The sequence below is a fragment of the Mesoplodon mirus genome (genome assembly GCF_964341445.2).
Source record: "Mesoplodon mirus genome assembly, chromosome: 8".
Classification (NCBI taxonomy): domain Eukaryota; kingdom Metazoa; phylum Chordata; class Mammalia; order Artiodactyla; family Ziphiidae; genus Mesoplodon; species Mesoplodon mirus.
In genome coordinates, this window is record NC_138984.1 from 89,881,847 (window position 1) to 90,163,240 (window position 281,394).

At 39.0% G+C, this 281,394-nt stretch overlaps 2 protein-coding genes and 2 pseudogenes across 5 annotated transcripts; 2 read left to right on the forward strand and 2 right to left on the reverse strand.

Annotated features, from left to right (window-relative positions):
- Window positions 1-114,660: 114,660 nt before the first annotated feature.
- Window positions 114,661-115,157, reverse strand: LOC309809505 (protein cornichon homolog 1-like). Its single transcript, XM_082630625.1, has one exon. The coding sequence runs from the start codon at window positions 115,153-115,155 to the stop codon at window positions 114,721-114,723; it is 435 nt and encodes a 144-aa protein (XP_082486751.1). The 5' UTR covers window positions 115,156-115,157; the 3' UTR covers window positions 114,661-114,720.
- A 16,666-nt stretch (window positions 115,158-131,823) lies between these two features.
- On the reverse strand, window positions 131,824-218,086 carry LNPK (lunapark, ER junction formation factor). 2 transcript variants are annotated; one of them, XM_082630557.1, is made up of 14 exons: window positions 217,997-218,086; window positions 211,980-212,069; window positions 210,322-210,363; window positions 209,350-209,537; window positions 194,606-194,664; window positions 187,447-187,487; window positions 180,247-180,330; window positions 180,113-180,164; window positions 157,869-158,081; window positions 143,929-144,034; window positions 142,603-142,673; window positions 141,522-141,692; window positions 133,061-133,864; window positions 131,824-132,829 (listed from the first exon to the last, which is right to left on the reverse strand). In XM_082630557.1, exons 2-13 carry the CDS (start codon window positions 212,004-212,006, stop codon window positions 133,629-133,631), a joined length of 1,290 nt encoding a protein of 429 aa, XP_082486683.1. In that variant the 5' UTR covers window positions 212,007-212,069; window positions 217,997-218,086; the 3' UTR covers window positions 131,824-132,829; window positions 133,061-133,628. The 2 variants fall into 2 exon arrangements, with proteins under 2 accessions (XP_082486683.1, XP_082486684.1); XM_082630558.1 differs by lacking the exon at window positions 131,824-132,829 and adding an exon at window positions 139,466-139,548 and having other exon boundaries at window positions 133,771-133,864.
- A 14,098-nt stretch (window positions 218,087-232,184) lies between these two features.
- On the forward strand, window positions 232,185-234,049 carry LOC309809610 (cationic amino acid transporter 3-like; annotated as a pseudogene). Its single transcript has one exon. The product of its transcript is annotated as a cationic amino acid transporter 3-like (transcript).
- A 28,396-nt stretch (window positions 234,050-262,445) lies between these two features.
- On the forward strand, window positions 262,446-263,231 carry LOC309809374 (small ribosomal subunit protein eS4-like; annotated as a pseudogene). Its single transcript has one exon. The product of its transcript is annotated as a small ribosomal subunit protein eS4-like (transcript).
- The last annotated feature ends 18,163 nt before the right edge of the window (window positions 263,232-281,394 follow it).

Consider the following 281,394-nt stretch of genomic DNA (forward strand, 5'->3'; position numbering starts at 1 on the left):
TTGAGAAAGTATCTCAGGGAGGAGTGAATTGTACAAAGTGAGCCCCAAATCCTCCTCCCCCGATATGGCTATACTGCAGAGCCCTGAGTGGTCTTGAGGACGAAACAGAATGAGGCAGGAAGTTATAACCACCAAATCACCAGAACAGAAATGGGGCAATTTTAGTCTAGTGCTGACCTTTGGATGTTCCCTGAAATCAGATGCAGTGCTCACTGTTGAAATCCTAATCTCAAAGATTAAAATTTATGCTTGAGAGGATTACTGTGCAGTACGTGGCAAATTAAGAACATTTTAAAGGCCATGGGTTCCCTTTGATTTTTTTCCCCCAAAAAGAGTATTAATGCAGAAATATTGCCACAGTGGCTAAGACATGATCAGTGATTTTCATTGCATCCCCATTCCCAAGCACCCTCCACAAAAATCTACTAGATTATCTAGATTACCTGCAGGCAGAGATCACAACTTCTTTTTAGATTCTTCATAGCCCCTAATAGCCCCTTCCCATAGTGGACACTCAATAAATGTGATTAATGGAGAAGGCTGGACAAGGGAACGTGCCAGACAAGGAGTTCTCTGCAGTCCCCTCTGACCACTTTGACAACCATGCTTAGATTTCTGAGTGTGTGTTCAGGGGCAGGAGAAATGCACACGTCTGTGAGTGGGAGGTAACAAGGTAATCCAGGAAAAGAAGGATGGCATCTTAGACCAGGAAGTGGCAGTGAGAAGTAAATAAGCAGAAGAGGACAGACCCAAGGGACACTGAGAAAGCAGAACTGACAGGACTTGGCTGTTGTCTGGATGTGTCGAGCAGAGAAGAGTGAAGAATCGAAGATGACACTCAGGTTTCTGGCTTGTGCCACTCATTACATGGTGGAAACTGACTTGGGGAGGAAGATGATGGATTTAGTCATAAACATACTGAGTTGGAAATGCCTGTGGCCATCCAGATGGAGAAGATCTTAATGAGGTATGAAAACAGCTGTAATAGGAGTAAGAGAATGGAGTTGAAAAAGGAGACCAGGAAATGGGCTTTACATAGTAGAAGACTTGATGTGCTTTTCTTATAATTAAAATGCCATTTTTGGCAAGGTGAACAATATAAGAAATTCCACAGAATGATAAAATCTTTGGGAACTGAGTGGCATGATTTTCCCTGAATTACTAATAAATATGTGAGCTTTCATGCCAGAAACCTTTACAAACCAGGATGCCAGCCACTTAAATAAATGGAATCCTGCCATGCAACAAAACCAAACAAACAAAATCTAAAGTATTGACAGGAGAAATCTTGTGTTATGACACTACCGCAATCAAGCATTCTTCTGAAGAATAAAATACCCACATATTTTACGTCATAGTCCTTAAAAATAAGTTTAATTGATAGCCATAAAGAATAATCTTTGACCTTATCTAAATACGTGGAATTGTGATGGAAAAAATAAGTGTGCGTAGAAGGCCAGAAGCATGAATTATGCATGCCAAATCATCACACTTGGTCCTCAATATAGAGCCGCAGCATGCTTTGCATGGAAAAAGAAATTAGAATAGAACAGATATTGAGCAATTTTCTCCATAACTGGTTCTTACTCACCTTAAATGTAAAATTTTATTTAGCTTATTTCAAAGGGAGACATCCTTATTAAGGGAACACATTTACTGGAGCCTGTTGGAAAGGATTTAATGCAAACAAGCCTGAAATAATTGAAGGAAAAAAACACCTTCTGACTGTTCTGAGAAGAGCTTAGCAAAGAAGAGGATGGCAGGAAAGAATTACTTTATTATATTGATTTTCTTGGAGAAATCAAAGGAGGATAACTCAAATAGACCAATTCGCTTTTGCCAAACTCAGTGGAAGCATGTAGAAGAGCCATGAATTTACATGTCAAAAACTGTTTGCGATCATTTAGTTGAACATGCAAATCAGGATCTGCACATTATTACTCTAATAAAATAGCTAATACATAAGGATATCTGGGTTCATTTGCACATATTCCTTGTTTTAAATGACTGCAAGTATAATGGGTATAAGTTTTGTCTAACAAAATGTTTACAGTCCAATCAGATCATTAACCTGAAATATGAAGAGAGTGATGCATTCATCATGGCAATAACAAAGACACTGGAGCACAACAAAAGTAACTGGAATCCAGGTCTCTCAAAGCTGAAATCTATTTCTGTTTCACAATGAGCAAAACATTTAACTTTTATAAAGACTGTTGCACTTGTTAGATAACGCTGGTTGTGCATTTGGTGGCCTGTGGTCATTTCTGTAAGATTTCCTTGATGTATCAAATAACATCACAAAAATAATACTGCTCCTTGATAAGACAACTTTACATTTATTTTCACATGCACTCAAGTATTCTTTTATGAATATGCAAATTACTTAGTAATTTACAGAATTCTAATTCTCTACTTGATTCTTCTGCTTTCAGATAGGACCAGATTGTAAGAATCCATTTCAGCATTTCCCAAAGTATGTTCCACAGAAAGATGACAAATATATGTTAATCAAAGAAGTGGGAGTTCCTAGTCAAATAGGAATGGGAAATGCTGCAGACCAGAGTTGAATAGATTTCTCTATTGCAGAACTTCTCGGATCTTTTAACCTATTCATGCACTGGAAAATCTGCAAGGAAGTGTATATGAAGTGTATATAAAATGTATATAAAGTGTATATAAAAGTGTATACAAACCTGTTCAGTTTCTCAAATACTTTTCACCTCTGAACACCTTTTTCAACAAGCATCTTTCAGAATCCATCATCTAGGAGCCGCTAATCTGTTTACTTCCACTATCTGGACCAGGCAGCTTGGGTAATAAGTGAAGTGGACAGGCTGAAGTGACTGATAGGGGGGTGGGGGGTGGCTGTGGCGACTTAGAAAGTGGCATCCAACTGAGATGGCAGCTCAGTTTTGCTCAGTTTTGTCCACACAGAAGTAGGACAGACATTCCAAAATTTTAAGAGCAGCAGGAAATTTCTACTTTCACATGGCTGATTTTAAAAAAACAAACAAACGAACACTCTGTGGGCCAAACATGCATCACAAACGTGGTCCTCTGAGCTTCCTGAGTCAGGCTTGTGCCCCAGGGCAGCATCTTGTAACCCATTCTATAAAACTTACTGTCCAGAAATGTCACAACTCAAAGCAATCACCTTTCAGGTGATGGTTTAAGGTCATTGTTACTGGAATGTCACTGGTAATTATAGAAGTTTCTGGTCACTCTGCTGGGTGCAGAATCTACACGAGATCATCTCACTTCCTTGGGGCCCACAACATGCTGCCCAGATCTGTTCTGGTGTAATCTATAAACATTAAAAGCGTGATCGGGGGAGACCTTCAAGATGGTGGAGGAGTAAGACATGGAGATCACCTTCCTCCCCACAAATATATCAGAAATATATCAACATGTGGAACAACTCCTACAGAACACCTACTGAACGCTGGCAGAAGACCTCAGGCTTCCCAAAAGTCAAGAAACTCCCCAGGTACCTGGGTAGGGCAAAAGAAAAAAGAAAAAACAGAGACAAAAGAATAGGGGCAAGACCTGCACCTCTGGGATGGAGCTGTGAAGGAGGAAAAGTTTCCACACACTAGGAAGCCCCTTCACTAGTGGAGACGGGGTGTGGTGGCAGAGGAAGCTTCGGAGCCATGGAGGAGAGCACAGCAACAGGGGTGCGGAGGGCACGGCAGAGAGATTCCCACACAGAGGATCGGTGCCGACCGGCACTCACCAGCCTGAGAGGCTCGTCTGCTCACCCGCCGGAGTGGGCGGCGCTGGAAGCTGAGGCTCGGGCTTCAGAGGCTGGATCCCAGGGAGAGGACTGGGGTTGGCTGTGTGAACACGGCCTGAAGGGGGCTAGTGCTCCACAGCTAGCCAAGAGGGAGTCTGGGAAAAAGTCTGGAACTGCCGAAGAGGCAAGACACCATGTTTTGGGGTGTGTGAGGAGAAGGGATTCAGAGCACCACCTAAACGAGCTCCAGAGACGGGCACGAGCCGCAGCTATCAGCGTGGACATCAGAGACGGACATGAAACGCTAAGGCTGCTGCTGCAGCTACCAAAAAGCCTGTGTGCAAGCACAGGTCACTATCCACACCTCCCCTCCTGGGAGCCAGTGCAGCCCGCCACTGCCAGGGTCCCGTGATCCAAGGACAACTTCCCCGGGAGAACACACGGTGCACCTCAGGCTGTTGCAACGTCATGTTGGCCTCTGCAGCCGCAGGCTCGCCCCACATTCCATATCCCTCCCTCCCTCCCGGCCTGAGTGAGCCAGAGCCCCCTAATCAGCAGCTCCTTTAACGCCGTCATGTCTGGGTGGGGAATAGACACCCTCAGGCGACCTACATGCAGAGGCCGGGCCAAATCCAAAGCTGAACCCCAGGAGCTGTGCAAACAAAGAAGAGAAAGGGAAATCTCTCCCAGCAGGCTCAGGAGTAGTGGATTAAATCTACACAATCAACTTGATGTACCCTGCATCTGTGAAATACCTGAATAGACAACGAATCATTCCAAATTGAGGAGGTGCACTTTGAGAGCAAGATTTATTATTTTTTCCCTTTTTCCTCTTTTTGTGAGTGTGTATGCTTCTGTGTGAGATTTTCTCTGTATAGCTTTGCTTTCATTTGTCCTAGGGTTCTATCCATCCGTTTTTTTGTTTTGCGTTTTTTTTGGGTTTTTTTACTTAAAAAATTTTTTTCTTAATAATTATTTTTTATTTTAATAACTTTATTTTATTTTATCTTACTTTATTTTATCTCCTTCCTTCCTTCCTTACTTCCATCTTCCTTCCTTCCTTCCTTTCTTTCTTTCTTTCTTTCGTTCCTTCCTTCTTTCTTTCTACTTTTTCTCCCTTTTATCCTGACCCCTGTGGATGAAAGGCTCTTGGTGCTGCAGCCAGGAGTCAGTGCTGTGCCTCTGAGGTGGGAGAGCCAACTTCAGGACACTGGTCCACAAGAGACCTCCCAGCTCCACATAATATCAAACGGCAAAAATCTCCCAGAGATCTCCATCTCAACACCAGCACCCAGCTTCACTCAACGACCAGAAAGCTACAGTGCTGGACACCCTATGCCAAACAACTAGCAAGACAGGAACACAACACCACCCATCAGCAGAGAAGCTGCCTAAAATCATGATAAGTCCACAGACACCCCAAAACACACCACCAGACGTGGACCTGCCCAACAGAAAGACAAGATCCAGCCTCATCCACCAGAACACAGGCACCAGTCTCCTCCACCAGGAAGCCTACACAACCCAATGAACCAACTTTAGCCACGGGGGACAGACACCAAAAACAACAGGAACTACGAACCTGCAGCCTGCAAAAAGGAGACCCCAAACACAGTAAGATAAGCACAATTAGAAGACAGAAAAACACACAGCAGGTGAAGGAGCAAGATAAAAACCCACCAGACCTAACAAATGAAGAGGAAATAGGCAGTCTACCTGAAAAAGAATTCAGAATAATGATAGTAAAGATGATCCAAAATCTTGGAAACAGAATAGAGAAAATGCAAGAAACATTTAACAAGGACCTAGAAGAACTAAAGATGAAACAAGCAATGATGAACAACACAATAAATGAAATTAAAAATACTCTACAAGGGATCAATAGCAGAATAACGGAGGCAGAAGAACGGATAAGTGAGGTGGAAGATAAAGTAGTGGAAATAACTACTGCAGAGCAGAATAAAGAAAAAAGAATGAAAAGAACTGAGGACAGTCTCAGAGACCTCTGGGACAACATTAAATGCACCAACATTCGAATTATAGGGGTTCCAGAAGAAGAAGAGAAAAAGAAAGGGACTGAGAAAATATTTGAAGAGATTATAGTTGAAAATTTCCCTAATATGGGAAAGGAAATAGTTAATCAAGTCCAGGAAGCACAGAGAGTCCCCTACAGGATAAATCCAAGGAGAAACATGCCAAGACACATATTAAATACAAAATTTAAATTAAATTTAAAAATTAAATACAAAGAAAACATATTAAAAGCAGCAAGGGAAAAACAACAAGTAACACACAAGGGAATCCCCATAAGGTTAACAGCTGATCTTTCAGCAGAAACTCTGCAAGCCAGAAGGGACTGGCAGGACATATTTAAAGTGATGAAGGAGAAAAACGTACAACCAAGATTACTCTACCCAGCAAGTATCTCATTCAGATTTGATGGAGAAATTAAAAGCTTTACAGACAAGCAAAAGCTGAGAGAGTTCAGCACCACCAAACCAGCTTTACAACAAATGCTAAAGGATCTTCTCTAGGCAAGAAACACAAGAGAAGGAAAAGACCTATAATAACAAACCCAAAACAATTAAGAAAATGGGATTAGGAACATACATATCAATAATTACCTTAAATGTAAGTGGATTAAATGCTCCCACCAAAAGACACAGACTGGCTGAATGGATACAAAAACAAGACCCATATATATGCTGTCTACAAGAGACCCACTTCAGACCTCGAGACACATATAGACAGAAAGTGAGGGGATGGAAAAAGATATTCCATGCAAATGGAAACCAAAAGAAAGCTGGAGTAGCAATTCTCATATCAGACAAAATAGACTTTAAAATAAAGATGACTAGAAGAGACAAAGAAGGACACTACATAATGATCAAGGGATCAATCCAAGAAGAAGATATAACAATTGTATATATTTATGCACCCAACATAGGAGCACCTCAATACATAAGCCAAATACTATCAGCCATAAAAGGGGAAATCGCCAGTAAACATTCACAGTAGGGAACTTTAACACCCCACTTTCACCAATGGACACATCATCCAAAATGAAAATAAATAAGGAAACACAAGCTTTAAATGATACATTAAACAAGATGGACTTCATTGATATTTATAGGACATTCCATCCAAAAACAACAGAATACACATTTTTCTCAAGTGCTCATGGAACATTCTCCAAGATAGATCATATCTTGGGTCACGAATCAAGCCTTGGTGGATTTAAGAAAATTGAAACTGTATCAAGTATCTTTTCCGACCACAATGCTATGAGACTAGATATCAATTACAGGAAAAGATCTGTAAAAAATACAAACACATGGAGGCTAAACAATACACTACTTAATAACGAAGTGATCACTGAAGAAATCAAAGAGGAAATCAAAAAATACCTGGAAACAAATGACAATGGAGACACGACAACCCAACACCTATGGGATGCAGCAAAAGCAGTTCTAAGAGGGAAGTTTATAGCAATACAATCCTACCTTAAGAAACAGGAAACATCTCGAATAAACAACCTAACCTTGCACCTAAAGCAATTAGAGAAAGAAGAACAAAAAACTCCCAAAGTTAGCAGAAGGAAAGAAATCATAAGTTCAGATCAGAAATAAATGAAAAAGAAATGAAGGAAACGATAGCAAAGATCAATAAAACTAAAAGCTGGTTCTTTGAGAAGATAAACAAAATTGATAAACCATTAGCCAGACTCATCAAGAAAAAAAGGGAGAAGACTCAAATCAATAGAATTAGAAATGAAAAAGGAGAAGTAACAACTGACACTGCAGAAATACAAAAGATCATGAGAGATTACTACAAGCAACTCTATGCCAATAAAATGGACAACCTGGAAGAAATGAACAAATTCTTAGAATTGCACAACCTGCCAAGACTGAATCAGGAAGAAATAGAAAATATGAACAGACCAATCACAAGCACTGAAATTGAAACTGTGATTAAAAATCTTCCAACAAACAAAAGCCCAGGACCAGATGGCTTCACAGGTGAATTCTATCACACATTTAGAGAAGAGCTAACACTATCCTTCTCAAACTCTTCCAAAATATAGCAGAGGGAGGAACACTCCCAAATTCATTCTATGAGGCCACCATCACCCTGATACCAAAACAAGTCAAGGATGTCACAAAGAAAGAAAACTACAGGCCAATATCACTGATGAACATAGATGCAAAAATCCTCAACAAAATACTAGCAAACAGAATCCAACAGCACATTAAAAGGATCATACACCATGATCAAGTGGGGTTTATCCCAGGAATTCAAGGATTCTTCAATATACGCAAATCAATCAACGTGATACACCATATTAACAAATTGAAGGAGGAAAACCATATGGTCATCTCAATAGATGCAGAGAAAGCTTTCGACAAAATTCAACACCCATTTATGATAAAAACCCTCCAGAAAGTAGGTATAGAGGGAACGTTCCTCAACATAATAAAGGCCATACATGACAAACCCACAGCCCACATCGGCCTCAATGGTGAAAAACTGAAAGCATTACCACTAAGATTTGGAACAAGACAAGGTTGCCCACTCTCACCACTCTTATTCAACATAGTTTTGGAAGTTTTAGCCACAGCAATCAGAGAAGAAAAGGAAATAAAAGGAATACAAATCGGAAAAGAAGAAGTAAAGCTGTCACTGTTTACAGATGACATGATACTATACATAGAGAATCCTAAAGATGCTACCAGAAAACTACTAGAGCTAATCAATGAGTCTGGTAAAGTAGCAGGATACAAAATTAATGCACAGAAATCTCTGGCATTCCTATACACTAATGATGAAAAATCTGAAAGCGAAATCAAGAAAACACTCCCATTTACCATTGCAACAAAAAGAATAAAATATCTAGGAATAAACCTACCTAAGGAGACAAAAGACCTGTATGCAGAAAATTATAAGATACTGATGAAAGAAATTAAAGATGATACAAATAGATGGAGAGATATACCATGTTCTTGGATTGCAAGAATCAACATTATGAAAATGACAATACTACCCAAAGCAATCTACAGATTCAATGCAATCCCTATCAAACTACCAATGGCATTTTTCACAGAACTAGAACAAAAAATTTCACAATTTGTATGGAAACACAAAAGACCCCGAATAGCCAAAGTAATCTTGAGAACGAAAAATGGAGCTGGAGGAATCAGGCTACCTGACTTCAGACTGTACTACAAAGCCACAGTAATCAAGACAGTATGGTACTGGCATAAAAACAGAAATATAGATCAATGGAACAGGATAGAAAGCCCAGAGATAAACCCACGCACATATGATCACCTTATCTTTGATAAAGGAGGCAGGAATGTATAGTGGAGAAAGGACAGCCTCTTCAATAAGTGGTGCTGGGAAAACTGGACAGGGACATGTAAAAGTATGAGATTAGATCACTCCCTAACACCATACACAAAAATAAGCTCAAAATGGTTTAAAGACCTAAATGTAAGGCCAGACACTATCAAACTCTTAGAGGAAAACATAGGCAGAACACTCTATGACATAAATCACAGCAAGATCCTTTTGGACCCACCTCCTAGAGAAATGGAAATAAAAACAAAAATAAACAAATGGGACCTAATGAAACTTCAAAGCTTTTGCACAGCAAAGGAAACCATAAACAAGACCAAAAGACAACCCTCAGAATGGGAGAAAATATTTGCAAATGAAGCAACTGACAAAGGATTAATCTCCAAAATTTACAAGCAGCTCATGCAGCTCAATAACAAAAAAACAAACAACCCAATCCAAAAATGGGCAGAAGACCTAAACAGACATTTCTCCAAAGATATAAAGATAGCCAACAAACACATGAAAGAATGCTCAACATCATTAATCATTAGAGAAATACAAATCAAAACTACAATGAGATATCATCTCACACCAGTCAGAATGGCCATCATCAAAAAATCTACAAACAATAAATGCTGGAGAGCGTGTGGAGAAAAGGGAACCCTCTTGCTCTGTTTCTGGGAATGTAAATTGATACAGCCACTATGGAGAACAGTATGGAGGTTCCTTAGAAAACTAAAAATAGAACTACCAAATGACCCACCAATCCCAGTCCTGGGCATATACCCTGAGAAAACCGTAATTCAAAGAGTCATGTACCATTATGTTCATTGCAGCCCTATTTACAATAGCCAGGATATGGAAGCAACCTAAGTGTTCATCGACAGCTGAATGGATAAAGAAGATGTGGCACATATATACAATGGAATATTACTCAGCCATAAAAAGGAACGAAACTGAGTTATCTGTAGTGAGGTGGGTGGATCTAGATTTTGTCATACAGAGAGAAGTAAGTCAGGAAGAGAAAAACAAATACCGTATGCTAACACATATATAGGGAATCAAAAACAAAAAAAAAAGTTTCTGAGGAACCTAGAGGCAGGAAAGGAATAAAAACGCAGATGTAGAGATTGGACTTGAGGACACGGGGAGTGAGAAGGGTAAGCTGGGACGAAGTGAGAGAGTGGCATGGACATATATACACTACCAAATGTAAAACAAATAGCTAGCGTGAAGCAGCCACATAGCACAGGGAGATCAGTTCAGTGCTTTGTGACCATCTAGAGGGGTGGGATAGGGAGGGTGGGAGGGAGATGCAAGAGGGAGGAGATATGGGGATATATGTATATGTATAGCTGATTCACTTTGTTATAAAGCAGAAACTAACACACCACTGTAAAGCAATTATGCTCTAATAAAGATGTTTTTAAAAAAGCGTGGTCAATGTTCATTAGGAAAAAAAAGAACAAAATTCATAGTAAATGCATTAGTTTGCTAGGGCTACCATGACAAATACCACAGACTGGGTGGCTTTAACAAGAGATTTATTTCCTCACAATTCTAGAGGCTAGCAGTCCAAGATCAATGTGTTGCCAGGGTTGGTTTTATTTTCTGGGGCCTTTCTCTTTGGGTTTTAGGTGGCCGTCTTCTTGCTCTGTCTTCACATGGTCTTCCCTATGCGTGTGTGTGTGTCTGTACCCTAATCTTGTCTTATGTAGAACCTGTCATATTGGGTTAGGGCCCACCCATATAACCTCATTTTACCTTAAACACCTCTTTAAAGGCCCTATCTCCAAATATAGTCACATTCTGAGGTACCAGAAGTTAGGATTTCAACATATGAATTTGGGGGGGTGGGAGGGCACAATTCAGCCCATAAAAGAAAATGACCTTACAAAGAAGAAAACCTAACAGGTCTCTTCTTTTACTGCATTTACTTTATAAAAAATTACCTAAGCTCATAAATAATAAAAATGTAAAGCCTGCCACAGGAAGGTGAAACATCAGACTAAAATTGGTTAAGGATATTTTTGGTTAAGGCAGGTGTTTTTAAATCAGCATGGCCTGCCAATACCAAGCATAGGGCTTCAAAGAGTTACCTATCACAATGTCCAGGTCTAACGGTTAATACTTTTGAGACTTTCTGGGTGATGGGAAACCAGGGGAGAGAGTTCGGTACAGCATGCACAGCATGCCCTGCAAAGCACAGGGCTGAGCTGTGCCAGAGAAAGTATCAATTTCATGCCAAATTCCCAGAAGGAGTTAAGGGGCTGGCTGGTAGCTAATACAGTCTTGGGAAGGGTAAATCATATCAAGTGGGGCTTTGGCTTTTTTTGTAAGAACTTTGGTTTTCATTTTCTGTACAAGTCATCCTAACAGATGAGGGAGAAAAGCAGAGAACAACAGACACAGTCCATGCAGGCTTTAATGAGTCTGACAATTTCAGCATAAAAGCTTTTACAACTTGGGAAGGACCCTATCGTTGGTTGGAGGGCTGTGCTCCAAAACACAATTTTAGTGGTTTGATGTCAGCATTAAGGGCATTCCCAGAAACCTAGTGTTTGGTCTGATATCTTAATGTTTTTATTAGCAAGTACAATGATTCAATGGCCATGCTGACTGTGCCACTGACCATAATTTGAGGGAAAGAGGTTTGTTTCATGGAAGCCAGGAAAGCAGAAAGGTGGAGGTGGGGTGTTCAAAAGGTTCCCTTAGACAGAAAGAGTAGTTTAAGGAATTCTAGACCTACCACCTTGGAGTGGAAATATAAGTGTAAGCAAGCTCTTTAAATGCATAACTTCATACTAAGAATTTAGCCTCTTTTTCTTCAATCTACCTACGAGACTTGAGCCAAGTTCAACTGGGTGGAGTAAACTTAGGCCATGTCTTACACAGTTTTATAATTTAATGAGCCTCCATGCTGGGTCCCAACCTAAGACTGGTTCTTGGTTGTTGAACAAAGTGCCCTCTGTGTATCTTAATTTCACTGAACATCTGGGAGGAAAGAAGTTGTTCTTGTAATACTTTACATATAAAATGACTTTCAGTGAAAGAACCCAAATACCTATACACCTATAAAGTTCTTATTTTGGCCTCAGGCTGTGAATGAGAGAACACGCCACATAAATAAGATAGAGGTGGATTCCTGACCCACTTCAGCCTCAGATGTTGTTAATGTCATCAGTTTTGTGTTTATCCTACAACAGCTGAATTCATGGCTTGGCAGGTCAAAAACCTTTCTGTGCACTTTTCAACCCACATTGAAGTCCAATGTCTGGGAAAACACTCAGGAAAATATCATTTCCATTTGCAAACTTCCTTATGATCATCACATTGTTATTTTGGCAAAAGCGGGCTGAAATTAAAGGTCTGTCAAATGCACACTACTGGCTCTGCCAGCTAATGTATAATTCTGGCTTTGCCCTTTCATTTTCATTAAGGCAACAAAAAATTGGTTTTCAACTTTTTTAAAGATCTATCTTCGGGAAACTTTATGGAAACTCACAATTGTCAGACTTAACCTGCAGAGTAAAACCAACACAATCAAATCTTATCAAAACTGAAGGTCTGCCCAGAGAAAACATTCCCCCAGCACATGAAAAATACTTGTGTGTGTGTGTGTTTTTTTAGCCTATGCCTCCCTCATTTAGCTATTACATAAGGTTTCCTTTATTTAATGAACATTTACTGAGCACCAACTAAGTGCTGGATGTTGTTAAGCACTAGGGAAGGTAAGGATGAATCAGACAAAGTTCCTGCATTCAATGTGCTCACAACCTGGGCACAAAAACCAGACACTGAAGGAAGCAATTACAATTCAGTGTAAAAGTGGCTTTAACAGAAGCAATTGACTGCTGCTCTGATAACACAGAATATGGCATACCTAACTGCCAGGGTGGTGCAGACTCGAGATTTCTGGCTGCCTGAGAGGCCTAAGTCAACAACTGGTTTCCGTACTCTTCAAAGAGGGCCGACAAACTACACTACATGGGCCAAATCGAACCCACTGCCTGTTTTTGTTAATAAAGTTTTATTCTAACACAGCCGTGCCCATTCATTTACATGTTGTCTTTGACTACTTTTGAGCTATAATGGCTGAGTTGACTACTTTTGAGCTATAATGGCTGAGTTGAATGATTCCCCCCAAAAGTGTCTATATCCTAATACCCAGAACTCATGAATATGTTACTTTACATGGGTCACACTAATCACATGAGTTCTTGAAAGTGGGGAATCTTTTCCCAGCTGTAACCAATGAGAGAGATGGCAGCATGAGAAGGAATCGTGGCCCAATGCTGGTTCTGAGATGTAGGAGGCTGTATGCAAGGAACGGAGTTCTGCCAAGTTGAATGAGCAAGGAAACTGATCCTCCCCTAGAGCCTCCAGAAAGGAATGCAGCCCTGATTTGAGCCCCGTGAGATATGTGTCAGACTTCTGACCTACAGAACTTTAAGATAAATTTCTGTTGTTTTATCTACCATATTCATGGTAATTTGTTTCAGCAGCAATAGGAAACGAATATAGACAGACACCTTATGGCCTGGAAAGCCTAAAACATTTACTGTTTTCCCCTTTACCAAAGAAGTTTGTCAACCTCTGCTCTTGAATGTGCCTGACAAATATTCCAGGGAAGTTTCAAAAGCTGGTGACAGAAACTACTAATTGTCCCCCAGCATCCATTCTTTCTTCTTTTTAGTGATAGGACGCTAGGCACACACAGCTTTTATCAGGGCTCATGGACACTTAGGTAGAGGCTACATTTCCCAGCCTTCCTTCCTTAGCCTCCCAGCTAGGCATACCCATATTACAAAACTATTGCCAATGGATTGTGAATGGAAGTGATGTGCTTAACTTCTTTTTCCTATTTTATTAATTTTTATTGGAGTATAGTTGGTTTACAATGTTGTGTTAGTTTCAGGTGAACTGCAAAGTGAATATCCACTCTTTTTAAAGTTCTTTTCCCATATAGGCCATTACAGAGTACTGAGTAGAGTTCCCTGTGCTATAGATGTGCTTAACTTCTATGTCACTTTCTTAAAAGGAAGTTGTTTACCTTCCATTTTCTCTTGCCCCTTCCCATGTGCTAGAATGCAAACCTGGTGACAATAAACCACACTTGACAATATGGAAGAGGACAACACCGTGAGGAATGATGAAACAACAAGATGGAAGGAATCTGAACTGCTGAATGACCTTATGGATCAGAGCTACCTAACTACCCTGGATCTCACTACCTACTGCTGGACTGTTACCTGAGAGAAGAATAAACTTCTATTTTATCTGAGTCACTATTCTTGGATGTCTTGGTTTCAGCTTTACCCTAACTAGTACAGGAGGGCAGCCCCCTACCTTAGGGTAGGATTAGAAAAGAAACAGATTAGTTCATGAATGGGCTGCTCTCATCCACAGCCACCAAAGGTACTTGGAGCTTTCCCAGACCAACCTGAAAGCTCGTGTGGAAATTTTAAAAGATGGCTGCAAATTCTATGACATTCCCTGTCAGGAGGTTGGATCTATGTGTCTGGAATGCTTGTGTCTGCTTTGATTCATAAAGAATTCCAGAAGTGATGCTAGTGACCTCAAAGGCTGGATCATAAAAGGCCACACAGCTTCCATGTTGTTGGCTAGAATATTTATCATGGAGCCCTGAGCCTCCATGCTAGAAGTCCAACTACCCTGAGACCGCCATACTGGAGAGGCCACTTACAGATATTCAGGTCAGTAGTCCCAGCTGACGGATCCTTCAATCCATCCCAGCCAGATGTCAGACATGTGAGTGAAGAAGTCGCCTTGGAAGTGGATCCCCAGCCCCAGCTAATCCAGCCTCAGCCATTTAAGACACCCCCAGTTGCTTGAGATATTTCAAACAATGTGAAACAGAGAAGAGCTCTTTGCCCTTTCTGAATTCCCGACCCAAAGAATCCATGAGCATAATAAAACTGTAGTTGTATTATGACACTAAGCTTTGAGGAGGTTCCCTATGCCTCTTAAAAATGAAGGAGAGAGGGCTTCCCTGGTGGCGCAGTGGTTGAGAATCTGCCTGCTAATGCAGGGGACACGGGTTCGAGCCCTGGTTTGGGAAGATCCCACATGCCGTGGAGCAACTAGACCCATGAGCCACAACTACTGAGCCTGCACGTCTGGAGCCTGTGCTCCACAACAAGAGAGGCCGCGATAGTGAGAGGCCCGCACGCCGCGATGAAGAGTGGCCCCTGCTTGCCACAACTAGAGAAAGCCCTCGCACAGAAACGAAGACCCAACACAGCCAAAAAAAAAATAAAAATAAAGAAAATAAGAAGACCCCAAGATCAGTATTAAAAAAAAACAAAAATGAAGGAGAGAGGAGAAGGAGTTGGATGACAAGGCATATCACTGTCCTCCCAACCATCCAGAATCTAACAATTGGGATCCATCCTGAAGAGGCAAATGAGATGTCTCCAACATGACCTTCCTCTTAAGGTAATAAAACCCCAAGTTCTTTACTGGTTCATGTCTATAGGTCTGGGTCCTCTGAGCCACTCCTGGCCTTGGAGTACCATACGGCACAACACTGAGAAGCAGTAGCGCTCAGCTGCAATGACGCTGTAATAACACCACTATGTGGATTTCACTCATAAGAAAAAACAGCAAGTGTTTAGAAGGTCCCAGGTGACATCCCAGCCTTGGTCCTTTTTGCCAGATATCTGTATCTGACAGACAGCTTAAGATAAACCTTTATGAAGAAGGATGTCCTACAGAGTATGTCAAATAATCCAGGAAATGTCACTATAGAAATGCCAAGAGTCTTGGTAGCATCACTCTAATTAATATGGGACAGTACTGCTACAACAAGATTTGATTAGTACCGGTATCCCATTATGTAACGTAGATTTCTGTGACATGTCTTTTCTTGGAAGTGTGCTGGTGTGCAATAACTTGGGGCTTACAATGAATTAAAGGCTGTGAACTTGCTGACATACACTGGCAGCCAGGAAGGGATCAGTCCACAGGAAGAGAAAGAAAAGCAAATCTCCCTCCCTGCTGTAAGCGATCCCTCTGCCACTGGGGGCTCCTGAGTCTTTCTTAACCCATGTTTGCTAGGATGTTTGGCCAATCTTAGGGATAAACCTGCTAGTTAAAATCAAAACCTGTACCCTGTTTAACCCATTACCTAGATTAGCTATAGAAATGTACTATACAACCATATTTTTTAATTGTAAATTAATTTATTCTGAAGATCACACTGAACCTCCTCAATGCTTAGTAAGTCTTGTAATGGCCTTTGGCCAAAAGCAATAAAAACTAGACCAAGGTTTACTGATGGAATGAGATAGAAAATTAGAAAACACTTTACCATTTACATAATTAGATTTCATTTAGACATGCTTGTATCTGTAAAAACCATTCTCAGAGCATACCTAATTTTCCTGAAACTTGACTGACAGAATATACTTTTCCTTACCAAGTGGGTGAAGTTTAAGGCTTTGTGTGCCCACTGTTTACCTCTCCTTAGCACTACCCCACCATCCCCACCTCACCTACTCCTTTTCCAGAAGGCATTCGTGTCTAATTTTTTAATTAATTAATTGATTGATTTTTGGGTGCATTGTATCTTCGCTACTGCACACTGGCTTTCTCTCGTTGCAGCAAGCAGGAGCTACTCTTCTTTGTGGTGCACAGGCTTCTCATTGCAGTGGCTTCTCTTATTGCGGAGCACGGGCTCTAGGCACGCGGGTTTCAGTAGTTGTGGTGCATGGGCTCAGTAGTTGTGGCTCACGGGCTCTAGAGCGCAGGCTCAGTAGTTGTGGCACATGGGCTTAGCTGCTCCGCGGCATGTGGGATCTTCCTGGACCAGGGCTCGAACCTGTGTCCCTTGCATTGGCAGGCAGATTCTTAACTACTGCACCACCAGGGAAGTCCCTGTTTAATTTTTTAAAAACTGCAAACCACATCCTTCATTATCAAGCTTTGGGATCCATTTTAGTATTGATATGAGCAAAGTTAGTCTCTGGAAAATAAAGGCCCAGTGGGGATTTCTGAAGAGCCCTTCAGAGGTATTCTATCCAAGTAACAGTTCATTGTTTCCTTAATGCACTATGATACTTTCCAGAAGACAAAACCCACTAAAGAGACCGCAGTGTGCATTGTGAAATACTGAGTTCTAAATTATAGCTTCACATTAAGTGGCAGCCTTTCATTATGATTGGACACGATACCATCTAGAACTCCCAAGGAGTTTGAAGTGACACTATCTGGCCCTCTATCACTGGTCTATTACTGAACTTTATCTTGAATATTTTTATTATGAGTTCAACTGATACTCCCTCCCCAAAGTTCCCACATCCTTTACATCCTTTAACATAGACATTGTAGTCTAAGAGTTACAGGAGTCCCTTTTACTTTAAGGATACTTTGTAGAGTCCTAGATTTCTTCCTAGGCATCCAGTTAAGTAAAAATAAAGCAAGAACCCATTAACCAATACCTTTTCCAGAGGAATAAAAGTGTATCTTCCCAAAAATCCTCCTAATTTTGCCAAATTACAACTACTCTAGAAAAATCATTCTCCTCCTTAAAAATTAAAAAGAATTCCCCTTTAAATATGTTTATTATAAGTATGACCATTTAAATGTGAAGGGCAGAAGAGGCTAGTCCCGTGTCTGTTAGCTAACCCATGAACAGCTTCTGAATGAAGCCACAGTTAGAATAAACAGTGATTCTTACCAGATGGCAGGTTTGGGTACTAGTGCTGGGTTTGTCCCTAACTACCTGACCTTGGGTGAGTCACTTCACCTCTTTAGACCTCCGTTTCCTCACCTATAAAATTAAGGCTGAAATGGAGGATCTTGCAAGTTGTTTCTTTTCAGTTCTGCAGATGAGAAAGACATTAATTATACTTGGGTATTTATAGTTCTTTAAGTCTTGCTCTAATGTGTGTATCATCCACTTAAGTGAATCAAGAAACCATTACTTACTGAGCCCCAACTAAAAGGAAAACACATGCTTGGCACTGTAAGTGATATCAAAGTGGCAGACACAGAACCCACCCTCAGAGAACCACCAATTTAGTTGAAAAGATGGGACCAACACATGAAGTTATATGGTGTCACAACACAGTGTACAACCTGCCACCAGCTGCAGGTTTGGAAGACACCTCCCAACAGCTCAACCTTTCCACACCCAGAGTCAGTGAGAACGAAGCTTCACAGTGTACGAGAAGACACACCCTCACTGGTTTGGTCTGCAGTCCTGGTCCCCCTCCCCAGCCCCAGGCCCTCGTATGCCCATCCAGCTCCTGCCTTCACTCAAACACTGGGCACAATCCACAGGATGACATTCTCTACTCAAGTTTTCTTGACTTGCATTAGTTATTGTGCTGTATCAGAATCCTCCAAACTGGAGTTGCTTCAACTAGAAGTTTATTTATTTCTGACGTAACAACAGTCCTGAGGCTGGTAGGGTCGTTTTATACCCTGGCTTCCATTTCTGGATCCAAGAGACCTGGCTTCTCTACACCTGGCTTCCATTTCTGGATCCAAGAGACCTGAGGCAGTTTCATTCGCTGCCACAAACAATAACCAATGGCAAGGGAAGAATCACTGGAGACCACAATCTTGAAGTGTCCAGTGTTTAGGGAGATAAATTACAAGGGCTTTGAATTTGTTTCAATATCCAAAATCAAGCCCATTCCCACACTTCCCAAAAGAATTCTGTAACTCTGTAATCCAGAGTGTTTTCATAGGATGTGTCTCCAAGTCGCTCTAAGAAGTTATTATGCTGCTGCTGAAGAACATTTGGGGTGGAAAAATATCAGACTTTAACTTAGCAAAATAGTGAGGAAAAAAAAAATCAAAGGTAGTGGTAAAGGATACGACCATACTGAAATGCAGCCAGGAAGTCTGAGAGGTTTGCTACTGTTTGGGCAGAAAGAAGGCTGATGTTCACATTCAGTCCCTCCTGATGTGTTGTGCAGCGGGACTGTTTCAAGATTGAAAAGAATTTAGCAGGCTGTTTCCAATGTGCAAACTTAAAACCCCAACCTTTGTTGGATGGGGGGTGGAGGGAGGGTTACGGTCTGTAGAGTGACATAAATAGACACTTGAAAGTTAATAACATTTACAGTCTCTAGTCAGTCAGTAGGGGAAATGTGGAGAGAACAGAGGTATTCATCTGCAACACTCCAAGATGTGGGGAAATTGGGTCTAAATGAAATCGTCCTGACAGTGGAGTGTATCTTTTGGGGCCACCCTGGAGAAAAGGACATTACACCTCACATCTCCAGCCTGAATATGTGTGATAATGAATTCATGAGCTTGCGAATGTGCCTATGACAGTTCTTCTGCTATAAGCTTAATACTTATAGAAATGGGATTTTTTTCAGAGTCACAGGAGGGGAAGTGGGACAGCGCAGCAAGAACAAATCGCAACACTCTTCTCACCGTACATATTTATATCTTTCTTTGTGAGTCTCTTCTTCCATAACTGAATTTCTTCAGTTTTTTTAAAGCAAAGAATTCCCCAAATATTTATATGGAAAAAAAAAAGTATGCTTATAACCAGTAGAACGTTATTCCAGAGTTTCCTCCAAATATTAAGTGAGTCTTTCCAGCACTCAATTTCTCGTTCCAGTCATTATAGTCAAGCACAATGAATACTGTTTTTTGTCAACCTTCCGATATCTAAAAAAAAAAATTTTTTAACCAAAAAGGAAAAACACACGCCTACTTCTGTATCATCGTCATCCTAATCCAGTCTACTTTTTCAGAGGTAAAACCAGACTGATCCACTAAATGTGAACACAAAATCTGTGATCATTTGGGCCTAGCCTTACAAAACCTAAACTAGGTGATAAATATAAATGTATCTCACTTCGTGAAACATTTATTTCCAAAAGTCCTGTGTCGAACATATTCTATTTTAAATGCTCTACTTGAGGTATACTATCTAGGGTAAACAGTCACACCTAAAAACTGTATTTTCACATATATGTTTCTTTTTCTTTCATTACATGTATTTTTCTTTTTCCAGATCTCAATTATTGCAACCACTAAAAAGAAATGATAATTATATGACATAATAGAGGTGCTAATTATCACTATAATGGCAATCATAATATAATGTATAAATGTATCAAATCATGTTGTACCCCTTAAATTTACACAATGTCATATGTCAAATATATTTCAATTAAAAAAAATTTTTTTTTAAATATAGGTTTCTTGAAAGCAAGCTAGAGGTATGTCCATAGAAGGTGGAAACTGACCTTCCGGCCTCCTCACTCTGAAGCTTGTGTTAGAGATACCTGCCCAGACAGCGACTGATGTAGAGCAGCCAATGTGCCAAAATGCTCACCCCTTTCTACTTCCTGTCCTCCATCCAGTGTCTATCCTTTCGGCCTAAGAACCACTTCCCATGAAACTGCTTTGTTGCCCAAGCTCTAGCACTAAACCACCACAGGGTCCCCTGGCTGGGTAAGCCTCACAAGACTTTCCCCTTTTATATTTAAAGCTTGTGATCAAATGAAGGTGGACCCTAAACCATCAGACCTTCACTTCCAGAGTATTTGAGAGTTAACTGAGCTTCCTTTTCAAAGATAGAGTCATTGTAATAACCCCACTACAGAGATCTACTTGGCACTCAGGCACTCCGAGATTTAATAAATACTGCTTTCGTTCTGTGATTTTATTTCAACAACACTCCCCAAACCAAGGCTCGTTCTCTCATTCTCAGCTGACGAAAGCCCCGTGTCTCCACCATTTACAAAACTCAGATTTGAAGATTCCATATGAGTAACTCAGGCTGTGATCCCTGCTCTCATCTCTGAGGACACTTGCTGTTTACAGAGGGTGAGCTGCTTTTGTGTGATTCAAAGCATCACTAATTAAAACCTGTTACCTTCCTAAGGGCAGATATATTCTCCTCTAGAGCAGCATTTGTCTGTCCCATTAGCATTAATGGGAGTAACACAAGTGCATTGAGAGGAGAATAGTCCCCTTGGGTCTTTGAACTTAAGTCTACTTCAAAACTGAAACTGATATATACAATGGTATCATTGATGCCATTAAAAATCATTATACTTTACTGCAACTTTTATAAAAGTAATTGTAAGCTTCATGAAATATATTTGGCTCCTGGGAGTTGTGCATTATTAGGCCGAGACTGGACATGATAAAGTGAATTACACTATAATACCTGAAAAATATTTTGGCCAGGGGAATTTATGAGATCCAGTCAAGCTTGTGCAGAGCTCTGTGTTCATAAAGACAATTAACTTGGGTAGATTTTTAAAGCATATGCAATTCCATGCTAAAATTCAGGAACGGATCTGGGGAAAGGATGCAACTCAATGTAACCCACTATCTTTATAATGATATGTCTTAATGGGCTGCTATAAAATACCATCACCTTGTGTCTCTGTAATATCCTTCATTTGCATAGTCCTACGTATTTTACAGGCATTATATAGCTGACGTTCCAATTATTTTAGAGGGAGAAGGAGGAGGGCAATTTTTTTCCAGACTGTGAAACTGAGGCCTAGAGAAGCAATGTAATGATCAGGGTGAAGGATGGCTAAAAAGGAAAGATTTCTGAGTGCCTACTTAAAACACCAATGTAAAGAATTCAACTGTTGGGGAGTCAGGGCAGTGATGCCCTGAATTTCCAACCTCAAGGTCCTTCTCTGCAAAATTAGCCTTTCAGGGAGGCAGCTGAGTGTGACCTCATCAGCCATATGACCATGAGCAAGTATAAAGGTTTCCTCATATGTTAAGCAGAGATTACAAAGTACCTACCTCATGCGGTTGTTTTGAAGATATATATATATATATATATATATATATATATATATATATATATCTCCCTTTGAATAGTACCTGGCACACAGTAAGCACTCAATAAATGTTAGTTACTCCTACTAACCTTGAAGCCCAGCAGGGCTGTGTCAACCATGAGGAGAGAGTGCACGGTGAAAGCCGACTGGCAAAAAGAGAGAACTACTTCCCTTACTTCTAATCTCCCCAAAAGACAGTTCCATATACTCTCCTGCATCATCAAAGGCCTATGGGGACTCTGGGCTCTCTAAAAACACGGGTTTCCTGGGAAGGAAATATACCATTCTGAGTGTCTGGCATACATGCCACAATCTGCATAACTTCATCAGGTCCTTTCCTGAGACAGGAGGGAGAGGCTGCTCCCTGCACGCTCCAAGAGTGGACTGAAAAGCCAAGGTTGGTGCTGAGGTCCTAGCCTACAGCCAGCCCTGACCTTAGGGCTGTACCCACTGCCTTATGTCTAATTAACCACTGATTCCTTTATTAGTAAGCTGTGTCTGCAATTTCTGAATCTGCCTTGTGTCGCCTGAACCAGAACTCCAGGAGGCTGAAGTCTTCTCAGTAAAGGAACATTTGGCCACAGCTCTGAATGCGCCGCAGACGAGGATACCAGCGGTGCTGGAAAGACCGCCTTCCATCTCATCTGTCTGTGTACTTGGCTGCGTGGCTGGTCATGGGACAGGAAGGAGGGTAACCAGGGAGGTGGCTCCCTCTCTATTAAATCCCCTTTAAGCCCAACAAGTGGGTTTCTCTCCTCCGTGTTCCCTCGGCATCCTATAGAGCTCCCTCTAAACACTTCTCACATTTTACTGAAATTATCTATGGTTTTCTCCACTGGACCATAAACTTCTAAAGCAGAGAAACCATATTTTATTTATCTTTGTACTAGTACAGCATCAATATTAGTGGACACTCACATATTTAGTAAATATGAAACTTCTGGGCAAAGGAGTTTGCCAAATCACTTCTTGGAACCGTGAGCGTTAAAAGCATTCTTGAAGTTCTTAATGCAGGGTCAAGCACTCTTAAGTCTATTCCTCAGTGTTCTTGGAGGTGATGTGATTTGTTTCAAAGTTGCCTTCAGATTTCTTAGCTTTCGAACAATTACATAAATGCTAAACTGGACATTTTTTCTTATTTTTAAACGTCAGCAGTAAGCAAAACTCACATTTGCTTTTTAAATGTAATGAAAGTAAAATTAGACCACCAGACCAATTTTGCAGATTATTTTTATATCTTTGGGACTGAAGCAAACTAACAAAAGCTGTGGTCCCCAGAAAGCTTAAGAAGTGTTCAAAACCACTGGCTTAGTAAGTTTTTCCTTTGATATCTATTTAGCATCTCAATAAACCTTATCAACCCTCTTTCATTCCACTGGCAATTTTCTGACCTCCAAGTTGAAGACTTGAGCCCTGAATTCTGCTCATGGGTGAGTAATCACAGCAAGCCCCTAGCAGAACCTATCCCCGAACTACAAATATATCATCTTCAGCATTGTAAATCAAAGCCTCAAAGAGCATCATTTAGCCTGCAGCTAAAATTGCTTGTTTATCAGATGGTGCCTGGTTGAGCGTGGAGCAGTCCCTTGTAAATCTCTGGGACCTTTTACAGCATATACTTAAGCAAGCACATCGGCTCCTGGGAGGCTTTCTGAGAGCTTTAATGACTGTGGGCTGCTAAAAGATCCAGGCCTTGGTTTAGTTTAAGTGGCTACGGGTACAGTTTGGCTCCATTTTGTAAACTCACAAAGATAAGGCGTCTGCTTTCTCCAAAGTGAGGGCAAGCATTTGTTTCTTAGGGAATCTTTATATCCAAAGTGTTAATGTTCTTGTGGCTTTGGGTATCTTGACCTTTTGTCTGCTAACTTTTGATTTACTAAAGGGGAGACTTCTTTCTCTAGGCTTTATTGCCATTCTGGAAAGACAATGAAATGTATCTGACTCTCCAAAATTACACCAGGGAAAAAAAAAAGGACTTTGGATTAATACTATACACATCACGCATGATGGTATTTCACTCTCCCCCTCACACCCCACCCCTGCCAAATCCAACACTACAACCTCTCTTTAGTTACATTTAACAATAAATTTGTGCCCACGCTTCTTCAACAGGGCAATTAGTGTGTCTGCTGCAGACCCTGCTGGCCACTTACCTCAGCACTTTGTTTCTCCAAAAGAGAACTGTTTATAGATTCTACCCATGCAGCTAAAGGGAGCAAAGGGAAATTGTCCACCAAATTCCCATTGGTTTAAAATCCTAGCTACTTGCTAGAGTCATGAATAGCTTATTGACTGAATATACCACCAAGGACCCAGGCAGCCCACCAACTACTTTCCTGATGGAGGTTGGGAAAGACCTGATAAAATACACTAATTAAAGAAATCTTTACACAGTTCTTTCTTATATTCCGTCTCTTTGATACAAGTTAATTAAAGTACTCTTCAGAACCTTCACCCAATATGGAAAAAGTTCCCCAGAGAATTGGAGGTGAAGCAAAGCATATTTAAGGGGTCTGTGTCTTGTTTTCAGATGAGGATCAATTGTTGCCATGCTAATTTCACAGCTACCATGGACTGGGTTTTGAAAACCAGCATTTTTTTCCTTAAAAAAAAAAAAAAGTCCTGTCTTCATAAGCCAAAATTTATTGTTTTTGCCTTTGCTTCAATGAAACGTAGAGAGTTTTTTGTTCCTTGTTTTTGAGATTTTGTTTTGGAGGGGTTTTGCTGGTAGTTTTACTGTTCTCCACACAAGCACACTGCTGTGGGTAAGCTCTTCCCCTCCTGGCATCATTTCGATGAAGGGCATTCAGGCTGGGGACTCCTGAGGATAAGGATAGAATACTTGTCATAAAAGCTAAAAATATGTGCACCTGTTGCATCCTGCTGAAATCACAAGAAGCTGGCATAGCACTTGGGAAATAAAAGCTTAACTGACTCATATGCTTCCTGAAAATAGACTTTATACACTTATTCCTCCAAAACCAGGTCTAAGAGACAGTTTGTAATATTCAAGCAAGTTAGAAGACAGATGATGCTGGTGAGTCCCAAACGGTTTAAAAAAAAAAAAAAAGGTGTGGGGAGGGGTAACTTTTCTCTTCCCATGTGTGCCTGGTGACCACATTTTTAGCTCCCTTCACTATGATGCTCAAATGGCAAGGCATATGATGGAAGAGCCTTCTTGGAATATGGGTAAAATTATACAGTACTTATTTTATTCATTAAATCATGCAAAAATATTTATTGAGCACCTACTATGCATGGTACTAGGCTCTGGGACACAATTCTCCTGTTCTCAGTGGAGCATACAGTCTAGTGAGGGAGGGCAGCCATTAATAAAATAATAACAAAAAATTGTAAAATTGCAACATGGACAAGAGCTATGAAGGAGAGGTACAGGATACTATGAAAGTCTGAAAATCAGAGGACCTCTTCCTAGTTTGGAATGCAGGGACAACACCCATGAGGAAGAACCCCTGGGATCAGAAGCATAAGTCAGAGTTATCTAGACAAAGAAGGGAGGAAAGAACATTCTTAGCAGGCAGAGCAGCATGTGCAAAGGCGCTGTGGCTGGAGGGAACACAGAACAGGCCAGGCTGACTGAAGAGGAGACCCCAAAGACGATCCTGGTGCAGCCTGAGGTTCAACCCTGCCCCTCTTCTTGGTCCCAATTCATTTCATAATAAGCACAATAGGAATCATTGAAGGGTTCTAAGCAGTGGCTAACATAATCAAAGCTGCATTTTGAAAATAGCATAATGGCTGCAGGGTAGAAAAGAGATTGGGGGCAGCCAGGACCCATCTTTGTGGGGAGATGACTTAAGAGGGAGCTGCAGTAGTTCAGGTGAGAGATGATCAGAGCAAGGACAAAGGTGATGATGGTGGAAGTTCAAGGGGAAGGAAATATTTGAGAAATATGTGAACAGTGAAATCAATGGGACTTGGTGACTGGACATTCAAGATGTAGCAGAGAGCTATCAAGACTGACTCCTAAGCTTCTGATGTGCCCAACTGAATGGATGGTGGTGCCTGTCATTCAGTGTCCTAGGGGAGACTGGAAAAGGAGCAGGCTTGGGGACAGGGAAGAGTTTTGGACATGATGGATTTCAAGTGGCTCTGAAACATCCAGAGATGTAAGGTAGGCAGTTGGATAAACAGGCCTGGGGCTCTGAGGGCCAGAGAGAGAGTCTGTAAGAGATCTATGTGGGGTTGGCCACTGAGCCATGTGTACTAGTTTCCCAGGGCTACCGTAACAAATTACCGCAAACTTGGTGCATAAAACAACAGAAATTTGTTCTCTCACAGTTTTTGAGGCTAGAAGTCCAAAATCAAGATGTCTGCAGGGCCATGCTCCCTTTGAAGGCTCTAGTTTAGAATCCTTCCTTGCCTTTTCCAGCCTCTGACGGCTTCCAGCAATCCTTGGCATTCCTTAGCTTGTGGCCACAGTGCTCCAATCTCTGCCTCTGTCTTCACATTGCCTTCTCCTCTTCCGTGTGTCTTCTCATCTGTATGTGTGCATCTCTCTGTCTCTTACAGAACACTTGTCGTTTTATTTAGGGACCCTCTAGATAATCCAGGACGGTCTCGTCTCAAGATCCGTAATGTAATTACATACATGAAGGCCCTTTTTCCATATAAGGCCACGTTCATAAGTTCCAGGGGATGAGGATATGAACATATGTTTGGGAGCCACCATTCACCCACTCTGGCATGTACATGTTATACAGATAAGAACACCTGAGCAGACAATGGAGAGTGGGAAGAGAAAAGGGCCTAAGACTGTGCCTAGAGGAAATGCAATGTTTATTCAGTGTGCCATGTAGAACCCCATCACACAGCAACTAAACCCAATGATTAAAAAGTTCCTTGGGAGTCTGAGATTATCATCAGATAGAAACCCCCGAAGTTTCCCATTCATTCATCATTCTTACCCGTTAACCACCTTGCTTATATACACTCTCCTACAATCTCTTTTTTCAAATTCTTTTTCCCAGTATACTTAACATTTAATTAGCACTCTCATTAATTGTTCTCTAAATGTTCTCCATACACTAGTGTAAGTGTGTCCCTTGAGGGCAGGCCCATGCATTCTATCTCTCTGGGATTTCCCCACAGCATTAAGTATAGTACTGGACACGTGACAAATATCCAATAGATAACTGTTGACTGATGAGTGCTGTTTTAGTTTCCATTATTTGTTTTACATTATTATTAGTTTTCTCTTATGAATTTTCTAGTATTTCTATTAAACCATACACTTAGTGGCTCAAAACAACACAAATTTATTACCTTACAGTTAATAGGTTAGATGTCCAACATGGGTCTCACTAAGCTAAATCAATGTGTTGGCACAGCTGCAACCCTTTCTGGAGGCTCCAGGGGATGATCCCTTTCCTTACCTTTTCCAGCTTCTAGAGACCTCCTACATTCCTTGGCTCAGGGCCCCCTTCCTCTATCTTCAAAGCCAGCCATGGCAAGACAATTCCTCAGACCACATCACTCTGATCTCCTCTTCTGCCTTCCACTTCCACTTTTGTGGAACCTTGTGATTACCTGAGATCTACCCAGATAATCCAGGATAAATTCTCTATTTTAAGGCGGGCTGATTAGCAACCTTAACTCCATCTGCAACCTAAATTCCTTTTGCCACGTAAGGTAACATATTCACAAATTCTAGGGATCAGGATGTGGACATACTGATGGGGGTGGGGGTGTCATTATCTTGCCTGCCCTAAATTTATTCACACTTACTCATTAATTACATGGCTAAGATGTCTGTCCTCTGAAGAGAGACTCTCAGAAAACGGACTCTCCTTCCCCATTTCCATGAGCAAGAAGACTTCTAAACAAAAGAATGAAGAACTATGGTTTGATAATGACTAGTTATTAAACAGCAGAGAAAAGATGAGTGCAAAAAGCTGGCTCCTGGTCCAGAATAGTGGTGTCTACTGGGCCTCAGAGTCTTGAAAATCCTGCGACATTCAAGCTTCCTAAGTACCTGGTCAAATGCCTCGTAAATAGGGTGACTATATAACTTATCATCTGAACTGGGACACCGTTAAGAGTAAAAGGGATACAGCAGGTGTAAACTAGGTGTGCGGTCACCCTAAAAGAGGTAGAGAGTGCAGCCAGATGAAGGAAACCCTTTTTACCTGGTGATTTGGGACCAGAAATGGTAAAGGCAATCCCACTGCCACATGAGACACTTGCTGTTTCTCCCTGGTCACTAGTTTGGGACCAACTCAAATACCTATGGAGTGCTAGAGTCACAGACAGCTCTGTTCTTAGAATGATCACCTCTGGCTCTCTTTGCCTTGCCCACCAAAAACTTCACCACATTCCAAAATGCTACTTTGCATTCATTTAGACAGTGCTTTGTCTTGGCAGAACACTTCCAGGCATTCCTTTGGGTCTTCACAATAGCTCCATGAGACAGGCCAGGAAGATGCAGCCTTGACCTGTTTGTTTTGCCAGAGAGGAAGCTAGCCTTCCCAAGGTCACGGAACTGCTTAAACCAGGAACACAAACCATCCCAAACCTGGGCCCAGCGCAAGGCTCTTTTTCCCACACTGCCAGACACTGGGTGGTTGTCGCCAGCCCATACTTGTAACCATATTGGTCAGAAGCCTGGAAGAACTAGCTAGCTTGTCACTGCCTTCTCAAGGGCCAACCTGAGACTTTCATCTGAGGTTTAAAGAAAAATGGTACAAATGCTGCAATTGAACCTTAACTTCAATTTAACTTCCAAATGGGCTAAAGAAACATTCAAATCATGTTATGTGCCCTCCAGCCATTCTGGAGACGGAGCTGTTCCGAACTCGACTCTCTAGAAGGTGGCTGCTGCAGCATCTTTGAATAAGGACAATGACACTTTGGATATATAAAATGTAATTTGCCCTCCATTCATTAACAAACACTTTTCCAGAGAGCAAGGCCCATAGCTCAGGCAAATGTGAAAGGATCGGCTACCTGCCCGTGGATTATATAAATCTACACTGTCTCCTCTACCAGGAGGTGATAAGAACTGATGGTTGTAAAGTGATACAAAATTAGTAGCACATTACAAATAAAGATAATACTTTTTCATTATATAGGTTAAAAATTAGGAGAAAAGACACAGGAAGAATTTCTGTTCTGCCCTTGGAGCAATCAAGCATAGGTTTTAAAAAGCAGGGAGCGTTTGTCCCCAGTAGTCAATTATTTCTAAAAAGCAATAAGGAAGCGTGGTTGAGGTGGGGAGCAGCAGAACATTTAGGTTCCAGAATCAATAACTGAATTTTCAAGGGCTGTTTTACTAAAGTTTGGAGTTCAAACTGGGAGGAAGAGCTTATAGGAAGTAAGGATAATTGTGTGTTAGGAAGAACACAAAATTAGACCAAATTTCTTAGTGTCTGTTCACTGTCAATGTTTTCTTTCATTCATTGATTCAAACGAGACATATTCATCGAATGCCTTTATGTTCCAGGCACCGCTCTACAACCTGGGCAACAAAACAGATAAAACACCTGGAGCGTTTGAAATGGGGGGAGTTCTGAAAATTTGCCCAGTTGTGAAAAATATGAAAACTTAATCCAAAATAAGAGAGTGAAGAAATTCCAGATTCTGGGAAGTTTGATAAGACCTTTTATTGAAGAAAAATATGTCCATAGGAGAGCGCGGAAGAATGACCAGAGCCCTGCATTCAAGGTCAGCTCTGTCACAGCTCCCTGTGGCTTTTTCTATTAAAGACTCACAAGTCCCTATGGCTAGTTCTGTTCATGGAAAACAGTATTAAGAGAAGTGTTGGGCATCCCTGGTGGCGCACTGGTTGACAGTCCGCCTGCCGGTGCAGGGGACACAGGTTCGTGTCCTGGTCTGGGAAGATCCCACATGCCGCGGAGCGGCTGGACCCGTGAGCCATGGCCGCTGAGCCTGTGCGTCCGGAGCCTGTGCTCCACAACAGGAGAGGCCACAACAGTGAGAGGCCCGCGTACCGCAAAAAAAAAAAAAAAAAAGAGAGAAGTGTTGACTTATATGATATGGGGGAAGGGAGGCTTTACTTAAAGATCCAAGTAAAACAACAAGTTTGCTGGCTAAAATGTGTAAGCATTAACATGTTTTGATGGTTTATATTTAGGGGTGCAGGATGCTGATAGAACTGATACCTTAAGCTGGTTCATACTCAGTTCAAGCCCTCCACTAAAAGCCGGAGTTGACAACCTGCCCCACGACCCTGCATCCACACTCACCCCCTCCGGTTTGGCCCCTGCTCCTCCACACCAGAGGACTGCTCATGTGCCATCTGACAAGCACCTTTGAGCTCTGGTCTTACGGGTCTTCTTCCCTTTCCTGGCACACCCTACATTCCCACTGGACTCCCCTCACCACCCTCCCATCAGAGCCCTTCCCCAACTCCCACCATGCTTCAAGTCCTTCCTGTCCTTCCAAACCAGGACGAATCCCTTTGCCATAGGCTCCCTCCCTTCCCTGTGACAGTCTCCACTTGCTTCACTGGCTTTCCGTTCATCTTCCCACAAGACTAGAAGGTCTGTGAAGGTAAATGGCTCCCATAAGCCAGTGCCTGGTCCACAGCAGCCACACAAATATTCATGGAATGGATTTGAGCCTGTGATACGTGCCCCTCCTCTGTACTCTCAGGAAACCCCGTACTTAGCCCTATTAACCGCACACACGCACACTCGATTGTGCAGTTGGCTTTCTAGTCTTTCGCCTCCACTGAGCAGGGGGTGGGGGTAGGAGGGTGGGGGAGGGGTGTCTCTCATTTTTGTGTCTCCACTGCCTGCCTCAGTGGCAGACGTGGAATAGATTCTAAGAGTCCAACATTAATTCTTACAAATTAGAATTCATGCTGTGTCTCTCTCAAGCAATTATCATTTGGTTTAACTACTGAGTTTTCTGTCAGATGAAGTAGGCCAAACATAAGGCACCTCTAAACTTTAGCCTTTCCATTCCAAAAGTTGGCGCCGTTTTCCTTAATGGCAAAGGACTCAAGGACTGTGGTTAACAGAACCCTAATGACAAGGCAGCACAAGATTCATGTCATGTCATGTTTATGATGTTAACTGGGAGGCCCGCCACTGCTACTGTGTTTGATTCTTTACTCATCTGGGACTCTTATGAAAAGTAAATAAGCAACAAGAGGGACTTGTTGAACATCTACTCTGTATCCAGCATTATATATATCCAGAAGAAAAAATAGATGGTCTCTCCTAGCCAAGTATTAAGTTTGGAGACAAGGCTAACCCACAGTAATCTCTGAAGCATGTGAAACATCTGGACACCATATAAAGTCCTGGATATGAGGGAACAACCATCATTTAAGTCATTAGTATGGCTCTGTAATGTCTCTAGAGGGACAAGAAATCATCTCCCCTCTCCCTCTCAAAGAGTCTCCTGACAGCGGTTTTAAGCCAAGGGACTCCAGTTAATGATGCCAATAGCTTGGTTCCAGAGAAACAGATGCAAAACACTTTCCTCCCTCGACTAACTGCCAGAGAGTGAATTTGTTGACCTTTCCAATATGGACAGAACTTGTCTTTTAAAGTTAGCTTTCTCAAGAGGCTGTATTTTACTTGCTTTTAAAAGTTAAAAATATACATTTTTAAAAGACAGTGATTTTGACAATATTAAGTGTTGACAAGGATAGAGAGCAACTGGAACTCACATACATTGCTGGTGGGAATGTAAAATGGTATAACCACTTAGGAAAACATATAAAGCTAAATGTAACATAAAGCTAAACAAAAACAACCCAGCAATCCCACTCCTAAGCATTTAACTAAGAGAAAAGAAAATATAAAGACTTGTACATGAATGTTCATACCAGCTTTATTCATAATAGCTAAACTAGATGAATGGATAAATAAATTGTGGTATGTACCACAGGTGAATGGATAAATAAATTGTGGTATGTATATCCACACAACAGGATACTACTCAGCAATAAAAAGGGACAAATGACTGAAACATACAACAACATGGGTGAATTTTGAAAACATTATGATGTGAGAAAGAAGCACAAATTAATAATGATTAAATGGTTCCATTTATATAAAAGTCTAGAAAGGCAAAATTAATCTATAGTGGCAAAAAGCAAATCAGTGATTGCCTGGGGATGGGGCCGGGTGTTGACTGGGAAGTAGATGATGGAAATGGTTTTGTCTTAATTACAGTGGTGGTTACATGACTGTATACGTTTGTTAAAACTCATCTAACTGCACACTTAAGCTGGGTGCATTTTATTTTATGTAAATTATGTCTCAATAAAGTTGACTTATTTTAAAGAGTGATTTTTAGCCACATTTTAAAAAGGCCTTTTAGTTTACAATCTACCTTGACACCAGAGACAGTTTTTTTAACTGAACAACAAAGGCTGAAAACTCCCATTTACTATGGAAACTTTGTCTTAAATTCTTAACAATTCATTCTGCACTCATCAGCTTCAAAATAAAGCTTCCTTGGAAATCTAATGTTGAATAATTATCATGAATATGACCCAAATGTTTCATAAAGACTTCTCTAAGGGTTGTTATAAAGGGCGTTTCCATGTAGGAACACGAGTGAAGTGGGATAACAGTGAAAGCAGTCTTACTGCATTCCTGCATATCTGATGAGTGTTTGCGTCTCCATGAGTGATTCCATTCAGGAATCCCTTTCTCTGGGAAATCTCCACGAAGAAGTCTATAAACTGCCTCACGGATATTTAATCGGCATGGATTCTGTATCTAGTTGATCAAGTCCACTTTAGGGAAATTCTGTCTTTAAATCACAAAACACCATGTTCCCAGAATGGTAGATGAAATTCTACCTAGTCATTTTTGTCAAGAAAGGCAGTATGCAGAAGACTGAAGAGCACAGGCTCTGAAACTGATTCTCTAATCATTTCATCCCAGTCAAATCTGGGATCTTCCTCTTACTAACGATGTAACTACAGGCCACTCGTTCAAGCTCTGTCTCAGCTTCCTCCTCTGTAAAATGGGCAGATTAGTATACACCTGCCTTGCAGGATTATTTGGGCAATCTCAGCAAGACACTACATGTCAGGCACTTAGCACAATGCTGGGCACAGGTTACATCCTCAATAAGTGTTAGATGCAATTATCAAGGGGCTGAGAGTACTTCCCAGCCCATTTAAGCTGTAGCAAAGAACAGGTGTGACATCATGGCTATTTAGCTGCAAAAGAAAATGGAGAGATGAAGATGCTACATGATTCATTATGAGTCATATTTATGAATGAACTAGACATTAAATCTCTGCACTTTTCCCTTAAAATTCTGTCATTCAAATATTCAAATTCCTATTTTAAAAATCTCTTAGAAATGAATAATAAATTAGCTTCATGCTCACACACACAATTTGTTTTTTTTTATTTTTTTATTTTTTTTTATTTTTTGCTTTATAACAAATTTAATCAGTTATACATATACATATGTTCCCATATCCCCTCCCTTTTGCGTCTCCCTCCCACCCTCCCTATCCCACCCCTCCAGGCGGTCACAAAGCAACGAGCTGATCTCCCTGTGCTATGCAGCTGCTTCCCACTAGCTATCTACCTTACGTTTGGTACACACACACAATTTGAATGAAAAAAAACTCTGGGGCAATACCTAAACTTTAGACAGTGAAATTAACTCCAGCAGTGACCTACTGCTTGACACCATGGTCTCCTCTCCTGAAACATCCCAACCTCTTCCCATTGAGAAAAAATGGCCTTTAAAAGTAAATATATTAATTTTGCATCAAGAATGTTAAATCTACTTAGAAATATGATTAACAATGACGAACCCTCTGAAATGTTAACAGGAGTTGCATTTTGATCATTTAAATGTGAAGGTTGACCAAGCTGACTTCCTACCCATTTTATTAAGAGCCAAGTGGTGGTGAAATTGCCTCCTGAGGGTTCAGTTCATTTCGGTGCCTGATACCCACCAGGACTTCAGTCTTTAGAACCATTTTTAAGGTGGAAGCAAGTAAGGGAAACCAAAGAAATACTGTTTGATTCAAGGACTTCCCTAGAGAAAATGTTTGCCTGATCATTTAAGGAGAGAAAAAAAAATACCATTTTGCTACTTTTAAACAAATAATGAGAAAGCGTGAAAATATCCTCTTTGGCTTCTTAGAACTTTTGCCTCTGCTTCTAGGAGCTCTTAGATATAAAAAGGAATTTATCTTAACATGCTTATTAAAGGTTTAAAATTACATAATTTCAACAACGGAAGAACTTCCAGATCCGATGCAAAGTTCACATTAGGGAAAATCCAATTGGTGGCAGAAAGTAAATAGGTTTCTTTTCTGAAAACTAGTTTTAATATTAGTTATGAAACACTCTGCTTCTGGTTAAGCTATTTCCATTATTGCGGGAATTCAGTAAATATTTTTACATGAAAGTCTAAATTTTGGTTCACTTGAGGAAACTAAATTCTAGAAAAGGCTAAATGCCAAATGCCTATCTCTCCACTCTTTCTGTATTCTAGCTCCGGGGAAAATGAGGGTCTCTCAGGTGATCTCTCAAAGCCACATTTTGGCTCTGCTGTTTCCTCTTCTTGGAACTTGCTTCTGCCTCTCTTCATCTGGCTAATTCATATTCTTCCGGGAAGCCTTCCCAACCTACCGTGGCTCCTGCTTCTGAGGGACTGGCCCTCTTCCAGGGGGTCCCCATAGCACCCTGTCTCTCCCCAGCCTAGAATTTTCTCACCTCTTGTGTTAGATTGTTAGCTCTCCAGAGGCTGAAGTCTGTGACCGTCTTGTTTACCATTATTTCCCTGCCACCTGCAGTTTTCAACAAACACTTGATTAACTACTTAATGAACGCCTCTTCCACTAACTCAAAACACGTTGGTCCTTTTGACAGAACCCTTCAGCTCTGATCTAAATACTGACCTTAGACGTCAAGGCTTCCACTTGTACCCACCACCTCACCTGCTAGAGTTCTGTCAACTCCTCCAACCAAGCTAGACCGATTGTGAGTGTCCTTGTATCTCTGTAACCCCACTGTTCTCCCCATCACCTCTAGCCCTACTCAGTATTAAACCTGTTAACTGGTTTATCTCATAGATGCCTCCAAATTTGAATAGTGTTCTGTTCATGGCTTTTTTCTGGAAAGAGGTATAAAGAATCTAGAGCAGATTTTGTAGCTTCGAGTAGGCTGGTTGAGAGATTAATTCATTGTCTCACTCTTTGAGTTCCGGTCAACTAATTTATCTCATTGGTTCATCCAAATAGCTGGCTTATAAAGACAGCAGGTATTTGGGCACCTGGGGATGGAGGAGAAGGGATGTTGGCTTTCCCCAGAGCCATGGCTTTCTCTTCTAGTTACATAGTGGGGCCACTTCCCCAGGGCCTCTGTCAAAAGCACAGGAGTTGAACTATGTTTTTATGACATTAAATTCTATGAGAAAATAGTATCCACGTTTTAAATAACTGACTTCTAGATTTACTTCTGGAACACAGTCTTCTCATTTAGGCTGCTTGTATAGAAATAGAAATCGAATGGAGTGGAATGGAAAGGGACAGGACAGGATGGAGGAGGAAGTGACTCCAGTCTTTGCATCAGAAGTGTCCTGTTCATCTTCCTCAATGAGCAGCAGTACAAGAAGTAGATTTATAAACTGTGACCGTTTTTAGAGAGAGCTAATATTTGAAGCACATTGCTAAATTCTCAGTGCCTGAGCACAACAGGCTCTTAATGAAAAGTTTCTGATACATAGAAGATTAATAGATACTATAAAAGGCAGCTCGAAGTCCCTTGGGTAAAGGAGTAATTCCTATCTATAGTTCCTTCAGTTGGGAGCACTGCTGAAAGGAAGAGAGGAAACAAGTTATGTTCAACTAAACAGAGCAAAGTTTTAAAGAAAGATGGCCCCTGTGTATGACTGATTCACTTTGTTATAAAGCAGAAACTAATAAAAAAAAAATTGTGTAAAAAAAAAAAATAAAAAAATAAAAACTCCTGACTTATTAAAAAAAAAAAAAAAAAAAAAAAAAAGAAAGATGGCCCCAAAGTGTCCCGTCTGGAAGGGTCTCTTGAATGCTAGCCCATCTTGGCCTCTGCCACTGCCTCTTTCCTCCTCCTTCTGGACCCTCTCTGGATGGTCTTTTCTAGTCACCTGGCCTCCTCTGTACAAAAAAACCACGATAGCTTCATCATGTAGCTGTTCATGCTCCCACAGGTATGGCTCTAGATGCCAACTGGACCTCTCCACTTGCATATTTTATAACCACTTCACATTCCACTCCCATTCCTCACTCCCCCTTTCAGAAAGAATTCCTACCACCACTTCCCTGAACTCCCTAGTTTAGTTAGTAGCATAGCCAGCAGCCCTTTGCCATCTTTCATCCCTACCTCTTCTGTTCATCCCACGTTCAATTTGCCACCATGTTCTGATGACTCTACCTCCTACAAATCTCTTAAATCCCAAAGGGCTGTCTTCTGAGGCACCTAGCCATGTAGCAGCAGGACCTGGCTTCTCCAATCCCTGCAGAGGTCACTTCCCTCTGGTGTATTTAAGGGAAGGTGGTTAATTTCACATCTGCCTTTGAGTCAGTCACCCTGCTGCTTGCGTCAGCTACTGCTTGGCTCCTAACTTGGCTCCTGTGCCTACCTGGGACCTTAGCTCACTTTCTGCTGGTCACTGCCTGAATTTCCAGAATCTGTGCCTTTCGGGGACATGATACCTCCATGCTGACCCAGAAAGGCCTGACCATTTTCCCATCCTAGGCACACACAGCATCCACCAGTTCATTCCCCAGAGCACATCTCACACAGGCCAGTGTGTGTAACATACTTTTACTGTAGATTTTGGAATCACAGAAGGAGCCGACAGAGTTCAACACTGATCAGCAAACAACTTAAAAGTGTACCAGTCACTACTTGTCTGAGGTGCTCATTCCTGCTTCAGGGTATTTTTAACTCCTCGAAAGCCAACCAGCCCCATTCCTTTGGGCTCCTCTCCCCTTCCTTACACAGACCACGGCTGTTTTCTCCTTGTAACATGTCTTTCTTCTCTATTCCTTCAGCCTCTACCTGAGTTCAGGCTGTCATGAGTGTCACTACCTGGCCGGCCTCCCTGTCTCCCATCTCACCCAGCCTCCTCCCTTCGCCACCTCCCACTCCATCACCAAATTATCTTTCAGAGTCCAACTATGTCACTCCCTTATTTAAGCCTTTAACAATTCCCTACCACTTGCAGAAACATCTTAGTGTGCATGGCAGCCAAGACCGTGATTTGGTTCTAGAAGCCCCTGACTCTGCTTTTAACTAAAGTTCTGGCCATTCCCTAAACAAGTCACAGCCATACCTCCTTGAATTTGCACCCAACCTCTAGAACTCCAGCTCTACCTCCAAAACTCAGCTTAAACATCATCTTCCCTATAAAATCCTCCCCACGGGATGGAGCCTCATCAGGGTCGTAAGTTCTGTATTCCTGCAAGACTGTTACTCACCTCTATTAGCCCCAAGCAAATGGCATAGACCAATTTATTTCTATTCCTTCCTGCCTTATTTATAATACACTTTACTCACAAGAGAGAGACTCTGTCTTTCCCCCTTTGATCCTCAGTGTCTTGCACTGTGATTGTCACAAAATTAATAAATGTCTGTTGAACAAAAGATTAATTTGTGAATGAGTGCCCAATATGGGGGAGTCTAAAGTCAGCAAGGAGAGTTATGACTGACCAGTGTGAGTCCCTTCATCAGACTCCATGCGGCTGGAGGATGGGGACAAGGAGGGCTTGTCTTGCTACATCTTGCACCCATTCCCAAATGGAAGATATCGAAGATGAATTGGACTCAGAATCCAAAGCCTAAAGGAGAAGTCTGCTGGGAGTACTTTGAATAAGGCTCACTAAAATTAACAGAATATGGATGAGGAATTCCTAAACAGCCTTGTGCACAGCAGCATCTTGATTCTTAAAAGCAGTGACTAAACGTGTTTGATTAGCGCTAAAAGAGAGCTGCAGAATCTATTTTTCCCAAGAATATTCACTCACAATGGCTCTGAATGACCACCACGCCTCTCCTATCGCCACCATCGAGGGCAGCCTTCGGTGCTTTCAGGTGCAACCACAGCTCGCCTGCGCACACGCGCACACGCACAGATTACCAACAAGTAGACAAGGACAGCATTTATTTTTAACTCTGGTTTAGGAAGGGTGGTGTGGACACTGGGACTGTTGGAAGGCAGGAAGCAAGTTCCAGGGAACAATCAAGTCAGAGCTGGCAGATAAGGTGGAGGGATGATGGTGAAGAGCAGGAGACACGACTTTACCAGTTTGAAGCTATCCCAAATCACCAAACTCTCCTTTCTCTAGCATTTTCTGGCTTTGTCCAATCTCCCACAGTGAGAACACTACTTGTGAAGCGTAAGAGATCTATGAAGCACCTGGCACAAGGATGCCAGGAATTTACAGCCCGAATGGCTGCCTCACAACAAAATGCACATTTAAATGGAGCACCTGAGTCATAACAAAAGAACCACCACCTGTGCACATTTAGCAAAAAGAAGTTCGCCACAGAACACTGATGTGGACTGATGCCTCGTCATGAGGCTTTCACAACAAGTGGACCTGAAGCCTGGTGTCATCAACTCTAACTGGAATTTCCAGATATGAGGTTATTCCACAATGTTCCAAAGCCAGGCAGAGGCAGATGGGTGGTGCCAGGCTTTGAATCCAGTGTAGAGGCTGTCCAGCCAGGGTTTGCCCGCCAATAGTACCACACTGGATGATAATCCTGTTGGCCAAGCCTCTTAATCTACCTCCAAATCAGATGTTAAAATGCTCCAATGATGATGGCACACTCCATCTAGGTCCATTACAGGAATTATAACAATGTTTGTTACTCATGTATAAACTAGAGCAATATTTAAGTCAGCCGCCAAACGTTTATTGAGCACTTGCTTTATGCCAGAAAATGCACTAAATTCTTTTCTACGTTCAAACTCAACTCTCAGAGCAATGCTAGGTAATGGCTCCTATTTTATTACGATCCCCATTTTACAGAATGAAAAACTAAGGTTTGACAGGTTTCAGCATGGCTACTTAACCAAGACCACAAGTGGAGGAAGAGGGATTTGTACTCCAGAGCTCACACACTTAGCCTCCATGACATTGGAGACAGAATCTCGAATTTGAACATTTATCCAACTTTAGCCCCCAACCAATGTGCTGAGTATGTGTATGCACAGGGTGAGGCCTCAAGTACACAGCTCCTGCCCACAGGAACCGGGCACTACTGTGTACACGACGCAGTAGCAAGTTGGCTTGGAGGTCAGCAATGTTCCGTCACCATGTGAGCTTAACCCAAACGAAATTGTCTCTGGCTTACTGCGTTCTGGCCCCACATTAAAAGCACAGTTGCTCACAAGAGAAACGTCATCCACGGGTTTCTGATTCATTTATTCTTAACTCATCCCCGTCTTGGTCTGAATGCACTGTCATCCAAAATGACTTATAAAAGCTTTCCAAGAGCCTTTTAACTTGGTCTTTCTTCAAGTTGTGCCAAAGGTAAATGGAACTAAATCATCTTAAAATTTTAAACTTAGGAAGTAAGATATCCAAGGAAGCCAGAAATACAGCCAAAAGACATTCTTGGCTCTGTAAGGGACACTTCCAAAACTGCAAGTGTAAGAGTTCTCAGAAATTCAACCAACAAATGAGCCTTTGCTATAATTTAAAATCAGAAAAAAAGAACATGTCTGAAATTCTTGATTTATAGCTCAGGTTAGAGCTTTTTTCTCTAAGCAAATATCCTGAATACTTCACCGCATACAGGAGCAATGAACAATTAATGTTTGTATCAGGATTTTCACCTTCAAATCCAAAGTATTTTGAATATATGCACCATATATTGAGAGAGACAAGGGAGAGGGGTATGACTACCATGGGAGAATAGAACTAGAAAATGAAGAGTGTGTGAAGGGAAAACTACCTCACTTTCTCAGGACAGTCAGCTTCACAACACCCTCAATCACGGCAGAAACACAATTCACTATTTGATGCTTTATTTGCTGTATTTGTGTTTATCTGAAACTTTCTACTCAGGATATCAGCCCATCCAGGTTAACAGAAGATGCTGAGTAGCCTGAGAAAGCCATCATGATCCCAGAAGACTAAAGCAACTTAAAACCTGGGGGCTTCATGGCTGCAGAAATCTTGTTAAGTTTCTCTCTGTGGATAACTGAAGTTAAAACATCCTTAACATGTCCTTCTGTGCAGAAAAATACAATTCTATGTGTTTGCAACATTAGAACAAGGGGCTCTCCAGAGATGAAGGCCTCCTGAGAGGGTTGGATTTTCTTTACCTAGGTGGTGATTACGGCAGGGGAAGGGGCCTCTTAGGGGTCATGACAGTCTTCCAAGCACATAATGTGCCATTAAAACATTGTTATCCACAGACAGGGAGAGAGCATAGATGCCATTAAGGATGCTAACACATTGTTGATTTCCATGGTTATTTGATTTTTTCCCAGAAATTTTAAAAGACATGAAGTTATAGCCCATTAGAGTCTTTAAATGCAAAAAGCCAAACCACTCCTAATTACAGGCACCTCTGAAAAAGAACTCACCCCCCACATTCACTTTTCTTCTAAACTGGCTGGATATTTTAAATGGTCAACAGCTCATCTTCTAGCGTTAACTCCTCTCTGTTTGGCCTGACTTCCCTTTAGAATCATTATATAAGGAAAGTAGACCAATGCTAAATGCAAAGAATCAGTGGCCCCCTGAATAGCAAAGTAAAAATGGTAAGGAAAAGTAAAGATTGATGCTTTACTCCATACTCCAAAAAAGATTCCCTGGATTCCTTTTCCTTCAGATTCCTGGGGTTTTAAACATACAATTTCTCACTCAAAGAACTGTTTTAAAATGTTTGGGAAAACTTCTAATTTCTAAATGGAAGATTCAGTACCATGTGGCAAGCCCTTTGGGGACATTCCTATGATAATCGTTAAGTGAGAATCCACAGCCTGTAGCCAGATGGATATGTAACTAAGGGGAAATTACTTTCTGCCTCTTGCATTAGTTATCTCTTGCTACACAACAAACTATCACAAATTTAGCAGATTAGAACAACACATGTTTATTAGTTCAGTTTCTGAGGATCAGGAACCCAGACTGGCTTAGCTGGGTCCTCTGCTCAGGATCTCTCACACACTGCAATCAAGGGGCCAGCCAGGGCTCAAGTCTCATCTGAAGGTTCAACTGGGGAAGGCTTTGCTTCCAAGCTTCTTACATTGAATTTCATTTCTTGTTCTTCAAGGACTGTTAAATGGAGGGTCTCAGTTCCTAAGTAGCTATTGGCAACTTAAAACCTATAGGCTTTGCAGTTGCAGGGATCCTTCTGAGACTCTCTTGGTGTGTGGCAATGGTTAGAGTCTCTGAAATGTCCTTCCATGTGGAAAAATAATTGTTTTCCTTGACACATGGATCTCCCAACATAGAAACTTGCTTCATCAAAGCCAGCAATGAGGAGAATCTGCTAGCAAGACATAAGTCACTGTCTTATGAAGCATAATAACATCCCATCACCTTTGCCATATTCTGCTGATTAGAAGCATGTCTCTGGGCCATCCCACACTCAAGGGGAGGCATTGCACAGAGCACAAATGCCAGGAGGCAGGGATCACTGGGGTCTATCATAGCATCTGTCCACCATATCTCTGTACTTCAATTTTCTCATCTGTCAAATGGGAATGACACTGACCCCTACTTTGCCAGATGGTTGAAAGAACCAAATGTGTTTATTCATATAAAGAGCTTCAAAGAGTATCTAACACATAGTAAGTGTTTGATAAATGTTAGCTACTGTTCTCATTGGGGTTTTGGCTTTACTATTTTATTATTATGTGCTGTAAGTCATGCTCATCTTGCTTCCTGTTGGTTTTATGCACACATCAGAATAAATAAGGTAGGCAATGTACCAAGGCATGGCAACCCAAGCTGACTAGCATAAGTACCACCTAAACAAGAATCCAGCTGTCTCCACCACATGCCATTATCAATCTAACAACCCTGGAATGTCGATTTAAATGGAAAAAAATAGGCTTTCTGGTTAAGACAGGAGAGATCACTAATGTCTCATGACTTAAATCTGATCCACTCTCTGCTCTCTCAAAAACCAACCTATGTAGTGGGTCCAACCTTTAGGGAACACCATCAAATTTCTATTTCCCAACATTACTCTCATCATAAATCTACTGAAAATAACTAGAATTACACGATCTATGGTCCCCAGCACTGTTTTTATTGACAGTGCATTTAGATCTGGTATTGCTCTAGCCACTGCATGGGGAAAAGAATGGTAAGTTTGGTGCCAGTGTGCCTCATTTTAAGAAAATTAGAATAGAATAGAATAGAATAATAGTAACTACTTTGAAGAGAGTTGGCACTCCTCAACCAACTAATCAAACACCCAGTAATGAGTCATATCAACATCACATATCCCCTGCACTACAAAAGGGCCATATTTCAGTGGTATTCTTGCCAAAAATTCAAAACCTCAATAAAATCTGAGAAAACACCGAACCAACCCAAACTGAAGGACATTCTACAAAATGACTGACCAGTACTACTCAAAAGCATCAAGGTCCTGAAAGACAAAGAAATACTGAGGAAGAGTCCAGATTGGAGGAAGGAGACTTGACAGCTGAACACAGTGTGGGGCCCTGGATTGGAAAACATTGGTCAAAAAACTGGTGAAAACCGAATAAAGTCTGTAGTTTACTTAATAGTATTATGCTGATGTGAAGATCTTAGCTTTGGCAACCGTACCACACGTATGTAAGATGTTACATTACATTAGAGAAAGCTGTACTAATATTGCTACTTTTCTGTAAATCCAAAAATATTTCAAAATAAAAAGTTAAAAAATGCAAAAAAAAAAAAAAAAAAGAAAATCCACAGCACAAGAATCCAAACTTTAAATCTGAGAAACAAAGTGTTTACAAACAAAACAAACATATTTATTTCCGTTAGCAAAACGATTCACCTCTAACCACTTATACGTTTAGAGATTAGGTCAATGACTTGAGGAAAAGAAGCCAAAAGTAAGAGTTAGGAGCTCATCCAAGTGATGATTAGATATTAAATAAAGAATCTCTAAAGGCATAACATAAACCAAAGGGAGTCTTCTTTTGTTGACTGCTATGGTAAGTTTGTCCTACTTTGTCTCTCTTCATGAAACCCTGGAGGAAAACAAACCACATTCCAGATACTTTGAAATGCTGGCACTTTGCATATTGCCAGACACAAAGCAGGCACTCAGTATATGTTTGTAGAATCACCAAATGATTGAACACCTAACTGACTGGTTGTCAGACTGACTTACTGAATCACTGAGTGATGTCTGAAAGGTCAAAGGTGCTGGTTTCAAATATCACTGTTTTTAAAACATAAACATATTTATTAGCTGATCAATAAAGACAGGTTTCAGCAACAGGTGTTGGAACAATTGATCATCTATCTCTATGCAAAGAAATGAACCTCAAGCTAAACCTTACACCTTATACACTAAACTCATATCATAGCTCCAAAGATAAAACATTAAACTATAAAACAATTAAAGAGAACATAGGAGAAAATCTTCATGACTTGAGCTTAATTGAAGAATTCTTAGACATGAAAACAAGAGCATGATCCATAAATGAAAAAATGGATAAATCAGACTTCAGTTAAGTTGAAAACTTTTGCTCACTGAAAGTCACTGTTGAGAGAATGAAAAGATACGTGACAGACTGAGAGAAAATATTTGCAAATCACATATCTGATGAAGGACTTGTATTCAGAATATGTAGGGAACTCTCAAAAGTCAACAGTATGAAAACAAGCAAGACAATTAAAAAGGGGGCAAAAGACTTGTGCAAACACTTCATCAAAGTTATAAGCACATGAAACAGTATTCAACATCATCAGCCATTAGGAATATGCAAATTAAAACCATGACGATATATCACTACACACCTACTAGATGGCTAAAATAAAAAGTGCTGACAATACCAAGTGCCAGTGAGGATACAGAGCAATTGGAACACTCATGCATTGCTGATGGAAATGCAAAATGGTAGAGCCACTCTTGAAAACAGGCAGTTTCTCATAAAGCTAAATACACACTTACCATATGGCCCAGCAACCCCACTTCTGACCATTAACCTCAGAAAAACGAGCACTTACATTCGTGTGAAAACTTGTACACAAATGTTGATAGCAGCTCTATTCATAATTACCAAAAACCAGAAACAAGTCAACTATCCTTCAACAGAGGAATGGTTAAACAAACTGTAGTACATCAAGACCATGGACTACTCAGCCATTGAAACACAGAAACAACAACAACAACAAAAAGCATGGATACATGCAACAACTTAGATGAATCTCAAAGGCACTACACTGTGTGAAAGAGTCCAGGATCAGAAGGTTACATATTGCATGAGTCCAGTTATATGACATTCATGAAAAGAAAAAGCTATAAGGACAGGGAACACCTCAGTGGTTGCTAGAGGGGTGGGGCAAAGGGCAAAGGTGTTGACTAGAGCCTGAGGGAGTTTTTTGGTATGAGGGAAAGTTCTATAATTAATTGTGGTAGTGGTATCACAAGTCTATTCATGTGTTAATAGAACTGTACACCAAAAGGGGGGAAATGTCCCTTTGACTGTATGATAATTTTTAAATTAAATAATAAAGAAGGGTTTATCTGGTTTTACACAGAAAAACTTTGTGGCCTGAGGTACCTCATGACAACTTCCTGTATAAATGATAGGTTTCTGGTCTTGAAAAGCCTGAGGCTAGCAGCCCCTGCCATAAGCTCTCCCAGACACACTCTAAAATACGTACGAAAATAGAGAAAAATCATAAAACTCACCAGACTGCTGAGGAGAAGGACGAACAGCATCTAAGTCGGATTCTGAAAGTATCTTCCACAGGATCAAGGGAACTGGGGTGGGCAATGAAATTAGGGGTCCTTCTGTGCTAAGCACATCTCAAAACATTTAGATGGGAAGATCTTTCTTCCCAGCCCCACCATCTCCTGGTCATGTCTATGCAAACAGGAAAACCAAGCAGCCATTTATTTTCTTTGTTGTTGAACTACTCCACAGCCAGAATGCTGCTCCCATCTCCTCCTTGCCAGTCAGTCCCTGCAACTCTCAAAAAATAACTACTTAGCAGTGAGGCTGCCACTAGGACTGGTGCATGTTATCAGGTCAGAGCAAGCTACATACACAGAGGCAGGAGCAGGAAGAACCTAGAAATTCAACCTGAGGATTATGGTATTCCTTGTACTCTGTGCTTAGAGTGTCAGAGAATCAAGGAAAAAGATGAGGAGAGAAGCCCATCTTACTTTAGGAGGTCTGAATGAGATTAGCTGGTTTGTCTCTGGGAACTGTGCTCAAAGTGTATTTCTTGGATTTCAGATCCAAGAAAGGGGATCTGAGAGTGGATATGGCCAATAACCCCCAGATGGATCCTGAGAAAATGGTTAAAGCTACCTGGTATATATCCTTGGCTCTACCACTTATTAGCTGTGTGACCTGGAGAAAGTCATTTACCCTTTCTGTGCCTCAGACAGACAAAGGGAATATTACTGCCTATCTCACGGTAAGGACTAATGAATTAATATATTAAAGCTTGTAAATGAATTTTCCTTCACTCTGTACTCTTTTTTCCCCCATGATATCTATTTTTTTATATCTACTCATATTAAAATTAGAAGAGATTAATTTAGAGGAGTGTATGGTAATAATTCCTAACATTTATATGGTACAGAACTACCAAGGCATCTCAAAATCAAATTACTGAAAATCAGTGATAAAGAGAAAATCTTAAAAGTGGACAGAGAGAGAGAGACAGAGAGAGAGAATTCACACAGAGGAACAAAAATAAGAACTACATCAGACTTCTTGTCAGAAACTACATAAGCCAGAACAGAACATCTTTAAAGTGATGGGGTGGAGGGGAACCCTGTCAACCTTGAATTCTATAACCAACAAAGATATCTTTCAAAAATTAGGTGAAATATAGACATTTTCAGACCAAGAAAGTTGGTAGAACTTATTGCCATGAGATTTGTAAGGTCTAAAGAAATTTCTTTAACAAGAAATGTTCTTCAGTGATAAAGAAAATTACACCAAATGGAAATTTGGATCTACAAAGGATTGAGGTATTTGAACATACCTCCATTTCAAATTTGAGGTATTTGAAAACTTGCTTAGAAAAACAAATATGTGGATAAATATAAAAGACATTTTTCTAATTTTTAATCTCCTTAAAAGGTAACTATTTAAAGCAAAAATAACAATGTATTGTGGGGTTTAAAATGTACATAGAATTAAAGTATAGGACAAGAATACCACAAAGGACAGGAAAAAGGAAATGGAGTATACTGTTGTATAAAACATGTGAACTAGTATAATATTATAAGAAAACAGACTGTGGTAAGTTAAAGATGTAAATTATAAACCCTACAAAAATAAAATGAAAAGATACAGCTAATAAGTCAGCAATGGCAATAAAATAAAATAATAAAAAGTGCTCAATTAATCCAAAAAAGGCAGGAAATGAGAAAAAAGAAAAAAGGATAGAAAAAAGTAGAAAACAAAGAGCAAGATGATAGCTTGAATCCAACCATATCAATAATTATATTAAATATAAATGATCTATAAATACTCCAATTAAAAAGCAGAGTTTGTCAGACTGAATAAAAACTAGGTCCTAATTCTATGTTGTCTGAAGAAACTGATTTTAAATATAAAGACACAGATAAGACAAAAGCATAAGACTGGAATGCAAGCAAATATTAATATCAATATTAAATACCAAGCAAATATTAATCAAATGAGGAAGTCCCAATATAAATATCAGACAAATAGACTTCATAACAAGGAATATTTGCAGAAAGATAGGGACACTTATAATACCCTTATAATGATGATAGGGTCAACATACCAAGTTAAGATAAAAATCCTAAATGTATATTTGCCTAATAACAGAGATTTAAAATACATGAAGTAAAAAGTATTGAAATAGAAGAAGGACAGAAATATCCACAACTGTAGCACACAGTCAGTACTCAGCACATGGTAGCTATTATTATCAACATCATCATTTGATCAGTAACATTCCCAAAACATAAGATGCAAGACAGGAATGCTCATCACACCACTATTATTTAACAGTGTTCTAAAAATTTTATCCAAAATATTATGGGAAAAAACAAAAATAAGATGTCTTAACTATCAAGATAGAGGAGATAAAATTACCATTATTTCTAGTTGAAGTGGTTATATGCTTAGAAACCAAAAAAACAAAACAAAACAAAAAAATTAAGAGGTGTTAGAATAGTAGGATTCAATGAGGGGGATCACTTGAAATTAGTAGTTACATTTTAAGGACTTTCATGAATACTATCAACAACCAATTATAAAATATAAATGAAAAGAAGATTCCACTCATAAAAACAATAGAAAATTTTAATTTCCCAGGAAAAAATACTAAAGCCCTCTAGGATAAAAACAGAAATCTTTGAGAACTGTTGGGGTTTTTTTGTTTTTTTTAAGAGACCATTGGCAGTCATTAAAGTGGTGAACCTACAAGTCTCCCTGCAAACCTATTTCAGATCTGTACCCTGAATCCTTCCAAAACCATGGAGTCTTATAACTCCCTCACCTCCCTGCAGGAAGTTCTCCAGAATGCCCTCCTAGAATTTGAAGAGAGATGCAGAACTCACTCATTAGTATATCCAGCACCCAGAAAAGTTCCTGACACATAGTAAGCACTGAAATAATATTGGATGGATGAAATAAATTAACAAATCATTCATTTATAAGCAACTTCCTAAACTCTCTTAGAACTACCCTGGCAAAAGTGATCTCTGGCCCAAAAAAAATTCCTCAGAATTGACTCATTCCATCCTGCAGTTGATACAAGGGCACTTCTACGATCAACCCAGGTCCCTCTTGACAAGAGATAAATAGAAATTGGGAGAGCTCTTATTTTCTTGTGGTGCAGAGAAGCATGTATTACACTGAGGTCTTGTCTTCTGAGACTCTGAAAAGAAATGTCCTACACTTTATCAAGAGATTCACGGATTTTCATTGGCATGACCAGTCTTTGAGTTTTCCAAGGTCAACTAGGGAGATTTTGTGTTTTGACATAAGAATAACCTGAATGTACGGTCATGTTCCTGAACTGCTCCTAAAAGATCTTGAAACTTTCCCATGGGGTGGAGGCATGTTGCAACAACTTTCACCAGTTATTCAATCAAATATTTACTGAGGATTTATTTTGTTATTAGATGCTGGGAAGACAGCAGAAAATGTCCCTACTCTCTTGGAGCTTCCATTCAAGTACGGAAAAACAGACAATCAACAAACAAACAAATGAACTGAATACCTACAGCTGGTGAGTAATGTGTAATGTGTAGACACTAATAGGGTCATGAAATCTAACTATTAATTTAGTTTATCAACATGTTTTCTTCCCTGACTGATCCTCAACTTTATCCCCATAACAAGTGCTTTTTTTCTCCCACTGCCTTTGTTTTCTAATTTCTGGGAAAGTTACTAAAGATTTTTATGAGGGGACCCCACATTTGCAGCCAACTCAGACTATCATTTTCCTTCTTTGTGAGTGTCATTCAAAACTTCGAGAGGCATGCTGGAGCAGCTGCAATTTCTATTTCAACAAGAATATGTAGATAGCCTCTTGATACATGGGAGTACATGGGCTTTAAAATTAGGAAACCGGGGAAGAATGCTTCCAGCTCACCTGGTGCATTGCTCTTCACTTCTTCACTGCACTGTGAGGGTTGGTCAGCTGAATCACTTGGAACGGGCACACTGTTTTAACCTTGGAGAACATCCCACCAAGATTTCACAAAACAACCTTTGATTAATATTGCCTTGAGATGTCAGATCTTTCTCTTATTATCACTGTACAGCAATACTGATTCTATCGAATGGGAATGACTATTAATAAAGTTTTCTTCTAAATCACACCAGAAGGTGGCTCAGCTTCAGGCCCGGGTGGGGTCAGCCGCCCAAACTCCAAAGTGTGGTCACCTTCAACCAAGAGATGAGGGGTAGGGGCGACTACTCCCAGCACCCCGTACCCCTCACCCTGCACCACAGTCATTGGGCCTCCGCCATGTGAGAAACCTCTTTGAATCCCGACTGCCCAGTTTTAGCAAGAAACAGGCACTCAGTAAATCTCTACTGAACAAATGAACATAAATTTCTGAAGGCAGGATTTGTGAGAAACTACTTCTCTCTTGTTCTCTCTGATGCACTGCTATGGTCTCTAGAAACTGCACAGTTTACTGCTGAAACCTGCAGCCTGTGGAAGGAAAACCACATTCACAGAAAGAGAGATGAAATGAAAAGGCAGAGGGCTATGTACCAGAGGAAGGAACAAGATAAAACCCCAGAAAAACAATTAAATGAAGTGGATATAGGTAACCTTCCAGAAAAAGAATTCAGAATAATGATAGTGAAGATGATCCAGGACCTTGTAAAAAGAATGGAGGCAAAGATGGAGAAGATGCAAGAAATGTTTAACAAAGACCTAGAAAAATCAAAGAAGAAACACCTAAAAGAATTAAAGAACAAACAAAAACAGAGATAAACAATACAATAACTGAAATAAAAAATACACTAGAAGAATCAATAGCAGAAAAACTGCAGCAGAAGAACGGATAAGTGAACTGGAAGACAAAATGGTGGAATTCATTGCAACGGAACAGATTAAAGAAAAAAGAATGAGAAGAAATGAAGACAGCCTAAGGGACCCCTGGGACAACATTAAAACACCAACATTGGCATTATAGGGGTCCCAGAAGGAGAAGAGAGAGAGAAAGGAACCGAGAAAATATTTGAAGAGATCATACTTGAAAACTTCGCTAAAATGGGAAAGGAAATAGCCACCCAAGTCCGGGAAGTGCAGAGAGTCCCAGGAAGGATAAACCCAAGGAGAAACACACTGAGACACACAGTAATCAAACTGACAAAAACTAAAGACAAAGAAAAATTATTAAAGGCAACAAGGCAAAAATGACAAATAGCATAAAAGGGAACTCCCATAAGGTTAACAGCTGATTTCTCAGTGGAAACTCTACAAGCCAGAAGGCAGTGGCACCATGTATTTAAAGTGATGAAAGGGAAGAACCTACAACAAAGATTACTCTACCAGCAAGGATCTCATTCAGATTCAACAGAGAAATCAAAAGCTTTACAGACAAACAAAAGCTAAGAGAATTCAGCACCACCAAACCAGCTCTACAACAAATGCTAGAGGAATTTCTCTGAGTGGGAAACACAGGAGAAGAAAAGGACCTATGAAAAAAAAAAAAAAACCAAAACAATTAAGAAAATGGTAATAGGAACATACATATCAATAATTACCTTAAATGTGAATGGATTAAATGCTCCAACCAAAAGACACAGGCTCGCTGAAGGGACACAAAAACAAGACCCGTATATATGCTGTCTACAAGAGACCCACTTCAGACCTAGGGACACACACAGACTGAAAGTGAAGGGATGGAAAAAGATATTCCATGCAAATGGAAATCAAAAGAAAGCTGGAGTAGCGATACTCATATCAGATAAAATAGACTTTAAATAAAGAATGTTACAAGAGACAAGGAAGGACACTATGAAATGATCAAGGGATCAATCCAAGAAGAAGATACAACAATTATAAGTATGTATGCACCCAACATAGGAGCACCTCAATACATAAGGCAAATGCTAACAGCTCTAAAAGAGGAAATCGACAGTAACACAATAATACTGGGGGACTTTAACACCTTATTTACACCAAAGGAAAGATCATCCAGACAGAAAATTACTAAGGAAACACAAGCTTTAAATGACACAATAGACCAGATAGATTTAATTGATATTTATAGGACATTCCATCCAAAAACAGCAGATTACACTTTCTTCTCAAATGCACATGGAACATTCTCCAGGATAGATCACATCTTGGGTCACAAATCAAGCCTTGGTAAATCTAAGAAAATTGGAATTATATCAAGCATCTTTTCTGACCACAACGCTACGAGATTAGAAATCAATTAAAGGGGAAAAAACGTAAAAAATACAAACACATGGAGGCTAAACAATACGTTACTAAATAACCAAGAGATCACTGAAGAAATCTAAGAGGAAATCAAAAAATACCTAGAGACAAATGACAATGAAAACACGACGATCCAAAACCTATGGGATGCAGCAAAAGCAGTTCTAAGAGGGAAGTTTATAGCTATACAAGCCTACCTCAAGAAACAAGAAAAATCTCAAGTAAACAATCTAACTTTACACCTAAGGAACTAGAGAAAGAAGAACAAACAAAACCCAAAGTTAGCAGAAGGAAAGAAATCATAAAGATCAGAGCAGAAATAAATGAAATAGAAACAAAGAAAACAATAGCAAAAATCAATAAAACTAAAAGCTGGTTCTTTGAGAAGATAAACAAAATTGATAAACCATTAGCCAGACTCATCAAGAAAAAGAGGGAGAGGACTCAAATCAATAAAATTAGAAATGAAAAAGGAGAAGTTAAAACAGACACTGCAGAAATACAAAGCATCCTAAGAGACTACTACAAGCAACTCTATGCCAATAAAATGGACAACCTGGAAAAAATGGACAAATACTTAGAAAGGTATAACCTTCCAAGACTGAACCAGGAAGAAATAGAAAATATGAACAGACCAATCACAAGTAATGAAATTGAAACTGTGATTAAAAATCTTCCAACAAACAAAAGTCCAGGACCAGATGGCTTCACAGGTGAATTCTATCAAACATTTAGAGAAGAGCTAACATCCATCCTTCTCAAACTCTCCCAAAAATTTGCAGACAAAGGAACACTCCCAAACTCATTCTATGAGGCCACCATCACCCTGATACCAAAACCAAAGAAAGATACTACAAAAAAAGAAAATTACAGACCAGTATCACTGATGAACACCGATGCAAAAATCCTCAACAAAAGACTAGCAAACAGAATCCAACAACACATTAAAAGGATCATACACCATGATCAAGTGAGATTTATCCCAGGGATGCAAGGATTCTTCAATATATGCAAATCAATCAATGTGATACACCATATTAACAAACTGAAGAATAAAAACCATATGATCATCTCAATAGATGCAGAGAAAGCTTTTGACAAAATTCAACACCCATTTATGATAAAAACTCTCCAGAAAGTGGGCATAGAGGGAACCTACCTCAACACAATAAAGGCTATATACAACAAACCCACAGCAAACATCAATTTCAAGGGTGAAAAACTGAAAGCATTTCCTCTAAGATCAGGAAAAAGGCAAAGATGTCCACTCTCATCACTATTATTGAACACAGTTTTGGAAGTCCTAGCCACGGCAATCAGAGAAAAAAAAGAAATAAAAGGAATACAAATTGGAAAAGAAGAAGTAAAACTGTCACTGTTTGCAGATGACGTGATACTATACATAGAGAATCCTAAAAATGCCACCAGAAAACTACTAGAGCTAATCAATGAATTTGGTAAAGTTGCAGGATACAAAATTAATGCGCAGAAATCTCTTGCATTCCTATACACTAATGATGAAAAATCTGAAAGAGAAATTAAGGAAACACTCCCATTTACCATTGCAACAAACAGAATAAAATACCTAGGAATAAACCTACCTAGGGAGACAAAGACCTGTATGCAGAAAACTATGAGACAATGATGAAAGAAATTAAAGATGAAACAAACAGATGGAGAGATGTACATGTTCTTGGATTGGAAGAATCAATATTGTGAAAATGACTCTACTACCCAAAGCAATCTACAGATTCAATGCAATCCCTATCAAATTACCAATGGCATTTTTTACAGAACTAGAACAAAAAATCTTAAAATTTGTATGGAGACACAAAAGACCCCAAATAGCCAAAGCAGTCTTGAGGGAAAAAAACAGAGCTGGAGGAATCAAACTCCCTGACTTCGGACTGTACTACAAAGCTACAATAATCAAGACAATATGGTACTGGCACAAAAACAGAAATATAGATCAATGGAAGAGGATAGAAAGCCCAGAGATAAACCCATGCACTTACGGTCAACTAATCTATGACAAAGGAGGCAAGGATATACAATGGAGAAAAGACAGTCTCTTCAGTAAGTGGTGCTGGGAAAACTGGACAGCAACATGTAAAAGAATGAAATTAGAACACTCCCTAACACCATACACAAAAATAAACTCAAAATGGATTAAAGACCTATATGTAAGACCGGACACTATAAAACTTTTAGAGGAAAACACATGAAGAACACACTTTGACATAAATCACAGCAAGATCTTTTTTGACGCACCTCCTAGAGTAATGGCAATAAAAACAAAAATAAACAAATGGGACCTAATGAAACTTAAAAGCTTTTGCACAGCAAAGGAAACTATAAACAATATGAAAAGACAACCCTCAGAAAATATTTGCAAACTAATCAACAGACAAAGGATTAATCTCCAAAATATATAAACAGCTCATGCAGCTCAATATGAAAAAAATAAACAACCCAGTTAAAAAATGGGCAGAAGACCTAAATAGACATTTCTCCAAAGAAGACATACAGATGGCCAAGAGGCACATGAAAAGCTGCTCAACATCACTAATTATTAGAGAAATGCAAATCAAAAGTATAATATGGTATCACCCCACACAGGTTAGAATGGCCATCATCAGAAAATCTACAAACAACAAATGTTGGAGAGGGTGTGGAGAAAAGAGAACCCTCTTGCACTGCTGGTGGGAATGTAGGCTGATACAGCCACTATGGAGAACAGTATGGAGGTTCCTTAAAAAACTAAAAATAGAATTACCATATGACCCAGCAATCCCACTACTGGGCATATACCCAGAGAAAGCCATAATTTAAAAAGACACATGCACCCCAATGTTCACTGCAGCACTATTTACAATAGCCAGGTCATGGAAGCAACCTAAGTGTCCAGTGACAGGCGAATGGATAAAGAAGATGTGGTACATATATACAATGGAATATTTACTCAGCCATAAAAAGGAACAAAACTGGGTCATTTGTAGAGACGTGGATGGACTTAGAGACTGTCATACAGAGTGAAGTAAGTCAGAAAGAGAAAAACCAATATATATTAACACATATATGTGGAATCCAGAAAAATGGTACAGAAGAACCAGTTTGCAAGGCAGAAATAGAGACACAGATGTAGAGAACAAATGTATGGACACCAAAGGGGGGAAAGTGGGGAGGGGCGTGGTGGTGGTGGGATTAACTGGGAGATTGGGATTGACATGTATACACTGATGTGTATAAAATGGATGACTAAAATAAGAACCTGCTGTATTAAAAAAATAATAATAATAAATAAATAAAATAAATCACACCAGAAGATGTTATCTTATTTAACCAAATGCTGTTGATTAAAAGATTAAAATGAATGCTATTATTTCTTCAGCCCCAGTCTTCCACCTCCATAAATGAATGCTCTTTTCCCTGTGCTTCATTGATGGGTGGTGAATTATGCAAATATTTTTCCTTCAAGAAATTAGACAAAGTAGTCTCACCGATTCTTACAGCAACTTATTATAAATAACTGCAAATTATAATTCAATTTAAAATATTGTCCTCAGCCTAGGGTCACCTAAGTTCAAATGTTTTAACCTTTAAATCAACTCTATGAAATCAAATTATATTTGTAAGTACATGATTTTTCTAAAGAAATGAAGCCATTTTGGCATTTCCTTTATTAAGAAAGTGATTTTTGGCCAGTCTAGAATTATATCATTTCAACAGTCATCTTCTTTTCTACTACCAGTTCTACTGCCTTCAAGATATAGTCATTTCATCCTGACATCATAAATGAAAATAAACATAAATTTGATTCATTAATTCACATAGCCTGCCTATTTCACAATAAGGGTGTAAGTATATTAACAGCTTAAAAGTCAGATCTCAGCATTGTGAATCTATTTTTTAAAACATCGATGAGGGCTTCCCTGGTGGCGCAGTGGTTGAGAGTCCGCCTGCCGATGCAGGGGACAAGGGTTCGTGCCCCGGTCTGGGAAGATCCCACATGCTGCGGAGCGGCTGGGCCCGTGAGCCATGGCCGCTGAGCCTGCGCGTCCGGAGCCTGTGCTCCGCAACAGTGAGAGGCCTGTGTACCGCAAAAAAAAAAAAAAAAAAAAAAGATGAAAACCAAATGACTCAAAGTAGTTCACAATTAAACCAAAAACTTGCTCCAGCCCTTCTCACAAGGCGGGGGGGGGGGGGGGGGGGCATTTAAAAATGCAAATTGGCCAAGACTCTAATTGATCCAAAAGCATTTCTGATTAGCAGTCTTAATAATGTGCTAGCACCAGTTCATCCCAATTCCCAGGATTTTGCACATGTCAGCATGACTCAAGAGAAAGACTAAACCATGGTCCCAGCAGCCTGATGCAAAGCTAGACAGTAAACGGAGTGCCTCCCGGCCCCAGGCCATTCCATCTCACTTGACCCCACTCTACCCAGAGCCGGAAACCCGCTCGGTTGTGCTCGGCAGTGAGGGAATGAAGTGCATCGATTGCTCGCGATTATTAGCTGGAGTGGAATGAGCCTCCTCCTTATTATGCAGATTAGCAGAGCTCCACGTCCCAACATATTGTGCAGATGCGGGCCAGCAGCTGCTCCTACAGATGGCAAGTACACAACTCCATTAGGATGGATCTATTGTCTGCGCCCGGCTTGCGGAGAAGCGGACTCGGCAACGAGGAACTGTTACACGGCGAGATGTAAAGACGCACACTCGCACTTAAAAATCTGCACCCAGGAGACTCTTTACACAGCAGGGCCGACAGCACTCAAATTAGAAATCTACCTTAAATAAGGACTTTCGTATGTCACAATTAAGCTTGTGTATTTTTTAAAGCAGATTAACCATTAAAATTGAGTAGCATAATTCTAATTTTGCAATGCCACACTATTAAATATTCAGATTAAAAACAAATCCTAAGAGATTCATTCAGAAATTTGCACGACGTTCAGCTCTTCTGGGACCTTCTGTTTTGTTAGTTCCCTTTCAAAGAACCTTTTAAAGAACCAAGTTTATTTTCCATAATATCAAAATGTGGTACAGAACTGAGTTTCCCCTATTAAAATGTTTCTTTTAGGATACCTTGTCCTTTCAGGGTTATCGTTTATTCTAAACATCAAAGCAGTTAATGCAAGTTAATCTGGAGTGAAAGTATGTGGATGCAAACCTTTTTTGAGTAGATATTATTTAAATCATTAGTAACTAAATAACATTGCTGCCTAATTTTGGATGTGGTGTAAAATAATTTGATTACTAACTGAAGCTATTAAGCTGAGTAAAGGATTGGTTTTTGTTCCTGTTTTTGTTTTTAGCTAACGTTTGCCTAGATCTTCCTCTAAAGTTTAACCTAAGGAACTAGAACTTTCTGAAGAACGGGAGGGAACTGCCAAAATGTGACAAGTATAATTTTAAACGTCTTATCAAAATAAAGGTACTCCATTAACTACAGTCTTTAAAAGCTTAAAAGATTCAAGTTTAAAGGTGTATGCACAATGGAAAGAAAAGTGGCAACCTACGCAATTACTCTGTTTAATAAATGTGGACAGCCAAATAAAATAATTTAAGTTTATGCCCAGAAGAAAACTGTTATAGAGTTAAAACAGCAGGAAGGAAGGAGAAAAAAATGTAAATGGATTGTTCCAGAGCCATGTTTACCAAACTTTTTTGTCTGCCATACACAGAGATATACTGCAACTCAGTACACACATGGGCATCTACGTATGACAAGTCATACAAAACTTAACCCTCACTTCACATGATACATTCTAATGTTTTCTATTTTATTAAATTCATATTTTCTAATGCTGGTTATGACATTAAATGTATTTCATGGTCAATTTTATGACCTGCAGTTTGAAAAAATACTACTCTAGAATGTGACCAAGCAGGTAATGTTAAAAAACAAAGAAGAAGAGGAAGAGGATGAAGAGGAGGAGGAGAAGGAGAAGAAGAATAAATACATTGTGTCAATACCAACATCAGCACTGAATGTGAGAAGTAACCTACTCCAAATTGCCAGACCCAGACAGAACTGGCACTTTGCAGGGGAGATTGGGGGCAGGGGAAAACACCAGGCTGGAGAAGGAAGCCGAGCCCATGGCATAAGGGGTCTCAATGTCACACCAGAGATGAGCCTGAGCTTTAACACATCATGAAGAGTTTTAGGCAGAAAGGAGACCAGTCAGATTGGACTCAAATTTCCTGTATTATCTAAATAGAGTCTACTTAATTATTTATTACAAAACCTTTAAAATATATTTGTTGTCCTCTCTGGCAATGGACAGCCTTTGCTGCCAGTCCTCTCCTGTCTGTTATCTGGCCTTTGGTAGGACATCATCAAACCTAAGAGCACTTGACAAATCTGGCTGTCATTTCTGCATCTTCAGTCCCAGGCTCAGTACCATCCTCCTTCGCCTACCAAAGACAATGGGTGTTGTTTGACTTCCCTTCCCCTCAAACTGAGGCTGCTTGAATGTAGGCCATTGACTAAAATTTTGACCATTAATTAAGGCAGGGTAAAGATTCTCCCCCAACCACAATTTCAGGAATTCACAAATGAATTTTAATTGTGTTAACAGACATTTGCTACTGATTTGCTATTCATAGCAGCTTTTACTGTTGACTTCTCCAAATTCTCCTTGGTGCCTCTGCTCAAACTTTTTGTGTCACTCAGCACCCTTCGCACTCCCCGTTTCCACTTGTTAAAATCCCTCCCCCACTGTGACACTGAATCACATTCATTCTTGTTCTATAGTTGGATGTGAACATATCAGTCTCCCCCATGGATTGCAACCCTTGAGGGAAGGAACCAAGAGTAATTTATCTTTGATCCTACTCACTTCCAAGATAGTAGATAAGACAGTAAATGAGAATAAATGAAATCGCATATGTGAAATCCCTGTGTATAATGCAAATTACTGTGAAAGTGTATTCTTATTAGATGATTTCTCTCCCTCCCTCCCTCCCTCCCTCCCTCTCTCTCTCTCTCACTCACACACATACACACACGGAGAAAAAGAATTCATTATTTTTCCTATGGAGTTGTTTATAGTGTTCACCCCACAAGAGCACTGGGGGTCTTCCCTCCCTAACTCCCTAGATCATTCTCTTACCCAACAACTCTCTTGCTCTTTTTTTACCCTCTATCTTCATCCCAGGGTCTTGGCCAACAGTCTGCCCATTCAGAGCGGAGGCTCTTACCAAATACAACCTACATGTTTACATTTGGCCCATGGATTGCCTTCATGATTTTGTGTTTATGTGAGTGTGTGAGTGTGTGTGTAATTAGTCAACAGAATAAAAATCAGGGGAAGGCACGTAAAAATTCAGTTTGGGGTTTCTCTTGAAACATGGAATCGGAGCCACCCTCTGCCTGAGGTACACCCTCCCCATTGTCTCCTTGATACTCAGCCAAGAATCACATGTCACTTATCAATACACTTATGCTGCTGTTTTTCTTACTCTAGAGGTATATTTCATTGATTTCACATCTCTACCAAGAGTGGGAAAAAGAAAAACAGACAAAGAAGGCTGCATGAACTTCCTGACAGCAGACCTGCTGCACTCATTTATGTTACTCACTGGGACATGTGACTTTTATATCTCTGATATAGCGCATCTGTATCTGTGCACCTGATCAAGGAAGCAGGACCACTACAAGTGACATGAAGTACAGGGTTTGTTATGCAATTGAAGGAACTGGGAAAGAAGTTACAGAAATCTGGTGGTGGACCTGAAACCAACTGCCATAGGTCAGCAGGGCCAACAGTCAGGAAGAAAAGCTGGACACAGAGCAGGAAAGAAAAAAGACAAACTGGAACGTGTGGAGACAAACTAGAACCTCCATCCTATCTCTCATCACCTCTAACCTCAATGAAGCTGGTACCCTTCACTGCTAGTCCCACGATTCAGACAGCTGAAGGAAGAGATCTCACAGGAGCTGTGAACTCAGTCTTAATGCCAATCAGGAGAGCCAGCAGATAGCTCTGCAGTAAGTCATGAGCTGCAAGGGAGCCTAGCAACCAACACTGACTTTCAGAGCATAACAACTGCTGCTTCCCTTCTGCCTCCCAAATCTCAGGTAAATTTCTTTGGTGGCCAACCCTGACCCAGAACCATATGGCGAAGGCGATTCTGGGAAATGTAGTTCCACCTTAGCTGAGTGACACAGTACAAAACCATTATAGCACTCACCGGTACAGCTTGGGCATGTCAATTACAGGAGCATGCACAATGAATAAGTTTTTATTGCACTTCATCTGAACAAATAAATCTAAGCTAATCATAGAAAAGAAAACAAAGATAGCTTAGAGAATGTAAGGCTATATCATAACAATTAAGTTTCACCCCATGACCCAACACCCAACACAGCACCTTGCCATAGTAAATGGTTAATGTGTTTTAGTTAATTACATAAGATACTCCTGGTTACCTAGTTAAAAGCCAAATTAAAGATAAGATTCATATTAGGGAGAAGAATAGTAATATCATGAAATATCTTTTGGTTTTATTAATGTTTCATTGTTCAAGAAAGAGGCTCTTCTTTTGACAAATAATGGTGTTTGTATATCAAATATATGTCTAGACCACAAGTTTTCTATTTTAAACATAAAAATGACCTTTCTATAACACATCCTGATCAATAAATACATCTTTAATGAAGCAAATCACTAGCATTAAGAATAGAGATATAAACAAAAAGACAATTAACAAATGTATTTTGGACATTCACCATTATGAAGTACTTCATCTGTAACAGATATACATCAACTATTTTACAAATCTCTTTCAAAGAGGTAAAAAATAGAAAATGAAAAAGAGATTAGCCAAACTAACCAGGAAAATTAGATCTTCATTCCTTCAAATAACCAAAAAGCTGTAAGAAGTCAAATATACTTTTCTTGATAAGCAATACAGAAAAATAAGTCAAACATAAAACTAAATCAGCTTACATAATGTCATCCAGGAATTTATCTAGGCTGGATAAAATAGATTTCTTCAGCCATCCTCACAGTTTTATCAGATCTAACCTCTATAATAAATTCCCTTTTCCATATCACTCACAGTGAGTCAGATTCCCTGATCAAACCCTCACTGATACCTCATAGATGCTTGGTACCAGGGGTCTCAAAGTCAAATGTATCAGAGGACAAACAGAATTCTCCCGCTTACTGGATTAATACAGCTAACAATAAGAGTCATCCCCAAGCTAGCTACTTATAGGAGATTTCAGGAATAAACTTAATTTTAATCAGTGTAACCGGATGACATGTTCCTAATTTACCTGAGTACACGTTTTCTTTTAGCAAAGGTTAATCAGAAATTCTCTAATAAGTATTTTGATGGGTATTAGAAATTAAAATGGCACATTGTATTAGTATGATAGCTCATAAATACTCGAGGTTTTTAAAGAATCACACCCTTTTATGCATCTTTCCAAGATAAATATTATACCCCCTAGTCCTTGAGCTCTACCAGTCCTAGAACAGATTTCAAAATGAAACCTGTATTTCTTGAACCCTATTTCCTCCAAGTGTTTAAATCTGAAACTTCCCAGAAAACACCCTCTCTCGATCCAGAAGCTGCTGAGAAGGAAGCTCATGTTTTCCCCAGAACCCTGAGGGATTCCATCATCCCCTTTTAGCACATTATGTCAGCAAGTTCACTGTGGTTCAAAGCCACAGGTCAGTCATGAAGTTTAAAATACTCATCCCTTTAGTTAAATCTGAAGAATAACAACCCATCAATGTAATCATGTCTAAACATCATCTACTTTGAATCCCTAATTATTTATTAAAAGAGCTTGTCCACCAGAACAGTATACCTGTACACCCATATTGAAAATCTACTTCAGATTGCTTTAAAAGTCTGTTCTAGGCCCATTATAAAAGATTCCTAAGCATCATTAATTATTTTGACTTTTGAAACTCATTAACAAATATTTACACCCTGGAATAGATCCAATTTTAGAATAAGCTACAGCTGGAGAAGATCACAGTGCAAACAGAAAAACTCTCTGAGTCTCTCAAACTTATGGGTCCTGGATGAGAAATTCAGAAGGACTGAATTCTTCAGCTTAGGAGACCAAAATGATAATAAGTCATTACAGAGCTATTAGTGACAACTGATGGTTATTTAAGTGTGTTGTTAACTGCATATTCCTGATGGATTTATTTCAAATTCAGTTTCCTATTTAGGCAATAAGTGAGATTAAAACACATGTATACTACATGTAGAAATATGTATCTCTGTTTACAAAGTATAGATGAGCAACAATCCCGTGGCATTATTTGGGCATTTTTAGTGCTCACTAATGAACAGCTCACCAACTGCTGTGGTTTTATAGGCAGTAGAGACAAGGGACTTTGGGGTTCCAAATGTCAAATCCTTCTACCTAGCTATTCAGCAGTAACATCAGGCACATGAATGGAGATGTTCATTCAGAATTTCTTTGTGTGAAATAACAAGAAAAACTGAAAATCCTATTAAGATATTCTCTCCTACCCCTCCTTTCTACACACACACACACACACAAAATGCATGACCCTCAGGCAGTACGCCCTCCAAAACTGAATGCTGACATCAGGCATGACTTGGTGGCCACTTGAGGGAGGCAGGTGCTCAGCTTCTTTCATCTTTGCTCTGTGACAGTTTCTATGTCACATACGCCGTCATCAGCCTGACACATGTATGCCATCCCCCTTAATAACCTAGAGAGGTCTTGGGTCAGAGGTTCCCCTCAAATGCCTGACAGCTAGGGAGGCACCATACCTGCAATAGAGCTGTCAGCTGGGTGAGAAGACAGGGCCCGCGGGGAATTCCTTTCTCTCCCAACAAGGAACCTTCACTCAGCATGACCTGCCTTGGAGAAAGCTTTGAACAAGGTCCTTTCTTTTCCACTTCAAATCCTGCCTTGAAACAAGCTTTCTCTGCCACTTGCAATTACTGTAAATCAATTTCCAAACAGAAATCACTATGCAAAATGTGCATTTACCCAAGATAGGTAAAGAGATGACAAGTGACCCTGACTCCTGTCAGGTGGGATCTCCTCTTTCTTCTCCCACAAAACTCCAAGAAATTACAAGATGACTCAGACACACAGAATTATGAGACTGGAGATGACCTCAGGAGATTATCCAGTCCCGCCTGCAGGCATTGCCCACAACCTAAACGCCTCTTGCTCTTTCAGTATATTGAGCTGTTGTTTTAATAAAACCAAAATGCCAATGTAATCATTTTCAATGAGAAATACAATTAGCAAAGGAACCAGAGACTTCAATTCCAATCATCAACCCATTCTCTCTGTGTAACCCCCATTAAACTCTTAATATTATGTACTTTGAGATATGTTGCAATCTGGTGTCCATCGTTCCTTATCAGAAAAATCTCTCTCCTATTATATAGCATGTTAGACTTGGAAAGCCCTGTGAATTATTTGTTATTTCTTTCTCCCAGCCCCCTGCTCAGGCGACTCATTTAAATTCCTCATTTCCAGATGAAGTTATTAAGTGGTATGTGGACTGGCGTGGGCCCCTATAGAGATCATGCGTGAGGCCAGGATAAAGCTCTGCCTTGATTGAGACGTCTTGAATCTCATCATTCTAAAAGGAACAGCAATCTGCTACCGGAAGAGAAGGACAATCTACAGAAGCAAAGACCACAAACCATCATGGCAGAAGAGCCTTTCTACACAAGCAGATTCTGCTGTGACTGATGGGCTTAAAGACTGATGGGCATTGCAGGAAGGTTCCATAGAAATAGCCAGCTTTGTCACAGTGAAGCTGATTGGCTGCCATGGTGGTGAGAGTCAATGGGCAAGAGGACTTGCTGAAAATAAACAGTGGGAAATCTTTCCTCACTGTCTTGCCTGGAGCTGGTGTAGAGAAGGGAAGAGATACAGATAAGCCTTGTTATGCTAAGTGAAAAAAGCCAGGCACACAATGCCACATATTGTCTGATTCCATTTACAGGAAATATTCAGAATAGGCAAATTCATAGGGATAGATAGCAGGTTAGTAGTTGCCAGGGGGTTGGAGCAGGAGGATGGGGAGTGATTGCTCACTGGGTAAGGGGCTTCCTTTGGGGATGATCGAAATGTTCTGGAACTAGATAGTGGTGATGGTTGTACAACATTATGAATGTACTAAATGTCACTAATGGCAAATTTTATGTTATATGTGGGGGGTTTTTGTTGTTGTTGTTTTTTGCAGTACGCAAGTCTCTCACTGTTGTGGCCTCTCCTGTTGCGGAGCACAGGATCCGGACGCGCAGCCTAAGCGGCCGTGGCTCACAGGCCCAGCCGCTCCGCGGCATGTGGGATCTTCCCAGACCGGGGCACGAACCCGTGTCCCCTGCATCGGCAGGCGGACTCTCAACCACTGCGCCACCAGGGGAGCCCTGTTATATGTGTTTTAATGCACCTTTTTGAAAGAGGCTATGCCTATGGCCTTTAGGAGAAGGAAAATTTCCTCCAGTGCCTGTGGTCCTCCCATGAAGCCAGAATTGGGGAGCAGATGACAGACCAGAAGGGAGAAGAGAAGAGAAACCCTCAAGAGGGAGAGGGAGGGTAAGGCAGATATCCCCTCTTCCAGGATCACGCCAGGCAGAAGGGTCTTCATATGTACTTGTTGTAACCAGCACTTTCTCACATATGCTCCAAGACCTAGACTAGAACCTAGCTCATCCTTCTAGCTATGTGACTCTTGACAAGACATATCACCAAACACTCCTGGAGTGCCCACCACACCCGGGATTGTGTCACGAGCCCTATATCTTCATCTCCTTCCATCCCCATAGCCTATGAGGCAATGGCTGGTAGCTCCCCTAATGGACAGAGGAGGAACCTGAGATTTAAAAGGGTTTTTACTAAGTTGCCCCAAATCACACAGGCAGTAAGAACACAGTTACGATTCTTAGGCTTTACTTTCCCAATTTCTAAAATGGGGAGAATAATAACTGCTTTGTAAGATTATCACAAGGATTAAAGATGAATCATGAATGTCACTAACACCAGGAATTAGGCAAAGTGTGTCATACATGTTTTCTCAGATACCTACAAACAGATATGGAGGAGGTATCGTGGGCCCCATCTTACTGATGAGAAAACCGAAGCCCAGGACCACGTAGCTGGTGAGTGGCTGAGCCGGTATTTGAACACAGGCCTGCATGACTGCAAAACCATGGCTCTTGACTAATATGTTACTGATAAGTTACTTCCCATGAGGAGGACTCCTAGCCCCTCATCACCAGTCATGGCTATGTTAGGCATGAATAGAAATGTGCTCAATAAATGTCAGTATCTATCCAAGGACTAATATTTGCCAAAGAGAAAAAAATAGAATAAAGCGGCCTAGGACTAGCCCTAGGCAGAACAGAAAGCAGGAAATTCTTCTGGAATAGTACGTTCTACACCTTCCAGCACATCACCAAAAGCAGACACTGATGCATCAGACCCATAGGTGCCAATCAGAGTTAGGGCCTTCTCCCTTGTAGACAGACACTCTGACACCCACTTAGGTCTAAGACTTCAGCTTTCCAGACCTCTTAAGGATATTTTTCCAGGTGGTCTTGGCTCCAGCAAGGTAGAGAGAGAACTTCCATTCATAGGCCATGGTGGCGCTCTTGGTAAAACAGAAGCACTAAAGGCATAATTGGCCACAGATGGAATTGGGCTCTTAAAAACTGCAAAGATCAACCTTAGTAACAAATACATAAAAGAAACCTCAAAGACTCAATTTACTAGTCTCTTATCCAGCTCTGAATAATAGAAATTTCAGGATTTCTCACCATATTCACTGTTTAGTCAACACACCAACAACAACTTATCTGCAAACACTGCTATGAGAAAAACATTTGTGATTACATGTCACCTTAAGAGGCTGGAATTAATTATTAGCTTTACTTAACTGAAAGTTATATAACTCTACAGATATTTGGATACTGACAGATAACGGATGGATGTACTAACACATCTCATGGATTCTAAGATGCACATTCTTTTTTGCACATTTTAACGTCTCTGAAATCTACGTCCAGATGTGTCCTACTATCACTATCAGCTAGGCTGCAGTCCCGGCAGGGTTGTCATGTTCTGCTCAGCTGAGAACATTAAAAGCATCAGCATCAAAACTTGCAGAATGAATGTTATTGACATGGAAGAAAATCCCAGAGTTAAGAGTGGAACACTTTTTAAAGAAATGCTGTATCACGAATGTGCTTGACGACCCAGAAGAAAGTATTAGAAAGCACTGTGTCATAATTTACTTGGCAGCATTTTTTTCTTTCTTAGTGACAGATAAAATACTCGTACTTCTTAAAATCAGTAACATCTTAGATTTGATGGAATATGGTCTAAGGAGCAAATATACCACAATGCAGTGAGTTTACAGGAATAAAAGAACCAAACTCCTAATAATTAAAAGAAAATAAATCTAATTTCCTTTCACTCTAGGAATATTAAAGTTTAAAATATCACAGCAACATTTATGTATAATATACACTCTACCTGAAAAAGGTAATATCTGGAAAAGATACTATGACGTGAACCATTTTGCTGTTGCTTCTTAACCTTCATTTAAAACATAGTATCTAGTATATTTTCAATACAAAGGAATTGAAGAAATTCTTAAAATCCTCAAAAAAAGGAAAATAATTTATATTACAAAGTGTTAAGCACTTAAACTTACGTTAAATAGAAACTTGCTAAGCCTTAGTTTCTTCATTTGTAAAACGGGTATTTAACTAAGCAGCTACTTCATGGGGTTGTTATGAGAATTAAGTGGCTACACATAGAAAATGTTTAGTAAAGAGATCCACATGGTAGGAGATAAATAATTGTGAACATACTATTCTGATCATTATATTTGTGATTCTTTTACATCCTGGCCCAGGACTCAACAAATATTTTTGTTAGGTAAAAGGGTAAAAAATGAAAAACTAAAGTGTTGTATTTCCATCATTTTAGAAGATTCTATTCCCAGAAATGAATTATTTGAAATGTTATTTTTAAGCTTACATAATAGTTTCCTCACAGACGCAAAACCAGATGATTTTCTAAGTATTTCTGCAGGAATGAAGATGAAAAAGTAAGTCCATTTTCTTTGACACTTTGGTACTAAAAAGGATTAATGGCTCAGCGCAATCAGGGAAAAGATGCGGCCTGAAGAGATTTTCTTAGTATTGGGGTAGGGGGTAAGAAGAGGAGGAGGGAGAAAACTTCAGTTGGTTATAATCCACAATTCAATTTCAACCTTCAAAGAGGTAGATTCTGTGCCCTTACACACACACACACACACACACACACACTTTTTTTTTTTTTAAGATCTTGAAAATCCTTAGTCAAATGGGTCTTAAATGTCAGTCCTCTGGTGGGGAAGGAAAAGGGCACCACACACAGATCCTTGCCTGGTTTGGTTCAAGCAAGATGTATAAGAGAACAAGCTCAAAATAAAACAGGGGATAATGAATTATAATGCAATCTTCTCAAAAAACAAAACAAACCAAAACTCTGTGCTTGACATTAAAATGCGAAACATCTCGAGGTGGTTGTAGATTTTAGAATTTTATAACCAAGTTTTTAAAAATCCTAAAAATATATTTGATAACATGCTATTTCATAAACGTCATATATTTATACAGTGGGAGCACTTTTTGCACATATTCCACATTTACATTTCAAGTGTGCATTTAAAAAATACCTACCAGACACTAAATCACAGATAGAAACCCACAGCCTCCTAGGCAGGCAGCAAGGTCAGGCGAAGGGCGCTGAGAGGGAAGTCGGGAGACCTGTGTCTCCTTCCAGCCATGCCCCGAACCAGCTGGGTGACCATAATGAGTCCCTTGCCCTTTCTGGATTTCCATTTCTCAATTTGGACTTAAGAATCTCTAAGTACTTTCCAATTCTTCGACTATCATGTGGATTTTGCCCATGGTGACCTTAATGTCAATAACAAGTGTAGGGAATAGGATTTACAATGCCTATCATTGCATTGTCTGAACTGCTACTGCATCTCACTTCTTTTTATGTTTCAGAACAAACTGTCAGCCTTTCATCATTGCACGAGCCCAAACACACACACTTCAAGGAAAGGATAACAAAGAATCATGCTGTGAGAACTATATACAGCGTTTTGTGTGACGTGTTGGACAGCCATATTTTGGTGCTAATTATGAAACAGCAAACAGAAGGCTGCGTCCCTCCCTGAGTGTTCTGGGCCCACATTGCACTTCCCTCTAAGGTCAGTGTGGCTTCCATGCAAACCCCTTCTCCTCTACCCTCTGCTGGCCAGAGAACAGTGACCCCCTTAAGCTCCTCAAGGGCACAACTCCAAAGAAAAGGTGCGAGTTAATTCTTAGCCTGAAAACACAGCCCATTTGGAAGGACACCAGTCACTAGGGTATTGTTAGTGCCTTGAAATGGCCAAGAGGGATTGCTGACTCCGCGAATCTCACTCCAAAGGCAGGAATTCTATTTGAATTACTAACGTAACAGATGTTTGCTCGGATCCACCATGCAGTCTGCATACACAGTTATGCTAATTTGGCAGCACTCCTCTTCCAGTTAGCTCCGAGCCGTTAGAGCACGCAGCTAGTAGGTCCTTCTGTCTAACTAATAATTGCCTATTATGGATATTAATTAACATTTTTTGCACCTTTCCTCGGTTTTGACCTAGTATCTGTTGGTAGTCTAATCACCGTGGCCTATTAAAAGTCAAAATACAGGGGCCTATGGTAGTCACGAGCCATTTATCAAATGGCAAACAAGGCCAATTAAACAGGCAGCCAGACAGTTGTCTTGATTTGCCGCTGACTGTTTCTTGATCACCATTATAAATTGCTAATAGGGCAGAAAGCGCTAAGCGGGGAGCATCTGTGGGGGGCTGGTTATTGCTCACTCCCTGCCTGGTGACAGGTGAGAGAGAGGCTAGTGATGGTCTTATTGATGTGAACTGCCCATCAGTTGGTAGTTATTGTTAAAGTTCATGATGCTACAGCTGATCCCGTCCTGCTGAGAGTCAATCAAATTAATTAGAGCTAGAAATTCTTCTTTATTATTTTAGAGCACAGGTACAGAAAGAAGTCCTGTAATTTGGATCCAAAGGCAATGAACAAAAAAAATCTCCATGTAGTACAGTGTGGAAAAAAAATCAGATATTGCTTCTTCCATTATTTATAATAAGGGCTGTGGCTAAAGGTTTTTATAGGCACAGATCAAGAGATCATAATAGAAGCATATTGACAGATTTTTTTCTGCAATACTCCAAGGAACTGGCTGTAGCAGGAAAATATATCAAAACCTTATCATCAGAGCTGAGATCTTCTGTGAAAAATCAATAAAGAGTTATACATGGTTTGAGTTTAAACAGTTCTCTGTAGTCATTTAAACATAGTGCATCTGTACAGCTTTTTACCTCTGGAGACCAAGGTAACCTAGCAACCAGAGGGCTTAAACCGATTAACTACAAATGAAGTACTGTACGCCTATCAAAGCAATTGTTCATCGTTGCCTTTGTTGCAGAGACTAAGCTAATTGAACATGATACAGTATGAAGATAATTAACACCCATGAGTTTGTTAATTGCCTGTTAGCATTACAACACAGTCTCGGTTTCTTTTTAACTGTCTCCTTTGTAGCCTCTTACTTCCCTTAAAATGGTGCAGGACCTGTTTAACTGGCAACGATATATTGGAGTTTATTAACCCTTTTTTAATTAAAAAAAAAAAAGCTCTGTCTTAACGAAGCATATTGCATGCGCTTGTTAAATGCAAGCTCTTACTTTGTCTATTTTCCCAAGACTAGGAATTTGCTTTACAGATACTGTACAAACTATGTTTATTTTTTGTGCTAATTTATTTCAAGCAATTTAGCCATTACAAATGCTCTCCAAAAAAATGGCATTAGTGGTTCCCTTTATTACTCAGCTGCTCTGCTTTGGAGAGTGAGCGATAAATGTCTTTGAGGGTTGGAATATTAATTGAAGGCAGCATCTGGTCAGCAGCTGACCGGCTCCGGTTGTCCTGCTCCAACCGAGCAGGCAAGAAAGAAGCTTTGCTGGTTCTATTTGCCAGGCTCTCGGTTTCCTCGCGGCCGTGGACTAAGAACCCCCATTTTGTCTCTGCTGGATCACCACATGGATGCCAGAAAATCAATTGGGCAGGAAAATCTGTTAATCTAAAGTGATTTCAATCTAATGAATCATTTAAAATAAAAATTTCAATCATTACCTTTTTGCAAAAGCACTTTTTTCCCTCAAGTCTATGTGCACGTGTCATGACAATACCTCGAAATGACCTATCACAACAGTAATTCAAAGTCAATAGAATTGTCTAGCAAGGAACAATTTGATTTTTGAAGAAAAAAAAATAGGGCAGCTGATTACAAGCTTAAGAGGAAATGGAAAACCCCGATGCTGTGTGACCAGAAACAATTAACACACTCAGGCCCAAGATACACATCCGACACTCAAGATGAACTTTTCTCCCGTTGAGAAGGAACACCTTGGCTGTGTCACAATTGTTTAATTCGGATTTTCCTGGATGATCCTCTGTGTTTTTCATTACTGTGTCGTGGTTAATAACCGCTGGTAAGTCGGTCCCAGGAGGGCCACTTCTAGTGCCCAATTACAAGTTCTATCATCAATCATAAGTGTTATTTGTTCAACGAAATGAATTGCTAATTAATAACTGATGAGCATTATGGCCTTGAAGACTATAACACTATTAATTATGGTTGGCATGAAAGGGGTCTACCTGGCACATTTTCACCACAATTAGCCTCAGAAGCTTTCAGGGAATACGTCTATGAAGATAACTAAAGAAAAGCCTGGCTTTCCTCCCTCTCCTGCATAAGGACTGACAAACACGGCACTGTCTCTGGTAGGGATTCCACCAAACCAACTCCAGCATCCCAACAATGGTTTTCTATGCACCATGACTTGTATGAGGAACCAACCTGACGTGGCAAAGAGAAAAAAAAACCCCACAGAGGCTGAAGGCACAGAACATGTCCCCACGCGCCCTGCCAGGCTCCTGCTGAAAATGCTACAGAGGGTGGTGCAGCCACAGCATGGTAACTGGAATGTGGCTGCTGGCTTATTTTTAGACTTGGTTGTTGCCCAGTTTGTGTTCTGAGTGCTGGGTGCAGGCACACAGCAGCTAAATCACTTTAGCAGGCAGCTGGTGGGCCGGGACTGCTCACATTTACTCGCAGTCAGGAGGGAATACATCATCGTTCACCTTGACGACCTTCTGATCAGAGACTTAAAGAGGAGAAGCTAAGAAATTCCCTCTTGCCCACCACTGGGGAAGGAAAAAACAGTCGCTTTGAAGAATAAACATACAAAAAGCATAATAATGCCATGAAACTCTGTGAAAGCAGAACAAATCTACTCCCCCTGTGCTCTGCGAATCTATCTCGTTTTTTTGCACCCAGAGCCCGAGGGTGTGAACAAACAGGGGAGAGTGATAAAGCATGGCAAAGACTTTCAAAAGTTATATGACTGGTAGAAAAGAGCAACTTTTATTTTTCTTCTGACTGGGTGTACAGCCTCCAGAAGGTAAAGAGCTCGTTAAATAGTTACCTGGGTAATTATGTAGTTTGGACCATCATTTCAGATCTAGTGCTAGATGGATTCTGGAGAATAAGCTATCTGCACAAATCAAATTAACTGGAGAATTGTAAAAGTGTTCTCTTTGTGCTGGGTAATCAGAACAGCAACTCTTTCTTATTACTGCAGTTAAAAATTTGTGGGTTCAAATTATGCAAGTATCTTCCCTCACCATTCTGCCAAACTGCCCAGAACGTACCCCCTTTTCGTAGGCAGTTACACGTGTCCTGAGACAGAAAAAAGGAGAAGAAGAAAACAGATGCACCGACCTCCAGATGGCACAATGACTGGTGTACGTTATCTTTAGCTTTACAAAATCAAGAGTTAGGAAGGTTGGTAAAGTGAAGGAATGTTTGCAAATCAGCCTGATTAGGCAAAACATTCCTCATCCTTGGACCACGTTTCTCTGTCTATAGAGGTACAGTCACGGGAGTGCGCACGGTCGAGAAGGGCTTGCTGGCAGGCAGTCAGGCTGGTAAAGTGTTTGGGGAGGCAAATATGACCATGTCTACAATGGCCAGGACAGAAGAGCATGGAGAGGCCAGTAGGTTGACAGTGATTCATGGAAATGGCAATGAAAACCTTCACAAGGATGGGAGAGAACAAGGAAGTGGGGAGAGTTCAGTGCCGGTGGGAAAGAATGAATTGAGGGTGCAGGCAAGGAACCTTGAATCTAAATCTGGCTCCACCACTGTCTACATTCAGGGGCTTGAACGAATCATTTAATCTAGCTGAGCCTCAGCTTCCACTTCTGTAAAACAGGAGTACTGATACTTATCCTGCTTATCTTATAGATTCGTAGGGAGGATCCAATGAATAATGTGTTTGTGGCTTTAGTTTTGAAAGCACTTTGAAAGTACACACAGTTATCTAGAGAGGTAAGATTCCTAAAAATTATATTTGTTTGCTCCTTGCCCATTTCAACCCAGTTACGTCAAACAAACAGGCCAGGCAGGCTACAAGGGCCATGGAAGGGAGCACGTCCACCAGACCCTAAATTTCAGAACTAAAGAATAAGTGGACACTGAGAAGCCACTGAAGCTTGTGTGAGGAGGAATTTTGTTCTTACATTAAAAATCAGGCAAAGAGACCTGAGCCACAAATAGCAATTGCTAGTGAGCATACCTGAGGCTACTCCTATAGCGAACTCAAACTTGAATGTACATCATAATCATGGGGGGAAACGAACAACGCTGAAAGTCTGCGTAGGTCTGGAGTGGGCCCTCAAACCTGCATTTTTATCGAGGAGCTCAGGTACCTCTGAGGCAGGTGTGTCCGCAACTACCAGGTGAGAGACGCAGCTGTCACTCCTGCGAGCAGAGCTCACCCCATCACCCACTGTCATCACTTCCCCAGGGTGGTTGTGACCATACTTGAACCAGGCAATGCCTTCCCAAGAGTCAAGGGAATCGAGAAGGAGCCTTAGTCTTAGTTTTCAGTAAAACCAGGCTTGATTCAAGACATTTTTTTTCTCCCAGACAACACTGGAAACAGCACTTTAAAAATATTCTTCCCGGGGCTTCCCTGGTGGCGCAGTGGTTGAGAGTCACCTGCCAATGCAGGGGACACGGGTTCGTGCCCCGGTCCGGGAAGATCCCACATGCTGCGGAGTGGCTGGGCCCGTGAGCCATGGCCGCTGAGCCTGAGCGTCCGGAGCCTGTGCTCTGCAACGGGAGAGGCCACAGCAGTGAGAGGCCCGCGTACCGCGAAAAAAAAAAAACAAAAAAACAATATTCTTCATGGCACTTATCAGGGAAATAGAGACAGACCGTGCTCCTGAAACCCCTAGGGAAGAGGAATTAAAGAACCTAAACCAACTTTACAAATACCTAGAGATATGCGTTCCTATTCCTCCGGTAGGAAAACAGTCCTGTCTCCTTACTCCTCCAAACACTTGAGATTAACTTTCTGTACGTCACCTCTCATTTCTCTCAAAAAAATGGACGATGGACGAAGGCTGCGTGGTAACATCAGAAATGTTCCTTTTTGAAATGTGACCATTAAGGGTCTCAACCTCAAGGTCATTCTTAATATGTTATGGATTCTCGGCTCCACCCAGCTCACTCTGGAGTCGTGCTCTTGGCTGAGGCAAGGCCTCCCAAATCAAACACACATTAACATCAAGTCTATTCCTTCAGAATCAGCAACTGTGACCTTCTTACACTATAAATTTCTTCAAAACTAGCCCTTGAACCCAAACAATGCCCCTTTGAGGGAGAATACCCAGAAGGACAACTGCGTATGTGACCTAGAGCCAACACGGAAGGCTCCACACACCCAGAGTGCACTTCTCTCCTGGTGGCCTCACAGCAAGGGAGGTGGGGAGCCACTCCAGGAACAGGTTTCGATTCAGGCAGCCTGGAACAAGGCACTGATGAGCCACTGCTTCCTTGTGATGGATCCTTTTCTTGTTGTTTGCTTAATAAAAACCCTAGACTGTTTGTAAGGGGGAAATACTGCTTTCTCATTAAATAAAACATTTCACTCGATATTTTATACACTGGTATTCCTCCAAACTGTGTTCCATGGAATATGAGCTGTTAAGAGATGTTTAAAACAAAGCTCTTCTAAGGACACGAGTGTGGAAAATAGTGTAAGACTTCCCAAGGTTTTCATAATGTTGATAAGCTTTGCAGCTCTCCAAGAAAGTGTGCAGAAACCAGCACTTCCCAAATCTATTTGGTCACAGAACTTGTTGAGGACACCTGATCAGGGAAAATATCTAATTCAGTGAACCACAACTGTGGAAATTCTGCCTTATAGGAAATATGCATGAATTGTCCCACGTAATCTTTCTGCAGTCCCACTGAAACAGAAATTATCACCATTATTAGTTTACTGAAGTGAAACTTCCACCTCCAGCGGTCTGGATATGAAAGCCTCAGCTTTCAACTTACTTGAATCCCAAGTAAGTTAGGCAAAAATAAATCCTCCTTTAGACACACTATGGTGAAACTATAAAACATCAAAGACAAAAAGAAGATCTGAAAAGCAGGCAGAGAGAAGAGACAGATTACCTTCAAATGAGTGACAGCTAAATTTGCAAGAGCAGCAATGGAAGTCAGGAAATAGTAGAATAATATCACCAATGAGCTGCAAGAAAATAACTGTCAACCTGGAATTCCATACTCATTAAAATTATCTTTCAGAACAAAGCAAAATGAAGACTTTCACTCACGGGCTCTGTCTAAAGGAATTGAAAGGACATAATTCAGGCAGAAGGAAATTGATCCCAGACACAAAAAGAAATTATTAGCAAATAAAATGGAAAATACGTAAGTCTAAATGAACACTGGCCCATGGGATTCCCTGGGAACTGTGAATCTGAGATTTGCACGCAGGAGGATTATGAGAGGGTTATCTAGGGGGCAACATCTGTTGGGGAGTAAGAGAAGTGAAATTGGCAGAGAAAGAAGTTGAATTGTGATGTAGTCACAACAAAACATTATCTGATCCCACAGAGAGCTCTGGAGCTGGGATGGCCACCAGTGTTGTCCCACCTTTCAGGAAGGGGACCTTTACCCTGCCACATGCACACAATAACCAGGCTTGGATATGAGCTGCCACCAGGGAGGGGACATGACTTTGGGCCAGGTCATTCTCTTCTGCTGAGAACAATTCCCAGTGAGGGACTCAGTTGGGAGCCATAAGCCACCAACTCTCCCAGCATCTGGCAGAAGGAGTGTCTTAGTCCTGAAGGGGAACTGCGGCAGCAAACACAGTGCCCACTAAAACACTCAAAACAAAAATGGTAGAAATAAAATACATGATAAAATAGCATGTAAATCAAGAAAGATGACGGTAGTTGAAACATTCTAAGATCCTAGTATTGCTTAGGACAAGAATAAAGTTCTTGATTAACTTTAGACTTTGCTAAGACTGAATTTTTTTTTAAGAAACAGCTATTTACTGATTACAAGAGATGCACTAAAACATAAGGCTTCGAAAGAGTAAAAGCAAAAAAGATGAACAAAGGTATACAAGGCAAATCGGCCAACCAACAACAAAAAGCTTGGGTACCTCTATTCATATCAGAGAAAATAGGTTTGAAGGCAAATAGAAATGTTAGAGATAAACGATGCACTACAAAATGATAAGTGTAGTTCACCAGGGAGATATAACGACTCTAAACTTGAACACACTCACAGCCTCAAAATGTATGAAGCCAAGATTGTCAGAACCAGATACATAAACCATAAATCAAGCACAAAAAGTCAGTCAGGATATGAAAGATGTGAAACTAAAGGCTCCTGGAGGTGTGACTGGTGACAGAAGTGGAATTTAAGACCCGTGTATCTTCTCTACCCCAGAGCACTTCCCACTGTCTCCTCCAGATAAGATAGTGGAAACTGAAAGAATCAAGGGACAGGAAGATATACAACAACTGATATGAGACTCTGATTGTAGAATGTATCTTTTTGGTGGGAAGGACATTTTCCTATTTCTCTCACTGAAATTAACATTAAGAGTGTTGAAAGTTACACTACGACCTATGAGAGCAAAAATGATATGGTTTTTCAGACACCAATCAAGTGACTAACACACCCGTTGTTCCTGATTCGTTGTTCTTCTTCACTGATAGGTATAGATGGCAGAAAAAACATATATATTTCTTTGCTGCTCAGGACCAGTGACCATATTGATCTTCACAGAGAAAACCTCTGCTTAATCTAAATTGTCTGGGAAAAGTGACTTAATCATAATACAAAGTCTTATCTGAAAATAAGTGTGATGCCCCCTTCCTCAGCCCCTCTTCTGATTTTCAAGCTACATTGTACCTTGCGAATAAGATAGATCTGCTATGAAGTTAGATAAGCTATAATCAATGTCACCAGAAAATTGCAAAAGCCTTTCCCCAGAATATAAGGATTTTGCCTCTTTTCTTCTCAGTAGAAGTCATGGATAACGTCACTTAGAGAAAAATGTTCCAGTGCAGTGACCATTTTTCTGTTTTAACAGGCTTCATCTTCTAGTAAATATACACCAAGCCAAGCCTGGCAAATGAAATGCTTATCAGGGGATGATCCCTTCCAGCCAAAGTTCCCATGAGGACAGAGAGCTGAGCCCCGGAAACACCCTTCCTGGGAGATCCAGCTGGAGGTACCAGGCAGTCAGCCCGGAGAACACAAGTCAGCCTAGGCCCTGTGGCCCAACCGACAGCCCAGCAGCCAAGGCTTGGTTGGGATGCTGGTGTGCAAGAATTGCCCCTAACCCTCTGGGATTTTTGCCTATGTGGGGTCATTGATTTCTCCGGAAATACTATGTTCTCCCACTCCTTAGGGAAAATAAAAAACCCAAAACATATACTAACAGACACACTAACTTTTGCTCACCAATCCAGAAGGTCTGGCCCTAATTAAAAACCACTGCTCCAGCCTTAGCTTCTCTCAGAACTTCTATGCAAACTGCACTTTGTAGAGAGAAAGTGAGTGCTTGAGAGCATGGGTTCTGAGGTCAGGCTTTCAGTTTGAACTCTGGCCTCACAGCTGACCTTAGGCAAGCACCTTAATCTGACTGTCCCAGTTTCCTTGTCTGTAACATAGGGAAAATAATAGTACCTGTTTCATAAGGATGTTGTTAGGATTGAGCGAGCTCACTCGTGCAAAGGGTTTGGGTGAGTTCCTGGCACAAATCAACATTTGTGATCGTCACTGTTCATTTCATTGCTAGTCCCTTTTGAAGGTCTCTCGGTATCTTTTCTCAACCAGACCAGCCCTTGGTCTAGGCTGAACTCTCTCTTCATTCAGGAGATGTCTGGCTCTGAATGACATCTTACTTTCATTTTCCTACCTGGCCATTTTTGCTTGTGCAACAACTCATTTTTGGCAGATGCAGAGCTAGTATAACCCCTTACTTTACCAAATTTAGGAAAACTCTCAAGGTCTTCCTTAACTAATTTAGTCTTTTCCTGGGGTTTGGGGTTCCTGTATGAAATCGGTGTTTTCACCTTATCCTCCCCAAACTCAGTGTCTGTGGGAGTTACAGTGTGTCACTCTGGGTCCCTGACTCACTGCTTCTTAATCTGCTCCATCTCCTTTCTCCCATGCGGGGCTGGTTGTCTTATCAGCTGGTCTCCTCCGAGCTCATCGGCCTGCATTTCCCTCTTTCCTAGACAAAACCCCACCTGTGTCACTGGACAGATGCAACAGGCATCCGTAGGCCAGGGCTGTAGGCCCCAGACCCAGAGAACATAATGTGAGTGTCATTTTAGCCCCTTGACAACTGGCACCGGCCCACTCTGGCTGAGTCAGGAAGGAGATAAATGTTGACCTTAGAACGCCCCTACCTCCCCACTGATCCCTGCCCTTCATCTCAGGCCTTCATCCAAATCTACCCTGGGTGTCGCTATGGTCGCTCCTCCTCAGGAACAAACTCAGGAAAACTGAGAAGTTGCCTCTCTTGATGGCTTAGCATTTTAGAGAAAAATTTCAAAAAGAGCCAAAGACAAGAATAGCCTGACGGAGGCTGTTGAGACTTCAGGCTCTCTCTGGGGTGGGATGGGGCGGGGGAGACACCTCCCACAGCCGCCGCATTACCTGGCTGCCCACCCCACCCTCCACCAGGCCATCTCTGGCCACAGACCCACACATTTCTAGGCACACGGTTGGTTCTAAACATGTATCTGTTGAATTAATTAGCCTTTATTGTAAATAATGTAAAAATATCCAAATAATGGTTCAGTTATGCCCTAGGCACAGTTGAGCCATACCTAGATGTAAAGCCTTTGTATAAGGATGAAGAGAACTAATTGGTGTGGGAGGCCCTATCCTGTACCAGATGGTTCACTTGTGTTACTTCATTTCCTCTTTCCTACAATTCTGTATGGACTGTACTACCATTATTATTCTGAGTTTATGGCAGACAAAGACTCTCCAGGAGCTTAAATAACTTAGAAAGGCATGATGGAGTAAAAACGTAATGATTTTCCAACGTCTATTTTAGCTTCAAACCTTTTCCCAATAAATTGGTGATTATCAAACAGATGACAGTAGAATTCTTCCCAAAAGAGGGACTGGGGGCCCATAGCCACCCCAACTGTTCAGGCTTCAGCCCTCATCCACCTCCCCCTGCAGAACCTCTCACCCTGAAAAAAAACATCTGGAAACACAGCTGCCTTTGAATCCCAGCTCTATCACCCACAAGCCACGAGGACATAACATGTCCTCGTCTCTGCTTTCTGTTTGTCCACCTGCAACAGTACAGGGCATTGTGATGACTGCCTGCCCTGAGGTGGGCTCAGCAAATGGCAGCCATGTGACCTGCTCATGTTCACACAATGAGCAAGCAGTAAAGGCCAAACTGAGCCCCAGGCCCACGATGTCAGAGTCCACTGGCAGCTCCAGCTAGAACACAGAGAAAGGGCTCAGGACCCAAAGGCAAGCCAGTTTAGGAACAAATCTGGAATGCTAACAAGAAAGAACAAACACTGGCAAAGCACAAATTTGGCAAAGGAGAGCACTGGCCCCAGCCAACACTTACACAGACGGTTGAAATTCCCCAGCATTGAACTCAACTGTCTACAGGGGAATCAGTTCAGTGTAGGCGAGGCTGATGGGAAAACAAATGTGGCAAGCACGTCTGACTGGTGAAGAAATGTTTAACCTGCCTTGAAAGACTGTATTAAAAATATATGATGTCTGAAATTTCACTTGTTTGGGAATTTTTAAATCAGTTTACAGATGTAATATATATTTAAATATTTTGTAATAAATGTTAAAACACTTATGAGACAAACGTATTAGAAGCTTCGAGTCAGTCTGTCAGTCATTTTTCTATCAATGCCCCATCATCAACTCTAAGTTTAATTTTAAACATAAGAAAATTACACCCTTCCACCCACTACAGCAGCTAACCCTTCACGTTCAGCCACCAAGAGCAGACCGGGTGGCAGATCTGTGGTGTCCTTTATCCACGTTCCACTCCATTGGAGCAAGCACCCACCATCCTTTCCACCCCGGCCTCTGCCACCGCAGAGAGATCAGTGGGACCCGAAATGCCCTGTTAGTTGCCACTGCCAAAGTGGGCAGAGCAGCTGGGTCAGGCTCAGCTGACACCAGCTGGGGAGGCCAGTGCTGATTCAGGGGTGGCATAAGGCTCCCCAGTTTGGGCTCAGTGACAGGGAAGGTGATAAAGAGGCACACCTGCAGGTTATTACTCTGAACTGCAAAACTTGAACAGCAAGATGAGAAGGAAACCAAGATAGGCCAGTTCTTAAGCAAGGAAACTTGAGTCCAGCAACAGGCTTCCCTGTGAAGATTCCTCAAGACTTATTAACCATCCCTGAATCCACACTACTTCTTAAGGTACAATTTCATACAGTTTCATTATAAGAAATAACACTGTCCTAATTTCTCTTTTTCTTTACTAAGAAAAACTATCAAATGGTGGCTCGTTCCTTCATTTGAATGGAGCCATTAATAAGGTTTCAGAACAGGCATAACATGAGACTCAGATTAATGTATAAGAAGGTAACTGGTTTAGATAATGCTATCTTTCAAACTATGCACAGAACCTCTCAGATATATTCAAATAACTGGGGTCCTTTTTCCTTCCCCCCAAAATGCACTTTGGTCATTGTGGTAGACAAAATAGTGGTCTACCACTACCAAAAGAGATCTTTGTCTTAATCCCTAGAACCTGTAAATATATCCTTTCCGTAGCAAAAAGGACTTTGCAGGGGTGACTAAGTTGAGAACTTTGAGATGGGGAAACTGTCCTGGACTATCCAGGAGGGAGGAAGGGTCCAGGAGCCAAGGAATGCAGGGGGCCTCTGGAAGCTGAAATGGATTCTTCCCTAGAGCTTTCATAAGCAACACTGCCCTGCCAACACCTTGATTTCAGCCCAAGGAAACCTCTTTCAGACTTCAGACCTCTCGAATTTGTGTTATTTTAAGCCACTTAATTAGTGATAATTTGTTACAGCAGCAATAGAAAACTAATACATTCATGTATTACCTTCCTTCCCATCCTACACCCCATCTCTCCTCCATATACACACTGTAGCCTGCTCTGGCTGAAGCATCAATTCTTCTAGGAAGTCTTCCTTTCTGACCCACACCCCACCCCCTAAAAGAGGTGAGGTGCCTCTCTCAGTTCTGACCTCCCTCAGAACACCTGTCACACTGTATTATAATTGACTGTTAATTTGTTCACCTCCCCCACCAGACACAGAACTTCTGTAGGGTATCCCCTGCTCTCGGCACAGGGTCGGGCACAGCACAGACCCTCAAAAAAATATTTCTTCAATGAATAACTGCTATTTCAAAGGTTTTGAGCTGTTCATCTTCTCCTGAAAACAAACTATACCCATTTTCACCTGAGATAGTGAGTATCTATGGAACGAATGAACAAGGGGAAAAAAAGGTGCTATTGAATCACAGTACTTTCATCCATGAACCGTATCAGAGAAAAACAATACTGTGCTAACCAGCCCACTGGCCATTTTAGGCTCCCCCTTTTTCCCCAAAACCAGATTATCAGCTTTCCTCTAGGCATTCCTCTCTAAAACATTTCGACCACTGTTACTGGGTTTAATACAGATTTGCCAAATGTTAACTTTGCTCAAATAACTTTGTTTTAGGTTATTGCCAGGAAAGGCAATCTGTATCGTTTAAGGAACTTGAAATTTTTATCTATATTCATAACAGAAAAAAGTTACAAAAGCAGCGCAGCTATTTTTCTGAAGGAAGTGGGGAAAATGCCTCATTGAGGGATATAAAATTCTGAAGGGAACAGAAGCAAGATTTTACAAGACTATTTGAGATAATGTCAAGTACAAGAACAAAAGAACATAAACTAAGGCTCAGAAAGGGTCAGACCCTCAAGGAATTTAAGCAGAATTTCTTTAGACATAGAGAAGGAAGTTTACAGAGTAAGAAGCAGAAGGTTGAAATGGGGGAAAGGCTGTTGTAAATATAGTTGAAGCTGTTAGACCAAAATTGTTCCCTGAGTTATACTCAAATCATAGATCATGGCTTCTAATTCCTCAGAACAGAGCAACTTGAGTTGAATAATGGGCTCTCTCTGGGTTGTGTCATTTTTATCTTCTTTTTAACTTCCTTTAAATCAGTCCTTTAATTTAGCCACTTGGCAGGGCCTTAGGATACGTAATCCAGGTAACCCTGCTCTCCAAGGTTACCAGACAGAGCCTTGGTCTCACAGACGAGAAAACCAAGACGTGGAGATTAAACTGTTTGCTATAGGATGGGTAGTGAGTCCCTGAGGGGGAAGACTAGAATTCAGAGCTATTAGACACAAAGGTGCTGCTACTGAATTAAACCCTGGGTTTGTGATCTTCTTTTCCATCTCAGAAATGAGGCTGTCATGATGAAATTCCCACAGACTCCAGGGACCACTGTTATTATTTACCTACTGCATGCAAAACCCTTTATTACAAAAGATGCCAATTATTGTCTGTGCCAATTACTTGATACGTAGTCTTGTTAAATGAGTGGTATGGTCAATAGTATGATTTATTCAAAGGGGAAAGAAATCCTTCCCGGAAGGAAGTGGACTTGAGCTAGCAGCAGGAGGATGGGAAGCAGTGGACGTTGGCTGGGTGCAGAGAAGGAAAGGAGAGTGGAAGAGGGTCCTGAAATGCACAGTGGGGTTGGGACACCACGTGTCCTCAGCAGAGGTCTTACGTAAGAGAGATGTCAGCAACCTCCTAGTACAGGGCAGGTCAGGATTGGAAGCTGGCTCAGGGGATAGTTAGTGCCACACCAGACCAGGTCCAAGTGACCAGTTCTTTGAAGAGGCTGCTCAGATCAACAAACCCCACTTAGGGCAAGTGACTGTCAGAGAAAGTCATGCTAACATGTCAGTAATATGGATGGAGGTCGTTGAAGTCAGAACAAGCAATCAGCTGGTTTTTCCTGTCCTTCTACTCTGTGAAATGAAGAGACTGGTACTAATATTTTTAATGCACATTAAAAACAAAAATGAAATAATATGTTGTTCTATTAAATTTGCACAAAAATTTTTCAAATGTTTAATGCTTACTGTAAGAGTGCTATAAAACAGACATTGTTATATTCACTGATGAGGACATAAATTGGACAAACTTTCTGCAAACAATTGTAATTAATTCACTTACTTAACAATTATTGATGAGGCATGTCCATGCTTACCAGGCACACGCCTTTAAAACATCTCGTATTTTTTTCACCCTCCTTTTCCCCAGTGCTCTCTTGGTGCCCACTGGCTTCCCAGAGCATCTCATCACAATATACCCTCAAGAACAACAGTAAATATTTTCCCATATAACCTGAACCCCTAACTACAAGTCAAATATTCCATCTGATACTCACCTAGAAAGAGTGATCTAGTCCAACTCTGAAGCAAAACTGTGATGTCTAATTACATACTATACAAAATGTAGTGGAATTTGTGGGCACTTTGATGGTGATTCTGACTATGCTGAATATTCCCCTTAATCATTGATGTTAGACTCTGACCCTGTCCCTAAGATACTCCTCTGACTCAAGCTCAACCACCTGATGCAGAAAAGCTAAGGTTCACAATCTATTCATGTGTTTCCTATGCAGAGATATTTGCATTGTAAAAGAGGACATTCAGAGGAGCAACAGTTTATCCATAAGGAATAGCTGTTGTAGGTGTGATACTTACTGGGGAGAGGCCTTTTAGCCAGCCTCCTACTGGTACAGTAGGCCTTGAATTCCGTCTCCTTCGGTTTTATTAAAAGAACTGCACTGGTCCAACAAAGTGGTTCAGTCTTGGATGCCCGTATATACATTGCAAATGCTTTGGGAACACTGTTATCAGTGCATTTCTCAATGAATCAAATCAACACTTACTGAGCATCTAATAGGAACCTAGCTATATAAGAACTTTCATATACATATTATCTCATTTAATCCTCACAATCACTTTTGTGAGGTAGGTTTTATAGCTATTTTTATAAATGAGGAAAGTGAGGCTCAAATAACGCTGAGTTGTACAGTTAGTAAAGCAAAGATTTGAACTCAAGTCTGACTGACCACTGAGCTGACTGCAATGAGACAGTGCTTCTAAATTACCTGCCTATAGACGTATGATACCACTTACATACAACCTTTTGATTTGGGCAGGAAAGTTTCCAAGTTCCTTGTATCATCCTTGTAGTACAGATTGCCTAAGAACTCCCTACATCTCTGAGACACTTAGCAATTTGAAAAGCACTTTTAGCTATATTATCTCAATTGACTACCAAAACTTCATAAGGCTGCAGGGCAAATATTATCACTCTCAGTTTTATAAATAAACTGATGACCAGAGAGGGTAAGAACAGACTAAGGTCACAGGGTTGGGAAAAGGTAGACATTCTGTAGCTGGGAATGGTGGGAAATTGACTGGGGAACACCCTGCGACACCACACGGTCCAGGCTTAGACTTTCCATCAATGTCACAAAGCAGCTACCTGTAGAAGAGCCGTCAGCATGGGGTCTACCTATAGCAGCAAAAACAGGAGGTCAAGGTCTGACTTGAGGAGCCTATGTCTTTCTCCTTAGGAAACTATTTCTGGCTCATGCTGAACAGATTAGAACATTCCAAACTCATACCAGGACTTCAGTCAGAATCCAAAATCTTTCTTTGCAATTTCCATAATATTTTTCTCCTTTCTAAAATTGCTCACTTAAAGATCTGCCCATTCCTACCCATTTCTCGGTTAGGTTCCAAAGCACAAAAATTACATCAGGCAAAAATGTATGTGTTTGTTCTCCAAACTACAACAAGCTTGCCTCCCTACCCAGTTTCAGATTCCTCCAGTGTATCTGTGCTTGTAAAGGCTTTATTCATGGTTAAGGAGAGATTAGACAGCATTTGGCTAGAGATCCAAGAACATACAAATTCCAACTTACCCATGGGGACCCCAAGACAGAAAACGCACAGGGAGAAATAGCAAGAGTGAAACAAGATACCCCTTTCTTATTAGCCAGATGTGAAAATCTTAGATGAATCCTATTTCCCATACACTGGGGTGGACCACAGGGAAATCCCACTGACCCTTATTCTATATTTATGTTCCAGGAGTAATAGTGACAACCTTGGATTTCATCCCTGAAAACTTTCCCTCTGTCGACCTGCCAACACATACCAAACCGTATCTTCAGAGGCCACAAAAACTGACATTCAACATATAAAGGGAACAAAATGGGGTTAACACAGAGCTACCACGATGCTCGGTCCAGGCCTCTCTACCCTGCCTGCCGCTTCAGACAACGTACAACTTAACAAAGCTACCAACAGAGTCAGCAGAGAGCAGAGAAAACTTTTACCACAAGATAGGAATGAGCATCTATAATGGCAGATTCCCCTAATGAAATGGAAGGTCTTAGGGGGTAAATGCGTGAGTGAGGCCCACAAACCCTCCAGCACCTCGGGGCTGGATATACCAGTCCAAGATTTAAACAGATAGAAAGCACCTCTTCCGTCCTTGAGAGGACAGATAAACATAATAAAAAGGAATGTGATGCCCGCTTTTTAAATTTCTCTTTTCAGTCACTTGTCGGCCATCTATTTCCTAAATGTTACAGGAACTTAATGCTACAATAATTCAATATGCAGGAAGATGCAGTCAGCCCTGAATACCCAAGATCCAATCATTGAAGCATATACCACTGAGATTTTTAGTTACTGGTTTGAATGTTCTTTTGTGGCCACTCTTCTATGGAGTTTGAAACTTCTCCAACCCCTATCTTGTTAATTCCATGCATTAAAGATTGAAATGCATCCAAATTTCTTTTCCAAAGAAACATGTTATACCAAGGATGATTATTACATTAAAATCTGGAAGCACACAAGCTGGAGCCTGAGATACTTAAATTATCCTTTTTAAAAAGTATGCAATAGGGCTTCCCTGGTGGCGCAGTGGTTGCGAGTCCACCTGCCGATGCAGGGGACACGGGTTCATGCCCCGGTCCGGGAAGATCCCACATGCCGCGGAGTGGCTGGGCCCATGAGCCATGGCCGCTGAGCCTGTGCGTCCGGAGCCTGTGCTCCACAATGGGAGAGGCCACAACAGTGCGAGGCCTGCGTACCGCAAAAAAAAAAAAAAAAAAAAAAAAGTATGCAATAATATTTTCCCTGTTGCCCTTATATCTCATGGAATCACAATGCTAGAAAGCAAACCCAGGGAACTGAGTGTATTTCTTAGCTTACTTTGAATACGACTCATTTTGAATGACTCTTATTGGAATCTCAGACTTACAGAAGGCACCCTGAAGTCACAAACAGGTTGCTCACAAGTGTGTTTTCCTTGATCTGCACAAGGGTTTTACATTTTAAAAAATGTGTTGCCAACATTCAAAGATCAGGACATTTCTCAGAAGAAAAGTGGGATCCTTGGCTTTCCTTTTAAAACCAGAAGCTCTGGCCGTGCTGTGCAGTGTTCCCACGTGGCCAAAATCAGCCGGAGTGGGAGGAGGGCCGCTCCCCGCAGACAGGCAGGGGACTCCAGCCCCCCAGCCTGCCCCCACCACCTGGCCCGACCCCTCCCAGACCTTGGAGGCATTTTAGTTTGTGACCCCACTCCCAAGCAATGGTTCTCACCTGAGGGTTTTATCAGAATCACCTGGAGAGGACCCTTCACCCTCCCCCGCTACCTTCATCACAAATACATATGGAGAACCACTGCCTCAAATAGCATCCAGTCCATCAGAGAAACAGAAAAAATGTGTTACTTCTATTTACCTAAAGATATAAGTTTATGTTCTACTCTTACCACTGAGGCAAAAACAGATTCTACTACAAAGTGTGCCTGACAATCAAAACCTTCCATCAATTTGCCTAATACATTCAAACAACCAACCAATACAGAGAAGGGGGAAAAAAAGTCTTTCAAGATACTTCATTTTACCCTGATAAAACTGGTAAAAATGTCTTAGTCAAAATAATCAAAGTGGCTAACTATCATCCGGGATCAAGTTTGACTCTTGGAGTTTTATCCCACGCTTTACAGCCTTGCTGGGAAAACCTTTAAAAAGTGGGGTCGGTGGTGGGAAGCGGGTTCCTAGCCAAAGCAATCAGTTCTATGAATCCATTTATTAGAGCTGAGATCCTCATGTCTTAAAACCACCACCTTTGCAACAAATTCAGAAACAGTCCAAGTCCCTAAGCCCAGTGCAGACTAACGCTGCCCCGGGTGTGGACCACAGACCAGCAACATCAGCATCATCTGAGAGCTTGTTTGAAATGGAAACTCTCAAGTCCCATCCCAGACCTACTGAATCAGACGCTCTTGGGGTGAGACCCAGTGAGCCGCAGTTTAACAAGCCCTCCAGGTGATCCTGATGTGTGCTAACATTTGAGACTCATGGGTAAGGGTCTTCTAGAGAGCCGAAAACATCCAGATTCCTGGGCCCCACTCCCAAGTGCATTTCTAGCAAATTCCAATGCAATACTGCTGCTATGAGTAGCGTTGCTCTAGACTCGTGGATCTCAGCCCTGACTGCACAGTAGAATCACCTGAAAAGGAGAAAAAGGGAGAAAGCGATTACTTCCCAGGCCCCACTCCAGACCGCCTGAAGCAGGAATCTCTAGGGATAAGGGACCCTGGTTTTTAAAAGCCCACCAGGTAATTCTAATATGCAGTCAAGTTGAGAGCCCCTGCTCTCAACCCAGTTGATCTCCACAGTCAATTTTAGCTCCCCTAACACATCGATGTACTCATGTGTCTTCTCTCTGGAAATGTTCTGAGACTACTTCTGTCTCAAGAGATAGCCATGACCAACGATCTCAGCTGTAGGAGTAAGCATTTCAAAGAGCAGCCTCTCATCAGTTTGGTAGAAACTGTCCCCAGCAGTCATTTTCTGACCCATGCTTGGGTTCATATTTGAAGATGGTGTTATCTGGGGATAACTGCTAAGGGACGATGTCAGCAAATTGTTCCTGCCAGTAGGTGGAACCCAGAGCCGTGAAAGTCAGACATCCTCCAAATAACACATTCCATGGCAAAAACTAAATGTTTTGGCTGAGGACAAGACACACAGATGTTCTAATATTCTCAATACCAATGCAGTTTCCTTCCAAGCAGCTTCAACAACTCCAAAAGAGATTTGTTTAACCCCTTAACTAAAGTCAGGGAAGCCATCAATATGGCGGCAGAGGTCAGAGGACAGTGTACACAGCCTTAAAACCTCCTTGAGCCTCAGGTTAAGGCAGGAGCTGCTGGAGGAGATGACCCCTGACTGTACAAAACCACTTTAGGGACTTTAAAAAAGCTATGATGAGAAGAAATGTAGGTAGATGCCAATATCTGCCTGAAACGTTTCTTAAAAGATTTCTAAGGAAAATTCCATAGGCCCAGTGGATCAAAGTATCCTCAGACTTGAGTTTTTCCTGAAGAAGTGTGTACTAGTGACAGCTCATCAAACAAGGGGAAGGATTAAGATGGAAACAAAATGCATATTCATATGTAATAACTGGGTAAAAAGACACTGTAGGAGAAAATATTGATAAACAAATATTTTCCTAGAGAAAGTGGTATGTATATTTTAGCTTCATAAAAATACACTTGAAGGGAGGGGGGAACTTTTTTTTTTTCCATTTTGGCTTTATTAGAACAAGAAGAGACTTTGTATCTCTCATCAAAAGACACCCAGGCCCTTCTGTCATGTCTGAGAAACTATTGATTCCTCTATTAAATTGTGCTACATGGAAAAATCTTGACAAGAGCAATATCATTTATTAGACTAACAAATATGTTAGTTGAACCAGCTTTGGAGACTTCTAAAATCCATTATACAACTGCAGCTCTTTTTCAGAGACCAGGATGTATTACAGAGACCAATTCTCAGGACACAGTATGACTAATTTACTTGCACATTCCAAGAGACCATTATTTCTTAGGAAGAGCAGAAGAATTATAACCTTCAACTTTGGGGGAAATCACCAACAGCTGATGTGTCTATACTGACTATGTCAACAAGCTGGTCCTAAATATCCTAATATTTCCATTCTCAGCATTTTCTGACACTAAAAGTTTTATAATGGGAAAAAACAAGAGGAGAAACTACAAAGAATATAACTGACAGGTAATCTAAGCTACTTTTGGAGGAAAATAAGCGATTAATATGTGTAGTTTCATCAAACCTCCACCTGCCCGTTCATACCTCATCTAAACCACTCCTCACCCTGTTTCTGTTCCTTCTCTTCTGTGGAAGATGAGACTGTGGGGCCTTTATAAGACTTCAAATAATACACTCTACTCCTGGCCATATGCACTGTCCTCCATGGCAAGCAAGATATGCCAAACTCAGAGAATCATAGCTCTAGAAGATGCTTCGAAGTTCACCTTGTCCAACCACTTCCCTTTGCAGGAATGAGACCCAGAAGGAAAGAGACTCAATAAGACACAATAAATCGATGGCATAGCCAGGCAATCTGGCCCCCATGACATGTGCTTCCCATCTGTCTGCTACACAGGCTCCCTTCGTCTATTACAAATATAGTAAAAAAAAAAAAAAAAAAAAAAAAAAATCAGGTTCTATCTCAACTTGCTTCAGTCTGAGGCCAACCTGGAACACTCACCTGGAGTCCTTCTTCATACTATCAAGAAACTAAACTGATCACTCCTTAGGATCAAAGTAAGTGGTCAGTGCCTAGATCCTGTGCAGAGAATCAAATGCATGTCCTTCTGAATGCACCCCCAGCTCTGCTGAACTGTGTGCTGAGATTGGTGGGGTCTTTGAGGGCGCTGACTCCTGAAGGGAGAAAGGGAAGTTTCTGGGGCTGCCTGGTATCTCCCAAGTACAAGATGGCTGGCTTGACTTTCTGCCAGCCCTTTCCAGGCTCTGGAAGAAGTGCTCAGGACAACAGGAGGATTTTGTGATAAATCCCCAGTGAACCCAGAAGGAGGAGCCAAATTCCGTTGCCTTCATCTATATCCAGACAAGAAGCTCAGAGCCAAGCAGACCCGGCAGTCGTAGCAGCATCCTTGGTCAGCATCTGCTCTGTGTGGCGCAGCAGGACACAGGACAGCAGCTGGAGCGAGGTGGGCAAAGAGGGCACAGGAGGCAGGGAGGGGGATGAGGAAATAAGAGAATGTAAGTGAAAAAGAAGGGAGAACACATGAGGAAAAGGGTTGAGTTCTGAAAAAGAACTGTGGAAGAGTCTTCTAATGCTCACCCAGATCCTGTTCTCCTTGCCTTCTGGGACCTTCTGAGCCCATGGAGGGATGACCCTTCCCAGCCTGTGGGTGGGTCCAAGTGACTAGTCCACTCCAGAGTGGGTGGATGTGACATGGGGTGGGATGTTTCATTCCAGCATGAGCCCCTCGGGGGCTCCATACCCAGCCTAGGGGAGAGTGGCCACCCTTGCTGCTGTGGGCAGCACCTAAGACAGAAGAACCCTGGAATGCTGAGCCAACACATGGAAGACATTTGTCCTGGAGTGACACCCATATTTACAGAAATAAACTTGGCTGAATCAAGCCACTGAAAATTAGAGGTGGTTTATTTCTTCAGTATAACCTAGCCTATCCTCATTAAATTATAGATCAAGAGTAGGAAGTAGAAGAAATAAGAGAGAAAGAAGAGAAGCAAAGGGCAGAGGGGAAGAGAGTGGGAGAAAAAGCAAAGAGGGAATGTGGGGGCCAAATGCAATGGCCTCTCGTGTAAATTGCCTTCATCCCTGTTCGATGAGCTCTAGGAGCACAGGAAGAACACAGGCAAATGTGCCCAGGAACAACCCCCAAGGGAGAAGTCACTGCTCATGGGTGCCACGTTTACCACCATAATGTGTTTGTGGTCATCTCCTTGCTGAGTCATGCTTCATGTAATGCACATGTGTTTGTTCATTAAATATTATATTACTAAATGCTGGACACTGTAGTAAGCAAAAGGGATATGGAAGAGACCAAGACAGACATGGTCCCTGGCCCCATGGAGCTTGTAAACTATTATTTCCTTCCCTTTAAACTCTGCAGGGAACTCCATGCCAATATTCCACCTGGAAGAGAGACAAGAATGACTGCAAACTTCAGCCACCAGGCAGTGATGAGTTTGAGGAAAGAGCTCCAGAGGATGCACTGGCTGGTTCTGCCAGGAACCTGCTGTGTTGGGACCATGGTAAGGAACCTGGAAGCTCTGAGGGTCAGTTTCTTCATCTCTGACATAACGAAGGGAGACCCAATGCCACTTTCAACTCTAATAATAGTGGTAATAATAACAGCACCAATAATAGCAGCTGACATTTATTGAACAGGTACTACATGCCAGGCACAGAGCTTGGATTAGTGCATTTAATCTTCACATCAACCCCGTAAGGCTGGCATTACCATACCCATTTTGCAGATGGCTAAACTGAGGCTCAAAAAGGTGAAAAAACTTGCCCAAGATCACAGAATTCGTAAGTGGTGGAGCTGTAATCTGGAGGGAATTCCTACTGAGTTCTGAGCACACACCCTTAACCACTCTGCCAAAAACTACACCATAAAGTGTATCTATTACTGTGGTAAAGGGAAAATTAAACACTGACACAAAGCAGATGTGTTCTTTTACACTCTCTTGAGATGCTAATACTCCACCCACCCCTACCCCAGAAAACAGTCCTAGAGAGATAAAGTGCCTACTGGAAATGAAGTTTAACCATCGTTTTCCATCTCTTCTGAGAAATGAGGGGCTTTTGTTCTGGCTGTATATGGTTCTTGCTCTGTGTTGATCTGGTCTGTGTTGATTTAGTCCACAGAAAGGATAATATGATTCTTCCCTCTAGACATCACCCCATCTTTCTCGGCTCCTATGACTCTTGGGACAACCTCCTGTCCCTCCTTAGCCACACCTGACCAGCTAGGTCATTGGCCATCCCTGCACCACACCCATTTGCAGCCTGGGTCCCTGCACTCTTCAGGGCCAGACATATTTCACCTGAAGCACCTCTGCCCATCACTCTATTTCAGCCAGTGCTGGTTACTTGTGTCCCTGTCTGTCCTAAAAACTAATAAGAACATAAACCAACAAACAATTTCAGACATTCTTCTCTAGGCTTGTAATGGAACTGCAGGCTAGCTAGGTATTCAGTGAATCTTGGGATCTGACTTTTTAATTAAAAAATGGTTTCAAAAAGCACTTGAGTAGAAATTCTAAGTAACTGCCTGCCAACTCCAACTACCATGCCTAAGAACCCAACAACAAGGAGATTTGTATGCAGAGGAAACAAGACTTTGACTGCAGCCTTAGAGGGGAAAGACACTTTAAAATGTGTAGCCTGGAGGGTAGGCTGCATGTGGTACAGCACAGCTGGACAACTTTATCCTAACCAAGAGAGCCCATTCTGTTGGAGGGTGCATACACAGCCTCAGGCCCATTCTGTTTGTCTGCACATTGTATGTGGTGCAATGTCTAAAAAAAAAAAAAAGGGTTAATCTGCTGTCAGTATTTTTTAAACAGAAGACTTCACAGAGAATCCAGATTTCAGACGTCTTGACATCAGAAGATCTGGCAAAACTCTGAGCCTACATCCCCCCAGGGCTAAAATGGGACAGAGCCTGAGCACCACAGTCCCCACCATTCCCTGATGGCTCACACCCTGGCCTGTTTGTCTTTTTAAGTTATCTCCCTGGATCCTGCAAGGCCCTTGAGTCAGCATGCTGATTCCTCATCGCTCGCTGACTGGGGAGCAAAGGAGATTATGGACAGGTTTTACGTGGGTGTACATGTACCCCATGTCCTTTTAAACACCTGATCCGGTCACTCATGTCTCCTGTAACTTGCTCTCCACTGAGCATTGCTACACTGGCCCTAATAGAATAAGGCTCACCCAAAACATGGGTCTGAGGCTAGCGTCCCATTCCCAAATGATATTGCTGGTTATCTACATGGGGCCCTCACTTCTGAGTTCTACATGCAAATCTATAAGGACATAAAGCAAATTAGTGGTTAGCAAATGGGGCTGGGATCAAGAATGGGGATTGACTGCAAGTGGACATGGGGGAATCTTTCAGGAAGGATGAATATGTTCTAAAACTGGATATTGGTGATGGCTGCACTACCCTGTAAATGCACTAAAAATCATTGAATAGTACATTAAAAACAGGTGAATTTTATGGTATATTCACTATACCTCAATAAAGCTATTTCTTTAAAAAAGAATCATTATGGCTGCTTCATGGAGAATAAACTAGAGGAGGACAGAGGTGAAATCAGGGGTCCCACTTTAAAGGCTTATATTATTGTCCAGGAGAAAGTCAACGGGGACTTGGACCACGATGGTAGCAGTGGAGGTGGGTGGGGCATGGTCAGACACTGGATGTGTCTGCAAGCAGAGCAGAAAGAATTGGCCAGTGTGAGAGAAAGAAAAAGCAAGGTGACACCAAGGTGTTTCTTGGGAGAATGGAGTTGTCGTTTACCGAATTGGGGGAGACTGGGGGAGAAGGAGGTAAGGGAGGGTGTGGGAAACATAAGGAGTTCTGTTTTAGACACGTCAAGCTCAAGATACCTGCTAAGCGAGGAAGCTGAGAAACTGAGTAGGATGGAATATATAAGCTCAGGGGAGAAGCTGCTCGAGTGAAATTAGAATAATCTGTGGAATTCCTTTGACCCAAGCTACTGAACCAAGGTTTAACAAAATGCCTCAGCATTTTTACTATGCAAGCTGCTGGCAAGATGCAATGCGCAAAATTGCATGTCTGCAGTGTGCGTGCACTCCCACCCACATATACAAACACATATATGTATATATAATATATGCATATATTTATTTTTGCTTATTTTCACATATATCAAAGTATATGTGTACTATTAGAAGTTAGGCAGTCACTTTTGGGGTAAAGAGTCCTGGATTAGGGGCTGAAGAAGTGTAGATGGCAGGCAAAAAAAGGATATAACCCGTTTCACATGCACTATCTTCATAAAGAAATAACATCCAATGACAGTGTCATGATAGGAGGGGAGACAACATCGTATGGTTGTTAACCATTCCCAAATTAATATATAACTAAATCTCCAACTGAAACTCTGAAAAAATAAAATAAAAAGGCAGGCAGGCAACAGTAAGATATTTGGTTGCTGCTTTTTTTTCCCCTGGCATCATAAAACTGTAAAATCTTAGACATGTAAGGGACGTTGGACTGAATTTAATCCAAGGCTGACTTACCCAGATGAGATACAAAGCCCCAAAAAAGATGAATCAACTTGTCCACAAGCATGTACTTAATTTCTTTACAAGCAATGCATAAAAAGTAGCTGTCTACCTCTGTCTTTCAGAAGGAAATAATAAATCAATTTTGTGCATTCTGAAACTTTTCACAAGAGGATAGCTGTTGTGGCACCAAAAACTTTTCCCATTATTGGGGTTTATCAAAAAATAAAAGAATTAAATGGAAAGCAGTTTAGCTATATAAGTCAAAATAGTATATGCACATATCTTTGAACCCAAAGATTCTACTTCTAGAAATTTAGGTAACAGATATTTTGAAGTCTACAAATATTGTTCCTCAATTTTTCTTCTACTGCTTCTACTAATAAAAAATAAGAGTACTATCATTACTATAAATTGAAAGTAAATGATATATCAGGTGTTTTTAATTAAACACTTGATAGATCTATCATCAGGTTTATCATACAATTAAGGTATATCATACAATGCAAATACCATACAATCACAAAAATACAATGTAGTGCTATATTTACCAATATGAAAAAAAATCTCAGACACGCTGAATTTAAAGGAAAACAGACTGAAGAACAAATGATTGAGGTTTCTAAATTTAAAAAAAATTTTTTAAAGAACCTAATATATAGTATATTCCCATTTGAGAATGTAGAAAAGAACGAGGGGGGAGGGCACTGGACGAGGGCAGCAAGCAATAAAGATCTAGAAGAATTTTCACCAAAATGTTAACCATGGTTACCAATGAATGTTAGGATTTGAGATGAGGTATGGTTTTTGGCTTTTTTCTTAGGATTTTTCTGTATTCTTTGAATTTTTCTTACCGTGAGAATGCACAATTTTTATAACCGGAAAAACTTTAAAGCTAATTTCATTTTGAAATTTAATAAGTAAGTCTCTTTTTCCCCATCCCTTTTCAATAAGGAGCAAATAAATGCAAGCGGGGTGTTGACTCACTCAGGAAGGCCTTCCGGGTGCTGGAGTAGGGAATCCTCGGGCGCCGGGCTTCCAAACGGACCGCAAGAGCCAAGAGCCGGGCACAGGGTTAAGGGTGGAGAGCCGGCAGGTGGAGTAAGGGCCAGGCAACTACAGTTTTTCCCTTGGTACCAGAGGGGTCTGTCCCAGAAGCTGGAAAACTTGGCTGCCGTGGTCGGCGCGGTGCTGGAGGGCGAGCAGAGGACCGTGCGCGTGCGCGTAGGCGGCAGGGCGGGAATCGGCCTCAAGCTCCACCCACAGCACAGCCCCAGCGCGTTAAGGAATCAACGATGCCCCAATAGCACCTGCTGCGTTAGCTGGGCTGGAGCAAGGCCTCAGCTCCAAAGCTCGAGGCCCACGGGAGTGCCTGCTCCCTCGTACGGAAATAGAAGCACGTTTTTCGCTGTTGGTTGGTTTCTGATCTGTTCATTTCCTCTCGTGATGGGAAAGGATTCATAAAGGACAACCAGTCCTTGACCCCTGCCTTCTGAATACCGATCCCCAAGCCAACTCAGAGAGCATCCAGCATCTCCTCTGGTCAAGGACCAGGCAACGTTTCCTATTTTAAAGAAACTCTGCCAAGTTGATCAGATGACCTACTTTGGATCACAGATGTCACAAAACCTGCATGTCCCACCTGGGCAGCCAGGCCCTTAAATGGCCTCTGAAAAAGTCCTGTGCTCCTTTCCTCCTGGAGCCCCCTCTTCTCCTCCCTCCCCACCAGCCTAGTGAGAAAAGTGAGCATTTTCTTTTTTATTGCACTGAGACCACTAATGCTTTGCGGTGTAAGTCCCTCCCTCTCTTTGACCACCTGCCCCCACCCAAGTAGAGAAAAAGTAGTTTCTTCCTTTTGAGTTTTGTCATTGAAGGCCTTCCGGAACCACCAACGTGCCTTTGAGGGAAAAATTATAATGAACACCAAAAGCGTTGACAGGTCCAGCCTAGAGATGAAGCTTCACCAAATCATACCTTTTGCACAATCAAAAATGGGTGTTATTTTCAGGCTCCACCTGCCCAGGAGGAAAGCAAAGCCCTGAGCCACTTTCTGTTGCTGCAAGTTTGAGAAGGGCCCCAGCTGTGATGAAGAGCTCAAGCCCACACTGGTCCCATGAGGCTTCCTCCATAAGTGAGCTTTTATGCCCAGGCTTACAGGAGCCTGGGCCGCTGATTCCTGAGAAAGGTGGCTACTAACAGGGAGGGTTGTAACCATCCCTGAAAAACATTTCAAACTGTGTTACAAGCTAACCCTGCCAGAGAGAGGGCTCCTACTCGGCTTTCTACATGGTTCTTAAGTCTCTTCAAAGCACTCAATTAAAAAATGCTGCTTCTATAAAACTTCTATAAAACTCAGAGCAGACTGTAATCGAGCAAACAGCTGCCATGTGATTAGAAACACAGGAACTATTCTGAGGAAGGGATGCTTGGTGCTATTAATTTCTTCCTTTGTGTTCCAAGTATGGTTCCCAGAAAATGGGTCAAGGGAATAGTTTGTGTTCTTGCTTTTATTTTCAAAAATACAACTATAAGATAAGTACATATTCACTGTAGAAAATGTTTTTATATGCAGAAAATTACAGAGAAAATAAGCAAATTTATTTATAATCCCAGCATTCAGAAATAACAACCCTTTTGGTGTTTTGTGATGTATTTTGGTACCACATTTTTTCTATTTTGTGAAAACATAATTGAGATCATATTCTAAATAAAACTTTCAAATCTGCTTTCTTTTTGGCTTAACATTGGTTAGCAATCATTTCACATGTTATTTTAAAAATCCTTATAATTTTAGTGGCTGTGTAGTATTCAATCATATAGGTATGACACCATTGGCTAACAAATTCCCAATAGGTAATTCTGAGAGAAACATCTTGAATCTCTCTTTTTGCATTTCAGATTATCCTTTGAAGATAGCATTCTAGCAGTGGTATTACCTGTGAAAGGTAAATTCTGTAGTTAACTAAAGGACAACCTAACAGCCGTCTTCACTTAAAGTTATATCATGTCCTTCCATTATGTTTTACCTTTAAATATACATTACCGAATATTAATATATTAGCAAGGAAATTACTTTTTATAGCTTTTAATTCTTAGAAGCCCTTTCTGTGTTGCAGAATTGATTTTTTAAAAGAATCCTAATCCTAAAAAAAGAAAATTCTTCAAAATGTTAACTGTGTTTGTCTTTAGGAAATGGAACTTGAGTTTAATTTTTTCCTGCTTTTCCTTTTACAGCAATTTGCCAAATTTTCTATAATGTGCATAATGCCACTTTTACAATGTTTCATAAAACAATATAAAGGTTTTTAAAAGAATGTGTGCTCTTCTCTTTTACATTTCTAGAACAAGCCACTATATATTATAAGCATTTTTTACTCATCCTCCTGCTTATTAAAGCCCACAGTTGAGAAAAAAGTTTGAGTTCCAGATTTTCACTTTTTCCAGAAAATGCTTTGTGAATAACTTAATTGGACTAAAGCAAAGGAAACTGAAGTTATTTATAAAAACTGTAAATTACATTTATAAAAAATGTAATTATATCTTTAGTTCCACCTATATGATTTGAGTGAATTTAAGGCTACTGTCTTTGTCAGTTCAGGCTGTTATAACAGAATACCGTAGAATGGGTGGCTTATAAACAACAGAAATTTATTTCTCACCATTTTGGAGGCCAGAAGTCCAAGGTCAGAGAGCTAGCATGGTCGAGTTCTGGTGAGAGCCCTCTTCCAGGCTGCAGACTGCTGACTTCTCACCATGTCATCACACAGTGGTGAGCAAAGAGAGGAAGCAAGCTCTCTTGTGAGGTTTATAAGGGCACTAATCCCATTCATAACGGCTCCACCCTCATGACCATATCTAATCCTAATCCTTCATACCATCCCATTGAAGGGGTAGGGTTTCAACATACAAATCTGTGGGGAGACAAATATTCAGTCCATAACAGCTACTAGACTACAAAGCTCACCTTTCCCCAAGATACAGATAGGTGTGTGGGCGCACACGTGCACACACTCACACACACACACACACAGGCTCTTTTAACACTCAGCCTATTTGATACCACCTCCCCTGATATAGGAATATAGAAGCAATAACAGAATTATGTCAGATAAATGGGCAGGTTCTAATCCCCTGATCCAAAGCAAGGACTATGTATATACAATTTCTCTCTTCTTATCACAACCATAATTTTTAATTCTTTTTTTTCCATTTTTGTTTTTAAATGCTTAGACAGCAGAAAAGTTTGGTTCCTTTTTCACAGAAAAATATAGGTCTGACGTAGGTTGTAAATTGGGAAATGATGGGTTAATTTTAAAATAATCTTTGACTAGTTCGCATCATGTAAGTTTTACACCAGAATCATGACACCCAAGGAGGAGGACATAACTTGGTTGCCAAGGGAACCCTTCCTGATTTGAAAAGATGAAATTAAACAATGTATGAAGAATGTATTAAAATATTTATTGTTATTGTTATTATTAATTATAGTAAATAACAAAAGATAGCATCATGGGATTTTATGAAGCCTCATGCAAATAAAGTTTGGAAATGGGTTGACTCAGGTAAGAGGCTTCTCTTGGGAGGAAAAAGGAAAACTAGAAGAGTAAGAAAATTCTGTGGAAGAAATAGATGTTTATATTAAAAGAGAGCAGGAGAAAAAGCAATTAGAACAGGACATATATAGAGGAAACTGCATGTATTATGTTATTATCATTATTAATATTTTTCCCTGAAAGGCTAAAATATTGCAAAAGGCTTTTGATGCCTGAAGTTGCAGGGAAAAAAATATACTTATTTCTAAAGCCTCAAAGAAAGAAGGATTTTGAGAACAAGTATAGCTATAAAAAAATGTTGGCCCTATAAATGAAATCAGATACACTAGTTTTCCTATTTAGTCTCAGTAAGGAAAACCAGACTTAAATACAGTTTGTAACAGTTGAGGCTTAGTACATAATGTTCTTAAATGTGTACCTGGGCATTTATATTTCTTTATATCTTGTTCTATATTTTATTCCATTGTTTCTACTTATAATTAGATGCATTATTTTTATATTACCTTATTTTTAATGACATGAGTTTCTAGAGAAAAAGTTTAATTGACCTGGGTTCTAACATGATTTTCTTTTATGCATGATTAGTAAAAGCCTAGGTTAAAAAAAAATAGTCTATAATTAAAAGCATAGTTTCACCTGGTGGAAACTACCCAAATCTCAGGCACGGGGCCAAGAGAAGATATTCACTAAAGGGTTATAATGACAAATGCAAATCTAGTAATTAAAAGCAAACTCACATTAGCTTAAATACTTCATGCCACAGTTAATGCTTGCTTCTGCTGCCTCTGTTGCCATGGAGATGAAGAGCAGCTAGCAGGCTATGTATCTGTGGTACCCAGCTAACCATGGCTGCATATCAGAATCACCTGGGGAACTTCTAAAAGTACAGATTCTTCTAGCTCCACATCCCCCTCCCTTGAAATTCTGATTCAGTATATAGATCAACTACTCTGTGCATATTCAACCCCTTTATTTCTTAAATATTGGTTTTCTCCAAATTATTTTCCAGCTCATAGTGCCTTCAATTAAAAAAAAAAGGATGAAAGATTTAGTCTCTGGCATTTTATAAAACTCCTATAGGTATAGTTTCCCAGATGTTTGAACTGATTCAAATTTTTTCTAAAAAATTTGAGTTTTGATGAGGTTTGGTATAATAGATCCTGTGTCAGCATATTCCCAGAAAAATACTGCTGCTTCACCCTTTTCTGGTTCAACCTTTTAAGCACTGAATATCAATGATTACAAGGATTCCCTGAGCAATTTATACTATTAAGGAAATTTGATTGCTTATTAAGTGACTTGTTTTTCTGACCATCTGACCAAAACACAAGGGTCTATAAAGACATTTTTCATTCTTTCCAATTCTTGCCCTCATTTCAAACAAATAAAATGAAGTCCCAGGAGCATATGTATAAGTGTGCCAATCTAAGGGGAAAGTGGGGAAAGGGACAAAGGGGAGTAGACAGCCCTCTGGAAAGGCAGATCAGTGATCCTCATCTTGTACCAGACATCTCTGTTTTACCATACTGGGAAAATGGAATTTTCCCATGAATGCTTCAGACTGAACCTGCAAATACAAGAGAGGTAAATGCCAGCTGGAGACTGAATATTTTATCCAGCAGAAGAGAGCACACTGAGAGTTTATAACTTGTATTGCAGGCTTAAGAACTCATTGCTATTGTTGATGTGTCTACTGGGTTAAGTAAATAAGTAGCCAGCCCCTCAGAGACTAAAGGTGTTAGCACCACACAAAGACCCATCGAGCACAGTTAAATAAAATATTTTATGGAGTTAGAATGAATCTAACTCCATAAAATTTTGTACCCACAGAGGTGCCACAACCACCTATCTGAATGACTACAAATTAGTTTTTTAAGGCACATCTATCTCAAGTCTACTCAAGGCATCAAGCCTGGCAGAAAAGATGGTGCCCTGTTCTTTCGGTAGAAAATGCCTCAATTGCACTGAACAGCCCTAGAGGAAAAACAAGACAGGAAGTGAGTTCATCCAGGATAGTGTCCTAATGGGTGGTTTTCTCCTCTTCTTCCCCTAATCCATCCCCCCTTCAACTTGGTTGGCACGTCAGGGGCACTTGGAGAGGTGCCACAGCCAGAAGAGTGGTATCTGGAGAGCTCTCTTCACACCTCACATTATCATCAATGCTCCTTTCACAAGATTCCCCTCTCATAAGGCTAAATGTCTCTTGACTCCTATTGAGCCCTGGGTAAACCGCCTTCCTGCAGCATGCCTATCTATGTAAAACTCTGCAAAGAGGATATAAGCAGTATAAAATCTTGATAGAACAAAATAAAATGTGCACCAATGTGCATCTGATAGATGTAGCAATTGATTTGTGGATTAGGTTTTTATTTTCAGCCCATTGAAAAGAAATAATGTATGGAGGCAATCTAGTACTAAGCATTTTAGAAAATCTATTTGAGATCATTTCAGCAGAAGCTCTGGCAGTTTGTCATAAGAGGGGAGGAGAGCAAAGGATAATTGTCTCCAGTCTAGTAAAACACAGAATAACTGCCATCACACTTGAGTGAGCTTATAGCCAGCCGGTCCCAGGGCCTCCAGAAGATAGAGCAGTTAATGTTCCCTTTTATTTCAGAGGTTATGTCACTTGTATCACAGATTTATACCATGATACAGCAATTTCATCCAAACAGATGGATAATGATGTCAAAGGCAGAAACCCTGTTTTTATTGAGTTTTGCAAAGATTGCTCAGATAGCTGCTTCAATTGAAAAGCCCCAGCAGTACTTCAGCTCTTAATCTTTGTAATCTCAGTGGTATTAAATTTCATCATTTTTGTTTGAAGGAGGAAAATTCTGCAGTAATGGCTTCCTAATAGGAAACACAGAGGCTGCAAAGCTGGGGGCTCTCGATGCGGCTGCTCCATAAGCACTGCTGATTTATAGGGCTGTTTATGACAGAAAGGAAAATTATCTTCTGCAGGTATAAATCAGGTAAAGAGTAGGAAATTGAACTTAGATATCATCTTGTCAGATGCTTAATGTTCTTCCTCCTGTCACTTTGGATAGGCCCAATTTGTAGAATACTGCAGAGGTAAAAGAAGACAATTAACAATGACAGGATAGTAATAGATGAAGCTATAAAACCAACCTGCTGGTACTGGATGCTATGTATGATTTTAAGATGAAGTGGTGCCAAAAGTATATATTAGCTCAAACCAACCATTTCCTGTGTTCAGCAATACCCAGCGTGGCACTTGTTTGTCACTTTCATTGAGATCTACATACTACAGTTTACATATTAATGAACCCATAACATCTCACCTTTCCTGAAAGTCAAAGGAGTTCCACTGCGGCTTGTTTATTGTTTACTTACCAAAAACACAGGTATTATTGCTTAAGGAGCAAATAAAGGAGGTTTTTCATTACGGTGATCACATTTCTGGCCAACACCCAGAGGAAAGATGGGGGCCTGAACTATCCAGTCCTTAGGAGCCAAGGAAAGTGCAAAGAGGTCAGTCCCCAGTTTGGGGAAGTGACACCAACCTGGTTCCCAAGCCTTATCTAGGTAAGCACTCCAGAGTCATTTCCAGAAAGCAGAAGCAGAATTTACGTGACAGTCTCTGTACCATAAAGGTTGGAAAGGTTAGAGTCCAGTTAGGTGGAAGAAGCTAGCTGACCTTGGGACTGGGGTCACTGGGGGCAATTATCTCAAGAGGCTATAAACAACATTAGGCGGAAATGAACTCAAGGAGGATGGTTGTTTTAGGAGCTCTGTCGAAGCCAAGCTAAGGAAGGCTCTGGCTGTCAGGGATCGAGGGCTTCTTGTCACGGATGCCGTTTGGTTTTGTTTTCCGTTTTTCGTTTTATCAAAGCCTCACAGAACATTTGGTGTGACAGGGAGATTCTACTTAGAGAGTGCGAGGCACAGCGCCCCAGGGATCCTCTGTCTCCAGATTAAGTTTCCACAGCTGGTAGAAGAGATTCAGTTACGTGTTGGAACCCAGTCAATAAATTGGCAGGTCCCAGGCAAAGGACATCAGCGTTAGAAGAATCTACACCCACTCTAGTAAGTTGTAATTGGTGATAATAATATTCAAGAGAAAAATGAGTTGCCTGTGCACAAGACAATAAGCACCCCAAAGAGGTGGAAGTACAGGATTCCAGAGAAAACCACAGAGAAGAGGAAGCTCTAAACCACAGTTGCCTAAAGGAGACATTTCTAGGGGACTGTTGGCAAGTGTTGCAACGTACAGGGAGGAACATTTCCAGAGAAGGACTGAAGCCTGGGTCTCAGCATAACCTCTTCCAAAACTCCAAGGCTCTGGGTCTCCTGCCCAAAGAGCCTGCCTGTTAGGTGCTTTACAGGAATCTGAAAGATGTCACGCAGCTTATATTCAAAGGATTAAATTTGAACCAGTCAAATATTGGAACCTATGTTTTTCAGGAGATAATATTCTGCTGCTTTGATCCTCAATCATTCCTCCCTGGTAAACAAAGATTAAGAACAAATATCAATGTATTTGACATGTGGTTTTAAATCTATATATTTCTCATTTTGTAACTGCTTTCCTACCAAACTTGTCATTCATCTGGTATGTGAACATTGTGATTCAGTTCCTGATATCGGTGAACAGGGTAGGCAGCGTCACAGTGAAAACTGGGCCAGGCCAGGTTAGCACAGGCACAAATGAGGGGAACTGGAGAGGTGAGGTGCCCCCACTCAGTGCTGGTGAGAACTGCAGACAGCTTTGGGACAAAGGCCAGGAGCTGGATGAAGGAGATGAGAACAAGAAACACGAGAGGGACCAGGCAGTTACCCAGGGCTGGTCTCTGTGGTTTGGCTCATGAAGAACAGGAGACAAGAGTGAGTGGTGACATGGAAAGCAGAAGAACCCTCTGATGGCCAGCAGGAAGGTATAGTGTCCCTTCTGGGCTGAGGACAGACATTTTAGGGACATATTCCATTGTGATATTTAAGGAAAAATGAGAGAGTGCATCGTACCGCCTTCTCCCTCACTCCTGTTCTTTGCCATCTACTGTTCCTAAGGCAAGAAGCATGAGCCGTTCCACCTAAACTAGGTAGGCAGCCTGGTTACATGTGTGCATTATTTAATGTATGAAGTTATCCTACCCATTGCAAATTTTAAAGTTAGCAAACGCTGCTCCTGATCTTTGTACAATGTACTGAAACGGCCTCAATTTAGCCTACTTCAGGAAAATCCACTGGAGGTCCAGGAAGAAAAGCCCAAATTACAGTGGATCCAAATCGAATTCTGACTAGTTCACAATAGTACCATTGCCTGAAATGATGCTCAAACTGAATAATCATATCACACTCCACCCTGCAAATGTCATTTTTAAAAGAAAGGCAAATATTCATCTATGATAAAGATGTAATTAAGGATATCAGTCAGTGTATTTTATCCAAGATCCTCTTCATGAGACGTCTTTTAGGTCTTAGCACAAAGAATAGCTGTGTGGGGAAATTGGTTTTGCTTCTTCTTATAGATATCATGAATTAGCTTATCAGATTTTTCCTCTTCTCGCTAGCAGCAGGAAAGCTCAAAGTCAAATTGGAAATACTAAATATTGTCTCTAGGAAGTATTTAGGTATTTGTAATAAGCACTTTGGAATTAGCCTCATTCCTGGCTCCATTTTATTTCCAACAATTTCTCTCTCTCACAGAGAGTAACTTTTAAAATTTACTTCTAATGTATGTTCTCTTGATATATTTAGGTACCAAAGAAGCTACCTTAAATCCTTTATGGAACAAGATGGCAGAACAGGGAGAGAGAGAGACTAATAAAGAAAGAAATAGTATGGATAGAGGAAGTGACATATCCTTCCTGGAGGATTCTATAAACAAGACAATCTTCATGATCCCAGTGGCTTTAGCCAGACAAACTAGAGCCAGGTTAATAGGCCAATACTCCTCAGGTCACATACCAGCAACTCTTACTCTGTTCCTAGTGGCTCAGCAGTTTCTAGTTATTGATTTCCCAAATGACAAGATCAGTTGTGGGACCTGTTCTCATTCACAAAACTGTCCATGGGAACAGGCAAAGCCAGAAATAACAAAGAGCTAACATTGGTGGACAAAAAGGCAGGGAGTTGATGCTAAGGGATGAAAATTGGAAAAGACTGAAAATTGTTTTCAAAAACTGTCATCATCAAATGAACAGTACTTGTAGATGCTTCACTGCTGATAACAATCACAAGAACACTGGGATTATATATTGGGAAAATATCAGGGTGATTATAACTCTGAGGGAAGTTATCTTATTATTTGTGCTCTTTGATATATGACATAATATAATTATAGGCAGGGGCTACACTTCACCAAAATCATCAACTGGTTTAGTCAAGTTAGTCACTCATCAATCAGTACACATTTATTGAGCATTTGTATATGCCAGACTGTGTTAGGAAATAAGGACATAAGATGGATAAATGGATGAGATATTATCCCTACCTTCAGGGCCCTTACATTCTAGCAGGAAACAGACACACTAATAATGACAATATACTGTCTCTACAGAGTATAAATCAAGTGTGAGAAAAGCATGATAGAGGAGTGGGTTCATTCTATCCTAGGCTTCGGGGAAGGGAGAATCAGAGAAAGCTTCACAGAGGAGTTGAAATTAACTTGGACCTTAGAAATAAGGAGTCCTCAAGCATCAAACCAAGAAGGAGAAGATCAGGGGGAGGGATGAGCTGGAGCAGAGGCCTAGAGGCATGCAAGACCCAGAGGGTTCAAGGATAGCCTGGCGTTTGGGGTGACTGAGGCTTAAGTAGGGATTGGGAAGCACTTTACATGCCTGTGCCACGTTTGTGATTTGGCCTTTATCCTGTGCATGGTGAGGAGGCACTGGAGAATCTTAAGCAGAGAAATGACATAATTAGAATTAAAAATTTTGAAGATAACTGATAGTGATACAGGGAATGAATAGTTGGAAATAAAATGCTATGGGATCAGATGTCGTTTATGACCATCTCAGTTCCGGGAATACGAAATTTGGAGTTATCAGAATGTGGGTATACGCTATAGCTAAAACCATGGGGATGACTGAGCTCACCAGTAAAAAAGTATAAAGAAGCAAGAAAAGGGCCAACAGCAGTGTCAACCACTAATGGTGGGCGGGGCAGAGGAAGGCCGGCCATTGAAGGGGACTGAGAAAGGAGACGAGAACTAGCAGTGATCTTGAATAAGGAAAGTGAATTTGCCGAAGGACCAGTTTGGGGTGGAGTGCCTAGTGTCAACAGTGCCTACTGGAGTAGGGCAGTAGAGAAAGGCCATTGAGCTGGACATTAGCTGAACATCTGTGACTTTTGAAAGAGTAGTTGCAGTAAATGCTCGAGATAGAAGCCAGACTCTGGAGTTAAAGTGGAGGCATCAGGAATAGACTTTTCTTTTTCAGATACTTGGCTGGGAAGAGGAAGGAATGAGGTAAGTGTAAGAGAGGCGGGATGCAGGAAAGATTCTTTGGGGATGTCAAAAGCCTGAGTCTCTGGGCTAATAGGAAACTGCTAGTGAAAAAGAGATGCTGGAGGGGAAGAGAGAGTGAGGAGAGAATTGGAAAGAGAAAAACAGATGATACGAAGTCTTCAGATGGAGGCTGGGAGATGTAATCAGATGAAAGGATCAGCTCTGGAAATCCATCAGGTCACCAGGGAAAAAAGACCAGTCTAGCAAGTTACTTAACACAGCATGCCTGCATTTTAAAATGTTTCAGCCTGTTCTGTTGGACTTTTGAAGACAAAGCCATGGTGACCTATTTAGAAGCCAGTCAACAGAAATAGTGGCTTAAGATACTGTGGGGTTTTTTGTGGGGGTTTTTTTTTGCGGTATGCGGGCTTCTCACTGTTGCGGCCTCTCCCGTTGTGGAGCACAGGCTCCGGACGCGCAGGCTCAGCGGCCACGGCTCATGGGCCCAGCCGCTCCGCGGCATGTGGGATCTTCCCGGACCGGGGCATGAACCCGTGTCCCCTGCATCGGCAGGCGGACTCTCAACCACTGCGCCACCAGGAAAGCCCGTGTGTTTTGTTTTTTTAAGTAAATCATCCTGGAAAATTTCAACAGTGCTTAGGAAAAATCTTCCTCCCCTTCTTTTTTTTTTTTTCTTTCCCCTAACAGTTTTGATGTAACCATTGAAGTATTAAAAGCACATTGTTTGGGCTTCCCTGGTGGCGCAGTGGTTGAGAGTCCGCCTGCTGATGCAGGGGACACAGGTTCGTGCCCCAGTCCGCGAAGATCCCACATGCCATGGAGTGGCTGGGTCGGTGAGCTATGGCCGCTGAGCCTGCGCGTCTGGAGCCTGTGCTCCGCAACGGGAGAGGCCACAGCAGTGAGAGGCCCGTGTACTGAAAAAAAAAAAAAAAAGCACATTGTTTTTTAATACTAATGAATACCTAAATAAAATATCCCATGAATGAATACTTGCTATTTGTGGGGTGGAAAAATAAAGGCTTGCCAACAATGAAACAGAAAGGACATTAGGGCTCCCAGACACGCACTCCCAGATCTCATGCCTTTGGGTCCTAACCAACACAGGTATTATGTCCTCTGTGTTTATGGACAAGGGACTCAAGCTGGAACTAGAAACAATTCCAAGTTGTTCCCATCTCCATCTAATATGGCACCTCCTCTTGGGAAAAAATGACCACCTGAACCATAAAAAGTACAGACAAGCACTTTTATACAACTTGATATTGTGAATACTTCTGTCCATAATTATTCACAATGCAGGGCACCTAGGACATCGGCTATCCTCAGTTGTAATTCACAGTTCCAAAATAGGCATCTGGTATGATACTAAATGAAGTAAGTCAGAGAAAGACAAATATCATATGATATCGCTTATATGCGGAATCTAAAAAAATGATACAAATGAACTTATTTACAAAACAGAAACAGACTCCCAAACTTAGAGAATGAATTTATGGTTACCTGGGGGAAGGATGGGGAGAGGGATAGATTGGGAGTTTGGGATTGACATGTATGCACTGCTATATTTAAAATAGGTAACCAGGGCCTCCCTGGTGGCGCAGTGGTTGAGAGTCCGCCTGCCGATGCAGGGGATACGGGTTCGTGCCTCGGTCTGGGAGGATCCCATATGCTGCGGAGCGGCTGGGCCCGTGAGCCATGGCCGCTGAGCCTGCGCATCCGGAGCCTGTGCTCCGCAACGGGAGAGGCCACAACAGTGAGAGGCCCGCGTACGGGGAAAAAAAAAAAAAAAAAATAGGTAACCAGCAAGGACCTACTGTAGAGCACAGGGAACTCTGCTCAATATTCTGTAATAACCTAAATGGGAAAAGAATTTGAAAAAGAATTAAAAAATAAAAAACAAAAACAAAAGAGGCAGCTGGTCTTTTTCCATAAACTGTTTGCTACTTTTTAATCTTATCACTGACACCTACTAGGAAATAGCATAAATCCCACATATTTCTTCTTCCGGTTTGCAAATGTTCTTTTGGCTTCTTAAGATTATTTGGCTTCTCTATGGTTAACAGTTTGAGTTAAATTAAAATCTAATGGAATCAGGAATCAATTCCCAATTTATCTTATGATGGAATAAATACTTTAATAGGCTCAGTTTTTACCAAGAATGTGATAACAACTTTTAAAATTAAGTATAAGAATTTAGGAAATAAAAGGACTCTTTCCTGGCTATAAAGCACGAAGCTATGTTTAAAAATATATTAAGCTGATTCTTGGAAAGCCAGGGCTGACTACATATAGTCTACCCATAAGCAAAGAGGTATATTTATTTGACTACACAGTTTCCTTATGTAACTATAAGAACAAAATCTCTATGTCTTGTGTATTTTTAGGTAAACCAACATGTACGATACACAACAGTGCTATGTAACTGGGGAAAGTGTGTTAAGAGATTGCAGAGACCTGGCTGCCTGACTCCAAATACAGCATTTGAACTGCCATTTGAAGGGTTGGTAGGATTTCAATAAGACAAGAATTGAAGGAAGAAATGCCAGGTAGAATGGCAGAGGCAACACCAACAACAGAGAATTGAAATGTGCATGTTTTTAGTAATCCCACCAAAAAGTGATCTTCTCTCATCTGCTAAACTCTAAAATAATGGAAATGAAACAGTCCATACTCTCAAAGTTCTCATGGGACATGGGAAGAGCAGCATCAGCAACCTCACAATAATGTGTCCGTGTTTTCTGCCTTTAGGACACTTTGAGCAACCAGAGGAGAGAAGCTGGAGCTTTAGCTCAGCTAGAGGTTTGCATGTTGAGAGAGTAGGAAAAGGGCCATCCCAGCAGAAGGAGCAGCACACGCAAAGACACAGACATTCTTCCTGTAGTTTCTTTTTCTAATTATGTAAGTATGAGAAGAAGAATAACATCTAACTCTTCACACTCAACTATTTGTCAGGTACAGGTATTGAAACCTCATTGAATCTTTAGATATCCTTCGGATGAAGGTATTATCTCCATTTAACAGATGAAGAAATTGAGATACAGGGGGTTAAGTAACTTGCCCAAGGTCACAGAGCCAGAAGGGAGGATTTCAACGCAGGGTGTCTGGCTCCAGAGCCCACATCCTCAACTGCAGTGTCACCACAGATAGCCCATGTGGTGAGGTCAAGGAAATGTGGGAGATTTTACTCTTACCAATTCTATAGTCGGAACAGCTATATTTTTAAAGCCCTAAAAGTTATGCAGCAGGCAGCCAGTTTCAAACATGCATTGAGCCCTCAGAACATTCTACTTGAGACACTACCACCTGTGTCCCTGGGGCTCTTATAGTTTAGGCTGGAAATTGTGATGGACTGCTATCATGTTTTCTGCTCCAAACCTCCCTTGTCTTGAAAACTTGTCTCCCCACCCCCTTTCTTTTCAACCATGTGATCCCAGTGGGGGCTGCCATGATCTTACATGAGATGTTTGGCCACCACTGATGGATCTAGAGGTGTGCCTATCTGGTCTTGACTGAACTAAAACTGAGAAGTGGGAGTTGGCGAATCTAGTGGCCAGAGCCGTGAGATACAAGACTTGGCATCATCGGCCATGTGTTCTCAGCCACGTGATCTACAGCCGTTGAGGGCAAAACCAACAGGCAGAAAGAAACACAGCTGAGAGTTGGAGAGAGCAGGAATTCTGAGGGCATTTGAATGTCCAGATCCTATATTCCCTAAGGTCTAGCCACATATCCCCCCCGACCTGAATTTAGGTCATATAAGATAAACCTGTAGCCTTCCAAAACATTCACCTCTTTCTTAAACCAGCTGGAATTCTGCCACTTGCAATCAAAAAGGTCCTGAATAACACAAGCATAAAGAATTAATTTCCATAAAAATACTCAGAAACTCTTTATAAACAACCTGCAAGCAAGGGCTGCTGTATCACTATGTAAAATATCATTGACATATACATAGTGGAAAAGGTTTGACCAAGGGACACTTTCTTTTTTCTTTCTTTTTTTTTTTTTTTGCGGTACGCAGACCTCTCACTGCTGTGGCCTCTCCCGTTGCGGAGCACAGGCTCCGGACGCGCAGGCTCAGCGGCCATGGCTCACGTGTACAGCCGCTCCGCGGCATGTGGGATCTTCCCGGACCAGGGCACGAACCCGTGTCCCCTGCATCGGCAGGCGGACTCTCAACCACTGCGCCACCAGGGAAGCCCAAGGGACACTTTCTTAAAGGTAGAGATTGGCAACAGATAACTTAGTTCATGTTGTCAAGTGATTCAGCTTCACCCACACTTATCGAGACCATCCCTCTTCTCTGACGCCAGAAATTTTAGGGCTAGGGGATCCTATGTGCTTTAAAACATGGCACCTCCCAAGTTTCCTGAGTACACAAAGAATCTGAAAGAGATGCATTTCTAAGTCAAATGGTACACAAGTTATGACTCCACAGTAAAGCAACTGATTTTTAAATAAATATACCAGAGTCTAAAGCCCAAATGTGTGCTTTTTCATTTAAAGCCATCAACCTAGGATCACACACTTGGTCTCTGAGGCTGCCATGTCTCAAAGCAGCATTGGAACTCCATTTGGGGGATGGGCTTCACAGCTTACCACCTATGCTCTAAATATTCTTCTTTTTTTTTAAACTTATTATTTATTTATTTATTTATTTATTTATTGGGAGATGGCCTTCACAGCTTACTACCTATGCTCTAAATATTTTTTTTTAACTTACTTATTTATTTATTTTTGGCTGTGTTGGGTCTTCGTTGCTGCACATGGGCTTTCTCTAGCTGCGGCAAGCAGGGGCTACTCTTTGTTGTGGTGTGCAGGCTTCTCATTGCAGTGGCTTCTCTTGTTGTAGAGCACGGGCTCTAGGGCGCGCGGCCTCCAGTAGTTGTGGCGCATGGCTTAATTGCTCCACGGCATGTGGGATCTTCCCGGACCAGGGCTCGAACCCGTGTCTCCTACCTTGGCAGGCGGATTCTTAACCACTGTGCCACCAGGGAAGCCCCTCTAAATATTCTTAATGGTACCAAATATTTATCATTGGAGGCAGGTCTAGACTTTTGGAATGAGCCAAAATATTTGGAGCCAAGATTATTGATTAAGGTGAGTAATCCAGCTTAGAAAACTACTTGGCATCAGAAATAACACTTGAATATAAATATGGAGATAGATTTTTTCATTCATTATTGACAAACTGCTTCTGACAAGTGAGTTTGCTCAGTTATATACTGTTATAATTTTATAATATAGTTTAACTGCAAAATAAAATTTTAAAATCTTACTTTTATGGTTTATCTAATCAGATTCATAAATGAGAAGGAAAAATCTCCTCCCCCTAAGCCCAAGATCTGACAACAAGGGATGTGCCACCAAAAGTGTTTGGATGTATTATGCAAACTTGTTTCAAAAAAAAGATTACTTTGAATTTTACAGAATCTTCCATTCCAACCTCAACAATACTGAGTTATCTGGACTATCATCAAGCCCAAGGGGGACATTTATTACTTTGGGGGATGAGAAGGGACAATTCTTCACTCTAAATTCTTCTTTCTAAATGTGATAATTTTCTCTTTGAAAAATATAGCAGTTAAAATATATTTTTTTCATTTTTTGCCTTTTAAAAAGTTTCCTTCCTCTATAAGTTATTCTTTTGCCTACCTTATGAGGCCACGGAGTCTACTGAGGACTCCCCTAATGGTCCAGGAGACAAAGATCCTGGAGGATTGTCTTCATACTTCCAAAATCTTCTTTTTTTAATATATTCTCTGTGTTATAGATCACAAGGGTTACAAAGCAATCTCTCACATTTCCCAGAAAATAAATACATCTGATTTGGAAATTCTTACATCAGCAAGATTGTATATTATTTGTACCAGTTATCTCTTAAACAAATAAATAAAACCCCAGAAAATCTTTTTAAAACATCATTTCAAACAATACAAATAGAAATGTGACATGCATGGCATGGCTGTCCGTTTTACTTGCACTGTTTTACTGTTTCATATTCTGAGCAAACAGAGAGGCTATTTTCCCCCAAGGGTTCAGGAGGGCATACGATTTCATTTCTACAGAAAATTGTTTCTCAAGATTTCAATCTTCTTCGCTGGAGATGACAAAACATAATATCAGAAACACTTAGGCTTTTTATCTACTATATTTTCAAAGAATAAATAAAAGCTCAGTATACATTTAATTCAGGTAGATTCAAACTTAGGAATAGATCATATACATATTGCAAAATAGCTTTATAATGTAAGAACATTTTAATTTTAAAATGTTTAAGAGAAGATCAATAGAAAAACTAAGCCCTTTAAAAATATTTTGCATTGTCACTCTTACTTTACTCAGGTAGCATTCTATTTTCTAAATCTTGAGGTTAATGAGACAAGAAATAAAAAATTAAATTGGATTTTTAGAAAAAGGGATTCAAATGGGCAGCATTCAGCTAAAGTTTCTTTTTCCTTTTTCTTTTTCTAATAGTGGTGAGCACTATTTTGGTTTTCAACCTCATTACACTTCTATTCATAGAGCATGGTATAAAAACTTTAAGCCTCAAATGTTTTAAATAAAACAAATCATGCATCGACGAAAAGAAGGCCATAATGGTTTTTTTTCTGTAGCTTGCCTAGTGCAGTTCGCAACTGGTCTCACAGCATTAGGTAAAGAATTCCCATTAGTATTAATATGCTCTTAAGTTCTAACTGTCCTATCATTTAAGCAATAATTTGAGGATCAATTCAATTTCATGGGAATTTCACTATCCCAGGCCAGCCCTGTGGCTTTGTGCGCAGAGAAATTTAGTTGTTGAGACACTGAAGTTTTCACAGTCTTTTGTGGAATAATTGAACACATACACACCCACCACACACATGTCATTAAACTAACATCTTGGATGAAACCAGTTATCAAATAAAGGTAGCTTCTGTGGTATGGATGCCCATCAGCTCCACACCTTTCTTCTCTTGGATCCTAGCTTGCCTGCAGACACCATAGTGAATAGGTCATCCAGGAAAATATCAGGGTTGGTCCCTGAAGAGATTTAAGAGACACTTAAGGAATACTTGAGTCCCTATTCCGTCCGGTTGCTGTCTTGGCTTAAGGCATTACCTCTAGAAGGTCTCTGATAAGACAACCATTTCTGATCTGGGAGAATTAACAGGAGCTCATTAGCAGGGTTCCCTACATGTAGTAAGAATATATGCTCATTGAATTGAAATAGCACCCATGAGATCACGTCCATGTAATCTGCCCAACCAGTAACAAGCGAAAGCATTACAGGACAGGGCGAGTCCTGAGTGCTGTGTGGGGGCCAGAGGAGAGAGCAGAAGATAAAAATCCCACCTGAAAATACAGAGTTCTTATGTAACTGAAAAAGGTTTAGAGAGAGGTTTCATTGTATACTGAACAAACTATATTCTTGACACAAAAATTATTTTTACCGGTCGTGGGAAAGTTCAGAGAAGTCACCACTATAAGCCTAGGCAGCATTTTATATCTCATTCACTGGAAGTAGAAGAGGCTGAGGAATAAGAACATTGCACCAAGACGGATAGGTTGTGAGACTTCTGAACTTTGACACTAATAAACCCACAAAAACTTCAGCAAGTCTCCTGGCTGATCTTGGAACTTCCTCCTGTTACATTCTTTATAGATAATCCTGCTCCAACCTTAGTTTAGCTTCCTAGGACAAACCCTGAACATGATCAGTTATAACAGCCATGCAACATGCATTAAGAAAATGAAATACAAGCTCTTCTACTATAAGATACATGCATTTCAAATGATACTTGCATTCTGCAAAATCACAGGATTTATAGGAAAAAAAAGTAGCAAACCACTCAAAACTTAAGCAACTTTATAATGAAAACACCAACACAGAGAATAATAAACCTAATAAAAATATTTTCAGTTTTTTAAAAAAAGTCGTTAACTTCCTAATTTAAAAGACTACTGCAAACACAGGAATTTTTATCTTTTTTTTTTTTTTTTTTTTTTTTTTGCGGTACGCGGGCCTCTCACTGTTGTGGCCTCTCCCGCTGCAGAGCACAGGCTCCAGACGCGCAGGCTCAGCAGCCATGACTCATGGGCCCAGCCGCTCCGTGGCATGGGGGATCCTCCCGGACCGGGGCACGAACCCGCGTCCCCTGCATCGGCAGGCGGACTCTCAACCACTGCGCCACCAGGGAGGCCCTAATTTTTACCTCTTTTAAAAAAAAGATGTATATTTCACCACAATAAAGAGAGAGAGAGAGAGAGAGAGAGAGAGAAGACAGCTTGATGGAAGGGATGAAATGAAAGATAGAGGCTACTGATTTGAGAAGACAAGAGCCAAATACCCAAAGATCAGAGAGAACTACATACTCAGCACTTCTAAGACAAAGCACTTGGCCACACTGTTCACAGGTTGGTCTTCTCTTTAACTTAGTTTGGCTGTAGGTTCTATATTCTGTGTTCTTCTAACTTCCTGCATTCAGCTGCTGTTGTTTGCTGATGCAAAACATTAATGATCTGAGGAAAATCATGTATGACCAACATGACTTCTGAGTTATACTGGCCTCATTCTCCTAATTACCAGTTGCATAAGAGCTAATTCCTGTTACAGAAACATACTACAGACTTCCCTGGAAAAGCTGTCATCCAAGTGTTGACATGGTATTTTCTGAGAACATAGAATACATCTGAGAATCCTATGCATTACTTCTTTAACCATCTAAAGGCAGAAGCCTGAACCAAATAACCTCCAAGCCCCATCTAGCTCTTCCATTTTAGGAATATTCAATTTTGGAGGCTCAAGAGCAATTTAATTTTTTTAATGATACATAAACGACAATAACAGTAGATGAAATAGATGTGGATGACAATAAATGTAGATACTAATTGGTAAGGAGACCATTGCCCAATACCTTACGTGGAAGAGGAATTTTTCATAGTGTAATGATTTTGAAATTACAACATAACAAGGGAGCTTAGTCAAACGAGAGGACAATTAATCAAGTCAGCCATCAGGGGTACCCATGCTTTCGGGAAACAAGTGTCCAAGGTCTATCAGGGTTTTAGATCCAGGAAGGATCACTCTGTTTATAGCCCTTTGAAGACACACTCGTGGAAATCAAAATTTCCACTCTTTGAGATTATTCAACTAATGCATGACCAACAGGCTATACTCTAATCTGTTGCTTTTCACCAAAAGGATTTATCCAGGCCTCTTTTCTTTTTTTTTTAAAGTCTTAATTTCAGAGTTTTATTGTATTGCACTAAAGGAACAGCAGGACGGTTATACAATGTTCTCTCTCATTCAGTTCTGAAAATCTAAAGTACTTGCAAACTCTTAAGAATATCTTTACCACCAGATTAGAACACTAAGTATAATAACCAATTTCTTAATAAGTAATGTCTCACAAATTAAAACACATTTCAAATAGCTTTAAATGCATTCTTCACAAGTAAGTCAGCATATATTTTTGTATCATGTTCACTTATGCTTAAGAATTAAAGCAAGTATATTACTCTGGTGGAAATATGGGAAATCTCTCACTCATGCAATATACAGGGATAATATTTCAAGTCAGAGGGAAAAAAATCCCACTCATTTTTTTAATGCATCCATATATAATCACCTACATGATAGATGAGGAAACCCATGAAGTTTCCACAGGTCAGATATATATTTTCAATTCATCAGAAGCACCTGATATCTACAGCTAATTTATAATTAAATGGCATTTCAATAAAACCAAAATGAGCCCTACAACTTCTATAAACAAAAGCTTCCAATGGACTAAGGACAGTCAATAATTAATGCAGTCATTCAAGGGATTATGGCTGTTCCTTAAGGAGTGCAAGTTCAAACCCGTCAACACCAGAGGTATCATTTTATATTAATTTATACATAATTCCATTTAAATTCTTTATCCGAGTATAACATATGAAAACAGTCTTTCCACAAGCAAAAAATGCAGAAACATTTAAAAAATAAGGAGTCATTTTTTAAAGTAACTGATCAAATTCCATAGGCTACTCTTGGAAACCGGATATTGCTGGATAGAATCCCTTTGTTTGGTGGCTTTTTCATGCACTTAACTGAACCAGTTCTTGTGAGTGTTGTTCTAAGAGCTCACCAAAACATAGATCATGCCATATAGGTAGTAAAAAAATGCTAGAAGATAAAAAGCTAATTTGCACCATCCTTCTTTCTGACAATATGCTAGAATATCTGCATTCATGATGGTTGTAGTGTCATAGAGTCCTGGTCCACTCATCACTGGTCTACTCATATACCTCCAAATATGATATGACAAGAGGGGCATATTAAGACCCAGTGTAAGCCACTCTGCTGCACAAAGAAACATGACACAGAAGAAAGCATGGATGAGGTACTCTGGAAGGACAAGATGATTCAGCGTATTACACTGGTCTATAGGATTCCTGTAATCAGTCTTCAGCTCATCAAATGCTATAATATGCCAAATGGCAAAGAAGATGAGTGCGGCAGTAAGCAGCAGCGCCAGCATGTAGCAGAAGGCCATGAACGTGAACACCATGGCCGGGGCAGACCTCTTTTCTTTAGGCTCTTCTTGAAGCTAAGCAGCTCACCCTTTTAATCTGCTTATTCAGCACAAAATATGAAACACAAAATAAAAGCAGTGGTTGACTTTCCATAACTGCCTTTTGTTTTAACTTGTTGGCCCCCTTTTGCCCTATTTGAATAGTAGTGTATCTCCTTCACATTCCAGTCTTAATGAGGTTATTTACCTTGCATACCCAATGAGATTATACCTTATATAAAAAATTCTCTTCTCTGAGATATATCTGAGAGGGCAGCCTATTTAACTATTAAAAGGAGTAACCTTTTAACTGAGAATGATTTTAAGGCTGGACACAATTTTCATGCTGAGCTTTCACTTACTTAACGATGTCACCACTGCATACAGAGGTGTTTACATTTACATATAGTAGTAGAGCAGCCTTAAAAATAGCCACTGGTTAACTTCGCACAATGGCTGGTAAAGAAAGCTCATTTGTTGCTATGTGTGTATTGCTCTTGCTCATGTGTGTTAATGAAATACATGTGAGCTAAAAATGCAAACTGGGAAGTAAAGAATATCATTTTTAATGCATTAGTATTGCTATCAATTGTATATGCTAACAAAATACATGGAGGGACAATCCATACAAACCCTTCAAATTTCCTTTTAGCCAATAATTGTTCTTTTCTTCCTCACCCAACTTTTTACCATAAGTGATAACATTAATTGCCTTAATTCTTTTCATATTGTCATTCCAGGTGGGGAACAATAGAATTGGCCAGAAGTCTATAAACACAAAGGGCATGAGGAAAAGCAAAGGGCTTGGGTAATCCACCATTTGGACAATAAGTTTGGCTTTACTTCATCGGTTGGGGGATGGGGATGGAGATGAGGGGGGAGGCAGTTGGTGGTTGGGGGTTAGGAAAAATAGGAAAAAAAATAGAGTTACTTATTTAGCTTATCTAGATCATTGCATTCAGGTAATAGTAAAAAGAATTTTCATAAATCTATTTTCCTCCAAAATCCACTTGACTTTTGCATTATGGCACATCTCACTCTCAGATCCTCATAAACATTATAACTTAATCTTCTTGATTAAATGTTGTACTGACCTAAAAAGGAACTGTTTATAGTAATGTCCAAGGCACTGGGAGAGCAGCTCTCTTAAGTCAAAACAATTGGGTCTCTATTCTTAGGAAAGGAATAATTGAAAGGAGAATCTCCCCTTGGACATAAACCACCTTGTCCATCTCCCCTGCAAAAGTCCCAGAAAAATCTAGTCTATTTACTAACGTTCTGGGGCTCATGGATTATTTCCAGAGAACTCAAATATTTATTGATAACCTACCAACTGCTGTGTACTGGGAGTACAGCAGGGAACAAAATTTTCAGAAATTTCTGGCAACATGGATTACTTTCTACAGGGGGAAAGGGTGCAATAAACAAAGATGCAAAATATACGCACGTTAGATGGTGATAATATTGTTATTGAATATTAGTGATAATAGAGAAGTTTTAGACGTTAAAGTTTCCTTTTTTCCTTTAACAGAGGAAAAAAGCAGGAAAGGGAATGGAGGGATATTTTAAGGAAGGTGTTGTCAGGTTAGGTAAGGCAAGTTGATATTTGAGTAAAGACCTGGGGATGGGGGACCCAGCTAAGCAAAAATGTTTAAGGTAGAGGGACAATTAAGAGAAAAGGCTCTGAGGCAGGAGTACAGCTGGCATGTTAGAGGAAGGCCAAGGAGGCCAGTGAGGGCAAAGAGAGATGGGATAATAAGAACAGGAACATCAAGCAGGGGGTGAGGGTGGATAGTGTAGGACTTTATAAGCCATTGCAGTGTCTTGGGCTTTTACTCTAAATAATAAGGAGAACTGTGAATCTAAACTATGGACTTAAATGTTTGTCAACAGATGAATGGAAAAAGAAGATGTGATACATACATAATGGAATATTATCCAAGCATAAAAAGGAAGAAATCCTGCCCTTTACAACAATATGAATGGACTCTGAGGGCATTGTGCTAAGTGAAATAAGCCAGAGAAAGACAAATACTGTATGATATCACTTGTATGTGGAGGCTTAAAAAGATGAACTCAGAGGAATAGAGAGTAGAGTGGTTGTTACCAGGGATTGGGGGGTGTGGGAGAAATGGGGAGATATTAGTCAAAGGTTACAAACTTCCAGTTATAAGATGAACAATTTGGGGGATCTAATACACAGCATGGTGGTTGTAGCTAATAATACTGTATCATATACTAGAACATTGCTAAGAGAGTAGATCTTAACTTTCTCACCACAAAGAGAAATGGTAACCATGTGATAGGATGGAGGGGTAGCCATTTTACAATTTATAATTATATAAAATCAACACATTGTACATCTTAAACTTACACAATGTTATGTGTCAATTATATCTCAATTAACCTGGAAAAAAACCCAACAACAACAAGAACAAAAAAAGATGAGAAACCAAGGGAAGGTTTTTGAGTACAGGAGTCATCAGACCCTATAAACAGGCTTACTTTGGCTGCTGCTGGGAATGGATTGTGAAGCAAGTGGATGAGTGCCTGTTACAATAACCCAGAGGAGAGATGAGAGGGCCTGGGGTCTGAAAGAAGAACAGACACAGAGCTCAGGTCTGAACAGCATGGAGTGAGATTAGAGACTGCTCACAGAGACAGCCAACATCTAGGTTACAAATGAATTTATTTTATAAATTCTAATTCATAAAATTTATGCACTGTGAAATCAATCCATCAGTGAGAACACAACTTAGTGGCCTCCAGTGTTAAAATTTGTTATAAAATACATTGTGTGTACATTCTTTAAAGTCACTACACATCTGCATTAGAAGTTGAGTCAAATGTTCGAGGAACGACAGAAGGGCCTGTGGAGTCTAGGGGATCTGTGGAGCACAGCATGAAAACTAGAACTCCCTAGGCTGCTAGGAAACATGCCATATCCTGTGAAAACTGATGGAGGTGGCCTCAGAACACTCTTGGGAGGCATCAGGAGAGGCGGAGGCTGTTGAAGTGACTGGAAGCAATAGGACATCCCAGTCCCTCATCACTTTTCTGGGAGGGCCTGAGTCTCACAGCCCTGAACTACTTCCTTACTTGCCTTCCCAAACATCTGGCGATAATGTTTGACAGCAACATGTGTTAGTAGAAGTTTGTGTAGAACGCATGTTCTTTGTGAACAGAACCATCACAACGCATGAATTACACATAAGAATCAAGAGTCATGAAAACTACATGCAAAAGCCATAAAGGACTAGGAGAAATGTTGATACCAACCCCAAATTCAATAGAAGGACATGCAAAGCACTGGGGATGCAGGTGCTGGATGAGCACAGGATGATCACAGAGGAAGGACAGGAGAGGAAGGAAGGGGAGAGGGGCCAGACAAGGCAGCTGACTAGTGTGAGGACCTCTGTGGGGCCAGTGCCTGTAACCAAAGGTTAAGTGGAGAAAGGCAGCTGGTCATCAATGCCTAGACCTCTAGGTAAAGCCCAAGGGCATGGGAGCTGTGGAAAGCAGCAGTCTGTACCCTTCCATCCCTGGCTTCAGATGAAGACCTAGATGCACAAAGAAATCCAAAATCAAGGTTTCTTCATTTCATTCAAAAATCTTAAATTTCAGAGAAGATAAGCATCTATATCAGGGGCACAGTGTCCTGCTAGAAACAATTCCAATTCAACAAACACGCATGGAGAACGTACTGTTTGCCAAGAACTGTTCTAAGTGGAGAGTTGAAGGTACATAAGAGACAACTAGTCCCTCAGTGAAAGTGCAATCCAGGAAGAAATCTACATCCTTTGTATAAACCAAACCAGCATTTGACATGTACTCAGAAAAACATTTCGATAGACAAGAAATATTAGATATGTTTCAGTACTTTCAGTCAAAATCTCATTGGAAAGACGAATTTTTTAAGGGCACAGAATCAAAGAACTTAGATGTTGGTTTTAGAACTTCTCTTAGTACCAAGAATAGAAAGGTAATTTACGTACTGAGCGACGTATACTCACCTTTTCTGCTGCCGTCACAAATCCAGTCACCTCTGTATGGTAGCACAGAAGAGACACAGCGAACAGTGGAAGCGGAAAGAATGCGCACTGCTCCTGATTAAGTGGAGGAGGAGCCAGCAAGCAGTATCGTATTGTTTAGCTTCTAAAATAATAGGAACATCTCCAATACTGTTTCACAAAATCTGGGCAACCCAAGGAGTGAGTGTCTTACCAAAGGGACTCTTCAAGATTTCCTTCAGAATATTACTATGGAACATTTTTACAGGATATTTTAATCACTTTAAAGTATATAAAGTAAAGAGAGTATTGCTGGTAAAAAGTCAACTTGAACAAATGGATAAGACTGGAGGTGGTGTGATACAGTGAAACATTTATGGATCAACCTAGGTTCAAATACTGCCTTTCCCACTTACCAGCTGTGTGACCTTACATGCGTGACTGAATTTCCTGGAACTTCAGTTTCCTTATCTAAAGAACGGAGATAAATAATTTTCCATTTCAAAGAATTCTTCTAAGGATCAAATGACACTGTGTATATGTCTTACAGCAGGTTGGGTATATATTAAGTATTTAGTCAACTATGGTTTCCCCAGTAGGAAACCAGCACATCAGGGGGGCCTCCAGGCACACTAGCCTACATAAATAGACATTTAAAATAACTACCCATAAAGTAAATATTTCTACAAAATCTTAAATGTATTCTAAATTTACCTATCTAATTTTCTAAATCATGAAATTCATTCTCATCTCTATCACAAACTGCCACAAATTCTCAGTTTGGGAAGCTTGAGTCAGATTTTGCTATGATTGCTATCATGTGACAATTCCAGAGCAATCTGCACTAAGATACATTACTGCATACTGTACTGTGATTATTTCTAAATGTTTATCAGAACGCAGATTTAGGAAATTATTTAACCATCCATAGGAAGCAGTCTCGACAACTTGTGAGATTTCCAAAGAAATATATTAAGGGAAGATCAAAGATTATGGTGCGATATTGCATAAAACGAAGCAACTGCTTATTAGAAGACAAAAACCTTTGACTCACTCCTCTTAATTAAAGGAATTAATGAGCTATGTATGCCTATGTGCAAAGAAAGGAAGGTGGAGAAAGTATGTAAATGCACAGGGGCTTTCATAAAAATCTACAGGCTGAGAGTACTTTATTTAAGCTGCTGGAAGAAAAAAATTATCTGAGTTTCTCAGATTCCTCCCTAATGTTTAAGTCCATATTTTTCAGAAAGCATTCGTTTCTATTCTTTATTCCAAAGTAACAGAGGTCTCTATATTTTTATTTTTTCATTTTTCATGCATTCATTTATGGCTGCATTGGGTCTTCGTTGCTGCGCACAGGCTTTTTCTAGTTGCGGAGAGCAGGGGCTACTCTTCGTTGTGGTGCACGGGCTTCTCATTGCAGTGGCTTCTCTTGCTGTGGAGCACAGGCTCTAGGTGCGCGAGCTTCAGTAGTTGTGGCTCGCAGGCTCTCAAGCGTAGGCTCAGTAGTTGTGGCGCATGGGCTTAGTTGTTCGGCGGCATGTGGGATCTTCCTGGACCAGGGCTTGAACCTGTGTCCCCTGCATCGGCAGGCAGATTCTTAACGACTGCACCACCAGGGGAGTCCCTCTATATTTTTACTGCCCGGATAAACTCATTTTTTTCTCAGCCTTTTGAAGTTGAACTCTTTCCCAAGACTTTGCATATACGAAAGTGTTCCGAATTTGGAAATAACTGAACTATTAATTTGAACTTAGAAATCTTTCTGTAACACAGTGATTTGTTGTAGCTCATCATTCTAGATTTTTAATTTTGTCCTTTAAAAATTAGACTTGCTAAAAAGTAATGCACATTCTTGATGTTCAAAGTACAGGGGGAAAAGGTGAAAAAACAAAGTAACACGTATACTACAACCCAACTATAATTAGTTAAAATTTCTTATATTTTTATAACATTTGTTATATTATTATATTTTTATAAACTCTTCTCTCTCATATATCTATATATTTGTAGCTAGATCTATATTTATATATTTATATAGATATAAATATATTTATATAGATATAGATTTATCTCCACATCCTTGTATATGAGACCAGACTATATATACCATGTAACCTCATATCCACTTTTCTCTTAATATTAAATCTTCAGCATTTTCTCACATTATTAAAAATACTTCAAAAATATTTAAATGCATTATTTAAATACTCACCCACTTCTGAGCATTTTGATCATCTATTTTTTTCACTATCATAAATAATTCTGATGAACTTCATTTTACAATGCATCAGGTTTAGACCTATGAGGCAAATGTACAAACTCAAACCTAAGGTATATTCTGAAGGAGAAATGGAAGAGGAGATACTAGGGGAAGGAGGGAGACCAGGCATTCAAGCGTTCAGCCTGCGTTTGCCTGAGTGTAAGGGGAAAAAACTCATTACCACTTGACAGCTGCTTCACGGTTTATAAAAGTTAAGGGTTCAAACCTTTTCCCAGTGACCAGATGCCCATGGCTTCAGGTGCTATGGAACGGTCAGTAATTGACTCACGATTTTGATGACAGTTCATGTGAGAGAAGCTACAGGAGGCAAGTGGGACCCCACACAGAGCACCCTGCTCAGACACAGTTTGGTTTAAGAATACAACTGTGTACCTATCAATTTATAAAGCATGTAAGCTAAAAGGACTAAAGACTAAAAGGGAACCTAAGGAAGAGAAAGCAGTTAATGCATTACAATGATAGAATGCAGTGAAATAGCTTCTAAAATTTTTATCATTGTGCTTTAGATTTCTTATATTAAAAACCAAGAGAGAAATAGATAAGTATTGGTGAAAAAAACTAATTTTATGACATCATTGCATGAGCAGAAGTTCCTGGGTTATGGGGAGGGAACAAGTAGGGGGTTGGGGGGAGGGTGGTGAGACTTTTAACATTTATAACATCAAAATCCAGTAAGATACTTTGGGATTCCTTACAATACCCCTACCTTATTTTCAAAATGCAATCTCACTAATCTCACTAACACTGTCGAGTTTTAAGCAATTCTCCTGTCTAAAAGTGATCACTGATAAAGCTAACAGCAATCTAAAAACACTCAAGACCAACTAGGCCTGTGAGCCACAACTACTGAGCCTGCATGCCTGGAGCCTGTGCTCCGCAACAAGAGAGGTCGTGACAGTGAGAGGCCCGCGCACTGCGATGAAGAGTGGATCCCGCTCGCCACAGCTAGAGAAAGCCCTCACACAGAAACGAAGACCCAACACAGCCAAAAATAAATTAATTAATTAATAAACTCCTACCCCCAACATCTTCTTAAAAAAAAAAAAAAAGAAAACACTCAAGACCCACACACTATAGTTCCTCTTTTATACTAATTTTGCCACTGCTGTAGCCATTGCTGCTTTGTACCTGGCATATAGCTTCTGGCCATGGGGATAATTTGATAGGTTCTTTAATGCCCAAAGAAAAGGTACTTGAGATTCAATTGTGGTTTTTTTTAACATCATTAATTTAAATATTACAGTAATGTTAACTGGTATCTTTGATAGTTAGCTATTCTCCTAGAAGAAAGCTACGAGTTCCTGCTCTACTGACTCATGGTCCCCTTTGAAAATTAGATGAGAGCTATGTATTCTCTGCATAGAAAAATGTGCATGCACACATATAAAATTCTGCAGAAAATTTCCAGAGGTCCTTGGACTCCCTGAATTCCTGTTAACCTCTATGCCAGAAAGAGAAGAATTTACAGAGAAATAGTAAACAGGCTGAGAGGTGTAAAGGGAGATAAAGGAAGGATGGGAAGTAGACAAGGAAGTTTCCCATTGTAGGCCAGACTTGGCCTAGACTTTCCCTATTTACTTTTCACAGCAGCTCTCTGTACTACATATCATTTTCTATGGTCAAGGAAACCAAGGTTCAGAGAGGTTACCTAACTTCCCCACAAGGTCATACTGCTGGAAAGTGGCAGAGTCAAAATGCAAGCCTGGTCTCCTGACTTTTTAAGTCCCATGTACATTTCACTTAGGACTTACTAAGTCAAATTACTGCTTTTTCATCCTGGACTTCCTAATATAGAACTGACCTATTAGAATAACCACCTAGTAGACTATAAACTCCCTGAGAGTAGAGTCCATGTCTCACTCATTTTATATCTCCAGTGCCTGACACACAGAAGGCACTCGTCAAAGGAGAAATGAATATATAAATTAACACCCTGGGGCAACAATCCCTTAGACAGTGGGAGAAGCTACATGCAGCTGTGTATGATCACAAAGATCCTTATCATCACTAAATATTCCTTTAGATGACCACTGGGCACAGACTTCAATACGTTTTAAACTCCAAATGGTAAAACTCTTGTACAGAACCAGCATTTAGTCCTTTGGAAAAATAACCTATTTATAAAACACAAAGTAGCTTTACAACAAACCTGTCTAATGTTATCATGTCAACAACATCTTCTGATAGTGAACTATTGCATCTTATGAAAACCAAACTCATGTTGAAAATAAGTGCATAAATTAGGACTGTTTTCAAAAGACACTTAACTTTACAAATGTTATAAGAACTTAAATGTATTTTTGTTGTTTTTGCAATAATTGCTCTGAAGATGAAAACTAAAGCACCATTTCAATGTAGTAAAGGTAATTGCTGCATTTACTCCTCATGTCATGTTGATGTATGACCATGTATCAAAGGTCATCCTTCTGTACTCATACATTATCAAATCTGAAAGCACACTATCTGATTCTGACCAACCTTTAAACTGCCCACAATGTGTGTGAAAAATAGATGAAGTTCTACCTTGGGTTTAAAAAAAAAAATTGACCCATGTTTCCGAAGCAGAAGGGTCAAGAAGCCAGTGGCAAGGTTAGATATCAGCACCATGAACCTCGCAGTGTCTTAACTTATCAGTGAGGTCTAGTACAACGATCACAAGCTAAAATTGCTGTACTAATGAAGACAAAGGTCTAAAAACTTACCACAGGCCCTCTGACAGAGGGCAGTATCTTGTGGACAATTATGCAGAGATAAGGACATAAATCACCCTTTAGAGACAATAAAACCTATAATGCACAAATGGAATTGTTTACATGTCTATTGGAGACACTGTTAAAAACAGAAGTGTTGACTGCCATACCTTGTTACTCATCTGCAACACAGTAGCCCTGAATCCCACTTCTTCATTAGAAGGCAAGTCATCTGCTTCCCTTCTCCTCTTCCTGCTCCAAACACACAACACTACTGTCCAATTTAGTAGTCCTGTGCCATCCTGACCTAAAAGGAGTGCTGAACATTCATGCTTGCTTCAAACTATTGCTTACAATTGTGTGCTGGGAGGAGAAACTGGTCTTATCAGAATCTCCTAAAACCTGAACAGCTGCTGCTCTTGCCTTTGCTGGTTGGGGGAGGGGAGGAGGTGTGGCAGGGTGGGGCATCAGGCAGCAGGGAAGGAAGAATCCCCACTCTTCCGTAAGGATTGTGGCTGTCTTTAAATAAATAAAACGCCATTTAATTCCATCAAGCCCAACTACAGGAGACGGCCTTATTGAAGAGAAGAAAGATCATACAAACATACAAAAAGAATCCAGGTCTTCAAAAACCAAAAGAAAAAAAAATCTGAAAAGAATACACAACGTCCACCTAAAACATGTTTCAAGCATATCAATTTTATTTCAGCCAATTCTCAGGTTATTTTATAAAATCCACAACATTCTATACTGAAAACTCATGTATTCTTTGGCTGTATGAACACTCATAATTGAGAATACAAATTCACTCCAAAATTTGACTCCTTCTTGTTCCTAGGAAAAGGTTTTTTTTTAAGCATACCACTATAATTTAATAAAATATGTCAACTCTTGGCAGGTAGGCCAAGCCTTTAGAATTCTTGCTATAGACAATAAGGCACAAGTAGCCTTTCTCATTTTCAGAAAAAAATAACATAGCTGACTATAATTCATAAAATATACCACACTAATGCAAGTTTTAATTATACTTGCCATGTACTGCAAACTTTGCCTTTAATGATTTTTTTGAGGAAAGTACTCAATTTTTAGGTCTGAATTCCTATACCTTATATATTGAAAGAGGAAATATTCTTAAATTATATATATATGTATATATAGAGAGTGCATGTGTGTGTGTGCGTGTGTGTGTCCAAGCTCCACCAATGTCCAAAAAGCAGAAACTTAATCCAGAAAATTCCTAACTTAATGTCAGTTGCAACATTAAATAGTCAGAAATGAGATAATGAATAAAAATAAACATAAAAACAAGGTATTTTTAAAAACCCCATTCCACAGGTAAGTAAAATATGGGATCAGGGGTGGGGGGAGTATAGGAATCTTCAAGAATGGGAGTTTGCTAAAGAACACAAATTATACATACAATTTAGAAATCATACCCAAATAATGGACTCACATGAGTCAAGGAAGAGCTCTGACACTGTGGTCCCCCCCAGCACACCAGTTCTTAGGCCTTCTCCAGGTCTGTTCATTCAGTTATTGAGCATCTATATCAGGCATTAAGAATTCAAAACAAATGAATCCTTCCCACCCTCAGTGTGCTCCCAGTTTCCATTTTCTTATATCTTGAGCCAGTCCTTCTCACTTTCTAGCCCCAATTACTGTATTTGTAGGAGTTTCAGATGGAAGTAGCACACCAACCTCTAGTGCTGATCAACTCAGGTCTATCTCTTATAGAAATCCACTCTCTAAACATGCCAGGTTTTAGTTTTGTTTTAATTTGTGCTGTTTTGTTGGAAGAGAAAAAAAGTGAGAAAATAAAAACTGAGAAACATGGCCTTTCTTCAGTGTTTACAACCAAATGATTGTAAATTACAATCAAATGAGGGAGGCAAACATCAGGAGACTACAAGTTACACCTGGTATATAAAGTACAATGGGAACAAAAGGCAAGTGACTGCTTAGGAAGGCTGAGGAAATCACTCAGATTACAGACAGAGTTAGTTCTTAAAGAAATGAGAGTTGATAAGAGTAGCGTCATGCAAGATCAGTGCAGGGCACCTCTCAGGGGTATGAAAGACTCATCTGTGGTCAGAGTGCGAGGGAAAATAGTGGGAGACGAGGCCGGAAAAGTGAGTTAGATTCTGAAGGCATGCTTACAAGCCACCTAAGGAGTTGGCCATACACAAAGGAGCCTTACAATAATTTTTAAAGTCTGTGTTTTAGAAAACCCCAACAGCAATGTGGACAATGTATTAAAAAAAAAAAAAAGACAAAAGTGTCCATTGGAATTTTCCTAAATTGTGAGAAACAAGCTTTCTGGCCCTTTCCCTTCTCAATAATTCAAATAATTTGAGATTTGCAAAATTCTTCACACTATAAAATCTGCATTAAGACTGCAGTGGCACTTCCCATTGTGCGTGTGTGTACATGCACACATACTACCATGCAACAGATAATTTATTATCTCTTCTATACGCCAGGCACTAGGAATATAATAAGCAAAACCAGACGTGTCCTTGCCTTCAAGGAGTTCATAGTCTGGTGCAAAAGATAATATTATGAAAGAATTTCAAGGGGAGAGTGTGTGTGAGTGGAAAGTCTGACAAGTGTTAGGCTAAGAGAAGATTGCCCTGAAGAAGTAACAACTGAGTTATCACAAAAATGAGAAACCCAGGAGCCTGGGTCTATTTCTTTCAGCTACCAAAGAAAAAGAAGTAGGAGGGCTCATAGGTAGTAGTGAAAAGGACAGGACTTCAAGATCCCAGGTTCCAGTTCCATTTAAAATATCCATAAACTAAGTGATCCTGGGAAATTAGTTTAATCCCTGCTTGACAGGATTGCATCCTCTCACATAGCTCATAGTCTCACACGGATGGTAAGGGAACGTATATGAAAGTACCCAGAGCACAGTGCCTGACCAAGAATAGGTATTCAAAAAAATGTTCATTTAATTCCCCACTTTCTTTATCCTTCAAAATCAGACTAAGATAGAAATATTTATTTCCACAAAAATAAATGATTTTTCCCAGTTTTCCTAAATCAAGTGCCAGGGATCTGGTAAAAGTCTTTAGCAGTTGAAGATTTGGCCTATTCTCATACAATCCTGGAATAAGAACTTAAAAAACTAATTTATGAGGGAGATTTTTGAGAACTCTTTTTAATCTTCTCAGAGTGCTTCCAGATTCTATCAGTTGTGCTGCCAAAGAAAAAAGGAAGGCATAACTATCTTTTTAAAAAGAGAAAAATGCATAAAGCAGAAACTCTAGGTTTTAAAAAACATCAAATAATACAGAACTATATAAGTGGATAGTATCTTCTTCTCCTAAAACTACATGAGTAGTATAAATTAAACTACATATAACAGGACCTTTGAAGGAGAAAGAATGGGAAATTAAATGGAATCTAAGTTTCATACAAAGGCAAACTGATAAAGGTAACTGGAGGGATATCTACTATCCAATAAATGCAACAATTTTTTAAAGGAATTTTTAAATAGTATTAAAGTAGAAAATGTAGATTAGTTTCTGAGGAGGAAAGAAATTAGACAAATAGTTTATGGATTGATACAATTTAATAAGGTTTAATTCTGTACTCATTTCAATTTTTATTATGATTATATTCTCATAAATGTACTTTTCTATATTTATATGTTTATCTTTCCAAACTCAGAGCCTGAATCTGTGGACATTAATCAAACACTTTAAAGGAGGTCCCCAGCAAACTTGTTAACCAGTCTCATTGGCTTCCATCTTTTTTTATGCATAATAAAGTCAACTGACCAAGTGACCATGAACAGAGACTGACTGGGGCTCCTGTTTTTTTTTTTTTTTTTTTTTTGCGGTACGCGGGCCTCTCACTTTTGTGCCCTCTCCCGTTGCGGAGCACAGGCTCCGGACGCGCAGGCTCAGCGGCCATGGCTCACGGGCCCAGCCGCTCTGCGCTATGTGGGATCCTCCCGGACCTGGGCACGAACCCATGTCCCCTGCATCGGCAGGCGGACTCTCAACCACTGAGCCACCAGGGAAGCCCGGGGCTCCTGTTTTTTAGCAGCTGTTCCTCTTCAGCTGACCATGTTGTTGTGTGATTATCTCAACTGGTTTTAATCAAGACAGAAACTGAAGCTCTATCACTGAACTGTTATAAAAATAAGACACTAGTTTCTTGTATTAAAATTGTTTGCAGTTACAGCAACAACACAAAATCTGTTTGTTTTATGTCCACATTTTACTTATTAACTTGGTAGAGTTAATATGTTTAGGTCTTTAATAACTTTGAAACAAGTCAAATTACAAATTTTAAGATTTAGCAGATCATTGATTCACAACTATCTCTATCTTGGTCTATCTTTACATAAGTACTTTTATTATTTTTAATAGCTCTTTGGGAGTTCATAAACTATATCTAAATCCCTTCTATAATTTTTACAATGAACTGAAGTTATACTAGATGACTTACCACATTATTTTTCTTTCAATTTTCTAAAGCAGCTCTGTTCTCCATAATTGTTTCAAAATAGCTACCATAATTCCATAAATTATCCTCATTCTTCGACCCTTCCGCTAACTGATCTGCACACAAGCCAACAGGTAATACTGTAGAGTAATACTGTAAAGTGGCATAAGAAAAAAAATAAGGAAAAAGTTTTAAGATAGTTAAGTAGTTACTGTCAGCTGGAAATAGAAGTAAACATGTTATATATTTTAAATAATCTTAATCTCTAACACCAATATTGATTGTATATAAATGGTGTGTAAAATGTATAAAAATGGTGGTTTAATATAAAGCATCCTACATTAAGAGCTGACATCTGAGTTCTGACTTGGCTCAGGTGCTAGCTCTCCCTATGACTTTGTGTAAGTCATTTAGTATTTCCAACACTTAGCATACAATATTTAATGAAAAAATCATTATATAATTAGAATCTTCCCCCCACCTCATGAAACGGTAGCTCTTCTGATTCAATTATGTTCACCAAACAATAGTGATTGTGTCTAATGCATACAATGAGAAAGACCAATTATAAGAATAAAGGGCAAAAGCTTAATAACAATAATTAGCAAAATTTCTAAACCTGGGTTCTAACTGGAACTATTTCAATTGAATTCAACAACTACTTACTGAGTGTCCCCATACCTATGTGAGTGGAAAGATACCCCAGGCAGAGAAAGAGTACCAGGAGACTGGGGGATTAGAGAAAGAAACACTGCATATGCAAACCACAGAAAACGGTATAGCTACATTAAAAGTGTGGGGGAACAAGGGGAGAGGAACAGTGGCAGTAGCTGTGGTGAGAAATGCCAGAGTTAACTAGGAGCAAAGTTACACAGGCTTTGTGGGCCATATGGGTAAGTCTGGACTCCATTCCAAGAACGATTAGAAATAATTATAGGGTTTAAGCAATTGTATGACATGATTTGTTTTCCAATTGTGAAAACTCTTTCAGGCTACAGTGCACAGAATAGATAGCTGTGGGCAAGACTGGAGACGAGAAAACCAGTTAAGTGACAGTTTTGAGATGAAGGAGGCTTGAATTAGAAGGCAGTACAACAGTAATAAGAAGTAAGACTTCTGAAGTCATTTGCCTGCATTCAAACCCCAGATTTTCCACTTACCAAGCTGCTTACTCCCTATACCTGTTTTCTCATCTATAATCCAGAGGAAAAAATCCTCACAGGATTCTTGCCAAAGAACCAATAAAATAATACTCATACAACAGTTGGCAGGTTGACTGGCACATAGTTAGAATGCAAATGTTTACTATAATTAAGTAATGTTAATGGGATAGAGAAATGAGAATATAACTGAAAGATGTTTAGGATACAGGAATTGACAGTTAAGGTACAGGAAAAAGGGTAAAGGAATGAGTGAACAGATTCTAGTTTCTGGCTTGAGTAGTGGCACTATTTGATGAGATGAGAAACAGAAAGTCTGAAGTGTTCATTTTTTAATAAATTGATTGAGAAAGACATTCCAACAGGCATGTGAATATATCGCTCTAAAGTGAAGGAAACAGATCAAGGGTGAAGATCTGAGAATGGGAGAGACAGATGGTAATTAAATCCACTGGGGCTGACCAGAACCTCTAGAGAGAGAATACATAGAGTGAAGAAATGCTGACAAGGTATAAAGTATGAAACACCAACATTTAAAGGATGGGCAGGGGAAGAGAAACCTGCAAAGGACACTGAGAGAAAGGGGCCAGAGGAATAAGAACAATAGTGTGAGAAGTCAAAAGCCAAAAGAAAAAAAGTGTTTCAAACTAAAGGAAGTACTCAACAGCGTCAATACTGCCAAGCAGTGGAATAAGTTAAGGACTGAGAGTTTTCACTGGATTTAGCAACAAAGTTATTTATTCACATAATAAATGTGTCAAACATTGTGCTAGGCCCTGGAGAAACAGAGGTAAATAAGACAAGAGTCCTGCACACACAGACTCTAAGTCTTGAAGAGACACAGTAAACTAGTAAACAGATAAAATACTTACACATTATGATAATAAAGTAACATGACAGAGTAAAAGGCAGAGGCCAGCTTTAGATGCGGAGCTTGGGAGGGCATCTCTCTGAAGAAAGAACATTTAAGCTGAGACCTAAGATGGGAAAGGGTTTAGCTTGGTCAGAGAACTGAAAGAGGCCCTGAGACTGCAGCATAATGGTGGAAGAGCCAAGGAGAGAGAAGCCAGGTCATGACTGTAGATTATGCTGAGGGTATAGTGGGAAAAATTTAGATGATGACCTGTTGAGCATTAGTAAGTAGGGAAGTTAAGATCACTCTAACTAACGGCACTTATTAGTTTGCTTTTCCTCATTTATACTGGTCTTAATAATCAGAAATAGGAAATTTTACCACTATTTCAACCATTAGCTGTTTATTACAATGTCAGGATAAACTTTTCTATTTTAAAGGGTACTATATGATTACAGTATGTTACCCATTGCATTAATTTACCTTTTAACCTTTTAACCTTCTTCCATAGATACTTCTCATAATATCTGCTTAATTCTATCATTAAATTATATTTCTCTGAGGTACTCCTCATTTTCCAGTAATGTACATCAGAATTTGAATGTTTTATAACAAGAAGACTCAGCAAGGTGTTACTAAAGTGTTATGGGCCAATAACGCACAAAAGGTCAGATGGGCTTCATCAAAAAAAAAAAAAAGAGAGTGTCTATATTCTGTAGTATTATATTCCACAGTTTCAGGTCCCTATTTCCTTAACCTATGCATTTATATACATGTATATGATAAAGAAGAGCTGATGCAGAAAACTTTGGCTTGATTTTGAACAGGTGAATTATATGTGCATATTGTTTTTTCATTTCCTTATCTGCAAGAGGAAGAACTTATAGACCTTCCATATTTCACAAGGATATCAATAGTATAAAATGCTACCATTTACTTAATATCTATTAATTATCAGGCAGTGAGCTAGGCACACTACATAAATTATTTTTAATTGTCCCCATACCTGAAAAAGTAGGTATTATTCTTCCAATTTTATAGATGAAAAAACAGTCTCAGAGAAATCAGCTGACTTGCCCAAGACTGAAGAGCTGGAATTTAAGCTCAGTCCTGTAATCTTGAAAACTCTGGTCACTATACCATGATGCCTCAGACTATTAACAGATTTAGGTTCCTTAAAAATACCTATCAGATATAAGATATTAAATCATAAAGATGAATTTTTAAACGATAACAAATGGTATTTTATTAAATTTTTAACAAACGGTGTACAACTTAGAAATACTTGCCATATACACCATTCCTATATATTCCTCCCTTTGGCATAACTTGATTTCAATTTTTTTTAATAATAGAGAAGAGAGATAAAAGGAAGAAAGAGGGGCTTCCCTGGTGGCGCAGTGGTTGAGAGTCCACCTGCCAATGCAGGGGACACGGGTTCATGCCCCGGTCCGGGAGGATCCCACATGCTGCGGAGCAACTGGGCCTGTGAGCCATGGCTGCTGGGCCTGCATGGCCGGAGCCTGTGCTCCGCAATGGGAGAGGCCACAACAGTGAGAGGCCCGCGCACTGCAAAAAAAAAAAAAAAAAAAAAAAAAAGGAAGAAAGAAAAGATAACAACACTGTACTTAAAGTACAAGTATTACTATTCTGGGTCAAAAAAATTTCCCAGTTAATCCTTAATACACATATTAAATCCAATGAACTACTATAATTAACTGCCTATTCTCACAAAACTATGTCTCTCAAAATTAAAAACTACAAATGGCCTAAGGATTTCATGAATCAGAAAAATCTAACCTCTGATTAGAACCTCTAAATGTCACTATTTCTCTGAATTTGAAAGGCAACAAGTCTGAATAAAAAGATCATAATTTGCTCTTAGCAGAATCTATTGATTTATTGAATTGTGAGCTTTTCCTCCTAAGACTTTTCAGGTAGCCATGTCAGCCACCAAGATACTGTCTGAAGAAGTCTAGGTATTTAACAAAAAGAAACTGCTGCCAGGTCATGTTTATTTTCCTTAACAAAATACACAATAGAGCACAAAATTCACTTATAATATCATCATTATTTTACAAATATAAATAATGCTCAAAATTCAAGTACAGTCAAGTGCAGAGATAGTTCCTATATGTTAATATGTAAACATAAGCTAATTATATATATCAGGTACCTCTGGCCCAGGTGCAAAAAAAGAGACGTCAAAAGTAACACTGGGGCTTCTCTGGTGGCGCAGTGGTTGAGAGTCCGCCTGCCGATGCAGGGGACGCGGGTTCGTGCCCCGGTCCAGGAAGATCCCACATGCCGCGGAGCGGCTGGGCCCGTGAGCCATGGCCGCTGAGCCTGCGCGTCTGGAGCCTGTGCTCCGCAATGGGAGAGGCCACAGCAGTGAGGCCCGCGTACCGCAAAAAAAAAAAAAAAAAAAAAAAAAAAAAAAAGTAACACTGCACTTGACTGTTCGACTGCATTCTTACTGAGAATTCATACCAATGCCTATATTGTTACTGTAATAACTTTCATACCTCTTAATATAAATGCCTAAATAGACATTTTACCCCCTGGAAAATATCTCAAGAGTTAAAATTCTATCCATTTTAATGATGTAGTATTAAAAATCCTAATCGAGTTTCATTCCTTAAGACAAATGCTATTAGAACTTATTCCTAACCAAAGTTCTTCCTATGTCAAAATGGATAGTATTTACAAGTCACAAATAAAAAACAAAACTGCTATCATATTTGTTTACATTTAGAATGGAAAAAAATACCTAAAAGCTGTCTAAACAGTGTGGGTTTTATACATTAAAAAGGATTTTACTTTACTGATATCACTTGCTTTTAATTTTAATAGCCAGTAGACCTAACTTTGACATATTGAAATAGCTAGGCAATCTGAAATTCAGATGACATCAAGCATGTCTTTAGAGGGGGAAAAAAAGAAGAAAGCACCACCTAAGAAAGCAATAACTGACATCAACAAGACTACAAATATCCAGTTGAAGGCACGTGGAAGCATTTACTACATTGTCGAAGATTCTCCACTTAGTTCAGGATTAGGAATAGCATCAGCTCTGGGAACTGTTGATTTGGCTTTATTCATTGAGGTTTCCTCATTCTCGGTCTCTTCTTGCTTCTCCTCTGGTTTCTCTGTGCCAGATGCTTGTTCAATCACTGGGTCTGTCTCCTCTGTATCCGGTATTTTGTCATCTGTCTGCTCTGTACTGTTATCTAGAACATCTTGTTCTTCTAAAGATTCTGAAAAGATAAAGAGTCAAGACTTTAGGTATACCCAAATGTTAAAACTACTAAATAAGATAAGCACATGCAAACATGGACTAAGAAACAGTAGAATGGTCTAATATTAACCTTAAAATCTTAAAAAACATGTACTTAACTCCCTACAGCATACCATATATGAATTGGTATGAATGAAGGAAAAAAAATTGGGGGTAAAAAACCCATAAACATACTTTTACCTAAAGACCCATAGTTCATGAAATATATGAACTTTCATAATATTTAAGAACTTCAAGATGGATTTGAAAGTTGAATGTCCAAATATATCAAAGTCCCAACAGAATTATGTGCTATAAGACAACAGCCCAGCAAAAACAGCAAATGTATTAACTCCCAGATTATGTTCCCTGAAGGAACTGGTCTCCCTTGCGTCCAGGCAACGCTGTGACCAATGTGTAAATGTGTACCTTTGTGTGTGTGTATGTGGTGTGATTTCCCACACTGATTTACATCTCTATTATCCATGACTGGGGAGGTCTGGATCCACCTTTTCCAAAGGCATGACAAATCTTTCCTCATCCCTCTGCAAGACAAGTCCTCAGGATTTAAACCTCTGGGTCAGAATATGCTACATACCTTGAATGCTAGGGAGAGAAAGGGAAGGGTCTTTTGCCCCTGTCTCCACAGCAGAGGCCAAGTAAGGGTCTTGGTTCCTACCTGAAAACTTACTCCCTTCAAACTCTCTTCTGAGTTTCATTAAATTCAAATCTCTTAATAATAATTTAATAATAACAATAATAACTACTTTAATTCTTTAAAGTTTATAGAAAGGGATAGGAAAGGGAATGACAGGAGCAGAAAGCTTTGAGCCACCCAATTTCCAAATCAAAGATAAAAACCTAACTTTGAGGTGTTTCTTTGTTTTGTTTTTGTAATAAACAGCAACTAATATTATTGTTACAAGAAATATGGTTAAACTACATCGGCTAAGCAAATAAGCCGATTTTCATACCATCACAGAAGATCCCTTGCAATAAACTATAAATGTTAATGATTCAAAAAATCTGGAGGAAAGGTCAGTCTACACTAGTAAAAAGTTCTAGTTTTGTTCCTTATATAGTACAGGCCAGAATTTTGCTAAATAAAATTAATTAATAGTTCTGCAAAGAAATTATGTGCTATATGCACACATATTGACATGGAGGTCTTACAAATTCATGGTTTTATCATATCAGTTTTAATAAATACAAATTATCTATATATCACACACTCTATGCCAAGAGTCGAAAAATATTTTAAAAATTATATTTAAAAAAGATATCTTAGACTCGTTTACAGAATTAATTACGATCTCTTTCTCTCTTTTTATATATAGAACAAAAGGCCAAAATTGCATAGTTAGGGACATCCAAGTTAATGAGGTTTTACTGTATGAAAATTTCACATGCTCACAAAAAGTAGTGAGGAATGTTCACGTCACAAAAATGCTAGTTTTATCTTAAAAGGAACTTAAAATGGCACTGCTGCACCACTTGGAATCTTACAAAAATCCAAAGCAGAAAAGCAGTAGGTCATTTGAGTTGTGTTACTTGAATGTTCCAGCGCTCAAAGAAAAAGCAGAAAGTGAAATGAAACTCTATGGACATGTACAGATCATTTCTGCTATAAGGGCAAGCAAGCTCTTCAGTGGAAAATTTCAGGAGTCACTAACCATTTGTAATTCTACCTTCACATATTTATCCAGAGTAGAATTTTAAGAGTCACGTTTTTCCACAACTCTCTGGCCATAGAGCAAAACTTACTTGCCAAGAACTTTACAAGTGGTTATAATTTAGTAAGCCCTCCAATAAAGTCACATGAAATGAAAAAAAAAAAAGCTCAAAATTCAGGACTCAACTCATCAATAAACGTGCTTAGGTGAACACAGGCCCACATAGTTTGTGATATTCTGTTTGACAGATTGCCTCAGTACTAAACTTAAAACAGGAGAGGTATCAAAGTTCATGATTTATTGTATTAAAGCTCTGTGGTGTAACTATTTTCAGAAACAGATACATCCCCAGTCAAATCCAATTTAATTTAAAAATTCTGGGATCTTAAAGAAGTAGTTAATACAAAGAGAAGAACTATAATACTTAACTTTTTTTTTTTTTTTTTTTTTGCATTACGCGGGCCTCTCACTGCTGTGACCTCTCCCGTTGCGGAGCACAGGCTCCAGATGCGTAGGCTCTGCGGCCATGGCTCACGGGCCTAGCTGCTCTGTGGTATGTGGGATCCTCCCGGACCGGGGCACGAACCTGTGTCCCCTGCATTGGCAGGCGGACTCTCAACCACTGCGTCACCAGGGAAGCCCTAATACTTAACTTTTTAATGTCTATAGAGATGAATTCTAAGAAATACCACGTGCTATCATAATTAGAAAATAGCATTATATACAAAACTTGCTCATCAATACTGCACTGTATTTCAGAAAATATATAGAAGACTAAAAACTGGTGAAATGATGAGTAGGGCTGGAGAACAATCAAAAAGCCTAGTAATGACTACTTTTCTTCCCCCAGGTTAATTTTTAGAAAAGTAATTTTAATAGCAGTTAACACTACAAAAATTTGGTATGTGTCATAGTGTCTATAATGCAGATATCAGCTAGTCTAAACGACATAGATATTCAGTGTCTGGATGCCAATGCCACTTTGTGAGAGGTCATCCCAATAAGCTTGAAGTAAACTAGGTGTGCAAGATTAACAGAGAATTAATTACATATCAGTTTAATAACTAAACCACAGAGCTTTATAACAAGTTTATTAAATATATTTCAGAAGTACTTACTTTATTTCTGTGGGGGGGGTATCATTTGCCTATTCTAATAAAAACAGTGAATTTTTTCTGTGAAGTTTAAAATAGCTTGGTGGTATAAAATACATTACAGTATATGTCAATATTTGGGCATAAAATACCAAAAGAGAAACCAGCTTTCATGTTCACACTAATAAAACAGGCCTACTCTCCCTGTGCAGCACCAGTTTAAGACTAAGATTGATGCAAGTTACATGAATGACCTAATTCAATCTGTAAGAAAATTTTATAATTTGACATCTGTAATGCCAAGAAAACAACAGATCACAATGTGATAAAACAAAAATTACCCAAGGGATTTGCTCCTTACCTGACTCCTACCCCTGCCCAATTCCCACCCCAATATCCTTGAGAGAGAAGCTTTTTCCACAAAATTGTAACAACTGGCTTCCACTTGTCTGGGCAAAGCTTCAGTTCAGCTAGACAAGAGCTCAAACTCGTAAAACTGAGTCTAACTGTACAGTGAATACCACTGCCTCACCTGTAAACCACACACATGCAAAAACATCTAAGAAGATCACCTTACCTTTAGGTTTTTATTCTAGCTCTTAAAAGGATAACTTTCTAAGAAGATTAAAGAATAGTCTAGCAAAACAATTTCATATATCTCCAAAAGAAACACATAACTTCCACAGCAAAATACATGATTCTGTTTAGATTATACCTTCCAAAACCCCTCATATTTTAGTGATTTAGATTCTTACTTCTTATTCCTTTTTACAATAACTTAAAATTTTTTTTGCCTTGCTAACACATCAGTACCTGCTATATGCATAGACCATAAAACTTACCCAAAGGAAATTTGTTAAATTAAGATGGACAATTTGTCTTTGAACCCACAGATTTTAAACAAACAGTTTTTGCAAGATTTTTCTGCCTTAAGAAAAATGGCCAACTTATACTTAAGGATCAAAGACATGAATTTCATCCCAAAACTCAACTCAATGGTTCAACAAACAAAATTCAAATAAATGATAACCACTTATGAGAAAACAGCTTATCTTAAACACACAGAATGTTGTGTAATTATTTACCACTGGTGAACAAATCCATTAGATGAGACTTTAGAATGTCATTATTAAGTAATAATGTAAAACTATTAGGTGAAGGTGTTTTAGAAAAGGGAATCAAAAGGCTAAAAGATCTATATGTCTAAAACAAACATGCAAAACCATACTACAGGCAAGTTTACATCTTGAGTAAGCTATACATAGCTAAATATAAATAAAGGTATAAGTTTTTTTGATCTGATAAATACACAGAATTCAATAAAATTTATATTATCAAATAGTTCAATTTCCTAGAGCATCATAATAAGCAATACTAAAAATAGAATTTTCCCTAGTTCAACATAGGCTAATGGTAACAGTATATTGCTTAAAAGAAAGGAAGAGCAGAAATCAGATCAAGATAAATTTCACCTTATATAAATATCACTATTTTTGATAGTACTGATTAGATGCCACGAGTTTTATTATTAGCAAGTTATTGCCAGTTGAATAAAAACTATATTCTACTAAAATAATTACATATGATCTAGCCAAATATAACTGAACAATGAAAACGATATTAACATTTTTCAAACATGCTAACTCCAAATCACTTTACTAAAATACTAACAGTGTAGAACCCTTGTACTCTAATTATTACCATATCTAACAAAAAGAATGCTATGTATCAGTTATTTTGGAAAATACATTTTTAAAAAAAGCAAAACTGATAAACCCACTTTAACATAGCTTAACAGAGACTCAAATATTACCGTACTATTCATTTCACAGTAAAAGAAACCGAGGAACCAAAAACCAGTTCATTAGTTTGCCATACCATATCTAGTATGCTTTTAGATAAAATGACAATCCTAATATCTTGCTTTCTCTGATAGTCTATTACCAAAGCATCTGTATACACAGTTCTAGAAAAAATACTAGGAATTCAAATGAGCAATTAATGGGAGGAATTTCTTCTAGGTCTCCTTCTTTGATGAAAACTTTCCAAGGTTTCATATGATGTTCTAAAGAGTGGTCCAAAAATTTCAAAAGCCTTGTGCCTCATCCTAAACGCAAAATCTTCCAGTAGCAGGATCAAGACAAAACTTAATTTCAAAGTCTTGCATCATAAATTGAAAAAAAAAAAAAGGTTTCTTCTATTAACTCTAGATTTATATAAATGGTTGTGGAATATTTTTTGAAAAAAAATTCAGATGGAAGAAAGTTACCTTTTGGTTCCATCTGTAAATTCAGTAATGCAATTTCAAGGAGCTATTTCAATACTTTAAAAAAATATAAATATTAAAACAGGAAAGTTTTTCTTTCAGACCTCAAGTTTCTATGTCAAAAGTGTAGAAATCAGCAATCTAAGCCGTTAATCACATTGGCTGTCAGCAGAGAGAGTAGCTGATTGAGATGATATGCTCCTTACTTCATAGTTCAATTTAATCATAAAGGTATGCTACCAGCATTCAAATGAATGCAGCTTCATCCGTTCATCAGAAATACTTCCTGTCGTTTACTAATAGAATCCAGCTTGGAATTGGTAACTGTATATCAACAGTGTTGAGACAGGAGTCTTCAAAAAAATTTTCAGTCTTCTGGAAAGCCAAAGTAGTAAAAAGGTGCTCATAATAGCCATTTTGCTGAATCCAAACAGAAGAATGAAGAAGCTACTACTCTACAGACTATCTTAACCAAATGGAATCGCTTCAGTTTCTAGCACTGTGGAACTATCAGACCCTGCCTCAGTGTCTTTAGCTATTAACGTTACCTTATTAGGGTTGACTTTGAGCCAGTTAGACTTCATTCCAGAGATTTCTGACAGAAAATGAGACATCTGGGGTATTGCTCCTCCTAGATTAGATGAGAAGGAAAGGTATAGCTGGGTGTTGTTTTGCTAACTGTGCATCTTGACCTTAGCAGAAGATATAAAGTATGGGACTCATTATCAAGATATCTATTTTGTTGGCTGTTTTTTCTTTTCTTTTGTCCCAACTATTGGCTTTCAAATATTCACTTTAGCTTTCATAAGCAAGGTTACTCATGGAAAGTACTCCAATTTTTCCTCTAGGCATCTTCAGTACGGAATTCTTTAATTTTCAGTTCCAAGAGGCTTGCAATGGCAAAGCAGATGATTTGCATGTGACAGCATGCAGCTCAGAGCATGACTTAAGCAAAAGAAAAAATCTGATATTGTGTTTGGAGTCGATGTTGCAGACTTGGAGAAGACGGATGCACCGATTCAGTGTTGGAAGTACAGAGGCCTCTTGTCATGGCTATCTGTATTCAAATTCACTTTGATATTTGTTAGTAAGCCAAAAGCCAAGCCCAAGTCAACACAAATATTTTAGGTTCAGTCTTCGAAGTTAAAAAAAAAAAAAAAAAAGATACTCAAAGTTTCATACTAAACTTTAGATACATGAAAATTTACTGCCTCATATATTATTCTCAGTTTAAGCACTTTTTCTACTACTCAGTGATTTTATAAAGAAATCAAATATATGTAGCTGATCATTTCAAGAAGTTAAAAAGATGCATATTGACTACTACTTAAACTATGTGAACTAAACTTCCCATATGGATTTTTTTTCTGTACCAGGTAAAGCACCAAAATATCAGGGCCTTTGTCATCATTTTAGCAATCTTCATAATTCAGAGCTGCTTAACAAGCAGCTCCTCACCCAATATTAATAACAAGAAATAGCTGGCAATTAATAGTCAGATCTTCCATCTCATCTTTTCCATTTTTTCATGAAACTTCCTCAAGAATTCCTAAAACAGAATTAAAAGTTCTAAAACTCAATGAATCCTGATAACTTCAGTTTCTCTAAAATAAGGTTGTTTTACAACAAAGGCATTCATCAGCAGTGTTAAATCTTGTGGACCTCAATAAATTGTTTGTTTCAAAGGAACACCAGTCCTATCAACACAGTCTTCCAAAAAATGTAAGGCTGACTTTCCAACTCCAAAGTTTCCGGCTTTCGAGTAACTTCTATTCATTGAAATGGTAGGCACAAACCTATTTTTATCAATGTTAATTACAAAGCTTATAAGAAATTTACCCTCATGAGTAGTAGTTTCATAATTCTTATACTGCTTCATTTAAATAAATTGAAAAATAATTTCATGAAAACATTACTAGTTAAATCTCCCAACAGTTATTAAAAGAGGTAACTCCAGGGGCTTCCTTGGTGGCGCAGTGGTTGGGGGTCCGCCTGCCGATGCAGGGGACACGGGTTCGTTCCCCGGTCCGGGAGGATCCCACGTGCTGTGGAGCATCTGCGCCCGTGAGCCATGGCCGCTGGGCCTGCACGTCCGGAGCCTGTGCTCCGCGGCGGGAGAGGCCACGGCGGTGAGAGGCCCGCGTACCGCAAAAAAAAAAAAAAAGAGGTAACTCCATAAATAATATTTACCTAACTATTTCTAGATGCTGCTTAACACAGTATAACCTGTATTTTAAAACTGAAACACATCAGGGGCTTCCCTGGTGGTGCACTGGTTGAGAGTCCGCCTGCCGATGCAGGGGACATGGGTTCATGCCCCGGTCCGGGAAGATCCCACATGCCGCAGAGCGGCTAGGCCCGTGAGCCATGGCCGCTAAGCCTGCGCATCTGGAGCCTGTGTTCCACAACGGGAGAGGCCACAACAGTGAGAGGCCCGCATACCGCAAAAAAAAAAAAAAAAAAAAAAACTGAAACACATCATACCAGTTGCACAGGAGGCCACAGTATCAGAACAACAGCTGATATACGCATGCTGCAAAATCTGATCCATTCTTGTCTAAAACATTATTAAGAGACAAAACTTTAAAATTAACATATTCATACCTTCACTGATCTGGTTCTCTGATGAAATCACACTTCCCGAGGGCAAGGAACCAACTGTGCTTGAGCCTTCCAAAGTCTGCCCCTTCTCAAAACTAAACTCTGGAAGTCTTGGAGCCTGGGGTCTGGTTTTTCTTGCAGGATTCAAGAAAAAACAGTAGGCACAACGAAAAGCTGCAGAGAGTTAAAAAAAACAAAACAAAAATCATAAAACCAAAGAAATTTTAAGGACTAATCAAGTAACTCTCAAGATTACTTTTACAAGCAGTCAAAGAAACCTTCAAAAGTTACTTAGCCCTTGTGAAATTACTCGTGATTTTAATAATATTATGGCAGGTGTTCTAACCAAAGTTTATTTTAAAGCATACTCTCTAATTATTATTAAAATTATAATATCAATTTAAAGCAGAAAAGATAAGCTACATAGCAGGTTAACTAATAGCAAAACAATATTAATAATGATCTAAATGTGTTACAGAAATTACATTTCTAGTCACCGGAATCATTAGGTATCTTAAAATCCAGAATTTTGCTCACTTGACCCAAAAAATGTAGTATGTCATATTTGAGAAGCATAATTAATTTAGTTCAATATTTTTAAGTACTTGTAGCTGCACATAAAAATATTATGAGGAGCTTTAAAAAAATGCTGATTCCTGGACCCCACCCCAGATCAATTAAAGCAGATTATTTGTAGGTGGGACCTGGGCATCACAATTTTTAAAAGCTCTTCATGCGATTCTGATGTACAGTGAAGTTTAAGAACAACTGGCCTAGAGACTTCCCTGGCGGTCCAGTAGTTAAGACTCCATGCTTCCAATGCAGGGGAAGTGGGTTCGATCCCTGGTCGGGGAACTAAGATCTCACATGCCGTACCGCATGGCAAAAAAAAAAAAAAAAAAAGAACAACTGTATACTGTACAAAGAAAAAAACCTGAGTTGTCTTTCCTACTTTGCTCTGTGTTCTACAATATGCCTGAACAACATATAAAGAGTAGTACCTAAAATAAAATGGCATTACATGGGAATTGGCATAGAATGAAATATTTAAAACATTTAAATCTAACTGCCAAATAATTCTTACCAATGTATTCAAATTCTTCTTTCAAAGCCATGCCATTGTGAGAAAAACACTGCTGACATATAAGGGCATACCTACACCAAAAGGAAAAATGAATAGACCAGTTACAAATGGAGATAAAACCCATGGGAGAGGCTATTTCAGCCATCACAGCTAAAGTACACAGTACATAGCATTTAATATAGCTAAACGTGTCATAGTAGATTAGATATTACTTATAAAACAATAAACAATACTCTTTAAACATGCTAACAGTCAAAATTTCAACTATTTTAAAATATGATTTATACATCAAATTAAAAATAAACTAAGAAACACTCAAATGAAAATATTCTTACTAAGTAAGCAGAAACATATCTGATAACAGAACACTTAAATTTTAATGTTTTCTAACATATATTCCTGGGGATGACAGACCCCAAATCTGTGGTCAGATAACACTGGAAAAGATGAAACCTCTTAGAGATTCACAGTATTATTAAAACCTCTGAGATGTCTTGTAGTAAAGAAATGAATTTAATTTTGTTTAGTCCAGTCCAAAGGTTAATTTCTGTACATCATGATTCCTGTATCTATCCCAGTTACACTTAAACATCTTCTGCATTTTCTACTTATGTAATCTTTCTGTTCTCTGCATATGTACTTAACAAATACTTGGCCCTATCAAACAACATACTCTGTTTTGAATAACATATAATTTTTTACATTAACATTAAATTCTAGTCCCTTTATTAAAATGATAATATTAACCAATAACCTTGTCAAATATCTACTCTAAGAATATCCTAAGAATTACTCAAAAGTCTATACTATAATAATTGCTCTGCTCACATCGTACCTATAATCCTAGAGTTATTATAAGGATCAATTAAGATAATAACTGGAAAAACATTTTGGAACTGTAAGTGCCAAATACATGAAATTGTCCTCACTGTTATTAAAATTATCACCGTCAAGTCCAGTACTCACATTCTTACAACCTACCAACTTTTCACTATTTACATGCTCTTCAAGTTCAGAAGAATCAATGAAATGATTCAGTTTCTCTAAAAATTACCTTATAGTATGGTTATAACATAGCAGAGTTACAATAGTTTTTCTGTTATATATAATATATTTTTAAATGTTTTATCTAGATACTTTAAGCTACTACTAAAAAATAATTGAATATGTACTCTTTTGCAGGGCTATAAAATACTCCATTACATTCTAAAATCAGGAAACAAGAACCACAAAGTTGTAGAACATCTAGTACAAGTGCACACACACATACCCTAACCAATAATCTTTTCTTCATTTTCATTTATCTACCACCCTAGTAAACATTACCTGTTCTGTGGACCATCACCAACTAAATATTCAACAATTCTATCCAGAGCACCTCGTTCTCGGGGCAGAATAGGTCTTGCTAAAGGTGGACCAGGAGGATGAAGACCTAGTAAATAAATAAATAAATAAATATATAACTTATATGTATAAAATACATTTAAACTTTAATTCAGTTGCCAAAAACTATCTATGCTTGTCAGAACTTTCAAATGATTTTAACAAAACAAAAATAATATTGTTATTAACCTCTGTATTCAAATTTTCATTGAAAATACTGTACTACAAAAAATATATTTATACATGTGCTATATTAGAACCAGGAACATAATCTATTAAGGAATAAAGCTATGTTGAGTTCTGTACAAATTAATTTTTAAAATGCTCAGACTCTTAAAAGTTTATGTAATAATAAACTAGGGGACTTCCACTTTGTACCACAATAGAATAACCAGGGTCAGATTTAATCTTCCCACCTAAAACAACTAAAATACTGTGTAAAATATGTGATGCAATGGTTTTAAAGACACTGGATATCAGGCAATGTAGGATAAAGATCCCTGAAAGACAAAAAGCAAATAAGATGAGCCTACTGCCAACTGCCAACAGCCAACTGCCCCCAACCTGTTGCCTGGAGAGAGTTTCCAGGTAGCAACTCAGGCAGGGTAAATCCAGGTGAAGTTCATCAGTCTCCTTGAGTTGAGGAGATAAAGCTGGAACTCTGGGGAGGCCAAGACAGGTTGAGTTCACTGGAAGGAGTACCAGAGAGGAGAGAATGCACAGAGCAAGAACACCAAAGATCTGCCCAGGATGCATATGAGGAAGACTACCTGAGGACAGAGAAATAACTGCCCCAAAATACTAAAGCTACCAGTGCTCACATGGGATCAAAAATATCACATGTTCCCACCAGCCAGGGTGGAAAACTTCATAACTCACAGGTCATTGGGTAAGTATTCAGAGGAGCTTTGTATAGGAATATGAAAACATCCTGCACCCAATAAGGTTAAATCTACAATGTCTGACATCAGATAAAAAATTATTAGACATGCAAATTAGCAGGAAAATACAACCCATATGAGAAAAATCAATCAAAAGTGACCCAGAAATGACAAAGATGACAGCATTAATAGACAAATATACTAAAACACTTATTATGACTATATTCCATATGCTTGAGAATCCAGAGGAAAGATTTAATATGTTAAGTAGACATGAAAAAAATTTAAAAGATCCAAATTGAATCTCTACAGATGAAAGCTATAATATCTTGATTAAAAAATCCACAGATGAAATGAATAGCAGTTTGGACATTACAAAAAAAAATTAGTAAACTTGAAGGCAGAGCAACAGAAACCATACAAAATGAAACACAAAGTCTAAAAAGATTTTTAAATGAACAAATCATCAGTGAGTTGTGGAACAACCTCAAGCACCTAGTATACATATAACTGAAGTTCAGAAGAGGAGAGAGAGGGAAAGAAAAATATATTTGAAGAAATAATGCACAAAAATTTTCCAAATTGGATGAAAACTGTAAACAAACACACAGACCCAAGAATATCAACAAACCCTAAGCACAAGAAATATAAATAATATTGTGCCAAGGCACAGCATACTCAAACTGCTTAAAATCAGTGATAGAGGGAAAATCTTAAAAGCAGTCAGAAAAAGATACATTATATACAGAGAAACAGAAATAAGAATGACAGGTTTCTCATCAGAATATAAGCAAGCCAGAAGACAGTGAAACAGTATCTTTAAAGTTCTGAAAGAAAAACTATCAAATTAGAACTCTGTATTAATGAAAACATCTTTTAAAAATGAAGGCAAAATGAAGACTTTTTTTGGACATACAAAACTGAAAGAATTCATCACTAGCAGAACTGTACTACAAGAAATGTTAAAAGAAATCCTTCAGGCAGAAGAAAAATGACATCAGACAGAAAGCTGGATCTACACAAAAGAAAGAGGAGTACCTGAAATGGTTACCATGTGGGTAAATATATAAAATTTATTATTTAAATCACTTTAAAAAATAATCAGTGGCTTAAAGAAAAAGTAATACATGATTTCCCTTCCTGTCCAAAATTTCCCATGAAAGCTTTTGTAAGCCCAAATGGCATAAAGTGAAGAAGCAATTACCTTAGGATACATCTTGCTAATGGATGCACAAAATAAATTGAGATAAAACACAGATGTTCACAGACAAAGTTCAAAGCTATGGCGGCTTGATGCTGAGATGCTGAGTGTAGTTCCCAGGGAAGGAGCTTGGCGGTGCCACTCTTGCTGTTCAGGATGTGCGCTGCCTCTATAACAGCTCACTGCAAAACAAACGCTAAACGCTATTTTTGCTTTCCACCTTTTTTTGTAAAAGTGAAAACCCTCTTCCGATTTCTTTCAGTTAGTGGAAACAGGTACTAATGTAGGTCTTTCATAAAAGCAAAGTGGTGTAAAGTGAACTTTCAAAATGTGGGGATATCTGTAATTTCTTCTGGGGTTTATAATACATATATAAGCAAAATGTATGGCAACAACAGCACAGAGGCCAGAAGGAGAGAAACCTAAGTACGCTGTAGTTAGATTCGTACACTATGTGAGAAGTGGCATCATATCACTTGAGGGGAACTGTGACGACTTAAAGATACATACTGCAAACTCTAAAACGCCTGCTAAAATAACAAAAACAAAAAAGCACTATAGCTGATAAGGCAACCAAAAAAATTAAATGGAATCATAAAAGACACTCAACCCACAAGAAGGCAGAGAACAGGAGAAAGGTAGCAGAACAGATGGGACAAATAGAAAAAAAAATAGCACAATAAAAGATTTAAACTCAAACCTAAACATACTAATCATTACATTAAATGTATGTGGCCTGAACATCCTCACTATAAGGCAAAGGTCGTCAGAATGGATAAAAAAGCAAGACCCAATAGATGCTGCTTACAAAAACCCCATTTTAAATATAAAGGCACAAACAGGTTAAAAGTAAATAACAGGAAAAATATATAAATACACTAACACTAATCAAAAGAAACTTGGAGCACTTGTATTAATAGCAATCAGAGTAGGTTCTGGAGCAAAGAATATACTCAGGGATAAAAAGGGTAATTTCATAATGACAAGGAGTCAATTCATCAAGAAGACATAATAATCCTAAACATATATGTGCATCATAACAGAGTTTCAAAAACTAACAGAACTACAAAAAGAAACAAAGACACAATTATAGTCAGAGATTTCAACAGCATTCTCTCAATAATTCACAGAACAAACAGACAGAAAATCATTAATGACATACAATACTATCTACTACCAACTTGACCTAATTGACATTTATAGCCATTCTACCCAACAGGAACAGAATATATATTCCTTTCAAGTGAACATAAAACATACACTAAGACAAATGATAGTATGAGGTATAAATCAAGTCTCAATACATTTAAGAAGATTCAATAATACAAAGTATGTTTTCTGATAACAATAGAATTAAATTAGAAATCAGCAACAAAAGACATTATGAAAATACCCAAATTTTTGGAGAATAAATAATAGACATATAAAAAAATCCAGGCTTTAAAGAAAAATCAAAAAAGAAATTAGAAAGCATTTTTAACTGAATGAAAACAAAACAAAAAAACATGTCAAATTTATGACATGCACCTAAAGCAATACTTAGAGGAAAACTTATAACACGAAACACTATACCACTAAACACCTACAAAACAGGATAGGCCTAAAATCCATGAATTCAGCTTCCACCTTAAGAACCACAAAGGAAACAGCTAATGAAACCTGAAGTAAACAGAATAAAGGAAATAATAAAGATCAGAAAGGGAATTAATAAAAGAGAAAATACAAAAATAATAGAGAAAAGCTAGTTCTTTCAGAAGACCAACTGAATTGATAAACCTCTAGCCAGACTAATCAGGGGAAAAAAAAACGGAAGATACAAAATACTAACGTTAAGAATGAGACGGACTTCCCTGGTGGTGCAGTGGTTAAGAATCTGTCTGCAAATGCAGGGGCCACAGGTTCGAGCCCTGAACCAGGAAGATCCCATATGCCAAGAAGCAACTAAGCTCGTGACCCAAAACTACTGAGCCTGCGGTCTAGAGCACATGAGCCACAACTACTGAGCCCGTGCGCCACAACTACCGAAGCCCAGGCACCTAAAAGCCTGTGCTCCACAACAAGAAAGCCACTGCAGTGAGGAGCCTGCACACTGCAACGAAGAGCAGCCCCCACTTGCTGCAACTAGAGAAAGCTCGCATGTAGCAATGAAGACCCAATGCAGCCAAAAATAAATAAATGAATAAATAAATAAATAAATTTACAAAAAACAGAATGAGAGAAATGACATAAATAGAGATAGTAAAGATATTAAAAGAATAAGAAGGGGGGCCTCCCTGGTGGCACAGTGGTTGAGAGTCCGCCTGCCGATGCAGGGGACGCGGGTTCGTGCCCCGGTCTGGGAGGATCCCACATGCCGCGGAGCGGCTGGGCCCGTGAGCCATGGCCGCTGAGCCTGCGCGTCTGGAGCCTGTGCTCCGCAACGGGAGAGGCCACAACAGTGAGAGGCCCGCGTACCGCAAAAAAAAAAAAAAAAAAAAAGAATAAGAAGGGTATATTATGAATAACTTTATGCCAATAAACTCTATAAGTTAGATGAAATAAATTTCTCAAAAGACTACCAAACTACCACAACTCACTCAACAAGAATAACATAACTATTCATTTTGTTAAAATTTTGTTAAGAATTTTTGCATCCATGTTCATGAGGGATATTAGTCTGTAGTTTTCCCTTTAAAAAACTGAATTTTTAGTTGAAAAAAAAAACCTTCCACAAAGAAAACACCAGGCTCAGGTACTTTAACCTGTAAAATTTTAATTTATTATTAAGAAATAATACCAGACCACAGGACAGACAGCAGAAGCAAGAAGAACTACAATCCTGCAGCCTGTGGAACAAAAACCACATTCACAGAAAGACAAAATGAAAAGTCAGAGGACTATGTACCAGAGGAAGGAACAAAATAAAACCCCAGAAAAACAATTAAATGAAGTGGAGATAGGTAACCATCCAGAAAAAGATTTCAGAATAATGATAGCAAAGATGATCCAGGACCTCGGAAAAAGAATGGAGGCAAAGACTCAGAAGATGAAAGAAATGTTTAACAAAGACCTAGAAGAACTAAAGAACAAACAAACAGAGAGGAACAATACAATAACTGAAATGAAAAATACAATGGAAGGAATCAATAGCAGAATAACTGAGGCAGAAGAACAGATAAATGACCTGGAAGACAGAATGGTGGATTTCACTGCCACGGAACAAAATAAAGAAAAAAAAATGAAAAGAAATGAAGACAGCCTAAGGGATCCCTGGGACAACATTAAACACACCAACATTCACATTATAGGGGTCTCAGAAGAAGAAGAGAGAGAGAAAGGACGTGAGAAAATATCTGAAGAGATTACAGCTGGAAACTTCGCTAACCTGAGAAAAGAAATAGCCACCCATGTCCAGGAAGTGCAGAGAGTCCCATACAGGAAAAACCCAAGGAGAAACATGCCAATACACATAGTAATCAAATTGACAAAAACTAAAGACAAAGAAAAATTATTAAAAGCAACAAGGCAAAAATGACAAATAACATACAAGGGAACTCCCGTAAGGTTAACAGCTGATTTCTCAGTGGAAACCCTACAAGCCAGAAGGCAGCAGCATGATGTATTTAAAGTGATTAAAGGGAAGAACCTACAACAAAGATTATTCTATCTGGCAAGGATCTCATTCAGATTCAACAGAGAAATCAAAAACTTTACAGACAAGCAAAAGCTAAGAGAATTCAGCACCACCAAACCAGAGCTAAAACAAATGCCAGAGGAACTGCCCTAAGTGGGAAACACAAGAGAAGAAAAGGACCTACAAAAACAAACCCAAAACAATTAAGAAAATGGTAAAAGGAACATATATATCAATAATTACCTTAAATGCGAATGGATTAAATGCTCCAACCAAAAGACACAGGCTCGCTGAAGGGACACAAAAACAAGACCCGTATATATGCTGTCTACAAGAGACCCACTTCAGACCTAGGGACACACACAGACTGAAAGTGAGGGGATGGAAAAAGATATTCCATGCAAATGGAAATCAAAAGAAAGCTGGAGTAGCGATACTCATATCAGATAAAATAGACTTTAAATAAAGAATGTTACAAGAGACAAGGAAGGACACTATGAAATGATCAAGGGATCAATCCAAGAAGAAGATATAACAATTATAAGTATGTATGCACCCAACATAGGAGCACCTCAATACATAAGGCAAATGCTAACAGCTCTAAAAGAGGGAATTGACGGTAACACAATAATAGTGGGGGACTTTAACACCTCACTTACACCAAAGGAAAGATCATCCAGACAGAAAATTAATAAGGAAACACAAGCTTTAAATGACACAATAGACCAGCTAGATTTAATTGATATTTATAGGACATTCCATCCAAAAACAGCAGATTACACTTTCTTCTCAAATGCACATGGAACATTCTCCAGGATAGATCACATCTTGGGTCACAAATCAAGCCTTGGTAAATCTAAGAAAACTGAAATCATATTAAGCATCTTTTCTGACCACAACGCTAAGAGATTAGAAATCAATTAAAGGGGAAAAAAACGTAAAAAACACAAACACATGGAGGCTAAACAGTACGTTACTAAATAACCAAGAGATCACTGAAGAAATCAAAGAGAAAATCAAAAAATACCTAGAGACAAATGACAATGAAAACACAATGATCCAAAACCTACAGGATGCAGCAAAAGCAGTTCTAAGAGGGAAGGTTATAGCAATACAATGCTACCTCAAGAAACAAGAAAAATCTCAAATAAACAATCTAACCTTACACCTAAAGGAACTACAGAAAGAAGAACAAACAAAACCCACAGTTAATACAAGGAAAGAAATCATAAAGATCAGAGCAGAAATAAATGAAATAGAAACAAAGAAAACAACAGCAAAGATCAATAAAACTAAAAGCTCGTTCTTCGAGAAGTTAAACAAAATTGATAAACCTTTAGCCAGACTCATCAAGAAAAAGAGGGAGAGGACTCAAATCAATAAAATTAGAAATGAAAAAGGAGAAGCTACAACAGACACTGCAGAAATACAAAACATCCTAAGAGACTACTACAAGCAACTCTGTAACAATAAAATGGACAACTTGGAAGAAATTGACAAATTGTTAGAAAGGTATGACCTTCCAAGACTGAAGCAGGAAGAAATAGAAATATGAACAGACCAATCACAAGTAATGAAATTGAAACTGTGATATAAAATCTTCCAACAAACAAAAGTCCAGGACCAGATGGCTTCACAGGTGAATTCTATCAAACATTTAGAGAAGAGCTAACACCCATCCTCCTCAAACTCTTCCAAAAATTTGCAGAGGAAGGAACACTCCCAAACTCATTCTATGAGGCCACCATCACCCTGATACCAAAACCAGACAAAGATGTCACAAGCAAACTACAGGCCAATATCACCGATGAACATAGATGCAAAAATCCTCAACAAAATACTAGCAAACAGAATCCAACAGCACATTAAAAGGATCATACACCATGATCAAGTGGGGTTTACCCAAGGAATGCTAGGATTCTTCAATATACGCAAATCAGTGTGATACACCATATTAACAAATTGATGAATAAAAACCATATGATCATCACAATAGATGCAGAAAAAGCTTTTCACAAAATTCAACACCCATTTATCATAAAAGCTCTCCAGAAAGTGGGCACAGAGGGAACTTACCTCAACATAATAAAGGCCGTGTATGACAAACCCACAGCAAACATCATTCTCAATAGTGAAAAACTAAAACCATTTCCTCTAAGATCAGGAACAAGACAAGGATGTCCACTCTCGCCACTATCATTCAACATAGTTTTGGAAGTCCTAGCTATAGAAATCAGAGGAGAAAAAGAAATAAAAGGAATACAAATTGGAAAAGAAGAAGTAAAACTGTCACTGTTGGAAGATGACATGATACTATACCTAGAGAATCTTAAAGATGCCACCAGAAAACTACTAGAGCTAATCAATGAATTTGGTAAAGTAGCAGGATACAAAACTAATGCACAGAAATCTCTTGCATTCCTATATACTAATGATGAAAAATCTGAAAGAGAAATTAATGAAACACTCCCATTTACCACTGCAACAAAAAGAATAAAGTACCTAGGAATAAACCTACCTAGGGAGACAAAAGACCTGTATGCAGAAAACTATAAGACACTGATGAAAGAAATTAAAGATGATACCAACAGATGGAGAGATATACTATGTTCTTGAATTGGAAGAATCAATACTGTGAAAATGACTATACTACCCAAAGCAATCTACAGATTCAATGCAATCCCTATCAAATTACCAATGGCATTTTTTACGGAACTAGAACAAATCATCTTAAAATTTGTATGGAGACACAAAAGACCCCGAATAGCCAAAGCAGTCATGAGGGAAAAAAACGGAGCTGGAGGAATCAGACTCCCTGACTTCAGACTATACTATAAGGCTACAGTAATCAAGACAATATGGTACTTGCACAAAAACAGAAACATAGATCAATGGAACAAGATAGAAAGCCCAGAGATAAACCTCACGCACATATGGTCACCTTATTTTTGATAAAGGAGGCAAGAATATACAATGGAGAAAAGACAGTCTCTTCAATAAGTGGTGCTGGGAAAACTGGACAGCTACGTGTAAAAGAATGAAATTAGAACACTCCTTAACACCATACACAAAAATAAACTCAAAATGGATTAGAGACCTAAATGTAAGACCAGACACTATAAAACTCTTAGAGGAAAACATAGGAAGAACACTCTGACATAAATCACAGCAAGATCTCTTTTGATCCACCTCCTAGAGTAATGGAAATAAAAACAAAAATAAACAAATGGGACTTAATGAAACTTAAAAGTTTTTGCAAAGCAAAGGAAACTACAAACAAGATGAAAAGACAACCTTCAGAATGGGATAAAATATTTGCAAACGAATCAACAGACAAAGGATTAATCTCCAAAATATATAAACAGCTCATGCAGCTCAATATTAAAAAAAACAAACAACCCAATCCAAAAATGGGCAAAAGACCAGATAGACATTTCTCCAAAGAAGACATACAGATGGCCAAGTAGCACATGAAAAAGTGCTCAACATCACTAATTATTAGAGAAATGCAAATCAAAACTACAATGAGGTATCACCTCACACCAGTAAGAATGGGCATCATCAGAAAATCTACAAACAACAAATGCTGAAGAGGGTGTGGAGAAAAGGGAACCCTCTTGCGCTGTTGGTGGGAATGTAAATCGATACAGCCACTATGGAGAACAGTATGGAGGTTCCTTAAAAAACTAAAAATAGAATTACCATATGACCCAGCAATCCCGCTATTGGGCATATACCCAGAGAAAACCGTAACTCAAAAAGACACATGCACCTCAATGTTCACTGCCACACTATTTACAATAGCCAGGTCATGGAAGTACCTAAATGTCCACTGACAGACAAATGGATAAAGAAGATGTGGTACATATACAGAATGGAATATCAGCCATAAAAAGGAACAAAATTCGGTCATTTGTAGAGACGTGGATGGACCTAGAGACTGTTATACAGAGTGAAGTAAGTCAGAAAGAGAAAAACAAATATCATATATTAACGCATATATGTGGAATCTAGCAAAATGGTACAGATGAACTGGTTTGCATGGCAGAAAGAGACACAGATGTACAGAACAAATGTATGGACACCAAGGGGGGAAAGCGGGTGGCGGGGGTGTGACAAATTGGGAGATTGGGATTGACATATATCCACTAATATGTATAAAACAGGTAACTAATAGAACCCGCTCTATTAAAAAATAAAGTAAAATTCGAACAAAGAAATAATACCATTTCTACACAAACTTGTCCATAAAATTAAAGATGAGAAAATACCTTCTCATAGTGAGGCCAGCATTACTCTGATACCAAAACCAGAAAAAAAAATTACAAGAAAAAACAAAAACAAAACTACAGACCAATATCCCTAAGGAAAATTGATGTAAATATTTCTAACAAAGTTTTAGCAAATTGAATCCAACAATATATATAAAATAATAAAACATCATGACCAAGTGAAATTTACCTCGGGAAAGCTAGGTGGTTTAACATCTAAAAATCAATGTTAAAAAAACCAATCAGGGACTTCCCTGCTTCCCTGGTGGAGCAGTGATTAAGAATCCGCCTGCCAATGGAGGGGACACGGGTTTGAGACCTGGTCCGGGAAGATCCCACATGTTGCAGAGCAACTAAGCCCGTGTGCCACAACTACTGAGCCTGCACTCTAGAGCCCGTGTGCCACAACTACTAAAGCCCCTGTGCCTAGAGCCTGTGCTCCGCAGCAAGAGAAACCACCACAATGAGAAGCCCATACACTGCAACGAAGAGTAGCCCCCGCTTGCCCCAACTAGATAGAGAAAGCCCACGCACAGCAACAAAGACCCAATGCAGCCAAAAATAAATAAATTTATTTTTAAAAAATCAATCAGTGTATTTCACCATATGAAATAGTGATGTTAAAACAAAAAAACAAACTAAAACCCTACATGAGCATCTCAATAGATGCAGAAAAAGCATTTGACAAAATCCATCATCTTTTACTGATAAAAACCTTTGCAACTAGGATTGGAAGGGTACTTCCTCAATCTGACAAAGGCTATCTATTAAAAAAAAAACAAAAACCCGATAGCTTACATCAGGCTGAATGAAGAAAAAGTAAATGCTCTCCTCCTAAGATCAGCAATAAGGCAAGGATGTCTGCTCTCACCACTTCTATTTAACACTGCACTAAAGGTTCTAGCTAGTATAATAAGGCAAGAAAAAGAAATGAAAGGAATCCAGATTTTAAAAGAAGAAGTAAAATTGTCCTTACTTACAATCTGACAGCCTAAGTAGAAAATACTATGGAATCTATAAGAAAAAAAAGCTATCAGAACTAACAAGTGAGTTTAGCAATATTACAGGATACAAGATCAATATACAAAAATCAACTCTATTTCTATATATGTTAGCAATGAACAATGGAAATAGTTAATAAAATATCATTTAAAATAGGATAAAAACATGAAAAAATTAGATGTACGTTTAACCCCCAAAAGGTGCAAAACCTATATACTGAACACTGCAAAACATTGTTGAGAGAAACTAGAGAAGATCTAAATAAATAGAGAGATACATTGTGTTCATGTAATAAATTAGCCAGTATCAGAGGAGATGAATGGAGAATGGGGAATGGAGGAATAACCCAGAATTTAGTTAATGATTACATCATATAAAAACAGTAGCAACAAAAACAAAGAGTTGCACATTCAAACTTTATGAATTGTTAACTCCACAGTCTCTGAAACTGAAACAGAACTGTGTGCAGGAGATACTCTGAACTGAGAGACTACACAGAAGGCACTGAGAAGAAAGTGAGAGAATAAAATAAATAAGATGTGATGTTTGCCTTTGTAAAACAAGGCCAGATAAGAGTAAGATAGGCAGCAATGGAGGTACGGGGAGACCTCGTAGAAGACTTTGAAACAAAATGTGGTCTTGTTGGAATAAACCCTGCAATACATGGATAAAAGGTTTTCAAAATGACTGTGACAAAAACTTTAAAGCATTAAAAAATGGCTTTAGGGCAGCAATATGATATTAATATGTTAAAAGATAAGAAAGAGATTTGCTTTGTAAATAATCACAAATCTAAAGGTTGTTACCATCTTTAAAAAGGCAAATGATGTAGAATTATAGCTAGTAAATGAAATTTAGGTTCTAGAATAAGTTTTTAGTATTACAAATCAAGTACATTTTTCAGATTTCATCAGTTATTGGTATAGTTATACTAACAACATTCAATCATTATCATCAAAACATTAACTTGAATGTAGACATTAAGTGTCATCCCTCATTATCAAATTTTCAACTTGAATAAACATGCCAAATTAGATTTTGAAAGCATTTAAGCCAACTTAACTTTTGCTGGAGCATTTTACTTCTACATGTTTAAAATGAAAATGTCCAGAAAGGAATCTGGATAAATAAAACAACAGATTTCATAAAACTGTCTTAACTCCCTTGCATACTAATAACTTTTAAAATAACACATCTTTGTATTCATGCTGTTATGGGTAACAGTAATTAATAAAAACATCAAGAGCAATCATTGTAGGAATACTGGTCATTTTTACACAGCTTGGCAAATTATCAAGTACCTGCTGGTTATTAATTTCCAAACATATGGGAGCCCTGTGGTAATACACATTAAATTGATTCTCTTCCACAAATATGGCATAATGAAAATATGAATTATTAATCTTCTCTGTAAGAAATCACTTAACTCATTCATACTTTTGGCAATATACAACTTAAATACAAAGTCTTTTACACAGAAACTAATTAAAAACTTCAGTAAAATATGTTATATTTACATGATCATGAAATGGTAGGCCATTGCTCCTGCTATAATCCTGTTCTTACATGTGCTAGTATATAATTTTTATTATTTTATATAAATTGCTAAACTTTAATTTCTTTAAAACTAGTTACACAGATGTATATAACTCATGCATTCTCACAAAAAAGTTCTTTCATTAAACAACTAAGAGCTTTACTTTACAAATATGGGTATCTTGGATCAACTAGATAACAACTGAAAGATGAATAATTTTCAATCACTTTAATTTACTCAACTTCACAAAATATATGGCTGCCTTGAGTGACATCATTATATGTCAAGTTTAAAAGTATTTTTTCAATAACCAATAATTAAAAGTTATGTTTTGTATTCATTTCATTTGTAGCTAGCTTTCTTAATGCATTTATAAATTAATAGTTTTCTAGTTTTCTAAAATCTTATACTGCTTTTTTTGAAGAAAAAGCAGGAAAAAAGGTCTACTGCATTAGTAACATTTAGATTGCTTATTGATTTTATTACATAAGTGCCCTGAATACCTGATATCAACTACTAACCAGCCTCAAAATCATTATAAATTATATGTAATTAGTCATGAAATATGAAAGTAATCTAAATTAAAATTAAATATTCTAAAATAAGATAAATAATTTACTATCATATTCAATAATCAGACATGGAAATCTACATAAACTAATGTGATCTGCTGATGTAGTGGACTTCCATGTCCCAATCACACTCCAAAAGAAAGCTGCAGGGTAATATTATCTATTACACTCCAAAAATGGGATCTTCCCCTAGAGATCTACAGCACTGAAAAAAGAGAATCCAAAGAAATGAAATAGTAGTAAAGGCAATATGTTATTAATTCAATAGAACTTTATGTTAAAGTATCTGTCAGAAAATACTAAGGTTCTATGGCTTAAAAAAAGAAAAATCTACCGAGCCCACACTAACATTAGTAGTATTATACACCACAACACATGAATATTCTTCCTGAAATATGTTAAGTAATTGTCATATTTAAAAATATATATGAAGGGGCTAGCAAAAAGCATGAATACATTCCAAAAACGTTCTCTTCTATCCTCATTTTATATAAATCTGGGACCATTCTAAAGCTGAATATAAAAAGATATGCTATACTGTTGACTACAGAATACTACAAAGTTTTATTGCCATTTAAACAAAGAAGCCATAACAGTTAAATGAGCTCAAGAAACAGGTTTCAGTATCACAAGGTGCCAGCTGTAAAGAGTTATGGCTAATTGAATATGGAACTCCTGCTTAATCAGATAACTGCTCTGCTATTTCCAAATGAAATGCCATTTCCATACTGTCTGAAAATGGTCCGTTTTATTGGTAACCAGAGAAAACAACAGAAACTGTAAATAACATTAAGTGCTCTGTTTACCCATTCCAGGCACTGAAGTAGCAGGGGATCCAAAACGTCTTGGTAACACATTTGACGATAGGGCTGGAATAACAGTTCTTTCTGGGGGTCCACCAGGGGCCGAAGTGTCCTTTGGTGGTCCAGGAGATACTGGAACTTTTGGGGGAGAGCCCTGGCTAGAGCCTGCTGGTGCTGGAGAAAGGTTTCTTTGAGCTGCAGGTCGCTGACGAATCTCTGAGAATAAGAATAAAAAGTATATATTAGGTTCAACATCCAACATACCACCATTAGTCAATATCACAAATGACTTACATTTAATAATGTTTTGTGGCACTAGAAAGCATCTGTAGGGTCAAAACTACTTGTAATAAGAAATCTATAAAATGTGACACTGAAAGCTGACTGTAGAGTACTCCACTTCTGAACCTACAATTCAACTACATGTATATATGTACACAACAAGCCTTGATCTAAGTCTACCTGCTGATATTATTTTTCAAAATAAATTCAAATAAAATAAAATCATCACCCAGTTATGCATATCTTTTTACAATAATCCTTCCCAAGTTATAATAAAGAAAGTTTATCAGAAATAGTGAAAATGCCAGTGAAAACTGTAGAATTGTTTTTTCAAGATAAAAAAATGGTAATGCTAAGAAATGAGTAAATAAGTATATCCTGTAATTATCAAGTATTTATGAAGTAATTAATCAAAGTAGTCATAGAAATGCTGAAAAAGTATTCTTTACTATTAGGTACCATTAGCTTCCCATTCTCCTTTATACTATTGCTATCTTTTTGGGTAAACTTTTTTTGCCAATACAGTTTACAAAGGAAAACTTCCACTCTGCATAAACAATATATTATCATAAACAAATCTTATCTTTTTCTTGCAAAAATTACAAGAAGTGGGCAAATGTGCCAAATCCAGGCTGCTGCCTCTTTTTGAAACACAATAATGCTGTTGTTTACATACTGTCTATGGCTACTTTAGAAGAGTAGTTATGACAGAGACCATATGGCTCTCAAAGCCATTTACTATATTTACTATCCAGTGCTTTACAGAACGTTTCATGATCCCCTGCCTACTCGATAACATAAAATTCAATCCTGTCGTTCCCCATACCCACCAATATCTTACTTGAATGTCGATGGTAAGATCTCAAATAAAGATGCACTTCTAGCTTTTTAATTCTACATATCACCTTAAATTATCACAAATCCTGAAACTGTAGGCTAAAATTAAAGAAGTTAAATTTTAATTGGCATGACTGGTAAAAAACGCATACTTCCAGAAGCAAAACAGTTTAGATTTGGACTCTATTTGACAGTTAAAGATTTTCATGAAAAGTTCATTGCAATCAAAAGTACAGCTTGAGCATCAGATTTCAGTTTACTATAATCTAGTCTACTAGTTAAGAACATGGGCCCTGCAGTCAAAAAGGTTTGGTTAGAATCCTGGCTGCAGCTACAAGACGACAGGTGGGCTAACTTCACTAAGTCTCTGTCTCTTTATCTGTAAAATTAGGATAATAATATCCTAACTCGGAATTGTTATGAGAATTAAATAAGATAATATCTGTAAGTTGATAGCTCACATTTACTAAATACATATTTCAGATGACAGTGTTTTCATACAGCTAAGTATTTCAAATCACCATTTATCTGTAATTAGTGAGACCAACTAATTTTCCATTGGTTCTTAATTTAATCTCTAACCTAGCCACTGCAATAATAAATTACAAGCATGTCATCATTATATAAATGGAACTGCCCTTATATTTGGCTATTTTCCTTACAGTTTATAGAAAACTTCAGATTTTACCTAGACTAAGTGTATCTTAATAACTCCTGCAAATTAGCTGGTCACTTAATTATCTTTTATTCACAAGGAACACCTTAAAAGATGGTTACACATTAGGAAAGCCATTAAATGCTGCAAAAGGTACTGAGATCAATTAAATCATATAAAGATCTACTCACTGGAATTAATTTTATAAAACAAGGCATCAAATATTGTAAATCATTTCTTTAGCAGATTTTTAGGTAAAACATAACTCAAAAATTACATTTTTCTTGCAGATAAATAAATGCTTAACATTTATTAGACTACCTTAAAAGTTACTATTATCCTTTCACTTCTTGAACAAAGACTTGAGACTGCATCCTCTGAGCGTGCATTTACCCAGTGAAAATTAACTAAGGCACTCTATTTTTTAACATCACTCATATGCTACTGAAAGGTAAGGTCTATAACTATTTAACAAAGAACACCATATCTAGCATTCCATAAAAGAGATGTGGCTTAATAATTTCTAAATCTAAAATTAGGCAGACGAAAGGGAAAACTGATACAGAAGAGTCAGGAAAGGGAGAAAAAGTTTCAATGTTTACAAAGGAAAAGCAGGTAACAAAGAGTTACCATGACAATGGTTGAAAACAGCTAGCAATACAATACCAAATCTATATTTGGTAAAGTGTTATGGAATATTCTGGTAGTCTCAATTTAAAATATCTAAGATTTATCTACCTTTAGCTACATGGCACTTACAAATGCTTTGTATTATAATTCTCTTAAAAAGTTTCTACTACTCAACAAAGTCATATCGGTTATATTGAACATTTCCCACATTTAAGGGTAAAATACCATCCCCCAAAAAGATTTACCAAGCATTCTACGTCAGTCGGGTTAAGTATAAGGACTGTCCCATAAAGCCACCTCTTGGCCAGAGGATGTTTTAACATCTTTATCAATGATCAATCAACTATTCAATAAAAATCATACCAAGTATGAGAACATGTCTATAATTTTAAATTCAAAATGAAGCAGACTCAAAATGAGATTAAAAACTACTATTTTATGATAAACAAAAGGAAGAAAACAAAGTTTAAAATAATAAGATAGTTGTTAAAAGCAGAGATTCTGAAATCAAACTGTCTTGATTTAAATTTTAGCTCCACCCTGTTTATTAGATGTGCATGCAGCCTTTTCCAAGTTGACATCTCTCAGTTCAGCTTCCTCACATAATGAGAATACTTACCTCCATGGTTGTTACAAAGAACAAGGGCCTCATCTGTCTTCTACTTACTTGACCCTTTGCAGAATATGACAACGGATATCATCCCTACTTACACTTGAGCTTTCTAGATGCCAGTTTAGTTCTGCTCTTAACTTTGATCATTTCTTCTTTTTCCTGGGCTCCTCTTTCTCCATCTACACTTAAATGTTAATGTTCTTATACAGGGGTCCCCAAACACAGGGTCGCAGACCAGTATCGGTCCACGGTCTGTTAGGAACTGGGCCGCGCAGCAGGAGGTGAGTGGCAGGCGAGCGAGTGAAGCTTCATCTGCCGTTCCCCATCGCTTGCATTACCGCCTGAACCATACCCCGACCCCCTATCCCACCCCGGTCTGTGGAAAAATTGTCTTCCACTAAACCTGTCCCTGGTGCCAAAAAGGTTGGGGACAGCTGTTCTTATAGGTCCTCTTACACTATTTTCTCTCCCTGGGCAATTTCACTCGATCCCATGGTTTCAATAAATATCACCTATGCTTCCCAATGACTCCTAATCTGTATCTATAACTTCAACTTTTTTCTAAGCTCCATTTGAAATAATTAACTACCTATAAACCATATCACCTGGATTTAACTCCCACTCAACAGATCCAAAAGCTGTGTTGTATCTTCAACACAAACCTACTACTCTGATTCTTATGTTCCTTATCTTGCTTATAACACTAACATCTAACCAGTTGCTCAAGCTAAAAATTTTTACTCTTCCTTCGACTCCACACTTTCCAAATCTAATAGCCATCAAGTCCTATCAATCTATTCTTAAATCTGAATTATCTCTTAAATGTCTTCTGTTTTCAACTTCTTTGCAATAATCTATCTAGTGTAGGCCCTTATCTCTTACCTATATTAGTTGGTATCCTAATTGATTTCCATGTGTTCAGCCTTGCTCTCTCCAATCCATTCTCCATGTTACAAAAAAGAAAAAAACAAAACCAAACAAACAAAAGCTGTTCTTTCTAAAATGCAAAGCCTCCAGTGGTTCCCATGTTGCATATAAGATAAAGTCCCAAACTCTGTAATGCTGCATACAAAATCCTTCATAATTATCCCTCCCTCACATAAACCCTACCTCCCTTTTTCAGGCATATGGCACTATTTGCAGTCCCTCAAGGTACCAAGGTCTCTTCTTGGTATCTTAGAGTAGACCTGAAGAGTCCTTTCCCACCATGTTCTCAAAGCAAACTGTTATTAAAACATATGCACTGTGATGTGTGATGACCTTCACCATGGTCCTTGGTATGTTAAGATTATTTACATGTGCATAACTTTTTTAACCAAGAGCTAACAGGCAGTAACTGCATCTTTATAGCCCCAGGATGTGGCAAGGTACTGGCACAGAGTATGAGCTTAATAAAGTCTATGAAACAAATTTATGTTCCTCCTGCACTTTAATAACGAACTTCCAACTGCCTATTACCCAACTTACGTGGTATAGTAGGCAGAATAAAGGCCTCCCAAACACATCCATGTCCTCATCCCCAGAAAATATAAATATGTTATGTTACATGCAAGAATAAGTAAGGCTGTACATGGAATAAGACTGTTAATCAACTGAATTTTTATTGCCTGCTACATTGAGAATTTCAGCCTAATTTCAGGAGACCATACAAAAAAGCTATCTTCAAGCAGAAAATTTTCTAATAATATATACCACTTGCCAGCCTTTAGTTGAGTTTACTTTTTTGTTGCTCTGCTTTTTAAAGAACTATTAAGCAAAATGTACTCTTAATTTATTGAAACATTTTTCTTCATCACCTTAATGATTTATTTCTACTCTAGTTTGTCTCCTACCTCTCTCAATTTTAAACAACCTGCACCTTGCAGTTCACCAAGGTCTCATTTGGTTAATCACTTTTTTACAACATTTAAACAAAATCTATGAATCCTTTAAAAAAGTTTCCTTTTATTTCTTTTGACAACACACTTATTAAGCAACCACTATGAGTAAAGCACTACTGAATGGAATTCAGAGTTGCAATATAAAGGTGGCAAGCAAAGATAACACAAAATTATAACATACACTAATGCAAGGTAAGTGCCACAAAAAAAGGAAACAACAAAGTACCATGAAGGGTTCAGGAAGGGGGATATTAAAATCAGTGACGGGATGAAGAAAGGTTTCATGGTAATGTTGGCATTTAAGATGAACACAGAAAAATGGATGGGGATAGAAATGCCTTTGTTACCTGTATTAAGGTATATGTAGCAGTTTTAAAATAAAGAGTCCAAAATTATTTGAGTCACCTCCATTCAAATGGGAGGAGAATGCCTATGTCCCCTCCCTTGAATCTGTAATACTGCTGTTTGACCAAGAGAATATAGGTGTGCCAGCTTTCAAAACTACTTTCTGTCTTTGGGGTGGCTTGCTCTTAGAACCCAGCACCACATTGGGAGCAAATCCAAGTGGCTCCATTAGAGAGGTCCATGTGGAGAGGAACCAGTGGCCAGCACCAATTTGTCAGTCATGTGAGTAAGCCATCCTGGTAGTAGATCCTCCATCCCCAATCAGGTAGCTCCAACCCACATGGGGTAGAGATGAGATGTTTCTACCAAACTCTGCCGAAATTGTAAATTAATGAGCAAAACAAATGAATGCTGTTTTAAGCCACTAAGTTTTGGAGTGGTTTGTAATACAATAAATAACTACAACGGTATAGCTATAACACGTAAGAACACCCATAAAAGTGCATTTGCTATTTTATGTTTTCACAGATTTTCTTTATCAAATGTACATCCCCCAAAACAGCAAAGTATGAAGTATCATTCCATTTACTATCAAGAGCAAAAAAGATTCATGACTTCTACTTTAATCTTCCATATCTGCCATGGAACACAAGTGAGTAAACTCTAAAAACCTACTTAAATAAGAAGTTGTAATCCATTTGCTAGAACCATTAACTTTTTTTCAATACTTTTTGATTTCAAAGTTAGCTGTGGCAGGATATAACTTACTTTCCTTTTGTTAATCTCACTAGTACAAGATGCACTTGTACACTAAATCCCATCCCTTCTTGCCTCCTCATGGATGGTTCTCCATCAATTGTCCCCACTCTCTCCATCATCAATTATTCCATGTCTTCTAGGCCGTTCCCAGTAGCACATAAACATGCACATGCTATCATTTCTTTCATAATCATCCTCACTCATACACACAAAATGCTTCCCCCTCCAGCTACCCATTTTTTCAATTCCCTTTACTCAAAAGAACTGCCTCTTCTCATTGTCTACAACTTCCCTACTCCCTTACTTTCTTAAATCTACTCTAAACAGGCTTTTACTCCATTCCTCTACCAAAACTATTCTTCTCAAGGTCACCAAGTTCCTCAACATTGCTAAAACCTATGGTCAATTTTCAACCCTCAACTTACTTGGCAGCAGTATGTGTCACAGATGACCATGACCCAGAAACTTCAATTAGTGTCCAGGACACCATACACTCTTGGGATTTCCTATCTCACTGACCACTTCTTCTCACTTTCTTTTTCTGGTTCTGCTTCATTACTCCAAATATCTTAATGTTAGAGTACCCTAGGGTGGCCTTGGTCCTTTTCTCTTCTTTCTCCACATTTACATCCTTGATAATCTCATCTGGTTTCATGGTTTTAATAGATACCATCCAAATACTGATGACACCCAAATTTATATCTCCAATCCACATAATTCCTGTTTGCCAGACTCATATTCAACTACATCCTTAGAATCCCCACTTGGACATCTGTCTAACAGGAATCTCAAACATACATATCCAAAATCAAACCCTGTTCTTCACCACCTCACCTGAAACCCCATCCAAAAAGTGCTCCTCTTGTAATTTCTACCACCTCAATAAATGGAAACTCTATCTTCCCAGTTACTCAGGCCAAAACACTGAAGGTCACCTCTGAGTCCTCTGTCTCCGACCCAATATCCAATCCATCAGGAAATCTTTTAGGTTCCAACTTTAAAATATATGCAGAATCTTAAACCACCTCTTATGTTACTAAACAAAGGTTCAAGCCACCATCAGTGCTTTCCTAGATAACTGCAAGAGCTTCCTAAGTACTTTCCCTGCTTCTGCCTTTGCTTCCTTTGCAGCCTCAACAGTTACCTTCCTTTCAAAACATAATTTAGGGCTTCCCTGGTGGCGCAGTGGTTGAGAGTCCGCGTGCCGATGCAGGGGACACGGTTCGTGGCCCGGTCTGGGAAGATCCCACATGCCGTGGAGCAGCTGAGCCCGTGAGCCATGGCCGTTGAGCCTGTGCGTCCGGAGCCTGTGCTCCGCAACGGGAGAGGCCACAACAGTGAGAGGCCCACATACCGCAAAAAAAAAAAACAAAAAAAAAAACATAATTTAAATCATGTCAATCCTCTGCTCAAAACAAAAAACAAAATTTTTTAAAAACTGAAAACTGAAGTTCTTACAGTGGTCTACATTCTACAAGACCCCACATGATATGATCCTTTGCTTCCTCTCTTACTGTCTCTCCTACTATTCTCCTCATTGTTCAATCCAGTCCAGCCATATTGGCCTCCACGCTATTTCTAGAGTAATCTGGGCATGCTCTCTACTCAATCTCTGCACTTACTGATCCTTCTGTCTGGAATGTACTTCCCTTAGATATCTGCATGACTCATTCCCTCACCTCTTTCATGACTTTAATCAAATGTCACCTTATCAATGTGGCCTTCCCTGACAACCCTATTTAACGCTTCAACCCACCCTCACTCAAGACAGTCCCTATACATCATCCTTTCTTCATTTTCCTCTATCTAACACTATACAGATAAACTGATAGATAAAATTGTCTACCCCCACAACATGCACAAAGGGAGATTTATTTTTTTGTCTCTTTTGTTTTACTACTATGACCTCAGGGCATAAAACAATGCCTGACAGCACACACTCAATAAACATTTACTGGAAAAAACAAACACAAATGAATAAATCAGAAATTAGTACAAACAAGTCAAATTTATTCCCATATACCAATTAAAACCTTAAAAAGGAGGTCCTCCCCAAGGACTGAGGAGTCCAATCTGCACACTGGGCTCCCCAGCCCAGGGGTCCCACACCAAGATGAGCCCCCAAAATGTCTGACTTTGAAAACCAGCAGGGTTCACATTATGGAGAGCCAGAGGGCTGTAGGAAACTGAGACTGCTCTTAAAGGGTGCAGGCAAAAACTCACTCAATCTGAATTCAAGCAGAAAGGCAGCAGTGTGAAAGGTGCCAGGGTCAGACCTACTTGCCGATCTCAGAAAGCCTCCTGCTGGGACTCCCCCTGGGGACTGAGATGTTGGCAGCAGCCACTTATGTGATCTCATATTGCCTAGATGACACCAGAACTGGCAGGCACGCTCTGGAATCCTCCCTTGAGCCTATTAGCACCAGGGGCCTGCCTCGCCTACCAGTGTGCTCACATCAGTTGCCTGTCACTGAGCCTCACAGCCAGATGTGCTGGGGGGCCTGCACCGCCCACCAATGTATCCTCCGTAATAGCACAAAGCAGGTCCTCTCAGCCAGCTGGGCCCAGGGGCCAGCCCCACATACCAGCAAACCCACGGCAGTTAGCCCCGCAACAACAGAAAGGCACACACAGCCCACATAGGATACACCCCTGAAGCATCTGGCTCTGGTGGACAGAAGAGAGCAAGTGCCTGGGCCCCACAGGACACCACCTACATAAGACCACTTCTTCAAGATCAGGAAATGCAACGGGCCTACCTAATACGAAGAAATAAACACAGAGAATGAGGCAAAGTGAGAAGACAGAGAAGTATGTTCCAAATGAAAGAATAAGACCAATCTCAGAAACTAAATGAAATGGAGATAAACAATCTATCTGATAAAGAGTTCAAGGTAATGATCATAAAGATGCTCACGAAACTCAGGAGAAGAATGGATGACCACAGTGAAAACTTCAGCAGAGTAAGAAAATACTTTAAAAAATCAGAGCTGAAGAATACAATAACTGAGATGAAAAACACACTAGAGGGAATCAATGGAAGATTAGATGATACAGAAGAATAGACTAGTGATCTGAAAGACAGAGTAGTGGAAATCACCCAAACTGAACAGAAAAAAGAAACAGAACTCAGAAAAATGAGAATAATTTAAGGGACCTCTGGGACAACATCAAGCATACTAACATTCGCATTACACGAATTCCAGAAGGGAGAGAGAGAGAGAAAGGGGCAGAGAAGTTATCTGAAGAAAGAATAGCTGAAAACTTTCCCAGTGTGAGGAAGGAAAAAGACATCCAGGTCCTGGAAGCACAGACAGTCCCGAACAAGACGAACCCAAAGAGGTCCACACCAAGACACATTATACTTAAAATGTCAAAAGAGAAAGATGATGAGAGAATCTTAAAAGCAGCAGAGAAAAACAACTAGTTATACATAAGAGAGCCCCCATAAGACTATCAGCTGACTTTTCAGCAGAAACTTTGCAGGCCAGAAGGGAGTGGCACAATATATTTAAAGTACTGGAGAAAAAAAGAAACAACCAAGAATACTCTACCCAGCAAGGTTATCATTCAGAATTGAAGGAGAGGTAGAGTTTTATACACAGCAAAAGCTGGAGGAGTTCATCACCACTAAACCAACCTTATGAGAAATGTTAAAGGGACTTCTCTAAGTGGAAAACAAAAAGCCACAACTAGAAATAAGAAAATTCTGAAGGAACAATCTCACCACTGAAGACAAACATATAGTGAAAGTAGTGGATCAATCACTTATAAAGCTAGTAGAAATGATGAAAGGCAAAAGTAGTAAAATCATCTATATCTATGTAGTTAAGGGATACACAAAATAAAAGGATGTAAATTCAAAACATAAAACATGATGGGGGGCTAAAAATGTAGGGCTTTTAGAAAGTGTCTGAAGTTAAAACAAGATCATCAACTTAAAACAGACAGCTATATACATAGGTCATTATATATGAACCTCATGGTACCTAAAACAAAAACACACACACAAAACAAAGGAATCCAAACATAACATTAAAGATATTCATCAAATCACAAGGGAAGAAAGCAAGAGAACAAGAAAGAAACAAAGAAGAACTACAAAAACAACCAGAAAACAATAAACAGAATGGCAATAAGTACATACCTATCAATAATTACTTTAAATGTAAATGGACAAAGTGCTCTAATCAAAAGACAATGGATGGCTGAATGGATCAAAAAATCAAGACCAGGACTTCCCTGGTGGTGCAGTGGTTAAGAATCCGCCTGCTAATGCAGGGGACACAGGTTCAATCCCTGGTCCGGGAAGGTCGCTCCCACATGCCACGGAGCAACTAAGCCCATGCGCCACAACTACTGAGCCTGCGCTCCAGAGCCCGCGAGCCACAACTACTGGCCCATGCACCACAACTACTGAAGCCCACCCGCCTAGAGCCCGTGCTCTGCAACAAGAGAAGCCACTGTAATGAGAAGCCCATGCACCACAATGAAGAGTAGCCCCCACTCAACGCAACTAGAGAAAGCCTGCACACAGCAACAAAGACCAATGCAGTCAAAAAATAATTAATTAAAAAAAGAATACTAGCAACCAAATTGAACAATACATTAGAAAGAGCATAAACCACAATCAAGTGGGGCTTAAACCAAGGATGCAAGGATGGTTCAATATCCACAAATCAATTAATCTGACAAACCACGTTAACAAGACAAAAGATAAAAATCCTGATTATCTCAATACATGTAGAAAAAGCATTTGACAAAACCCAACATCCATTTATGATAAAAACTCTCAACAAAGTGGGTATAGTGGGAACATACCTCAACATAATAAATTCCATATATGACAAATCCAGAGCTCAGACTCAACAGAGAAAGCTGAAAGCTTTGCCTCTAAGATCAGGAATAAGACAAAAATGCCCACTCTGATCACGTTTATTCAAAATGTACTGGAAGTCCTAGCCACAGCAAGTAGACAAGAAAAAGAAATAAAAGCATCCAGGCTGCTGCCAGTGTCCTTGTCCTCCCGCCACCTCCTGCCTCTGCAGGAGACACTCCAACACTAGCAGGGTGTTATAGACTGGAAAAGTCCTGGTTTAAAAATAAAGAGATTAGGAGAGGACAGACAGCAGAAGCAAGAAGAACTACAATCCTGCAGTCTGTGGAACAAAAACCACATTCACAGAAAGACAGACAAGATGAAAAGGTAGAGGGCTATGTACCAGATGAAGGAACAAGATAAAACCCCAGAAAAACAACTAAATGAAGTGGAGATAGGCAACCTTCCAGAAAAAGAATTCAGAATAATGATAGTGAAGATGATCCAAGACCTCAAAAAAGAATGGAGGAAAAGACTCAGAAGATGCAAGAAATGTTTAACAAAGACCTAGAAGACTTAAAGAACAAACAAACAGAGATGAAAAATACAATAACTGAAATGAAAAATACACTAGAAGGAATCAATAGCAGAATAACTGAGGCAGAAGAACAGATAAATGACCTGGAAGACAGAATGGTAGAATTCACTGCTGCAGAACAGAATAAAGAAAAAAGAATAAAAAGAAATGAAGACAGCCTAAGAGACTTCTGAGACAACATTAAATGCAGCAACATTCGCATTACGGGGGTCTCAGAAGGAGAAGGGAGAGAGAAAGGACATGAGAAAATACTTGAAGAGATTATAGTCGAAAACTTCCCTAACATGGGAAAGGAAGTAGCCACCCAAGTCCAGGAACTGCAGAGAGTGCCATATAGGATAAACCCAAGGAGACACACACCAAGACACATAGTAATCAAATTGGCAAAAATTAAAGACAAAGAAAAATTATTGAAAGCAACAAGGGAATAGCAACAAATAACATACAAGGGAACTCCCATAAGGTTAACAGTTAATTTCTCAGCGGAAACTCTACAAGCCAGAAAGGAGTGGCATGACATATATAAAGTGATGAAAGGGAAGAACCTACAACCAGATTACTCTACCCTGCAAGGATCTCATTCAGATTCGATGGAGAAATAAAAAGCTTTACAGACTAGCAAAAGCTAAGAGAATTCAGCACCACCAAACCAGCTCTACAATAAATGCTAAAGGAACTTCTCTAAGTGGGAAACACAAGAGAAGAAAAGGACCTACAAAACCAAACCCCAAAAAATTAAGAAAATGGTCATAGGAACATACGTATCAATAATTACCTTAAATGTGAATGGATTAAATGCTCCAACCAAAAGGCACAGGCTCACTGAATGGATACAAAATCGAGACCCACATATATGCTGTCTACAAGAGACCCACTTCAGACCTAGAGACGCATACAGACTGAAAGTGAGGGGATGGAAAAAGATATTCCATGCAAATGGAAATTGAAAGAAAGCTGGAGTAGCGATACTCATACCAGATAAAATAGACTTTAAATTAAAAATGTTACAAGAGACAAGGAAGGACACTACATAATGATCAAGGGATCAATCCAAGAAGAAGATATAACAATTATAAATATATATGCACCCAACATAGGAGCACCTCAATACATAAGGCAAATGCTAACAGCTATAAAAGAGGAAATCGACAATAACACAATAATAGTGGGGGACTTTAACACCTCATTAACACCGGAGGAAAGATCATCCAGACAGAAAATTACTAAGGAAACACAAGCTTTAAATGACACAATAGACCAGATAGATTTAATTGATATTTATATGACATTCCATCCAAAAACAGCAGATTACACTTCATCTCAAGTATGCATGCAACATTATCCAGGACAGATCACATCTTGGGTCACAAACTAAGCCTTGGTAAATTTAAGAAAACTGAAATCATATTAAGCATCTTCTCTGATCACAATGCTATGAGATTAGAAATCAGTTACAGGGAAAAAACCGTAAAAAACACTAACACATGGAGGCTAAACAATACGTTACTAAATAACCAAAAGATCACTGAAGAAATCAGAGAGGAAATCAAAAAATACCTAGAGACAAATGACAATGGAAAAACTATGACCCAAAACCTATGGGATGCAGCAAAAACAGTTCTAAGAGGGAAGTTTATAGCAATACAATCCTACCTCAAGAAACAAAAAATATTTCAAATAAACAATCTAACCTTACACCTAAAGTAACTAGAGAAAGAAGAACAAACAAAACCCAAACTTAGTAGAAGGAAAGAAATCATAACAATCAAAGCAGAAATAAATAAAATAGAAACAAAGAAAACAATAGCAAATATCAATAAAACTAAAAGCTGGTTCTTTGCAAAGATAAACAAAATTGATAAGCCATTAGCCAGACTCATCACGAGAAAGAGAGGACTCAAATCAAAAAAATTAAAAATGAAAATAAAGTTACAACAGACACCGCAGAAATACAAAGCATCCTAAGAGACTACTACAAGCAACTCTATGCCAATAAAATGGACAGCCTGGAAGAAATGGACAAATTCTTAGAAAGGTATAACCTTCCAAGACTGAACCAGGAAGAAATAGAAAATATGAACAGACCAATCACAAGTAATGAAATTGAAACTGTGATATAAAATCTTCCAACAAACAAAATTCCAGGACCAGATGGCCTCACAGGTGAATTCTATCAAACATTTAGAGAAGAGCTAACACCCATCCTTCTCAAACTCTCCCCAAAATTTGCAGACAAAGGAACACTCCCAAACTCATTCTATGAGGCCACCATCACCCTGATACCAAAACCAGAGAAAGATACTACAAAAAAAGAAAATTACAGACCAATATCACTGATGAACACCGATGCAAAAATCCTCAACAAAATACTAGCAAACAGAATCCAACAACACATTAAAAGGCTCATACACCATGATCAAGTGGGATTTATCCCAGGGATGCAAGGATTCTTCAATATACGCAAATCAATCAATGTGATACGCCATATTAACAAACTGAAGAAGAAAAACCGTATGATCATCTCAATAGATGCAGAAAAAGCTTTTGACAAAATTCAACACCCATTTATGATAAAAACTCTCCAGAAAGTGGGCATAGAGGGAACCTACCTCAACATAATAAAGGCCATATATGACAAACCCACAGCAAACATCATTCTCGATGGTGAAAAACTGAAAGCATTTCCTCTAAGATCAGGAACAAGACAAGAATGTTCACTCTCACCACTGTTGAGTTTTGGAAGTCCTAGCCATGGCAATCAGAGAACAAAAATAAATAAAAGGAATACAAATTGGAAAAGAAGTAACACTGTCACTCTTTGCAGATGACATGCTACTATACCTAGAGAATCATAAAGATGCCACCAGAAAACTACTAGAGCTAATCAATGAATTTGGTAAAGTTGCAGGATACAAAATTAATGCACAGAAATCTCTTGCATTCCTATATACTAATGATGAAAAATCTGAAAGGGAAATTATGGAAACACTCCCATTTACCATTGCACCAAAAGAATAAAATATCTAGGAATAAACCTACCTAGGGAGACAAAGACCTGTATGCAGAAAACTATGAGACAATGATGAAAGAAATTAAAGATGAAACAAACAGATGGAGAGATGTACATGTTCTTGGATTGGAAGAATCAATATTGTGAAAATGACTCTACTACCCAAAGCAATCTACAGATTCAATGCAATCCCTATCAAATTACCAATGGCATTTTTTACGGAACTAGAACAAAAAATCTTAAAATTTGTATGGAGAAACAAAAGACCCCGAATAGCCAAAGCAGTCTTAAGGGAAAAAAACGGAGCTGGAGGAATCAGGCTTCCGGACTTCAGACTATACTACAAAGCTACAGTAATCAAGATAATACGGGGCCTTCCCTGGTGGCACAGTGGTTGAGAGTCTGTCTGCCGATGCAAGGGACACGGGTTCGTGCCCCGGTCCAGGAATATCCCACATGCCGCGGAGCAGCTGGGCTCGTGAGCCATGGCCACTGAGCCTGCGCGTCCGGAGCCTGTGCTCCGCAACAGGAGAGGCCACAACAGTGAAAGGCCCGTGAACCGCAAAAAAAAAAAAAAAAAAAAAGATAATATGGTACTGGCACAAAAACAGAAATATAGACCAATGGAACAGGATAGAAAGCCCAGAGATAAACCCACGCACATATGGTCACCTTATTTTTTTTTTTTTTTTTTTTTTTTGCGGTACGCGGGCCTCTCACTGTTGTGGCCTCTCCCGTTGCGGAGCACAGGCTCCGGATGCGCAGGCTCAGCGGCCATGGCTCACAGGCCCAGCCGCTCCGCGGCATATGGGATCCTCCCGGACCGGGGCACGAACCCGTATCCCCTGCATCGGCAGGCGGACTCCCAACCACTGCGCCACCAGGGAGGCCCTGGTCACCTTATTTTTGATAAAGGAGGCAAGAATATACAATGGAGAAAAGACAGTCTCTTCAATAAGTGGTGCTGGGAAAACTGGACAGCTATATGTAAAAGAATGAAATTAGAACACTCCTTAACACCATATACAAAAATTAACTCAAAATGGATTAGAGAGCTTAATATAAGACTGGACAGTATAAAACTCTTATAGGAAAACATAGGAAGAACACTCTTTGACATAAATCACAGCAAGATCTTTTCTGATCCACCTCCTAGAGTAATGGAAATAAAAACAAAAATAAACAAATGGGACCTAATGAAACTTAAACGTCTTTACACAGCAAAGGAAGCTACAAACACGACGAAAAGACAACCCTCAGAATCGGAGAAAATATTTGCAAATGAAGCAACTGACAAAGGATTAATAACCAAAATATATAAACAGCTCATGCAGCTCAATATTAAAAAGACAAACAACCCAATCAAAAAATGGGCAGAAGGGCTTCCCTGGTGGCGCAGTGGTTGAGAGTCCGCCTGCCGATGCAGGGGACACGGGTTCGTGCCCCGGTCTGGGAAGATCCCACATGCCACGGAGCGGCTGGGCCCGTGAGCCATGGCCGCTGAGCCTGCGCATCCGGAGCCTGCGCTCCGCAACGGGAGAGGTCACAACAGTGAGAGGCCCGCGTACCGCAAAAAAAAAAAAAAAAAAAAAAAAAAAAAAAAAAGGGCAGAAGACCTAAATAGACATTTCTCCAAAGAAGACATACAGATGGCCAAGAAACACATGAAAAGGCGCTCAACATCACTAATTATTAGAGAAATGCAAATCAAAACTACAATGAGGTATCACCTCACACCTGTTAGAATGGGCATCATCAGGAAATCTACAAACAACAAATGCTGAAGAGGGTGTGGAGAAAAGGGAACCCTCTTGCACTGTTGGTGGCAATATAAATTGATACAGTCACTATGGAGAACAGTATGGAGGTTCCTTAAAAAACTAAAAATAGAATTACCATATGACCCAGCAATCCCGCTACTGGGCATATACCCAGAGAAAACCATAATTCAAAAAGACACATGCACCCCAATGTTCACTGCAGCACTATTTAAAATAGCCAGGACATGGAAGCAACCTAAATGCCCATTGACAGAATGGATAAAGAAGATGTGGTACATATATACAATGGAATATTACTTAGCCATAAAGAGGAACGAAACTGGGTCATTTGTAGAGACGTGGATCGATCTAGAGACTGTCATACAGAGTGAAGTAAGTCAGAAAGAGAAAAACAAATATTGTATATTAACGCATATATGTGGAACCTAGAAAAATGGTACAGATGAACTGGTTTGCAGGGCAGAAATTGAGAGAGAGATGCAGAGAACAAACGTATGGACACCAAGTGGGGAACGTGGCCGGAGGGGGGCGGTGGAGTGATGAATTGCGAGATTGGGATTGACATGTATACACTGATGTGTATAAAATTGACAACTAATAAGAACCTGCTGTATAAAAATATAAATAAAATAAAGTTCAAAAAAATAATAATAAATAAAAATAAAGAGATTAGGAGCAGTTGCTCTGCTGACTTGCTGTATAAAAATTAAAAAAAAAAAAGCATCCAGATTGGAAAGGAAGAAGTCACTGTCACTATTTGCAGATAACATGATATTGTATATACAAAACCCTAAAGACATCACCAAAAAACTTTTAGAACTCATTAATGAATTCAGGAAAGTTGAAGGATACAAAATTAATATATAGAAATCTGTTTCATTTCTATTCACTAATAACTAGCAGAAAGGGAAAAAAAAGAGAAAACAATCCCATGTATAATTGCATCAAAAAGAATAAAACAGTTAGGAATAAATTTAACCAAGAAGGTGAAAGACCTATACTCTGAAAACTATAAGACACCGATGAAATAAATTGATAATGACACAAATAAATGGAAAGATATACCATGATCATGGGTTGAAAGAATTAATACTGTTAAAATGTCCATACTATCCGAAGCAATCTACAAATTCAGTGCAATCCCTATCAAAATACCAAGGGCGTTTTTCACAGAACTAGAACAAATAATCCTAAAACTGGTAGGAATCACAAAAGACTCCAGATAGCCAAAGAAGAACAAAGCCAGAGTTACTGTGCTCCCAGAGTTCAAACTATACTACAAAGCTATAGTAATCAGAATAGTATTGTACTAGCACAAAAACAGTCACATTAATCAATGGAACAGAACAGAGCCCAGAAATAAGCCCATGTTTATAGTCAATTAATCTATGACAAAGGAGGCAAAAATATAAAGTGGAGAAAGACAGTCTCTTCAATAAATAGTGTTGGGAAAATTGGACAGCTACATGCAAAAGTATCAAATACCATATACAAAAATAAACTCAGGGCTTCCCTGGTGGCGCAGTGGTTGGGAGACTTAAGTGCAAAACCTGAAACTATAAAACCCCTAGAAGAAAACATAGGCAATAAATGCTTGACATCAGTCTTAGCAATGTCTTTTTGGATCTATCTCCTCAGGCAAAAGAAACAAAAGCAAGAATAAACAAATGGGACTAATCAAACTAAAAAGCTTTTGCACAGAGAAGGAAACCAACAACAAAACACAAAGGCAACCTACTGAGTGGGAAAAGATATTTGCAAATGATATATTGAATAAGGGGTTAATATCCAAAATATCCAAAGAACATACACGACTCAATATCAAAAAAACCAAGCAGGGCCTCCCTGGTGGCGCAGTGGTTGAGAGTCCGCCTGCCGATGCAGGGGATGCGGGTTCGTGCCCCGGTCTGGGAGGATCCCATGTGCCGCGGAGCGGCTGGGCCTGTGAGCCATGGCCGCTGGGCCTGCGCATCCGGAGCCTGTGCTCCGCAGCGGGAGAGGCCACAACAGTGAGAGGCCCGCATACAGCAAAAAGAAAAAAAAAAAAAAAAAAAAAAAAAAAAAAAACCAAGCAATCTGATTAAACAATAGGCAGAGGACTTGAATAGACATTTTTCCGAAGAAGACATACAGACGACCAACAGACACATGAAAAGATGCTCAATATTACTAACTATCAGGGAAATGCAAATCAAAATCACGATGAGATATCACCTCACACCTGAATGGCCATTACCAAAAAGACAACAAATAACAAGTGTTGGCAAGGAGAAAAAAGGAACCCTCATACATTGTTGGTTGGAATGTAAATTGGTGCGGCCACGATGGAAAACAGTATGGAGCTGGCTCAAATAATAAAAATAGAACTACCAGAAGATCCAGCTATTCCACTCCTGGGTTTCTATCTGAAGAAAACAAAAATACTAATTTGAAAAGATATATGCACCCCTGTGTTCATTTCAGCATTATTTACAATAGCAAGTGTCCACCCATAGATAGGTAAAGATGTGGTATGTATTTATGTATACAATGTAATATTGGAATGTATACAATGGAATATTACTCAACCATAAAAAAGAATGAAATCTTGCCATATGCAACAACATGGATGGACCTAGGGGGTATTTTTTGCTAAGTGAAATAAGTCAGGCAAAGAAAGACAAAAACCAAATGATTTCACTTATATGTGGAATCTAAAAACCAAAACAAAGGAACAAACAAAACAAAACAGAAACAGACTCACAGATACAGAGAACAAACTGGTAGCTGCCAGAGGGGAGGGGAGTTGGGGAATGGATGAAATAGATGAAGGGGATTAAAAGGTACAAACTTCCAGTGACACAATAAATAAGTTACGGGGATATAATATAGTGTACAGCATGGGGAATATAGTCAATAATATTATAATAACTTTGTATGGTGACAAATGGTTACTATACTTATTGTGGAGATCATTTTGTAATGCATGTAAATGTTGAATCACTATGTTGTACACCTGAAACCAATATTGTATGTCAACTATACTTCAATAATTTTTTTTTAAAATAAAGAAAAACACAAGAGATAAAAAAATGGTGGGGGGGGGCATGAGAGGCTGGCAGTCAGGTTAGTATTATGTTCAGTAAATATTTTACTCTTTTTAGTGCTAAACCTAAGCAAATCAAAGAATACTATTCTCAAATTTTATAATCATTCTTAGTGTAATATATATCATTTACACATAAATAATAAAAAATAAAAAAAAGGTATCTACTACACATGAATCCAAGTTCTGGTTCAGAAAACATGCAAGAGAGCTAGTAAAATAAGGACACCACAATGAGATTCAGTTTGGAGAGCCACATACATATATACATACATCCTTTAGTATTTTTTTCCCTTTTCTATTATTTAAGTTCAGAAATAGATGAAAGAAACAAAAAGGAAAGAAAGGGAGAGGGAGAGAAGAAGGTGTTGGGGAGAAAGGGAGGAAGGAAGGAAGGGAGGGAGGGAGGGAGGGACTGATGGACTAACAATGGTCCAAAGCAAAGAAATAAAGACAATTTTAAACTCACAGAAACACAGAACTTAAACATAAATAAAATACATGACGAAGTCACCTATAATAACAAGATCAAATTAAACAAGGAACTAAATTATAATTCTCAAAAAGTAGAATAAAGTTGAGATACAGTTTAGAAATTTTTTAAATAGGGAAAAAAATTCCAAATATCAATTAATATCTACAGACCCAGAAAAGTTAGGAATATTAGAATAGTATACCTCAGAAGAAATATTTTTAAAAAATAGGTTATAGGGCTTCCCTGGTGGCGCAGTGGTTGAGAGTCCGCCTGCCAATGCAGGGGACGCAGGTTCGTGCCCCAGTCCGGGAAGATCCCACATGCCGCAGCGCGGCTGGGCCTGTGGGCCACGGCCGCTGAGCCTGTGCGTCCGGAGCCTGTGCTCCGCAATAGGAGAGGCCACAACAGTGAGTGCGAGGTCCGCGTACCACAAAAAAAAAAAAAAAATAGGTTATAAGCTTCTTAAGGTCAAAAACCATATTACATTCATCTCTCTATACATACATTCTTTGAAGTGAATGATTCATTTATATTATAGCTAAATGTTAATTCTCCCTAAAAGAATATCCAAAAGCAGTGCTGCAGGAATCCAAAGTAGAGAGACCAGAAATGGTTTTTCTATAGTTACAATATGACAGCAGAAGACAAAAATTGGGGCTTCAAAAGTTTCTAAGGAAAGGTAAGTTTAGAGTCTTAAAGGAACTAATGTTGTCTAATATTAATAAATGCTTAAGAATGTCAATAAAGGGCATCATACATCTGTTCTTTTTTAATAAGAGAGAACAGATTTTTGTTAAAGTAACAGCAACAGCTTTCTGCAAAATATCACATTTTAAAAATATATTCACTAAGGTTATTCAAGAAGCACTTTTGAAAAGTTACTACCAGTCATACAAGTAAAAAGTATAGAAACCTGGCCTGCAGGACAAAAAAAAATTTATAATTACTAGTAAGAAGTATAAATTATAGAAAAATTTAAACTGATTATGAAAGTAGGTGTCACATTGCAAGTATCTATGACTAATTTTCTTTTTTTCGGCAGCACAGTGCGGCTTGTGGGATCTTAGTTCTCACACCAGGGGTTGAACTCGCACCCCCTGCAGTTGGAAGGGCAGAGTCCTAATCACTGGACCTCCAGGGAATTCTCTACGACTAATTTATTTTAATCATATTTAAACTTTTACATAATTTTTGATAGATTTTACATTTATCAAAAGAGCAGGCTAATATTTCTATAAACCAGAATCCTACTTATAAAAGACAGAAAACAGTGGGATTCTTCCCACATACCTCCGCCAATTAGAATACCTAAAACTATATGGCTTATTTAGTACCCATGGTCTTTGTGGATATTTATAAAGGAACTGACTTCTTGAAGTTCTAAATGTCACCCTAACTTTATAAACCAGGCTCCAATTCTGATGATTTATAAGAGTAGAAGTTGAATTTTTGTAATAGTATATTCCATATAGCAACAAAAGCCTTACAAACTACAGGCATACCTCGTTTTATTATGCTTCATTTTACTGTACTTTGGGAATACTGAGTTTTTTCACAAAATGAATTTTACAAATTGAAGGTTTATGGCAACCCTGCATTGTCAGATGATGGTTAGCATTTTTTAGCAATAAAGTATTTTTTAATTAAGGTATGTACATTTTTTTAGACATAATGCTATTACACACTTAACAGACTACAGTATAGTGTAAACATAACTTTAATACACACTGGGAAAGCAAAAAGTGTGTGACTCACTTTATTGAGATATTCACTTTATTGGGGTGGTCTGGAACAAAACCTGTAATATCTGAGGTATGCCTGTTATTTTATTATACTCTAGAGAAGAGAACAAAAAAGGAAGCCAATACAAACTCAAAAATATCTTTTCACATGCCAGTCTTGGGAATACTTTATGTGACCACTTAAAATAATAACATAATAGTAATGGTTTCACTAGTAATCTGGCAATATAACCTCAAAAAGAAAGAGTTAATGTTATTATATAGCAGTAATTCAATTTTTTTTCTCATTTCTAAATTATATATTTTTTTCTTTCTAACAGTGTTACTTTAGAAGGAACTCAAGTTTGACAAAAATCTTCATTAAATTCCTCAAAAAATAAATCATAAAAATGTAAGAATTTTCATAATAGCAGATATTCCAGGAGACTCTTATTTGAAGGGGGGAAAAAAAACCTTACAAAATATTGGTGAAATCACTTAAATTTCAAAAGATTAAAACTGATTATATATTTAATCTCAACAGATAATAACATCTTTACTCATCAACATATTTCTATAAAATCAAAATGAAATAAACTTATTGCCATCTATTTTAAGTCATATCCCAAATTACCAAATATAAATTAACATAAAATCATCCTACATAAGTTTTTCACACTTCTATCACACTTTTGAACTCACTTGGGTAAATATGGATCTTTCCAACAGCAGCAGGAGTTTCTACAAAGTTATTTACCTTGTCCAGGTCTTGCAGTTATAGTTGCTCCAGCAGATGGCGGCTCCAACTCCTGTCAAATACAATAATGTTATTACAGTGACCTACTACAATGTGCAATTTATAATAAAATAGTAGTGATATTACAGCCTTACCTTTGCTTTCTTTGAGTCTGGATCAAACCTTTCAAGAATTAATTTAGCCGTTTTATAAGTTTCTTTTTCCATGACTTCTTCAAGCTGCAAACAAAAATTTCCACAAGTTGTCACATTTTAAAACACACATACACTACTTACTTTTTTAAGTCCTATTCAAAAAGTATTCAAGTACAAGGCTTAAAATAAACAGCACATAATATATCCAGATAGCATGAAAGACTTCCACATTCAAATAATTAAAATCCAGATTTTAAAATGGCTTCTAACCTCTAATATGTTACTTGTATTTAACAGCTTTACTGCAAGGAAATACCAAATATTGCTAATTGTTTACATATAATGAGGAGAATAATTACATGCACCAACTTCAATAATGGAATGTGCAAAAATCTATCAGCCATCATTATTGGAAGTTATTAGACATGACAAGCAAATGACAGGCAATTCCTCAGATTTATTTCCTCCTAGCACTTAATGCTATTAATTTAAAGAAGGTTGTTAGCCAAGAGCTTTACAAAATAAAATCTCTGTGCCAATTAACTGCTGTCAGCATCGATTTTAGATTATTTATTAGCAGAAGCAATTAGCTTGCTGCAAAATGCAGTGAAAACTCACTTAACTGGGAGAACAGCCATGCTCTCTCATGGAATTTGCTCAAATGACTTTAAAAGCTGAAGTTCCCCCTTTTTTACTTAGATTCAAACAACTTTAGAGGGAAAAAACTGAACATAATAAGAATTTAAGTAAAGATTTTACTGAGTTCTATGCTCACACTAGGGACTGTAATTAAAGCACTTCATTATTATAGAATTTTATTTACAATGCACTCAAGTCACTTTATGGCTTAATATGTGGGTTTAATTTAAAAAGTAATCACTAGTAAAGTATCATTTCAGCAGTTACAGCCCAATATCAGAAAAAGTTTAACTTTAGTACAAGACAGTCATAGTTATGACAAATAGCTAATATATACAGTAAAAATGCTTTTGCAAAACTTGGAAGAGGACCTTTTCCTTCTCAGTGACCACTGAGAGCCACTTAGATTCATTAAATGTCATGTTTATTCCAAAGGACATTTATTTTAAAATGCAAAGCAGAGAACATTTACCAAATTAAAATACAATTTAAAATATGCTGCCACAATAGTTAATAGATTCCTCATTAAAAACTCAATATAACAATTAAGAAGTGCTTAGATGAATGATTTACTAACCTTGGTTTAGTGAAACTAAAATATTTTTCTAATTATTTCAAAATTATGATAAATGCTCCAACAAGCAAGTTTAAATTTCTGATGTAAAGAAAATGTTTGTAACATTACTACTTTAGGGTTGGGGAAAAACTTGGGATGGGGACAGAGAGAGGGCATGATAGAATCTATCCTCAAATCAACATAATCTACATGAAATAGCAAAGAACTGAATCCCTGATCTCTACAAATTAATTTTTGATGGTCCAGACCAGTGCTGTAACAATAGAACTACATGTAATGATGGAAGTGGTTTATATCTGCACAAGAGAGTAGCTACAATGCCATATGTGATAAATGATCACTTAAAATATTGCTTGTGCAACTGAGGAACCCAACTGTAGCTACTTTTATTCCACTTTAAATAATGTAAACTTTAAAAGCTACATGGGTCTAGTGGCTACTTATTTGGACAGCACAATTCTAAAGTAAGACTATTGGTAGGTTTAAAAAGAAGATTAGATACAACTGTGATCTTTAAAACAATACACAAAACTCAAAACTAAAATGCCATTTTATTAAACGATTGCCATTCCTAGTACATCATTCAGCAAGTATTCATGTTTATGCCTATGTACATGTAAAGTATCTTAAATAAAAACATTTTAAAAAGCAAAAGATACAAATCCATTCTCTTTTTCTTTTGCATTTACTTTGAAAAATTCTTTTTTCACGTAATAGCTTAATTAATACATATATTCCTACTACATTTTAAGTGAATAATTTGTTTTATAAATAGGGAGACATCTGATCAGTGGGAAGAATACAAACTTGAAACCATGTCATCAGAAAAGATCTGGGTTCAAACATCTCCATTGTTAATTAGCTGTAGAGAGACTGAGCAAGTCTGTTAGCCTCAGTTTCTCCTTTTGTAGAGCAGAAACATTAACACTTTCTCGTAGCACTGTTATGCAATTTAAATAATGTAGGAGAGTCTATAACAGTACCTAACACAAAAACGCATAATCTTCAATGATACCTCAGTTATTCAGAGTGGATCTGAAACAAGCAGTGTTCTCAAATACCCACCGTATTAATATCAGGATTCAGGAATGAGAAATTGAATTCTCAGAATTCCCTAAATTACAAATTACTCTGTATTCTTCCTAATATTTTACATATTTCAAATAATAATGAATGATGTAACAAAGAGTGAATTGTTTTTCTGTGATATGAGTATACTAAAAGTTTAAAAGTTTTTTATTTAAAAAAGAGAATAATAGGGACTTCCCTAGTGGTGCAGTGGTTAAGAACCCACCTGCCAATGCAGGGGACACAGGTTCGAGCCCTGGTCCGGGAAGATCCCACATGCCGCAAAGCAACTAAGCCCACGCACCATAACTACTGAGCCTGTGCTCTAGAGCCCGCAAGCCACAACTACTGAGCCTGCACGCTGCAACTACTGAAGCCTGTGTGCCTAGAGCCCGTGCTCTGCAACAAGAGAAGCCCGCGCACCACAAGAGTAGCCCCTGCTTGCTGCAACCAGAGAAAGCCAGTGTGCAGCAATGAACACCCAACGTAGCCAAAAATTTAAAAATAAAATAAATTAATTAAAATTAAAGAAATAAAAATAAAAAAGAGAATAATAAACACATGGTTGCTTATTTATTATGAATCAACATTATTTTGGCAAGATTATATATTTTGAGAACATATAAAAATTATTTCTACCTGATATAGAATTTCATCATAGAGAATACTAAAAGGGAACACTAACACAAAATAAATGTCAATTTTTTTAATTTTGAAAGATAATTATACAATATTTAAATTATAACTCTTGAAATAAAATTTTAAAACACACAAAGCATTAATTGCCCTATCCAATATTCTTGATCCTTGTTTCATAACAAATATTCCAGATGTAGAAAAATGTCTTCTGTTTTGTACTGACTTTGGTCAAATTATTAAAAGAATCTTCAATTCACAGCTTTAGGGTACATGTTGCATTATTTAAACTCTTATTTTTTTTTTTTTTTTTTTTTTTTGCAGTACGTGGGCCTCTCACTGTTGTGGCCTCTCCCGTTGCGGAGCACAGGCTCCGGACGCGCAGGCTCAGCGGCCATGGCTCACGGGCCCAGCCGCTCCGCGGCATGTGGGATCTTCCCGGACCGGGACACGAACCTGTGTCCCCTGCATCGGCAGGCGGACTCTCAACCACTGCGCCACCAGGGAAGCCCTAAACTCTTATTTTTTAAATGATGAAAATACTGTCTGCTTATCCTGATTTTGTTTTGCTGTTGAAATCAATATTGTTTTTACTAATTCAGATTTTAAATCATTTTCTGATTTCATATAGGAGTATTCTACAATAACAGTAACACCTCTCTCAGCATTTCTTCTGTTAAAGTATTTACAAAGACCTGTATGTAGCCTACAGTGAATATTCAAACACTGGAAAACACCAGCAGATATTACTGGGTAATATAAAAATGTAACATATGAAACTTCTAGTGAGGTTAACAGCCCCACATAGAATCACATGCTAAAATTGCCAATTTAAGGACTTATTTTGCTTCCAAAATTTATTTCATGGAATATCACTCACAGGATTTTATATAGAGTATTCTATATATATAAACTTATTAACATTTATTTGTAAGAATAAGTCACCATTAATAAGAGACAGGGCCCATAAACCAGACTTATGGCCACAAAAGCAAGACTGACTAATTAGATTGTGCCACTTCTCCTCTATGTGCTCCTGTCCTGTTGCCTGAAATGTCCACATTAACCTACAGCTCAGCATGTCAGCATTTCTTGCTCTTGCTTTCAACTGACACTAGTGGATTATTTTGAACCAGTAACATTTGTAGTGATTGTTAAGTTTTAATTCTCAGAGAATTATAATACTTCTTTCCCAGGTTCCCAATTTCTCAACTGATTTTCCTCAGGACTTGGAAAAATATAAATTGCCTGAGAAATGCCAGAAAGGAATTACCACATAGAAACACCTGTACTATTCTGAAAAATGCACAGCATTTTCATGAAGCCACTTAAAGAGGTCATTTTGACTCGAGTTTTGATGGATTTTGATTTTGAACTGTTTTGACGGGATGCTCATGGATACAAAGCGATTATCTATTGAATAGTGATATTTTTTAAACTAAAAGTTAAAAAAAAAAATGTGAGTGGCAAAATGTACACAACCAGACTTGGGAGGTTTTTTAGGTAACTAAAGATTAATTCCTAGCTTTATTTTAGTAAGTAAATACTTACATTAAGTTCTTAGATTTAAAACATTGTTTTTTTTTGTTTTTTTTGTTTTTTTTTGTTTTTTTTTTTTGCGGTATGCGGGCCTCTCACTGTCGTGGCCTCTCCCGTCGCGGAGCACAGGCTCCGGACGCGCAGGCCCAGCGGCCATGGCTCACGGGCCCAGCCGCTCCGCGGCACATGGGATCCTCCCAGACCGGGGCACGAACCCGTATCCCCTGCATCGGCAGGCGGACTCTCAACCACTGCGCCACCAGGGAGGCCCTAAAACATTGTTTTAAAATATTTAAAACATTGTTGTCACTCATTTTCCTTTCTAAGTAATTTAACTTTTTTTTTTTTTTTTTTTTTTTTTGCTGTACGCGGGCCTCTCACTGCTGTGGCCTCCCCCGTTGCAGAGCACAGGCTCCGGACACACAGGCTCCGCGGCCATGGCTCGCGGGCCCAGCCGCTCCGCGGCATGTGGGATCTTCCGGGATAGGGGCACGAACCCGTGTCCCCTGCATCGGCAGGCGGACTCTCAACCACTGCGCCACCAGGGAAGCCCCAGTAATTTAACTTTTTAATCAATTGATAATTCATGTTTATTGTTACAAATTACACTTTGACAAATTACAAATTACATTACAAATCTATCCAGATTAAAGAGAGGCATCCCTGAGGAAACCACCTTTAATAACACCTCAAGTAGTAAATACAATTTACATTCATTTTTTTAGTGAAAGAGAAGGGTTAGGAGTTGGGTACTTTTAAACTGATGGCTATTTTTCCTGCCGGCATTTTTAAAGCTATAAATGTAGAGTTAAACATCAAGGAACAAGATCAGTTTTGATTACATTTTGCTTTTGCTCAAAAGTAATGTCCCTTCTTTTTCCTCTCATTACCAGTACAATCATTAGCTAGCATTGTACTGCTTACAAATTCACCCTTAACACCTACTGTTCTAAACAAAGTATAACGCTACTACTCAAACAAAGCAGCTCTGTTAAGGGCTTGAGCAATAAACGCAAGGGACTAGTTCCCAACAGCAACAGTACTGAAACCAGAAACAATCAAGTCAATGCAAATTGTGTTCCCTAATTAACAAAATGAGTTAAAGCAGCCAACTTATTTTTCTTTAATCATACACTGCAAGAGAAATGCCATACTGAAGTATTCTGTAATATTGATGTCTCATGAACCATTTAGATATACAAAACTATTGAACCTTGAACTGAGCTTCCCAACTGTCAGACCTAGATGGAGCAGCGTTTACGCTGTGATTCCATCAAGGGCTATTAAAGAAGTAAATAGTTTGGTTTGCCCTGTCAAAGAATTTTCTAAGTCTGCTCTGTTACTCTACTGAGAGTTCTTCACCAATCATATGTTCTCTAAGATTCTGTTTTCTGTTCATGTGATGCCACTGACATTGAATCAGCTTCTCATCACTTAGAATTTTTTCATTTTCTTCTTTTTTTTTCTCTCTTTTTTCTTTTGTCTTCCTCCTTGTCTTTTCTACTTTAATCAATATTTCTCCATTTTGGTACAAGGCTTGGCTCTGATCAACACTACGCTCTTCTTTTTTAATCACACCAGCAAACCAAACCAATCATATCACAACTTCTATATTATTGAGAACCATCAGTATTTCCTCACTTTGAATTTCTGGCTGTTCCATAATGTGTAGAATGCCAGAAATATAGTAAGATACAATGGAAATATTTCTACGTTTCAATTTAGGACCATCAAAAATATCAATGCAATTTTGATAAATACCTCACTGAACACTGAAGAGGCATCAAATAAAAAAGATAAGGAATCCTTTCAGAATTAAGGTTTCTTTATTTTTCAGTTACTTAAATCCCTCAGGACCAGTGTCTTTTCTTACCAATTCACAGAACAATTTTTAACATTAATCTTAACCTTCAGAATTTTTATTAGTTTCATCCATAATTGTTACTCATTATGTTAGACTAAAATACATTAAATTGATTTTGCATCTGATTAAATTTCATTAAGTTTCCATATAACATGATACTCCTATCAATTATCATTTTTATACTTCAAAAATAATTATATGAAAGAAGTATATGTAAATTCAAGCCAAACACCAAGTTCAACCCACTTATTAAAAACTATTACATATCAACCTCTAAACATCTAGAGTCCTTCCTCTCTCTTGATCCTCCTCTTTCCAACCCATCTGAAGGATGCATTTAACTGGCCCCACAACAGACACCCATGTGATCAGAACTGCTGATAGAAAATGAAAGAAACCAAAGAAAAAATACTTTGTCTTTCTCTCTCCCCAGTTTTCTTCGGCTTTTTTTTTTTTTTTTGCATGTTAAATTTGTTTTTTACAACCAATCTTCTTGATTCCCTCTCTCCTCGCCTTATTATGTCAAGAAAATCTGAGAACTGACATATGATGTTTGGTCTTTTTTTGGCCCTAATAATAAATCTGGATACCCACCTTTCTACCACTCTGCCTCATTTAATCCTCCAAAATGATTCATTTACTTACTTCTCAGCTTCCAATTGACATAGACACTCAGACTCTCAAAAGTTCACCTAACTACTTTTTCCTGTCGATCATTATTAACTAGCAAAAATATTCATAACTTAGCTTCACCATTAAACTGTTATCTAAAAACATACTTGTTCCTTGGAGTCATTACTTACAACATATAAACATTAATTATTCAGTTCTTAATTTATTATTTTTATATAAATTAACTTAAATAAAGTTAACTTACTATTTTCTTCTTCTGGGATTTTAAATCATCCAATGCTTCATCTAGAAAACAAGATTTAAACCAAAACTAAATCAGATATTAAGATATTTAAGATACAAGAAAAAAAATCATGTCAAATGATATACATTAAGAAACTGCAAGAAAACAGTCTCATTTTAGAATTTCTCACAGATGTGTACAGACAGAAGTCATCTCAATTTTTACCCATATATATTTTATATGTTTGCTTATATTATATATTACAAGCTCAGGAGGGGAAAAAATGGACTTTACATAGAATAAAACACGTTTCCAAATTTTAAAAGATACATATTTTTAAAATGTTTTCAGAAATATTACTATTATTTCTCCTTCCTTTCAACATCCCACCCATGTTAATTTACAAAATTAAAACCAATTCTCTTTTTATACATTGGTAATAAAAATGTTCTCTTTATTTATGAAGAAAGAAGTACATATTTTATTAAGTTATTTGATCTTCAAGATATTGAGCACTAATAGAGAAAACCTTTGAAAATCTATAGTATTATATACCTGAGGAGGGACTTGGAAAGGAAGAGGATACTAATTACTTTTCAAAATTAAACTTTTCCAAGATTTGCCTGTTTAGTTAGGTTGCACTGGTGGAACATAAAGAATCATTTCAAAGAATATAATTTATGAATGTCAATATCTGCTTTACAAATTTATTTTAGATTTCTAGTTTTTCTCTAGAAATACTGAACTAGTATAAATAGGAATACTATTCCAGCTGGAAAGAAGACTTATAACTTGATTTAAACATTTTACCAAATAGAATTTAAATAATTGTTCTTAATGTTTAATTAAATTTACAAATAAAATTATTATCTTTTATTTGAAGTTCTGGAGTAGCAAATATCTGAATACCCAATTCAAATAATACTATTTACGTAAAAATCCAAAGAAATACAAACTTATGAAAAGATGATTTTACTATATATTTTTTTCAAAGTGTTCTAGCAGACTTATTACTGAAAGGGGAAAAAAACTGCTGACATCTTTAAAGAGAATAGTCATCTTTAGTTAGATAAGACCAAGCCAAATATCTAACCTTTAATGCAGAGACCAGCAATCTTTTTCTATAAAGGGCCAGACAGTAAATATTTTAGGCTTTATGGGCCAAAAGTCAAAATTAGGTGAGCACTTTTAAAGGAGTAAACAAATTTCCACAAAACTTTCATTGACATAATTCAAATATAATAATAATTGAGTTCAATTTTTTGTAACATAGGTCTACCAATGAAAAGAATGGAATCTGGAGGGGTAGGTGGGGGATAACATTTCACTTAATTGAGATTCAAAATTAGTGTCCCCCATCCTCAAAATTGATCACATATGTCAATCTGTTAGTTTATCTGTAATGAAATTTCACACATTTTCTTTTTGAAAAATTTTTTTCACACAGATACATGCTGCTAAATATTGAAATCAATCCACAATCACATGATTTTAATTGAGCATATTCATTGTGTGAAAGGCATTTATAAAATTCTTTAGATTCTTCTCTTGATATTTGCCTTTTATCATGTCATTGCAAATTAATCACTTCCAGTTAAATGGATTTTTTTTTTTTTTTTTTTTTTTTTGCAGTATGTGGGCCTCTCACCGCTGCGGCCTCTCCTGCTGCGGAGCACAGGCTCTGGACGCACAGGCCCAGCGGCCATGGCCCACGGGCCCAGCCGCTCCGCGGCATGCGGGATCCTCCCAGACTGGGGCACGAACCCGCCTCCCCTGCATCGGCAGGTGGACCCCCAACCACTGCGCCACCAGGGAAGCCCAGTTAAATGGATTTTGAAATACGGAAATTTCCTTTGTACTTGCATGAGGTCTGAAAAACACTGCTGGAATCGCAGTTTGAGCTCAGATAATGTATCTGCTGCAAATCGAGGTGGGAATGGAGATCTTGTTTCTTAACTTCTCATAGCACTTTTTAAAAAATTACCTTTCGTCATTAAATTGTTATTTGCTTTTCTAAATCACTTTATAGCAGTATAGGTTTCACATATAAGGACTGTTTTGTCTTGTACTCTTAGGTTGAATTCATTAAGAACCATTATCAAGTCTGCAGCAAAATCTAATTTCCAAAGCCAGTTCATTCATAATGGTTGAAGGTGGTTCTTCTCATTCAGAAACATTTTAGTCTTGGCTCTGAGCTCAAAACATCACAATAAAACTTTACTACTACTACTAATCCATCCAACTGCTTGTATTTCTGATAAAAGTTCACATAACTGATGATGATTAAGTCCATGAGAGCAAATGAAGTTCCCCATTGACAATACTCGTTCAGTAACACATGATAGGTTCAAATATGCTCTGCAAGTACCTGCTGTTGAGTAACACAGTGAATAACCACAGAATTTAAACACCTTACAGTTTCATGAGCTTTGTAAATTAATCCACTAAGCCTCTTTCTGCTTCACATATATTTTTACCACCAATAGTTGTAAATACATCTCAGTAGATTCCACTTCAGCTTGTACTAAATTAGTGTTTTTTCAACTTCTTTAAAAATATTCTCTCCCAGAGTGTTCTACACAGACTGTTCACAGAGGCTAATTCTTTAGTCACTTCAAGTTCAGTATTGACTCCTGAAATAAATTACAATTGAGCTGTATCAGTAACATCTGTCAACTCATCAAGAGTCAATGACAGGCAGGGGTAAAACGGGAATAAAGACACAGACCTACTTGAGAATGGACTTGAGGATATGGGGAGGGGGAAGGGTAAGCTGTGAGAAAGCGAAAGAGAGGCATGGACATATATACACTACCAAACGTAAGGTAGATAGATAGTGGGAAGCAGCCACAGAGCACAGGGAGATCAGCTCGGTGCTTTGTGACCGCCTGGAGGGGTGGGATGGGGAGGGTGGGAGGGAGGGAGATGCATGAGGGAAGGGATGTGGGAACAGATGTATATGTATGACTGATTCACTTTGTTATAAAGCAGAAACTAAAAAAAATAAAGAAAGAAAGAAAAAATAAATAAATAAAAGAGACCTTGTATTTAAAGATAAAAAAAAAAAAAAAAAGAGTCAATGACAGGGAATTCCCTGGCACTCCAGTGGTTAGCACTCGGCACTTTCACTGTGGTGGCCCGTGTTCAATCCCTGGTCAGGGAACTAAGATCCTGCAAGCCTCGCAGCATGGCCAAAAAACAGAAAAAAAGAGCCAACGACAATCACTTGAAATAATTTTTTTTAATGAACTTGTTTTTAAGTTAACTATGTTGCTTCCAGTGTTCTTAATTCTTCAAGCAATTGTTCTTGCTAAAAAGGCTACTAGCCAAGCAAGTATTTTCTCTAAACACATTTTTTCAGCTGCTGCAGTTACACAATTTAATTAACTCAGCATTGGTAAATAGCTTTCTTTGCTTCACTAATAAGCCACTCAGAAACTTACTTTGAAGTTCCATTTTCACTTTTTATTTTTATGAAGAAATTCTGCTATGATGAGATATTCCATTTTAAATGTTCTAATTTTTCTAACATTGCTTTTCTGTGCATTGGGAGTATCATGATGAGTACTTAGCATGATAGTCAATGTATATGTGTATTCTTTTAGTACAATGGCATTCCATAATAAGCATAATGCTTTGTGTTTTGATAATAAAATAGTCCACAATCCATTGTGCCTTAAAAGTGCAACATTCAAAGTCCAATTTTCTCTTGTTTTTACATAATGAGTGTATAATAAATAAAATTAGTGTACATAATGAGTGTATAATAAATAAAATAGTTGCAATACAGCAATATAAATGGCACGTGAAATGCTGTCAAGTTATAACGGTGTCACTGTGATTTGTTGTGCATCCTACAATAGGCTGAAATGTTGACAGCACCATACAGTCTGTCACAACTACTCAATTCTGCCATCATTGAATGAAAGCAGCTACAGATAACATATAAATGAATGGACATGGCTGTGTTCCAATAAAACAGAAATTTGAACTTCATTCAAATTTAACATGTCACAAAATATTACTCTTTGAATTTTTTCAATAATTTAAAAATGTAAAAACCATTGTTAGCTCATGAGATGTACAAGGTGGTGGGCAGGACTTGGCTCACCAAGTCCAAGTCCTTGGCTGTAGTTTGCCAATCCTTACTTGAAACTATACTAGGTCCAACTTGTAAAACAAAGGAAATACAACTAACAGAGAACAAAAAGCAAGACATGATCAGTAGCTTCAGACTTAAAAAAAATATATATATATATATACACACACATATATATACATATGGTACCTAACTTTATGCTAAAAAGAAGTGTAAGACTGCAAGACAATCTCTTATGAAGTCTATTTTATCTACATGCAATACCTACGCAAATGAATTCGTACAATTTTTTTAAATGAAAGGATCCATAAAATAAAATTTTAAAGCAAAAAAACTCCTTTATATAATAAGCATGTCCTAATGTGCCTACTTGCAAGTCAAAATATTCACACATTTTCCTTAGAGAAGTGTTTCCAAGGGCTCTTTTAAAATAAATTTTCTTATATTTTTCACTATTTTGTTAGTTCCATGAGGTCAAAGATCATATTTGTTTTAAACTTCTTCCTGTCTTCCCGGCATCTACTATATTATTAAATATCACCAGAAACAATGCCATAAGCTTAATTTCTCTAATCTGATTAAAAGTATCAATATTTTTTAAAACCACAGCAAACATCATACTTAATGGTAAAAATTAAAAGCTTTTCCACCAAAATCAGGTGCTAGACAAAGATACCTGCTATTCCCACTTCAACTCAATATTATACTGGGTCCTAACCCATTAAACAAGGCAAGAAAAATTTTAAAGGCAAGAAAAATAAAAAATAATAGGAATTGGAAAAGAAAAATCAGTACCATCAGCCCACATGTATGTAACACTTAACAGTTTTTATATGCTTTCACACATAATATTACCAGTTAAAACTCATAACAGTCTTGCCAAAACAAATATTTGTTTCTAGTTTATAAACTAGCAAACTGAGGTTCAGAGGACTTAAACTTATTTGTAGGACAAAAAGATGGCTAATGTGGCTGGAGCAAAGGTGAAAAAAGGAGAGTGGAAAGAGATGAAGTTAGAGAAATAGACATAAGCCAGAAAGTTGGGGTTAAGGTCAGATTTTACTCTGGTTGCAATGGGAAGCCACTAGAAGAATTTAAGTAGGAGAGATACAAGATCTGATTTATACCTTAAAAATAGACTAGTTGGGAAACCACTGCAATAGTGCCAGCAACAGATGATGATGACCTGAATTAGAATTGTAGTAGTAGTAAAGAAAGTTAGAAGTGGTCATATTCAAGATAATTTTGGAGGTAAAAATGAGAGAACTTTGAAGGGGAGGGAGAAATGCATTGTAAGTTAAAGGGCATATGGAGTCAGGATGGGATTTTTCCCCCAGATGATTGTATTGAGACAGGATTATATGCCAAATAGGGACAAGCTAATACAAATAGATAAGGCAAAAGAGATGCAGGTAGGGATAACTGTAAGAGCAAAGTTCATGAGATGGTCAGAGTATCTAGAATCCAGAGCATACATGAAAGGCTTAGCCAGAGATGGGATCAAGGTTCGTCTTCCAAATTACCATGACGGATGACAGCATACTGAGTAACAGATGGGGCTCACTTTATGTTTTTGGTGGTGGAGACAGCGCTCACCTGTTTACATCTATTTTCTTCATGAAGTGAGACTATCAGGTCAGAGTGGCCAGGTAGATTTTGTGAAGTTCTGTTTATTTGTGGCTTCTGAATTTTTATTTGGTTGGTTGGTTTTATTTTGGTTTGGTTTGGTTTTGGTTTGGGGGTTTTGGTATGGTGGTGGGTATTAGTGATTTGAGGAGAAATACAGGGTCAAATAATACTCTCAAAGAGAAAAAAGTAAATTTATTAGGGAACTATAATAGGGTTGTATAGCAGTGTTGAGTGTACATTTGATATTTGCAATCATAGATTTAAAGTGAGTCTAGTCAGCATGTTGTATGATTTTCCTCTAACAAATTTAGCTTTCCTGATGCAGATACAGACTAAGCATATAAATGTTTTTAACCAGGATATGGTTTTGCCAGTCACAGATTAAGCATATAACTGTATTTAAACAAGGTATGGTTTGCCAGACATGTAGAATGGGCAAGAGAGGCAAAGGAGTCAAGGGTGTCTAAAAGGGATGGTCATTGGTCTAGATCACAGAACCTTAACTGGGTCAAAGATAGGTCATACATGAGGAGGGCAGTTTGAAAGTCATGTATCTGTGTGAACCTTGCTTGGATCCTGAGTCAAACAAACAAAATATTTTTAAAGCAAATGACATTTGTAAGATAACAGGAAATTTATTATTTTTATATTTAATATTTTATAATTTTAAGAATTCTTTTTTAAGTATAATAATGTACATTGTTTACACACTTTTTAAATACATTATGGATAGATATATCTGGGATATACTTCAAAATAACAGAGATGGAGAAGTGGGTAGGGGTAAAAATGAAATAAGATTGACCAGGAGTTGATGATTGTTTAGGTTGTGTGATAGGTAATATGAGTGTTCATTATACTATTCAGTCTATTTTTGTATGTGCTTGAAACATTCTATAATGAAAAGTTAAAACAAGAAAAAAAAATCACACGTAAAGTTCATTTAAAATGAAATTTGCATATCTTGGGTTAATTATAACTCATAGTTTTAAGACCTGAATATCTTTAAAATCTGCACATATACAGAATACAGGAAAATTGTCATAATTTACATACTTCAATAAAAACAAAAGCCTAGGGGCTGTGAGCCTGAAGAGAATGATGCAATTAATAGAATAAATCAAAAGATGTTTAACTATATTTTACTCCATAATAACGTTTTCTACAAAGATAATTTAATAAATATAATATCTCTTCATTTAAAGAAATGAATTGTTTTGTGTATTGTGTAAAAAAAAAATTCTAAATGGACAAGACAGAAATAACACAACTGAAAAACAGAACCAGTTTGATCATTCATAACCTTTCTTACACTTTACAGTAAACAGCTCTTCAATATTTACCACATGTCATTTCAATATACCATTTCACAACCTATTATTCAATTACAAATTAATGCACCATAAGATGGGTTTTTTAATGTATTTATAAAAACTTCAAAATTAAACTTACTATTTCTTTCTGTTCTCTTGGAAAAGAAGAAAATAAGCACCGTTCTTATGCTCCAAATGCTGTAGAACAAGCAAAATTCAGAAACAAAAACCATCATTAGGATACATGAATTAGAAGCCACATAAAATGAAAACAAACACACATTTCCAATTACAGTTAGGGACATTGTATCCCTTTGTATTTTGAAAATCAAAAAGCACTCCTTTCTTTCAGAAGCCACCAGAAGTCTACCTGTGCTTTCAAAGGAGGAGTTCTCAATCTAAAATCCATGGATCTCCTGAGGGTCCCTCCATATTGTGAAACTGCCTTTCTGTGCATAAGTGCATTTCTCTGGAGAGACCATTACCCTCATCATTCTCAAAGAAGTCTATGAATCCTCCAAAAGATTAAGAACAAATTATAGGGCTTCCCTGGTGGCGCAGTGGTTGAGAGTCCGCCTGCCGATGCAGGGGACACGGGTTCGTGCCCCGATCCTGGAAGATCCCACATGCCGCGGAGCGGCTGGGCCCGCGAGCCATGGCCGCGGAGCCTGTGTGTCCGGAGCCTGTGCTCCGCAACGGGAGAGGCCACAGCAGTGAGAGGCCCGCGTACAGCAAAAAAAAAAAAAAAAAAAAAAAAAAAAAAAAAAAAAAAAGAACAAATTATAAAATTCCTTCTTACTAGGTAAGCATCAACTCTAAAACTTTATCTATTCCCATACGTTAGGGAAAAACACGTTTTACAAATCCAAACCATTATACAATTGTAAGTTGCTACTCCTTCCCTGTTATTTTCATTTATTTATTTATTTATTTATTTTGCGGTACGCGGGCCTCTCACTGTTGTGGCCTCTCCCGTTGCGGAGCACAGGCTCCAGACGCGCAGGCTCAGTGGTCATGGCTCACAGGCCTAGCCGCTCCACGGCATGTGGGATCTTCCCAGACCGGGGCAGGAACCCGTGTCCCCTGCATTGGCAGGCGGACTCTCAAACACTGCGCCACCAGGGAAGCCCCTTCCTTGTTATTTAATATTAGAGGGATTTTCTCTACTAAATAGGATAAGCTATCTGGAGAAAAAATAAAATCTTACCATCAAGTAAATAACTGATAAGTAAATTTAGCGAAACATCGCCTTTCATAGATTTTATGAAGGTAATTCTTTAGGCCTTGCATTAGTAAGTCGTCAAATGATACTAAAAGAATTAAAAGAAAATCAAAGAATGATCCTAATCACAAACTTGTCCAGGTCATCTCTTAAATTCAATGTAAATAAAACAAAAATCCCTTCTCCATAGAACATGGCCCAATAAGTATACAAACATTATCCATCATTTTATAAAAGAAATACATTGTATCTAAATGCAAATTCAGATAATAGGTATGAAAATTAGTTCTTCACTCTGAAATATATCATTGCTATTCTTAGGAATTAGCCTGCAAGGTCATCACCAGTGAACCCTGTCTCCTGGTATTCACAACTTTGTGTAGTTCTCTCTCACCAGTGTTGGTCTGTGTGACCAATAGCATGTCACTTCAAGATTAGGTTATAAAAATATGCAGTTTCCATCTCAGGCCTCTTCTTCTGCTTGCTTTCTTTCTCTCTCTTGGATTACTCTCTCTGAGAGAAGTCAGCTGCTATGACATGAGGACATTCAGGGAACTCTATAGAAAAGCCCATGTGGTGAGGAACAGAGGTCTTTGGCAAACAGCCAGTGAGGAGCTGATGCCTGCCAACAACTCCACGTGTGAGCTTAGAAGTAAATTCTCCAGCCTTAGGTAAGCCTTGAGATGACTATAGGCCCAGCCAATAGCTTAACTGCAATTTATATATGAAAAAAGACCCTGGGCCAGAACCATCAGCTAAGCTGCTCCCATTTTCTGTCCCTGAAGAACTGTGAGAGAGAATAAACATTTGTTGTTTTAAGCTACTAAGCTCTGGGGCAACTTGCTACATAGCAATAGATAACTTGTACATGTTCTGGGGGTTGTTTGTTTGTTTGTTTGTTTTTGGCTGTGTTGGGTCTTCGTTGCTGCACACGGGCTTTCTCTAGTTGCAGTGAGCAGAGGCTACTCTTTGTTGTGGTGCGTGGGCTTCTCATTGCAGTGGCTTCTCTTGCTGTGGAGCACAGGCTCTAGGCACACGGGCTTCAGTAGTTGTGGTGCGTGGGCTCAGTAGTTGTGGCTCGTGGGTTCTAGAGTGCAGGCTCAGTAGTTGTGGTGCACGGACTTAGTTGCTCCTTGGCATGTGGGATCTTCCTGGACCAGGGCTCCAACCCGTGTCCCCTGCATTGGCAGGCGGGTTCTTAACCATTGCGCCACCAGGGAAGCCCCTACATGTTTTTTACATGGTGATGATTTATTTTTATGATATGAAAATACCAAAATAACCAGTACCAGATTCCTACATGGTACTTGGACAACTATCTAAGCACTAAAAAAAGACACTGGGCATTGTCCTTATCAAGGGAAGGGAGATGAGAAAAGAGGTTTAAACATACAGCTCACAACCCTAAATGATCCTACAACAGTAGAAAAGTCCCATAATATTTCCCCATTGCAAACCCCCTGAAACAGTGGCAAGCTGAGAGAGATGATTTAGGAAAAAAAGTATAGGGAAAGAAAACTGAGAACACAAGAGAAGGAGTTGCAGAGATAATGACTAAAATTCTGAAGAAAATCAGTAAATTTTCTTAAATAGTAGATTTTTTTAAAGCATATATAATTTTCAAAGTATAAAAAGTACAAGAATGGAAATATACTCCCTTACTTCACAATAAAACTAACTTCCCTTTGTGGACAACAAATTCTTCTTTTGGTTTTTATCAGAACTACTGGTGGAGAAAATAGGCTATCAAATAATACACATTTCTAAGTGTCAAGCCTTCAAGACTTGAAAAGGTAGAATATAATAGAGTTAGTTATTCCTTAAGGCTAAATTAAATGAAATTCTTTTACATAATTCTTTAAAATAAAATTTAGGAAAAGAATTAAAGTACTTCAGGAATATGTGTTCTACTTATCCCAACAGAGATGTTGCTCTCCCAATAATTAAATATAATTTATGAAAATACAGCAACATGTTTTGTGAAGATATTAAAGATATTACTATTGACTCCTACTTTGAGAATACCGGCATAATCTCCCTTTCCCCCTTCTCTTCTTAGAAATCATCCAAACAGGAAGGAGACAAAAACAAAAACACAAATTCCTTTTCTGATAAAATTAAGATAAGCTAAAACTCAATCCTCAAAATATGTGGAAGTGTTCCCCAAAACAATGGAGATCACGCAGGGGCTCAAAAGAGTAAAAGGAGAGAAGGAAAACTGCTTATCTCACTAAAAGGTAGGAAGATAAACTTCTCAAAGTGTAAAACCTAAAACTCATGTTTATTACAGTGAGAATAAGATACGCATGCTACAGGCAGAAACTCCTAAGTTTGGTTCCAACAATGAAACAGAAAAGGCAGGGCTTAAAGAGAAATCATTCAGAAATGCCCTATTTACAAAGAATATTCTGTTTCTATGGCAGCAGGGGAGAAAAGTTTTCTACTATGAAAAATTTTATACACAGTTGCCTAACCCTGTTGGCTGGAGAAGGATAAAAGCTGAACAAACGAACACACTAAATCCTGGATCGTAAGGAAAATTCTAGATAGCCTAAATGTAGGAAGACTTGCCTCTATACTCTCACATAAACCTCTTACAAATAACTGGGCCAAAGCAAAGGAAACATACCACATAGCTAGAGATTTTCTATTTAACGTATAAAAACCAAAAGCAAAATAGAAAATTAGTTTCAAAACTTAGACCAACATCTTTCATCTCAATGAATGTAAATGAGCTAAATTCACTAGAGCAAAAGAAAAAGACTTTCAGACTGGATCATAAAATAAAAACCAACCCTTTAATGTAAACTGACACCTAAAACTGTTTTTGAAGGTTGAAAATACAACAATGAGCAAAAAATATAGTAGGCAAATACACACAAAATAAAGGTTGTGATCTTAATATGCCACAAGACTGAATTCAACACTACACCCCCAACAAAAAAAGCTTTAAACTAGAAAAAGAAGGTCATTTTATAGTATTAAAAAGGATGCAGTTTCTTTCCAACAAATAGAGCTGGAGCAACTGCACATCCACGGCAGAAGAAAGAAAGAGAGACAGAGAGAGAGGGAGGGAGGGAGGGAGGGAGGGAGGGAGGAAGGAAGGATGGATCTCAATGTGAACCTCACATCTTCTATAAAAAATTGGCTCAAAATGGCTTATGAACTTAAATGTAAAATGTTAGAAGGAAAAAAGCATAGCAAAAAAAATAAAGAAGAAAATCTTCAGGACCTATAGATACAGAGGGGTTCTTAACAACAAAAGCACAATCCATAAAATGAAAATTTTAAATAATAAATTTGGCTCTGTGAAAAACCCTTTATAAGGATGAAAACCCAAATTACAGACTGAAAAAATATATCTGCAAACCATATATCCAGCAAAGAACTTTTATCTACAATATATAAAGAACTCTCAAAACTCAACAGTAGGGCTTCCCTGGTGGCGCAGTGGTTGAGAGTCCGCCTGCCGATGCAGGGGACATGGGTTCATGCCCCGGTCCAGGAAGATCCCACATGCCGCAGAGCGGCTGGGCCCGTGAGCCATGGCCGCTGGGCCTGCGGGTCCGGAGGCTGTGCTCCGCAACAGGAGAGGCCACAACAGTGAGAGGCCCGCATACCGCAAAAAAAAAAACTCAACAGTAAAAAGACTAATTATCCAATTAGAAAATTAGACAGCAGACCTGAACAGACATTTCAATGAAGAAAAGATACAGATGGAAAATAAGCACATGAAAAGATGTTCAGCATCACAGCCATCAGGGAAATGTAAATTAAAATCACAATGAGCTATCAATACACACCTATCAGAATGATCAAATCTGAAAACAGTGATAATACCAAATGTTGCCAAGGATGCAGAGAAACAAGATCACTCAAACATCACTAGTCGAAATATAAAATGGTACCTCTACTCTGAAAAAAAGTTTAGCAGTTTCTTATAAAAGTAAACATGTACTTACAAGCATCTCAGAAATTACACTCTTGGGCATATACCCCAGAGAAATAAAAACTTACATTCAGACAAAAACCTGTACACAAATACTCATGGCAGTCTCATTTTTTAGAGCCAGAAACTGGAAACCATCCTAATGTCCTTTAACAGGTGTTTGGCTAAACAAACTGTGCTACATTAATGCCATGAAATATTACTCAGCAATAAAAAGTGATTACTGTTACACTTAACATCTTGGATGTATCTCAAGAATATGCTAAGTTTAAAAAGCCAATTTCAGAAGGTTACACACTATGTGATCCCATTTTATAACATTCTTGAAATAAAATTATAGAGATGGAAAACAGATGGGGTGGAAGGGGTTAGGAATGGGGCATGTGGAAGAGGGTTGGTATGACTGCAAAGGGGTAGCAAAAAGGAACTCTGTGAACAATTCTGGATCTAAATTGTGGGGTACTTACATGAAGCTACACATATGATAAAACTGCATAGAAATATAAAACACATACACACAAATGAGTGTATGTAAAACTAGTGAAATCTGAATATGCTCTATGAATTGAACCAGTGTCGATTTCCTGTTGTGATATTTAACTGTAGTCATGCAAGATGTTACCACTGGGGAAGGCTAGGTGAAGGGTACACAGGATCTGCTTGTACATCTGTTTTTTTCCAATTTCCTGTGAATCTATAATTATTTCAAAATAAAAAGTATTTTTTAAAGGATGTGCCTACAATGAAGATATAACAAGAATATTTACTCATCAAATAGAAAAGCATAACAGTCATAAAGCAAAACTAAAGGAAATATAGGGAGAAGTAGAAATATACTGTTATTAGAATACAGAAGACCTATATAACACAGTAAGGTAGTTTTCAATGATAATATTAAACTCTGAAAAAAAAATATATATATATATCTTCAAGTGTTCGTGAAACACAGCAACTGATCAAATAGCATGCCACCAAAACAGGTCTCAATAAAACCAAAGAAGTAGAAATATTATTAAACAACATTCTCTGAAAGCAATATAATAAAACTAGAAATAGTAACTAAGCCAAAAAACAAACATACAAATACACATTGCCACCTGGAAATAACTCTTAGATTATCAAAACTTAAAAAAAAAAAAACTTAAAAAAAACTTTTAAAAAATGTAATGAAGTTTTAAAAATAACCAAAGTAAATACATATCACTACCTATCAAGACCTGTGGGATAAAACTAAAGCAGTCAGAAAAATACCATGGCCTCAAATACATGTGTGGTATATTGTGTTAAGAAATAAGAATGAAAATAAATACATTAAAGCATCCATTTTGAGTTACAAGAATAAAGTAAGCCTATGGAAAAAAAAAGAATTAATAAAAAGAAGTAGTTTTTTAAGCTGGTTATTTGGAAGAAACAGCTAATAAAAACAATCAAAAAAGAATTACAAATATACAAAATAAGAAATAATAAGGAAGCAATAATCATAGCTACAAAGAAAATTTTAAAAATCAATGAAACAATGATTACTGCTATTACAACACTATGCAAATACACTTTAAAACTGTAGAATGGTTAACAAAACTAACCTTGGAAGAGAGAGAAAGCCTAAAAAATTAACTACTGTTGAATTTTAGAAGTTGTTAAGAGCTACCCTCTATAAAAAACACCAAGCCCAAAAGACTTCAAATGGAATACTACTAAACCTGTAAAGGACAGATAATGCTAGTACTATTTTAAACTGTTCCAGAACATTAAAAAAGAAAGGAAAGCTTCCTGATGTTCTTATAAAATGACTACAACTGGGCCTCCCTGGTGGCGCAGTGGTTGAGAGTCCGCCTGCCGATGCAGGGGGATACGGGTTCGTGCCCCGGTCTGGAAGGATCCCATATGCCGCGGAGCGGCTGGGCCCGTGAGCCATGGCCGCTGAGCCTGTGCGTCCGGAGCCTGTGCTCCGCAACGGGAGAGGCCACAGCAGTGAGAGGCCCGCGTACAGCAAAAAAAAAAAAAAAAATGACTACAACTAAGAAAGTAGAAATTTTCCTAGAATTCAAGATTTCAATATTTGATTTCAATATTTAATATAATCTATCATTATCAAGAGATGTAAGATGAAAAATCACATGGCTATTTCCATAGATGATGAAACAGCATTTAACAAAATTCAACAATCTTTCTTGATTAAAAAAAAAACTAAATAAAATATAAATAGCTAGAAGATTCCTTAACATAAAATATATCTGTCTCAATCCAAAAGTCAGGATAATGCCCAATGGGGAAACATCAGAAGCATTCCCAAGGAACAAGTTAAGGGTGTTGACTATTTTCTCTGTAACTTAACATTGTCCTGAAAGTATTAGCCCATACAATTACCAAAGAGGAAAAAAAAATCTGAAAGGAGTTAAAAAGTCTGAAAGGAGGTGGTAAAATTATTGCTATTTACAAATAATATGACTGCATACTTAGAAACTCTCAAAGAATCAACTAAAAAACTTATTAGAAACAATAAGACAATTATAGTTGAATACAAAATTAGTATAGAAAATCAGTAAGTTCATATATACTATCAGTTCTAAGACATACTAAATACCCTAACTCACATTCATGAAATCATTCCTGTTGTTCTTTTCTGAATGAAACTGATGCTATTTGAAATGTAAGTACAGCATGAATTTCTGTAAATATTATCCAGTGACTTGCACTATAAAATTATAAAGGTGTTCTAACAGGAATAACTGGAGCCTCAATAAAACAGAATCATACTTTAGATTCAGTAAACATTTTAAATCCTTAATACTAAGTGTTTTTACTGTACTAAAGTTAAAAATGCTAAAAGTTAAAATGTAGCAGAATACCTAAAACTCAATCAATATAATAAAACCTTCCTCACTTTTACTAAAGGATTAACATTCTATAAACCTCTGATGATTTTTCGCCAACCTTCATATAAAAAGGAATTTTTACTTATTTCGTCCTTTCTGCCAAATTTAAGTGCTTTCTTTCCAACAACTACACAAGCCCAATCCAATTTATTGAAATGTTTTTAAGATGAGACTTAACAATATATAAAGCTAAAAATGAAAAAGATACAGGTCTCAATATTTATAACTATGTTGACAATTTTGTCAGTTTATTTAACCATCAAAGGCTTTAGGGAGAATTACCTTCACATTTAGAAAAGTAACAATGATTTAATTTGGTATAAGGAACAAGCTTTATTTATTTATTTATTTTTATTATTTGGTGGGGGTAGAGATATAATTCAACACTGTTTTCCCCCAATGATTTGAAATGCTATCTTTATCATATATAAAAACCATATATAATAAATATTCCTTTTGGGATTTATTTCTGGATGCTTGTATCTCTTCCTTTGGTCTGTGTCTCTATTTAGACCCTATCAAACTTTTAGTTAATGAAGTTTTACAATGCATTTGATGCCTAGTAGACCTCTGCTTCTCATTCTGCTCCTTTTTAGACTTTTCAAGACTATTCTTGAGCTTATTTTTACATTAAAAATTATGGAATAAGTGTGCCAAGATTTTTAAAGTATTGTTAGTATTTTTATTGTGTTCACACATTTTTAGATTAATTTAGGGAGAACCAATCTCAGAATAGGATTTGTCTTCCCATCCAAGAATAGGATTTGTCTCTTAATTATGTCTCAGTACATAATTTTTTAAGTACAGAATTATATCAAGTGAATATCTATATTTTATTTTTTTATTTTTTTTTTTTTTTCTTTTTGCGGTATGCGGGCCTCTCACTGTTGTGGCCTTCCCCGTTGCGGAGCACAGGCTCCGGATGCGCAGGCCCAGCGGCCATGGCTCACGGGCCCAGCCGCTCCGCGGCATATGGGATCCTCCCAGACCGGGGCACGAACCCGTATCCCCTGCATCGGCAGGCGGACTCTCAACCACTGCGCCACCAGGGAGGCCCAGAATATCTATATTTTAATATCAATATTATAAAAGGGATGCTTGCAAAATAATTTTCTTACCTACAAAAACTAAGAGTAAATATTCCCCTTGAGTAAATATCAAGAGATGTTCAGATACCTTCTCCTTTAAGAGCCAACTATAGTCGATGGGAGATACTTTGTATTATTATTAGAGTGCCATGAAACAAACTTAACTTTCCTGAAAAGGCTACAAATTATGTCTGTTAGCTGCCTAGCTGGTTGAGGAAATATATACCACAAACTGGTTGGGAGGAGGGGAAGTGGGAAGGAGGCATTCCCTGACAGTCCAGTGGTTAAGACTCCGCCTTCCAATGCAGGGGGCCCGGGTTCAATCCCTGGTCAGGAACTAAGACCCCACATGCAGGGTAGTGCAGCAAAAAAAAAAAAAAAATTGTACAAAATCAAAGCTCTAACCTCAAACGGCTTTCAATGCAAGTAGAAAAGCAAGAAAACAAAAAACAGGAGGAAGGAAACAGGAGACAAAACCACCTTCCTCAGTTCCTTTGCTTAAATTTTTCCCCCTCAAATCTCATTTTAAGAGGAAAACACACATACACACGGAAAGAAAATATGGCCAAATCCTCTGGGAAGGTTAACATTTTATGCTAATTGGTCTCTGAAATGACCTTATAGAGAATGGAATTTCTAGAAAGTTATTATTTGTAAGAATAAGGTATCCAGGAATAAAAGTTTGTAAGATTGCTTGCAGAGTCAGTTAAGGGTAGAGGCAAAGTTTATGGTTGTTCATTCTTAGAAAATGAGCCAACTCCCAAGATAATGCCTATCTGCCAGCATAATGCAGAAATACAAAAATTTAACTGTAAACCAAACCTTCCCTCACTATGGAGCACAATCTTAATAATTCCTATGAAATCAGTTCACCATAATTTCAGTTTCAGTAACAGTTGAAAAGATCAGAGAGATATAAATATACTATTGAATCTGAAAAGCAGAAAACCAATAGACTGGAATCTCACCAAGTTCCTCCCTATTACGTCCTAAAAAGAAGACAAAATAAAATCTCAAATCTTCTTAGGTATTGATATTCTACCAAAAAAGATAATTAGGGAATAGTTATGATTAGGCAATATATGCTCAGTCCCGAATCCATGACCTCTCTGCCAGTAAAAGCATTTGGGAAACTTGGAATGCAGAGACAACAGTCGCTTTTTGCCGTTATCAGGTAGATTTCTAAGCTTTATAATTAATGTAGACAGTGATGAGTAAAGCAATACCTTTTATTGCTCCTTCTGCCTCCATTTCTTTAAGCAAACCCTGGTCTAGACATCAAAACTTTGTTTCCAAAGAAAAAAAGTCCAGGGGTAAGCTTGGGTGAGAGCTCACATTACACACAAAAGGCAATGTCCTGTGGTAAGTCTTCTTTCTGTTCACCACAACATCCACTCTCATGTTGTTGTATTCTATTTCATGCTTTTTTGATTGTCATCAATCAGAAGGACAATTCTATTCTTTGTTGGATAACTGGTCTATGCTTCCAAAAGTGAACAACAGCTCACTGAAATAGAAGCTGCAGCAGTTGAGAACCAGGTCACAGATGTGAATGAGACAAAGTGAGAAATGGCTCTGAAGCTTAACAAGCCAAGAAATACTAGATGCAGGTGATGCAGAACAGGCAGAAGGACACAGTAAGGATAACAAAGCTTCATACTCAGAAGAGTGGAAAGATCAAACTGAAGAAATAAAAAACATTTTTAAAGAAACTAAGGTTTTTTACTTTTTTTTAACTTTTTTTTTTTTTTTTTTTTTTTTGCGGTATGCAGGCTTCTCACTGTTGTGGCCTTTCCCGTTGCGGAGCACAGGCTCAGGACGCGCAGGCTCAGCGGCCATGGCTCACGGGCCCAGCCGCTCTGCAGCATGTGGGATCTTCCTGGACCGGGGCACGAACCCATGTCCCCTGCATCGGCAGGCGGACTCTCAACCACTGTGTCACCAGAGAAGCCCCAGTTTTTTTACTTTTAAAAACAATTAGTATACGATTCATGTGCAAAACAACAAAAACAAAAAATCTTCTGAGTCACAATAGCCAATCACAACCTGTGCATAGGCATTAGAATTAGCACAGAGAGTTCCCTGTCAGGTACTCTTTTACCACTAGATAAAAATGTTCTATAATCAGAAAATCAATTTTTATATGGAAATGGATGTCAAATGGAGTTTTTTTAAGTACTTAAAGACATTTAAATCAACTAAACATCTCACACTTATTCCCTTTCTAAATTTTTCTCCCTTCTTTTCATAAAAAAAAATAGAAGGTTAACAAGGGAAAGGGGCTCAGCATTATGAAATCTGAGACTACACCTGGGATAAGAAGCATTCCAAAAGATTTCAAAAGAGAAGAAACATTTTTTAAATGGCAGAGACAATTATTTTGTAATATGCATGTACTCAATTTTTGGCTCTTTACCTACATACAAAGTTAAAATTGTATCAGCACCAGGAGTTCCTAAAGAATAAACCAAAAATGTTTACTATAGTAGTCCCAAAGAAAAAGATCCTACCCCACCCACCAATGTCAAACCAAAAAACCTAAGTATCACCCTGATTCCTCCTTTTCCCTTACCTTCCATTTCTTCCCATCAAGTTGTCTCAGTTTTACTTCCAAAATATTTCCAAATCATCTGTTCATCTCTACTGCCACTGGGCAGTCCAATCCATCTTCATTTTTTATTAAACTTCTATAAAAGCCTCCTAGCTGATCTCCCGGTTTCTATTCTTGTCCTCCTCTTACTCCATCTCCATAAAACATCACACACGATCTTCTTAGACCTCATCATGCCATTCTTCTACTAAAACCTTTACACTCTTTCCATTTCACCCAAAATAAAATTCAGACTCCTCTCTGTGACCCTCCATGACCTAGATTGTGAAAGCTCACCTTGCATCATTCTTCCTCTCCATCACACACTCCAGATATACCTATGTTTTTGACCCTTGCGTAAGTCACGCTCTCTCCTACTTCACAGACTTTGCATCTTCCATTCTTTCTTCTTGGAAATTTTTTTTTCTTTAATTTGAAGAACACACTGATGTAAAAAATTCTAACAATACAAAAAAAAAGCATGTGGAAAGAAACGACTACTTAAAATTCCAACACCTGAGAAAATTACCATTATTATTTTGAAGATAATCCTTTCCTATCCTATATCTCTCTATGGATATATGTGCTATTACACACTGTATATATAAATACTCTTCCATATATTCCAACTCTTTCCATACTGGTTCTTTCTCATACTTTAGTTCTCAATTCAAATACCTCCTCAAAAGAGGCCTTCCAGGACCATCTTAAAAGCATCCTATTCTTCTCTATCACATCACCTGTTTATTTTCTTCATTGCACTTATCTCTCTCTAAATTAACTATGTTTGCTTACTTGTCTCATTTTTTGTCTGTCCAATCCCAACTGAATGTAAGCTCCCTACTTTCTCAATCACAACAGGCTAGCCCAAAACCTAACACATTGCAGGTGCCAAATATTTACTGAATGAACAGATGATGGCTTTGACTAATATTTATAAGCTGCCAAATCCTAAATTTATATCTCCTACTCAAATTTCTCTCCTGAGCTTCATAGTCATACTTAACCGTCCCACTTGGCAGCTCTATCTGGATACACCATAGGTATTTTGGTCTCAGTGGGTCAACTACCTGCTCCTCCTCATGTTGTTCCCTATTTAGATGAATGATGCTACCATCAACCGAATTTCCCAAGCCATGAACTTGAATTTTATCCCTGATGCAATTCTTCCTCTTCACCCCCCATCTAACCAATCATCCAGAGCCTCTCCATATTACCTCAATTCTACCTCCTAAATCTCTTCAACCCATCCACTCCATTCAGCCCATCTGTTTCTCTTCAACGCTGCTACCACCACTCAAGTGCAAATCACCATCAGTCGTTTCTCCCCTAAACAACTACAATAACCTTCTAACTTGATGCTCCGGATCCATTCTTACTCCCCTCTAATTTACTCTCCATGCTGTAGCCTCAGTGGTATCTTCAAGATGATGATATGATCACGTCATACTCCTTAAAAATCTTCAGTGGCTTCCCACTATTCTTAGATTAAAACCTAAAATCCTTATCATGGACTATAAGGCCCATAAGAAATACCCTTCATCTAACTATCCAGACTTTTCTCCATAATCCAGTCTTTGGCCTTCTTTCAATTCTTTAAACCTACCATGCTCTATCCTCCTTCAGGGTCTTCAAATATGCTCTTCCTTCTGCCTAAAACACTACTTACCATGTCACACCACCCTTGCTACACATACTCATCCTTCAGGTCTCAAACTCAAACATCACTTCCTCAGGAAGGCTGTGGTAGGCAGAATTCTAAAGATATCCCCCTCTCTCTCTCCCCAAGATTTCCATTCTCTGGTTATACAATCAAACAGTAATCTAGGTACTACCATGAAGGGACTTTGCAGATATAATTATTACTCAGTTGATTTTAAGATAGGGAGATTAACCTAGATTATCCTGGTGGGTCTAATACCATCAGTTAAGCCCTTAAAAACAGAGGTTTCTCTCAGCCAAGGGCAAAATAGGAAATCAGAGAGATACAGGAGAAGTCAGCCAACACCCTGTTTGAGCCTGGAAGCAGATTCTCCGCCCCCAGAGACTCCAGGCCAGCTGATAACTATGATTTAAGCCTGCAAGACCCTAAGCAAAAAACCCAGTCAAACTACCTGGACTTCTGACCTACACACCTGTGATATAATAAATGGGTGTTAAGTCACTAAATTTGGGCGCTTCCCTGGTGGCGCAGTGGTTGAGAGTCCGCCTGCCGATGCAGGGGACACGGGTTCGTGCCCCAGTCCGGGAAGATCCCACATGCCACAGAGCGGCTGGGCCCGTGAGCCATGGCCGCTGAGCTTGCGCGTCTGGAGCCTGTGCTCCACAACGGGAGAGGCCACAACAGTGAGAAGCCCGAGTACCACAAAAAAAAAAACAAACAAAAAAAGTCACTAAATTTGTGGCAACAGTAGTAAAGAATACAAAGGCCCTTCCCTGACCCCCATGTCCACTCCAGACTGTGTTAGGGACCCATTATAATATTCATTATACTTATTACTTAATTTAATGTATGCAGTCTAAGATCTACAGTCAAAGGTTCTGTATTTTTGTGTACCATACACCATTATAATCCAACATGCACACAATTGGTACCTATAAATGTTTGTTGATTGAATGAACAAATTTTTCATTCAACTTTCTCTCAAAATTCTCAATCATTCTCAATCATTCTCATCTCAATTCACACCTCCTGTAAAGTGCTGTATTACAAAATATTTCTGTAATAAAGGTCAATTGCTTTATAGCAGTTACTAAAAAGAGGGGAAGGGTGGGATGAATGGAATACATTCAGCGTGGGGCAGTTGTTCTTTTTCTTTTACAAGTCCTTCCTCACTTGCCACTATCCACAATCTGAAATGCCTACTCCATGCCCAATACTCCTAGGGAGCATGAACATGTGTTAGAGAATCACAAAAGATTACCGTACAGAGCCATTATTACTAATGTCACAGGGTCATATTCTTCAAGTATGTTGGATTATAAATAAAGGTTTAAAATAATTGTTCTACTTTTTAAAGAAACAGTTTTCAAACTGCAAAAAAAATGCAAATTTATTCAATCTGCAACATTATTATTTCATAATAAAAAGAAACTGACTAGATTAAAACTATCTAGTCAGGAAGAGGAAAAGTCAACAAAAAGAACATTTTACTTACATTAATGGGAAAGCAAAAAATGGGAGTGTCATGGCAAGTCTTGCTGTAAATTCATCGGGAAGGTACCATAAGTATACAATTAAACATGTAAACAGATAGAGAATTGAAGAGTAGAGAATTAATCTTCCAACCCATAATTTTTGTAATCTCTGATTTTTTTCCCTAAATTCTTCCAATGCTTGAATTTCCTGTGAAGAGAAAGTTATTATGTATTATTAAATCTCAAATTCATAAAGAAATTAAAATGGTAAAAAAATTTTTAACATGATAGAGAGGTTATAAAGAACTCTTAAAAATTCAATGAAACATAACACCTTAATATTTTAAACAGAACATAATATGAAAAAGAAAATTAAAAATGAAGTTAAAACATATGAAAAATGTCTATTATGATTTGACAAATCTTTTTTAAATTAAAAATTAAGATATTTAAAAATAATATTTGATAACCTATCAAATTAGCAAAGATCAGAGGTATAAAATTGGCATCAATAAATAGTCTTTGTTAAATCAAACAAGTAATAATTCTCCCTGTATAAGGCCTAAAAAAAAAAACCTCTGACTATAAAAAGAATTAATAAAAATTGAAACAGTGACCCATACTAGATTCTTCAATCCATTCATCATTCTCAATATTCTCAAAGAATAACCATTTTTTATGATAGAAAGTATAAAAAGCTGTGAAGTTTGCAAATGAATAGTTGCAGACTATTTTATAATCTACTTTGTCCTATCTGTAACATTGATTTACACCATGCTGTAGATCAAATTTCATTCTAACATTCACTATTACCTGACACAGACTTCTTAGGTCACTGATAGACTTTGGATTTTAACATTGAAGTTCTCAGGCTTACTCTATATCACCCCTAAATTCCCATACCAGATCTAGTCTCCAAAGTAATATGCACTAAAATAATATTTACGTAACACATAAAATGAATTAAAACACCCCAGAGCCAAAGAACATACCTTATCTATATTTTCCAGAACCTCTACAGTTGAAGGTTTTGTCTGTTATAGAAACAGAAATAAGAGACAGCATTAAAACTTGTTATCGCTAACTTAGAAACACTTTGACTTTATATAATCATAAAAGAACATTTTAATCCAAAATTAGTTTTTTCAATGTTATCAAGCAATATGTATTCCTGTTTTTTTACAAATAAGATTTAGACTTAAATAAAAATTATAACTATAAACAAAATTACACAAGACTAAAGAAATAAGAAATCAGATGTACCTACTTAACTTATTTTTAGCCCTAGAAGTACTTTCAACTCTGACAGCTCAATTTTTACCATCCTTAACCAACCCCAATAAAACATACTTTTATTGAGAGAAAATTTGTTTAAATTTTCCTCCAAGAAAAATTTTCTTAGATATGATTATTCAAAAGAATTCTATTAAGTTATTATAAATTATTAATTCTATTAAATTATTATAATTATAAATTCTATTTAAAAATTCAAGACTAAAGATGGTCCGATTTACTATTGCTAAAAGTTCACTTAGGACTCTGGAGGTCGGAAATCAATAGGCTTCCTTCATTCTGAATTCCTAAAGTACTTTTCTGAAGATCAGATTTTTAAAGGGTGTCTAAGAATACTTCACTATTGCAGAGCTTGTTTGTCAAAGGTATTTTTTATATCACCTAGAATAAAAAACAGCCAAAATGGCTCATAAAACATTTGAAAAAAGTAATTACCAATTATATACTCAACCATCTAAGAGGGTAATGATTATCAATTCATTGTAGCGCCCACAGGAGTTGTTAATATTAGGTTGAACCATATGAAATTGCTGTTTATGTAGTCAAAACTGGCAGTTTCATATGGTTCAACCTAACAAGAAAGACAAAGGAAGAATAGATAAATTTGATTCTCAGGCAGAACTGTAATAAGGTTTTAAAGGGGGGTGGAGGGTGTCAATGTAATGCCAATCCAAAACAAAGCACCTCCAGCAATAGTCCAAAAACTAAATTGTGTACCAAATATTGCTAGACTCCATTGTTATGGTAAAAAGGAGTCAAAAAATAAGCAAAGTAGTTGTCCTAGACTACATTACCTCCTCTTATATTAGAGAAGAGCCACTGACCAGAATATTTTATATTTTATAGCTCTAAATTTGAGATACTTCCTCTAAAGACTTAGCCAATAAAATCAAACTATATTTTTAATTTTCTTTAACCTATTAATTCCTAAAAGTATACATAGTGTGACTTTAGTAAATATTTGTGACAAGCTTTAAGCAAAAAGATATAGCCTATAAAAACATAAATATTGTATAGAATACTTAATTTCAAGTAAGATTGAAATTTAGGCAGTATGAAAACAAGAAAAGATAACCATTTGTACACAAATGTATAAACAGAGAAATAAAAATAATTCATAGGTCAACATGAAATAATTCTGTTAAACAGAGACATCAGACACCTATATAGCAAGTAGAACCATTAAAGTCCAAATAAAAAACTAATTCATAAGAGAAGAAACAAAAAAAATTAAATAGAGTTAGGGATAATATTAAACTACTATTCAAGTCTACACCACAAAGGAGACCCTTACAAATAGCTGTATGTGACACTTTTATATTAGACTAAGAACTAGCTGTAAAGAAAAGTAACTTACCCTCCATCGAGAAAATAATCCACCCATTTTTTTATTTGTAGAAACTGGGCACAATGATAAATATCATCAGTTGTCCAAAGGAATTCACAGCTAGAAATAAAGCAATTGTTTTTAAAATTTAAGTTAAACATACAGCATATTCACTATAAAATTTAGATGTTGCAATACTACCCAAAAATACTATAAAATATTAATTTATTTGGACTCCACATATGTGGAATTTTAATTCAGACAGTCTTGCAGACAGCCCACCTTTTAAAGATTCCTTTCTTCCAAGCCAAAACATATTTAAAAGTGAAAATAAAGCTGGAAAGACTTTTTAAGTAGCAAGGCATTTTAAAAGTGTATATTCATACCACTTTGCAATTTTCTGTTCCTTAAAGTAGGTCCCCTATATTGTTCTTCTAAGAAAAATTCTGCTGTACTACTTTCATTCTACATTCTTAGATACAGTCATTTCTACCATTCAGCTGTCTCCCAGCTAAACTAGTTATTTGGAATTAGAGGTGCTCTACAATGTTTACAGTAACATCACCTTACAATAATAGAAAGCCAACAGGATTTTGAGTAAGCAAATAAGGTTTATAAGGCTACCTGTGACAGTGAGCATATCATTTAATGTTTCTGAGCCATAATTTTCTTTTCTGTATATTAAAGTTAATAATACTACCACTTTTCACAGGATAGCCTTTATTATTACCATTTTACAGAGAAGAAAATTAAGTGGAAAGAAGTTTAGTGATTCACCCAATAGCTCAGAAGAAACATTACCCAAAGCCACTCTATCTTCAGACTTCTGGTCTGTTCACTACCGTTCAACACCCAAATAAACATTTCTTTCTGAAATTGTGTCTAAGTTCCTCAAGTTAAACTGTCATGTCAGCTAGTTGTATCTCATATCCCCTTTTTTTAGCTGTTTTTCTATGACTCTCAAATGTATTAAATATTACCATAGGTATAAAAATGTATCAGCAATATTATATCCTAAATCAATTTACTAGTCAATAGTTATATAATTTTTAATTCTTTTAAACTGAAATAGTGAAAGTATATTTTCAAACTTACATAGTTTTACCAGGTTACAATTGTTATATACTACCAATGTATAAAACTCCTTCATTTCCACCTAAAAAAAGTTAGGCCATAATTCTTTTTTAAACCCATAAATGTAATCACAAAATAATGCCAGTACAAAGTAAGTACATTCACTCTGCAATACTATTTTTAGGTTGGAATTAGCGTCAGGCATGCCTATCTTTTTTTTTTTTTTTCAAAATTTTCTATTTTATTTTATTTTTTTTTATTTTTTTTTATTTTTTGCTTTATAACAAATTAAATCAGTTATACATATACATATGTTCCCATATCCCCTCCCTTTTGCGTCTCCCTCCCACCCTCCCTATCCCACCCCTCCAGGCGGTCACAAAGCACCGAGCTGATCTCCCTGTGCTATGCGGCTGCTTCCCACTAGCTATCTACCTTACGTTTGGTAGTGTATATGTGTCCATGCCTCTCTTTCGCTTTGTCACAGCTTACCCTTCCCCCTCCCCATATCCTCAAGTCCATTCTCTAGTAGGTCTGTGTCTTTATTCCTGTCTTACCCCTAGGTTCTTCATGACATTTTTTTTCTTAAATTCCATATATATGTGTTAGCATACAGTATTTGTCTTTCTCTTTCTGACTTACTTCACTCTGTATGACAGACTCTAGGTCTATCCACCTCATTACAAATAGCTCAATCAGGTATGCCTATCTTGAACTATCTTGGTTAGAGAAGTAACAAAAAGTCTAATTATGAAACACACAAAGTGATTTTTACCAACAGAAATACCTATAATCTATACTGAAAACTTCTGAAGTTTATAAATGTAATCAATGTTATAAGCCACATTTAAGTTGCAATCTAAATATTATTAATCCTTCAATAGTAAATCAGTATTCAAATTTCTAAAGTGTGGTTGTAGGAAATCCAGGAACTTTAATGAATAAAAGTATAAATTTCTGAGTTAAGACATTAAATAGACATTAAATTAAACCTTAAGATGCTAAAAATCACCAAGAAAGGTAGCTGGAAAGGGAATATTCAGATGAACCACTTAACTTGTATATTTTCAAAGTATACATTATCCCATGTATATGTTGAATGTATGTGCTATACACCACTATGTATGGTGTATAGCACAGTGTTTTTGTACACAACTGACCTACACATTTTGGTTTGAAATAGTTTAGAGATATCAAAAATCAGAATTTTTAATATTTGAAAGTAATGACAACAATAATATCATTTAAACACTTGGTAAGGACTTAATCTTCTAGCAGGCCCTAAAACAAATGCTTTTCATGAATTTTATCATTTAGATACTACCATCACTCTATTTTACAAATGACAAAACTGAGTCTACAGAGTGAAGTAATTTGCTAAGTTCCCAAAGACAGTAAGTAGCAGAGCCAGACCCAGTATTTTAGTTTTGATTTTTTAAAAAGCAACAAGTTAGGGGTAGTGGCTTAAGAGATACAAACTACTATGTATAAAACAAATAAGTTACAACGATATATTGTGCAGCACAGGGAATATAGGCAACATTTATAACTATAAATGGAGTATAATCTTTAAAAATTGTAAATCACTATGTTATACACCTGAAACTTATATGATATTGTAAATCAATTATAGCTCAATAAAAACGGCCAAAAAAAAGCAACAAGTTACTTCTAATAACTCAAAATCAGAAATTAAGTCTTTCTGTAGGTTAGATTGGAATATTTATATACAAAACGTATAAAAGCACCTCAGACATTCTCAAATAGCTGGTAAACAGAGCTACTGAAGTGGAAAGTTATAAACATAAGACACAGGGTTAGTACAGTGTATCATGTAGCCCAATTCCTTCATTTGATTAAATCTGAATGCTTAAATCTGCATGGAAGAGAAGCTAAATGACATGCCAAAATCATGCAGGTCCAGCTAGGGGCAGAACTGGTGCTAGAAGTCTGCAAGTACTGCCTCTACTTGTTTACTGCACGTCACTTTTAAAATACGTGTAATATGAAATGTATGCATAATATTACAATTAATACCAACTTTGACATCAATTATTTGCTTGGAGAATTGTTTTGATGTTAATGAAACAAATTACATAAGATCCCTTTAAGATCCCTGAAGCAGAGAACTGTGCTTCTAAATTCGTCCTCTAGAACAACATACTATGGTAATAGTCATTAAATGCCATATTCATTCTTTCAGGTTCATAATCAAAAAGCCAATCAACCCTCATTGTCCCAACGTTTTTTCTATCAAATTCTGGTATTTGTTAGGGAAGCCTGATTTACTATAATACACATGTATAAGTAGTACTTTCCAACAGATACGAAAGCATAACAAAATTAAATAAATCAACTATTTCTCTACAACTTTAATTTCATACCTCTTCTATTTCCAAACACTTTTTCCCTCCTTGCCACCTGAACATCTTAACTCCAATTCCTGTGGCCCATTACTATGAAACCTTGGGCAAATAAATAACTTAACCTCTCAGTTACTCATTATCTTCATCTGCAAAAGAGCGATGGTTAAGAACCCTCTCACCTGTTGAAAAGCTTAAACAACATAATGTATTCTAAAGTACGTACAACAGTGCCTGACACATACTAATTTCTCGATACAAATGGTTGTTTTTACTGCTGTGGTTGCTGCCCTTTTCTAGTCCATCTCTGCTTCCTTTGAACACATGGAAAATACATGGGAATCAAATAACTAGCATTTCTTTCTGAAGCATAAATCAATTTGCTTGCCCTTGAGTGGACAGATGGTTCAATCTCAAGTGGCCTGTTCCAAGAAATCTTCCGTGAACGTGTATAAAGAGTCTCTTTCCACTCTGATATCACAATGGGATCTGACATGACCTTAAGAGCCGGGTGCATCTAATGTGTTTTTCAATAAATAATAACACCCACCATATTATTTGAATCTTTTCTATTAACTGCTATTCACACTCAGGTTTAGGTGTCAGAATTTGAAATCTTGGGATGTGTTATTCTCAAATTTTGAGCTTACTTCAAGTCATACTGAAATAATGGAATAAAAAAGGTCTTGATTCAAAATATGACTCAACCACATACTAGCTATGTGATCTTGTATAAACTAAACTCTCTAAGCCTCAGTTCAGCATTTGTAAAGCGGTGAAAATATCTACATATATGCTTCACAGAATTGTTGCACGAGTTAAATGAAATTACATATCACTTGGTAATGAAATAATAAGTGTATAATAAGTTATAGACATTATTACTACTATTACCAGGAAGCACATGTAGTACAGAAATACTTCTCATATGGAACACATTTCTAACTTCTTACAAAGAAACTGTTTTATAATTTTAAAATTGGAAAATAAAGTTAGTTTGTATTTTAACTGAAATTGTATTGCTCTCATTTTCTCCAGTATAAAAAATAAAACAAAATACTCTGAAGACTCTTACATTAAAATAAATTGTGACAGCAAAGGAAGTTTAGTTTTATGTTTATCAAGTTCCAAACTTAAGTAGGAACTATTGTCACCATCAACAGTACCTCTATAACACACTGGACTATTCAATTTGAGATTAAAAGTGTTTGTTCTAGAACTCTAACTTTCAAATATCCTAACGGAAAAGACAATTCTGAAATATCCCAAACTACCACATTTATTGATCAAAAATAAAATTACTGAAAAGAAGTACATCTCTAAAAGCACTTTTATTACACAATGATTAAGTTCTGGTCTTCATGGTAAGTCAATGCTCATTCTGAACTAAATACTACCAAAAAATGACTATTTGATTGTAAAGATTTCTCCTATAAATCATACCTGTTGTAAGCCATATCATTTCTTCCTTTTTTTATTCTTTCAAGTTAATAATATGTAAACACTAAGGTTTTTAACAGCAATGGGTTGATGCCAGTAGATGACGGAGAAGCTTGAAATTCTAATTTTAAATGTTTAAAAAAATGTGTTGAAAATCAACTTAGTCCTCCTAAAATGAAACTACGGGGGCTGTTGAAGACAAGAGATTAGCATTCCCTGCCAGTTTGAACATATGCCTAAAACCAAGTTTACTCACATCCACACAAACTGCTGTTGAATTTTGTGTGGTGACAATTTTGTCAATGGTGACACCCAGGCCACTGAGAAAGGAGAAGAAAGTTGACACTAGGCACCACAAACCAGAAGCCTACTGGGAAAAGCGGAACATGGAAAATTCAGTGAGTCACGAATTTTACTTAGTAGAGTGAGGGCACCATCAGCAAAACTGAGTGCGCCAATCCCAACTCTCTCTCAATCCCCTTACACTGTATTCAAGAATTAAAACTATGATGGAGTTTAGATTTGCTCTTCTCCTTCTGCCATGCCTATGACACCCACGCAATCTCGCCCTTCCCTCCACCCCACCATTGCTCAAAAAAGGACTACAGTCGAAGACAGGCTTCTCTAAGCAGCATACAATCCACGCCCACACGCCTGGGCCGAGCAGCGTGACACTGACAGTTTTCGGTCCCTCCCGCTCTCACCAACTCGTGGCGCCTCCGCACAACTCAGCAAAAGACGACAAGGGTAGAACCCACTCAAAGCGATGGCTTAGTGCAGGACTTTCTGACCCTTCGACCGAACAGGGAGGTGGGCCAAAGAGACGATGCTCAGCTCAACCCAGTCACTGCCCCCCTTCCCCGCCCCGAATCTCCGAGAAAACGCTGGGGAACCAACTCCCCTCGGGGAACAGAAAGAGGTCTCCAGCACTCCAGAGCCACCCCTGCCACTGTGCTGGGAAACCAAGGGGATCAGAGGGCGAGACAGGATCAGCACGCAGCCGGGCAGGAGCTCGACTAGCCGCCGCCGCAGAGCTCGTAGGCCACTCGGCATGGGGCGTAGGCGACCGGGAGAGGCAAGCGGGGGAACCCGAAGCGTATTTTCCAGGAAAGCTCAGCGCATCTCCCCTCTGCCGAACCCTTCCAACGGCCCTCATTTTGACCCCTCTACCTTCAAGTAAAAGCGGGCAAAGCCCGGCGCCGGGGCGCAGCTCTGCCAGCTTCGGCCGCCACAGCGCAGCCCGCCTCCAGAGCAGGCAGCAGCCGCCACGGACAGAGCGATGGGCTCCGCCAACTTCCCATCAAACCCCGCGCTCCCGCCGCCGGCCAATCGGCGCCGCAGCCGGCGCGCGGCGCTCCCCCGTCACGTAACCGTGACCGGGGCGGGCAGTGGGGGGGGGCGAGGCCGGGTGTTGGCCCGAGGACTGCTTTCCCTGTGGTTTCCGCGGCAAAATAGGGTGCTCGTCGTCGCGTCTCACAGGTGGACTGTCATGTATTATGACTCTTACCAGTACAGTTACTTCTTACTCCTCCTCTGCCTCCTTTTCTTTTAGAGCCCGTTCTGCCAAGTCTTACAGGCGAAAGAAAACCCCGAAATTGGTCCTGATGGTCCTAGACCGCCGCGGGAGAGAAGAGTGCGCTTGGGTGGAGATGGATGCACCTGGAAAGGAGTCCGCCCTGAAGAGTGCCCGACCAGCTGTCATCCAGCCGGCAGCAGAGCAAGTTAATGCTACACCGCTTAGGAGAGACGGGTTCCCAAACAAGCCAGTGGAGAAATTCAGCCTAGACTCCAGGAGTGCTTGAGGCTTTTATGACTCTTGGACGCCAAAGAGGGTCATTTGATATCTGGGCGCTTACCATTGTGTGGTAAACGTGGAATGCCCAAGGATGTTGATTTCAAACTTGTGGATAACAACATAAGCTGAGTTTTCTATCTCTTACCTTAAGAACACTCCCTTCACAGGTCCTGGTACTAGGCCCACGAATAAACCACCTAGGTTTTATTTGCCTCAGATTTGAAACATTGGCTAAAGAGTGTTAAATCTCCTAGTCAACTGGGAATGACAAGTCTAAATAACAAATGGTACTTGAACCACAAAAGGTAATGTTGGAGAAGGGTAGAGAAACCTCAGCAAAAGCTTTTGTCACATTTTACCCCTGTGTGGAAACATTTTTCATGGGATTTTTCTATTTTATTTAGTTACATACACATTTTAAAATAATGAAAAGTGTCCATAGTTTTTAAACAGTATAATCGTTTTAATATGCTACGTTTAAACTTTGACAACCAAACAGGTAAAGTAAGAAAAGAAAGTGAGCATAGTATCTAGTTGGTAAGAATAATTTATTATACTGGAAGCTACCAGATAATTCACTGTAGAGTTGCTTAACTGCTAAAATCTTTAGTTATAGCTTTGTAAACTTGAAAAGAAGGGAAGGGAACCAAAGTTTTTTCTCGTACTCTGGGTCAGACACTTTACAAATCTAAAAGAAAATGAAAAGAAACATTTCACCTATTCTGGTATGGAAATTTAATCATTTTGTTTTTTCAGCCTTTGCTTTTTCAAAGTTTTTTTTTTTTTTAAAGGCCTGTGCAAGACTTAGAGGCTGAACTAATGGTTAACAGGGGGAAGGGTGGGGGGGAGGAGGGATAGCTAGAGAGTTTGGGATTGACATGTACACACTGCTATATTTAAAATGGATAACCAACAAGGACCAACTGTATAGCACAGGGAACTCTGCTCAATATTATATAACAACCTAAATGGGAAAAGAATTTGAAAAAGAATAGATACATGTATATGTTAAAAACAAAAAACAAAAAAGGCCTGTGCAGTTTTGCAAATGAATCTCCTCACCTCAGGACAATCTCTCTTCCTAAGAGAACAAGGAAGAAATGTTTTCTACTTGCTAATGATTTGTTCTTTAATTTTTTGTTTTTTAAAAATATTTATTTATTTGGTTGCACCAGATCTTAGTTGCGGCTCACAGCCTCCTCAGTTGCAGCATGCAGGCTCCTTAGTTGCGGCATGCATGAGAGATCTAGTTCCCTGACCAGGGATCGAACCCAGGCCCCCTGCATTGGGAGTGCAGAGTCTTATCCACTGCGCCACCAGGGAAGTCCCTGTTCTCTAGTTTTAATTGAGCCATCAAGATCTACTGTAAAGGGGACAAAAACAGGAGAGGGAAGCAGAAAAGAGCTAACTGGGTGCAAGAGTTTCCAAAAACCTAATCCTGAGACAAAATTCCCTAGGTAATTGATCTACAAGAGAAGAGATTTGGCCTGGCAAGGGGAGAGAGAAGAGTATTAAATAATTAACTTTTTAAATCCTCCCAGCAACGTTTTAAGGTATCAGTATTCAAATGAAGAAACTGAAAAGTAGAAAAATTATACATATATCGTTGAAGGTAATGCTAACACTGCCTCTACCAAGTGGTAAGAGTTTGTAGGCACAGTGAGGGAAGACGTTAGAAGCAGAGAAGTCAGCATATGCACTATATGGCTGTACTACAAGCTACAACGGTCATTCCAAATATTTACTGAGGACAAGACCCTGTGTTAAGTGCTAGGGATACAGAGATAAGTAAAACAGCTGTCCTAAAGCAACTGATCCTAGTGAGAGAAACCTTCAAGAAAACAACAAAAAAATACAATATAAGGCAAATAAGTGTTGTGGTAGAGGCAAATTTCAAAAGATTGGGAAATGACTAGGAAACAAGAGCCAGAGGGGATGTGGGAAAGCCAATGAAGGTGGTTCTTCAGTTGAGTCTGAATATTCATCCTAAAAATTGTTCTGGAATAGGTTCTAAGGAAGTGAAATCAAACAAGAGAGAAGATAAGCAAGGAAACAAACTATTCTAGGCAAAGGAATTCGAAAATGTCTAATTCAACAAATAAGTGAGCCACATTTATTTAGATAAATAAATGAAAGTTGCAAGCGATAGGTGCTCTGAGAGCTTACATTAGGGTCATTCACTGATCTGGTCAGAAAAGTTAGGTAAGGCATGCTTGAGGAGGTCTCCTGGAAGAGAGATCTGAAGGCTGAGAGACTGAAGAAAGGAGAAAAGGAAACGGAACATCGTGTATTTTGTCAGGAGTGAACAGTGCAAACCTGAGGGACTGAAAGGAGGCCATTGTGGCTAGAGCATAGTTTGCAGGGAGACCAAACTAAGCAGAACTTGGTTGGCCATACTGAGAACCTTCATCTTTTTCTTCAGAGCAAAATGGGGAAGGGATATGGCCTAATCAGATCTGTGTTTTGAAAAGATCATTCCAGATGCAGTGTGGGAACATGGACAGGATCAGCCTTGGACCAGTTAGGATCTATGGGTCATGGTTAGCATTGGTAGTAAGTAGTTCAAGTGGACTGGGATGGACACAAGGAGATGGAGACGAGTGCGGAAAATGGAACGATTTAGGAAGTGAAATAGGAGGTCTTGGGAATGGATTTAGATAAGGCAGAGTGGAATGAATGGGGATTGAGGGAGAGGAAGGAGTCAGAAATGACGGGATTTCTGGCAGGCCCAGTGGGTGGATAACAATGCTCACTGAGGTGTGGGGAACACTGAAGGAGAGTCGGATTTGGGGGAAGATGACGATTTCAATTCGAACATGTTGAGTCTCAGATGTTTTCGGGACTTCAAGGAGAGATGTCATGTAAACAGATCTATGGGTCTGCAGCACTGAGGAGAAGTCTGGGCCAAAGAAAAAGTATTTTACAGTTTGTAATATGTTCTTTTCCACAAGGTACTTATTTTTTCAAAATGCAAATATTATAAATATTGTGGAAAAACAAAAAGTAGAAGTCTCTAGAGCTGTTTCCCAAACTTCCTTTCAAATTACCTGGGGACTTCATTATGAAGAAAACAAGTTCTCAGGCTTCTACCCTATAGATTCTGATTATACATGTCTAGTATGAAGCCTCAAAATTCGGATTTTTGACAAGTGCCACCGGTGATTCTTCCTCTCAGTGATTTTCTCTGGGCAATGGTACTCCAGTGCCAGAGGCCCCCTGCATGAGAGTTATCCTAAGTGCTTATTAAAATATAGACTCTTGGGCCCTGCAGACTAAAATCTCTAGGGATGGGAGGACTGGAGAAAGGAAGATGGTACAGTACCAGGTTGTCCAAGATTTCACCATCTATGGCAGAGGTGTCCTAGGCCCTCCACCAGGCAGTTCAGAGGAGAGCTGGTGTCCTTTGTTGTATGATGCAAATGTAGGCAGCAGGCAGCCCTGGCAGGCTGGTATGATGACAGCTTTCCTGGCTCCTAGCCCAGGCCTCCCACCCTGTCCATTGAAATGGTGCTCAGCCTATTCCGATGCTCTCTTTTTCTGCCACTCCTATCAAACCTCATCCTTCCCTCCCAGGGGACGGTGTTATGCTCGATATACCCCTCCCAGTTCAGAGGTTTCTTTTAGCTAATCTGGCCAGGGTTGGGACAGAAATACGTTCAAATGCTATGTTTCACTCTCAGCAAAGTTTTTTTTATTCTCAAGAACCTACTTTGTAAGCGTTTTGTTTTTAAAGACTGAATTTTTAGTGTCACTGTAACATCTCTATTTCTCTGTGAGGTACTGTAGATGTAGAGGAAGAATCAGAAAGTATGGGGGGAAAAGAGAAGATTCGATTTTTTTTTTCCTTTGGCTGTGCCGCGCGGCATGCGGGATATTAGTTCCCTTACCAGGGATCGAGCCCACACTCCACACTCTCTGCAGTGGAAGTGTGGAGCCTCAACCACTGGACCGCCAGGGAAGACTCTAGAATTATTTTTTGTGATGGGAAATACAGCAAACACACAGAATAGTTCATTAAACAGATGTGTACTGCTTAAAGACTATAACACAAACACTCATGTAACCCCCACTGGGTCAGAAAGTAGAACATTATCAACATCCCAAAAGGCCCCAAAGTGCCCTTCCCTTATAACCCCCAAGTACCTAGGGTTAATAACCACTGTTATGATTATTAACATATTCACTTTCTTGTTTTTCTTTATAGCTTTATTGACTAATTACTCAAACAATATAGCTTATGCCTGTCTTTCAACTCTATGTAAATAGAATCATAGAGTAAGTTTTTTTTCACGTCTTGAATGTTTTTAATCAAAGTTATATCTTTAAGATTCATCCATGTGGATGTGGCTATAGATTTTTATTAAAATTTCTTTAACTGTATGTATTAATTTCAGGGAGAATAATATCCTTCCACATGAGCCTTCCCTTTCTGGAATGTGGTATAACTCTACATTTGTTCAAGTGTCCTCATGTGTTTTCCAAAGAAATTTTTCATTTTCATCGTATGAGTCTCATATGTTATAATAGGTAGAATTCTAAAGATGGCCCTCCAAGATTCCCATCCCCTGGTTAGCCAGTAAAACAATAGTCCTGCTGTGAAGGCCTTTTACGGATGTAAAAGAGGCAACCCCAAGCTCCAGGGACTGGGCCTTGAAGGGCATGTTCAGGTTGGAGGGCGCACATGTGGACCAGGAGGGGACCACGCTCCGCTCCAGAACCAGCCTCTAGAGTGACCTTTCTAGCCCCAGGCTGTGCTTGTGCATCCTCGGGGGACGCAGGAGGCAGATACTGCCATGCCTGGGCCCTGCACCAGGCTAACCACATGCTGTTACTCAAGATGAGCCACAACATGCCTGGATTTCTGATCTACAGAACTGCGAGATAATAAATGAGTGTTGTTTTAAGATGCGAGTGTTTCAGTAATGTGTTATGGCAGCAAAAGAAAATTAATACACACCTTTCTTATTAAGCAAAAATCTTTTTGGCTCATCAAGTAAGCCTTTACTCGAAGTAGGATGATACCAGGGAGGTCACACTACTTAAGTCCTATAGCTGAGATCACTTCACCTTTTAGAATCCAGACTAAAAATGCACGTATATCTACTGAAGGTGGCACTTGAAGCTACTCTCAGCTGCCTCTGAAGCTGGGTTTGGTAGATTGATAGTACTTGGGAGGAGAGGGACGACACGGCGGGGAAAACACAGCAACAAGAGCCAAGAGCTTGCAGTGCAGCAGAAGGAACACTGTGGCTCCTCAACCTGTTTGCTCACTTCACATTTAGATTCGTCCAGCCCACGCTCTGGAAGCAAATGCATGCTAAATGTAGTTCCCATGTTCCAATAAAAAAGTGAAGAAAGAAAGAAAGGCTAGATTGCTGTGAAATAACTGAAAATAAAGATTGACATTTATCAAGTCTAACATTAAAGATTCATCTATTATCATAAATAATGCGTAATTCCAGAGACCATTTGTGTCTGAAAGGCATAATTTAAAATTAGAACACAAAGTATCCTGGCATGTAGGTAGTTCCACGTGAGCTCAATCTACTTACTGAAAAAGAAAGGAACATTTCCCTCTTAAAATGAAAAAAAAAAAAAAACTTTGCTTTTTCTGGAAAAAAAAATATATAAACTAAGCTAAAATAAATTATTGGCTTGCTGCCCAGTAATTCTAAAAGATGGCATTCTAATGCTACCTGAAAAATAATGATACACATGACAAATCAGGGAGCTAGTGAAACTTGAGTCTTCACTTGTATGCATGTAAAGCTTACACATAAAACAAGGAAGATGTAGCTTTAGCTAATTCATACTGAGATTTATTGTTAATAGGAGTCATAAGAGTACATGGGATTTTACAAAGCATAAAATATGGAAGACAAATTTTCTGGCCTGAGGAGCTTAGTAAAACATGTGTAGACAGTAGCTAACAGGAAAAATATTAAGTCATGATGATTTACAAGTGATCACCAATGGGAGACTGGGTATAAAAAAAAAGATGTCATAAAAACAGAATTGGGAAATGCCAGGGATTTGAAAAAAGATTGCAAAAGCTTGAAGGAAGAATGAAAAAGAGATGTGAGAAATGAAAGACAAAGGTCTAAGAAATGAGGAAGGAGAAAAAACTGAAGATAAAGATGGAAGAAAAGACTTGCCACTGTGAGGCATGAACCAATACATGAGAAAAAACGTAGGATTGATTTGCTTGACAAACCTCTGAAATTAGACAACTGGAAATCCTAACTGTACAATTCATTTCTTATAAAGTTTAAGAGCTAATTTTCCCAAACAGTAGACACTAAACCAAACTTCTTGTTCAAGCCAAATTATTCCATCTATAACATATGTATATATAAATAAGATTCCGTACAACTCTGTATGCAGCTGAATTGTGAACAACTTAAAAGCTTAAGAATATTTTTTAGCTACAATGTAAAAGGAACTTCACTTTAGACTATATATTCAAAAGCAGTAGTTTTCTTTATATATACATATGTTCTAGGTAAGTCCCAATGCTATGGCAATACTGAAATCAGACCCAATATTTCTCTCCAAGATAAAGGCCAACTTCCTGTGCAGTGTATTCAGGGCCCACACCATCTCCATGTGCCACCTTTGTGGACACAGCAGGTGTACAGTTTTCTCTTCATTCACCAAATAGGTCATACTCAGGAAATTATCTGTTCAACAAATTTGCACATCTTTAAATGACGTCTTTTTATTAATGAGTTTTGAGCATTCTTTATAAATTCTGGGTATTACTTTTCAGATATGTGACTTTCAAATATTTCTCCCAGTCTGTGGCCTGTCTATTCATTCTCTTAAGTGTCTTGCAAAAGGCATGAGTTCTTAATTTTAATGAAGGGAATTTATCATTTTTTTTCTTTTATGGGTTGTGCCTTTAGTATCATATCTAAGAAATCTTTATCTAACCCAAGATCACAAAAATTTTCTCTTAAGTTTTCATCAACAAGTTTTATGCTTTAAGGTTTTGCTTTTAGGTCTATGATCCATTGTGAGTTAATTTTATATATAAGGTGTGAGATATGAGTTGAAGTTCATTTTTAAAATTTTTTTTGCATATAGATGTCAAACAGTTTCAGCACCAACTGTTAAAAAGATTATCTTTTTTCCATTGAATTGCCTTTGCACTTCTGTCAAGAATCAGTTCACTATATATTTGTGTGTCTATTTCTGGGCTCCCTCTTCTTTCTATATTTTTGCTGTTTACCACACCATCTTGACTACTCTACCTTTACAGTAAGTAAATGAGGTGGTGTGAGTGCTCCAACTTTGCTCTTTTTAAAAATTGTTTTGGCTATCCTAGTTCTATATGAAGTTTTAGGTAAATGTATCAATTTCTAGAAAAAATTTTGCTGTAATTTTTATTGGGATTGCATTGAATATATATATTATTTTGAGGAAAATTGGCATATTAACAATATTGAGTCTTCCAATCCAAGGACAGAGTATTTCTCCATCTATTTAGATCTTCTTTGATTTCTTTCATCATTATTTTATAGTTTTCAGCATATAGGTCCTGCATATTTTTGTTAGATTTATATCTAAGTATTTCATGGTTTTGGTACTATTTTTTAAAATAAATTTATTTATTTATTTATTTTTGGCTGTGTTGGGTCTTCGTTGCTGCACACAGGCTTTCTCTAGTTGCGGCGAGCAGGGGCTACTCTTCATTGCAGTATGCGTGCTTCTTATTGCAGTGGCTTCTCTTGTTGCAGAGCACGGGCTCTAGGCACGTGGGCTTCAGTAGTTGTGACATGAGGGCTCAGTAGTTGTGGCTCATGGGCTTAGTTGCTCTGCGGCATGTGGGATCATCCCGGACCAGGGCTTGAACCCAGGGCCCCTCATTGGCAGGCGGATTCTTAACCGCTGCACCACCAGGGAAGCCCAATATGTGAATTTTAAGAATGGCTGTCAAGTGTGGGAAAAGTGCTATCAGGTTGTTAGTTTTTTCATATAGGCGTTGTAAGATGTCAGGGTTTTCATGTTTCTTTGTGCAGTAATTAATTGAAAATATTCTTTGAATCAATAGCAGTTATTACTCATTCTTGATGTCCTTGTTGTAATAGCACATTATGAGTTTTATATTTTTTTTTCAAAGTAATCATTTTGTGTCTAATCAAAAAGAGTTTTAAATCATTTTCTAGTGTGTTCATATGATTCCTTCCTCTCATTAATTGCATTATCAAACAATCCAAGAGCCTATTCATCACTTCTATTTGAAATGTATCTCCTCCTTTAGTGAATTCCTGCTTTTGGTGATGATTTGATACCTTTTTTGTTGCAAATACTTTTTGATGTCAGAACAAATTCTATTAATGTAATTGCTTATCTTTTCCACTTTTGTTTCATATTCCATTAATTTTTTTATCTGAATTTTTTCTCAGTTCTTTATAGATTTAAAGATGAAGAAAGATGGTCCGCTTTATGTAATTCAAATAAGGTGATTGCAATTTCTTAAATATAGAAGCATTTCAAAGTGTCTTTCTGTATTACAGTTATAATGATGTATTTGCTGGTTGTCAATTTTTTGAATAAGCTTTTTGGGTTTTCTTGTGTGTTGGGGTTTTTCTTCCAAATCTTTGAAAATATATTTTAGCATCTGTAAAATATCCTTGACCCATGTTGTAAAGCTTGAACAGCTTTGTAATGGATAACCCATTATATCACTCTTAGACTTTTTTTTTAATCCATGTTGATATGTTTATGTAAAATACTCCATTTGTGAGAGGAACCTGAAATGAAAATAACTGTTGTAAAATGCTGAGGTGGTTAACAACTGTGAAGCAGCTTTTTCTCTTACCAGATTAAAGGAATGAGCTGCATGTGGTGTATATCCTGCACACTTATTAACATTCTTTAAAGGTTGCTGGGAGCCCTTTTCCTCACCTTTGTTGGACAACACTCCATGAATGTTTTCTACCACAGGTTACTATTTCCAAAAGTTATTTTACACTGCTGGATAAAGCCACAAGCTGGTTTTCAGTCGGTGAAAAAATTTAAAACTATACATAGAGTTTTCGATAACAGCAGTAGAGCACAATAATGGCCAACTAATGGAGTAGTATTTGGTTTCTGGTTTATTTATCTGTTAACCCTTCCATTATATAAATATTTTCCCATTACTTCTATTCATTCTTCATAAACTGTTACTTTTTTTTCCTATTTTGGGCATTTTTCCAAGTTCTCATGCAAAAATTAATTAAATTTAACAATTATTTCTAGGATTCCCATTAAATTTCTGTTAATTGAATCATGATTATTGTTTCATCATGACCTCTGAAAGTTCCCTTAAAAATGCAATAACCTCAACTACTCTTTTCAGCTCTTCAAAATAATATGGAATGTTCTTACTCAGCTGTTTTTTGATTTATGGGTAATCTAAGAAAAGATAGTTGTCTTGTGCTCCATAGAATAGTCACAGCTTTTGAGGGCTTTCGATATATTCGTTTAGTCTGAAAACCCATCCCGTGTAAGTAATGTCTGTCTTGTTGAACATAATTTACAAACAAAACAATGTTTATGATCTTTTTTTGCCTTGGCATAAACCAGCTAGAATCTCATACGAGTATGACTATTTAAAACGTTTTTTTTCAAGATATCTTTTTGAGAAACATCTCACTTGCCCATTTTATGTTCTGTTTGATTCTATATAAATACTATTGGAATCACAATTTTGAAGGAAAAATTTTTCTTTAATTAAAGTACTGAATGACATTATTACTTTTTGCAATAGGGCCATAATAAAAGACCACAGTCCTTATTAAGGTCAATGAAGTCATCAACATGAAGCTGCTGCCAACCTTTGTTGACTATACAGATTGTATTTTGCTTGACTATTTTCTATTTCTCCTGCTTTTTCATTTGCTCTTTGGGAGTGCCCTGATTCTCATAATCTTTATCTCTTCTGTTGTCATTTTAATCATCTAAATTTTCTTGGCTCTAATGAATGCTTTCTTTTCTTCATGATTTTGGCAGCTTTAGTATACATTCCAAGCTAATAAAGGTTTTGATATTTTGAAGCTTTTGTGAATCTTCAGTTTAAATTTTTTGCTTCCAAAAGGATACTCTCTTCATGAGAACTCAATTTTCCACTTATAATTTTACTCATCTGATGATTGAATTTTCCACAGACTATCTTCTAGCTCCATATGTTGCAAACCTTGTTTCTCCTCCACTAACAACCCATTCCCACCATCCAGGTACCACTCATCTTGTGGTAGCCTCTGGCCTTGCACCTTCATACCACCATGCCAAGTGAGCAGGCAGAACAGGCAATTGAAGTATGCTGAGAGGTTATTCTTACCCTGAGTGCTTAGCAATAACCATAGGAGTGGCTGTGAACCACGTAAATATATCCCACTAAACCTAAAATAGCATATCTCCAAATCAGCTACCTCTAAGCTGGATCCCAAAACTGCCTAAGCAATTGCAAAGCCACCTAACACAAGGGGAAGCGTGAAGGGAAAGCCAGAAAGGAAAGACACAGCAGTCTTCACTGGTTGGAGTTAAAATATCTTACTTGGGCAAATCTTGCAAAAATAAATAATTTGGGGAGCACGTTATTAGAGTCCCTATCAAGAAGCTTTATTAACATTTTCTTCCAAGGAGTCATGACACATCAACCTCCTTAGCTTCTTGGTAAATCTGCCTCTGGACATTACTTCCAGGCTTTATCCACAATTTCCCCAACTGCCCAAAATGTCTTATCTCTTCTTCTACTCCTAGCAAATCCCTACTCTTCTTTCATGGCTTAATTCAAATGTCAGTAATTCCCTGAGAAAGAACCCAGTGTATTGGAAAGAATTTGGGCTCTGATAAAAGACAGATAGAGGGTTTCAATCTTGGCTGGGCTTCATGTTCTTTGTGTGTCACAGCCAAAGTACTAACTTCTTTGAGCCTCAATTTCTTCATATATGAAATACAGATAAAATATATATACATTGCTGACTTGTAAGAATTTTTTTAAATTTAGCAATTTCATCAATTCTATCTTTTCTCATTTTAATATCTCTCCATAGAATATTGGAAACATTGAGAAAATGGTGCTTAAGAGAGGCTTTAAATTATTAAAAGCCTCTTAAGAGAGGCTTTAAATTATTTAATTTAAATTTAAATTACATTTGTTTCTCTTCTTTTAGCATTATTTTATTATTTGGGTGTTCAAAAGAACTGGAACTAGGATGAAGTGAGTGAGACATTTGCCTTAGGTCCAAACTACAGGGAGATGTCAAAAAACTCAGTAATCAATATAAATTCAATATTTTGAAAAAATCAGTGCAAAAAAATCCATAATGAACAAAATATCAAAAAAATTTTTAACGATGGGATCACTACTACTGATTTTTCCTTTGCCTTAGGCTCCAATATGACTCACGTTGGAACTGGTGATCAAAACTTGATGGAAGAATTTGGAAGATTATTTTTTATAACTATGCATAGCATTTAAATTATTCTCTTTATATTCAGTTGTTTTTACAGATGCCATATTTCAATACCTCCAGTATTAATTTTTCTAGCATCAAACCTTAACCCTCCACAATAGATGATTATGAGCAAATTATCTTTGTTTTACCTTAGAAATATTGTTTGCTCTACTGAAAAGTAGGTTACTGTTTTGGAAGTCAATTTCTATTACAGATAACCTCACTCTAGAATGATCTACTCCATTTTTTCCTACACTGAAGCTATTTAAATTTCACTCTCAACCTTTTGCAAAATGACTCATTTCAGAGTCCTTCAGAGATCTTATGCTTCCTTTAGGAATTCTACCTATATACAGTAAGTTGTTCTTATTTTCCATCTAAATTATTTAGCCAAATTTATTTATGACTATTTCTCTGAGGTGATGGAGTAAAACACTTCAGATAGTCTACTTGAGATACACTCTGTAATGTGTACTCTCATACACTGTTGGTGAAAGTATAAATTGGTACTTGCTTAAGGTCAATTCTAACATAACCACCAAATTTGAAATATGCATGGCACATATTACTTTTATAATTAAAATAATAATTTTTAAGTGTATTTTTTTCCCGTTCTATCCTTCTAGGTGAAAGAGTACAGAATCCCTGGCTTCAAGGACCTCATTTTTTTTTTTTTTTTTTTTTTTTTTTGCTATATGCGGGCCTCTCACTGTTGTGGCCTCTCCCGTTGCGGAGCATAGGCTCCATATGCGCAGGCTCAACGGCCATGCCTCACGGGCCCAGCTGCTTCGTGGCATGTGGGATCCTCCCGGACCGGGGCACGAACCCATGTCCCCTGCATCGGCAGACGGACTCTCAACCACTGCGCCACCAGGGAAGCCCCAAGGACCTCACACTTTAAAGGTGAAGGAGAAAAGAATAACTTGTGGTCTTTACATAGGGTGATATTTTAAAATTGTTTTGAGGTGTGTTTCAATATTATAAATATTAATTATAACCCATAATTATAGCCCACATAGAAAGTATAAGGAGAGTCTAAGGGCTTCCCTGGTGGCGCAGTGGTTGAGAGTCCGCCTGCCAATGCAGGGGACACGTGTTCGAGCCCTGGTCTGGGAGGATCCCACATGCCGCGGAGCACCTAGGCCCGTGAGCCACAACTACTGAGCCTGCGCGTCTGGAGCCTGTGCTCCGCAGCAAGAGAGGCCGCGACAGTGAGAGTCCCGCGCACCACGATGAAGAGTGGCCCCCGCTTGCCACAACTAGAGAAAGCCCTCGCACAGAAACGAAGACCCAACACAGCAAACATAAATAAGTAAATTAAAAAAAAAAAAAGGTTGAAGCCAGATTGGAAAGCCATTTAAAAAAAAAAAAAAGGAGAGTCTAAAAATTTTTGAAATTGCCTTAATTCTATACTCCGAAATTAAAGATAATTTTGTGTTAAATGTAAATAAATCCTCAAACTCAGAACAAATGAATAATTATACTAGTCACATATTTCTCTTTTTAAATTATTTTGTTTATTTTTTGAATAGGTAACATGCATATGATACAAAATTCAAAAGTTGCAAAAGGGCATACAGTGAAAATTGTCTCTCTCCCACCCTGTTCTCAGGACTCATAGTTCCTCTCCTTAGAGGCAACCACTGTTGCCAGTTCTTGGTTAGCTTCTCAGATGTCTTTTGTGAATATAAGGATATATTCTGCTTGCTCTCTCTCTCTTTTTTTTTCTTTTTTTGCACAAAGATTATTTCATTCTATACGCTATTATGCATATATCTTAAGAATGACAGTCTTTTTAATGGCTGTGTTATATTCAACTGAAAGGATGTAGCATTCTTCATCATCATTATTTAGGTTGCTTCTGATCTTTTAACAATTACCAGCAATGCAAAAAAGCCCGTAACCTTTTACACGTGCCGTTTCTTTCTATATCAATATACATCTGTAAGAAAGAATTTCTAGAAGCAGCAGCTTTGAAGCCTGAGCAACCGAACTTGGCAGCCACAACCCAACTCAGGTAAACTCAGCTTCACCGAACCCTATCCGAGACGTTCTGTGCCCTGGGCTTGCAACAGCTCCCTGATCCTTCCTGGCATCCTCTTCAATTCCAGCTAGAATGCTGTGGCAGGTGCTTTGCAGATTTGGTCAAAAGCTGGCACGCAGACATATACTGGAGACAGGCATGGCTGAGACTCGCCTTGCCAGATGCCTGACTGCTCTGGATTTAGTGGCCCTAGATGTGGACAGCACATGGGGTTCAGGGCAGCACATTGGGTGCAGGTGTGTATGTCCTGGCTGACAAGGTGGCCAAAGATAAAGCAGGACCATCCATTGTGATCTGCTTTCTAGTGGCTGCCCTATGTTCTATGTTGGCTGGGCTGTGCTATGCGGAGTTTGATGCTCGGGTTCCCCATTCTGGTTCTACATATCTCTACAGCCATGTCACTGTGGGTGAACTCTGGACTGGAACCTCATCCTCTCCTATGTCATCGGTACAGCCAGTGTGGCCTGGGCCTGGAGCTCAGCTTTTGACAACCTGATTGGGAACCACATCTCTCAGACCCTTCAGGGGAGCATCTCACTGCACATTCCCCATGTCCTCGCAGAATACCCAGACTTTTTTGCTGTGGGCCTTGTGTTTTTGCTCACTGGATTGCTGGCTCTGGGTGCTACTGAGTCGGCCCGGGTTACCAAAGTGTTCACAGTGGTGAATCTTTTGGTTCTCGGTTTTGTCATCATCTCTGGCTTCATTACAGGAGATCTGCACAACTGGAAGCTCACAGAAGAGGACTACAAACTGGCCATGGCTGGACTCAATGACACCTGTAGCTTGGGCCCTCTGGGCTCTGGAGGGTTTGTGCCTTTCGGCTTCGAGGGGATTCTCCTTGGAGCAGCGACCTGTTTCTATGCATTTGTTGGTCTTGACTGTTTTGCTACCACTGGGGAAGAGGCCCAGGATCCCCAGCGTTCCATCCCCACAGGCATTGTGATTTCACTCTTCATCTGCTTTTTGGCCTATTTTGGTGTCTCTTCAGCACTCACGCTCATAATGCCTTACTATCAGCTTCAACCTGAGAGCCCCTTGCCTGAGGCCTTTCTCTATACTGGATGGGCCCCTGCCCGCTATGTTGTAGCCATCGGATCCCTCTGTGCTCTTTCTACCAGCCTCTGGGCTCTATGTCCTCCATGCCTCGGGTGATCTACGCGATGGCAGAGGATGGCCTCCTATTTCGTGTCCTTGCCGGGAACCACACCGGCACACACACCCTCATTGTGGCCACTGTGGTCTCTGGCATTATCGCAGGCTTCATGGCATTCCTCTTTGAACTTACTGATCTGGTGGACCTCATGTCACTTGGGACCCTGCTTGCTTACTCCCTGGTGGCCATATGTGTTCTCATCCTCAGGTATCAGCCTGACCAGGAGATGAGGAACGAGGAAGGTGAAGTGGAGCTGCAGGAGGAGAAGATCCATGAAGCAGAGAAGCTGGCCCTACAGGGACTATTTTGTCCACTCAGCTCCATCCCCACTCCACTCTCTGGCCAAGTTGTCTATGTTTGCTCCTCACTGCTTGCTCTACTGCTGAGTGTCCTTTGCCTGGTGCTGGCCCAGTGGTCCACCCCACTGCTTCCTGGAGACCCAGTGTGGACTGCAGTGCTTGTGCTGCTCCTGATGCTCACTGCTGGGGTCACTGGAGTCATCTGGAGACAGCCGCCGAGCTCCACTCCACTTCACTTGAAGGTACCTGCTGTGCCTCTCCTCCCACTAATGAGCATCTTTGTGAATATTTACCTTATGATGCAGATGACAGCTGGCACCTGGGCCCGATTTGGGGTCTGGATGCTGATTGGGTTTGCTATCTACTTTGGCTATGGGATGCAGCACAACCTGGAAGAGGTTAAGAGTGACCAACCCCCACTCAAGTCTAGGGCCAAAACTGTAGACCTGGATTTCAGCAGTGCCTGTACACATTTGATCTGACATAATCACACCTGAGTGCTCTCTGGTCTCCCCACACAATAATGGAGAGTACTCCTGACCACACGGAGAGCTAGGCTTCCCATGGGATGTTGGTGGGGGAACACAGATAGAGCTCTGTAGTTATCGTGGAGCGAAGAATGTGTCTTTGCTGCTTCTTATCTTTTTTTTTTTCACTTGTCTACTTTTTAATTGTATCTGTAGCTGCTTACTGGCCTTTAAAAAATTATTATTAAGAGAAACTAGAAATAAAAAAAAAAGAATTTCTAGAAGTAGAATTGCTGGGCTAAAGGATCTATACAACTATAGTTTCAATAGATATTGCCAAATTATCCTCCACAGAAGTTGTACTAAGTTACATTCCCACCAGAAATGCCTTTTTCCCCACCCTGGACAGCACAGTGTATGATCACATTTAAAATTTTTTTGACAGTGGGGTTTCCCTGGTGGCGCAGTGGTTGAGAGTCTGCCTGCCAATGCAGGGGACACGGGTTTGTGCCCCGGTCCGGGAAGATCCCACATGCCGTGGAGCGGCTGGGCCCATGAGCCATGGCCACTGAGCCTGCGCGTCCGGAGCCTGTGCTCCACAGCGGGAGAGGCCACAGCACTGAGAGGCCTGCGTACCGGAAAAAAAAAATTTTTTTTGACAGTATAATAGTTTTAAAAAATGGTATCTCACAACATTGTAAATCAACTATACTTCAATTTTTTTAAATGGTACCTCATCACAGTTTTGTATTTTTTCTAATTATGAGGAAGGTGGATCATCACTTCATGTGTTTAAGAGCAACATTTACTTTCAAGGCTCATTATGTAAAGAGTAGTCAATATTTCCTCCCAAATTTGACTAGATTATTTTCCTTTCAATGAAAAAAAAAAACCCTCCTACTGAGTTGTAGCTTTATAACAGCTACCATTAAAATAAATAGATAGATAGATAGATAAATAAATAACAACACTTTAGAATATAAAAGCAGAGTTTTTCCACCTTTTCTGGAAGAATTCAAAAGTTTATCTTTGGATTGTAACAAAGATGTGAAATTTCACTGAGATTATCTATTAGTAAAGTTAGAAATCCCCACAGTATATAAATGCTCAATTTGAATTGCTTTTCACAATTCCATGCAAAAATGCAAAAAAAACCCCACCAAAAACCAATAAAAAATGTTTTCCTTCAAAACAATAGCTGTGATATTATTCAGTAATAAAAAGTAAACTTCTAATACTTAGAAAATCCCTCTTGTAATGAAAGCTTGTCTTTAGGGACCTTCTAACATGATTATTGATGAGTAACGTAAGTATAGTATAAATTTTAATGCAGTAACCATAAATAACATTCTTACATTGTTGCTAGAGTTGTAACACCAATGTAAATAAACATTATAAATGAATGTCAATAGTAATGTTTCCCTCTGTTCTATGTCATTTCACTGTTGGCATTAAACCATTCTCTTTCTCTTTTTAATTTTTAAAAATTTTTATCAGAGTATAGTTGATTTACAATGTTGTGTTAGTTTCTGCTGTACAGCAAAGTGAATCAGTTATATGCATATACATATATCCACTCTTTTTTAGATTCTTTTTCCATATAGGTCATTACAGAGTATTGAGTAGAGTTCCCTGTGCTATACAGTAGGTCTTTATTAGTTATCTATTTTATATATAGTAGTATATCATTGTCTTTTTTTTTTTTTTTTTTTTTTTTGCGGTACGCGGGCCTCTTACTGCTGTGACCTCTCCCGTTGTGGAGCACAGGCTCTGGACACGCAGGCTCAGTGGCCATGGCTCATGGGCCCAGCCGCTCCGTGGCATGTGGGATCTTTCCGGACCGGGGCACGAACCCGTGTCCTCTGCACCGACAGGTGGACTCTCAACCACTGTGCCACCAGGGAAGTCCTACCATTATCTTTTAATCATTGTTATAGAAGTTAGTCTTACTAAATAAAATCTAGCACTTGAAATGTATCAAAAATCTCAGAACTTTTCTAGTTAGTTTGTATTGATAGTATGGAAATACTTAGTATTTTTAATATCTTTTTTGAGGGGGGTGAAATCAGTCTTCTTACTCCCTACTTTCCACCCACCCAATCATCCTCATCCAGAGAAATAGCTCTCTCAAGTTACAGATAAGAGATGCCAATTAATCAATCCGGCTGGTCACTGGAGTGAAAGATGTCACTGCCAGATCCCCTGATAACCTGTATAGTGGCACAGACTCCTGGAATTGAAAAGGAGCCAGCTTGCGGAGTCATTTAATCCAGACCTCTCTCTTCCTGCAAGGCTCTGCCTGAAATGTCTAAGACAGATGGTTTGTCCTTAAAATTCACCAGGGACAGAGATTCTACAGTATTACTCTGGAGCCTTTTCTAATGTTTAATCACTATTACTGTCAGGTTAGCTTAAGCTCTTTCCTGCTAGTTTTTCCTCTGCAGACATGGAAAACAGTTGGTCAGCAACCTCTTTATAATCACCTTTCCAATAGGCAAAGACAGTTACCAAGGTGCCCTTCAGCCTTGTTTTTTCAAGTTTACACAATTTATCTTCTATCCATTTTTAATATATCAATATTTTATCTCTATATCACTATTTTATCTCATTAAACATTTGGATTACTTTTCATTAAACTCTTTTTTTTTAATTTTAATTTTTTTTATTTTTGGCTGCATTGGGTCTTCGTTGCTGCACGTGGTCTTTCTGTAGTTGCGGTGAGCAGGGGTTACTCTTCATTGTGGTGCGCAGGCTTGTCATTGCGGTGGCTTCTCTTGTTGCAGAGCACAGGCTCTAGGCACGTGGGCTTCAGTAGTTGTGGCACGTGGGCTCACATTGTGACTGGCGGGCTCTAGAACGCAGGCTCAGTAGTTGTGGTGCACGGGGCTTAGTTGCTCCATGGCATGTGGGATCTTCCTGGACCAGGGCTCAAACCCATGTCCCCTGCATCAGCAGGTGGATTCTTAACCACTGTGCCACCAGGGAAGCCCATCATTAAACTCTTTCCATTTGTTCTATATCACCCCTAATTTAACATTATAGTAAGTTCTTTAATTGTAATGTGGTTTTAAAAATTTTAATTATTGTAGGATAAGGTAACAACACTTTTGTTTATTCACTAAATAAGTACTTATTGAGTATTTTGTGCCAGCAAGAAAAAGATAGGCAGATCTCCTGCTCTCATATAATATATATTCTAATAGAAGAAATCAAGAATAAGCAATTAAAAATGGATCTATAATGTAATATAATATAATGCTATGATAAGAATAAAGCACCCTGTATGAATTAGAAAAAAGCTAGGCTGCTGTGATAGAAACCCAACAATAATTCAGTGGTTTGAAGAAGAGGTTTGTTTCTTACCTAACAGTCCACCCTGACTGCTCTGTCATCAAGAAGTTCTGCTCCATAAAGCCATTCAGGGATGCCAGTCCTTCCATCATGTTGCATCATCAAACCTTAGGTCATTGCCGCTATCTTTATAGTATAAGCTGGGTGACCCAGAGCTCCAGCCAGCAGAGAGGAGAAAGACAGTATGGATGAAGCTATCCCAGGCCCAGAAATGGCACACATCACTTGTGCTCCTTTCCAATGAAGAGAACACAGTTACAGGGCCACACTTGGCAAGAGAGACCGGCTAGCCATGTGCCCATGAAGAAGAGGAGAATAGATTTCAGGGGACCCAGATAGGGAGTTGCAAACACTATCAACTTTGGGACTTCCCTTGTGGTCCAGTGGTTAAGAATCCGCCTTCCAATGCAGGAGATGCAAGTTCGATCCCTGGTCGGGGAACTGAGACTCCACATGCCATGGGGCAACTAAGCTCGCGTTCTGCAACTACCGAGGGCTGCAACTACCGAGCCCACCTGCTCTGGAGCCCTCGTACCACAACTAAAGAGAAGCCCATGCGCCACAATGAAGAGCCTGCTCAATGCAACAAAAGATACCACATGACGCAGTGAAGACCTGATGCAGCCAAATAAATAAATACATATTTTTAAAATGTAGATTTGGGTTTTTTTAGAATATAAAGAATTTTTTATTTTCCAGGACAAAGAGAAAAAGAAAATATTTTCAAATTTTCATTGAGTTGTAACAAATTCAAAAAATAAAGAATCGATTAAAATGGAAAATTGCCTATCAATGCAATGCATATACACGATTATATTTAATAAAAAATATTTCAAGGCAAATATATATATATATTTTATATTGGAGTATAGCCGATTAACAATGTTGTGATGGTTTCAGGTGCACAGCAAAGCAAATCAGCCATACATGTACATGTATCCATACTGCCCCAGACTCCCCTCCCATCCAGGCTGCCACATAACATCGAGCAGAGTTCCCTGTGCTATACAGTAGGTCCTTGTTGGTTATCCTTTTTAAATATAGCAGTGTGTATACGTCAATCCCAAACTCCGTAACTACCCCTTCCTTCCACGATGTTTCTCCCCAATAGCCTCAGATCACATTTTACCTCTTTATGTGTTTCTGCTTCCAATGTCAAACACTGGACTGTTTCTCAGAAGATGCTCTAGGAGCACTGGAAAGTCCTAGGAATTTACCTCCCCCGACTCTACCTCACCCAGGGGGAACTGATGAGTGCAGGAGTATGAAAGACCAGCCCCCTTACCCTCTGCTGTCAGGATGATTCTGAGGCATAACTTATATTTCAGAGTGCCCATGTAAGCACAGGCTGAAGCTGCTCTCTATGGGAGTTGGCCTGAAATTCATCCTTGCTTGGATGTCTTCTCTTTCCTGTCCTGCTTTCCACATCCCCTTCTTGGTTTCCCCCAAGAGTACTTTCTTAATAAATCACTTGCACATGAATCCTCATCTGATGGTCTGCTTCTAGGAAACCTAATCTAAGACACAAGGTAAAGCGTTAAAGGTGCTGGATCATTTTCAGTGGCTTCACACATATGATCAAAAAGAGTATTTGGATAAGTATGAATGACTTAGCTAGCAGCTATCACCACTACTGTGGGAAAATAACAAACAAACAAATGAAAATGTGTATTTCTGTTGCTAGGGGTACATCCATATACATAAATTTAGCTTTTGTGATGTGGATATCTACAATTTGTTCAAAAAGTGCATGCATTTGCATCTTGTATATTATCAAATTAAGCTTCATAAAAGCAGTCTTCTAATTGGATCTTTGAAGATAAAGGGAATACAGTTAAGTTAATAGAGAGAATGGGCAACGAAAGTGCTCAGCGACACCTCAGCACTGGGTAACCCACAGGTACTTAGAGCCTTTCCAAATACAAGATATCATGGATTCTAAAGCACCGAAGAGTGACATCTTTTGGGGGCCCAAAAATATTGCATGTAATTGTTCTGAACAAGGGTACTGGTTGCTGAACCACAGGGAAAACCATGCGGGCCTTTGGGTATGGGGAGGCAGAAGGACTGCAGAAGAAGCAACTGGCAAAAGATTCGCTGATTGGGCTTCCCTGGTGGCGCAGTGGTTGAGAGTCCGCCTGACGATACAGGGGACACGGGTTCGTGCCCCGGTCCGGGAAGATCCCACATGCCGCGGAGCAGCTGGGCCCGTGAGCCATGGCCGCTGGGCCTGCGCGTCCAGAGCCTGTGCTCCGCAACGGGAGAGGCCACAGCAGTGAGAGGCTCGCGTACCAGAAAAAAAAAAAAAAAAAAAGATTAGCTGATTTAGTTTTGACTTTACTAATTGTAACCATCTGTGATTCTCTTCTATAATCCCAATTAATAAATTAACACAGAAGTTTATGTTGCACAGTATTTTTTACAATAATATTAAAGTATGTAAATATGAGACTTATTCGTGTGTTGCAGAATTACTAGGTTTTGTATGAGTAATTAACACAGCAAGATAGAATTTTTTAAAAATAGGTTTCTAAGTTAAAATATCGCCTTTGATAAATACAAAAATCAGGAACTAGAGATGCTAAAGTAAAATTCTACAAATTTTACCCTCTCAGAGCCCTGCAGACTCCTCTGAGACCCTGTGGCTTTACTCACAATTACAATTGTACATTTATTTTTGTGCTTATTTGATTAATGGATGTCTCCTACACTAAACTATAGATCTGTGAGGGTTACTTTTGATCACTGTTGTATCTCCAGCATCAAATGCAATACCTAACACATAATAGGTACTCAAAAACACTTTGTTGACCAAAAAAAATTCATGAATATATAAATACAGAATAATTTATATTAAATTTCAAATAATAAAATCTTTACCATCTAAAGTACATGGTGCAAATATTCTTATACACTACTCTGTAAATTACAGAAAATGGATAATACAAATGACTCTTGTCCTTAGAAATGCAAATAAATTATATCCAGTAGAATGCAGTTGATTATTGCTCTATGCATAGATCAGTTTTGCATCATTTGTAAATGTATTTTAGCTTTCCATACTGCCCACATGTATGTGGTTCTTTGAATTCTCCTTTGAAATGCATATAACATTCTACTGGTTCCCTCATTAATCAATGTATTAAATTAGATATTTGATATGTGTTTATATCTGTATGAGTCATGACTTTACCTTCTTTTAGAAAATATGCTTTAATACCTTAAAAACATCTTAAATAATACAAATAGCTTATTTATGTAGACAAAGATGTATTGAGAATGAACTACCTGAACACTGTGCTATGCCTGAGCAGGAACTGAATACACATCTTTAAAGACTTTTACTAGTCAAGCTGCAAAGAGATTACTAAAAAAACTATTCTTACATATTTTGCTCTTTATCACTATTGTTAATTCGTGTAACAAAGTACTAGCACTTCACTGTATCATTCAGACCCTTCCCCAGCTTCTTAGGATTTGCATACTAAGAAAATATTTTACAGAGGCCATCCATGTAAGTATTTCAAAATGTCCTGGTTTGCAGTTAAAGTCATTCTTTTATTTTCTGTTTTCTTTTGTTGTTATTTTGTTCCATTTTATGTGCTTTATAACCGAAGAATTACTCAAAGTTGGAAAAAGAGACAGCTCAAGCACTGGAATTTCAACTCCGTACATGTTTTGAAGAGTGCAAGAGGTTGTATTACGGCGGGGGGCGGGGGGGGTACTAAATTACATACGATTTTTTTCAAACAAATGCCAAGAACTGTATCTGCTAATAAGTTTTACCCAGCTTGGAAACCAAACTCAGCCACATAGTATGAGAATACCAGATATACGACAATAAATATTTTTGGCGTAGTTTCAAAGCTACATAATGCCAGACATAGACATGTAAAAGTAATGGCAAAAACTACAAAGATTATAAAAGAAATAAAGTCACAGTTCGTAATTCATATGATTATGTTCAATAGCAGGTTTAGACAGCTTTTCACATAATAAGATCCACATGTAAAAGCATCAGCTTATTTTACTCAGAAAAAGATAACAAATATTTAAATGGCTTTTAAAAGTAAAATTTTATTGAGACGTTGTAAATGTATTTTTGTAAGCTGAAGGAGAGTAACTTAAATTGTCTTTTTGTTTCTATTTAGATACCCAACTTCTGCTTCCCTTTTTGTCACATAGAAAAGTTAAATAAGAAAAGAAAATGTGGTTTCAAAGATTGGGCCATCTCTGAATTACTGTCACTGTAGTCTGTATATTAAAACTGGAAAACACCATTCCCCTAAAATTAAATAAATTGTGCATTGCGTTTAGAGAAAGGATGAAGGAAATATAGTTGTCAGATGTTCAAACCCTGATTTGACTACTGGGTACAGATTGTGGGGCTCAAAGCCAAAGTTAATAAAATAGTCCGAAGCAATTCCATTATATCCTCCATTGCAAGGTGAGTATCTCAGGCTGTTTTTTTTTTTTTTTTTTTTTTGGCTGCGTTGGGTCTTCGTTGCTGTGCGCGGGCTTTCTTTAGTTGCAGAGAGCGGGGGCTACTCTTCCTTGCTGTGAGCGGGCTTCTCATCGCAGTGGCTTCTCTTGTTGCAGAGCACAGGCTCTAGGCGCGTGGGCTTCAGTGGCACATGGGCTCAGTAGTTGTGGTTCGCGGGCTCCAGAGTGCAGGCTCAGTAGTTATGGCACACGGGCTTAGTTGCTCTGCAGCACGTGGGATCTTCCCGGACGGGGGCTCGAATCTGTGTCCCCTGCATTGTCAAGCGGATTCTTAACCACTGGGCCACCAGGGAAGTCCCTCAGGCTAGTTTTTAAGTGCAGATATTCTAACAACATTTTGTGCTACTTGGAATATTTTATTTGGGACCCAAAGACCTCAAACTAAATTGCGTTTGTGATGGGTTTGATTTCCAGAGATAAAAGAAGCATACTTTTGTGTTTTCCTTCTGCTTAATTTATAGATTAGAAATGAGCAGCCATCAGGGTGGGCTAATGAAAAGCAAGACTAAGGGGAAATGCTAGTGAAAGAAGGATGGAAGAAACTGTAGAATCTGAGATAAACTGTCAGTCCCTTAGGCAAGATAAGCCAGAACACCACAGTGCCAAGAACAACTAGCTCAGATTTCAGTTCTCAGTCACAAGCAACACTGCTAATTGAGGTTTAGTTTTTAAAAAATGAACTTTACCAGGATGGAAAATAATACTTTAGTAGGTGAACTGAAAATAGTCACATTTTAAGATTTCACAGCAATAAAATATTTGTTAGTACTATATGTCTATATTGTATTGATTTTTTATTTTGTTGGATAAAATATAAAAAATGCTTTTGTTTCTGATCAACCCAGTGAAAACTTATAATGTAGGATAAGTTATGTGTCATCTCTATCAACTATTATAAAGGGAAAAATAATGTTTTGCAAACACATATTTTCCTTAGTTCCAAGTTTTGCAAGAAATTTTTAAATATCCCTCTAGTGATGCACTATTTGTATTGAATACATGTGTAATTCATTGGTGGGAATATGCACTCTTACTTAGATGTGGGTGAAAACGTTTGTTACAAAAAGACACTTTCAGATTTTCTATCCCCATTTACACATGGATCCCTTTAATGGATGTTGAGAGTCTCGGTTTAGAACTTTTAATTGGCTCGTTTACATTTTGCAAATCTCTACCTTTGAAATAAAAATGTAGTGATCCACCCATCTGCAGACAATTAGGACCAGCAGCCAAGTATAAAAGGGTGGAGAACTTTTAATAGGTGTTTATAGATTGGAAGCACCGACCCCCTTTTAAATGAAAGAGGCCTAAGAAGAAATAGTAAGTGTTAAGGATAACCATGAAATCCATGTAACCCCCCAAGCAGAAGATCTGTTATCAAAGAACTGACAGAAGTCTACACCTTCTAACTTAAGGTTCTTAGCTTGAGTACTTAGCAAATGTACTTAGAAAGAAATGTCTTATTTAGAAGTGTTTCGATTATAAATTCTTAGCCGCTTTAAGGTCAAGACACAAGCCCACAGGAAAACCAACAGTAAGGTATGTGATATAAAAACAAATATTTCCATAAAACCTTTGCCCTAGCAAAAAGGGAAATTCTTAGTAGGTTCAAGGTGGGAATTTAGGGGATAGTATTTTTTTACAGAAAATACTGATTAGGCATTTTATATAGGGGGTTCTGCATTTGTGAAGGGATAATTTGCTCTAAAATATGTGGGCAACCAGCCTAAATTCTCTAATTGAGTAGTTTGCTCATAACCCCAGGCCATTAGGTGAACGTAAACTGTTACAGACTTAGTAAGAAAATAGTCCCATTAGTATTTTTGTAGTTGTATGAGGTTGTGGGTTAGAGTAACTGTTTCCAAAATCATGGATTAATGAAAAGCTCTTTTTTCTGAGTTTGTAAATACCAGCTTTGAAATGCTCAAACTCAAATTAAGCCAAGGATTCTTTTGTTGTTGTCGTGGTGGTTTTACAGTTAACATTTTTTTTACAAGATCAAGTCTCAGCTATAAGCTGCATTGTAAGTTATCTAAGGAAAGTTAGAGATATTTAATTGACTGGTCGTTAATAAAGGAAAGCAGCCAAATTTTCTTTGATACTGTCATTCAAATACTTTGCTCACATCCTGAAATTCCCCTCATCGGCCACTGCCAAGGAACTTGATGCACAGAAAATGAGTATGACTTTTAAAAACTAAAGACTAGTACACAAATTCAAGAAATGTTGTGTGCATGTGTTTCATTTAGTACATGTGCGGCGGGTAAGCTCGTATTTCTGTGAAGGAGAAGACAACTTTATGTGCTGCTTCTTGCATCCAGCCTTGGGCTCCTCTCATAATGAATCCCTTCAGTTAAACAGTCTACTTCCTTTCCTGTTGCATGATTCCCGTTAACTCATCACATTGTTTCTTACCAAGCATAGTATACTTGTACAGCAGGGCAAGGCAAGAACCCAAAATAGACTATGTAATACTCCTTTCAATCAGTAACTGTAAAATGCAGAAGAAATTCAGTCAAAGGAGGAAAATATCTGACCAAATATATCAGATAAATTATATAGACATTCAAATTGAGATAATCCATGTCTTTTTCGTGTCTCCATTTTCCCACTGCAATTGGCTCTAGTACTAAGAAGGTTGTGGATACTAGTATTATATCACACCTTCTTTTAAAAACTGAATTACACAAGTCCTTTTCTTCCCAATTAAATAAATAACAAAATCACAGTTAGAGTCCAATACCAATCTCTTAGGGCACCTGGGGCAGTGCTAGGTGTTTTCATAGGCTGTTTAACTTTTCACTCTGTCAAGTTTCCTTTTTTCCACTTAAAAATTTCCTATTTGAAATCATTATAACAGTACAGCAATACCATAAATATATATTTGCCTAAACCATTTAGTTGAGAAAGTCAGAATGATGTGATATGGGAGGAAATATAAATATAAAAAGAAATTCTAAAAAGAAGATACTAAAGCAGAATTGTTCTGAAATGACTTGTTGTAAGAAGTGAAAAATTAAACTCATATACACAGGAGGATGTGAAGAAAGAAGGGATTTTTAAGAGGGCCCTGCTCTACCGTGAAAGTATGTGGAAACTCCATACCTTGAAAGAATGTACTAAAGATTTCTGGATAGTTTTGAATAGCTTTCTTAAAAACTTTCTAAGAGATATAACAAAGAGATTGTATTTATTATCTTCTTTGGATTGAGACTGAAGCTTGAATACTTGCATAATAAATTTTGGACAAGCTGAGAGATGAGATTTGCTGAAAGAACCGACGATAAAGGAAATACAAATTGACTCTAGTAACAATGAAATGGAGAGAAAGGACTTATCTTCAAAATTCTTCCCTTAATTTATCATTTTCAAAAGTAATAAAATAATACTATAGAGAGGAAAGGCAGTGATTCATCAGATTTTTTCACATGCCGGTTTACCAATATTTTTAATACTAGCATAGCTATGAATTGTGTTAAGAGCAAAGTGAAAATATGTATGTAGATATTTTCATGGAGAACAATCCCACTTGGAGTGCCCAAAAGACAGTAGAATGTTAATGAGGGCTGAGACCTAACAGAGAAAAAAAAAATCCATAAATATAAATATAAAATTAGAAACTATCTGCATATAAAGATGTTTCAAGATGATCCTAGATGATTTTTTAGAAGAGATATAGGTGGAATTTTTAAAGGAATAAATGCCCCATCCTTCTTAGTTTCATCTTGCACATAGAATTCTTTTAACAAGTATTTTTTTAGATGAATTAGAAAGAAAGAAGAAAAGCAAGCCTATTACGATACAATATCTATTTTGTAAGAAAGAAAATACTGTAAGTCTAAATATTTGCTCTTTCAAGTTTACTAAAATATGGTTTAAAATAGGTTCCTGGTAGCTAACTGTTGAAGCCAGGTGAGGGGGTTTCATTTTCTCTCTTATATAGGTTTGAAATGTTCCATAATAAATATTTAAAAAATGAAAAAGTGTATTCCTTAGGGTCTGTAGAGTAGATAAAGTGGCATTTGCAAAATTCATAGTTAGTAATCAAAACTTGGAGATTATTGTGGAATTTCGCTTCTAGGAAAGACTTGTTGGGGGAAGGGATAACAACATGGGGTCTGCTCTGTCCAGTGACGGTGAAACAAGTAGGTGGAATGAGGCAGAAAGGGAAGTCAGAGGGAGGGGCAAGGCAGCTGTTTTAAGCCTGGTGGCTATTTCAATGTTACAGGAGTTTGTTCTTCTGAGGCTTCACCACCTCATTAACCTATGCGTCATTCTGAAGTCTTTTGCCACGCTCTCATGATGAGAGACTCGCTCGCTAACAACACAACATTTTAAATACAAGCTCTTCCCTGGCGTCGCGGTGAATTAATTTTCAATTAGCTTTCATTAATGAACTTCATTTTTATGGGTCTAATTGCTGTCCCAGCTTCAGGAAATTCAGCAAGTACTTCGGTGGTGTGCAAGGGGGCAGCTGTAGGAGTCAGGAATATCCTGGGCCCTTTGCAGAAGACCTTACTTCAGTCATCAACCAAAACAAAATTTATGTCTAAATTATAAATCAAACGTGTACCATAGAATCCATGAATATTTTCTGGGGTCTGTAGAGGCAAGTTTTATTGCTAGCTTCACCTGGTGTTTATTTTGTATCCCAAAACCAGACTCAAGAAGGGAAAAAATTGAATTTAAATAGAAAAATGCTCTGGGCTCTGGCACTCATCTTTCTATACCTTCACTTCCTCTCATGGAAAAAGGTTTAGTCCAGATTGTCTAGATCCAAATAATATGCGCCTATAATAGGTGGCAAATGATCGCAAATAAATCTAACACAGAAAGACAAACTACATAGTAAAACCAACGTTCTTGGGTTGCTAATGAAGGACTAGTAGCCTGGATAACACCAAACTCTAGCAGTTTCTCGGGAAGAGTGTGATACTCTTGTGCCCAAAGACGGTAAGGTTTCTATGCTCTTTCCACTTCCATTAAAAATACCAGCAAGGGAGAGCCGTGATCTACTCCCACCCTGTAGCCTACGACTTTGCCTTAATAAAATTTAATAAACATTTTTCTTTCTCATGATTTTCCCATGAAAATGCTAAGTCTGTTGATAAATTAATCCTTTGGTGTTTGCTCTTAAGGAGGCACACGTTTTTTAAAGTACACTGGGATTTTAGAATTATAAAAATGTATTAATTCCATCTTGTTTCTTTGACTCAGAAATAAATAAATCCTATTTCTTAGTTAATGGAGTTAATTCTTCCCTTCACACATAAATGATTAAGCATTCTTTTAGTAGGCATTTATTGAGTGCTAATTTATTCATAATAACAAGATCTTCAGGATCATAATCTAAAAAACAAAAACAAAAACCTAGAAGATGTTCCAGTGAAAATATAAAGTAGTTGAGATGACAAAAGAGGAGTGTATGAAACTGTAGAACAGTGACAGTGACTGATGAATCAGTGCAAAATAATGCAGTAGAAATTTTAAGGGGAAGTACCCAGGGATGATGCTGTAAAACTGAATTGCTGTTTTATTATTTTTATTTATTTTCTTCATCACAAGCAGTTTCTCTGCACTACTGATCATTTTATTGTGAAAACAAACTCAGATTTTAATTCTTTTAAAATGAGTAGTATCTTATAGACCGAAGCATTTCCTAACATTTAGTTCCTTACCACAGAAGGGTGTAAAGATAAAAATGAGGATCTTGTGTAATGATGTAAAGAAAATGACTCCCCCCAAAATCAGCAAGAAACTAGAAATGTGAAATACTTTATAATGTAAGTCACTTTTAAAGATCTGGAACGTCACAGTACAGATTAGAATCTAATCCTGGAAAATATAAAAGGAACAATAGATCATAAAACTGAATTAGTGACGTACAGAAACAAAACTAACCCTCAGAAAAAATAGGTGGCCCATCTGTTAATGCAATGAATAAAAGACAATTTGTCAAAGCCCTGAGATATGTTTAATCTTTAATAAATTTATGCATTTTTAACAAAACATTGTCTAACTATGTAATTGGTTCTGAACTTAAGATCTGGAGTCTGATGATAGCATAATAGAAAGAGCTCAGATTTTAGACTCAGACAGATCTGAATTAATACCATTTCTGACATATATGAACAGGTTCTTGGGCAAGTTTCTTAGCTTCTCTGAGTCTCAGTTTCATTATTGGTAAAGTACAAATAATAATATTGCTGACATTATAAGGATTTTTGTGAGGATTAAATGGGATAACTCACATAAAATGTTTTGCACATGGTAAGCACTCAATAAAAATGAACTATTGCTATGATATATACTCAGCTAAACATTTGGAACCAAGCAAGATTCTCTAGGCAGATAAGGAGTTATCTTACAAAATCATCTCATTAGTGGAGTCTATAGAATATTTTTATTAAAAACCACTAATAAATTTGGAGGCATAACCAAATGAGAATTATGTGACTGCCATTACTTAGGCTGCCTGGTGGTCAATTAAAAAAATTGATGAGATGTCATCAGTTTCCAAATCTCAATTTCTGGCACAAAAAATCAAGTATTTAATATTATTTTGCCTTCACAATTCCACAGAAACGCCAGATTATTGGGCTCTACCTTTTGTCCTAAACTCCAGGTTAAATCAACAATAATGTACATGTCCTGTGTCTTCCCATGAATAAAACATAAGTGGATATATATGTGGTGTTATTAGGTCAGCTGGGAAAATGAACTCCCCTGCAGCCATCTACCTGTTTTCTACATATTCCAATACAGAAAATGTCAAATTTCTTTGAAAGAACCACTGTGAAACTGGCCTCTGAGTACATTTTTCTAAACTCAACATAATAATGCTTTTTACATAATACATTTTTTTAAACATTAAAGGACTTTTTCAGGATTCTCTAATCTGAGTCACAATGTTCTCATAAGATGAATGATTTTTACTACTTTTTAAAGAAATAGCCATACTTAGTAGCTGAAAGTCAAACAGTAATACCAGAAAATAGCAATGAGAGAGAATGCAGAAAAATTATAATTCTGACTCTGCAAGGTACTTCATTTTAGGTGTAAATAAACTTATTTACAAAACAGAAATAGAGTGACAGGTGTAAAAAACAAACTTATGGTTACCAGGGGGCAAAGGCGGAGGGAGGGATAAATTGGGAGATTGGGATTGACGTATACACACTACTATATATAAAATAGATAATTAATAAGGACCTACTGTATAGCACAGGGAACTCTACTCAGTACTCTGTAATGACCTATATGGGAAAAGAATCTAAAAACTAGTGGATATATGTATATGTATAACTGATTCACTTTGCTGTACACCTGAAACTAACACAACATTGTAAATCAACTATACTCCAATAAAAATTATTTTTAAAAGGCCAAAAAAAAAAGCCATTTTACCTGCACTACAATAATAGAATATTATTGCCCCCATTCTAGCCTAATAAAATATTAATTGTTTTGTTTTCTTTTTTTGAAACAGTAATACATGTACATAGTTTCAAAAATTGAAAAGTTCAAAAGGATATGCTCCCTCACTGATCTCCCAATTAAACTTATTTCTTAAATTGGGGCATTATGCTGTCATGCACATTATAAATGTAATTGTCCATTGATTCTTCTGATAGATAAAAACTTTTACTTCTGACTTAATATATGTAGTATATATATTATATTATATTTTATATTTTAACATTAGTTGATAATGTAGTATATTAAATCAGAAGTAAATTAACAAATAGGACTTAAGTTACTGCAAGTCTTTCATGACTTTTAGTTTTGAAGAAAACATGCAACATAAGAAGTAGTCTATTGTACTGTAAAAAGACCATTAAGAAAAGTTTTAAAAACCATTTTACTGGGCCTCCCTGGTGGCGCAGTGGTTGAGAGTCCGCCTGCCGATGCAGGGAATGCGGGTTCGTGCCCCGGTCTGGGAGGATCCCATATGCCGCGGAGCGGCTGGGCCCGTGAGCCATGGCTGCTGAGCCTGCGCGTCCGGAGCCTGTGCTCCGCAACGGGAGAGGCCACAACAGTGAGAGGCCCGCATACCACAAAAAAAAAAAAAAAAAAAAAAAAACCATTTTACTTAAGGTTTTATTTATATGAAGTCAAAAGGAGAATTGAAGCAAATACCATAAGCTCCTATCTAGCCAGACAGAAATAACCAGAGTTCTTTGTAGTCATAGGCAATAATTCAGGTTCCTATAGATGGCCCTACAACTCCACAAGATGAAAGTGCCTTCTGAAGCACAATGCGGTACAGTAATGTTTGACTTAGCCTCAGTATTAAAGTCATCTTATTATTTCCTTGAAATGTATGATCCAGGATTAAAAGTTTCATATGTGTGGCAATTACTCAATTACTTCATTACTCAGAACATTAAATTAATCATAATATTTCATTATCCTCAAGTTCTTTTAAAAAGGAATTTCCTTTAAGTTTAATGTGGAAATAAGAGGACCTGTGGAGAGAAGGGTAGACAATCTTCTCCTACACCACGTTATGAGTAAGACCGCTGTTTGTCCTTATTCTTGAGTTCAGTAGTATTAATATTGCCTTAGGGCTTCCCTGGTGGCGCAGTGGTTGAGAGTCCGCCTGCCGATGCAGGGGACACGGGTTCGTGCCCCGGTCTGGGAGGATCCCGCATGCCGCGGAGCGGCTGGGCCCGTGAGCCATGGCCGCTGAGCCTGTGCGTCCGGAGCCTGTGCTCCGCAAGGGGAGAGGCCACAACAGTGAGAGGCCCGCGTAACAAAAAAAAAAAAAAAAAAAAAATTGCCTTAAAGTGTACTAAGCAATTTCATCTTTTTTTTTAGTTTTTCCTAATAGATAAATTACATATATAATCAAACATTCAGATGTTTTCTTAATAGATTTTGATTCCACAAACACAACATTTTAAATGCATATAAATGAATTTTAAATGATTAAAGTGCAGCTCTTCAGATATTTTCTACAAGGAAAAGTACTTTCCGTAAATACAGGTTATTGTGCTAAGGTATCTTAAATGTACATTTAACATTTATGGTACTCAGTTTTACAAGTTAACGATTTAATGCCATTTACTGGGTTTTTTACATAATTTAACTCATTTCTTCAGAGCTAGTTACTTCTATTTTTTACATTCATTTTAATAATTATGCATTATACATGGTTTGAATAACCACCTTAAAACCTCTCTCCCTGAATCTAATTTAGAAGATAAATTATTAACACAGAAACTGTTTTTAAAGTTTCCTACAGAAAAATTTTAAAATATTTTATGTATGCTTTGCTTCGAGTTTTAAAAATGTTTGGAGCAGACTAAATTGTTCCATTATTAACCATTAAATTTATATATATATATGCATAACATTAGAATACTTCTATTTCGACAGATAGAAATGAAAGGAAGCAAGGAAATGCACAATTACACCAGAAAGATACTGTGTCAACACTCAGAACAGGGTACGCTAAGAGAGCCATTAAAACAGCATTCTGCTGTGTTCCAATGCCATAAGGTAGGCTTCCAAAATTAACAGAGTATTTTGCTGCCTACTGGCTTATATCACAGTCTTAATAGTTTGGCGGGGGACAGTGTATTTTGTTTTTGCAGAGTTGGGCATTTAAAATGTCTTCTGTGTTTTGGTAAGTACTTTCGAGAGTTTATGAAGCATTAGTCTCTTTAGGTATGTGATTCTGGTTAAGAAAACAAAAATCACACTTCTGTTTTCTTTACAGTTTTTTCCTCCACTCCATGCCTCTCTCTCCTCCTTGTACATTGGGGTAGTCTCTCTGTTCTCTTTCTCTCAGCCAAACTGCATTTTTTAAAAGAAATTTTTTAAATAGATTAGGAAAGATACAGATTTGCTCGGTTGTGCTATCTGTTTCTCATGCCTGACCTAATAGGTTGTGAGTTCCCCTTGACCTTTCACATGTGCAGCAGCATCTCCAATTTTGTTCAAGACATACAGGGTTACCTCTGCCTCAGCATCCCCTTGACACCCATGACTGGAGTCACTCTTACTGAACTTCAGCTTGGTAAAATATTCAGTTTATGCCCCAGAATGTGTTCACTATATAAATCAGATTTCAATAGGATTCCAAAACAAAAATGTACTTCTAAGCCATAAGGAAAAGTGTAGAATCTCATCTCAAACTACACATAGTCAGGTCACTCCGTGGCACTGACTGTTTTCCAAATGAAATGAAGGTTTTCAGAGTCATATAAACTCAACCTCCATGTCCAAGTATACACTTTCTAAATATTAATTAGAAGACCCTGTGTCTTCGATAAACTGTAGTGGGGTCTCCTTCTCCAAATTTCCAACCACCGCCATCTGGATCTGAAGCATCCATTGGCCATTTGTTCTGCCAGGTGTCGAATTTCTTTTTGAGAGTGTTAATATTGAGATTACTGAAAGAGATGGCAGTATTACTTAGCTCTCTGTTCCTCACTTACCCCCAGAGGGATCAAAGGGCAGTACATATTTTGAGGTCAAGTACTCTGTTTCTTTGGTTTAAAAGGATCTTAGTTATGCAATCTTCAAGACACAAAAGGTAAAGGAGTTTCTCTGCACCTAAAATTACTGACACCACGTGGTGAGAGATTCCAGCCCTGCCAAATTCTTCTGTGGTGTAACACAACACAGCACAGACATGGGTTCGCAAGGCAGAGGATAGCTGGGGTGCTGTTAGTTGCCTTTAGCTGATGTTCTGCTCCTGGAACCGGGGGAAGACTCAGACGTAGCATGTTTAAAACACAGGCACTGGGTTTAGATGGCCTGGATTCAAATTTCACACATTGCTAGCTGTGTGACTTTGGACCAGTTAATTAAGCTCCCTTCTCCTCTATAAAATAGAGTTAATAACAGCATCTACTTCATAGGGCTTCGGTGTGATAATGTGTGTAAAGTGCCTATAGCCCCCGTGGTGAGCATTCAGTAAGTGTTGGTTATTAGTATTTCATTCATTCATTCAACAAACACTAAGCACCTCTACAAAGCATTTTACAGGTGAAGAAACGGAGACACGGAAACCTTGGGCAGTCATCCCAACCTCCTGTTGAAATAGGACGGGGACACAGCTGGCCTACTGTCTATTTTCATCTCACCAGGGCGAGCTGGTTTTCTTAGTGGGATATTAAAAACCCAACTTAGATTTGGGAAACAGCCAGGAGCTTCTCAAAAAATGAAATATTTCATAGAAAAGCCTATTTCCTGTTTCAGTTTTGTGAAGGGTGTAATGATTTCAAACATGTCTAAAATGTTTTCAAGAGCAGAACAAAATAAGACTGTGATGTAAATGTGACCCACAAAAGAAAATGCCAATAGACCCTGAAGCCACATAAAACTCCATCTTACCTGTGTCTTGCATGATCTAACAAATATTCCTTGTTGTCAAGTGAGGGCCTTTTAGTTCTTTAATTGTACATATTTTCTTTATTTCTTCATATAATGAGATTCTTATAAATTTTAATCAATATCATATATAAGAAATAATCAATAGTCAATAAGGGCAAATAATGGGTGAAGGGGAGGAGGAGATGATTTGAATTGACAATTTATTTTCTCAAACAAGTGCTACTCCCAGAGATTGTCTAACAAAGTAAAGTTTTTATACTAAATAGATTAGCCCACATCCTACCAAATGCTGATTTTAGATTTCCTATGGAACAAATACTACTTAAATCTTTAATTTCCATATTACTACTACTGAGTTGAAAATTTCAGGCCCTATAAACCCATTATAAGTTAAGAATGGATAAAAGACTATGATGAAATCAAATTAAATATAAATTTCTTCACATATTCTAATAGGAGTCTAAACATACAATACTTTGGTTGTTTCTGCATAACAGTGCAAAAATATGTTTATGTTAAAAAGTGATAAAATCAATAACTAGTTAGTGTGGTCATGAAAACACTTCAGTGTTTATTCAGGACCAAAACAAGTATGAGACTTCCCACCGAAAGCAGAGAAAATAGTAATGTTAAGGCTGTCCAATTAATTTGACCAAATTTAAGAAATGCTCTATAGGTGGATTTTCCAAACATCTTTAACCAGATGCTGAGGTTTGATAGACAGAGTAGACCTACACTTCATGAAATGAATATTTCAAAGTGTTGAAACTTGATTTTTCCTAAATCCCTCTAATTGAAAACTGTACCAAAATTAATATGAAAATAAATTTTGAAACAGTCAGGAGTCAAAATGTATATTTTGAATGGTTTAAAAGTTTAAAAGCAGGGGCTTCCCTGGTGGCGCAGTGGTTGAGAGTCTGCCTGCCGATGCAGGGGACGCGGGTTCGTGCCCCGGTCCGGGGGGATCCCACGTGCCGCGGAGCGGCTGGGCCCGTGAGCCATGGCCGCTGGGCCTGCGCATCCGGAGCCTGTGCTCCGCAACGGGAGAGGCCACAACAGTGAGAGGCCCGCATACAGCAAAAAAAAAAAAAAAAAAAAAAAAGTTTAAAAGCAGTTCTACTGGCTTATAATAATTTCTTTAGCACATATTAAAGCCTCTTTATAGCCCCAGTTCCACGATTGTGCATTTCTTTTTTAATTTTATTTTTGGCTGTGTTGGGTCTCCATTGCCGCGTGCAGGCTTTCTCTAGCTGCGGGAAGTGGGGGTTGCTCTTCGTTGCAGTGTGCGGGCTTCTCATTGCAGTGGCTTCTCTTGTTGCGGAGCACAGGCTCTAGGTGCATGGGCTTCAGTAGTTGTGGCACACGGGCTCAGTAGTTGTGGCTTGCGGGATCTAGAACACAGGCTCAGTAGTTGTGGCACACGGGCTTAGCTGCTCTGCAGCATGTGGGATCTTCCTGGACCAGGGCTCGAACCCGTGCCCCCTGCATTGGCAGGCGGATTCTTAACCACTGCGCCACCAGGGAAGCCCTGATTGTGCATTTCTGATGCAAATAATTTATTATAAGAAAAGCAAGATAGGGCTTCTCTGGTGGCGCAGTGGTTGAGGGTCCGCCTGCCGATGCAGGGGACACGGGTTCGTGCCCTGGTCCGGGAGGATCCCGCGTGCCGCGGAGTGGCTGGGCCCGTGAGCCATGGCCGCTGGGCCTGCGCATCCAGAGTCTGTGCTCCACAGCAGGAGAGGCCACAACAGTGAGAGGCCCGCGTACCACAAAAAAAAAAAAAAAAAAAAAGGAAAAGCAAGATAGTTCTGGTCTGTGTAAGTGCATTTAAAATTTGCTCTGCTGTGAGATAAAACCTTGATTATAGGGCCTCCCTGGTGGCGCAGTGGTTGAGAGTCCGCCTGCCGATGCAGGGGATACGGGTTCGTGCCCCGGTCTGGGAGGATCCCATATGCCGCGGAGCGGCTGGGCCCGTGGGCCATGGCCGCTGGGCCTGTGCATCCGGAGCCTGTGCTCCGCAACGGGAGAGGCCACAGCGGTGAGAGGCCCGCATACCGCAAAAAGAAAAAAAAAAAACCTTGATTATAAAAGAAAGTAGGAATGAATATTATTACAAATGACAAGATTTTTAATGCAAAACTGGCATTTGACAGTGTCACTTACAATAACAGTGAGTCTTTTAAACCATGTAATTCTTGGAATACCTTATCTGTTGCAGGTGATACTTATCAGTTTTCCATCACATTGTAACAAAGCTCTGAGCTTAATTTCACTTTTATGTTCCCCCTGTCTGTACAGTAGCAATTTTGAAGCTGATCAAAGTAAGATTTCTCCTTATTGAATAGGAGTTGAGATGAATTCATTCATTCACTTCACACTTTTTCATAGAGTGCCTATTATGTGCCAGCTAGGGACCTGTGCTAAGAAAAATTCAAGGTCCCTGCTCTCATATAGCTTAGAGTCTAGTGGAGGAACCAGACTTTTAACAAATAAATGCACAAATAGGTATCACTTAAAGGTGATAAGTTTTATGAAAATTAGAGGGGTCCATGCGTTAGACGAGGAAGATTCTAATTTAGTTTGAGAAATCAGGGAAAGCCTCTCTGCAAACCCGACATTTAAGGTAAGAACTAAAGAAAGAATATGAGTCAGCTAGGTAATCTAGTGGAGCAATGTAGTAGACTTTGTGATTGCTTCTCTCCATACCCCTCATCCCGCATACCCCTACACACATAGTACACTAGCCACAGGTTTGGGCTGGTATAGAGCCCTCCCCCATCTAAAGGACTGGGCCCAGATTGGTCCAGTCAAATCTTCTTGCCATAGAGATTGGTTCGGAGTTGGACTGGCTTAAGTCAAGCAGTTCATGCCAGACTTCATTCAGGTTGAAGTAATTGGTTCATCATGGGCATGTGACCCAAGTTGGATTAATCGGAATGAAAGGGCTTCTGTTTGAAGGTGAAAGGGAAAGAGCTCTTTTCTCTTCCTGGATGTAAACAAGAACATGTAGCCTGGGAGCTAGTGGCAGCCGTCTCTCTACCATGAGAAAAGCCAGCTTGAAAATAAAGCCAACACACAGGAGAGGAAAGAACCAGAATTATCACAGTGAAACAGAGCCCTGATAGTATTATGAACTGAAGACCAAACCAGCTTCTGGTCCATTCGTCTTGGGTTTTTTTATTAATGGCGACCAGAAGCACTCTGTTATAGGTAAAGAGGATTCCTGACAGAGAAAATAGCCCATGTGAAAACCCTGAAGCAGGAAAGAAGGTGATACAATGTTAGACACTTCTGGTTTCCAACATATATCCATTCATTTTCCCCCTAAGAACACTAGGCTCCTGGTCAACTCAAAGCTACACTCGTATTGTTTTCTCTGGGGTTTTTTCCCCCTGCAGTCTGCCTAGGAAGTACTTCCTCCTTCTCCACAAATTCTTCTCTAACCACTGTTACCCACAATGATGCTATTTATCCTAACTGATCCTAGCCAACTTCTTTCGAATTTCAATTTCAGCATCTGCTGTATCACTCAACCTCCCCTTCCAACCTGTTCTCCAATGCACTTCTGCACCTTCATGCCTTTGCCCAACATATATTTCCTCAACCTGGACTGATCTTTCTCTTACACTACCTGTTGAAATCCTATACATTCTTCAAACATCTATAATTCCACTTCTCTTGGAAAGCCTTCTCTAATCCCCTAGTAAGACATGAGCATGTCTATTTCTCTCACTAGATTGTCCTTCCTTAAAGACAGGGACCATCTTTTATTCAACTTTGAGTTCCCACTGAATTATTACAACAGAATAGACACTAGAGACACATGTTCATTGAATGAATAGTGGATGACTAGATGGATAGATTCCTCTAAATATACATAAGTATATGTATAAAAGTTCTTAGAAAAAGGAACCATAGCTAATGTTTACTCTTCTCAGTACATAGCAGAATACACTTGCATACTATAGGATCTAAATATAAATATTTTTGAATGAAAAACTTACATATGAGGTGCTAGAATTTAAAATATCAGAAGTATAAGAATTTAAGCAAATCTGTTTGATGTTTTTCTCTTTTTTTAAACTGGAAGCTACAGAATGTCATTTAGCCACTTTTCCTTTAATGCCAAGAGTTACGCACATTCTTTACTTATGAGCTACATCATCACAGCCATTACTAAAATCACTGATATAAAAGGATAGGGAGCTAATAGAAAACAGAAGTGTTGTTCATGTGGTAAGCACTAAATTTTGGTGAATTGCATTTAAATAGCAAATAGCTTCAGCTGTAAATACTAGACTAAAATAATAAAGACCAATATTTACTTCTTTCTTTTTAAATGACAAATAGGCTTTTATGGTGAGAATGTCTTTCAATAGATCAAACTGGAAACTTAATTGCTTTATCATTTTCTCTAGAGTAAGTAGCTTCAGGTTTTTAAGTTACGTAAAGATTTTTGGTGCCACTCATACAATGTTTGGTGGGAATATAATTGGTACAGATTTTTTGAATGATAATTTGACATTATCTATCAAAATGTAAAATATGCATAACCTTTGACCCATTGAATTCACTTTTAGGAATCCATCCCAAATAATAAACTGGAACACAAAGAAATATGTACGAAAAAATGTTTGATGCAATATTATTATTAGTTAGAGATATCTAGCCATCAGTATGGAAATGGTTATATAAACTAAAGTATTTTGATACTATACAACTTTGTATAGTATCAATTGTTGATACTAATCAACAATTTTGATACTATACAGAATACAACTATTCTGCTACTAAAAATAATGAAGTAGATGTGTAAGAATTGATATGGAAGAATGTCAGTGATAAATTCTTGCAGAAGCTGGGTGGTGAGTACTTACTCTTCTCTCTACCTCTCTAAATGTTTGAAAATTTCCATAATACAGAGGATTTTTAAAATACCATCTAGAGTTCCAGTTCTGCTTAAGATCTATAAAGCTTCAAGAGAACATCACTCTTATCCTAAGAACAAGAAAAAGCCAGATAATCTACAAAATCATAATATTTTGAATCCATTAGAGACCTGAGTACACAAGGCAACTAAATTAACTAAATTCCAACGAGTTAAAAAGCCCTCCAAGGAAAAAGGAGAACATATAAAATTTACTTTTGGCACAGCATGGAAGGAAGGATTGGCCACCATTAAGGTAGGTAAGAAGAAAACAGCTAAACTTTTAACAAATTCTTAAAGGCCAAATGTGGGCTGGTGTATCAGTTTAGAATAAATGGGAACCCCAGACTTCTTCAAGGAACACTGCACTTATTCCCAAGCTCTTATCCACCAGGTGATCACAAGAAAGATTGGGGGAAGAGCAGGAGGAAGGAGAGAGTCCCCTTTGGGGGCTCAGGTATTGCAGGTAATGATCGTCTCTCACTGATCACAGCCCACTTCCCCACAACCTTCTCTCATATAAAGCAAAGGCTTTGAGAAGCAGAAAGCCTTTGCTTTATATGAGGGGCAGAAAGAGAGTAGCAAAGCCTCCCATGCAGTGACCCAGGCAAAGATCCACCGCTTCTGGGAAAAGGGTAGAAATAAAAGCCCCTTGCCCTAGGGGAGAGTTATGAAAACCTATGGGCCTGAGATCCTGCACGAATACAAAGAAGGGGTTCTCTCCGCATAGGGGAAGAACAGGAAACTCATCTGCTCAAGACTCAGTACAAATGTCCTTGAGATCCACCCATAAATTTCGTAATTTTTAAATAACTAACTTACTTAAATTACTAAAATTATCTCTTCTATTAAGGATCATTTTTCTCTACATGAAGTAATCAGATGATAGTGGAGAATTTTGCAAGTAATCAGAAACAGCTAGCGAGTGATCCTCCAAATCAAGCTTGAGAGGATATATTCTCTTCACTTTCAAAGAGGAGCTATAAAACTGATGGTGATTACATTCTAAGGTTGGGAAGACTGCGTCTACTAATAAGAATTTTTTCCAAACAGTGTTTTCCTGTAAATATGGTGTCTTGGTTTATCGCAGGCAGCCTGATGCAGGAAAAACATGACCTTTGGCATCTCCAAGGCCTTTAGCTGTGGGACCATGTGCAGAATGCTGAGCATCAGTTTCCTCATTTGTAAAACAGGAAGTAGGGGAAAGTAATGCTTACTCTTGCAGTTGCCTGTGAAAATCAAATGAGTACAGTATACAGCCATTAAAAAGAATGAAATAATGCCATTTGCAGCAACATGATGGATCTAGAGATTATCATACTAAGCGAAATAAGTCAGAAAGAGAAAGACAAACCAAATTATATCACTTATATGTGGAATCTAAAATGTGACACAAATGAACCTATCTATAAAACAGTAACAGACTCACAGACATAGAGAACAGACTGTGGTTGCGAAAGAGGGGGGAATGTGGAAGGGAAGGATTGGGAATTTGGGATTAGCAGATGTAAACTATTATATACAGAATGGATAAACAACAAGATCCTACTGTATAGCATAGAGAACTATATTCAGTATACTGTGATAAACCATAATGGAAAAGAATATGAAAAAATATATATATGTATGTGTGTGTGTATATATATATATATATATATATATATATATATATATATATAACTGAGTCACTTTGCTGTACAGTAGAAACTAAACACCACACTGTAAATCAACTATACTTCAATAAAAAATTTTTTTAAATGAGTTCAATATAAAACAACCAGCCCTGCACTTGGCATATAAAAGACACACACTACAAATGCTCGGTGCCTTTTCTTCTGACCCCAACACTACCCTATTGCTGCATATTTTGTCTTATGGATTTCGCCATTGTTTGCAGGTCTTCTTGCTATATACCACTCTTAGACAAAGACTTTGATCTAGTAAGCCATAGTCCTTGTTCCTTTGCACCTGGCTGACCTGTGAACTATGTTTTATCTTCTTGCCCTTCTGCCTCAAGGCTCTAAGACATTTCTTCAGCCCCCTTCAGCTTCTATCATAACTGTGTATGTAAGTTTGCTGATACTATTTTTAAATCTTATTATAATCATTGTCATTAAGCTGAAGTTACTTCTCTGTCATAGTGAATAAATGACACATGGGAATATTTCTAGGCAACAAATTGCCCTGTACTTAGACATTTTCTACATCCTAATTCTTGATCAATTCATCTTCCTTCTTAAAAACAATATTGTATCCAAGCTAGAAAAGAAGTTAGAGGACATTTAGCTCATCCCCCAAGAGAGGTCGGTTAGCCAGTTAATGACAGGGCCAAAACTGAAACCCAAGTCTCCTGCCTCATCCCATCATTATAAAATTGAATCAGCTAAGTGATTTTAAAAATCAAGTAACTCTGCTCTACATCATAATTAAAGATCTCTAAAATGTGTAAAAATCCTATGGTGAAGGTTTCTATGGGTGAAAGCACTTCAAGACCTCAGGAGAAAAGAAGCCATATTAATCCAAAGTTGTAGCAGCATTCATTATTATTGTTATTGCTATTCAAACAACTGAATTGTTTTAGTTAATTTTAATATTGTACCCTGTTGGATTAAAGATGGCCACACATTTTTTGCTAGCCCTCCCCTGGAATCTGGGCTGACTTTGATGGCCTGTGTGACCTATAAAATACAGCAGAAGTGAGGTCCTAGGACTTCTAAAGCTAAGTCATAGGAAGTCTTGCAGCTTCCACTTGGGTCTCTTAGAATCCACTTTCTGAACACCATGAGCTGGCATGTAAGGAGTCCAAATATACAACTTAAAAACAAAAACAAAATAACAATTTAAAAGTGGGCAAAAGACTTGAATAAACATTTCTCCAAAGAAGATATACAAATGGCCAATAAGCATATAAAAAAATGTTCAACATCACTAGTCATTAGGAAAATGTACATCAAAACCACAATGAAGTACCACTTCACACCCATTAGGATAATTACTATTTTTAAAAGCAGAAAATAAAATATGTTGGTGAAGATGTGTAGAAATTGGGAAATTCATGCACTGCTTATAGGAACGTAAAATTGGTGTAGCCACTATGGAGAACAGTTTGATGGCTCTTTAAAAAGCTAAACATAGAATTACCAAATGGTCCAGCAATTCCACTCCTAGGTATATACACAAAGGAATTGAAAGCAGGGACTTGAACAGATATTTGTACAGTCATGTTTACAGCCGCATTATTCACAATAGCCAAAAGGTGGAAACCACCTGAATGACGATCAACAGATGAACGGATATACAAAATGTGGCATGTATACAATGGAATAGTAATCATCCATAAAAAGAAATGAGGTTCTGACACATACTACAACACGGATGAACCTTGAAGACATTATGTTAAGTGAGCTAAGCCAAACACAAAGAATGAATATTGTATGATTCCACTTATATGATGTTCCTAGAATAGGTAAATTCATAGAGGCAGAAAGTAGAGGGGTTGAGGGGAAAGAGGAATGGGGAATGGGGAGTTATTGCTTAGTAGGTGCAGGGTTTCTGTTTGAGGCAATGAAAAAATTTTGGAAATAGACAGATGATTGTACTAAATTGTGAATGTACATAATGAAACTTTAAAATGGTTAAAAAGGTAAATTTTATGTTATGTATATTTTACCACAAAAAAAACAAGAAAATGGCAAATGATGTCATATATTAAAAAAGAAAAGAATAGGGAAAGGCAGAGGAATAAGAAGGAGGAGGGGAGGAGGCTGTCCTAGCCCTAATGCCTTGAGACCCTCACAGGAGAGGCCACATGTAGGTGCTCTGGTTGACAGACCTGGCTGATCCTGACCGTCCAAGAATCCCTGCAGGAGCCAGACATGTGAGTGAGTCTGTCTTTGATCCTCCAGAGCAGCCTAACCTCCAGCTGATTACCTCTGAGTGACCTCAAGCAATGTCGCTTGGAACTGAGGAATTCCCCAGCTGAGCCCTGCCCTGCTCCTCAGAATCACAGACATGATAAATCAGTTGCCGTTTTAAGCTGTCAGGTTTCTGGGTAATTACACACATGTAATTCTTTAATTACATGAGAATCTTTGTGGGTAGGACTCAGTCCTCAGGAGTTTTTAAAACTCGCCAGTACATTCCAATATGAAGTCAAGGTTGAGAACCACTGAAATGGAGGAATGAGGCATGGAGAAATCTTTAAAATTTCCATCCAGCTCTAAAAATGTTATACCTTAGCTATTTTATCAGTGCACTGGAAGAAGGTGGTCCTCTTTTCATGCCATGGACCTTGGTCCCAAGAAGCATCTGAAGAGTGTAGCAGCTCCAAAGCATTGGATGGTGGATAAACTGGTCAGTGTGTTTGCTCCTTGTCCATCTACAGGTCTCCACAAGCTGAGAAAATGTCTCCTTCTCATCATTTTCCTAAGGAACAGGTTTAAGTATGCCCTAACAGGAGATGAAGTAAAGATCTGCATGCAGCAGTTCATTAAGATTGATGGCAAGGTCCAGAATGATATAACCTACTCTGCTGAATTTATGAACATCATCAGCATTGACTAGACTGAGAGAAGTTCCATCTGATCTGTGACACCAAGGGTGGCTTAGCTGTTCATCGTATTACACTTAAGAAGGCCAAGTACAAGTTGTGCAAAGTGAGAAAGATCTCTGTGGGCACAAAAGGAATCCCTCATCTGGTTACCCATAATGCTTGCACAATCTGCCACCCTGATTCCCTCATCAAATTGAACAACACTATTCAGATTGGTTTGGAAAGTAGCAAACCACCAACTTCTTCAAGTATGACACTGGTACCCTGTGTCTGGTGACCAGAGGTGCTAACCTGGGAAGAACTGGTATGATCACCAACAGAGAGAGACACATTGGTTCTTTTGATGTGGTTCCTGTGGAAGATGCCAATGGCAACAACTTTGCCACCTGGCTCTCCAACATTTTTGTTATTGGCAAAGGCAACAAAATACGGATTTCTCTTCCCCAAGGAAAAGATATCCACCTCATCAGTCTGAAGAGAGACGCAAGAGACTGGTAGCCCAGTGGGTGGGTGAGTGAGCAGTGGGTGAAATGATCTCTAAGTGACATGATTGGAAAAGTCTTTTTACTTAAGTAAAGATAATATGGCATGAATATTGAGTGAACAAATATTGTATAACCAGATACCTCCAAATGTTATCATTCCTTTAATAAATATTTATCACACACTGTGTTCCAGGCATTCTGCTTGACACCACAGATTCCAAGAGTAGTTCAGTATTCTAGATAGTGGGGGGCAATGAGGGGAATAAAAAAGAAATACAGGGGCTTCCCTGGTGGCGCAGTGGTTGAGAGTCCGCCTGCCGATGCAGGGGACACGGGTTCGTGCCCCAGTCCGGGAAGATCCCACATGTCACGGAGCGGCTAGGCCCGTGAGCCATGGCCACTGAGCCTGCGCGTCCGGAGCCTGTGCTCCACAACGGGAGAGGCTACAACAGTGAGAGGCCCGCGTACCACAAGAAAAATATAAATAAATAAAAAGAAATACAGACAGTATTCAGTCTCAAATCAAGGGAAGAAATGGAGTGGTCAGTTCTCCTTGGAGCGGGGGAAAGAGATTCAAAGAGGAAGTAACTTGAGCCAAGTCTTCAAGGATGATTTGCTGCTTAATGAAGGTAAGGTGCAGGCAGTGGAGGGTAGAAGAAGGACATCTCCAGTTGCCCAGCACCCTGGTGTCTGAAATTTATAGTAAAATTATTGATGTAATTAAGTGGGGACCTCTGTTTTGGTTAATTCTGTGACATCAGTGAATGACTTTCCTAAAAGGGCTTGGCTTATGAAGGAAGAAATGGTTCACAGGCAGTGTGATAGTACAACAAATAATAACGGCTACTAGTTATGAGGCGCTATCGTGAGCCAGCACTGTACTAAGCACACAATGTTCATGAGTTCAGTGACTTCTGATCTCACAAGCAAACTGCCTCAGGATATTCAGGGACCATAATGTGACAGATCATTTGGATTTGTTCCATGTGGTCCTGGGTTAGAACTAGGATCAATGAGTGGAAGCCATAGAAAGACAGACTTCAACTCAACCAAGGGAGTAGCCACCAAAGAGGCTATACCAGGATGGACTGAATGACTTCTGGACAAAGTAAGTTTTCCACTTTTAAACACTTTAATACCTTCCTTTGTAATAATTTACTCCCAAACTACTTAGAATTAAGAACAAGTGGCAAAGACAGAATTTAAAGAATTATTTGAGTTTGTTATCCTGCCCACCCACAGATAAATCTCTATTTCCTACAAGACCAGCAAGCAAAAAAAAAAAAAAAAAAAAAAAAAGATAAGGAGAGAGAACCTCTTCACTCATGTAAAATGCAAGCTTAAGCAGCTCAAGCACATTGAGTTCAACTCGGATATGCATAAGTTAGTAAGGTGTACCTCACAAAACTCTGAGACAAAGTGGTACCTGAAGCTTCTGCTTCAAGCTCAGTCCCCTCTTCTTCTTGTAGAGCTAGACTGGTGCCCAGAGTGCCGGTTCCAGCTGGCAGTTCCTTGCCCAGGTGGGTTCTTGTCCCCTGCCGTCCATCTATGGAGTCTACCTACCCATATGCTTTTGACTCTGAGCCTCTTGATTTGACAGATGGTTTTAACTTCAAATTACAAATAATCTTCTCTCTCAGTACTATCTCAGTCCCTAACTTATGTTTAACATTTTAGGTAATAGCCTTCTGTTCATCATCTTAGGCAATCTACAGATTTAAACATATCCTGTGTATGTGTGTGTACATGTACGTAGAGACGTGTGTTCTAATACGAATAATACGAATGATTTCTTACTTCATTATTTTCTCACACAACATCCTGAAAGAGGAAGCCTCCAGTGAACTGAGGTTTCCTCATACTCCTAGCACCATTACACCACACTTGAAGGACTCCATAACCCGACAACTTGTAGAAATGTTGAAGGGCCTCCAAGTGCCAGGTGGGTAGTGGAACTAGATTACCTGGAATTGCTCTCCTAAGTCTAAGAATCTGTAACTCTCTGGTAATTAACTTGAGTTGAAATCAGCCTTGAAATGGGACTATTTCCCATCTCTCTCTTTCAGTCACAAATCATAAATCATCATGGCTGGCTTACTGCAATCAGTGAAGGGGAGGGATTGGGAGAATCAGAACCCAAATGAAGTCATTGATTTATCTTTGGTTGCAGCCAAGATTACAGAAATGAATAAGACATGGTCCTATGCTCAGGAAGTTCATAATCTAGTAGGGGAAACAGAGCCATTCCAGATCATTTTAGAACAATGTGGCAAGTAAAGTGATTTTTAAAAAGATGTGTACAAGGTGTCATGGGACCACAGAGGAGGGGCACGCAGTCAGCGTGGGCTAAGATGCAGAATTTGGAAATCATCTGGAGGAAGTGATTACTAAAATGGATCTTAAGGGAATTTCCTGGCAGTCCAGTGGTTAGGACTCAGCGCTTTCATAGCCGTGGTCCCGGGTTCGATCCCTGGTTGAGGAACTAAGATCCTGCAAGCTGTGAGGCACAGCCAAAATATAAAATAAAATAAATAAAATGGATCTTAAAATAAAAATAGGACTTACACTGGCATGTAAAAAGAGACATCAGCACTCTGGTGTTGTGTTGTGTTGTGTTGTGTATGGAGGGGGAAATTCTACTTTGGGACAGAGCTGTCACGGCCAGCATGGGTGAGAGATGGGGCTGGAGAGGACACTAGGAGCCAGACCACAAAAGGCTTAAATGCCTCATAAGGGCATCTGGGCTTTACCTGGCTGGCAAGAGGGAGCCATTGTTGGGTCTTAAGCAGGAGAATGACGTGGTCAGATATGCCTTTCAGATAACTCTGGCATGGCTTTGTAGAAAATTTATTTCAGGAAACAAGACAGGAGGCAGGGAGTAGTTAGGAGACTACGGTAGTAATCCAGAGAGGAGATGATAAGGGCTTGAACCTGAGTGTTAGTAGTTAGGGGAAGAAATTAAGTTGAGAAATATCATTATATGGTGAAATTGGAAGGCTCCAATGATGGTTGGGCATGGTGGGGGTGTGTCCAAAAGGGGTGGATTAGGGACAGTTTCCAGGTATCTACTTAGTGTCACTTCCCAAGTGAGGTATTTCTTAGCCACCCTATTAAAACTACATCATCCTTACCAACATTCCCTATCCTCCTTCCCGGCTACGTCTTTCTCTATAGCTCTTATAACACATTATACAATTCTATTACCATCTATTTCCCCCCACTAGACTATATGAGGTTCTTCAGGGCAGAGATTTTGCCTCTTTTTTCACTGAGCAGTCTCTGGAACCCACCATGGGCTCAATAAACATCTGCAGAAGGAATGAATGCACAATAGTGGTACTGAGAAGCTGAGAAAAAGAATGCCGGAAGAGGAAAAGATTTAGAGAAAAAGTTGAGTTCAGTCTGGGAATTTCTAGACTATTCCAGGCAACGCTCTGTAGGAAAGATAAAGCTCTACAGAGTCTCAGAATGTTAGATCTGACAGGTGCCCCAAGGACGGTTCTACACAGTTCCTTCATTTGGGGAAGAAAGAAACTGAGATCCAGAAAAGTGATGTGCCTTGTCCATGGTAAGACAAACACTAGCCAGATACTAGCACAGCTGAACTGAATGCCCAGCCTCCGGCTCCCAACTCCAGACCTCTAATGTTTGTGCCTCACATTGTCTGGTTTCTGCGGATCAGAGAGATACCTAAAACTCGCTTGCCTTTGACCTTCAGCTAGAACTTAACCAAACTGTTAAATGACTGTTTCTTTGGGGCCAACTTGACCAATTACTCTGAGAAAGAAAACTTTGAGCCTGAACCAGGCTGAAGCTGTAGCAGCTGTGCTAGAACAATAGACAGCTTTGCCTCTATGCCTCGTACCAGACAAGGGGTTGCCTGAACCACTTACTGATCTCATTTTTGTTTAATATTTTTAAATGGAAGTATAATTTACACACAGTGAAATGTACAGATAATAAGTACACAGGTCAATGAATTTTGACAAACATATACACCCCTGTAACTACCACACCAATAAAGATCTCTCCTGCCTTTCTCAGTCAAAGCCCCTTCCCAGAGGCAACCACTTTTCTGATTTCTATCACTACTTCATATAAAAGAAAAAAATGCGCTATAGATTCTTCTGTGTCTGGCTCCTTTTACTCATGTCTTTTAGCATCATGTCTGTGTGATTCAGCCATATTACTGCTTCTATCAGTAGTCTTTTCCTACATATTGCTGAATAGTATTCCATTGTATAAATATACCACACATTGTTTACCCATTCTCCTATTAATAGATATTTGGGTTATTTCTAATTTCTGGCTATTGTGAATAAAGCTGCTACAAACATTCTTGTTTAAATCTGTTTATGAACATATGTTTTCATTTCTTTTAGGTACATATCTAGAAATGAGATAGCTGGTTCATAGGGTAGGTACATGTTTAACTTTATACAGAACTGCCAAACAGTTTTCCAAAGTGGTTATATGATTTTACATCCCACCAGCAACGCATAAGATTTCATTTCCAATTGCTTCATATCTTCACCAATCTGGGTATTGTCAAGCCTTTTCATTTTAGCCACAAGGAGAGTCAAATAAACACAATATATTTTTCAGTTTCTGCCAGCATTTTGGAACATTCTATTATTATGCAGAATTTCATACATTGACTAAAGCATTAGATGTACCCATCACTCAGTTCAATAATTATCAGCTCATGGCCAATCTGTTTTCATCTCCATACACATCTATCCCCTCCTCCCATATTATTTTGAAGCAAATCTCAGACATCATATCACTTCATCCGTATTTCAGTATGTATCTCTAAAACATAAGGACTCTTTTTAAACCTAAGTAAAATGCTATTACATTTATTTTTAAAACAGTAGTACTTTAATATCATTAAATATTCAGCCAATGTGGAAATTTCTAATTGTCTGAACAATGTCACAAATTATTTTGTTCAGTTTGTCTGTTTAAACCAGGATCCAAATAAGTATATATATTACAATCAGCTAATATGTCTTTTGAGTATCTTTTTTTTTAAATTTTTTTGCTTTATAACAAATTTAGTCAGTTATACATATACATATGTTTCCATATCCCTTCCCTTTTGCGTCTCCCTCCCACCCTCCCTATCCCACCCCTCCAGGCGGTCACAAAGCACCGAGCTGATCTCCCCGTGCTATGTGGCTGCTTCCCACTAGCTATCTACCTTACATTTGGTAGTGTATATATGTCTATGCCGCTCTTTCACTTTGTCACAGCTTACCCTTCCCCCTCCCCATATCCTCAAGTCCATTCTCTAGTAGGTCTGTGTCTTTATTCCTGTCTTACCCCTAGGTTCTTCATGACATTTTTTTTTCTTAAATTCCATATATATGTGTTAGCATACAGTATTTGTCTTTCTCTTTCTGACTTACTTCACTCTGTATGACAGACTCTAGGTCTATCCACCTCATTACAAATAGCTCAATTTCATTTCTTTTTATGGCTGAGTAATATTCCATTGTATATATGTGCCACATCTTCTTTATCCATTCATCCGATGATGGACACTTAGGTTGTTTCCAGTCTTTTGAGTATCTTTTAATTCAAAGGTTCACCCTCCTTTTCTTTTATTCTCTGCAATGTTTTTGTTAAATAAATTGGATTGTCTTCTAAAATTTCCCACAGATTGGACTTTGCTGATGCATTTCATTATTTAACATATTCCTCTGTCCACTGTATTTACTGTAAATAATTCTTTGGATCTAGGAGCTTAATCATATTCCAGTTCAAATTTTTTTTTAGCAAAAGTACCTCATATTTGAATTGTGTTCTTCCATCAGGAGGTACATAATGTCTGTCTCTCTTTCTTATGTCAACACTGTTGAGGCTCAATGCCTAGATCGTTCATTCATTTTGGGATGCAAAATGGTGATATTCCAATTCTATTCTGTCTTCATTTATGTGTTGAGATATTTCCATAAAAAGAAACTTTTTTATCTACTATTGGTTACCCCGTGGTACAATTAATATAAAAAAAACAGAATAAATTCTTATTTCCCTTTATTTACCAATTTTTTAAACAATGAATTCTCTAGCATTCTTCAATGATAACCAATTAGTTTGCGACTTTTTCTGTATTATTAGGATGAACTCACGTATTTAAACATATTTGGTGTGTTTCAGTCCATTGCACTTACCATTTTTGATGATAATTTTTTTCTGCCAATCAAATTACTTAATCCACTGACAAATAGCATTGAAAAGTATTACTATGTTTCAGATGGTTTTTATTTTCAATTTCGTACATGGCTGTCTTTCTAATTCAAATAATTACACAGTATACAGCAGTGTTCTCACCAGCAGCTTCAGAGAGCACCCACTCTGTCCTGGCCTCTTGTGTAAGCTTGTCAAGAAGGAGAGTTCCCCTGTCATGGACTTAGCTTGTGCCATCCTACAATATAGCAGGGACACCCAGAAGGCTACTAGAACTTGGGCAGCAGAGCAGAGAGATATTTACTACAGCCCTGAACCTGACTATTTGGGTTCAAATCCTGGCCTGTCAAGCTTGGTGAAGTTACTTTATGTTTTTCTGCCTCATTTTCCCTACGTGTAAAATGGAGAGTAGTAGCAGTACCTCAAAGGGACGTTATGATGATTAATGAGCTAATAGATGCAAAACACCATTTGCCTGGCATACTGAGCACTCAATAAATGAACAAACTTATTACTGCTCTCATCATTCAAGCTAAACCTGGATTTTCTTTAGAGTTCCTAGCCCTACCCATGAGTGGAGGTTTCAGACTCAGATGCCTACAGGACGCCTCAAACTCCAGTCTCTACTCAGAAGAAAAACACATCAATTAGTAAGAGGCAGTTGAACTATGACATACACTAACCTTCATAAGACACAAGAGGGAAAAGAAAGCTATGCTCTCAGTATACAATCCTTATTTGTTTTATCATCTTAACTCATTTTTTTTGGAGCCTTTTGTGTGCCAATTGGAAATATCTACTTGGATAAAGACTTTAAACTTCAGAAAGCACTTTCACCCACATTTTCTCGATCCACTTAACAGTCCTGGATAGAGGCAGGGTTTATTATCCCCATTTGACAAACAAGGGAGCTGGCAGTGACTTGCCCAAGGTCACAGAGTCAATTACAGGCACCGCAGGAACCAACAACCAGATTTTCTGCCTCTTTTACAGCAGCTTGAGGCCATCGTGGCCTCCTTTTCTCATCCATTGATTTATTAGTTCAATAGCTATTTATTGAGCATCTATTTATTTGTCAGGCACTCTTCTAGAACTAGCATGCTGTTGATATAGCAGCAGATACAGCAGTGAAGAGGAAAAACCACATGGACAAAAACTCCTGCCTTCGTAGAGTTTACTTTCTAGTGGGAAGAAACCAAAAACAAATCAATGCTATGGAAAAGCAGAAAGCAAAGAAGAATAATAGGGAGTGTAATAGAGTAATAAGGAGGGGTTACAGCTTTAACTGACTGGTCAGGGAAGGCCTTACTGAGAAGGTGACATTTGAGTCAAGTGAGGCGGGTAAGGGAGGAAGCTTGCAAATATTTGGAGGAAGAGCTACCAGGCAAAGAGAAGTGGCAAAGGCCCTAACTGGGAGGCAGGCCTAGTATGTTCTAGGAACAGCATGGAGGTAACCTTAGCTGCAGTAGAGGCAGCAAGAAAGAGACTAGTGTCAGGACCAAATTGTTTAGGGCTCTGTAAGTAATTGTAAGGCCATTAACTTTCATCCTGAGTTAGATGGGATGCCACTGGAAGATTATGATATAATCCTTACCAGGAAGTGAAATCAATAATAATATATGATAACCCTAAGATAACCCAGCAATTCCAATCCTAGGTATCATACTCACCAGAAAAGCACAGATATGTGCACCAAGAAACATATACAAGAATGTTCATAGCAGCATTATTCAAAATAGCCAAAAACTGGATATAACCTAAATGTCAAACAACAGAAGGACAGATAAATACACTTTCTTTATGGATGTTATATTTCAATGATGTTTATTAAAGAAATAATAATAGCATGAACAAATGAAAGGTCTATGATATCTACCCATGCTCAATAATGACTGAGCACCTACTATTACAAGGCACTGTTAGCCACTCTCAGCTTAATTATTGTATTACTTATTATTATTGTACCACATACAGCAGACCCTTGGGGAAGGGGTCTTAGTTCTCTTGATAAAGTGGTAGCCAAGTTCATCATTCTGAGAGCAGAGGTCTAATGCTAAGCCCATCCACCCACCTGTGGTCCAATCATCAGGCAATGATGAAGGAAGGCCCTCAAGATAAACACCTCTTCTTAAGAGCTGAGATCTGCAAAACCTACTCAAGCTCTTAACAAATACTTTCAATGAGGCACACCTGAATGGGATGTCTTTATCAGAAAATATAATCAAGAATAGATGATTAAAAAAAAGAATAGATGTTAAATAACTATAAGGAAATATATGACCTTAATGTAAGTTTTTAAAATTTCTAGTTGAGAGTAGGGTAGCTTACAAAAATGTTTCACATTTCCTCAGCTGACTTACAGTCAAATCTTTTTGCCTATTAATAGACCAGCTATCCATCTGGCATTTAAATCCCATCTTCTAGGACAGGGGTCCCCAACCCCCAGCATCGGTCTGCGGCCTGTTAGAAACTGGGCCGCACAGCAGGAGGTGAGCGGTGGGCGAGCGAGAGAAGCTTCATCCGCCTTTCCCCATCGCTCCCCATCACTCGCATTACCGCCTGAACCATCCCCCCCATCGCTGGCATTACAGCTTGATCCAACACCCTGTCCCTCGTCCGTGGAAAAATTGTCTTCCACGAAACCAGTCCCTGGTGCCAAAAAGGTTGGGGACCGCTGTTCTAGGAGACAGGCTGACAAGGTGAGTTTCTTATATTTTCAACTAAGCAATATATAGAACAGGTCATTAAAACCATACCCTCAAAGTCAGACTGTATTAAAGCCAAATTACCTTAAATACGGCATGTTTTACTGTTATCTTCTACATCTTTCTTTAATGTATTATATGCAAATATTTGTAGCAGCCCACAAGATGTGTATTACAATGGCGGGAGCATTTGATCCCTAAACCAAGAATAAAGTCACAATAGAACCAAAACTCAGACGGGTAGAGGAAAAAAACAGAAATGACTCTGGAAAATACTCAGGGAAATAAGAAACCCAGAGCTTAAAGCAAACCATAAAACACAGCTTTCTAATTCTGAGATGATAGTGGTGAACATCTGTTTACCAGTTAAATACAATGCCATTTACGTGAGGGAGTACATTTAATGGACAAAGCATTAAGATCATTGAAGGATGACATGTTTTGTTTGCAGTAATGTGTGACTGCACAGCCTTTCCAACCAGCACTCATGTCCAACATAACTGAGGAGCCCAGTGAACCCCTCCCATTACATCAAATTCTCTCTGTTCAAAGCCTGTGTCTGGCAAAGAAAACAAAGCTGCCCTGGATGTCCATGTTGTGAGTTCCAGAACCACAGAGCAAATGGAAGATTCTCCTTGGAGATATTTTATGTGGAGGAGCCACAGAATCTAAAACCATGAAAACTAATAGTCTAATGACTGAGTTTTTATAGTTATTTCAATCATCATTTTTAAAAGATAGTGCCAGAGAGAACTTTTCTAAACACCTTGACTAATAAATCGTCAGTGTTTAAACAACAATTACATTATGAAATGGAAATTAGCTGTCATGATCAAGCCATATGGCTAATATAATTGATTAGTTCATATTTTTAAGAGGATGGAAAGCACAACCCAAAGAATAACTAAATAGCTTTTACAAAATTAACTAGAGATGATAAGTTCTATTTTGCTGGGGTTTTTTATGTGAAGAACAGAGAAAAAAATCTTTGTTATCTCTGATTTTGAATAGAACCCATGAATTTAAAAGTTCAATGATTTGATTAATTTAAAAACCCTTCACACAAAGTGGAAATTTGCACACATATAAATAAAAAATAGATATACATTTATGTGGGGGAAAGAGACATTAAAATTAGAAGCGATACAAATATTCACTTCTATAGTTGACAGCATGAGAAAAAAATAGTTCTGGGTTTTCTCCCTGTTTTAAAAGTACACTTCAGCATATTTGTAGTAACTCTGCAGTTATATAATGTTTGACTGTGTTTTATCTGCAGCCCTCCTCTAATACATGACGATTTCTTACATTGATACTGGAGAAACTAAGGTGTGTTTACAGAAAAATATCCCTCGGCTTTATGGGGACCTGCCTTGAATTTTAAAGTGGCAGACTAGGCACAGTTGTCCCTTCTCATCTGAGTATCCTGAACCCCTTCCCTGAAACTGGATTGAAACTTTTCTTCTGTTGAGCTCTCAACCTGAATGAAAATAAGCTCTAATCAGTCTGTAGTGGAAATATGTCTTGTGGGGTTTCTCCTCTTTGCTTAGGTTTTGTGGGGGGGTGGGTGGTTATTGTTGGTGTTTTGTTTTTAGTGAATTATTGGCTCTGTCCTCCTGGGTTGCCAGTGTAAAATGCTTCAAATAGATTATTTCCTTTAACGTTCACAAAGATCCTTTAAAGAAGCATTATTATTATCATCCCCATTTTAGAGATGAGGAAATTAAGAATCAAAGAGTGTAGAATCCACTACATTGTAGAGTGGCAGAGGTCAGAAGACAGATTACTTCTAAGCCCGCATTATTTTCACTGGGCTATCTAGAAAGAGAAATTTATCCATTGCTATTCTTTGCCCTTGGAAATGGGTTTCTGGAAGGTGGGAGTGGCAAATGTTGCCTTAACTTTTAAGACAGGCAGGGGTAGGGGGTGGGAAGGAGGGGTTTCACAACAAACAGGGAGCTGAAAGGCACAAACCTGGGACTTTTTTGTGTGTGTGTGTCTGTGTTGGGTCTTCATTGCTGCGCATGGGCTTTTCTCTGGTTGCTGCGAGCGGGGGCTACCCTTCACTGCAGTGCGTGTGCTTATTGTCTTGTTGTGGAGCATGGGCTCTAGAGCGCAGGCTCAGTAGTTATGGCGCATGGGTTTAGCTGTTCCGCCGCCTGTGGGATTTTCCCAGACCAGGGCTCGAACCTGTGTCCCCTGCATTGGCAGGCGGATTCTTAACCTCCGCGCCACCAGGGAAGACCGCAAACCTGGCACTTTGAGTTATGGAAGTGGAAAGGAATTTTTCTCAAATCGCTTCAGCGAAAGCAGGCCTGGCATTTTTAAGCCCACTGGCCTACCTTTGAGCGCCCAATCCTCTGCAGCATTTCATATCCACAGATCCTGAGTCCACTGGGTCTCATCCTGCCTGTGTGTTAGTGTAGCAGAGAGAGGATCTTGGGTTTGTGCTGAGGTGTGCTTTATGGAATGCCTTCTAAAAGCAAGCCCCACACTACTTTTTGTGTGACATGAAATAACTCGTGAAATCCTTAGGACACCCCCCCCCTCTGAGATAGGACTGTTATTTATCCCCATTATACAGAGAAGGACACAAAGAAAGGTCTAGTAACTTACCCAAGGTCTCAAGAGCAAATAAATGATGCAGGTGGAGGCGGGGGCTGCAGACTTGCCCAAGGGGTTCCCCGGGGCCCCTCTCAAGCCCACACTGTTTCACTAGAGCTCTCCGTAGTGCTGGCCTGGACTTGGTACAAGGATCTTAGCGCCGCCACTAATGGTGGGGCACAAGGCCGAGGGAGGAAGACGGAGGGGGAGGGGGAGCGCACCCCAGGGGCAGGCGCTCTTTCGGGGACTTGAGCGTCAATAGTCCAAGTCTTCGTTTACTAATGAACTTCAGAAAAGCAGCTAGACGGAGACCCTGGGCGTCGCCAGAGTCCCAACTTCTACTGACACTTTGCCACGTGGTGGAAGGCGCGCGTGGACGCATCTGCCCGCCCACAAAAACGGAGGCCCTTGGGGCTGTGTGACGTTCCGGTCCGCCCATCAGAAAGCGGTGGCGCATTACAGAAAAACCCCTCCAGTGTCCCGGCTCTTTGGAAACGTGAGGCCCCGCTCTCCTTAGAGCAACGTCTGAGGGGACAACACTTTGCAGAAAATCTCCGGATGTTTCCGGGCGTCCCCGGGAAAGCTTTTCTAACCGCCAGTCCCCGTTCACGGGTACCAGGCCTGCGGGGCCAGAGGTTGGCGCGTTTACCACCGGGAAAACGTTGCGGGCTCTCCCCGCCCAGCTCGTCGCGGGGCCAGCCCTGCCCCGGGGCTCCTTTTCGGCCCTGCCTGGGCGGCTGCCGAGACCACATCCTCACTCGGCGCCACTGGTCGATACCCTGCTCCTCCGACCCTCGCTGCGCAGAGTCAGTTGCGAAAGGCGCAAAGTCCAGGGCCGCTCCCAACAAGCCCTCAGCTGCCTCTGAGTACGTGGCTGCGGACCTAACCTTGACATCCTCTGGTTGCTACAGGATAGGAGCGCGTCTGTGACCTTCTTTAGCTTCTGTTCCTTCAAAGAAAAAGAGAGACAGAACCGAAGGTGGCTGTGGGACCAGGAGTGACCATTGGGCCAAAACCCCACGTTAATTTTCCTCTCCTTTGTCTCAAAAAAAAAAAAAATCCTCTGGCCCTACTAGGCCGCTAACGCCTAAGGACGGAGTTGTGCGAGGGATGGGAAGCCCTCGGTGATTTTCGCCGGCGCCGCGAGTCCGGAAGCTAGTAGAAGCCAGCAGAGACGGACCTTCCTCGCGTCGGGAGCACCAGGGTCGGGCGCCGCGGTCTTGTCCCACTTCCGGGCCTGCGAGGCTGCGGCGAGCCAGGCTCGGCCGGCCGGGAAGGGTAGAGACAACCAGGCAGGGCTCTGCGCGCGCCGGGCGCCTGGTCTCGCCGCTGGCCTCGCGGTAATGTGAGACCCTTGCAGCGCGAGCCGGCTTCCGCGTCCTGACCCGCGCGCACCAGTTGGAGAATGGACTCTCAGCAGGGCACCTCGCCACTTTTAGGGCCACGTTTCTGAGGGTCTGGGCCTCTATCTTTTCCCCACTCGTCGGCCGCCTTTGTCCCTCAGCTCCCAGAAACCGCGCGGGCCCCCGCGAGCTGGGGAAAGCTCAGGTTTGCGCAGCAAGTGGAGGGCAGAGGTCAAGAGTTCTGCCGGTCACCCGCCAAAGCGGCGGCAGGGACTCCAGGAACACAAATGAAGCCTGCCACTTCTCAGTTTTCAAAGTGTGAAAGTTTCTAATGCACAGAGTTCATCTGGGTTCACTCTCCATGATAAACGCCAGCGACCTACTAAGGGGACACTTTCAGGTAGGACTTCGTTAAGGCCAACCAGGAGCAAGTCTGACTGCAGGCTTTCAGGAGTCTCCTAAGGAGGTCCCTAAATCCTCCAGGGGAAACTAAGGTTTCAACAGAAGATTCCAGAAGCTTAAGCCTGCACTTGCCTGGCACAGCCGGTGGCCCCAGCCTCCGGGGTCAGCAGCTCTGCCTCCCCTGGAACTCTCCCCATGTCCCACCGGTCCCCTTGGATTGCTCGCATTGGGCTCCCCAAGGGCAGACAGTCAGGGTCCGCTTCTGCCGGCTCTCAGGATGCTTCCGAGGCGGGGCGAACAGCGCTAGTCCCAGCTTGGGCCCGCCTACCCCCACCCCGCACCTCGGGCCGGAGTGCTTTAAGAATATCTTCCCTTCGCTTGATGGGACGACCGCCCATCCAGCTGTCGTGTCGCCAGCACCGGCAGCCCCAAGCCCCTGTAGCCCGCTGGGTCTTGCGCACCCGCCCTGTGCGGTCACCAAGCGCAGCCCCAGTCCTGCCTGTACATTTCAAAATCAGCAGTCGAGGCTCCGACTGAAAACAGACGTAAGAGTCTCACACACTTGAGCGTGCCCAATCCGGATCTCCAGCCCAGCCGGCCTTCTCTCCTGCCTGCAGGCGCCAGGGATGGGAGGGAAAATAACGACAATGGCTATCACTTACTGAACACTGACTACGTGCCCAGCAAACTTTAAAAGGCTTTATTTTCTCGAACAAGCCTTCCAACAATCCAAATGAAACAAGTCGAATATTATATCCATTTTACAGAAGAGAAAACTGAGATGCAGAGAGGTTAATAGAGCAATTACCTGAGCTCCAGCCGGGAAGAGTCCGACATCACGCTGCTTTAATTTTAGAGAGGATGTGGAGATTGTTGGTAAAGGAGGCAGAATGTGGCCTGCAGGGCTCCACTGGGCTCCCTGATCCTTTGCTTCTCCCATGTCACCCAGCAACAAATGAAAGGAAGCATTTCCAGGGATTCTGCTGGGGAGAAGGCCGGGCAAGGGAGGCAGAACTCTGCTGAGGACCTCAGCCTAGTGACAGACTCATCTCATCTCATCTGGATTCTAATCTTGGCTCTGTATGTTTTAGTTGTATAACCTTGGGCAAGTTGCTTAACCACTTTCAGCTTCTGTTTTCTCAGCTATAAAATAGGAATAATAGTTCATAATGCAGCCTTGTGAGGATTAAATGAAGTAAAAGACTTACTTTTTCCTCTCGTTTTCCCTTCGGTTTCCTCATGCCTAGCGTGGTGCCCAGGCAGGACACAGTTATGCTCATGATAAGGTCTCTTTCTTCTGTTTTGTTTTTCTGGAAGCAGTGCAGGCTGCACCTAGTGTCTCCCACCCATCCTACTGGTTGCCTGACTCGGCCCAGGCACCAGTAGAAGTAGGTGATCCTTTTTCCTTGACCTTAGGCCTGGACCTGGTAAGGCTCTGGGGCAGAGCATTCCACAGATTGGCCTCAGCCTTGGAAGCTCAAAGAGCAGTGGGCAAGGAAGTGTGGCCCAAGGAGGGAGTAAGTCCGGGTCCACAGACTCCCCACTCCTTCCTATTAACGGAAACGACTAACAGACAGAACTTACTCCAATGACAGGCCCTACCTAGGCTAGTGTGAGCTTTACACATATTAACTCAATCTTGCCAACAATCCATTATGATAGGACTATCCCTATTCTGTGGATGAGAAAATTAAGGCACAAAGAGGACCAGTAACTGGCCTGTGGTCACACCACCAATGAGTGACAGAGGGGGTAATTCAAACCATTAGGCTCTACAACCTCTCACTTTTGGGGAGTATCAGCAGTGGGAGGAGAAGAAGACCCTTGCCAGGGGAGCAGGCCAGTTAGAACCTGAGTCTGCAAGATTTCCCCACAGTGCCCTTAGGTTGGGAGGCTTGCAGGTGACAAGGCCCAGAATAGCTGTCCACCTCCAAACCTTATCCTCCCTTCCCTCCCCCACCCCTGCCCCCAGGAGCCACTCCCCACAAGACCTGGAGCCCTCTGCCTGAGAGACCTATCTTCACATTGCAGCTCTGTCCAGCCTTATCCCCAGCCCTGGACCTACCTTGGGCCTTAGGATACCTGAGTCTGATGCTGTCCCTGCCTGACCTCAGAGCTACTTCATCATCCATCTGTCACTGTCCTAGGGGCCTCTCTGGGTCCAGGTCTTTCAACTCCATGTGCCTAAGTCTCTTTTCTCTGCTTGGAGAGCTGGTCAAGTTTCTAGGAAACCTCTGTTCTCTACCCCCGCATCCCATTTCCTCTCATCTGGAGACCTCCTGGGACAACAAGACCATTTCTTTTACATTTCAGGGCACAGGGGAAGTGGGTAGAAGGTTGTTTCCTGACGGATCGAAGGCTGCAGAGAATTTGGGGCTCTGGATGGTGGATGTGGGGAGAACAGGGCCCAGAGGAAAGCCCAGCGCCCCTCAACCCCCAGTCCCTTCGAAACCCCCCTCACAGCACCCCAGTTGGGGACCACACCCAACTGAACCCTGAGTGTAAGTCACTACCTCTGGGGAGCTCCTCCATCCCTTGCCATCCGATTAAGGGTGACAGTTAAGGCAGATGTTTCCTGACCCAGACTTTACTCGCCACCAACCCCCCCCCAATCCCCCTCATTAGCAGCCCTGGGCGCTTCAGGAGCCTTTGGCCTCTTCTCCATCCCCATCATCTATTCATTTGTTCAGTCAACATTTACTGAGCTTCTGTTCTGCACGGATCCCAAGCTAAGAACCCAACACTTGCCCTGCCTGGACATCCAAGTCCAAGGGAGGAGAACACAGGAGTCTCTGAGGTGGGGAGAGGAAGAAGTCAAAGAAGGTGAGGTGGCAGAGGAGATAACCCCAGGGTGAATAGGAGTTGGGGGGCCCGAGAAGCCGATTGGGGTGTTCTTAAATGACCCTCTGGACCTAACTTCCACATGGCCTCTCTCTGGACAGCCTGATGGTCAGGGAGGAGGTGGGTGGGGCTGGGAGCCCCCTGAGCACTTTCCTGAACTGGTCACTTCACTTTCCCCTGGGAGCCTCCTGCAATTGGGCCAGCAGAGCTCTGTCCGCAATGCAATCAGAGGTGGCCTGTCCTGGAGCTGGACAGATGTTGCCTGCCCCTCACAGTTCCTGGGCTCAGGCATCTGAGTGGTGGTGATCAACTTTTACAAGGCACCAGCCCCAGCCCCAGGTGACCAGGACAGTCAGCAGGGGGGTGACAAGCCTTGGCGGAATGAATGGGAGAGGGGGGTCATACAGCTGAAGGCCAAGTGCAAGCACTCCCTGCGGAGACTGCAGGCTTGAAGCTTTTTTCCCCTCATTCCGGTCTCATTCGCGTCTCCTAGCTTGGTTCCTCGGTCGAACCCATTTGGAAATCGCAGGAACAGCGTTTCCCTAGGTTAGCGCCGGCGGCAGCGAACCACTCGTGGCTCCTCCTCCAGAGGCTCCGTCTCCCTCTCGGGGAGAGTAGGGAGGAGCGAGACCCAGCGGGGCGTCCCCCCCCAACCCCTGCAGCAGGTTTGGAGACACCGCCTCTGCGGAGCTGTCTTCCCCAGCGCCGGGCGGGCTTTACTCCCCGCTCCCGGCTGCCCTCGCAGAAACCCCGGGCCACCCTTAGCTGCCTTCTTGCCTGGTCCTCCAGCTCGGTGTGCGAAACGGAGCGGAGAATGTCCGAGTGGGCATCTCCCGGCCGCGGAGTCCCCCGGGCCGAGCGCCCTGCCAGGGCTGAACCTGAGAAAGCAGAAGTTCGCGGATTCGAAGTGGCGATCCCGGCAGCCCTCCCCCAAGCGGACCCGCCCACAGAAGGAAAAGGCCTGCCTGGGATAGACCCCCCAGTGGGGTCGTGAGTGGTGAGGGATAGGCCTCCTCACCAGAGACCGCCTCTGCGGGCCCTGCTACCGTCCCCGGAGCCGCAGGTTTCTGCCGGCTCAAGAAGGCTAGGGTCCTTCCTTCTTGTTTGGTCAACGCCAAAGCGGATCTGCCCCATGGCGTTCCCCACCCCCCATTACGGAGGGCAGCTCCCTTGTATGGAGCTGCCCGCGTACCCGCACACACCCCTTTTTGAGGCCTAGCCTCTGGGACAACTTAGTCCATTGGCTGAGATCAGAAACAGGATCCGAGCAGCGCGGTTCTGAACTCTGGTCTGCCACTTAGAAAAAGTGTCCATCACGCAGCCCAGTAAAATGGAGATAATAAGAGAAACTATCTTGTAAGAGTGGGGTGAGAATTAAATGAGTTAGTATGTGAAAAGTGCTTTTGACAGTACCTGGCAAATGGAAAGCGCCTAAATGTTAACCGCCCAAGATTAAAAAAAAAAAAAAAAGTGGTGGTGAGGGGATGGAATGTAACGAGGCCCCAGTGGAACACCCGTTTTAATCCCTCGTGCTTCTCCCGCAAAGCCTTCTGCCCAGGGGCTCTGATTTTGTTGTCTGAGAGAACTTGAGTCAGGCCTCGAGATCAGGGTCTGCAAACCAGCGCTGCTTGCGTAGGGAGAGGGGAGAGAGATTGGATTTAGAAATCCGAGGCCAAGCCCTGCCCTACCGCAGCTTCTACTCAAGGGTGGAACCTAGGCTAGACTCCAGCCCCCACCCCACCCCCAAAGCTGCCAAACCTAGCAGATCTCCCGAGGTTCCCCAACAGTTTTGGCATGGGGGTGGACACAGCGGGGTCAACCGTCTCGACTCAGCTCGCGCCAAAGGTCTTGTTAAATCCCCCTGCGGGCAATCCTCGTCCCAGGAATAAGTAAATCGCCTCCTGGTCTGGCTTGGAGGAACCGAGGGTCGCTGGAGGCGGCCAGGTTTACCCTCCTAGCCCCCGTCCAAGTCTCTCTGAGAAAGCGAACGCTGGGCCACGCAGGGGCACGGTGTTCCTCTGCGAACACAGCCTGCGCCCAAGGCTGGCTTTGAGGCGGCGACTAATTTGGGGCCGGGAGAGCCGAACCCCGGGGTCGGCGTCTTCGCTG

What these genes read in the sequence shown, in the direction of transcription:
- LOC309809505 (XM_082630625.1), bottom strand. Translation starts at nt 115,155, where the DNA reads ATGGTGTTCACGTTCATGGCCTTCTGCTACATGCTGGCGCTGCTGCTT.
- LNPK (XM_082630557.1), bottom strand. Translation starts at nt 212,006, where the DNA reads ATGGGTGGATTATTTTCTCGATGGAGG. An exon ending in AACTGCAAGACCTGGACAAG is followed by an intron (nt 158,082 to 180,112) that starts GTAAATAACTTT and finishes TCTTATTCTCAG; the next exon opens with AGATTCGTCAGCGACCTGCA. An exon ending in AGAAGAATTTGAATACATTG is followed by an intron (nt 141,693 to 142,602) that starts GTAAGAATTATT and finishes AACTCTCTGCAG; the next exon opens with CTTTTCGTTGTGCCTACTGT.